This window comes from Neolamprologus brichardi, chromosome 18 (assembly GCF_056152115.1).
Source record: "Neolamprologus brichardi isolate AB-2024 chromosome 18, ASM5615211v1, whole genome shotgun sequence".
Taxonomy (NCBI): Eukaryota; Metazoa; Chordata; class Actinopteri; order Cichliformes; family Cichlidae; genus Neolamprologus; species Neolamprologus brichardi.
This window is the reverse complement of record NC_142121.1, coordinates 16987558-17246872: the sequence shown is the minus strand read 5'-3', so window position 1 is coordinate 17246872 and position 259315 is coordinate 16987558. Positions and strand designations below refer to the sequence as shown.

At 38.8% G+C, this 259315-nt stretch overlaps 10 protein-coding genes across 17 annotated transcripts; 5 read left to right on the top strand and 5 right to left on the bottom strand.

Annotated features, from left to right (window-relative positions):
- Positions 1–7646: 7646 nt before the first annotated feature.
- Positions 7647–8831, top strand: LOC102782922 (chemokine XC receptor 1-like). The gene is made up of 2 exons (XM_006792400.3): positions 7647–7700; positions 7856–8831. The coding sequence occupies exon 2, from the start codon at positions 7866–7868 to the stop codon at positions 8829–8831; it is 966 nt and encodes a 321-aa protein (XP_006792463.2). The 5' UTR covers positions 7647–7700; positions 7856–7865.
- A 6462-nt stretch (positions 8832–15293) lies between these two features.
- Positions 15294–16489, top strand: LOC102783220 (chemokine XC receptor 1-like). Its single transcript, XM_006792401.1, has 2 exons — positions 15294–15315; positions 15469–16489. Exon 2 carries the CDS (start codon positions 15479–15481, stop codon positions 16487–16489), a length of 1011 nt encoding a protein of 336 aa, XP_006792464.1. The 5' UTR covers positions 15294–15315; positions 15469–15478.
- Positions 16490–21478: 4989 nt separating this feature from the next.
- On the top strand, positions 21479–24177 carry LOC148097717 (chemokine XC receptor 1-like). The gene is made up of 2 exons (XM_087832036.1): positions 21479–21527; positions 22865–24177. The coding sequence occupies exon 2, from the start codon at positions 22905–22907 to the stop codon at positions 23886–23888; it is 984 nt and encodes a 327-aa protein (XP_087688162.1). The 5' UTR covers positions 21479–21527; positions 22865–22904; the 3' UTR covers positions 23889–24177.
- Positions 24178–45197: 21020 nt separating this feature from the next.
- Positions 45198–48326, bottom strand: neurod6b (neuronal differentiation 6b). Its single transcript, XM_006792161.3, has 2 exons — positions 48098–48326; positions 45198–47741 (listed from the first exon to the last, which is right to left on the bottom strand). The coding sequence occupies exons 1-2, from the start codon at positions 48324–48326 to the stop codon at positions 46732–46734; spliced, it is 1239 nt and encodes a 412-aa protein (XP_006792224.2). The 3' UTR covers positions 45198–46731.
- A 15536-nt stretch (positions 48327–63862) lies between these two features.
- On the bottom strand, positions 63863–169592 carry pde1cb (phosphodiesterase 1C, calmodulin-dependent b). Of its 6 annotated transcripts, XM_035908344.2 has the most exons (19): positions 169209–169592; positions 139635–139682; positions 138839–139004; positions 121039–121065; positions 90502–90615; positions 87535–87717; positions 85513–85579; positions 85171–85287; positions 84579–84719; positions 82630–82730; positions 81101–81229; positions 80533–80634; positions 75688–75808; positions 74076–74157; positions 73055–73175; positions 70597–70772; positions 69865–70098; positions 68800–68862; positions 63863–67123 (listed from the first exon to the last, which is right to left on the bottom strand). In XM_035908344.2, the coding sequence occupies exons 1-19, from the start codon at positions 169480–169482 to the stop codon at positions 67107–67109; spliced, it is 2283 nt and encodes a 760-aa protein (XP_035764237.2). In that variant the 5' UTR covers positions 169483–169592; the 3' UTR covers positions 63863–67106. The 6 variants fall into 6 exon arrangements, with proteins under 6 accessions (XP_035764237.2, XP_006792226.2, XP_087687393.1 ...); XM_006792163.3 differs by lacking the exon at positions 121039–121065; XM_087831267.1 differs by lacking the exon at positions 121039–121065 and having other exon boundaries at positions 69956–70098.
- A 3590-nt stretch (positions 169593–173182) lies between these two features.
- Positions 173183–178431, bottom strand: viml (vimentin like). The gene is made up of 9 exons (XM_006792168.3): positions 177830–178431; positions 177490–177550; positions 175672–175767; positions 175239–175403; positions 174508–174633; positions 174102–174322; positions 173940–173983; positions 173778–173863; positions 173183–173680 (listed from the first exon to the last, which is right to left on the bottom strand). Exons 1-9 carry the CDS (start codon positions 178354–178356, stop codon positions 173639–173641), a joined length of 1368 nt encoding a protein of 455 aa, XP_006792231.1. The 5' UTR covers positions 178357–178431; the 3' UTR covers positions 173183–173638.
- A 6798-nt stretch (positions 178432–185229) lies between these two features.
- Positions 185230–194579, bottom strand: rp1 (RP1 axonemal microtubule associated). Its single transcript, XM_087831675.1, has 3 exons — positions 193887–194579; positions 191705–191864; positions 185230–191318 (listed from the first exon to the last, which is right to left on the bottom strand). The coding sequence occupies exons 1-3, from the start codon at positions 194577–194579 to the stop codon at positions 185230–185232; spliced, it is 6942 nt and encodes a 2313-aa protein (XP_087687801.1).
- A 4097-nt stretch (positions 194580–198676) lies between these two features.
- On the top strand, positions 198677–206907 carry tcea1 (transcription elongation factor A (SII), 1). Its single transcript, XM_006792169.3, has 10 exons — positions 198677–198885; positions 201518–201580; positions 201667–201772; positions 203601–203703; positions 204050–204198; positions 204303–204359; positions 204912–205066; positions 205223–205369; positions 205539–205610; positions 206506–206907. Exons 1-10 carry the CDS (start codon positions 198811–198813, stop codon positions 206512–206514), a joined length of 936 nt encoding a protein of 311 aa, XP_006792232.1. The 5' UTR covers positions 198677–198810; the 3' UTR covers positions 206515–206907.
- Positions 206908–208314: 1407 nt separating this feature from the next.
- rgs20 (regulator of G protein signaling 20) lies at positions 208315–219919 on the bottom strand. Of its 2 annotated transcripts, none has more exons than XM_006792170.3 (5): positions 219662–219919; positions 213136–213302; positions 211698–211772; positions 211365–211599; positions 208315–210633 (listed from the first exon to the last, which is right to left on the bottom strand). In XM_006792170.3, the coding sequence occupies exons 1-5, from the start codon at positions 219848–219850 to the stop codon at positions 210445–210447; spliced, it is 855 nt and encodes a 284-aa protein (XP_006792233.1). In that variant the 5' UTR covers positions 219851–219919; the 3' UTR covers positions 208315–210444. The 2 variants fall into 2 exon arrangements, with proteins under 2 accessions (XP_006792233.1, XP_087687874.1); XM_087831748.1 differs by lacking the exon at positions 219662–219919 and adding an exon at positions 214967–215054.
- A 2398-nt stretch (positions 219920–222317) lies between these two features.
- On the top strand, positions 222318–249620 carry atp6v1h (ATPase H+ transporting V1 subunit H). 2 transcript variants are annotated; one of them, XM_006792172.3, is made up of 14 exons: positions 222318–222421; positions 223118–223271; positions 226048–226147; positions 226698–226787; positions 227419–227532; positions 228916–229020; positions 230147–230206; positions 231199–231296; positions 233141–233333; positions 238733–238911; positions 239174–239299; positions 240811–240912; positions 242382–242495; positions 249222–249620. In XM_006792172.3, the coding sequence occupies exons 2-14, from the start codon at positions 223168–223170 to the stop codon at positions 249289–249291; spliced, it is 1455 nt and encodes a 484-aa protein (XP_006792235.1). In that variant the 5' UTR covers positions 222318–222421; positions 223118–223167; the 3' UTR covers positions 249292–249620. The 2 variants fall into 2 exon arrangements, with proteins under 2 accessions (XP_006792235.1, XP_006792236.1); XM_006792173.3 differs by lacking the exon at positions 230147–230206.
- The last annotated feature ends 9695 nt before the right edge of the window (positions 249621–259315 follow it).

Genomic DNA, 259315 nt, shown 5'->3' with positions numbered 1-259315 from the left:
CTCGTACGCTTATGTCCAAAGCTAAGTCGGATGGCGGGTCTGGGCCTAGCACTGGAAAAATAGCTGCAGGGCAGGATGGCTGTGTCTGCATCGGCTTCTCACCCCTTACCCACCCCCGTTGCTTGTCATGTGCTTCATGATGTTGTGATGTGGACATTTATATGCTATATAGCTGTAATTCCTCTAAACCTATTCTTTGTAATGTCAGGTTTTAGTTTGGTTATCTAGTTTTTAGGTTGCTTTTGCACCCTTATTTCTGCAAACATGCTCCCCTGTGTTGTACTGTACTGTACACCACCTTAGCGATCTTCACTGCCATGTGTTTGCATTATTATGTTACCGTGGTTCAGCCTTCATATTTGTCTGCAGAGACCTCAAAAAAATATGGTGTCCAAAGCTGGTGTCACGATCACATCACTGATGTGGTCAAGTTCATGTAACCCAACAAATTAAATAAATGCATTTGGTACAAATATATACACAGTTGTAAAAATAAATAAATGAAATGTAAAAAGAAGTATAGCAATAAAAATCAGAAGATTAAATGCAATTTTAATTAAGTGGGCCGTGTCAAATGGCATCAAATATGAAATGAGTCTGCTGTGATCCTGTGACAACAAATGCTTGTGTGTGGAGTCCATTTCACTCTAGGTATTACTAAATGTTTTTCCTCGGTGACCAATGACAATGGAATATTTTTCACCTAAAGTCCTAACCTAAAGTCACATGTCACAGAGCAGCTTCATAGGATTTTGACAGCATTTTATTATCTCCAGGAACAGTAGTGCAACATTAAAATGCACATCTTTAGTTGTACAAAACTTTGACTTGAAGCATTAAAAAGTGAAAAATAGATTTGGATGACTTCAAGCGATTATGCAAAAGATGTGACATTAAATAAATACAAAGTGTATTGTATGAAAGTATTTACAGACTGAATCAACATTTAATTTAATAAGTGGCTGTTTAATGGAAGGTTGTGCAATTCCAACTGAACAGCAGATCTCTGTGCAGTGAAATCTACAGTCTGACCAGTGTCTGTCTCTCTGTTCTTCCTGCACATATTTTCACTGCGCAAAAGATTCAACAGATGCTTTCACAACTTCTGCGAGAGCATGCACATCAGAGGTTTTACCCAGCAATGAGAATACGTACGTTTTTCAGAAATATTGTAAGCCATATGCAAGTATTCCTTTGCCTTACAATCTTTGGGTATATAGAAAGAGGTGATTAAAAGCCAAATATGGTATGGCCCCCAACAAATGAAAAAGGCTGCAATAATAGAGTGTTGCACCACCCTCCAGAAAGTGGTGCGGTACTCTGAACGATTCAATTCAATTCAATTCAATTCAATTTTATTTATATAGCGCCAAATCACAACAAAAGTCGCCTCAAGGCGCTTCATAGATACAGAGAAAAACCCAACAATCATATGACCCCCTATGAGCAAGCACTTTGGCGACAGTGGGAAGGAAAAACTCCCTTTTAACAGGAAGAAACCTCCGGCAGAACCAGGCTCAGGGAGGGGCGGCCATCTGCTGCGACCGGTTGGGGTGAGAGAAGGAAGACAGGATAAAAGACATGCTGTGGAAGAGAGACAGAGATTAATAACAGATACGATTCAATACAGAGAGGTCTGTTAACACATAGTGAGTGAGAAAGGTGACTGGAAAGGAAAAACTCAATGCATCATGGGAATCCCCCGGCAGCCTACATCTATTGCAGCATAACTAAGGGAGGATTCAGGGTCACCTGGTCCAGCCCTAACTATATGCTTTAGCAAAAAGGAAAGTTTTAAGCCTAATCTTAAAAGTAGAGATAGTGTCTGTCTCCCGAATCCAAACTGGAAGCTGGTTCCACAGAAGAGGGGCCTGAAAACTGAAGGCTCTCCCTCCCATTCTACTTTTAAATACTCTAGGAACAACAAGTAGGCCTGCAGAGCGAGAGCGAAGTGCTCTAATAGGGTGATATGGCACTACAAGGTCATTAAGATAAGATGGGGCCTGATTATTTAAGACCTTGTATGTGAGGAGCAGGATTTTGAATTCAATTCTGGATTTAACAGGAAGCCAATGAAGGGAAGCCAAAACAGGAGAAATATGCTCTCTCTTTCTAGTCCCTGTCAGTACTCTTGCTGCAGCATTTTGGATTAACTGAAGGCTTTTCAGTGAGTTTTTTGGGAGGTGATAATTGGAGGTGAGCTTCCCTCCCTCCAGGACATCTACAAAAAGCGGTGCCTGAGGAAAGCAGGGAGGATCATCAAAGACTCCAGTCACCCCAGCCATAAACTGTTCAAACTATTTCTGTGAGCCAGGAGGTACTGCAGTGTCCGGTCCCGAACCAGCAGACTGAGAGACAGCTTTTTCCATCAGGCAACTTTGACATTATGCACTCCATGTGTACATCTATGCAATTTCTTTTGCACAATATTCAACTGCTGACCTCTGTATATTTTATTTGATTTTATTTGTATATATATAATTAGTATAAATATCTAGTAATGTGCATACATTCTTATATTTGTACATATATTTATTCTTAAAATTCTGACATTCCTGCTCTTACATTTAGTTGTCTTATGTTTATTGTATCGCACCTTTGTTGCTTGTGAAGCTTGCACACAAGCATTTCACTCATATGTGCTGTACCAGTATACCAGAACATGTGATGTGACAATAAAAGCAGAGCTATAATCCTGTACCTCTTTGCCACCCTCAAGACGGTTTTGCAAGGCTTAGCAAAACCTTGCAAAACTTGCATAACAAATGTATAAAGCATGATCACTCACTTTGTCATCAGTGGATGTGAAGTTTGCCATTTTGAATTTTCTGGTAAATATGAAATTAAAACACAATTGAACACAATGATTGAGCAGTTTTCTCTAAAATGACAGAAACTGTTGATTTTGGTTCTATGTTGTATATTATATTGTGGCAGAGCTGTGTGGTGCAGCTGTGGGGGAGGTGAGCGGCGTCAACACACACACCTCACCGGCATAAATAGACCGAACTAGGTCCTGTTGTGGTTGTTGTTGGTATGTGGTCGACGGTGAGCTGGAAAGTAATGATGTGCGATACCACTGATATCCTTTCCGATCCAATACCAAGTAATATTCAGGGTGGTATCGACGATACTGATCCGATACCGATACTTTGTACAAAAACTTATTTTATTTATTGTATCTCAAATTATAGCTTCATAATGATTACAGGACATCAGAGTACTTGTTTCCAACAATGACGGAAGCTGCTTAGTTTTAATATTACTCTTATTTCTCTTTCTGGGTCGCAAAAAAACTTTTAACATATTTTCAGGTGAGAATGTAGCTGTGTAAACTTCAAATATCTGAGCCGACCGACACATCGTCTTCAAACCCCCGAGGTCTTTCGCTACTCGGGTTAAACATGATATATAAGTCACTTAGATAACTTAAAAATGTTATTGTTTGGCTTTTTCAGTGTTTTATTTGTTCCTGAGTAAATCAGTTTGGCTGAGATTAAAGTTATTAAATTAGATTAAATTAAATTTAACTTTATTAATCCCTCGGGAGGGTTCCTCCGGGGTTTTCACACAGCTGAATAAATGTCAAACAGAAAACTGATTAAACAGAAGTGTGAGACGGTCGAGAGTTTACGCCAGCGCCCAGTTATATTTTAGATAGCAAGGAGCAGACGGCAGAGTTTCACTCCACCGAGGGAGCTCGTGACGTATACCCGGCTTTCTCGACCACGAAGGCCGTGTCCTCAGGTGGAAGCAGCCTCTGAATTTGGACACCCCCGCTGTATCCGGACATTTAACGTATTTCATCCGATAAATAAACACTATAAAATGTATTTATCCCCCCCCCCAAAAGCCTTTTTGAATGTCTCCCTAGTGTGGCCACAACACCTCACGTTTTTGCCACATGTATCGCAAACCACGTCTCAGTTTTTGTGGAGGTAAAATAGGTTCGCACATGACTCCAATTACGCTCAGCCATTGTTGTGAGTGCGCACACCAAGGGGCTGCGAGACAGCCTATTTCGCAAATGACTATGAAAGGCGGAAGAGGAACTAGTTCCTTTGAATGTAGACAATCCGAATGTTATAGTTTCTTTCCACTGTGTTCCTGTTAATGATAAACTACAAATTTACCCTAATTTACTAAAATATCGATATTTTAATGTGAGAATCGATTCTAGAACATAAATGATTGGTATCAGAGGAATCGATATTTCATGATCGATCTGCACATCACTACTGGAAAGCTTCAGCCATAAATAAAAGTGTAGGCTGAAAAGCATGAAAATGCGTTTGGGTCTGTTGTGGATCTTTCACATATATCACACCAAAAGGACTAATAAAAGTACCAAATTTCAGAAAACAGACACAGCAACTTACTCCAAACAACAACTGTCAAGTCTTCCGTTAAATTTTACTGTTATGAAAATGCTGTAGGATGTTCTTTTGAAATTTATTAGTTCCTGTTTTTGGTTCAGTCAGAGATTACACAAAAAACCCAAAAAAGACATCATGAAAAAAAAAAGGTTTAAATTAACTTGTGCAACAATTTTTCACATGAAAAATGAAGCTTTATCAGAATAATCCGGGAAATAACTGTCTATTATGCCAGCTATGCAAAACCCATATGGTGACTTGAGCAACATCCTCTTTTTTCTTTACACTGAAAATAAACAATAAAATCTATGTTTATTTTATATATTTTTTCACTAACTGAAACAGACTCAAAAAGAAATGTAACTTTTGTTCTGTTTTTTTGTGTAAAGCATGAGGGTATCTAAAATTAGAATAAATAAAAAGGCAGAAACCCCAGTATTCTTTTGGAAGAAAAGTATATTTTGCTGAGAATATGTAAACATGATATTAATACACATAAATGCAAAAACATAACATCAAACACAAATCATCAAACTGATATGGGTTAATGACATTTCTAAGGCATAAAACAGGAGACAAACATACTAAAATTAAACTAGCACAAAGCTACAGATTTTATTTCCATGTTTTTTTCCCATGGTTCAAATTTTCAAATTGAGATATTTTCCTCACATGGTATATTGTGGTTATTTTCATATCCTAATTTCATTAAAAATGATTCCTAATAAATTCATACAACTTAGACTTTTTAGTTTGCTAAAATTTTGTTAGATATACAAGCAAATTACTCAAAACTCACGAGCTTAGTGTTAAGTGAAGACATGAGCTGTCTACTGATTACCACTTGGTGATTTGCTAGATTACTTAATGGAGGAAGAAATCCTGGGCACCCAGACATATTAGCTATGTCTCAATTCAGGAGTTGCATCCTTTGGAGGACCCGGCCCACATAGACTGCGAAGGCCGGGTCCTCCAAAGACCGAGAAGGCTGGAAATGTGAACCTCTGAAATGGGATGGTCTACCCTTCAGATTTGCATCACCACTGTCTCGGTGGAGTTTAATAAACCCAGCCGTATGTTCCTTGTTATCTAAAATATAACAGGACATTGGAGTAAATTCTCGACCATCTCACACTTTTGTTTTTATCAGTTTTCTGTTTGATGTTTATTCAGCTGTATAAAAACTGTAACTTTAATCTCAGCCAAACCGATTTACTCGCAAACAAATAAAACACTGAAAAAAGCCAAACAATACAATTTTAAAGTTATCTTAGTGACTTATATATCATGTTTAACCTGAGTAGCAAGAGACCCCGCGGGGTCTGAAAACGATGTGCCGGGAGTCCGGTGTTAGCCGGCTCTATTGAACCTTGACCACCCGGTCACCTATCGAGTTGGTGGGTAACAGACGTCTCCGAAAACGTCGGAGCACTTTTGCAAATATGTGATGTCTCGACAAACTGAGCAGATATTTGAAGTTTACACAGCTACATTCTCACCTAAAAATATGGGAAAAACCTATCCCAGAATTGGACCACGAAGGATACACCCGACCCATCCTTCAAATACAGCGAAATGAAGGATGCATTCGTCGGCCACATTTGGAGCAGCGTTCGAATTGGGACAGCCTTCGTTGCCTTTCTGTGACATAATCGGCCTTGAAATGTGGCCTCCGAAAGATGCAGCCCCTGAACTGAGACACAGCCACAGTGTGCTATTTTCCACCGTTTATCTTCTACTGATGAGGAGGACGTCACTACGTTGAATTATTGAGGCAATTCTTCTTATTGGATGAAAAACAGAGAAATCCAAGGTAACCGGTTTGGATCAGTATGAGGCAGAAAGGTGAGAAAAACAAAACAAATCAAACAAAAAAGAACAAAAAACCTAGTATAAAAGTGTGTTTTCAGTGCCATTAAAACCCACTAACAATGTTTAATAATAGTTAAATAGATGCATGAAATGAACCTTCAATTCAGCCAAAATTACTGAGTTTTGGTTATGTAAACTATGAGCACGATGACTGATGCTACCTCACTCGTGCATTAACATCCTAATGAGAGCGTGTGATCTGCATGTTGGAATACGGTTACCAAGAAGCCTTGATCATTTTAAGATATTATAATGTAACATTTTCATAAATAAAATAGCTTGTTGCTGACGAAGCTCCTGTTAGTTTACCCAGTTATTGAGTTGTTTATAATGTTTATATTTACTTTATGTATTCGTTTGTGTATTTCTGTTCCTAGTTCTCATTTGCTTCAGTTTAGTTTTTACCTGAGTGTCCCTTCCTCTTGTGTCTAGTCTTTTGTATTTAGTCCAGTCATGTGTCTGTTTTCCATGTTCATTTATGAGTTCCTTATGCTTTTGCTTCTAGTTTTGCAGCCATGACTTATTCTGCTGTCTTGTTCAGCTGTCTCCACTCATATAATCACCCATTTAGTCGCCGTCTCCCCTTTTTCTCATGTCAGAATGTCTGATTGTATTTCAAAATCTGTTCGACTTGCCTAATTTTTTTTGGTATCTCCGGTGTGTTTTCTGTAGTTAAATATTTCAGTCTGTGTATTTCTTTAATTTTAGGTTTTATTAGCTGTAGCTTCAGTTTCACTTTTTTGGATTGTGTTTTTTGCCATTTTGGCTTTTGCCTTTTTGGATTTCAACAGCCTGGAAATTAATAGCTTACTTTAAAATTTACCTCACTCTACCTCTGCATGTCTGCATATTGGTTATCCATTCAATATTTAGTCTGCATGTCTTGCAGATTACGACAGTTAAATTAAATGCAACCACAGTTTCCTGAACAAGAGGACTGATATCTGATACTTAGTTTGTGACTTATTTAACAGAAGTGGCTCTGAAAACAGCCTAACATTATGCACTGTATCATTTTGGAGTCTTTGCAGTTATATTTCTATACTAACTGCACTTGCAAGTTGCATAAATTTAACAGAAAATATATTGGGTGTTGTTGTTCAGCTTATTTTTATTTTTTTTTACTGTTGCCTTGCTTAAATGGTTGAACTGCTGCTATATCAGCCTATAGCATCTCTTGCTCTCACGGTCAGTGCACAACCTGTATCTTGGTTTAGATGTTCAGGCCAAATGTAAAAAAAAAAAGAAAGAAAAAAAGAGGTGATTGTTTTCATATTGCAGCATGTGGGGAAGCAAAAGGGTTGCCCAAGTGATTTTGTTTTTTCATGACATGACTGGACATGACATGGTTTTTGTAAGGCGGCGTCTCTTCTTGTTTTTTAATCTCCAAAAACATCACAGCTTTTTTGTCACACTGAAATTCAACAGAAGACATGACAACTGATGCTTACGGTAAGTTTATCAGTACTAGTTATACTCTGAATTTGGTACTTAATTACGCTTCATGCTTTACTACTATACAAAAACTAAAGTACATGTTTCTCTCATTTAAGGCAGATTTGCTAAGCTAATGTGTTTAATTATAGTTCTCTGTGTGTGTTTTCTAGAAAATTAAAAATGGAAAACAACATGACAACTAATGATGGAGTAAGGGATCCTGTACATTACATTTGTACAGTTGAATTTCCAATTTTTACCGGGACTTTCTTCATCTTAATCTTCATCAGTAGCCTCATAGGCAACAGCCTCCTCTTATGTGTTCTTTTCATCTACGAGGGCCTGAAAAGTATCACAAATATTTTCATCCTGAACCTGGCCTGCTCTGATTTGATCTTCACCATCACACTTCCATTCTGGGCCGTTGATCACCTACACCACTGGGTCTTTGGGGACTTTATCTGCAAATTCATGACTGCTGCATTCTTTGCTGGTTTGTACAGCAGTGTCATTCTGCTGACTGCCATGACAGTGGCCCGTTTCATTAGGGTGGTGCTGCCAAACTGGAAAAATAACCATGCTATAAGAAAGAAGTGTGCAGTTGGTGCTTGTATAGCTGCCTGGATCATCAGCATCTCAGCGTCCCTGAGTGATGCAACAAAGGTAAAGGTTAAAAGCTGGTTTGATAAAAACAATTGCCATGATGAATCTGAAGACAAGCTTGGACATTATCTCCAAGTGTCACTGCTATTCTTCCTCCCATTTGCCATCATTATTTTTTGCTACTCTGCCATCCTCAAGACAGTTTTACAAGGTTTAAATAGAAAGAAGCACAAGACTATAGCTGTGCTGTTGTGTATTGTTGCAGCCTTTTTCATTTGCTGGGGGCCATACCATATTATGCTTTTAATCAAGTCTCTCAATACAAACAACGATTGGTTAGAAGTTGCCTACCGTATTTGTGAAATGCTTGCCTATTCTCACTGCTGTATGAACCCTCTGCTATATATGCTCTCACAGAAGTTGCGAAAGCATCTTTTAAATCTTTTGCGCTGTAAAAATGTGCGCAGGAAGAACAGGGAGAGAGACACCAGGCAGAATGTGGCTTTCACTGCTGACAGTCCACATAGTCAGCCATTAAATTAAACATTGATTCAGTTTGTAACTGTAAATGTAGAGACTGTATTTCTTTCATATACATATATATTAGGGGTGCAACGATACACAAAATTCACGGTTCGGTTCGGTTTGATACTTTGGTGTCACGGTTCGATATTTTTTCAATACAAAAAAAAATGTTCATGCCTTTTTAATTTGTCATTTATTAAAGTTATAAATATATATTTTAACTCAAAAGTACAGTTTTTAAATTTAATGTTGCTGAAACAAAAAAGTAATAAAAAAAAATATCTGATTGAGGAATCACTCATCTTTGGAAAAGAGAGTTTATTACAGAGAAATGGCTCTTTCCAAAATAAAAGCTATACTATACGCTTCTTCTGGGGTATACTCTCAGCAGCATATTAAACATATCAGGTCCCCATAAGGAGAATCATGTGCTAACGGCTGTCTAAATGACTCGGGTAAAGTTTGTAGCATGCGTGCTTGTTGTTTTTGTCTGCTTCCACTTGTCTTTGCAGTAGGATGATGTCGGAGTAAATGTGCAGTCATATTCGTTGTGTTCCCACTAGTGCTGTCAGCGTAAATCTCGTTGAAATGACGTTAACGCCACAACACGGCAAATCTCCGTTAACGAGCTACCGCGGATCGCCCCGTGCGTGGGGCTGGATGGCGTCAACACGTTAACGAGTTAACTGCGCTAACACACTAGTTCCCACCCATGTAATTGAGCATTGCGTGGCACATCCGACATACTGTTTTACTTTAGTCCATGACACGCTTACCTTCAGGGTCATACGTCACATGAAAACCAAAATAGTTCCAAACGCCACATCTGAATGAGGGTGGGGGAGGTTCAATTTGCCATGTTGCAAGGAGAGCTTAACTTCTGTCTCGCTAGCTTGCCCTGCGGTCAGTGAATCTGCGTTCGACTACTCCACCTAGGCTGCACTGTCAAGCGCAGATCCACTGAGCGCTCAACACAGACAGCATCGTCAGAAGGAAAGTTGATAAAATAAATTAAAAATGTATTGTACAAATGCGTACCGAACCGAAAGCACTGCATCAAACGGTTCAATATACGAGTATCGTTGCACCCCTTATATATATATATATATATATATATATATATATATATATATATATATACACACACACACACACACACACACACACATGTTTATTTGTGTCTGTATGATTAGTTTTATTCTGATTTTAGTGTTTGCTTGTGAGTGTAGTTTTGATTTTATTTGCATGATTTTATTCTGATATTTGTATTGCATGCTTCTAGTTGTTTGTTTTATTATATAAATATATAACGTTGTTTTAATCCATTGTGGGCTGGCTGGACATGGGACAGTTTAGCTAATAGCAGGCACCTGTTGAGGCGTGAGATTGGTGTTTGTTTGTTTTTTCCCTCGTCCTCCTGGGACTAGGCTGGGGTGGTCCCCACGTCAGAAGAGGAGTTCCTGTCTCTAACTTTTACACACAAGGAATATTCGTCTTGGGTTGTTGGACAATTGACTGGCGGGAATGTGTGGGATTTGTTGTACAACGAACAACGAATTTTATGGCAAGTTTCTTTTTGTCTTTTAAATCAGGTTTTATTATTGCTTTCTGCATCTGGGAATACTTTTTTTCCCCAGTTAGATGTGTTTGGTCTCTGGGTTTCTGATTCACTTGCTTCCCCCGTTGTATTCAAAGGACCTCCTGGTATGACATTTTGGCGCACCAGCTTTAGGTTCTACGTTTGTGAATATATATGTAAAAACGTACATTCACTGCTTTTATTTGCAATGCTGCCTCTGTACAAAATAACAACAATTTAATCAGTCAAAATCTAAAATACAGTCAGAATGTTAAATAAAACTTAAAAGTAAGGAAGGAATTGTGCTATTAGACAAATCATGAAAATGTGCGGGTATTTAATTTTTACAAACGAAATGTTGGCGTTGTGATGAAAGCAGCAGTGGGTTTTTGTTTTGTTTTGTTTGTAACGATTCGTTTCATTGAGTTACAGTGACCCCTGTTGATTTTTGTCATTGTGCCGGAACACAACATCTAAAGTTGCCCACGTTATTCAAATTTTAGTCAGTCTTCTGAATATGGATAGAAAAATAAGACATCCCAGATCTGAATGAATGAAATATTCTTATTAAATACTTTGTTCTTTACATAGTTGAATGTGCCCATATGGAAAAGAAATAGTAAAAACTTACATGATTTACTCATGAAAGTGGCCACTTTCTCATTACTTTCATATATTGTTTTAGTAAGTATCCAAAACATACAAGTTTCATTATATAATCTTTCAAGGGATCTTATATCTGTTTTCACTCCTGTATGCTTTTCATACAAGTTTCACACAAGACAAGACTTTATAAGATTTATATATATCTTTTCCATATGGGTGCTGACAACAAAATCACACAAAAACTATCAACGGAAATCAAATTTAACAACCAAGGAGGTCTGGATTTGGAGTCACACTCAAAATGAAAGTGGAAAAACATACTACAGGCTGATTCGACTTTGATGTGAGGTCCTTAAAACAAGTCAAAATGAGGCTAAGTAGTGTTTGTGTGTTGCCTCCATGTGCCTGTATGACCTCCCTACAATGCCTGGAGATGCTCCTGATGAAGTGGCAGATGGTAGATGGTAGAGGAGATTTGGGAGTGATCTCCTCCCAGGCCTCTTCCACACTCCCTCCCCTTACCCCCAACCAGTCATGGGACATGGCTGTGCCTCCCTGAGCCTGGTCAAGTAAAGGCTTTGACATATATATCATTAGTAAATCTGGCCCTCTATGCCCCTCCTTTATAATCCGGTGTCAGACTGTTAAAGAGAGAAGTATAAGGTCATTCATATTCTCAGCAAACCGTTCTTCTCTTTTCCTGAGGGCTTATCAGTTCTCCTAGTTTTCATTGAGGTGTAGGAACCATGAGAAGGAAGGGAATGAAAAAAAAAGGTTAGGAATAGAAGATACTTTTGAAACGCACCCTTTGTGTTTCCCTCATCAGCATCAGTGATACAGATTCTTAGATGCAATTTAGGAGACCTACACTATACTTGGTGACCCCATATCTAATTTATATGTTGACTATATTTGAATGTTTTTTTTAAATATATTTAATCTTTACACTCAAAAGTTTTAACAGCACTGAGACTGCAGCTGAAACAATAAAAAGAACAAACTGATAACATCCGAAGTGGTTGTGGTCTGAGGTTTCGTTTAAAATCAACTGCAAGCGCAACGTTTTACCTTTAGTTTCACTTTGATCTTGATCGAGGAAACTGAAGTGATTTTCTCGCTTCCATTAGCAGGTTGGGAGACATTAAAGTTTCAGAGATGCCGTTTAGTCCTGTATAGGCCATCTCCTCCCTGTATCCGTCTGACCTAATGTAGTCTTAACTTGTTGCAACTAGATATTGTAGTTTTCCTGTCACTAACTGTTTACTTGTTTCATCATGCAGCACAGGGACTTTAGGTGGTATTTGATGGCTCATAGGCTTACTGTGGAAACATGGTGTCCTCCTGAGACTCAGGGGAAAACAAGTTATGATACTTATTTATCTTTTTTGAATAATGGAAGCATTGCGTTTAAAACAAACATATTGCATTTTTTAACAAAATTGTTATGTATTTATTATTTTTATTGTCTGTAGTAGAGTATATTGTATCAGGTGTTGTTTAATCAAAGAATGTTGTGATGTAATAATGTCATACATTTTCAAAATCTATGTGGATTTTTTGTTACATATTGAAGCAATTAGACAGAAGCAGATGTAATTACTAAAATATCATATTGTGGCATGTTGGGAGTGGCTAGTTAGCTCAAATCACCACGCCTTGGGAATATGTGTTTCTGTTTAAGATGTTTATTGTTTATTGTTTTGTGACTGTTCTTGTTGATGCACAATATTAACAATAGACAAATAGACTTCTCATTTTAACTTTTGTTTTTGTTAACCTTGCTTCTCCACACCTATACACTCATATCAGTGTTAGATCGTTTCATCCACAAATGACAAAGGACCGGGAGACAGAAAGGATTTTACTCATAACTGTGGAAGTGGAGTTGTTCTTAGAGCTGTCAAGAAATGAGGTGGAGGAGGGCCAGACATTAGAACAAGAAGGTAAAAACTCAGAGGGGGAAATTTCAAGTTTTGAGGAGCCTTAGAAGTAGGGGTGGGTTTTGATTATCAATTTTCTGATGAAAATTAATTCTAGCTTGAATAACGCGATATCGATTCATTAAAATTCTGAATCGATTTTTAAATATAACTTTATTTTGCCCCAAACGACAGAATCTCAGATTAAACCTCACCTGGGAATACTAGGTGCTGCAAGCGCCTGGGTGGCTGCAGCTCAAGAGACAGAGTAGGTCACCTACTAATTGAAAGGTTGGTGGTTTCGTTCCCCAAGTTGATCTCCAGTGCGTCCATTGGAAGGTGAATAGTAGATAGAAAGCATTTACACAGGAAAACCAAAAAAATTGCTTGTGCGAATGATGCACTATGGTAGTCTACGGTAGTGCAAAGTCTACGGTGACTGTAGACCAGGGGTGTCGAACCCCAGGCCTCGAGGGCCGGTGTCTTGCAGGTTTTAGATCTCACCCTGGGTCAACACACCTGAATCAAATGATTAATTAATTACCAGGCCTCTGGAGAACTTCAAGACATGTTGAGGAGGTCATTTAGCCATTTAAATCAGCTGTGTTGGATAAAGGACACATCTAAAGCCTGCAGGACACCGGCCCTCGAGGCCTCCAGTTCGAGACCCCTGATATAAAGAGAAACAGAAGTGACAATTTCAGTTTGACATTGTGCAGTGTGTTGTGTTTCAATACCTTTTCTTTATGTTTTTAACTGTGTTTATATACTTTCTGATCAGAATCTTCTATTTTATACTTCTACTACTCCAAAATGATCAGTTGATTATACTGTATTGTAGTAGTGATATTGTAGATCGGTCACTATGATTACATGTCTCCAAAAGTTGAATCTGTTCATCTGGACGTAGCGTTTTTAGTGGGAGAAATGTTTTGTCACTCATCCAAGTGACTTCTTCAGTCTCAGCCGACTGCAGGTTTCCCCAATCTTATAAACAGTACATTTGCATAATGACTGAAACCAGCCAACTGAAAGAACAATGGGCTAGGAGGTCAGTTCCTTCATCATAAATATGCAAATTCTCATGACCATTGATCAACAACCACTGACCAAGGCCCACTGATCAAAGACCACTGATCATTGGCCATGAGTACCATTCACAGAGAGTTGGGGAATAGCTGCAATCACAGCATTGTAAAATGGCAAATGTGTACCCTTAGGCTCCTTTAAAAAAAAAATCACTTTAAAAGTTGTTGTTTTTTTTATATACATTTGATATTTTAATTATTTTCACATTTTATTTCATGTAAAGTATTCTCAATGAATTTCATTAAAAAAAAAAATAAACTAACTTTTGTATCTTGTTGAAGTTTATTTATTTTGAAAGAAATACCTTTTAATATTTTCTTAACAGCATACTTTCTTTTTCAACAAGCGAGCAACTAGCAAATAAATTGCACTTTGACCTGTCGACTTAAGAGGTCGATTTTGTAATCATGTTGGACCAAATTCCTAGGGCAAGATCAGATAGAGTGTAGTGTGAAGAAGCCTGAAATAACTCACTTAGCATGATAATAGAAAAGGCTCAACAATTAATCCAGCATGTTAACATCTTCCATGTTTGGTTCAACAAAGCAGGCAAGTTCAGCAGGTGCAGACTCAGCCATCAGATTGTATGAAAAACAAACAACAACAACAAAAAAAAAAATCTTGGTTGCTGAACGTCTTTAATTTAACCAGTTAAATCACTAATACAACATCTTAAGTTTCCATATTTTATATATTGAATTTTTTTTTATCACCTAAACAATCTTTGGATGAGAAGGAAAATGTTTTAAGTTTTCTTCATGCACTTACCTGTGACAAAACTGTTCTTAGATCAAAGAGCCGTTTATTGCTGTACTACTGTAGTAATTATAAAAGTATATTCATCTACTGAGTATGCCACATTACAGATATCTCTTTGTTGTTCTGTTTTAGGAGTTTATGTTATTATATCAATTAGTTTTACAAAGTTTTTTTTTATTGTTTCCATTTTTTTCAGCAGGATATATTTTCTTCCCAAAAAAGTAGCTTATTTTCAAACTTTATATCATCAGCATTTTCAAGCTTTACCAAATAAAAAAAAAAAAAATCAGATAAATAAAACTTTATCTTTTGATCAGTGCAGCAAAACTGTAGACAATTAGTTGTGAGTGATATTGAAACATAGGTGTAATTTTGTTTAAGTTTCATTTTAAATGTGGACAAAATGTTTTGTTTTTTAATGTAGTTTTTGTTTGGGCGTTATCTTGAACTTAGTGTGAAACAGAAAGAGGAACTGTTGGTTTGCTTAAGATCATTGCAGCTTTTCCTGAACAGTACAGTTCAACAGAACACTTGCTGGCAGATACAAGAGGTAGGTTTCTGTGTTTAATCCCCTTTATTAATCTCTATTTTACATATTAAACTAAAACTAAAATCCACAGTTTCTGTCAGTATAGAGAAAACAGCTAAATTATAGTATTTAAATGTGTTGAAAAAAATCTTATTTTGTGTTTATATTTTGTAGAAAATTGACAATGGCAAACAACATGACAAGCAATGAAGTCCATCATCTTTGTGACAGTGACTTTCCCAGTATTACTGGCCCTTCCCTCATCTTGATCTTCATCCTCAGTGTCATAGGCAACAGCCTCCTCTTATGTGTTCTTTTCATCTACGAGGGCCTGAAAAGTATCACAAATATTTTCATCCTGAACCTGGCCTGCTCTGATTTGATCTTCACCATCACGCTTCCGTTCTGGGCCGTTGATCACCTACAACAATGGGTCTTTGGGGACTTTATCTGCAAATTAATGACTGCCATATTCTTTGTTGGTTTGTATAGCAGTGTCATTTTACTGACCGCCATGACAGTGGCCCGTTTCATTAGGGTGGTGCTGCCAAACTGGAAAAGCAACCGTACTAGAAGAAAGAGGTATGCAATCGGCGCCTGTATAGCTGCCTGGATCATCAGCATCTCGGCATCCCTGAGTGATGCAATTAAAGTAAAAGCCATAAACTGGGATAATCATATTTATTGTGTTGATGAATCTGAAGACAAGCTTGGACGTTATCTCCAAGTGTCATTGCTATTCTTCCTCCCATTTGCCATCATTATTTTTTGCTATTCTGCAATCCTCAAGACAGTTTTACAAGGTTTAAGTAGAAAGAAGCACAAGACTGTAGCTGTGCTGTTGTGTATTGTTGCAGTCTTCTTCGTTTGCTGGGGGCCATACCATATTATGCTTTTAATTAAATCTCTTTATGAACCCAAAGGTTGCAAGGCAAAGGAACGGTTAGCAGTTGCCTACCATATAAGTGAAATGCTTGCCTATTCTCACTGCTGTATGAACCCTCTGCTATATATGCTCTCACAGAAGTTGCGAAAGAATCTGTTTAATCTTTTGAAATGTAAAAATTTGTGCAGTAAGAACAAGGAGGAAAATATTGGCCAGAAAACCTCTGGTATTCAGAATGTAGCTTTCACAGTAGACAACTCTTCTGTTAACACAGAACGACACAATGATCCATTTAAAAGTCCCTCTTGAAATTAAACACTGATTCAGTCTTTAAATACTTTTACAAAACAAAGGTTGTATATAATTTGACATGTTTTGCATATAGTCTTGACATCATATACACAGATTTTGTTTTAGCCTTTTTAATGTGCAAGGACAAAGATGTTTGTAAAATTGTGCATTTCGATGGCGTCGTTTTATTAGTATTTTTTGTAGAAATGAAAATGTTGCTGAAATCCAGTAAAGCTTTTTTCACTTCCTTGTTTTTGTGGTATGTAATGTCAGATGAATTGGGAAAAAAAATGCATTGACAGCAGTTTTCTGTGGTCACCGATAGAGTCAGAGTAGTGTGTAGTGTAAGTATATTAACATAATCACTGAGGGAAGCCGTGAAGCAGAAGGGAAGTCACTTGGGCCTTTAATCTTTCTTTGAAATGGATAATAATGTATAGAGTCATGTAATAAAAAATGAGAAAAGTTTTGGAATATGGACATTAATATTACAGGAATATAAATCATAATAGAAAAAAATTACAAAATGTTAAAGCTTGGACATATGGAATAAATTATGCTTAACTGACCATTCATACAGGTTTGCAGGTATTCTACAGGTATGCTAACTCTTTGTTTCACTGACTCACAGTGACCCTAGACTCACTTTATCATTTATAGATCTCTGATGTCATCTCATTGTTCTCAAAGACAATATTTAAATTGCTCCACTTTATTAAAATTCCATTTAGCCTTCTAATTTTTCTTCCATATAGTTGATTTCATATTTTTTAACTGTCTTTGATGACAGGACACATATGCTGACATGCTGGATAAATGTTATGGTCATTCTAGATGCTTTTGAGCAGGGTTAGTTTCATCTAGCTGTGGCTAATATAGACCTTGTAACGTCGGGTTGCGTTTAGTGGTTGAGAGGAGGCGGCAAAACACTTAGCAGGGTAGCCAAAAGAATACACACTCACACTGGCATTGGGAATTCCACAGCATGTTCTTTAATATACCTTCTCTACATCAACCATATAAGCCCGGTTGAACGGCTGCAGCTTAACAAACATAGCGCGCAGTGTTCGTACAACCCATAACGTTGCAAACAAAGGTGTCTGGAGAGGTAAAACATAAAATCCGTCCCTCCTCATGCACTAGCGTGCAAGCACATGTCCACACAATCACAGAGAGAGTCAGTGGCACATACGGATGACAACATTAACCCTCGACTTGGGTTGTCTTAAAGAGACACCACACCATTGTGACTGTTACAACCTGACACAAAAAGTGAGGAAATTTTTGCTGTGCTGGAAATGTTGTAATATTCTTAAGCAAACTAATAGCTTCTCTGTCATAATCTGCAGGGTGTTTAGATTTGAAGGTGAGTTGAACCCAAATGCAGACATGAGCAGGCAGAGGTTAACAAAGCGAACTGTGTATTTGATTGATGGCAAAAAAGGAACGAAAGCAGCAAACATCCAAATGGGTGAATCCAAAGCTCAATGGGGAAAACAGAAAACTAAACATCTACGAAAAAACACAATGAGGTGGCATGACAAAACACACTAGTACTGAGAAACACAAAGGACAACGGAAAAAGGAACTACAACAGATACTCTGACAAAGGACAGTGCGCAAAGAACACAGGCTCACTAAAATAAAACAGGAAGCATAAACACAGAGAGACTAAGATACCCAAACTTGACATTGACAAAACTTAAACATACATGGAGACATGACAGACTTCAAGGAGACACAAAAGAATAAAACACAGACAGATGTCTAAAGGGGCAGGAGGAGAACTAACAGACAAAGTCATTTTTGACCAAACTAGAGACATAAAATAATAGAATAGGGAACTAGTGGGAATAAAAAAAAAGTCATAAGCACAAGGAAACCCAAACAGAATTAACAGAGTCTGCAAACAAAGCCCACATCACAAAATCTGTAATGAAATTGCAAAAGCTCAGAACCCTTAGTCACCTGACCCATAACCATGACATCCTCTTTTTGTTTTGAATCAACTCAGAGATGCTTCCTTAACTACAACAATTTACTTGAATGTTTTGTCAGTAAAAAGACATGTGTGCCTAAGTTGGTGCACCAGCAGGTGCATCAGTGTATTCCACAATCCTTTCCTATCTGACATTTCTGCTGATGAAAAACCGCTGTGTGGCGTGAAGACAGTGAAGAATTGAGGAGCCGTGGGTAAGACAGTTTAAATATATAAAACTGCATCAGTGAAACTAAAGGTCAAAGGTAAATACATAAAGGATATAAGACTTTGACTATGACTGATTTCAGGCAACTTGTTGAGTCCAGTGCTCTTCCCAGTCCTTTTTCTCTAATCCTCCTCATTCACTTACTCTCTGTAGCTTTCCCTCTTTTGCTCTCTCCTTGCCTCCTCCTCTCCTGCATGCAGGCATCACTACATTGGCTGTATCCCAATTCAGGGTCTGCAGCCTTAAAGTACGCAGCCTTAACGGTCCACAAGGGCCGCGTACTCAAAGACTGCTAAGACCGGAAGTGCGAGGCTTGTGAAATGGGACGGTCTAGCCTCCGTCGCTCTGCCCAGGTTGCCTAGTAACCATGATACTAACAGCTGGAAACGTTTCATACAGCTTTGTTTGACAGAAATGAAGGAGAACATATTTTGTTCATTTGTTTGTTTGTTTCTACATGAGCTTTGATCATTCTCTGTAAGATTAAGGTCAGCTATTGAACGGCGTATATTTGAAAGTAAAGGCTTTAAAACCAAGTTAGTACAAACGTCACTAATGTCACATAACTTTGCCGACATGTGGCCAACAGTAATGTTTTAATGTTCTTCATTATTAAACATTTGCACATAAATAAGTGACATAATATTCAGTACTTACTTAAAGTTTACTCTTCGGGCGCCTCTCATCCGCCGCTTTTTTTCGGCAAAATTATCCACACCCACCGCCGCGCTATGCATTCTGGGATATGTTGGGCCACGAAGTCTACACCGCCACATCCTTAAAATTCAGGGAAATGAAGGACGCATTTGAGGGCCGCATTTCGAGCAGCCTTTGAATTGGGACAGCTTTTGTCGCGTCGCTACAACGTAATCGGCCTTAAAATGCGGCCTTTAAGGCTGCAGACCCCGAACTGGGATACAGCCATTGTTCAACTAGTTTGATATAAGGAGATATAAACTAAAACAAACTCCCCTTTTAGTTACAAATATTATAGCAAGCTGTCATCTTAGTAAATAAGTGAAGGTTTTCTGGCTGGGTCACAGTAGGAACCTTCTCAGTGGACTTTGAAGTACTCACTACCCCTCACAGAAAATGTCAGCTATTTTTAGAACAGAAAAAGGAAGTCGAAAAAGCACAAAAATGTATAAATAATGTGCAAACATGACCCATTTGAGTTTCAGAGAATACTGAAATGTAAGTATACCATCAGAGTCTAAGGAGGTGTTTAAGAGAGGAAGAGAAACACTGAGCACCAACCACAGGGTACTTTCAGTTTTACAAATGATGAAATAGGGATTCACTAATATCTTACCAATGCTTAGTAGTGTGTCGTTTACCATATCTTATGGTGTAACAAGTTATAACAAAATAAATGTGAAACTCTTTGTGCAACTAAAATGTCTAACAGTATGCAGATTTAATGGGCAAAGGGTATTTTAACATTATAGTTTCATCATAAACAATAATGTAAAATTTCCTGCTTCAAACTCAGTATGAACACAGAGAGAATGCAGAGGTAACTACAGGAATGGCCTGTTTAGGATGGAAACATGGTTATTTCCCTTTTCCCTGTTGTTCAAGTAAGCAACATACATGTATGTTGCTTACTTGAACAACAGCACCTGAAATGACATGGCCTCCTAAAATTAGCCAGACCAGACTGAGCTAGGATAACACAAAAACATGTTGGTGTTATTTTTCATGGTATTGCATCAGGTTTCCTGAGTAATTACACTTTGATTCATTTGTTATAAGTATTAGCCTTCAGCAGGAGCTTAATCTTAGCCAGTATAGAAGGAGCTTGCCCCCTGCTTATACTACAAAGATACAAGTGTGACACTCACATGATGTCCTCTAGTGGACCAACCAGTGTATTACATATTTTTTCCATCTTACTGGGCTGCTGATCTTTAGTGAAATGAACTGACTGCATGTTCGTTTATAAGCTAATTTAATTATTATTAGTAATCACCTGTACAATAGCACCGATACTGGGTTGTATGAAGACCAGCACAAACTGCAGTGGGTCAAAAACGACAAATTAATGCAGCTTCCTCATCTGGATGGATCCTGCACTCCACCTGAGAATGACTATATATTATGTAAGTGCAGTTTGCAGTTGAAATTAGGATTAGATGCTTTGTATTAGAATTAGATAAATTACCTAAAATTTATATCAACGTCAGATTTGTTATAATAAATAAAGCTGTAACTTTTCAGATCATTTTCCTTAACACTTCTTTTGTCTGACAGTCAGAAATTACTGATGATTGGGTCTTTATCTTTATTACTGGTTGCTTACTGCTATCATTTGATTAAACATGGATGTACTAATTTGTTCATTTATAAGGTGTATTATTTCAGGTTAAAAAATGAATGTGACCTTAGTGATTTTAACTTTTTAGTTCCATAAGAGCTGGCTCAAGGACAAGGACTCAGTTAAATGTTACCCATTTTGGTACTTACACAGCTATATCAGGCATAACATGAAATATGTTGTTTTGACATTATATTTTGCACAATTTGCAACAAATTATCTCCCCAAAACTCTGCTAAATCATGTTTGTGTGATTCATTTGAATGCAATTTAAAGTTGCTTATTGTTTTCTTTGTGAGTTGATCTCTGTGTAGAGATGTAACTTAAGCAGGAAGCTGTTTTCACTTCTCTGTTCCCACAAAATGATTTTGGTATGTCACAATAAACTGGACTGGAAAAAACAAAATGCTCAGACAGCACTTTTCTTTGGTTCATGTTAGAGTGAAATTAGTGTGAAGTTTATGTGCATTAACACTATCACTGAGAGAAGCTGTGAGCAGGACCTAGCCTGACACATGAGCACATGCACAAGGTAAGGAGTCGATTTATGTAAATGGGAACGTTTGGGAAAAAATGTAATGAAAAATCCAAGAATATGGAGTGAAACTTATATTACAAGAATGATAATCAAAATGGAAAAAAAAACAAAACGTAAGAATAGACTCTTAAATCATCACCATGAAAAAAAAACCATTTTGATGTTGTTATGCATACAATAACACTTGTTGTGACAATTCTTTTAATGACTCACTATTACTCTTACAGAATAGGTTTATGTGCCATTTATGGGTATTATAGTGCTTTAGCACATTTCATTTTATGTGGTTCATTCTAAATTAAAGGCACGATACATACGGAATTGTGATATTTCTAATAAATATCATTAATAAGCATTCTGACCACTTTGACTGTTTATGGTTTATGGTCAAAAAAGGCAGTATAACACAACCTCTTAAACACTTTAAGGCAGTTCAAGCTGTGTATTAAAAGATAGGATCTGTTATGTTAGGCTCCATTAGTCTTTATCTAGGTTGCCCTAAAAATAATTACTTTATTAATGTATATACTACTACTACTAATAATAATAATAACAATAATATATTCTCACTTCTTTGCTAGATCAACAGTAATGTCCTCACAAAGACTCATAAATAAAAGCCTTAAATGGTGATTTTAAACTCTTAATTAGACTAAAAGTCTAGGTTGAGGTTGAGCTTCATCATGGTTTCACTAGTACGGATCCCAAACCCAACTACACATTACAAATGTTTAGTGATCATGAAGCAACAAGCTGCAGTGGCTTCTGGACTTGGCAGATCCCCAAAGGGAGCCCTTCTAGGAGCAGAATGAATGTACATGCACTTGGCAGGTGGTCGTGAGTGTAATTAGAATGAAGAGAGATGCATTTCGTGCTATAGGATTGTCCTGAAACCTGACAGCAGTGCGTGGAAGGTGAATGAAAAGAACCGGTGTCTAAATTAGACAAAACTGATGCCACTGTGTTCACCTTTACTGTACACATTATAATTCACAGGAATAGATGGGGATAGGATACAAGTGCAAAAATTATATGTTGAATAAATATTATGATTACTTTGAATTAACTGCTATTACATTAAAAAGCCCTCATGGTATTTCTTATAAACATTACAGTATAACACAACAGTCGCTCCAAACGACAGATTTCCAAATCATAACCTTTAACTTTCAACACTGTTGAAGTTTGTATAGTGTTGTGTCTATTACACTGGACTGGATTAGTTTTTATCGAGATTTGTCTGATAGATTTAAACCACAACAAAAAATGTAATCATTTATGTATATTTAAAAAAAAGAAAAACTAACCTTATATCTTTACTTCTTCAATAGATCAGCAGCCATTTCCTTACAAGACCTCAACAAGTAAATAATGGCCTCGAGCAGTGATGAGTTTACACTCTTTAATGAGACTGAAAGCAGTCAGGATGACTTTCCACTGTCAGCACTCGAATGCTATTGTGCTGCTGCCATTATTATTTTCTTCTGCATCAGCCTGTCAGGAAACAGCTTCCTGATGTGGGTCCTCCGAAAAGAACAAGCTTGGAAGATCACACCTGATATCTTACTTCTGCAACTTACAATATCTAACCTTTGCATCACTGTGACCTTGCCATTTGAGGCCTGTAATTTACTCCGTAGCTGGATCTTTGGAGAGTGGGCCTGTGGATTCATGACAGCAGTTTATTATCTAGGACTGTACGCCTCTGTTTTAATCCTCACTGTCATGTCGTTGCATTATTATTTTTCTTTTTTTCAGGTTTCATGTCTGTGTGCACAGGTCTCAAGAAAATGTGGTGTCCTCATTACTAGCATCTTGGTATGGCTGGTATGTGCTGCTGCAAGCATTAAACAGTTCATGTATACCGAAGTCATATTTGAGGTTCAACTGTGTCTGTTTGAATGGACCCAAGCTCGAGTCTACACAGAGTTTTGCCTTTTTTTTCTCATTCCTTCCCTTATCACTACATTCTGTCATGTCCACATGTGGATAATGATGAAACAGGGCAAGATAAACAGGCAGCAACTGCCTTCAAAAGTGATTTTAGGGATAACTTTTGGGACTTTTCTTTGTTTAACTCCTCTGCATGTCTGCGACTCTGTAATGTCACTTATAATCTGGGGTTTTGTGAAACACACACATGCAGTGATGGAAGCATTGCACTTTTCTTGGTTTATCCTTTATCCTCTGTCTCAGTTCTGCTGTTGCCTTAGTCCTCTGTTCCATATAATTGGAGCACAAAATTTTAGGAGGTATCTCCCCATGCTACGTAATCCTTTATCACAAAGCAGAGACGTTAGTAACGATGGGAGTTCAGTTGCATTCATTTCTCTAAAAAACACTGAAGAAATCTGAATTTGTGATGCTTCGCATTAGATTAGATGTTTTTAGTTCAGATAAGATATTACTAGATCTCTAATTAGGTTAGATAAAAACAAACAACAATTAAATTGAATAGCAGCTGTTTATAACAGAGACTGATTTTTGTTAATGTGAGGATTGAGGAGGATATCATGCAGTGGTTAGTGCTGACATACCAAAGATACGCAAACCGCCAAACTTTACAACAAGGCCAGGTTTCTTGTGCCTCATTCATTTGTGAGTGAGGTTGCTGGAGTTCTTGTATTAAACTTGAGAGGCTCGACAGTTCCATGTATTTAGTTTTTCTAACAGGAAACATGCCTAAATTGTTGTTGTGAAAGGTTTTTTTCTCCACCAGAATGCCTAGTTTATTTTAACTATTATAAGTTAACCTAGTTTTTTGCTTTTTAAGAGTGTGACCGTGATAAAAAAAAAAAATCCAATACTAATTTATGTTTCACAACCTTTTCACTTTAAAGAAAGGGGCTGGTTGAACTTGGATGACCTCGTGTAATACGTGTAATGTGTAACGTGCTGTGTTTCGCAACGTTTTGTTTTTTTATGTAAATATCCGTGCCGATCAAATTTCTGATCAAACTCTGCTGTGATCAAGATTGTTTTTATTTTAATTCTCATCTTTTGCATATTTGCCTTAGCTTATATATTTTATCTATCTTACATGTTTTTATTTGCCAAGTCAAAAATGTATGTTTCTGAAATCTGAATCTCATTCCTGCATTTCATTTGCTTTTTTTTTTTTTGTATAAATGAAAATGTTTCTGAAATGCTGTGAAGCTGTTTTCATTTATCTAAATAGTGATTTTAGTATGTTACAATAAGCTGCACTGAAAAAATTGCAATGACTAAAGCTAGTTGATGCTACACTCTGGTACTTTGTTTTGTTTTGTTTTGTTTTAACAAAAAACAAACAACAATTAGATTAATGGCAGATGTTTATAACAGAGTTAAAACTGGACATTTGATTTCTAAGATTGAAAATGAAAATGAATTTTAAAAAAAGAAATAAAAATAAGTGCTCTGACGATGTTTGATTGATTATATGAATAAATAAACAGCAAAAGGAATATTATTGTAGTACAAGTCAACAATATTAATTGAAGTATATGTCAGTAAAATGCAGACAGTTCATATTTTCCCTGACCTTTGACCTTTGACAACGACTCCTTTAGTTGTGATAGGACACTTTTTCAAACTTTTTTCCTCTCTATATTATGTTGCATGACAAAGGTTGATCAAATATATACTGGTTTCAGTACCGTTTGTAGGAAAGAGCAAGAATGACTTAAAATTTATCAGAAAAAAAATGTGACTTGAAAAATGCACTTTATAGCTAAAGTAGATTATAATGAAGGAAAACCGTATCACTGTAAATGATTTAGTTTAAAAACAATGCATCCTTTTGTACCCAACCTTTTGTAGGTATGTACAAGATTACCGTATGGGAACAGCAGATCTTGCAATGAGCATTCAAAGGTCAAAGACATATTTGGACACTACACTACACAATTAGCACAAAAGTGCTAGAAAGGAGAACGGTGCACCTGCCTGGGAAATCAGCTTGACAAAAGTAAAGCAATCTCTTTCATCTGAAGGAATGCCGTCATCAAGCTCATCAGTTTATCTTGTAGCTGCAGTTGGCTATTGTTAAGCTCTGCTTGTTTCATACTAGTAGGAAACTGTCGCTATCTCAATTTTATGCGTTAAAGCTACTACAAACATATGAAACAATATGATCCTGGACATGGACATTACACAGAATATTAAAAAAAAAAAATAAGAAAGAAAGAAAGAAAGAAAGAAAGAAAGAAAAGAAATCACTATTTTAGATTATTATTATTATTATAATTTGTATCTCAAGTAGAATGAAAAGTACAAGATGCATTTTACTACATTTTACTATTATTATTATTATTATTTATTACTATAACACTGTAACACTAACACTATTACTGTCTTTTTTCTCTGATATGCATGTCATGAATGATAGCATAACTGCAGGTTACATCGGTGCTGGTAAACTGTTCTCTGATCAGATTTTTGCTTTTCCAAAGACAAAATTCAACCTCTAAAATATGGAGGGATTACCAATTTACTTTACCTGTCTTGCTTAAAGCAAATCTTCATCTGCAACACAATAATAATATTTCATCTTAAACTGTAGGCTAGTCTTTAATTTTAATAAAATTTCAAAATAACACAGATTGAAAGGCATCAAGGGTAACAAACAAACACAAAAAAACCCCAACTCATTCATTGTCATACGCTGTGTAAAAGAGAAAAATGTGAAAATTCTAAAATTAAACCTTTGTATATTCTCAGTTGTAGTTCTTCTAATTGTTACTATCACTGTAATTCTGTAATTACTGTACTGAACAAATCAACCCACAAGGTGGCAACAAAAATGACAGTAATGACAGAAAGTAATGTAGATGGAAATGTCTTGTTGTGTATTTTTCTACAGAGAAAACAGACATCATTATTCAATGTTATTATTTGTGATTATTTTTATTTTAATATTGTTAATCTTTTTGCTTTGATTTAACGAACTTAAAAGCAGATTTTATACATGGTGTTTATACAATTTAACCCTATCTTTTCAATTCAACAATAAAAAAGCACAACAAGACAAAATCACTGAGAGCGTTATAAAACATAACAACTGCATTTGTTAAAGATCAGTGTTTTGTGTTGTGTCTCTCACAACATATTTTCAATCTGTAATTTTTGCAATAACATAGATATTATATTAGTTTTCTATTCTCTCTGGCATGAGCTTCACTATTTGACACACATGCAAAACAAATTAACTCTGAATTATCAGTAGAGTAATAAATTCTCCATATAATTGATTAAAGTCAAATGAACATTCTGACATCCCTGCATTTACTTCAAATTATGTTTGGGAGAAAGTCAGTTATGCCATATTATTTCAGTAATATGAACACTACATGAACCAATTCCCTGTTTGTTTATGGCCCAAATATTTTAACTTTAGTATAAGCAATGCATCACTTTTGGGGTCTGTCAGTGTTCTTGATTATGGTTGACTTGTAAGGCCATGATGGCTCCACTGGGGGTCCTGAGAAGAGTGTATAGGGACAGCTCAGTGGGCCTCTCTAACAGCACTCGTATCTGTCTCTAGGGCTAGATTAAGCTTAATTAACTAAACCATCCAGCACGCTTGGATGAATGGATACAAGTCAAGGGCAGAGCAGTCGGGAGTGTGTTCACACTTTCTCTGGCAGAGAATTAGGGAGGGTTTTGTGCCAGATATAATTTCAGTACATGTTGTTTGTGTAATAGCAAAACGTGGCATTATACTGTAGCATGGTCAAGTTATGTTTGCACAACTCAGCAAAAATAATGGGCTTTTTTTAGCATGTACTATCAGTGACCCATCAGAGCCTACATTTGGTTTCTCTTTCCACAACAATTTGAGCAATTCTCTTGAACAAATTTTGGAGTTATCAGCTTTTTCTCTATTTGAGAAGGAAGTGAAAGAAGTATTTATTTATTTATCAGATTGTATCCTTTCGTGGAGACAAAAGTTTCCTCTTCTTTCTTCTTTTTTTTTGTATTTGTGTTTTTACATTCACAGAAAACAACAGATTTAATAACATCAAAGACTGCAGAGAAAAGACAAAAGTCTAAAACCTACCCCACAGAGTCATCCCATTTCTTATCTTTGAGCCAGTACAATCTCTTTTCCCAGATCATTTTCTTAGCAAATGATGTTGTTGTTCAATCCTGCTTTTAGCCACGAGCAAAACAGCTGTTGTTGTTTTCTTATGGAGTTTCTGCTACTAGCCTCCCTGGCCCTCACATTCACTCCCTGCTCTTCTTTTCTCCAGGGCAACTCACCCTCCTTTTTCACATTGATATCTCCCCTTTCATTTTAGTTATCTATAACGATAATTACTCCAACCATATGTGAATTTAATTGATGCCTAGCAAATGTGTAAGTGCGTGTGTGCATATTGCTAATAAAGTCTTATTGCTTGTTAATCTGGACTGTCAGGGAAATGCATGCAAATCGATTAAGTGTGTCAGCCTTATAATTACAAACAACTGTTTTAGAGAGACAAATATAGATGACTTATCATTTCGTGACACACACTGGCATGTAAGACATTTCACTAATGCACCTAATCCTGATCGAATTTGTCATGGGAGTCTTTTTGTCTTTCCTTTTTGTTTTAAGGCGTAAAATACTTAAATTTACACTTACCATACACACTTTGCAATTTTGTTTTCAATCAAGAATTCAGGTGGGTGACATGGAGCTTTTGAAGTTCACTCTTAAGAAAAAATATATACTTAGAATTGATCATTTGCTATCTTTCATCCAGCATCTTGGCCTGTCTTCTGCCAGAAAGAGTCCTTTGCCACTTGCAAGGCTGCAAGTCTCCACTAGAGGGGACGTTGGTACAGGTTTATGCTGCTTCTTTCTCCACAGTATAACTGAACCAATTGCACTTTCATTTGAGCCATAAATAAATGAAGACAGAGATGTATGCTTTAACAGATCTGACAAAAAATGATTATTCCCTAAATGACTCCACTGCTGTGAGTGGATTTCTGTGTTTATTTTGTTGACTGAACAACTTTTTTGGCTGCTGGTGTGTTTTTCAAACATGAACCACAAAGAACAAATGCAGCTTGTCTCCACATGTATCAGATCTCTATATTGTAGGGTCATTCTCCTCTTTTTACCTGCTGTTGTCAGATGAAAAAAAAAACAACATGATTAACTACCATGGAGACTTAATTAACAAATCAAACATCTGGATATTCAGACTTAGCCTAGCTGCCTCAGAATGGCCATTTGATGTATCAAACAGTGCGTCCTGATGTTTCTTGCAAAATGTTTCCATCTGGATTGTTTTGTGTCTGGACTTTTTCTCTTACTTTCTAACTTTAATTTTTAATGTCTCTCATTTCTAGGTTTTCCCCTTTTTTCTGTTTACTTACTTCTGGCATTGTGGAAGAGTTCATCATGGATCAGAGGAGAAATGCAGAATTAAAAGACTGAAAAACTGCAGATGATGACCTGAATGCAACCAAGTGACAACCTCTAGGACTATAAATTAAGGAGTGAGTCCCAAAAGCTGCACATGATAACATCAGAGTTTGATCAAAAAGTAGATCAGCACGGATAACTACATAAAGAAAAATGTTATGAAACAAAGCACATTACACATCTGTATATCAACTGGAAGTCTCACATCTCTCCTGGTTTTAGTGCACATTATTCTGTTGTTTTGAGTCACTGTTCAGTTTCTAAGGTAACTTCTCAATGTAAGCTGAACCCAAATGTGGTTACATATAATTATAATAACAGCGAGAAGGCGATAGCCAGAAATTCCACATTTGAGACTTTGAAACATTAGTTCACAAAACAGTGGCTGACATGGTGGCTATATTTGCATTTTGTATTACACTGTAATAAAAAATGGATTAAAAATAATGACTTTATTTCAAGCATAAACTGGTCAAAAAAGGAAAAATGAAGGTAATGAATATGTGCCTAAGGCTGCATTACTTCTAATGACCAGTAGGAGGCAATTCTTTAGCAAGTCTCAATTTATAGGACTGAAGGAAGAAACCCTACTGCCTCAGTCGAGCCTTCATGGTGGTCTTAGTCGCTAGTTTCAGATCAAATTGAATACTCATTTTAAGTTAAAAATAAATGATAAAGCAGAGTATATTTTTTGCTGGGGGGAGGGGGGGTAGTTTGTGATTGACAGTTCACTCCCCTGTGAGCGGATCCTCGGTTTCACAGCTAGATGCGTCACTTTTACATTCGTTTTTTTTGTTTGCTTTGTTTGTTTATTTGATTTTTATTATTATTATTATTATTATTTGGGGGTGGCATCTCTAAATGTGAAATGTAAACATCTAAATAGTTTTATGTATTAAGAATAATATGTGAACAAAACCCCAAGATGAATTAAACTCATCTATTTGGGACAGGACCTTGTTCCTGAGTATGAAAGCGAAGCCGGCTGTTCCTACCCTAAACTGCAGTCATGAGCTGTGAGATCAGAGACACAAGTGGCAGAAATGAACTTCTTTTGAATGGTGTCTGGGTTCTTCTATAGGACAGGGTGAGGAGCTCTGTCATTCAGCACGGGCTCAGAGCTGCTACTCCACCCTATTGAAAGGATCCAGATAGTTGAAGCTGGCTATGCCTCCTGGGCACTTCATGGGTGAAGCACTTCGGACTTGTGCTACTGAGAGGAGGCCTGGGGCCATCCCAGAACACAGCGTAGGCTGCTGTCCCTACAAACTGGACCTAGGTAAGTGGCAAAAATAGAGACTAGATGGATAACAAATACGGTGGCTTGCAAAAGTATTCGGCCCCCTTGAACTTTTCCACATTTTGTCACATTACAACCACAAACATAAATCAATTTTATTGGAATTCCACGAGAAAGACCAATACAAAGTGGTGCACACGTGAGAAGTGGAACGAAAATCATACATGATTCCAAACATTTTTTTACAAATAAATAACTGAAAAGTGGGGGGTGTGTAATTATTCAGCCCCCTGAGTCAATACTTTGTAGAACCACCTTTTGCTGCAATTACAGCTGCCAGTCTTCTAGGGTATGTCTCTACCAGCTTTGCACATCTAGAGACTGAAATTCTTGCCCATTCTTCTCTGCAAAACAGCTCCAGCTCAGTCAGATTAGATGGACAGCATGCATGTCCAAATTCCTTTGGAAAAATAAACCCCCACATATAAGCTTAAAAACACTACAAAAGACCAAGGATAAAGGAGGATTAGAACTACCTACCTTTCAGCACTACTTCGTAGCCAACAGGCTTCAGTTTATCTCAGGATGGCTAAAACATACCCTCTTAGATGAACCTTGGCTAGATGTAGAACAAGCACTTTGCAATAATCTAGAGATTTCAGATCTACCATTTATCAGCTCAAACATCCAACGACATGAATGCTTTGAAAGCATGAACATCAGCTCTTCTCTGACAGCATGGTGGGAGTTTCTAAAATTGACGGAGTCTCATTAATCCCATGCAAACGTACACCTATCTGGAACAACCCTGACATATTACAAAACAATAATATGATAAACTTTTCAGATTGGAGTGGTAAAGGAATCAAATATTTAGAACATATACTAGAAGGAACAGAATTTATTTCATTTGACAGACTAGTTACACAATATGGGATCAACAAGAAAAGATTTTTAGAATATCAACAAATTAAATCCATAGTAAAAAAGAAATTTAAACTGGGTCAAATTGAGCTACAAACACCACCAAGTGTGGTTCAATTTCTTACTCTTAAAACCCCCAAATTACAATCCAAAATATACAGAATGCTTTCTAAAAAAGATGAATCAATATCACTTCCTATTGCAAAATGGGAAGCGGATTTATCAGTTAACTTAGACCAAAACTTCTGGTCTCAGATTTGCTTAAAAATCTTTCATCTAATTAGAAATCCCAGTCTTCAATTAATTCAATACACAATACTACATAGAGTGCACTATACAGGTCATCAGATGTTCAAGATGGGCTTTACGTCTACCAACAACTCCTCACACTGTCAAACCGAAACACCGGACAATTATATCCATGCTCTTTGGTTCTGTCCACCAGTTCAGAAGTTTTGGCGCAAGATATGTGAAGACTTATCAAAGTGTCTGAAATGTAACATTCCAACTTCCCCTTTAGTGTGTTTGTTGGGCAGCTTAGATTATGTCACTACAGATAAGAATATAGCCCATATGGTTTTCACTGCCCTATGCATAGCCAAGAAAACAGTCCTCATGAACTGGAAAAATAAAAATAATCTTAATTCTAACCAATATAGAAATTATCTATCAGATTACATCAGTCTTGATACAGCCTCTGCCACCACATCAGATCAATTGCTCTGGGCTCCTTTGATTAGCTCCATCACCTGGTGGGGGTGGGGGGGGTCATAGTTTGGTCTCGCCTTCACTGTTGTGATTGGTGTGGGGGTAGGGACAGGCTTAGGGCGTCGGGGGGTTCCCCAGGAGCAACTTCATTGGGGGGCTCAACACGGGGTAGCGGTCATGGCCTATTAGGGGCTCTGTTGGCTCTTAGGTGACGGTTTCCTTGTGGCTGCGTGCAGCGGGGCTAGGGGAGGGTCTGTGCTGACAGACGTGGGTTACTGACCTGGTAGCCTGGCTGCCCCTGGGTGGGTCTGGGACGGGCGTGAGGTTCTGGGGGCACTCCGTCTCTGGGCTGGGGCCCTGGCTGGGCCTTGGGGGCTTGGGTCCTGGTTGGTATGTTGCTAGGGTTGTGGGCAGGTGGGTGTATGGGGGCCCGGCCCTGGCGCAGGGTGCCACCAGTGCATCGAGCCACCTGGGGGGCTCTTCAACTGGTGGGGGAGGTTGTTACACCTTGCAGGAGCTTGCCTCTCTTCAGGAACTCACTCTGCAGGAGGGGGAGATACAGGAGAGGTGGAGGAAGATCTCAGCCTGGGCGTCTATTGTCTTGTGTAGTCTGGAAGATGAGTGGATGACGGGGTGGGTGCAGTTTTCTCTGTGGTGGGCTGTCCTGGGCTCTGTGGGGCTCTGGCAGGTAGCTCCATGCCCTCCTGGGTTTTAAATGCACCTTAGAACATACATGCATCAACACTACATATGAGCGGGTGGAGGGAGGTTTTGGAGTCTTCTCACACCCCCGTTCTCTGCGACCTGCTGGAGCGGGGGGCCGGGAGGAGGAGTTGGCCGTCCGACTGGGGTCTGGAGTGTGGGGCCTCCCTGCTGCTGCGGAGTCGGGGCGGTCTGCTTCTCCCCACCGCAGGGAAAAAGGGTAACACCACCTGGGTCTGGGTGCAGTTTCCCCCTCCAAGGGGCAAGGGTACCTAGACCTGGTTCTTAGAGTACACTTGGGGAGTGTGATTGTGTGTACAGTGTCTCTTTATGTCTGTCTCCATGTTGGTTGAGTGACAGAAACAATTGAATGTAGGTGTTTTGCATAACTGTCTTGGTGAAACAGTCTTTCAGTTAAATGTATTTGTTTAGTTACATGCATTTGTTTAAAGTCTCTCCCTCAACATTTCAGTAGGATACAAATTCTGGGCTTCGTTTAGCCCATTCTATAACACTCTATTCCTCCTGTTTCATTCATTCCTACACAAGATGTTTGCTTGTGGGTTTACAGTCATCATCCTGTTGAAAGGTCCCCTTCCGGTTCAGTCTTAACAGATGGTCTCATATCACTTTAAAGTATACTGTGACTTGATGCAGAATTCTGAAGCTGAATCAGTAACTAGAAGCTTAGCATTGCCTAAGGCAGTGAAGCAACCTAAATCTATAACATTTTCATACTTCACAGTTGGAGCTCTTCTCCTGAGAAGCTGTCTTTGGTCTGGGCCAAACAGAACTATTCTTACTGCTGCCAAACGGCTCTATCTTAGATTTCTCTGTCCAAAACACATTATTTTAAAAGATACTTGCCTATAAACTCTCTCTGAAATGAGTTTGTGAGTTTTTCATTTTTTATGGACAGCAATAGTTTTTCTGTGACACGTTTCTCATACAAGTAAAAATTGTGCTGTATCCTTCTGATTGTACACGAGTGTACTTTGACACCAACTGTTACAACAGTTGCCTGCCGATCCTGTGCTGGAAGACTTTGGGGAATGCATTTACTGGGGCAGTCAGTCCTGGACAAACTGGCAATCATTAAAATTTTACCCCATATAGTGACAGTGCAATCACTGAGCTCAAATAATTTGGAGATGTCTTTAAATCCCCTTCCAGACGAAAAGGCATCCAAAATATATTTTTTTTGTAGGCCTCTTTCAAGCTTGGCATGAAAACCTCACACACTCCAGTATTGAAGAGAAGAGCAAGCCCCAAGGGTCAGAGGTTTAAATGAGACAGGTGCCACCAATCACGTCACCTAATCTGGAAGCCAGGATTCAAAATTATGGATTAAAAGAGCAACAAATGTAAGGAGCTGCAGACTTTTTCTCCATATATATTTATGCATTTAGATAATAAAATACAACTGTTAATAATTATATTATGTTATTATATAATTATATAATTATAAATTGTAAATGCCATTTGAATTAATAACATTTTTTCACATATATTTTGCACATGATTGAATTTTCTATTATTAACATAACATATAACATAACATGTATGAAATGCTATATTTCTGGTCACACCTTCATATAAGGGGCATAAAATAACATCACAGGATATGCCATGAAATGTTTCTTCCACTGTTGTTTTGCAGACAAATGAAAGCATTAATCGACATAGACTAACATGACTTATATTTAATATGTCTTAGATCAATGATGGATCAGCTGTATTCCTATTTATATATTTCTGTACCTATTTTGCCATATGGGAAAACACCTGGTATATATGCTGCTGGAAATTAAAGATTAAGTCGTTATTTAATCATTTATATTATGAAGTACACGTCATGCATCATATTACATGACATACTTTTTGCTTTAAAGTGCTTTGCATTAACATGAATGAAAACATTTTTATCTTGTATGGTCCCAGTGAGAACCTCCAGACCTGGCACTGACTCTTCAGTGCTCTATTCACTGAGCAAATATCCTACAGACCCTGCTTTTTGGCTTACCCTTCCTTAGCCTCAGGCTGCACCAGCTGCTGTCTACCTCCGACCACACTTCACGCCCCTGATATGTTGTCCTCTACCTACCTCGTCCCTCCTCCTCCTCATTTGTAGGTGTTCTATCTCCGATTTTTGGCCGCAACTTTCCAAAAGGTGAACAGAAGTGATTTTCGATAGCACCGTGCATGACTAATGGTGGAAACATGTTAAAATCATCGCAGAAATGTCCTTGGGAAGACAAATGAATTTTCAGCAGAATAATTAACTTAATTAACAAATTTGCATGCATATTCATCAGGGCCATTGAAGTCTTTCCAGCTCAGCTTGATGAACGTTGCTGTGTAATAACCAGCTCATTTACATTCTGCCATCCACTGCCATTTGTGTGGATTACTGAGAAAAGGCAAAGTGCGTGTGTGGGTGTGTGTGTGTGTGTGTGTGTGTGTGTGCCTGCATATAATGCTAAGGCTACAATCTATGTGCGCACACTTTCCTCTTTCCTTTAACATCTCACACTGAAAGCTTGATGAATTGATTTGACATACAGTTTTGTTGGATGTACGCCCCAATATCGGTCCCAGCTGTCTTTCCTCACATGCGCAAACACGCGCTGATAAGGGGAGAAGCATTCATATACGTACACATGCATGCACACATACCATGAGGGAATGTGCCGAACAGAGGCATGACTTTATGTGCGCGTGCTCCTCTACACCCATAACTCTCTTCATCCCCCTCCCCCACACCTATCTCTCTGGTGGGCAGTTCTTGGCACCGATCCTGAGTTGTAAACCCTCCTGGGTTGCCAGACTGTGCATTGTTAAAAACGTGAGGCCCTCCGTACCCCCTCCCTGTCTCTGCAGGGCAATCTTTAAAGGCAGCAAGGTGTGACGGCACAGACTGGCAGCTTGGCAGCCATGCCCGAGGATACCAACACTCTGTCAGCCGTGAACGGGCACCATCACATGGGCTCGCCTAACTAATATGCTCGCCGTACATGTGCCTTTCTCATGCCTCATCTGTGCCAGTCAGAGACAAAGGAATTCATTAAGAAATTTCACATGGCATTGTTTTGTCATTTTGTCGGGATATAGTTAATTGGGAATTTCACACAAATAAGGTAACTGAGGGAGAGATTAGTTGGGAAAAGTTAATTACACTCACTTGGCTTTCATGCCCTTGATCAGGTTGGGCAGAGAAAACAGGAAAACATACTTGTAAATGATTTTTCTCTAACAATATGTTTCTCTTTCACATCTTGTTTTTTTTTTCTCCCTCTAATTTAGGAGCTGCTGAACACCATTAGAAACAGATCCTTCCCAGCATGTTACTTTCCAGCCTGTCAGAAAACTGCTGTACCAATAGAATTTTCCCCCGACATAAACAATAATGCAAAGCATATTTCTTTGCACCTTTAACATAATCAATATGGTGCACTGTCCCGAGATTTTGAAATAGTAATTATCACATTTAGAGGAGGAAAAAAATGCCTCGCTTGACATATAAAAACTTGCGATATTCAGCATACTTTCCTCTCTTTGCCTCCGTGATAATTTCTCCTTCACTTTTTATGCAGACATATGTGTGGCACTTGAAGCTGTTATCATAGCTCGAAGTGTGAAAGAGAATTGTTGCAGTAATATGCTGCTCTTGAGTGTTGTGACAGGAAAATGCTTTTCAGATACAGAATTGGCATTTTCAAGCCTTGTCTGACACAAAACTGTTTGTCTTCCATACTGATAACAATTAAGCCAAGTTTGCAAATTAATTTCTGCCGCACTGCTTTGATAGTCTCTTTGGAGAACAAGTTGTGTGATATGTTGAAAGACTTATTGCATTTTTTAATGACATGTTTTACTCATAAAAAAATCTCGTTTATAGCGCTGTCTGACCCTCTTTGTTTTGAAGCTTCCACTGAAGCAAGACGAATACAAAACACAAATGGACCATTAAACTGACCTTCAAACTGGGCACTATGAAAATCAAATGGCTGTCAACACAATGATGGGGAAATTTACAGAACTGCAACCTGTTTCCCTCCAGTGAGACTATGAAAAGTACAGATCAGATACACATTTTCATGATCCTCCTGTTTGAAGTAACAACTCTCTCAGCTCAAGTGAATAAATTCATGAAAGCTTCGATCACAGAACATGAAAGGGGAGTTTGCTTGGATGCAAACGGAAAGCATCCTCGGCAGACTTGCTTTGTTGGCCCGCTGATGTGATTGTTGCTTTTCTAAAGCAGCAGCACATTATCGTTAAAACTCTGATCTCTGGCACAAACTCCTGTTCCATCGCAGACATGTCTGAAATGAAAATAAAACCTGGTTTGCCGTGGAGGAATCTGGATCTCTCTTCCAGTCATCTTCCCTCTTTCAGCCCGTGATCTGACATTTCTGTGCACGTTAACAGAATACTGCGACTGCCACATTAGCCTCGCTAACTCGCCCAAGTATATCAGAAAATAAAATCTTGTAACTTCCTTGTAACCCCTTCTTTGAGGTAGAGGGAGGCTATATTTGACGATGGTGTCGTTTGATGGTGCAATTGATGGGAAAGTTCTGAAGAAAGTCCCAAAGCCTCAGAGGAATTTGATTACCTCCATCCATTATCTGCACAGTGAGCAATCGCGAGGCTCACCATCTGTCATCCGTTTCATTTGCATCGTCAACACCTGCCCTGCCTGTTTATGCCTTCACATTTTTTATAAGCTGCCTTTCATGGCAGGGAAAAATGTTGACTTTTCCTTCTAAATGCATTAATTTCACAAGTTCAAAGAACATATTGAAGACGAATAACTTAGTTTATGTCTAATAGAATCTGGAAATGCTTCATTTTTGCAAAAAAAAGACAAAAAAACAAGTTTCTCTTACAGCTCAGTGAAGATAGATAGATAGATAGATAGATAGATAGATAGATAGATAGATAGATAGATAGATAGATAGATACTCAGTTTCAAGTCCTCCTGTCTGTTACCAACACATTGTGCCACATAAACTCCCTCATCTCTCCCTCCCATCCTCCTCAGTCCTCCCCCATCCATCCATTCCATCTCCCATATCCCCAGGTGGTGCCGACGGCTGCGGGGCCCATTAGCGACAGAATTCCTGCCTCCAGCAGGCCATGCGTGTCCCGAGTGACACATTTTTGGACCGGCACCAAGAATCCAACCCTCCACAGACAGCTCACTTCCCTCTGCTGCAGTCACCACAGTATGAGCATGTGTGTGTGTGTATGTGTGTGTTTGTGTGTGTGTAAGAGGGAGGGAGAGAGAGAGAGAGGCCTTGCGAACACAGCATGAGTCCCACAGGAAATACTTGAAAGGCAGTATGGGACAGATTGGTGATGGCATAGAATGGACTAGAATACTAAATACTAAAAAGAAACTGAAAGATTTTCTACAGCACCAAGATCACACACCGATGAGACTCTAACGCCAGGTTGGGACATTTGTTATAGTCGTAACGTCCACAAAATCCCCAACTGTGCATCCGCATCTCTTACAATGCAAACTGCATAGAAGTAGTCTCTTTCATTGAAAAGATTTAATTGGATTTCGCTGATGCACATTGTTGTTTGTGGATGCTCTTTGCCAGCTGATGCATGTGTACCAAGTTTTATCTTACAAACACATCCTGTTCAGGGAAGAGAACTACTTCAAAATGAGATTTTTATTAACTTTGCATTCACTGCATGAGAGTGACACCTCGTCTGAAATGATCTACACAAGTGATATTTGATGCTCGATCAATATTCTTATAAATCATAAGGAGGCGCGATTATGAACCAATACGTTATGAGTTAAGACAGAGGAGCAAGTGGTTTAAGAATAGATATTATGAATGAATTCTTTCTCCATACTAATAGATAGTTAATTATCTACCTAATGACTCCTCACAAAGCTCCATTTAATTAGTCTAGATGAGCCGAGAAAGTTCCTCCTTGTTCTTACATGTTTAATGTTGGTTATTTCTCACTTGCAAATGGGAATGTAATATCTATCTATCTATCTATCTATCTATCTATCTATCTATCTATCTATCTATCTATCTATCTATCTATCTATCTATCTATCTATCTATCTTGAAAAATATCCATATAAATAGTAATAATCTTCATTGTCTTAAATAGAGTGCTTTCTCATAACAAAGTCAGTTTGCTCTCTCAAACACTACCAACAGAAATTCCTACAGATCCCATAAGTAATGTTTGAGGCATCTCAACATAATCGTTTAAAATGGATTTACAGATAATTACATAGAAAATGTATAATTTATTTGACAAAAAAAATGGAAAAAAATGTATTTTGATACATTTAATCTAAACCATGTATCATGGGGAGTACTTATTACTTAGCATCCTGGACTAGTAAATTGAAATGTCACTCTATAACGATGGTCTCTGTAAATATTATTTTATTAAGGGTAATAAACTAGGTATTTATTTAATGTGGAGTTTTCTTTGCATTTACAGTTTTCTTACTGTGTTGTGTGACACTTACCTTATCCAATACTGTCACTCAAAGAATTCATAGAAATAGTGATCCTGATGTCTAAGCTGTCATTGCCCCAAACCATGACCCTTGTGGAAATGAGAATAGGCATGTTTTTTGTTTTGTTTTGTTTTGTTTTGGGGAGGTTGTGTGTGTTAGACTAATTTTGTTATCTGATTGACTTTTTTCTCACTAAAATTAAATGTTTCATTCAGGTTCATCCCCAATGAATGCTTAGACATCAGTGGGTTAACAGGATTAGGTAGCTGTTCACTATCAATGTTGCCTTTTCAGTCATTCTCCCATCAACTTCCAGTTTTTCTCAATGTCTCATTTTTGAAGTTCTCAGCAGACTTTAGACTTGCCTTTCGCATCTTCTAAATTAAATAAGAGTTTTTCCCCGCAGTATGTGTTCCCTCTAACACTGAATACCTGCTGTCCAAAACTATGATTTGGAGGATAACTGCTTTTGTGTATGAAACTCAAGCAGCTTCAGATGCTGATTCACGAGATCAACACAATACATTCTTCTTCTCAAAGCAAAAGCCTGCCTACATGTATTCCACATTATATTACAGAAAGAAAATTCCTGGGAATAGCTGACTTACTGTTGCATGTGTACATTTGGCACCAGTTTCTCAGCAAACACCTAAATCTCTCCCTTACAAAGTCATGGAAGAGATTCACTGTTTCACTGGTTGTTTTCTCCACATTCTGACTCCACTTTCTCCTCCAACCCCAGTGAAATGAAACTACACAGCTTAATATTTTTTACAATATTCATGGACACAATTTGTATCTGTGGAACTTAAAATAATTTACTTATTTGGTAGATTAGAATTTACACGATGCTAACATATTTTGGAGGGTAAAACTATTCAACTGAGAAGCATAACTTATTTTGGACATGCAAAAACCCAGGGTTTTTTTTTTCATGTTGCACTTTTTCATTTGCCTAAATGTGTTCAAATGTTTGCAAATTGTAACAAAGAATGAGAAAAACTCTTTCTGCTGTGAACAAGCATCAAAATGTTGTGAAAGCGTTCACATATTTTGTCAAGAATCGAGCCAAAGCAACTGAGAAAAACATTATTCTTCTCTCCTTATTTAGAAGAGCTGAGTGTTTTTCTTTATTTTTTTATTTTAACAGATGACTGCTTGAGCTAGTGAACAGTGAGTAATATGATTAATTCTCCAGAACACCAAGATAACAAACATGACCTAAACACTGCTCTTCAGAAACACCCTGTCTGCTTGCCTCGGTTAGAGATTGGGTAGCTACAGCTCTGAGGATGCATTTCACTAAACTAACCTAAAACTATAACTAGTGTTTCACAGTGAGGTCAAGCATTGCCTACACAATAAAAACCTCCTCGAGCTGTGTGTAAACCAAGGCAATCAAAATACTCACTTTAACAGAATGACAGCGAATTCTGAAGGTGCGTCTCTCAATTTTTAGATTTTCTTGCAGTCTCGCCCTGCGTCTCATCAGTGTAACCTGCTGTATTAAAATGCCTTTTTTTTCTGAGGATAGTTAATTTGGTTCGTGTAGGAAAGTAAATAACCTTCAGATACTGATTTCAAGAACTTAAGGTTTCACATTCTATTTCTGTTAAGAAAAGGAAGTCTGTCAGTTGCATATAATGTGAGGAGAAATGTATTTGCATACAGCTATTTGTCCAACATGACAAATGACACAGAACTGTACAGAACAAAGCAATGTGCAGTATGGACAAAAAACATAGGTCTGCTAAGTGCAATGGAGCGTCACACAAAGAAAAAAAGTGCTGTGATTCTCTGGACATCCTGTATCTCCTGTCCCTTTGGTCACAGACTCTCATCAGCGCTCGTCCCTTCACCGATTCTTCAGTTGATTTGCAAAGTAATGGGAAACATGTATGTTTGAACCATCCTCTGCATTTCCAACTGTTTTGAGCCCAAAGACATAAAAGAAATATGCATTCAAAATTCACTCATGTCCACTGTCGTGTGCGCACTTTACAAACTGTTAAACCTGTCAAACTACTCCTGGAAATAAATATTAATATATAACAATAAAATATTATAGTGACCGATCTTGACCAGTGTGTCCTCTGCCGTGCTAAATTTAACCAACATGTTAGCCAACATTGTACAAGGCGCATGTAAAATGACTGAGACAGGAGTCTCTTCTAGACACTCTAAACCCACCGCCACAATGTACATTTCAAATTCCTTTAATTTTAAATATGTTCATATTGTCTATTTTGTAAACTCCTCAGATTGTCTACTCTTATTTAATTCGCTTAATATACAGAATTCACCTGCTTGCTGCATACATGCTACTACTGCACATTCACCTAATGTATATATATATATATATATATATATATATATATATATATATATATATATATATATATATAATGCCCCCCCCCACCCCTTGCACAAGTCGAGGAGCGTGTCAGGTTACATTTCACTGTGTGTTATACTTGTATAAACGAATTAAGAACCTTGAACCTTGAACCTTGAAATGCAAAATGATCTGGCGAGTAATTCAACAGTTATGAGCGTTTTCGCAGCAATAGTGAAACATTTCTTTTTGATTGTTTATGACAGTTGTCTGGAGCAGTTGGGTGCATCTGAGGATTTACACAATATCCATGCTCATAAATTTTGCCCTTTATCACATTACTCATCATCTGACTTATCCATCTTACTTACTTCTCATGTGAAAGTAATATTGAATCTATCTATCTATCTATCTATCTATCTATCTATCTATCTATCTATCTATCTATCTATCTATCTATCTATCTATCTATCTATCTATCTATCTATCTATCTATCTATCTATCTATCTATCCAGCAGATGCTCGCATTCACAGTCGAGGGAATGAAACCACATCACCCAGTAGCACCCGTCTCTTTCTGCCCTGAAATAGGGTGTTGCTGGGGTGTCAGAGGATCACACCCCTATGTGTTTCCCACCTGCTCCAAAACCCACCCTATACTCTCTGGTATTGTAGCCACAGACACACAACCCATACACGCTCACTCACACACACTCAACTACAGTACCCCTAGACAAAGAGCACAAAGCACAAAGGTGATGTAGTGACAGATGCTCCTGTCACATGCTTAGCATATCTCCACCTCCAAAACAGCACAAGTGCAGAAGTCAGTCTGTCTCTCTCTCTCTGTCTGATTTCACTCCGTGGAAATCATCAGCACTACTATTTTCATGCATTTCTACTCCCCAACGGATAAAAGCGGCTCTTAAACTGCAATCCTTTACCCAATATTTATCCAATCTGACCAAATACTATAATTAATGCCTCTGTCTCTCCTCTCCTCTCTCCCCGAGGCCAATATATCCCCCACATCTCCCTCCCTGTCTAACCTTTCAGTGCCAAGTTCACAGATAGAGAGAAAGTACTTCCTGTGAGAGGCCGGGCTGGCTGCCAGAGAGACTGATCCACCAATCTGACACGTTAATGAGATCCTGGCCCGTAGTACTGGAGTGTCAGGCCTCCTCTGCTGCAGCATCAGCCCTGGCATGACCTGTGCCACACACACATCCACGCACACCGACGCCTCTGCTCATACGTATAATTTTTCTCACACGCTCACAGGAATATAAGCATAAATGAATCAGAGTGTTTCTACACACACACACACTTTAAAGGAGAAAGGGGGGCTCCAGCTCCTTAAATCTGTCTAATTAAAACACCAAATCCCTCTACTCCCCTCACCCACCGTCCCAATCCCCACTTCTCATCCCCACCCCACACACCCCACACACCCCACACCCTTCTTCTGCACACACACGCACCCAGCCCTCCTCCATCCCCACTGCCACCACCCCCGATTCCGCAGGAGAAATGATTATTAGGAATTTAATGGGGGAACGTTTCCCATCCCACACCATCTGGGGCTTGGGAATGGCACAAAATTTGAGGATGCTTGCCGACGTGGCGGGGAACATTATTTTCATTTTTCTTGACTGGTGCTCAGATTTTCAGACATCGCAGGAAAATGTTCCTGATTACAATAAATTACCATAATATATCACAAAGCAGTATATTTTTATATATAAAGATGCAATTTTTTGCGCACGCGTTTTTCTGCGCGTGGAGATTGCACTAAACTCTTCACAACTTCTCTGATGATCATTGTCGTTTTGCAACTCATCGCTATAGAAACGCGATGATTGTTTTTGCACTAATTATGACACCACGTCTCCGATTACAAATGTACCTCCGTACAGTATATACCCCACATTACTGTCCTTCACCTCCCACACAGAGCCGGGCCATATGCTCGCTCGCACCCTCTCCCCCTCTTTCTCTCTTCCCCTCTCCATTTCTCCTTTACTTCTTTCTCCAACTGTCTCTCTCGCTCTCACCACCGGGCTTAATGAGCTGCATGAATTGAATGTGCCTGTACACGTTTGACCCCGTGCTAAACTGCAGCACGCCGCCCTTTGAACCCTGTGGGCGTGTGGCACCCTCCTCCCTACACTCCCACTCACCCTCGTCAGCTTCTGTAGGGAGCTCCACGAGGGATTTGAACCTGCTTCTCCTCAAAAAAGCACGCTCGCAGACACACACACATACACACTTACACTTGTGTTAGTTGATTTTATTTTTGTTTTTATTTTTTAAAACGGTTGTGGGTTAGAGGGGAGCTCTAGCAACTCTAACTGGATATGTGAGAGACTTTTTTTTAAGTTAAAATAAATTTTAAATAGAGTTTTTCTTCACTGTTTTTTGTGGGGTTTTTGTTTGATTGTTTGTTTGTTTTTTGAGAGGATGTTTCTTGATTTTTGGAAATAAAGTTCTGTAAATACAGTTAGAGTTATACTTTCGACATCAACGTAAATAACAAAAATAAAATGAGTTTGGTTTTGTCTGGTTTGTTAACCAGTTTGAGATCTATCTGTCACTCCCAATCTGCGATTTTTTTCCACCGACTTAACTTTCCATGACGGAATTGGACATTTATCAAATGCACCGGCAAAATTTGCGCAGTTACTTTAGGTCTTACTTTATTTGTAACACACACGTGTGTGTGTGTGTGTGTGTGTGTGCTACAGTTAGGTGATGATTTATAGCTAAACTTTTCACTTTCGGTCCTCTAACTTCCGACGAGTTGAACAAAGAGTTCTTCAGGTTCTCACGTCGTTTATGTAAAAACCTGTACAGTTAGCCTGAGTTGTTTTCTGCTAATTCAATCTTTCTTCAAAACTTAAATCCTGCAGCGCCAATAAGGTGAGACTGCTGAGAGTTTAACTAAATCAGGGAATTGTAATAATTATTGTTTCATCGTTGATAGTGATACAGTAAAGAAAAAAATGAATAATGAGAATAAACCCCCGGATTCGTTATACATCTAAACCGCACAAATAATATTATTAATAACAATAATGCGCTATGGAGGGCGGACTGTTCATTATCGCGATGACATAAAAAAGAGGAACCTTCCCTTTCCCACTTTTTTCAGTTAAATAAACTGAATAACTTCACATGAAATTTTAAATCACTTTGAAAAAAGTAACTGTAAAAATTTCCCGACTAAGACGGTATCAGCAAGTGTACCCTCCGTTAAATTAAATCACATCATCGGAAGAGAAAGAAAGGCATGTACGGAATAATTTTAAAACACTGGAAATGTATCTGAAGTTATTGTTGTTGTTGTTATTATTTATTGTTTTTCTTTTTTGCTTCTCTGTGAATTGGACTGTCGGACTCACTTTTTTCCACACCGGGAGCTGTGGGATTTGGATGATAACCAACAGCTTGTGGGCATTTGACACAAATCAACCATCTGATCAGCTGAAATTAAATTAAATTTTATCGGAAAAACCTTTTTAGACGCAGAACTTCAAAATCAAGTTTTAGAATTCTTCAATATTATTATTATAATTCTTTTCAATGTAGGCGTGTGCAATTTTAACATGGCTTGCTGGAAACTTGAGTCTGTGGTCGCTACGATAGCCCTGTGTCACCTTCGAGGTTATTTCACGATTCATTTTCCTAAAAATAAATATATAAAAACGCTCGGGGCATTCTTATATTAATTTTTTTTTCTAACCATTATTATTTTTTCTTAATTGCCGTCTGCCGTCGATCACTTTCACAGAAAGCTGAGAAGCTGGGCTACCACATGAAGCCTCTCACAGCCTCTACATTTTATTGCGACAAACACATCACAAAACATTAACACATTACTTCACGAATATTTCGATCCATAACGAGTTTTCAGGAGTGCGCGCGTGTGTGGTTGGGTTGAAGGGAAAGGTTATCAGTAAATGCAGAAATAAAGGAGAAACATCCAAAAATCATTCAGCATTCGGTTAAAGTTACAAAATCAACAGAATTTATGAGCAGTTACCAACATTGTGCAGAAGTACATGAAGTGCATCACAGCTGCTCCTCGGGAGGAACAAGGAAGAGTAAAAAGTTCACATCAAACTATCCAAAACTTTCATTTCGTTGCATATTGATGGTCATCGTCTCTTTTTAAGGCATGTTGTTAGGATTCATATAGTTTTTGATGCATTTTGTTCACCTGACAAAAAATGCATTTCTGCTGCCATTGCTGGACTTTCAGCTTGTGGTGAAATTTATCACAATGCAATGCAACGTAAACAAACTTTAAATGCGTGGAAATGCACATAAGAGTCAACACTGTTGATTTTTTTTTACAATATTTTTATAATATATTATTCACATTCAATTTGACGGACTTCATTAAATAAGCTCAAATAAATAAATACAATAAAAATTTACATTCACCGCGATATCACACTCACCTCTCCAAATACGAAAGCGTTCAGCTGTGACGTGTTTTCCCCCCGCAACTTCCTGTATTTATAGGAGCAATCCGGATGACATCATTGGATGACATATCTCCTGAATTCACTGGCTTTCTATAAAATATCTATGTGGCTGTAATTGCCGTCTTTTCAATTAATCTTAGATTGAGCGGGACGCCTTGTGAGGAGAAGTAGACATATATTATTTTTAATAAGCAAAGATTGCATTTGGCTGCCTTGCATAGCTAAATTGACCTTTATTGCTAGGAGACTGAATCTCTGAACTCCAATCATGTCTCAGTAAACGTCCCCGATAAACTTTTATTTGTTTTACTTTTGTTTCTTTTGTTTTGTCTCAAAAAGCGTTTTAACTGACTGCAGTAATGTTTTCAAATAAGAAGAAATTTTAATTAATCATATCGGCTTTATGTAAACTCAATTAGCGACATCTGCACTATGGCCATTAACGAACACGTACAAATAGTGCACTGTAACTGCAAACGATTTACTCCAAATCTGCACCTTCAATTAATTATTTTAGACCACATCTGTTTGAAAACAAATGCTCTACACTGTACCAGTAAATCATGAATTTGGGCCTTCAGACAGATCTCCCCCCCTTTTTTTTTTTTTTTACGAAACAAAACCTTCAGGTGGTGGTGGTGTGCGTGTGTGTGTGTGTTTAAAGTCTATATTGAGACGAATGAAACTGAACAACAACAAGAAACTTGTGAATCCCTTTCATCTGAAATTCTGGCTTCGTATCATCTTTCAAAACACACAAAAAATGACTTGTTTCAGTTGGCATTTTTGCAGTGCATCAGCCTGTCTGAGTCAATTTCATTCCACTCACGACATCTGTGGGGGGAAATTGCATCGCTTCTCAAGCTTGAACTTTGTCCAGCTGATTGATTAATTGTGGAAAGAGCCATTAACTTCTCCTTGTGCTTGGAAGGACTGGCTGCGGACGTGCAGATCGTAAGGGAAACGGGCCTCTGGGGAGACTCGGTACATGGAGTTGTGCGCAAGAGCCGTGCGCCCTGGCGCACTGCAGTAGCGCATGCCATAGTGGCTATTTTTGCCGTACTCTGGCGGGTCGTCGTGTTTTAGGGAGAAAATCCCGTTAAAGTTCATTGGTGGGCTCAGCTGGCCGTCGAAATGCGGACTCCCGCTCTCCGGGGACTGGTTCTCGTAGTAGGGTTCGTAGGCGCTGCTGTAGCTGTAGTGACGGAACGGCTTGGCGCTACTATCCAAGCTGCTCCCGCTGTGGCCGGGGGGGGTGTTCATGTCTGACCCAGGATACGAGTACATGGCATCATAGGGCGCCCTCCCAGAGAACATCACCTCTCCGTTGTGGTCTGTGAGGAAGTTTCTCGCGTTCAGCTGTAAACAACCCGCCACCAAATTGGTCGTTGGTTGAGATAATCCTTTACACAAAGTCTGTACGAAGGCGAGGAGGTCCGGTCTCTTCCCTGCGCTCAGAGTCTCTGACAGGGCCCAGATGTAGTTTTTAGCCAGTCTGAGGGTCTCAATCTTGGACAGTTTCTGAGTTTTGGAGTAGCACGGCACAACTTTGCGCAGGCTCTCTAGCGCAGCGTTCAAGCCGTGCATCCGGCTGCGCTCTCGGGCGTTGGCTTCCTGGCGCCTGAGTTTGGACCTGTCAACCTGCTCTTTGCCCGGTTTCTTTTTTCGGGGGCCTCGCTTTTTAGGAAGCCCGTTTTCATCCTGATCGTCCTCTCTCTCGTCCTCATCTCTGTCGGAGATGTCGTCCTCGACCTCCCTCATGTCTGAGTTGGATCTGTCAGGGTTATGTTGTCGCTCCTGCTCCAGGCTCTCAGGTAAGCTTTCACGGGGATAATTGGCACCAAACCGCGGCTCACACATTAAATGAGGTTCCTCGAATGGCAGTGTCAACATATTTCCTGTAAAATCAAAGCGGAAACATAAACTATAAGGACAAGGTAGAACCCCGACGTCTTTTGAAGGTTGTCAGTTAATTACCTCGTGAATGAGCCCTCCCAAGAGGAAGAGTAACAAATTGGCAAGCAAGGCCAGTGTCACAGCTTGCTACTTTTTCAAAGGCATTACACTTAATTGCCTTTAGATTTGTGGAAAAATAGCCATGTTTTAAACCTTATATTACATCACATTAAAGTTTATGTTTGCTCCAAATCAGAGTCCAAAACTAGCCAATTCTACGCCACGTATTTAACCACGTTTTAACCCAGAATAAAAGCGCATTATCAGTCAACAAATTGCGAACAAAAATATTACTAACCTCTGATCAGCATGTACCTTGCATGTTCCCGAATATCTCCTCTGAATCTGCGCCTCAGCTTCTTCACTCGCAAGCTACCAAATTGGAAGAAAGAGCTTAATTCTGCGCACTCTCTTTTCTCTGCCTTGCTGTGATCTGCTCTTCCCTTCCCCTCTCTCACTCTCCCTCCCTCTCTTCCCTTTCCCTCTCTCTTTGAGGAATGACACTCATGCCAACAGCGGGTACCCATGCCATCTGCCGCTGACGTCTTGTGGCAGCCGAGACCACGTGTTCATTGTCCCACGGGACCTCCGCTCCGTACCGATCATCTGGCAGCTCCGGTAATGGGCACCGGGAGGCCCGCGTTTACCGTCAGAAACAGAGACCGGAGAGGGATAACAACTAATATCTGCATCTCCCCGTAAGAAAGATGAATTAATGTCTTTTTGTCTGGAAAATTGGAGGGAGTTTGCAGAGATTCTCAACAGGTAGACAGATTATGAATTTCCGCACTATGTGATCCATGCAGAGCTAAGTATGCGCAAATAAAAGCTGTGCCAAAATTAAATTACACTAATATATTAATTAAAACAATTGGAAATGTATTTGGGTGCAAAAGTAAATGAGGGGGGGGGGGAGCTCTCATATTTGGGTCAAAGGGATTCAATAACAGCGTTTAGTCTAATTTTTTGTTAAGGGTTCAGGATCCTCTTTAACAGCATGAGCGTCACAGGTTTTGTGAGAATTCCTCGTAAGCATCATTTTTACTTGACTTTTGGAAATGACTCATTGCGGTGTCTCAGGAGCAGCAGCTGTAAAACAGGTGAAAAACAAGAGATGTTCTACACATGTGAGTGAGTGAATCTGTGAGTGATGCACTCTTTGCATCATGACTTCTGTCAAATATTTCCAAAACATTACAAAAAAATAATCTTTGACCTCTCTGGCATCTACAAAACCCCAGATTATATCAGTAACAGTGGTAACAGTGTTCATTTCTGTGTCTGGTTCTTTGTGCTTTTGGAAGCAAAAGCAATGTTTTTGTTAATGCAATGCTTATATGGACAATTTACTATTTAATTACCCTCACTGAATGCACCGCCCTCTTGGTGGCAAAGGGAAGGGTTACTTCTAAAACGCTTAGTTAGTTAATTAATAATTTTTTAAATTCTCCTCTCAAGAAACAAAGGAGAAGCTGTTAATGCAGTTAGCAAACAATGTACTTAAGCTGGAGTGCATAGAAAGTATACATAATGATTGTTACCTACATAGATGGAGTGTTTGGGTCTAAGGTCATATCTCCCATATTACCATCACTATTCTGGCTGCCAGTCAGATTTTGAACTGATTTCATAATTGTTTTTTAGGCATTGCTTGGGTTGGCAACTTTTTACCTCTCTAACCTTTGAAGTTGGTATGCTCCCTCCAGATTACTGAAGTCTGAAGCTGAGCAAATGTTCCTAGCTGTCCCGAGCTCCAGATTAAAGCACAGAGGAGATCGAGCCTTTGCAGCTCAGAAACTGTGGAACAAACTGCCCCTTTGCATCGGGACCTCTCCATCATTAGACACTTTTAGAACCTGTTTGAAAAGCCATTTTAATTCTTAACTTTCGAAATCTTTTATTTTAAGTTAAGTTTTCTCATTTTATGTTTATATATTAGAAAGGTAACATATTAACTCGAGTGGTATCCAGCAATGCAGTTAGGCTTTCCCGTATTTTATTATTGTTTACTTATTTTAATGTCTTTGAGACAACCAACACTAAGATTTCTATAGTTAGCCCAATCCAAAAGAGGTCATCTATTTATCTGGTGAACAATATTTGATTGTTGGGTCTGTGAAATAAAATAGTTTTCACATTTTCCAGAGATGCCTTTCCTTATCCAAGTACAAGTCCAAATCTCCACGATATTCAGCTTACTGTGATGGCAAAGATAGTAAAAAACAGGTAGGTTCAAAATGGTTTAAGAAATTCCTACAGAAACCTTAAATGCAAAGGATGGTAAAGAGGTGGCTTGCGCAGTGTTGGTACCTCAGTACCATAGACATTAAGCACACCCAGTGGAAAAGGCCCAGTGGCACGCTGCCAATTCCACACTGGGGCACAGCTGGCACTCGATATGGGTATATGCACACCTCAGTTATGTGGAACACACATACACAAGCACACTGATTCACACACACATGCAAATGTATGTGTGTGAATGACCTTGTTGAAAGGATAATCAATTAAAACAACTTATCAATCTCTCTGTATTGGACATTACAAGACATCGATCAGCAGAATGAGCCACGGAGAGCTGATTACATCTTGGTTTGACTTCCGAGCACTGAGGCCCAAGTAAGTCGCAGTTTCTACGGTGACAATGACAGCATGTACACACAGCACCGAATGTGCAAACACTTAGCCTAATGTGTGTGAGACAGGCTAGTGTGCATGTGGGCCAGCACATATACTTTACAAGAACACATCCAAAGTACATGTATAGATCTATGAAAGAAAAAAAGCATCACTGCCTTCCCCCAAAAATGCCTCAGCTGGTCTGCTCAGCGTTCTGGTCCAGCACACACACACACACACACACACACATACATACTGAAGAGTCAAACTCCCCATCTCAGACTAATCAGTTGACTGCACTAATTGCAAATGCAAATATGCAAATTTATATTAATTAATTACTCACTAATTAGTTCTCTTGTCTTTTCAGGTAATAAATCATGGTGTGGTTGAGAGAGAGAGAGAGAAAGACATGGCAGTGATCTTTTGTGTGTTAGAAACCCTTGTTTCAGATGTTTACTGGGCAGATTTTATCAAGCTGTCATCCACCCAGACTCCTTAACTTCTTCTTCATTCACAGCAGCTCTAAATTCAGTCATTATTGCATTTGATATAATACGTGTACACTTCAAGGGTGGAAGCATTGTAATTTGAGAGGTTTAATAAATAGCAGAGGTTGGTAAATCAGAGTGTCTCGCTGACAGTTCTTGCTGTCAGCTCTTTTAATTATCACATTATCAGCTTTTATAGGCACGGTGCGTGGTGCAGAGCTGCAAATGAAGGCGCCATGGATCGCACGCTGAGTTGCAAGCATTTCTCAATTGATGTCAGCAGTTAAGGGGAAATTGTGTCTGGATGATGAGTGTCAGGTGAAGTGGTTGAAAAAGATGGCAACGGTGTGGTAGTAAAACGTGATCCTGTCCGAAATGTAACGTGGAGTTTCTTTAGAAAAAAATCTCTGCGTCTGACTCTGATCTCACACTGACGATGTAATGAAGCCTTTAATGCCAATTTTCAGTGTCTCAGTGGTATTTTTATTGCATTGCCTTAAACTGAGCTGCATGTACAATTACCCCAACTCAAAACACAAAAGCTAAATGAGGAAGTGCTTACAAAGTGCCACATACGAGTGCGAGCCATTTATTTTGAGTACTTGTTGATACCCAGATGAACACTTCAGTTGTTGTTGATAATAATTCACACCATAAACCTGTTGTTGGCACATTTATCCTTTTAGTGTTGATGATAGCATCCTCCCAAATCTATTTTGCTCTTTTGTAAAGCCTCAAGAATATACTGTCCTTTTTACTCTTTTCCCCTACATTTAAATAGACCAAGCTGCACAACCTACAGAATCAGTCACGAAATATAATGAGAACAAAAACTGAATTTTAAGTAAATAAGTTAAAGTAAGTCAGTTTTAACTGTTTTACATTCCTAATGAAGCCCTAACTCTTTCTGAACAGTAGTGATTTTAATGCCCAAGCATAAATATGAGCAAAATAATTAATACTTTTGTAATTGTGACCAGATATTGTGCGCAGTAGAATGCAGTGGATGTTTTACCAATAGACTGAGCATGAATGCTTGCAACTTGCAAACAAAGAAAACCAAAAAAATTTTTTTTTTTATTATGATTGTTATTATTATTACTATGTAAATGCATTGTTTACAAATACAACAGGCTTTATGTTTGTTTGTTTGTCTGCTCATTTTCTGTTACTACAATAGTAATGCTGGTCTGTTTCCAGGAGTTTCTATGAACATTGTGCTTCACATATCCAGAATAAAAACAATATTTATTGAAAAAGGCTTTGGTTAGGAATTTAAGCTTTCGATCATATTAAGCATTTAATGGACGTGGAAACAGTGTGAGGTGATTGCCATCATTTTCTGGGAAACATTTGTAAAACCTGACAAGCAGAACCCAGTTTGCAATCTCAGCATATTGGAAAATAAATAAATAAATGAAAACAAAAACAAAACAAAGAAGAATTTGTGATTTTTATTTCTTTGTTGTGGAGCAATCACTCCATGACTTGATACTGACATCGGCAGGGGAGAAAACAGTTAACATTAAGCACTCTGGTATGCAGGGAGTTTAAAAAAATTGAGCCCTCATTTTTGGATTAAACATGGCTATATCATGAGAAGAAAGGACACATACTTATTTTAGATTTATGTGTCCATATAATACACACATACATTAAAAAAAGAAAAAGGTAAAAAGAAAATTTAAAAAATCTAGGGCACACTCTGGGCACAATGGAAAGATTGCATCACGTTGTTGTCCTCCTGGAAAAGTCCATAGTAAAGACTGAGCCCATAATTCAGATAAACAGGAGAAAAGTGGATGGATGGATGGATTTATTATATATTACACAATATGTTTTAATTTGAAGTTACTGGCTACTTTTCTCATTACTTTTTTACACAGCTCATAAAATAAAAGACCTTATCACATCATATTATATAAAGCAATAAAACGGTCTCTGCCTTGACCATTCACAGCAGTAAAGTACTGCACGCATGCAAGCATTGCTGAAACAGGAGCCGTTCAGAATTCTGAGCTCTTTTAATTTTGATATTTTGCCTTAAATTCATGAATGAGGTCTTATTGCACGCTGTGTGACATTAGTCTACATTGAGTCATGCTCCAGCTGAAAACCTCTAAGTGGACAAGTTTCTTGTTGGTTACAGTGTTGAGACTGAACCCCACCTGCCCGCCTATCAGTGGCTTGCATGCAGCCCGGTGGATGTGCAGAGGAGGGCTGAGGATTGTGGGACTGATTACCAGAGGCCAGGTCCTGGACTGGAGTCCTCCAGCTGTGCTGTTCTACCCAATTAGAAACTCCATATGCTGCCCCACTCAGCTGCTGAGTGGCCACACACCCCACCCACACAGGTGGAGCATTGTATGTGTATGTGTGTGCACTTGCCTTGTTACCTATCAACAAAACCACTCTGGTTCGAGGTAAAAGGGAACTTTCTCCAGAGTCCTTTTGTGTTTTGAATCTAAAATGCCCCAGTATACAGCAATAAAATCACCTCACAGATCTAATTAAATTTTATGTGATGGTCGACCACTGCACCGCTTTCTTAATCTCAACTCATTTCTTTATGCACAAAGTAACTCAGACTGTCACTGCTCCTTTGATAGCAGACACCCAGGTATTTAGGTGGGTGGCACAGAAGTGCTAATAGCATTAAAATATGGAGATATGAATAATGGATATGTTTTTGAAAATGTATAATGTAAAGATGTTGGTCCCGTTTTCAGACAGAGTCGGGACGCAGACGTGAGATGTTGCTGCAGGCGCTCGTTTCTTTTTCAAAGCACAATCTGTTCACACACGCTCAAAGTGGCTGTGACAATCTGTTGTGGTAGAAAGCCACACTTCCATACACAGAAAGTGATAAGATGAATAAAAATGTGTCAGATATCATATTTAAGTAAGACTCACATCTTTACTTTTATATAAGCATTGCATGATATGGATGAGAAATACTATTTGCTGCAGTAGAAAAACAGAGGCGGTGGCGTCTGACACCAGCAACTATATACAGTGTGTCGACACAGAGCATAGGTGGAGAGACATGAACATGATGCATAAGGCAGCAGACAGAGTGCTATTTTACTTTACTGAGGGATCAAAAATTTCAAGTGTTTTTAGCGTGTGCATGACTTCAGGGATTTGCCAACTTTTACACATTTTTTTTTGTAACAGCTCAGGATTTTTTTCCTCAAAGGCCTGGGATGATATGATTGACAGGGCTGTGATGCTGTTTCCTCACCTAATTGACACTTTTGGTGTTGATATGACTTTTTCTTCCTTTCCCCCTGGCTTCACTTTTCACTTTTTTTTAATGTCCTCATCCATTCCAGCAGTTCTTATTTTTTTTGTTTTGTTTTTAGTTTTCCGCTCATCTCCTGTGGTCTCTTTTGCCTTCTTTTGTTTTTCTGTTGTCCTTTATGTTTGCTGTAAGGCACTTTGGAATTTTTAAAGTTCTTTATAAATAAAACTGAAAGCTTCCTCATTTCCCCGATCCCTTTTGAAACTGAACAGTTTGAACATAAAAGAGAAATAATTGAATTTGATCATTTTTAGTTTTCAGTTTACTTTGTAGTGGTAGTGGTAGATACTATTGTGTCAACTGTCACCAGCCTGCAGACACATTCATCTCATTACTTTTAGTGTCAATTTTTGGTGTAGGCTTAAGCTTGCTTTCAGTTTTAGTCAGGAAGGGAGGGTAAACTGTTAAAAAGATATAAATGCTCCATTTGAGAGGACACCCTTAAGAGCTGGGTGATATGTTCTGTAAAAAAAAACATGTCATCCTCCTTGTTCTGGGTACAAAATCTACAATAAATATTTCTGCAAAAAGACATCTGAAAACCAGGTCTCACAAGATTTTCCTAACAGAGCTCATATTCACTGATAAAGAAAACATTTTGGCAAATGTGCATAAACATTGTCTTGCCAAATGAAAATTGAGTATCACTCTCCTGTCTGCTTATTAAATATGAAAAAGATGGTAGAAGGTTGGCTTAGCGGTGTTTGGCTCTGTCCAAATCTCAGTGCCAGTCCTGAAGGATCAGCTGATAATCTTTTACACATCCGATTGATAAATCTCACATAGGGCGTGCTATTTACGCTGCTTTAGCCTGCTCACAGCTTCTGCGTAGCTGCAAGCCACTTTGCCACCCACCTCTACACACAGCTCCTTCTTTTGCACTATATCTTACCAAATCATTGTCATTTCTCTCATTACCGATGGTACTGTTATGTTGCTGCTCCTCTCCACCCCATCTACACATGGAAAGGCAGGGTGCCATACCAAATATAAAATTACAGCAAATGGAAATAATGTTCTTTTGATTGTAAGGGTGCAGACTTAAATGTCATTTGCTGACAGTCTATATATGATGGACAAAACCACAGTGACCCTACCCAGTGATTTTTTTAAGCCCACTTTTTGAAGCTTTGGTAGTCACAAGGTCGTGACTTTTTGCAAGCTTAAAAGCATACTCTACATTATCCTCTTTTTCAGGGAACATAATTTGCATAATTAACATCATGTTTTAGTAAAGAAGACGTGAAATTAGCGATCGAGATCATCAGGGAACTACTTGCTGAGGTCAGAGATTACAATAGTAGAGTTGTTTTCTGATAGACTTCAATAAAATGTGATGTTAATTTATTTTATTAATTTAAATCAGATTGTTTTCCACCCTGCTGAACTTCCTCATTGTCTTCACAGACTACTCCATCTTTCATTTACTGGCTGCCACTAACACACAGCTGCTTAAAAAGGTTATTTAAAATGTATATATTTGAGTCTTAACAGACTGAAATTCATCTTAGTTGGTATCCCAACACATTTATGACCAGCATCAAAATATGTGGTCAGCCACATGCAAGTGGATGCTCAGTTATAGTCTAACAGATAGACATGATTACTCCCTGAATTCATGGGTCATGGGTTACCAAGTTTCTAACCCCGTTCCTGTTTCTTGTCGTCATAAATAAGAGTTTCAGCTTTCTAATGTGCTGGTCAACAGAGCAGTGTTTTACCTTTAATATTTATTTAAAAGCCAATCATCTAAACTGTTTTTAATTCACTGTCCAACATTAAATGAATATTTGGAGATATATATATGTGCTGAAGTCTAGAGGAATGAACTGGGCTTAGAACAAAGACTGTGAGTGTTGGGGCTTTACAGTCAGGCTTTAATGAAGGTTATTGCCCGAGGTACCTGTGAAACATGAAAAATGATCTAGGAAGTCCACATCACTTAACAGGTCTGTTATGCTGAAGGTTATTGAAGGATAATAAAACACTCACACGTTTGTTTGTTTTCATTTTAAGACAGGAATTCTCAGCTCTTCCTCCCAATGCTGGGATGGTACCATCTCTGTGCCACAGAACTGCTTTCTATCAATGGAAGAGGTATTTAAGATGGTCAAAACAGCCTTATTAATGTGCTTGTTCATTTCATTAATGTGATTAATGTTTGTTCATTTCTGAGGGGAAGTTTTGAAAGCAAGGATTAATGCTTAGGGGTCCATCACCAAAGATCATTTTTCAGTTGTATAAAAAAATTGCATAAATAATTTTGTTTCTTTACAATTTCATGCACCATGTAATCTGAAAAAATACAGTAAACATAACAAAGAAACATCTGTAAATGCAAGCAAAAGATAACAGGCTTTTAGTACAGTGACATCACTCACAGGGCCAGTTCAGTTCTCACATTGGATGTATTTAGTTTGCAGCTGAACACAAAATACTTTTGATATATCTTTTAATAGAAGGTACAAGCTAAAAAAAATGTTCGACCAACATTCAGGAAATTAAGAATGAGTAATAACGTGGGTCCAATGAATGTTAGATAAAATAAAACCATCACTTTAAAACATCCTTGTAATTTTCTGTCAGTACATTATCTGCTCTTTTTAAAGCAGATAAAGCAGATTATTTTTAAGTTTCCATAAATGGTAAATGGCAAAATGTATTATTAACATGGAGGATTTCTTCATTTGAAAATGATTTAAAATTTATCATTCACCTTCTTATAATTAAAAATTTGTAAGAAATTAGCAAAAACTGACGTACAGTATCAATTAAAACAAGTCACCCATCTCCCAGCGTGAGGACTTGTCTTTTATATAAAGACTGAGGCAAAATTGCATTTGTGTACTTAGGTAAGGTGGTGTAAAGATTTATAATAATAATATATGCAGTGTTCAAGACAACTCTTCAAAACACAGGAAACCTCCGGTATAGTCACACTAATCCACAACAGAGGACTGAACAACAGCAGGTGGCTGGAACAATATTGATTTAATTAGTGATTTATTTTTAGAGTATAACATATCAGAAAATATGAAAATGCCATTATGAGTGCTGAAGGCTCAAAGATTATTTTCAGATGTTTTTTTATTATTATTATTTTTATTTAAAGTAAAACATTGTAGAAACACATTGTGAAGGTCAGTAGTGACCAAACAACATAGCAACAAACCATATTTCTACAGCTCCTGTATGCATAACTAAACAACTGCTTTCTGAATTAAAACGTGTTCACGCTTGCATTTGCTGCTCTTCCAAATGAGCTGCTCACAGTTGTCTGGGATGTTGGAGTTTTTCTAAGCCATTACCGCTGTAGTCTTTTGCAGAGGATCTTTGTCTTGAGACATTAGGGAGCTCAGTGCCCTCTGTGACTTGCATCATCTGCTGTGTGTCACAATGCTGCAGCCATGATGAGGGTCTGTCCTGCCCCCTGTGCCCACCTGAGGGGGTTACAGTTGGCAGCCACCACTCCTCACCTGACAGGCTTCCAGAAAAGCAACCACTTGGCTGCCAGTAGAAATAGCTTCTTCCTATTTGGGGGTCGGCCCCCAGTCAAGATGAGGAAAGCTTGGCTCTTTAAGATTTGGGCCAATTCCCAGACACACTAGCAGCTCATGCCACAGGCCCCTTTGATTCTGGGCTCTCGATCAGTCACTCTAAATACAGCTCTGTGCGCCTTCCAGTGGATAGAAAGGGTTTAATTTTTATTAAACAGCTTGATATGCAATGTCTACTTCACACACCGAATCACACGACCGCGTGTAGTTAAGTGGCAAAAGCGTGCTGTTAATTCTGGTTAGGTTAGAGAATGGTGTCCTGAAAGGTCAATCGTTGGTTTGCTTCAGTGTAGTACCATCGCATTAGTCCATTTGTTTTCTTATGTGATGGTAAACTGAACATATTTAGATTGTAGATTGATAATGTTACAACACAAGCGATTTGCAGAACTCACTCTTGAGTCCTGGGAGCATTTGTGTCTATTTTATAAAGCAACATCATTGATGAAAATAATCTTTTCTCTTTTTATTAACATTGCATTTGAGCGTATGAGTCTAAGGGTGTATGAGTTTCCACATCAGTGACATCAGTGCTGCTGTTATTATTAATATGCAATGTGCAGTTGAGCATAGCCACTGTGCAGGTGTGGCTGTTTTCCTTTTGATGAAAGAAAAGCAAACAGGTCCAGGTAACATCAGAGCAGCGGTTCCTGCCAGCGGCTGTGTGATTAAATTACACAGAGCAAGTCTCAGACAGCCGGGTAACGAAGGTAAGGGCCGGTGGATGCCTTCACACCCTCCTCCCACCACACTTCCTCCTACTCTTCCTGCATCAAGCAGAACTGGAGCTAAGCCCGAGCCCCGGACAGGAGGTGGGGAGGACCACGAATACCAGCACACGCTCCCTCACACTGTATGCACGTAGCCCTTTGCTGAATGCACTTCTTTTCATGACGTGTACGGACTTCTGTTTGAGCACATTTGAAGACCTAAAACATACAAGTCATGAGCATGACTCCACAGTGCACATGCACAAAGTAAGAAAAGAGTGACAATATGATGAAACAATCACCACAGGATGCACACTCTATTCAGTCACCCTTGACTGGAGTTAATACAGCAAGGAAACCCATTTGCACATTATACTTCCAAGCTGCTTTAATAGAGCAACTACAAAAAACAACAACAGCTCTGTAAATCAATAGTGAGCCAAAACAACAACAGCAGCGGCAAAAATCTCTCAAATCTTACATTTCAGCAGCACCAGATTCCTCAATCAAGCCAAAAATAGGCATTAAAAGCTCTTTAAAATACTGTTGATGGCTTTTGGTTACAGGCAGTCTCCATTCTCATGCCTGGCAACGGTCTTTTATGGCTAGGGACCTAATACAAGATTTCTGTTCTAGTGCAAACACAGTGGCCATGGGCACCAAGGAACAGCTGCCGTATAATTGAATTAACATTCGCCTTCTGCTCCGGCACTCAGCACTGAGCTGAGAACTCATACACATCCCTCCACGAGCTCCATCAACCTGCCCATGAATATGCATGCTACTGGTGATAAATATGCAGTCACGGTGTAATGTTTGTGGAGTTGCCTATATGGTGGATAAAGAGCTATACATGGACTATCTTGGGAGAGTGACACAATATACATCAAGTCCGTTGATCATTTTTAGTACCACAGGCCCTCCGAGGGAGAGAGCTGTGCTGTTGGTGGAGCTGCAGTTTAATTCGAGGTCTAACAGAGACACCTAGTGGACTGTGTATTAGCAAGATACAGTTATTGTCATTTAAACATACAACATACCGCGCACACTCAGTAAATATTAACAATATCGGACAAAGACAAAAATTTCTTTTTTTTCTTTACATGTGTATCGTGTGTATGTAAATCTAAAAAAAAAAGAAGAAGCATTATGATAAAGTTATCTTAAAATGACAATGACAGAACACATGGCATTTAATTTGACATTTTAAAATGGGACATTTAAACACTAAAACAATAGGCACGAGGACATTTCTGAGTGACATATTGTGAAATATTGTGTAACACTCCAAAATGCAGGACTATTGGGAATGTGCATAAAACGACTTGTAAATACATGCTGCTATTGCTCCAGTGCATTCTGGGAGGTTTCCAAACATAGCTACCTTGGCAAACGTAGAATTGCACCTGTGGTAGCTTACCAATTATGTGTACTAACCTGTCACATATAGACTTTATTAGGTACTCCTTGCTTAATTCTTTTTGGCATAGATTCAACAAGGTGCTGCAAACGTTTCTCAGAGAGTTGGGCCCATATTGACATAATAGCAAAACACAGTTGCTGCAGATTTGCAGATCCATGATGCAGATTTTCCGTTAATATGAGCTTTAAGCTTTATGACATAGCCTGTTATCTTGCTAGAAGCAGCCATCAGGAAATGGTTACACTATGGTCGTAAAGGGATGGACATGATCAGCAACAATGCTTGGGTGGTCTGTTGTGTTTAAATAATGCTCAGTTGTTACTAAGAGGCCTGAAGTGTGCCAAGAAAACATCCCCACTCCATTACATCATTTCTCAGCAGCTTCACTCGCTCACTGGATATTTAATATTTAGATTTTCCCAGGAGGGTGGCACGGATGCCCCTCCGGTGGTCCTCCTTGGGCTCTCGCACTCTGGGGCCTCTGGATGTCTGGAGCCTGGATCTCCTCCATGCCTGCTTTATGCCCTGGGGGACAGGACCCCATTACATGGGGAAACCTTTTGAATACCAGCGCACTGATCCACACGGGTGTTCACTGTTCATAGACATAAACTACACCTTTATTGGCTGCTATTTCCAAGCACATTGTCCGCTGTCGGTCCTACGTGCTGCACAACAACATTCAATATTTAGTATTTACTGCTGTTTACACTTAGCTGGATTAACGTGATGGTGTTGTGTTTAGTATGTTGCTCTGTTGTTTTTGCTTGTTTTCTCTTCTTTTTCTCTCAACAGGTGATCCAGGAGATTTTTTTTCTCTTTCTCTTTTTAAGTGCCCTTTCTCACTGACCCTCTTCCCTTCTGTTTTTCTTTTCCTTCATCTTTCTTTCTCCCTTTCCTATCCCTCAGTCATGTCTGTCCCGTCTGTAACAACTGAAAATAAAATAAATAATAACAACAAAGGTCGATCAAATGGACCAATACGGCAAGGCCGTGATGATCCATTTGGCAAAGTAAATCCATTGGGTATCCTTGTTGGTCTAAAGAACCAAATGGGACAGGCAAAAAATAAATAAATAAATAAAAAATTTAGATTTTCAGACTAGTCTGTAAATTCCAGAGGTGGTAGTATGGGAAAATCCTATTTGGCACCAACAACCATGCCAATTTCAATATCACTTAAATCACCTTTCTTCCTCATTCTGATGCCTAAATGCACTGAGTTGCTGCCATGTGATCGGCTCACTGGATACTTGCATTAATCAGTGGTTGAACAGGTGTACCTAATGAAGTGGCTGGTGAGTGTATAAAAGTGCCTGCTGACACCACATAAGAGAAAACATTGCTCAAAGTCTGTTATACACCATCACCTTAATCTAACTAAAGTGTGACTGAACACTGTAAAGAAAATAAAACTTTCTGGCAGAAAACTTTTCCTTTCATACTTTACAAAGTTAACACTCCTAATTTGAGATGCAGATTCTCCTGTATTTTGCAGCTTAAGCCAGATCTGTTATGCTCATCTCAGCTCCACTGTTGGACTTTCTTCCTTAAGTTTTGCATAACTCACGATTTTAAGAATTCCATATTTTATATTGGACTTTGATGAGTTCATCTACCTTATGAATGTACAACATAATTGGCAAATGTATGCACAAAAAGGTTAGTAGTGAATATACTGTTGAAAATATTCATTCAACTTCTTTACTTGGGTTAAAGTAAAAAAGTACAGACTCTGAAAATTTCTGAAAGTGTAAAAGTAAAACATCTTTGGAGCACATTTCTACCAGATATTTTTGTGCAAAGCTAAAATAAAATAATATTAAGGAAATAGAAACTTTTTTCAACTTAAATTCTTATTCTAATGAATGTTGACTGTTTAAACATCTGTCACGTAGAACAAAGAATTTATTTATTTAATAGCTCTTTTTGCTTTTGGCTGTGTTAATACATTTTTGGATGGATGACTTTGTTTCCACACCTTAAAGTGTGGGGTGTGGTGCAGGAACTCCAAGGCTGGTTGTAGTGACTCATTGTGGGGAAATGAATCAATTATTAAAAGTCAGAATAATTTCTGTTGTGAGTGGCAGTAGTTTTTGTGCAGCTGACCTGTGCTGCTGCTCTTGTTGCAGATGTTAAATGAGCTATTGAGGCTCATTTCCAACTCCAACTTAAACAATATAAACTAGTACTAGTACTATAAAAGGTAGAATTCAGTGAATCAGTCATCATCTTAAACTTAATCTGATATCTGTAAACTTTGATCTACGCCAACATTAACCATGAACACCACAAATGAGCTGCACCACCCCAGTACAGTGCCTAACTGTAACTGCAGTAGTGCAAACTAGACAGTGTGGCCTGCATTAGACGTCCTAGTATTTCCCTCCAAACTGAAAAACGCACAGCTAGCATACTTCACTTTGTTTTACAGTGCATCTGACAGAACATAACTTCACCAACACATGTATGGATCTTATGTTTATTAAAAACAAATGCTAAAATTAATAGGGACATTAAATGTAAGCTTTAAATTTCCAGTTCATCAAATATCACTGCAGTTCTTACCTTTAAACACATCCTCTCTTCTTGCTTTTTTGTCCTGTTTTCTTTTTCCATCTCCAATTAAAGTTTTATATATATATATATATATATATATATATATATATACATATATACGTATATATACATATATACGTATATATATATATATATACGTATATATATATATATATATATATATATATATATATATATATATATATATACATACATACATACACAACTGTACCTTTAGCTAACAGACACACTTTATGCCAAGCAGCACAGAAGTATTTAGTACTTAGATAACACTTTATAATATGCCCCACATGCTGTCATCGAGTGTTGCAGTACTTGTACTTTGTTACTTCCCACCTTTACTGTACACAGTATAAAAGCTAGACATAACCTCCATGGTGTCACAAATTAGTGTCTGGACCCGACCACATGGGTCTTTCTGGAGCCAAAAGTACCCATATTGGTATAAGGGGGAGAAACTGTTAATCCTAACAACTTTGGTTAGAAATGTATCTCCATAAACTACAGACACAGACACCGGTGAAATATTAGAAATGTAACTAGCAGGCAAATAAACATTCACTCACCAAAACTAAAATCCTGTCCCAAGTCAATGGACATATCCCAGATAATCCACCTTGCTGGCGACTTGAATGACCCAAATTCAGATAGATTTAAAACTTTATTAATGGCTCTAATTAATTAATGGCTTTTAGTAGTTTACACATCTGCAATGTGGTTTAATCAAAAGAGGAGACAAACTTTCTTAGAGGGTCATGTCTGAAAAGAGATCTGGTGTAAAAATCTACCAAATCAAACATGTGGATCCACTTGCTGTGACATTCTCTTATGCTTATTACCATTTTATTTACAGCAGTATGACCTGAAATGAAAGACTGAGCCCATAAACCCATCAGGAAAGTGTTTGTGCAGGTCAAGTCCAAGTGCTGTTTTCTCATAGGCTTCTATGGGACCAGAAGTCTTTGAAACCAGAAGTTTTGCCCCTGACTGGTAAAAGAAAATGAAAGAAAACAATGCAGGTTTAACACAGATCAGGACTGTTGTCTGTGAGGCCAAAAGCAGCACAGCCCACAAACTGGCTGTTTCACATATTTTTACTGTCCCCTGGTGACAGTAAACAGCTACAACATGTAGATGATGATCTGTAAAGCCATTTATGTGATCATCAACATCCTGTGTCATGTAAGAAAAATTACTTTTATATATTCTAACCCAGTGATTTGAAATTTTCACCATGATTCAGTGATGACTTTTATATATATAACTGCTCCGGTCATTTTCTTGAAAAAGATACTCTTATGTATAAAATATGTAGAGTATCTTTATATCTTTAAAAATGTCAGATGGTGTTTTGCAGAAATGAAGACAGGCAGACATGATCTGAGCCCTTTGAATCAAGATTTATTGATACGGCTGTGCAGTCACAGAGCATGGTGGCACACACGGCCGCCTGGCCGGCATGGGACAGCAACACACACACACGCGCACACACACACGCACACACACTCAGTCAGTCTGTTTATTCAGGGATGTAGTAGAGAGTAGTACAGAACAAAGTGAAATTCAACATCTTTAAAATTATTATTTTTATGTCACCTATCCTTTTTGTCTCAATTTAACTTTGATATTATGAATGCTTTTTATAAAAGCAAACATATCAGGAGTATTGGCCTGATGGAGCATTTAAAACTAATACTAGAATAGATTCAAAATGAATTGTTCACTCAGGTTTACACAGTCCACTGCATCACTTTTTGTTTCTCTCCCACAAACACTCATCTCATCATACTCTCATCAACAGAGAAGATCACAGTGAGGAGATCAGAAAATGCACATTAAGTATTTTGTGGCGGTTTCTCACACACAAAGACGCACGCACACACGCGCGCACACAAATCTTTCAAACCCATCTAACCTCAGTCATTTCAACAGTTTGAGATCAGTCATTATAGAGTGAATCAGACTAAACAAGGAGGGGAAAAAGCATTAAATGAACAACAAATGATTTGTTTCATAGTAAACATTACAAAACACCATGTTCAGAAGTCTTTACATGTCATAACAGCTATGTTTCCTATTATGGTTGGTATAAATTCCTGTTACATATTCATACAGTAGGCTATCACAGTAGCTAGTGGAAGGTAGAGCAAACTACAAGACTGTACATGTGTTGGTCCCTCAGTAGGGCAACTATAATCTGTTTTACCAAGCAGCCTATTGTGAGGATGCAATAAATTTTTCTTTTCAATCTAATTTGGCGAGACTGTTAGAATAGAAATTTACATTTATGAATCTCTTGAATTTTTCTGACTTCAAAGTTGGTGCAAGAAAACATCACAGTGACACAGATAGAGGAGAAACAAAAAAAAGTCCCTACATGTTACAGACGCACGTTTTTGACAATCCATCCTCCAAGACAAAGGAGGAGCAAAACGGTACAATAAAACAACAGAGGGACAACATACGTACGGCACAAAACAGCCAGAATAAACGCGTCTAAATGAAATAGAGCAAAATATGCGATCATAAATACATTACTTCTGCTGACTTTACAGAGACAACGTGTGTTTTTCAACTCTTGAGTGTGTTGGAAGATATTAACTGGTTTGTTTGACTTTAACCGGATCAGCACAGATTAAAATGACATCACAAAATTTTCCTACAGATGAAAGGCGTGAAAACGGAAGTACAGATAGAGGCACACATTCAGTCAGTTGGCCTGATAACCAATGACTCTCTATTTTTTTCTTTTCTTTTGTTTTCCTTTTTTTAGGTAAAAAGCAGCATGTGAAAAACTGCCATACCCCACCAGAGAACTGATGTTCCTGTTACAATGAAAAAAATGAAAGGGGAAAAAGGTAATAACCCCTTTTAGAACGCAGGATAATATATACTATACATATCAGTAGCTGTGTACACATGTATAGTATGCTTACAACTTATTGTAAAAGCCAGCTATATGCCAGGAATTTGACCTTGACACAGTCAATTTGGGAATTTCCACATAAAAGAATGCAAGGAAAATAAAATAAAAGTTCACCATTGTGGAGAAAGCATGTCCATCATACTGCAAATACTGCCGCGATGCTTCTTTTCCTTTCTTCCAATTATACGTATTACATTAATAGTAAAAGCTGAACCTGCATTGCAGTGGTTTAATATGTTACATTTGCACAGTAAGCAATATTTGCATCATCTGTACACAAGATTACAAGCCTTAAAAACCTTGGCAAACAACCAAGAAGCGATACAGGGGGGACTCGTAGCCTCTGATGCATCAGATGGATTCAGCCTGCTAATAGGTGTATGAGCACAAAGTAAACATGTACATTAAACACTACACCCACAACCTAGAAGGTGAAGCTGCTGTTATGTAACTGTGCTGGAAAAGGAAACAAAAATACATATAGAAGATTTTTCAGCAAACAATGTTGACTTTTTGCTACAGCTTTCATTCATGTAAGAAGGCATCGAGAAGAAGACAAACTTTGTGAGGATCTTAACACACATCTAGGGCATGATTCATACGTGACATGAGCAATACAAATTGTTTTACCAAAAAAAAAAGTACTAAAAAGAGAATTTTATATCTTACAAAAACTTGAATGGATTTGCATGTGTGATATGTCTTAAATTGCACAAGAGGCATTCCCATATTTTTTTCAACTGTTATTTTAAACTATGTCAAAAATTGTGGTGGATTGTGGATAGATTTGTACTCCTTCTCCAGACATATACAGACTGTCTAATATATACAGTAAAGAGGACATCAACAATATGTTCCTGACTGCAAGGAGCACAAATGTGTTAAAACTTCACGATGTCTGAGGAAAGCACTACGGAAGTAAACGTGTTCAGGAGGAAAATGAGCCACAACCGGTGGTGAAGATTGCGTGTTAATGTGTCTAAAGTGGCTTCAGTGGCCATAAGAAGCTCCCAACAGGAACTCCCAAATCAAAGGGGAAGAGTGTTTTACGTGAGAATAAAACAGTAGTGCTGTACACCTAGTGCGCTGTACACATGTCCGTATACTGTACATGCTATGTAGCAGATAAGAGTCCCTCTGAATGTGCATTTACTCTGCATTTCAAAACAAGTCTGCATTTTGTCTGTGATTGAAGAATTCAAATATGTGACTGCTTAAAAACACAAAAAAAAGGTTTTCAGTTTTACACCAAACCATGAAGAGAGCTGCTGAGGCAAAGTGAGACTTGTACAATGGCTACGTGTATGTGGCTGAGTGAAACATACTTATTGAACATACTTGGAGAAAAGTAAATCGATGGTATACTTTAAGAAAAAAAGAAAAAAAACACTCTCCCCTGCTCTTATTTTAAGGTCATTAAATCATCTTAGCTGGCTTTATCAGTAAGCAGGAAGAAAAGAATGATGCACGTGAGAGCCTGGGAGCAGAAACGTGATAAAAGCAAAAGAAAAGAAAAAAATGGCTGATTATAAAGACAGGGAAGCAAAGGTGGCTGTTTCTCAGTGTCCTGTAGAGGGCGGCACAGTCCAACTAATGACTCTCTAACGTGAGTCTGAGTTCTCCCATGCAAGATTTAAAGCAGGTTTAAGTTGACAGCAACAGTGACAACAGAGTGGCACTGGTACTCCCCAGCTTACTTACTCCATCACAACCTCTGTTTGGGGGCAAAGAGGAAAGAGATATTAATCATTTAGGGAAATAAATGATATATGTGTCTTATCTTCGAATCAAATATTCACATAATTTTGTGATTCACAAAATTAATAAGTTACCTTATTTCAAGGGAGATACAGTTGTGTGGAAAGTATTTGCCCCCTTGGTGAGTTCTTATTCTTTTTGCATTTCTCACAACTACATGTTTCAGATCACTGAAACAATTTTATTATTAGACAAAGATAACCCAAATAAATGCAAAATGCAGATTTTAAACAATTATTCCATTTATTAAGGGAAAACATTTTATCCACATCTGTGTGAAAAAGTAATTGCTCCCTAAACTGGTTGAGTCGCCTTTGGCAGCAAGAACTGCGATCCAGCATTTGTGATAACTGCCGATGAGTCTCTCACACCACCTTTCGGGAATTTTGACCCACTCCTCCTTGCAGAATTATTTTAATTCAGCCACATTGGAGGGTTTTTGAGCACGAACAGCCTGTTTAAAGTCACGCATCTTAATTTGATATAAGTCCAGAATTTCACTAGGCCACTGCAAAACTTTCATTTTGCTCTTTTCAGCCATTCAGAAGTTGTCTTTCTGGTATGTTTCAAGTGAACTTCAGCTTCAGGGCATGAATTGATGGTTGGATGTTCTCCTTCAGGATTTTTTGGTGGAGAACAGAATTCATGTACAGTACAGTACCATCACTTACAGTAAGTCCTCCAGGTCTTGAAACAGCAAAGAAGCTCCTGAGCATCACACTACCACCATGCTCGACTGTTGGTATGATGTTCTTTTTAAATGCAGTGTTAGTTTTACACAGATGCAACAGGAATAAAACCTTTCAAAAAGTTAAAGTTGGTATTTTTTGGTCGACGGCATTTTTTTCAGTCTCTTTCGTGTTGTTGAATCATGAACACTGACCTTAACTGAGGCAAGTGAGGCCTGCAGTTCTGTAGATGTTGTTTTGGTTTCTTTTGTGACCTCCTGGATGAGTCATTGTTGCTTCTGGGAAGGTTCTATGCTGTTCCATGTTTTCACCATTTGTGGATAATGGCTTTCACTGTGGTTTGCCAAAGTCTGGAAGCCTTAGAAATCACTTTGTAACGCTTTACAGACTAAAAAATGTTTGTGTCTCATCGGTTTCTTTAAATTGTGGCATGACTCCTTTGAGAATCATACCACGGCTCCTTTTTGAGATCTAGCCTACTTCACTTTGACAGTTTCTATTTAAGTGATTTCTTGATTCAGCAGTTCTGGCAGTAATCAGGCCTGATTGTGGGTAGTGAAACTGAACTCTGAATGCTTTCCAAAAAATGTGGTTAATCACAATCATTCATACAATCATGTATGCATACACAATTGTTAAATCATGTACACGTACTACATGTATGGACGTAATTACTGTTTCACATAGTGCCTGGTAAGTTTGGATAGCTTTTTTTCCTCTTAAAAATGAAATAATCATTTAAAAACTGCATTTTGTATCAGGTGGTCTTTGTCCATTATTAAAGTTTTGATAATCTGAAATATTTAAGTCTGAAACAAACAAACAAAAAAAAATCTGGAAGGGGCAAATACTTTCCACAGCCCTGCATACAGACATAGATGGAAATAAAGATATTTCAGTTTTATTTTCTATCAGTAGCTTCAGGCTGCAGGGTTACACTCACCCTCGACTGGTTTGTTTTTGTCTTCTTCACCTTCTGGAGACTCGGCCCCTTCTGACAGCTCTCCTGAAAAAAGAAATGGTTGTGTTACTATTCTGACTTTACTTATACATTTAAAATCAGCATTTAAAAACATGCAATAGTCCTAATGAGTAATTGTAAAATACAGACCCACAGAATGGTCTGTATAACGAAGGCAGCATTAAATTATGTACAATCCCCAAATCTACAGAATTTAATCTGATGGAAAGTTGACAAAAAATATTCCAAACAGAATATTTTGCTCAGTGTAAATGTAATGCTCTGTATAAAGAGATGGAACAAGCTGATAATACTGTCAGAAAAATTGAATATGATAATATTTTAAAACTTGAAGCAAACACTGGGAAAATAAAAATGGGGAAATTTGATGCTCATAAGCTAAAAATATGATTAAAGGAACTTTGCATTTGTTCTCTTTTTTCAAAATTTAAAAAATTGGATAGAAAAAATCCTCCTTCTGTTTCTCATTCTGTTCTAATACAATAACAAACCTGTTCTTGGATTAAAAAGCTACAACAATCCATCAAACTCATTAGTCAGTCCAAGTGACACGTATATTTTAATTTCAGCTTTTCATATGTGCTGATGTGAAGCTTTTTCATCTCAAATGGGATACTGTTCACAGTATCTGGACTTCAGAGTGTTTTGATGAAACGAGACATAAAGATCCCATGATTTGCTTTAAGGGTGGGTAGTTTTTTATTCTGACTTTGAAGGGAGGGATTTGGTCCAGTCTAGTTAGGAATTAACAAATATTTTGTAAACATTCATATGTACTCGGAAGATTTCATTAAAACGTTACATTTTGGAAGTTAATCTAAGACTACACTGATGCACTGATCAATATCAAATTCCATGGAAAAGTTAGCTATGTTCTGCAAACTTTTATGATCACTTAAGCTCCCAGAAAAAGTTTGCATGTCAGTAAACTGTATGTACTGACTGCAACATGTAGAGGATCGGGCCTTAGGTCACGTCTTTTAAAAGCCGGCCATGCTGTGGGATTACATAGTTTAAAGGAAGTACCGTTCTGCAGTGGGGGGCTCTTGTGCGTGGCACTCCCAGGCTGTGCTCCCTGCTCTGTTTTCCCTGTGTTACCATCTGGTGGTGTGCTGACCTCTTCCGACTCGGGCGACTCTCCCTCCAATTTGTCCTCCTTTGGTTCAGGCTGTTCGGACTCTGCTTGGACCTCCTGGGGCTCCATCGATTCTTCCTGCTGTGCTCGCTCCTCTGCTTCCTTTTTAGCTCTTTCCTCTGCTTCTGAGGTAATATGGAGTATGGGAGCAGTTTAGAAATATTCATAACTCCTTATTCTTTACTTTAAATGAGGAAAATTCGAGATGAGGATTAACAAACAGTGATTTTTGTTAACACACAACGCAACTTTGCTGGAGCTGTACTTTGTGGACTTTAAATGTGAGTCTAACATTCTTTCTTTTAGCTCTGTTTTTGGTCTCCACCAACTCACAAGACATATGTAGCTTCAGTCTATTGTTTTTTGTGCTACTGTAGTATGAAGAAAATTAAATACAAATTAATCCACACTGACATACTGATCAGCAGTGGTGTATTATTTCATCATGTCTCAACAGATCATGTTCCCACCAATGCCGTTGTTGTGCAGGCCAGTTAAAACCCCCCTGTGAATAAGTCGAAAGCATTGCAGCTTTTTTAAGCCAATTTCCTGTGGAGAAGGTCATGATCTGTTTGGACAGATCAGTTTTACCATGGCCATAAATCACCATATTTTCACTATACCTTTAGCGGCCTGGGCTTTCCACCTCTCTCTGTTTTGATAAACTTCTTCATTCCACAACGCTTTGAAGTTCTTCATGTCCACCGTCAGGAGAGAGCCCGGGCCCGATGAGCTGCTGTCGGAGCCCATGCTCTTGACACTGTGCCTTTTGCTTTCATCTGAACTAATACTGTTCAGACTGGACAGACAAAAAAGAAAAATGTAAACAAGAGATAAAGTATCTAGAGGTATTCAAGCAGCTCTGAGAGACTGAAATCGAGCCACTTTTACCATCACTGGGCATGTATCTGCTGAAAAGAGGTTAATGCAGTTGCATGGGTGCAGCTGGTGGTGTTTAAGACAATGGAGGCATTAGCATCATTGCACAAGACTGGCTGAAGATTTTAAGGAGTTTTCAAGAACAATTTCTTAACGGAAAAGATGTCAGATATTTCAGTCAAAAAAAAAAACAAAACACATTGCGTAGATCATCTGGTCTTTCATGGGAGATATTGATGAAAGATTGATTATGTAAATCATAACCAAAGTGTAATACCGCAAGCCAGCAAAAGCTGTTTTAAATTAGTAAACCAATGTGCCTACTCAGTGAGCGGCAAAGTGGCAAAACACATACTTGAATTTGTTTCTTTACTTTTACCATCAGCCTGTGTGTGATTCTGTAGTGATATAGAGAAAACAGTTTGGGGAGTTGACAGTAGGAGGAGGTGCCACTGAAAAAGAATACCCCCAGGGCAGCGTAATAAAAAATATACACTCAAAAAAAGTTTAATGCAATCTGGTCTGATGACATCTATTTGCCTGGTATACAGTATTTAGTTTATACCAAGCACATCTTTCTTAACAATTCATTATGTGAATAAATGAACCTTTGATTTTATACATCACAGTTACATTTTACTCAGAATTATTGCTTCATGTTTTTTGAGGGTAAAGAATCGTTGTTTTGAATTTATCTGACCTAGTTCATATCTGTGATTGTGAACTTACTTCAGGTTGGTTCATTTTAACTCTTTGACCTTGCTCTTCCATGTGAATGTACCAGTTGCTGCCATCATATTTGTTAATCATGTCACACTTTGAAAGCTCCTGTTTTTCAAACAAAAGTCGAGCATTTAGAAGGTGCTCATGACTGACTGAACAATGGGACTTTTTATTATAGGCACTAAAAGTCACAGACCTCCAGCTGCAGGGAATTGCAGTTCTACACTGCTGGAAGACCCCTTTTAATGGATCAAAAAAGATATTCCAATTTATTATGTAAGGTACAAGAACGTCAGCTTCCTGCAATTCTTTTAATAGTTGCAGACATTTAATTCAAAGTTACTAATGTCAGTGACGTTAGCTCTAGGAAAAAAAAAATCTATGGGATCTTAAAAGTCAGAAGGAATCTGTCTCTGGGGACCATAAATGTAAAAAGAAATTCTTTTTCAGCTAAAAAAAAACCTTGAGCTTTTAGATTTGTCTGCGTGTTGAAAAAGCAAGGAAGAAGCAGAGGTGGGTAATCATAGGAAGCGAGACAGACATAGTTACAGGTGATTGAAAGCAGCTATAAACGGTGTGAAGAAACAGTCCAAGGAAAATCAAAAGCACCCAGGTGTGTATGTAGACAAAGAGACTGCACAAGTGGCAACACTATCTGAGATTTCCACTCAGTTAGCTTCGACTGGAGGCCCACTGAGTGATGTTAATGACTGCTGTTGAGGAGAACAGGGAGGATGATATTGATGTGCAGGTGCAACAAAAGATGCAGAGCCAGACTCCCCAAGTACTGCTTTATTTTGCAATGAGCCCACTTAACAAAACATAAAGTTTAAACAATTTACAGACTAAAGTTTTTTAATTATCTTTCTCCTTATAGTTTAAATATTATGAACAAAAAAGCAAGCGGAATGTACTTTCTTATTTGGGAGCTTTGAAAGCCTTGCACATACGTGATTGAGTACGAGGCCAGAGGAAAAGTATTGAGCCAATTAATTAAACCAGTGAAGGCAAAATCGCTTCCTTTTGTATCTCGAGAGGCTTTTGTGTATGCCAATCCAGCACCACAGCTCATTCTCGTTCACGGCCAGTGAGGTGAACTCGACTAGCATCCCTAAAATGTCAATTTCAAGGTGTGTAGCTCTGCTTGATGAAAGGTGGAAACATTTCCACGCACAGAAGTGGATTACTCATGGGAGACTCATCTGCTGTTCTCAATACTTCCATTAGATATGCCGTTACTGCAGCAGGGTTGTTGAGGTCTAATCTTGTCATTGAGCAAGTAGTTTCTTGGAAAGGTACACGAGGAGAGAAAACATCAGGTTTTTTTTATTCTTGATCGACGAGACTGGTTGAATAAAATGTAATATGATTTACATACAGTCACCCACTTCCATCTGCTTGGTTTTCCAACTGAGCTGCACAAACAAATCTAAACTTTTTATTCCTAAATAATCTCTGAGAGAAACCACTGCAGCTTACCTTGAGCGTCTGAAACCAGTCAAACCGGAATGGGAGGCCTCCTCAATGAGTGGCGTGACAATGCGCTCCATCATGTCGGTGAGCACAGTAAAGGTTGGCACTACGATGAAGTCTATGAATCCTGGAGATGATGATGTCGGCAAAGGTAATGTTAGCATGTCCGCGGTATATAGTCACAGTCTATTTTGTGCTATTAAAGGTTAAAAAGAAGAAAAGAAGCCCAGAGCAAAAAATAAATAAATCTTTGTAACGTTAATTAGTAAAACGGGCAAACAGCAGTTTGATGTAGTGTGTGATGTAGCTGTAGACTGCACAATGTAATAATTATAGAATAATGACACATTTAGACTGGTTGACTATAAGCCTTCCTTTCTTTTTTGCCACTGGGTAAGAAATCTATCGGGAAAACTAAAGCAATAAAAAACAGAAAGAAGACAGTTCTTTGATTTTTCCAGTTAGTTGGAGGTCTGAAGGACAGAATTAACTAAAAACTACCAGGTAAAAGAAAATATTCCTGTTGGCGAAGAAAATAAAGAAGTCAAGATGCGAGAGTGATAGAACCAAAAGTGAAATAGGAGTGAACCTCAGAGGGAACTCAAAACCTGCCTGCTTATCAGCAAATATTAGCTGCTGTTTCAAAATAGATACCAGTTTCCTATATGATTAGTGTTTCTGTGGAGACAGAATAAAATAGCTTATTTTGGTTTATTTTTATTTTTTTCACACATTTTTCTGATATTTTCTTGTTCAAATGTGGCAGACTTCAATTACTCGAAACAAAAATTAGCTTTTTAAATAATTTATGATGCAAAAAATATCAATAGATTCAGTAATCTTCTGTGAAAACAGTAAGTACACCTTTGGCCTATGTAACCTCTACACTTCTAAACGTGTTCTAGCTAGTTCAAATGTTTGTCCATTCCTCAGTGCAAAATTCCTTCAGTTGCAAGAAGTTTTTCCCAAAAAAAGTGGTGTGCTGTATTGTGCAGATGGTTTATGTGAGGGTGGGGAAGCCTCTCACCGATTTGTGACTGTGCCACCATCGTGGACTTTCGGTCACAGAGTGGAGAGAACGGCAGCCCGAGCTCAGCTTCTTTGTCCCCCTGGAAACACAAGAGCTTCTTAAGTCAAAATCCTCCTGTCTTTGATATTTTTGGGCAAATACGACGCACCCTGCAGACATGCACACACACATCTTTGCCTACGCACTTACCACTGCACACCATATGCTCACACTTCTATCAACAGACCTTGGCTTCGTCTGAGCCCCTCCCCGAGTGCGTTTGGGCCGCAAATGTGTTTCATTTTCTCCTCTGTTTTGTCACAAACAGATGAGATGTGGAGTCGGGAGGCAATGTTCTTTGGAGAGGCTATTTATCGGCAATTCGTATCCCCGGAGACAAAAGGCTCGTGAAAGCAACCACAATAACAATAGCACTGATAATGGGAACAATGTGGATTAATAATGGACGAGATTTAAGCAGTGTGGCACCATTTAAACGTCTGTCCTTCTTTATGAGATTTACAATTACGCCATTTATTATTTATAGCATAAATTCATTGTCACGCTGTACATTTTAATCTTCTATGGAGCACGTTGTTCTTTTTAAAAACACATTTGCTGGTGTGACTGCATATTTCTCTTGTTGGTAGTGTTTTGCAACAGCTTCACATTAACAGCATTATTTCCCAATATTATTATTTCATTTTTTTATGTTACACTCACATGAAGTGTGAAACACACTTCATGTGAGTGTGACTGAATAAATCGCTTTTGTTGACAAAGCACCCAAAAACTAATACAACGCACCGGCGACAAAGATGAGCAATGACTAAAACCAAAAGATAAATAAACTGCATTTCAAATCATGTGTTTCATCTATCAGCAAGAAATCTGAAGATATTATTTCCAATGCCTTCCAATGCCTCTCTTCAACCTCATGTCTTCATGAAGGCTCTGTTGGACTGCGCAGTAGCACCTCAGAAATTTTCAATCTCACGCCAGCATTTAAAAGTCGATAAATCTTGCATGCTAGATATTCAATTCACCTCTAGGTGCTTGATATTGTAAGGTAAAGAACCTACAATAATACAGAGAAAACCCCAACAATCAGACAACCCCCTGTGAACAAGAACAAGGCAACAGTGGGAAGGAAAAACTCCCTTTTAATAAGAAGACTCTGAGAGGTGAATCCATCTGTCGCAATCCGCTGGGCATAAGGGGAGGGAAGATATCATTTTTAATGTATAACACCTTAGATGTTTTTTTTTAATCAATAAATTAATTCAGCAAATTTAACAGGTGTCAGTTTGTCAAAATATAATCAAAGCTATAAAAAAACTCAAACATAGATAGCTACATGTGGCTTATTGATCATGGCAACAATATATTTCTGATTTATGACCCTGAATTCCAGAATTTCATGAAATTGGAGAGCATGATCTTCCCCCAAAGGCTTGATTAGTTCTCAGCATGACTACCTAGTAAACTGCCAGCTGAGGGTAAATTTGACCTTTGTGTCTGAGATCAACTGAAAAGCATGCCATGTTCTCTCTGCATTTAAACCACCACTAAACCATACACTGTACCACCATCATCCAACATGTTACTCTGACGTAACAGAGGAACTCACCTGTCTGAAGAACTCCTCTAGTAGGGAGGTGGTCCAACGATGGTGCAGGTCCCAAGTCTTGGCCGGGTGGCTGATGTCTGCTGTGTGCAGCAGCAGGGACAGTGCCTTTGGCTTGTCGATGCTAAGAGAGAGAAGACAGGCAGTTTTAAAAATTGCCATCATGGCTGTTTTCTTGAAAAGTCTAATGGTTTATGTTTTGTTTGTGTGTTTTTATAAATGAAAAAAGAAGCTATTGTTAAAGAAAAAACAAAATGATAGAAGGAAAGAAGGACAAATCACCATTTGCGATGCAGCTAATTGATTTTGGAGGTATCATGATAAACTGTATTGACTGAGATCATTTTTGTGTTTCTGGCTTTAAAAAATGAATGTGAGTCAGAAATACTTTATCTGCCAAGTTCAGAACCAGCTTCAGGTTTTGCCAAAAACCTGACAAAAAATAAAAAATAAAAGTTGTTACAAAGACATTGCAGATTAATCTTGGATAAGATTAATGAAAGACCCCAGAAAAGATGCAAGAAAATGCCAATAACGGTAAGTATCCCTGGCACAGCTGCACAAGAGTCTACAGCTGTCCAGAAATGAGTCTGTACAAGGAATTCAGTCTAAGTGACAGGTTAGCTTTTTATTGTCTTTTATGTCTTACTGCACATTCACTGGCTTGAGTTTAGTTTTTTGTCCCCAGTCACTTAGAATATTAAACAAACACTATTCCAACATGACAGCAAGACAGCAAAACTGGTTTTGTTTTCACTTTGGGAGTCTTCAAGTGTGTGTATGTGTGTGTCTGTGTGTGTGTGTGTGCGTGTGCAATCATAACATAACGAGGTCCTGGAGACACCAACTGTAGTGAGAACTACTACAAAGGCGGCTGTGAGGAGTGTGGCAGGTGTTTAAACAGTATGACTGCATATGTTGTTTAAACTTAGATTATTTACTAAATGCGATAACATAGTTGGTATTGTTTGCACATTGTGGGTCTGTGTGTGATCCTGGACAGAACAAATGTAGCATGATCCAGAAAGCCAGTAGTCTGTAGTTGATTTGAGTTTTTATGTCTTTCCACACGTGCAGTCACAAAGATTTACAGATATTGGCTTGAAATCAAAATAACGGCCAATTCAGTGATGACTGTGTTGGTCACACTTTTGTGACACCAGTTCTTAGATCACAAAGACATAATTGTGGGTATCACAGTAACATATAGTACAATACATACAATACATGTATAATTTCGTATTTATAACTATCTTAAATCTAATTTTCAATACTCAAAAAGATGAAATGCACTATTTTCATTACAGTAAGGAACCCCCTACCTCCAGCACTATGTGTCTATCTGTATATTCTTCCATCCAGCCATCCAAAAGTCCTCTTCATTCATATTACTTCCACATTAAAACACAGTATGAAGATCTTAGCTCGCTACCTAATATCAAAATCTCATGGTAAACGGACTGAATCATGAACAGACAGTGTTGGGGAGTAACGGAATACATGTACCGCCGTTACATATTTAAAATACAAAATATGAGTAACTGTATTCCGTTACAGGTACCGTTTAAAAAGGTGGTATTTAGATTACAGTTACTTTGTTGAAATAAATGGATTACACGGTGGTACTTTCCTGTTTCATATTGTGGCGGGTCAGGACTGTTTCGGTTTTGTTTGACAGCTACGTTCTAGGTGGCAGCGTTGCGGTTGCCATGGTTACAGGGTGACGCTCTCGCTCTGCGTGTTTCCTGGGTGAGAGAGCGCCTTTTTATTGTTGTTGTTGTTGTGCTAAGCTAATAGGCAGAATGCAGAATGTAATAGTAAAGCTATTTTTCGGCTACGAGCCCGACACGGAACCCATATTAGTCAGAGGTCCCTTAACTACGGTTCGGGGCCACGGACCTTCAGTAATAGTAATAAATCACACAGCAATAGTACATTCATGTAGTTGTAAAATATGCATGATAATATGTTAAGTAATCCAAAGTATTCAGAATACGTTATACATTATGTACGTATACGTTATCTCATTGAGTAACGTAACGGAATACGTTACAGAATACATTTTAGGGCATGTATTCTGTATTCTGTAATGGAATACATTTTAAAAGTAACCTTCCCAACACTGTGAACAGACGCATATAGAAAAAAGGCAGTCACATGAAAATGCAGGCACAATAATACATGCATAGCAGAGGTTAAACAGAGGTGAAAAAGACTAGCTCACGTTTTTCCCCTCATTCCATTTGTGGCAGATTGGGTCTTAAAGTGCACTCTAAGCAGGCCTGCAGCAGTCTGGTTTGAATTACTTCACATTAGAGTCTATTCAGCATCACAGCTCCCTGCAGACTGCAATCTCTTATTTTGGTGCATGCTTGCGTGTGTGCGTGTGTGTGTGAGCACCCAATACTCTCCCTTGACGATTACCTTCAGGTCAGCAATTTTCAAGTTATATTCACAAATACAGGGAACACAATATTGTTGATACCAATATATATTTTTAGGAAGCCACTTATCTACATATCAGTGCTTTCTGAGAAATTTTCAGATAAGTGCTCGGCATTATCACGGTGAAAAGAATATCCTGAAGGTCAACATGTTTCTTGTCAATGCAGCAGCTGCATCAGCACTGATGAGTCATCACATCGCATGATAGTTTGCTTGATAGTGTTTTTATTTCTGTATGCACGCTTCAGCTCAGTGTCTGCATGTACAACAGTTATCGGTCACTGCAGTCGTGTTAGGGTGCTTAAAGTGCTTAAAAAGATGCACACCATTAATGCACTTAAAAATACCAACAGAGTATTATGTAGAACTTCTAAATGAATCAGGCACATATCTAACGTCATTCACTACCATTTAGTTTAAGCAAAGCAGGGCCTAAACTTTGTTTTTTATATAGATTCGCTGCAAGAATTTTAAAGAGAAACAACGTTGTAGCCATTCTCCCTCTAGGATAACATTAAGAACCACCTCAGCATAATTTGCCATCCATATTTTTTATGTATGGGTCTTTTCTCTGCACTGGTTCACAGCTCAGTGGCTCGAGTCATTCTTTACTCAGGAACTGCAGCCTGATATTGACTGTCAGAGGTACAAACCTAAGGTGTCCATTGCAGTGAGATTGGCTATTAAACAGGCCTTTATATACAACACCTTTAGTACGACATCCACATAATATCCGACCAAGCCTATGTGAGAACAGAGCTGGCAAATATCTACTGAATTCACAGGGAGCCAAAAGGCGTCACGTGTCCTTCCTCTTGCACAGTCTCTCCAAACAGTTCCCTTTGCCTTAAGCAAACAGAGTATTTGCAGTACTGAGAACGCATCTTAAGTGCACAGTCTTGCTGAAAAAGGGCAACTCCTGACATTTTCCTACTTTATTCTCTGGATATTTTCCAGAGTTAAAAACCTAAAAAACAGCGTCTTTGCAAGGTCACTTGCTAGCTGTAGCCTACTTTGGCTCCCACTTCGCCTCATTAACACTAAATCACATCTGTTACCAATTGATGTTGTTTGTATGGGTTCAACATAAATAAATAAAAAATACACAAGAGATTACATGGTAGCCTTCTTGACAAGTTTACTTCATTTTGTAGTCTGTATTAAATTTTGGGAACGAACTTATGAAAGTTTATCCCATAAGTGACTTTGTTTTAATTTTACTCTTTTCCTTTTTTTTATGATTATTCCATTCTGGGATGAAATGGTGTACCATTTATTTTCCCTAGTTTGTGTCAGTTAGGCATCCCTGTGGCATAATAAGAGATAAGAATATAAAATGTGAACATCAGCGGTTCACAACAGCCAAGTCAGTCTGTGAGAGAACCAGCTCTGTTAGATACTTTAGTTTTTGTTTTCTACTATCGGGGACATTATCCTGCTTGGGAGGAAGCTTCCATCAGATAGTGTGTAACAATGTTTGTGGCTGGTGCATGTAAGAATAACATCCACATGAATGCCAGGATTCAAGGATTCCCAGGGGAACATTGCAAGGTAGAGAGATAAAGAGTGTTATTCCCTCATTGTTTCTGGGTGATGTTACTGATAATTTCTCTTCTTGTCTTCCTCTTGTCTAAATTGTTTAAGAGAGGAAAAAGTTGAGAAGTTCCTTTTTTTCCTTTTCTTTTTCCATTTTTGACTCTGCTCATATTTTCTGCTGTGCAAAGGATTTCTGATATTCTTTACCAAAGTATAACGCCCAGAGAATATTAGCGACTGTAAAGTGTGAGGGAGCATTAATGCTAAAGAATACAAGCTGCAGAACAATAATTCTGTCAAAGGAAGTGCTATATTTTTTTCCTGTGAAAACGAAACATTTTCCGCTAGCTCATCAGCAGTAGCAAAAGGACGGCATGCCAACAAACCTGCCAGCAATTTCTGGCAGCGGCTCTTTTTTTTAGCCACAGTGTGTAAATAAATTTCACCCTGCCAAATCTGGTGTGACTACACCGTAACTCTGTTGCAGACGTCCAGCACAGAGAAACAAGCTGCGTTTGTGCCTGAGAGGCACCGTGGTAATTCTCTGCTGAATACCTGCACTGTGTAATGCGCAACATTTGGTACTATTTGGCAGCAAATGACTCGTTGAATTTAATTTTTTTATGTTGAGTAAACAACACCTGAGCAACAGAAATCCTCCCTTGTTTTTCATTCCAGAGGTCCACCTGATATAAAACAGGCCCGTTTATTGTGTTTCTCTCCAAGTGCCTCCTCCGGGGCAGGATTAATTAGGTTGTAAATGGCAGGTGGTTAGTAAATGGTGGCTGATAGCGGGGATAATGGGTATGTAAATTGCAGGGGCAAGGGCGCACATTATAAACTGTAATGAAGGAAATGGCAACTGACCCCTCTGGTTGTTGTAGGAAGTTCTTCATGGCCTTAACTTGCTGGAAGTGGCAGGACATGTCTGTAGCCAGCACCATTTCCACTACTAAAGCCCGCAGCTCTCTAGATGAAAAAAGGAGAGAAAACGTGAGCCATGTGCAGCATAAAAAATGGTCAAACCTGCGGCTAATAAAAGCTGACTTAATTTGAAGTCTTTGTAATTAGATGAAGGCGGTTTTTGAGAACTATTTATATCTGATTTGACAGTAGCTTATGCTGTATGTAATCAGATTAGAGCTGTCTTCATATAACAGTTCCATTTCTATAAAGTTGTTGAGCCTTGAAGGTAATCCAGCTTTGGTGATTTTGACTCTGTGTTTCTACTGTGTATAAGTAGCCTGGAAAAACAGGAGCTCAGTTTACTTTGAGTAGATGTTCATTGTGAGACTGCTTGACCTGTGCGCTCTGCTTGGTTTTATTCATGCTTCGTCTGTTCTCATGTGATATTTTTACATCTGCCTTTTAATCCCCTTTGCTGTCACTCACCTATCCTGCACCCTTCCTATCATTCTCTGTCTGTGTTACTGACCTCCAGTCATCCTTAGAGAGGTTGTAGAGGATGTTCATTTCATCGTCGTCCTGCAGCAGGCGATAGGCTGCGCTGACATGATGACTCTCCAATACTGAACGATCATTATACAGGATAGCTGTGTCTGACCTGTCAGTCCAAAAGAAAGAAAACTCTTTTCTTGGTCTATTGCAGGGAAATCAAACAGCTCAGAAAACACATGGGGGATCCACAGATGTTACTAAATCCTTTAAACATTTTTGCAGATGCTAGTCAAAATCAAAGATCCAAATTGGTTGCCTACTTGAGATTCATTTAGCTGCTTCTGTTTTACTTTAGTTCAAAAACTGTAGCTTGATGACACAATAAAGAGTGCTGTGCTCAAAACACTGAGTGCACAACAAAGCTGTTGCTGCAGTCTGGCAACTAGTGAAAGATCTGACACATTTCTTTTCTGGCAAATACATCTGACATGGTCAAAGACTAAAATTTGGTTGAACTCTCACCTGCCAAATGCAACAGAAAAACAATGAAAAGAATAAACAGAAAAAATAAAGAAATAACATGTGGAGGGTATTATTTACTTAAACCTGCATCAAAGTTAACTTTTTTTTTTTTTTTTTAAATCATTATTTATTGAAAGGCTAAGGAACACTGACTCTTCTAAGGTTCTAAATCAAAATGAATAAAATAAAGTTCATGCATCCTAAAAATAGGAGGGCACTGGTCAAAAGAAATCTTATTTTTTTTCTCATAATAATAGATTTTAATTGTTGTGTTATGTGAAATGCCAAAAAAGTTTCAAAGGACTCTGCTCCTGTGAAAATGTAAGTACACCTCCATGATTTTAGCCAGATGGGCCCATATTTCGCCTTAAAATGTCCTGTGGATAAAAAACAAACCCAAATTATCACCCCTCTGCCACCATGCTTGACAGCTAGTATGAAGTGTTTTGTCATGATATGCTGTGTTTTCATGAAATGTGACACTCTGCATCGTGGTCAGACATCTCCACCTTGGTCTCATCTGTCCAAAGAACACTTTTCCAGATGTTTTTGGGTTTGTTCAGGCCCAAAAAGAGAAGAGGTTTTCTCCTGGCAACCACCTAAATGCTTTAGACCTGTAAGCTGCCAAAACGTCTGCTTTTACAGAGATGGTCACAGTTGCTGATGATCAATTAATCAAATGCATTTTATTATCAGCACCTGTCTGCTACTTATCTTAAGTCCTATAGAAGCTGTAATGCTGTACTTAGTTTTTCATAGCTGTATATAGAGTCCTGTGAATTGTTTTTCCTTTTTTTCCAAATGATGGTAAATGTTTTTCTTTCAAGTTGACAAGAGTGAAAAATGCTGAGCAATTCCTTGTTTTGTAGAACAGATATTTTTTCAAGAGGATGGGTTTTGGAGTTCATCTGGACTCCCGACCAGCCCCAGTGTTATTACTGCACTGCAGGCGATCACAGTGTGATTGTAAAGCCCTCTTGCTGCAAATGAAAACATTGATCGGGCGAGTCAGTGCCATGCATTTATGATTTAATGATCCATTACCTTGTCTGAATGTGGAAGTTGTTTGTGGTCCCCGTGTGCTCGTAGTCATGCACCGCCGCCGCAAAGATCATGGCAAAGATCTCAAGCTCAGTCAACCAATGCTGGAGGCAAAAGAAGAAGAAAAGAGGAGGACAAGGGAGCGAGGGAAAAGGAGGGGTGAGGTAAGGATGATGATGAGGAGGGCATTAAGACGGATATATAAGAGGGAACGGTGTTCAGGAGAAGAGGTAACGAGATGGAAAAGACAGACGTTGACAGTAAAAAGGACGTGGGGAAAGTAATGAAAAGAAGAGGAAAGAATGGACAAAAATTAGAGAAGAGAGATGAGAAGCCAGTGAATTGAAAAAAGAGAGACGCAGGGAATAGAACATCAAGCCATAAAAATGTAGAGGCGAAAAGTGATATAAAAGATCCAGAGAAGTATGCGGCATGAGAAATACATTACCGTCGGGGATGAAAGGAAACAAATGGGAAGAAGGAGATAGAGGAAAAGGTTAGGAAAGCAAAAAAGAAACTTCAGATAAGACAAGCTCTATTGAAAATTGCATTTTAAACTGTCACTTCATCACTTCTGGTTTCAGTTTCTCTGTGAAGGTCTGTCAATCTGCTTTGTTCCACATATGTCACCAAATATTACAAAAAAACCCCACAAGTCTCTTTTTTAAGTTTACTATAAGTTTAGTGTCACAAGGTGAGACTACACATCACACCTTCCTATGTGTGTTTTTGGGGCATGTTGTAGCTGTTTGATGTGCGACTCATGATTACAGCAAAGAAGATAATGTCAGTGCAGCAGCACACTGTTGCAGGAATGGTTTGAGATAATCTTATTTAATTTCTGGCTGAGATGTCAGTGAGGAAGATCGATAACAACTCTTCAATATATAATTATTTAGTTAATATTATTGGTGGATTTGTGGATTATTTTTTCAGAGAATCAATCATTAGTTTCATCTATAAAATCTAAAATCTGATCTGTAATCAGCACACTGTAATCAGGGCTTTTTCCCCTCTCTAAGATGTGCATGCATCTGAGTGCCCTCACATACACAGAGTGGGCATTTAGCTCAGGAAGCCCAGTCGATATTGGTGACTAATCAACAGTGGGGGGTGGAGGAGTCATTAAAAACAGGGTGGGTGCATGATGGCTGATCCACCACTCACTGTATTTCCTCATGGGTCTGCTTTATGAATGATCTGTTGATTGTTGATTTAATGGAGTCTGGAGGGCCTGCAAAATGATAGATGTCCTTCTCCTGCTCTCCAAGGAGCCTGTGGTTCTAGCAGTAATGTGGTTTCCTCCGCAAGGCACTGCCCAGAGAAACATACCATGTCGACAGCTGTCGCAGCCACCTTATTAAGGTGATTAAATAAAAACACTGGAAGCGGGGGCAGCCGGCTGGTTAGGGACTTTGAACTCAGGCTAGTGTTTTTTATTCCTTTTTTGAATAAATGCTGCATCAGAAATGCCCTAAAGTCACCTCGGTGCAAAGAAGTGAAATATAGGTCACCTGATAGTAAAAAGAGCAAAAGCAGCAAAATCTATGGAGCAGCAATGATATACCCAGGAAAAAAAGGCAAGAGGTAATATTTTATTTTATATTCGGTGCCTATTCCTTAGATGTTTTCAACCTTCCTAGAATTAATTTTGGCTGTTGTTTGTTTTTTTGTCTAAAAAGATGGTTCATGGATTCTTCAGGCTAAAAAAAGCCATATTTAAAAGCTGAATGTCAGGCAAAGCTGCAATTAGGCTGACAGAGATGTTCTGAATACCATGTGGATAAAATCCCCTCACTTTCACAGACTAAGCTTCGATCCCGTGAGCTTGCTTTCTTGGAACTAAACCAAGATGGTCAACAGTTTTTTTTTTTTTGCTTGTTTCTTTTTAGCAGGTTACTGTATGTATGTGTATAACATTATGTTACCTAACTTGTCCATGTCTTACTCACCACCATGCCAGTCTTGAGTAGCAAGTAGTGCACAGTCTGTGTGACATCAGCAGCATGAATCAGGTTGTGGTAGGGGTTTTTATGTTTGCTGTATCCGACCTCAAGGGCCTCAACAAATGACACCACCGCAGAGATTGGGATCTGACATTAGACAAAACAACAAGAAAATGTAAAGAGGAAACCCTTCTCCAAGATATCTGGTGACTTGAATGATGTGCGCACAACATCTAAAACGACTGTCCTAAACTAATGAACTATTTCAGAGTGCAGTTACATATTCATAGGTGCTTCATTGCCCACGTCATTTACACACTGAGATGATGTCACTTCAAGAAGTGTCCTCACCTCAAAGACACTATGGAAAATGAGCTCCTGTACTATCAGTTGAGATGAAATGCGGCCAGCCCCCTTCATACAATGATTAAAATACAGTGAGATAAACTTATTCTAAGGTGGAGAGGAGAGTGTGCCCACATCCATCAAATAAGGAACAGTGAAGATTCTTACTCATACTGAATAGTTTTTCTTGTTTTAATGGCATAAACCACCACATATCAGTTTCAGGTGGTACATTATTTCCTTGGGGCTTTACCTTGAAACGACTAATGAGGTCATATCTTGTGAGCAGCTCGTAGAATATGAATTTAAGTGCGTGGTCACCACTGGCCTCATTCAGAGCGAAGACATCAAACGACCACTTGTCAACATTCTGTATGAAGGAGAAACATTTAAATAATGACACCATCCTTGTCAAACAACTTATTCATCCTCTACCAACACAAAAGGAAAACACACAACACAAACAAACGGTGCCAAAAGTCCACTTTATATAAACATTTCAGAGTATGTCGATTTTCATAGCGTGTATGTGTGCACCAAGTAACTTTTCCTTATGCGTATGTTTCTTTTTGAATGTGAGTGCGCACGTTAATACCTTAAGCACAGATATGACAGAAGCCGGGTAGCTGAGTCCCACCATATTGGAGGTACGCCGGTACATCCTGTTTGAACGAGATAAAAACATCAAATGAAAAGCACTGCTGAGTGCAAACAGCAGAGGTTACTACACCAACCCCAAACCACAGCCTGCTGGTTTCCCTAAAGCTTCAAATATGCACAACTCACTGTGAAGCTATATTAGACAGGTTAGGTTGAGAAGAGGTAAATGCTTTGCAAGCTAGTCTTTTTTTTTTTTTTTTTTTTTTTTACATGCGAAAGCTTTATCCTCATATATGAGGATAAAAAATGGTTTTACTTCATTGCAAGCTGCAACACAAGCTATGTAATTCCCCATGAGACCAACGAGTCATTAGATTCAGTTGGATGGCTACAAAATTGGTGTGTGGTACTCAGCATCTCGCAATTTAGTGGAATAAGAACAGATGCTAGAGTTTCAAATTTAGCATCACAATAGTTGTAATGAACGGCAGATATCTATACAGATAGTGGACAGCTCAGAGTGCACCACGCTGTTCCACATTTTCACTTTAATCCTCCATTTTCCAATATGGCTTCACTGTAAAACAGATTAAGAAAGATTATAACTCACATGTTAGAGGCTTACTGATTTAAACAAATACATGTTGCATGTTACTGTGTGATAAAGCACAGCCTAGAGCTGTATGCAGCTCTCCGAATGATTGTGCTTAGCCAGGCTTGCCAAGGAACTGATGATGTATTGTCGACTCAGGTGAGAGAGCCAGCGTTCCGAGGATGCGCACACATTTCCAGCAGATTGAAATTTTAACCAAAGAGTGTGGCTTTAAATTTTGAATTATTTCCTCTCTCTCCTACTTGTCAGTCGCTCTCATTCAGTTTGGTGCTCACACGTTCAGATAAGGCAGTCTTAAGTAAGAACTTCATCACCTATCAGCAATAATATACTAGAGATTTACATTGCAAGACAGAATAAATATATTATTTATATATGTATATATATTGTAATTGAATAATAAATATGCCAAACGGTTTGCCTCTCTCACCTTTACTGCTTTGAATCCTTCCTCCCTCTGCTGTATACCTAAGTATTTATTAAAGCACCAACAGATGTAAATAAAGAAAAACCTAAAAACAGACAACCCTCCTCCAGCTTTTGCTTATCTATTCTAAGAGCCTCTTATATATGAGCTTTACACCTGCCAAAAGTAAGGTCTCAAACTATTTTTTTTTAGCTACAAAGAACCACTATTTCCCTCGGTAAAGGATTCTTAACCTGCACTCCTGCCTCTCACTATAAAGTCTTTTTTGCTTTTTAGTCACCTCATACATCTTCATCTGAACTAGAGTAAAAAGACCTGTGGTCAAAGTCTCCTGTCATGATTTGATTATCTAAAGATTGTAAGCAATGACCAGAGGAGAGGCACTAGTTCCCTTCCAGACCACTTGAATTACTATATGCTGAAAGGTTATTATTGATCTTTTTGTCTAGTAGTGCCAAAAACATGTTGCCAACCCCCAGCTTTAATAACTACTCTTAAATTATGTACAAAAGAAAGTTCTATTACTGCATTTTAGTATTTGCCTTATTGCCTTCAAATGTTTTTTATGATTCATCTAAAAAGACTTATGTCATATCAAATTTACACATCAACATATCATCTATCAAAAGCAAACAGCATGTGCAATAAAATGGGTGACTTAAAATAAGTTTCGAGCCTCGGCATAACTCAGTTATTTACTATTCCTCATTAAATTACACAAAACTTTGAACTACTTGAACAAACAAAAGCAAACAAAACAGCTTTAGAACACCATGTCTTCTATCCATTTGTTATGCAAGGCCAAACTAAAGACGCTGATTGAACTGCTTCAAGTCGTGACACTGATTTGGATGCACCAATAATAGATTGGCAAGGGGGGAAATAAAAGGTGATAGGCCATGAATTATTTAGGGCTGATGGCTCCAGGCTCGGATGTGATCGTGGAAGTGTTTTTGTGCGACACAAACAAATTCTACCTCTCAACAAATATTCCAGCCTGAACGGCGTGGACGATGCTTCGGAAGCGAGGTTTTTCCTCATTACGTCTTAGCATCAGGCCCATCTGTCTGGTAAAGGTGGAGGCCAGCCAGTCCCGCACTTCTGAAGGCACCGACTCTGACTGAATGTCGCTGAGTTCATCTTCTGTGTCCACCAAGCGCCTGGAAGAAACCACATCATTATTATTATTAGTAGTAGTAGTAGTGCAAGACAGAAATAAAGGGACAAAAAAAGAAGACGCAGAGACATATATATTGTTTATTGCACATTTACATTCACAAAGGATAGAACTCAAATCCTAATGCTGTCCATCAAATAATATTACCTCTTATGTACGATCAAAACAACCCAGGCCTCTTGAAGCACCGGGACGCAGAATACCAATCCAATTTATAATTCTCCACAGCCACCCTGTTGTGTTGACATGTATGAGGGATCAAGAGCAAAGCCTGCAAACCCTCTGAACTGAATACATGCTCGCATGGCAGAGAGAGTGAGAGAGAGGGGGGGGGAGCATTCACAACATAGGTTTTATGGCGCTACATGGATTCTGCACTGGATAGTTCATCATCCTCCATCCTAGGGTGGCGCTGCCATTGCTGACCCTAATCTGACTGGATGTAGATGATGAGAGGTTTTCATAATTCCATAAGCCTGGCCGTATCTCAGATTTTGGACCTTCACTGGACTTTTGGAATATACTGACCTACTATATTTCCTAATAATAAATTTTAAAATGTGCAGTGACACTAATGGTTCTATGACTTTACCCAAGTAATTTTCTATTTTTAAACTTGGCCAGAGGGGCAGCAGAACAGAAATTATTTGTATTTTGTTCTTTTGAAATTTAAAGACCACTTATTAAATGTATATACCCCTTGCCCATGTTTGTCACAGAAAACTTCAGTGGTAAGTGAAGTACATGTATTTATAAATTGATGTAGAGTAAATTTCTCACATTGAAGGTAATACAGGTCATTTAAGGTAAAATACTTGATTTTGTCTACCTGATATTGATGCTTGGCCAATCAGCAGCTATGTCAACCTCTGAGAAAAAGATCTGGCTACCACTTGAAAGTGTGAAATGAAAAAATATTGATTATGTAAAATGACTCTGGTCTATACTATTATATAGTTGGATCATTATTATTGATCCCTAAGTGGCTCATTACCTTGTTGTGGCTGAGGGCTTTATCTTTTACCCCTAAACTTCAGAGGATTCCCTGGTCCTTCAGGTAAGATCCACCAATCATCCAGCCTGGACTGGTGACTGGCCGGTCAGTCTCAATATGTCTAATCATGACCTGGTCCCTTTCATGCAAGTGCAACGCACTTGCGCACACTCATGGCTGCACACTGATGTGCTCTTAAATCACTTAAATCACCTCCACTCAGCTGAAAAAGTTATGATTAAAACCGTATTTATGTATTACAGAAATGTTTATTTTTGACTATACATGCTGTTGGTTAAATGTCCTATAAAAAGAAACTAGAATTGGAAAAGAAAATTGTATCAGGAGGTCATACTTAGAAAAACATCAGAAATTGTAGTTGTTGGCCAAGAAATTGCAATCAGTGCATCTCTATTAACGTCCCTTTCCTGTAAAAACATTTGTTGTTATTGAGAAAATGATGATGAGAAATCCACATCTGTGTGTAAATGCCTTCACTTGCCTTGGAGAAACAAATGAGGAGGGCTTGTTGTTCTCATCATTAATTAACGAGCTAACTATCATTAATTAACAGTAGTAACAATATTTTAATGTTACATTAAGCTGAGGTGCAGCAAACATTAACAACTTGGTAGTTTATGTGCCCCACGTTTTATGTGATAGACTCCAGCCTCGCTATGACCCTGAACTGGATACACATGAGAAAATGGATGAATGGATATTATGAAAATGTGTTGCTTGTAAGAATCTGATCCAAAAAGTATGAAAAATCTGAAAAGCATTGATCAGCCTTTTATAGGCTTCCAGTTGTCTTGAAATATTTACTGCTTACAATTTATTACAATATCCTGCATTATAACATAGCAGCATTATCAGATTGTTAATATGCCATAAAAGAAAGAGGAGAACAGACGAGGTGTTATCTGTGGTAGTACAGATGTTGCTGAGGCAGACGTAGATGTCCACATTGTTATGATGTATTTTAATGATGGCAGTTTATTTATATGGCTAAGGTTAAGCCAATGAAAACAACCAATCTTCTGTAGCATGAGCACACTAGCAGAGAACCTGTGTCACACAGCCAGCCAAACGTGTCTCGAAAGTACTGTGTCAGTGCTGGTCTGGCAGCACACATTTTCATTCTGGTACAGGAGGAAATCATTCTGGCTTCTTTATATTTCTTTAACCCAGTCACACCTGTCTTTAGTGGCACTGAGCCCAGGATGCATTGATGCAAAACTCCACTGGAAAAATCTCAAACTCCTACATATAAAGATGCCCCCCACAGGTTTTAGTTTCTTTTAGGTAGCTAGATTAAAGGTTATTTTTTCCGGCTGCCAGCAAAGAAGGAGATTTAGAATTTGCTAACATACAGCCAGCAGGAAGCTACGGCTGAGCTAGACTGAATCAGCTGGAGAGATGATCTGTGTGATTAGTTGTTATGTTGTGAGGCAATGTGGGGGCTGCTTTTCTGTGATTAGTTATTATACCGGTGGCTGTATGTAACTTACTTGTCAGACATTCTAGCACAGGGTAGAAAATTAAACCAGTATTTCAAGTTCTGGTCTGTAAATTCTATTTAGAGTCATAAAAACTAATTAAAATCATTACATAAGAATTATTCTATAATCTTTACTGTAGCACTGATACCAGATTACTTAAGCCAGTTTCCACTTCAGCAAATTCTGCCCTTAGAGCTGCAGGGTTTTCTTGATAAACGGACCATTTCTTGATAAATTAACCATTTTAAAGCAACTTCCAACATTTTCTTACCTTGTTTCCTCGATGTAAACAGATTCCAGCACAGACGCCGCATACTCAAGGTTTTTCTTGAGGTCAGTAAGAGAAGCCTCTCCTCTCTCCAGTTGCTTTACCAGACATCGTAATCTAAAACAGAGATCCAAAAGTCATTAACAAATGGGATTACACCCATGACATATGACATGATAAACTATTGTAAATGATATTGGATTAACCCCATCTGGGTTGTGTTCCTTGTGTGTGTGTGTGTGTGTGTGTGTGTGTGTGTGTGTGTGTGTGTGTGTGTGTGTGTGTGTGTGGCAAAACTAACCCGTATTTGCAGTACAAATTGCAAAGTAGGCAGCAATAGACCACAAGCAAAATACAGCTTGACCTATAAGCTGGATTTAACTGTGTTTTTTTGGAGACGCAGGTTTGTCCGCCCACACAAAGTGACTGAACAGCAGTACAGCAGCAGAGAACCAGATAAAACTAAATTCTCAAACTTACAAGACAAGATTCACCCTCCTGTCCTTTTCAGACTGGGATGAGAGAAGTTGGGCTAGAATAGCGTTAGATAGTTTTTCTCTTTTCTATACTTTTCCATTAAAACTTCCTTGAAAATATCATGTCCTGTGCAAATGATTTGCATAGGTATATTACCATCCAATGGGCCATTTTCACAAGAGACATTCTAGTCAAACACGGGTAAAAAGTAATAATGACTGCATTTCTTATATTCGTGAGCTACAGATGGTTGTTATTTTACATGCTGGGTCACTGCTGGGACACTTAATTGGAACTGAACAATTGTTAACATTATTAGTTAATTGTGCTTTTTCTGCTCTGACGAGAGACACCGTCTGCTGTTTGAAAGGTCTCACCGTTCTAAAAATTGCACATCTTTGATGTGTGCACACTGTGTTTTGACAGTTGGCTATTTTAAATAAAGCAGCTCTAATATTGCTGTTCCAAGTGCTCCTAATACGTGGCTTTTGACACCAAGTCTTTTTTAAAAAATGTTTTCATGCCTGCAAAACTAGGTTAGAGTCGCATGTTTTTCTTAGATAGTTCAGATTCTATTATCTTCTATTATTAAGTAATACATGTGACTATAGACCCATGTGTAGAGTGTAATATCCTCAAACCCTAGAGTCCAATAATAGAATTAAAGAGAAAAGCAAGTTCCATCTTCCATTCTTGCACAGAGTAACCAGTGTGTGCACCACCTGCTGCTGTGCTGGAGGTCATGCTTCACCTTTCAGAGTGAAAGCCCAGAGAGGCTACGCTTGGCGTTGAATTATTAAGCAGAGCGATGGGGGAATAGGAGCGTTTCGATGCACTCATTGATTACATTCCCTGACAGCAGTAGCAAATTTTACCAAGCAAAGACTCCAAAATGTTTCTGTGAAAATGCATCTCCACCATTTTGGTTTCCTTTAGACGACTGAAAGACGTTTTCACAGAGAAAGAGAGCATGCATTTCAACATGTATACCTGGCAGCAAGGCCAGTAACAAACACTTTGCTGTACAGAAACATCAGAATCAAAATCAGCTTGATTGGCAAAAGACTTGTGAGAGTATTTATGTTAGTATGTTAAGTTACAAGGCTATAAGTTATTGCTGTTATGTTGTGTTTGGTCCCACGTTGTTATTGTTCATTTATGTGATTGCCAGTGTTTTCACAGCTTAGGGTTGTGTTGAGCTTGGCTACCGATGATGGAGGCTACGTCCACACTAGCCCGTATAGATTTGAAAACGGCGTTTTCGTCTGAAAACGCTCCGCGTCCACACTAGCGTTTTCAGTCGTTTTCACAGAGTTGCGCGTCCACGTTTAAATGGCCAAAAACGCTTACGCTCCAGTCCTGTGCATGCGTGATACGCAAGAAGATTCGGCCCGCCTCATTTCTGTCTGCCGCTTTATTACTTTCAGGCTCTTTGAAACATTGCGGCAAAATGTCGAGGAAAAGCACCGAGTTATTTAAATGGACTAACAATGAGGTGGAGTTTTTGCTGCGAGTAACACAAAAGTACAAAGTTGCCAAAGGGAGTGAAATGAAAGAATTTGAAGAAAAGCTATCTGGAGCATGTACAGACTGATATTAATCTGTAATAGAGCTGTCAAAAGTGAGAGCAAACAAGACAACTGCTGTATAATGCCCTCCGCTATCTTAGTTTAATTGGTCACATGACTGCATCATATGACTAACATGCGTCATCGTTTTAGAAAGTCTGTGTTCGCTATCCACACTGCGACGCAAACGCACAGTTTTCAAATGTATGCGTTTTCGAGAGCGTTTTCAAACACTGCGTTTTTCATAAGCGAAAATGCAGTCTCAGTGTGGCCGGGAGGCCAAAACGGAGAGAAAACTATGTGTTTTCAAATGAAGACGCATTAGTGTGGACGTAGCCGGAGACTAGTGTTGGAATTTGTGACCCCTGGTCACTGTTCCTGTGTGCACAGAAAGCAAGAATTGCAAATAGCAGCTGAAATCTCCTGGTTCCTTCTCTCATGTGAGGTTGCAACATTATGCAAACAGAGCAAAATCTGAACCATTATTAATTTTCCTAATCTTAGTACCATTAAGCACAAAGTGCTGCTTTAGGTATGGGAATAAAATACATTTTACAGGCTTTAAACCAAAAAATAACAGTACAATGGAAGATGAAATCAGCCATGACCACCTGCATGAAGTAGCTTGAAGATGCCTTAGTGAAAATCTACATTTTAACAATCTAATATATACACATATAAAATAACTTTTGGGCCAAGAACAAAGAAAGATTTATTGTAGTGCTATGTGATATCCGATTTCCACAGGTGATGGACATATGTTGAGATAGTCTGGACCATGTGGTAAAAGTATATTATCGTACTGTGGGTCATGCAGCTAGCCAAAAAAAAAAAAATTAAAAATTAAAGAAAAAGACAAAAACTTAAAGCATGTGATAATATAAAATGTTGTATGAACAAGGTCAACCAGCAACTGCTATGTTTATCTTAAGGTGCTGACAGCTATTTTAAGAGTCAGGGAGACATGAACGGATGAAGGATAAGATGCAGCTCTAGAATCACAGCACATTTGATTTGGATGGAAGTAATGATGGTTATTAAGAACAGCTGTGTGCCAGTGAGTCTCCCTGCTAATACACAAGAACAGAGAAAACACCCTACCGCCTTGAACAAATCTCACTGTCAGACTATAATTCCCAATACAATGTTCAGTTTTCTCCTGTTGGTCATTTGCTCTGACTTCACATATGATATTGCTATAGTGCTGGCATGCTGCGCTTATCTGAAAAGCCAATGTTCAGTGACATTGGAACAAGTACTGGAAGTGTTTGGGTACAAAAAGAAAAAAAAGAAAAAAAGGAACCAGCAAATTCCCCAAACTCTACTGTAAATTATAAATGTCAGTTTTAAGTTTTGCCCTCTGAGATAAATGTGGACATTTTTGTGATTCAACATGAGCTTCAACAACACTTATTTTTCTACCAGATTGGGTTGGAGTTTATACTGCCCATTCAAGAATCTCAAAGAATGATTTATAACCTGAAACTGTTGCTGAACGTTTTACAATTTGTAACAATGCCCACTGAAAAATAAGCCATTGGTGAGGCTTAGAAATAATAATAGAAATGGTAGCAATGCATTACTAAAAAGTTTTCCAACTTTGCAGGTTCAGTGAACTAAATCTAAGTTTTTATTTGAACTTTTTTGAGCAGTATAGGTTGTTTGGTGTAGAATGATTGTCATAGATTTTCTTCTTTTCGAAAACAGACTAAATTAAATGTCCGCTGAATTTTCTTTTGTCCATTAAAAAAATAAAAAATAAACTAGATAATAAGCATCCAGGAGGGCTTTGTAGTGATAATGATTTCTGTTTTGTGTTGAGATGAAAGAAGAAACATTTTCTGCATCGTGGGATGCAGAACAACGTTGAAAATCACACACAACTGTTCAAAATTCACTTTGACGAGTCTGCACACTATTAAAACGTGATTTGAAGAGACAGAAAGAAAGGCTCGTGATGATGACCTCAGTGTCAGAACGTTCTATAAATTAATGTCTCTGCCAAGTACAACAAAATTGGCTGGTTTCACCTGCTGTCACTACCAAGGGAGGCAACATGCGGGGTTAATAGCATAGGTCAGACCCAAAGTAACTCGTGGGCACAGAGCCAACAGAAAAATCCCATTTAAGCCAGAGAAAAAGCTGGTCGGGTGGTGGACTGACAGCCATGTCATTTGCTATGGCTGAACACTTAGTGGTGAGGCACTGAACTAATTTCCTCACTTCCTTTTATTATCACCAACAGAATGGCTTTATCTCAGATCAAAAATATGCTTTCATTACAGGACGTAAAAGGGCACTATCTTCTGTAATCCAGTCAAATTGGACCACAAGGATAAATCTTTTAAAATTAAAAAAATATAGAAATATAAAAGAAAAGACTAAAAATCAGACTAGTCTGTTTTAAAGACTATCTACAGTGCTAGTCAATGCTGAAGTTCTAATGGTCTATCAGAATGTGTAAGAAAGGTGATTTAAGTAACTTTGTGTGTGGCATGGTTGTTGCAGTGTGGCTTCTGAGTATACTACTGAAATTGTTGCCTGATACGTAGGAAACAGTGACTCAGACAACTGCTTCTTATAGCTAAGCTATGCAGACAAGCATCACTGAACATGCAACATGTTGAAACAGATGGGCTAGAGCAGCAGAAGACAACACCAAGTGCAGCTCTCAGCTAAGAGCAGGAAACTGAGACTCGCCAGTACTGGACACCAGAATATTGGAAAAACATTGAAGTCTCCAGATGACAGCTTGACTTCTGCTGTAACATAAAAATCATGACAACATGGATCCATCCTGCCTTGTATCAACTGCTCAGGCTGGTAGTGGTGTAATGATGTGGAAGATATTTTCTTGTCACGTTTTGAGCCCCTTAGCACCAACTGAAGTGTAGCAACTGTGTGATGTTATCATGTCATTATGAACCAGAATTTCTGAAGAATGCCACCTTGTTACATCTATGGCACAAAGGATTAAGGCAGTTCTGAAGGGGAAAGGGGATTCAAACCAGTACTAACACGGTGTACCTAATAAACTGTCGTGTGAGTGCATAACTATGGGAATGTGGTTAGGCTGAACATTATTATTTTCATTACCGGCTATTATTAAACATTGATTGAAATGTCAAAAAATTCTAATAAGGATGATAAAGTATTCCTTCAGATGGAGGAATAATAGACAAATGTGTTCCTGTTCCCCTTTTTTCTTCTTTGACAGCATTTTTGCATGGCAAATGACTAATCTGTCAACTAATCACTAAAATTGTTTAAGATCCAGATGCTTTCAATATGAAAAATATGCTAATTACTAAAAAGCCCATATGCTATGCAGCAGTGACACTTCAGATTAAAAGTAAAAACTTGAACAGGTGAGAGGATATTAGGTCTAGCCCAAGAATATGGCTTTATATATATATGGAGAGAGAAAGAGACAGATTAGTAATGTTAGAAAAAGGCAAGTGCACCCTTACATTTATCACACCTCTAACTTCATAAAAGCAGAATGAGGGCTTCCAGAATAAGTGACAAAGATTTGAATCTCCTGAACAAATGACAGATGATACCTGGTTTCTTTAAGCCTATGACATCTAATGTCTGGTGCTTTCACTGATATTAAATACTGTGGTTCCATCATGCCACGTTTCAAACAGCGCTTTAAGGCTTTTATAATTCCCGTATGGGATTAAGAAACTTCTCAAAATTATTTTAAATAAATCACATTGTGATTACATTATGACTTTCATATTCTATTCAGAACAAGAGCAAACTGCTTTAAGACAGGATCTGCGCGTGCCTTTTATTGGAGATGTAGGGGACACAGTTCACACTCAGTTCCAGTGCACTTAAGCAATGTCTCCTGTTTGACAGCTCAATATTTTACGGACACCTGCAGTCAGGCAGGGTCAGCTGGTAACGCCTGACCTGTAGGAAGTGCATATCCAAAGTACTGGAAAAAAAATCCTTGTACTTGAGCTGTCATGTTGTGAGAAATGGAGCTGCAATGCAACGCTGAACATGTCATTACAAACTTCTGTCTGTGAACTGTGAGCTTGTGCAGGCTAGGAGGTAGATTAGCACAGCGCTCTTCCTGGTGTTCTTGACTGCAGAGGACCGGTAGAGAAAAGAAAAATGCATTAGCATGAGCATCAGGGCCAAGAAACACATTAATAAAAATCTTTACTTCTAACTGAATAAAATAAAGGTATACATTTGTCTGCTTTTAATTTGAAACCAATTATTGAAGTTTTTGATTTTTTTTTTCAGCATTGTGTGGGACATTATTCATTATTCATCTACAATTATATAGCCTCCCACCAAGTAAATAGTTTAACTCCTAACATCCCTGAAATTGCGTAACAGATGCCTCTTTCCCCACAAAACTGTCAAGTTTTTAGCAGCCGCTGGGTTAAGCTGGCCTGTGACGGAACGAAACAAAGACATCAGCCTCCAGCTGTCTGCCTCTGTATCTGAGAGATTTATTTGTTTTCATAGGGGTGAGCACAGAGCTCTGAGAAGAGATTAGAGTTGGAATTCAGGTTGAGAGTGTTTTCCTCCCCTATTCTTATGGCCTCCAGTTCTTTGGCCTCAACTGACCCGCTCGGAGAGAAGAATGGAAAAGGACTGAAAGGACTAAAGCAACCTAGTGTCAAACTGAAGCAGTGTACAGTGTGGCTCCACAATCCTCAATTTCTCTATAGCAGTTGTGACAAGCAGAAGTGAGCATGAAACAAAGAGAAATTAAACAGCGGAGCAACGTAGTAACGTAGCAACAGCAAATCTCCTTCCTCCAACAATTGTTTTGTCACTTAAAGCAAAAAAATATATACTCCCCACATGCTCGCTAAATGAAATGTATCGCATTCTGACCTAACTCATCATGAAAACAGGTCCAATTCTGTTTTAAGAAGCTGCAGCAAAAACCAGAGCCTATTTTCCTCGCAGCAGAACACAGAGGAGGGGATAAATGGGGCTGGCTGAGGAGAAGGAAACGAGCAATGCCGGGATGCAAAAATTGGTCACCGCCTGTGTTCCAATGACAGTGTGTAATCAATGGCCTGGGGTCAATGTAATCACCCAGGGAGATTAGCGTGCTTTCAGAGAACACACACAGGTTTTGGGCTGATAAGCAGAACAAGGCCTGTAAAAACACAATGTCTCAGTGCAGCCTCTGCCATTATTTGTGACTGCAGTGTATAAAAGAGATTCATCATTACAATACCGTAGTCATGGGACATCTATGTTTTAACAAGATTGATGAGGTGAAACAGCAATCAGAGGGATGGTATAATTTGAACTGGTGGCTGATAAACAACAACAAAACAGCTCAGTGTTTAGCTCTGATCAGCTGAATTGAAAAAGAAAAGATGAATAGCATCCATCCGTATAGCAGGTAACCAACCCGGAGAAGATTTTCACATTGTTTTTATCAGAGCAACCACTGACAAGTAATCAGCTGTGATTGAGTTTGGCTTCTGATAGCCAAAGGTTTGCCTGCAAAGTATGCATGTTACTTTCTTAAAGTCATTGTTCACGCTCACCAAATGGTCCCACACGTTTCTGTGGTGTAATAGCTAGAGGAGATTTTTATAGTTCACAACCAAAGCAAGACTTGTGCTACATACAGTACCAGACTGGCTGACAGACCTGTTTTGGTTTCCAGTCATCAAGATCGAGATTTTCTTTTCTCCGTTACATGCGCTGTAAGTATGTGAAATATAGTAAAGCCAGAAACCTGTACTCTGCTAATAAGTGGAGGGACCAGTAAGGTAAACAATGTACGTCCTGACATACTCGGTAACTATGGCCACTTCTTGTAGAGTTTTGAATTTAGTCTTTTCTGTGATTAAACATCTTTGACTAAAACTCTTCGTCATCAACTAATGTTTACTCAACTATTAAGAGGCAACCCTAGTATTTTAATAGGCTGTGGCAGCTTCCTAGTAATGCTAACTAAAATGTTATATTTTAATTTGTTATGTGGTATTCCACTGTAGGAGTAAGTGGAAGGCAAATTAGGCAAGATTTTTCATTTAGGTTCATTTTCCCTTTCTATAATCACACTTTTAAATTTAACAAATGAAAAGAAATACATTTAATGTGGTTGATTGACTAAACTTAAGAAAGCCAACACAATAAAATATATGAATTTTAATCAGTTTAAAAATACATGGGCCAATACTGCCTTGGGATTTAAAAATCTAAAGGATAATGTAAAGGACAGACAAAAAAGAAGTGATTTGCTCCACTTAAATGTTGTTAAACTCTTTTCCCCCCCATTGTGTTTTGTTGTGGAACATGAGTAAAAGTCTTAATTATATGTAAATATAAATGTTAATGTGACACCCACACTGCGTTGGCAGTCTATCAGTTTCACGTGGGAACATCGACAGCAGGCTCAGCCCGAATGTTTCAGTTGATAGCTCTAAATAAACTTACAAATACTGCTACAAGCAAGCAAGCTCTAAGCAGTATTGGTAACTCCTTCAAAAAGTCCCAATATCTGTTCCAAACAAAGCCTCTCCTGTGGGAGGGTTGCAAATGACAGATATGACAAGAAAGGCGTGGGACAGAAGAAACCTTAAAAAAGATCAGTGGTTGGCTAAAAGCAGCCCACTCATGTCAAAGCCTGTCAATCAAATCCACAAGATGAAGTTAAAAAAAAGAGAAAGAAACCTTCAGTAACACTGCAAATACAAGAAACAAAGTAAGAGAGACAACCCTTTGGTTGAACACACTTTGTGTACATTGCAGAAGCTAAAATATACATCCAGTACTTTCCATTTTAATGTAGCATAAAGACAAAAGCAGAATGTGTCAAAAACAATGCTGCAGATGCAAAACAAGATTGCAGACATTTAGTGATTAGACCCTGTAATATATTTACTGTGCAGTATTCATCTTTTGTGCACCAATCAAAAACCCATTAGCTATTTTGAGGAGGCACACTGTCGCTTTCACTGTAATCACTGAAATAAACAGAATTAGCAATGCTGTCAGACACAATAGACCCTCAATGTAATACCAGAGCATTGTTCAGACCCATTGCTGCTGAGATTATAATGTTACTGGATACAATGTCACAGTGCTTGACACGATACACGTACATTTTTTCTTCGAAAACTGTCACAACTGTATTAGTTAGTTAGACAAAAAAAGAAGTGCATATGGCATTTAATACTATCATCACGGTCTTGCGTATTTCCTACTCTTGGGGAATGACTTAAGTCAACCCGACATAACTTAGGAATTTATTGGAAACAACTTGGTTAAATTTTGTGCCTATACACAGAATAAATTGCAATGTGAATGTGCTGAAATACATATTTCTGATATATTTCATAACTGCATTTACATTAAAAAAGGAAGTAAACAGCATTATCACTTGACCTCAGCCCTGCGTACCACCACCTTCAGCAGTCAGCTCTATTTGCTTTAAAGCTGCTCCAGGAAACATTTTTGTGGAAAACAAATGTTATATCTAAAGTGCATTATGAAAAACAAACAAGGTCATCCACCTTTATCTCAGATGCTCTAAATTCTTCTCTGTCTTCTTCTTCATTTTCCAAAAAACATCCAAATGTATAGTGTGAGCACTGGATAGAGGACTCTGACAGGTGGCAAAACAGACTGTCTAGATTTGACACAGCAACATGAGTTATTTAACATATTCAGTCCAAATAAGAAACACTGGAATTTGGAACATTAAGGCAAATGTACATATGCTTCCTTCATGGTAGCACCAATATGCACATGAAACTGGAAGAAAAACCAGTTCAGCAAATTCCAGCCTGCACAAAGAGAGTCAATGAGAGGCGGTGAACCATTTGGCATCAGGGCTGTGTGGGTGTTTGATTTACCAGCAGCCAAGTCATCATTTTAAAAGGCTGAGCATTCATCTGCCATATGGGCTTTTATTGTACCGCTTAATTCTTTGTGAATTTCCAAGCTCCATGTGAAAAACAAGCACTACAAATTCACAAAGCAGCCTAGGAATTTTAATTCATGCAGACCCAGAGATAAAGTTAACTTTACGGTCGATAATGTTGTAAGAGTGAAAAATGGCCCGAGTCAAGAAAACAATGCAGCTCGTGGATCAGAAAGTTGTAAGCTGTTGGATGTTTTTGTAACTGAATTGCTCACTTTTGTAGGTGTATATATAAATATGAACATTTTTTTGAAGTGTATCTTAGACAGAAGGCAATGAGAATGACATCATTTTTAAATTGAGAGCATGGCAGAAATAACTACCACTGAGTTCTGACATGAGTTTATAGCGTCTAATAATTTGAATGCATTGGTGTAAGTGTGTTTTAGTTGTTGTATACTCTGTTAATGAGCAAGTGTATTTGTTTTGAATCTGCAAGAATCAAAAGCCCTTGTAAATCCAAACTACGTTTTCTTTAATCCCAGTAAATGATTTGTTGAGTTCTGGGAAGTCATTTGTTCTGCAGGGAAATAAAACAAAGCCCGCAGCTTAACAAAGTGGTTTGAGTGTGTGTACAAGCAGCATTACAACACAGAGACCGTCAGCAGTTTTAGTCTGCATGACATCATCCTGATGTGAATTGTATTTAACTGCAGTATTATAGGCAAAAGCCAGTAGTGCATGGCCATGAGCCAGAAGGACACTCTGAACTGGTATAACTAAGGGAGGAATACTTAAAAGAAATTTCCCCCCATGAGTTAGAAGTGGGCCTGAAGCACCAATAAAATAAATACTTTAAAATACTGTATCATATCATATAAAAGAGTATATATTCACCAAGCAGTTTATTAGAGTGCATATCTAATGATACATACCAAATAAAATTAAGCGGTCATGTTCTAGGGTTTCATCAGGCTACTTCCTGTCAATCCAATCTGGCAACAGTGCTCCTTTCTTTCCAAAAATTACATTTCCATGCATACAACCACAGAGAATAACAAGTCCTCAAACATGCATGAGACCTGAAAAAGCAGACATGGCCAATTAATGCTGTCTTTCCATGACTCACACCATTATTTGGTACAAGCTGGGGAAAAAGTTTAGTGATGGAGATGAGGTCAAACACAAACAAATGAACTTGCGGAAAAAATGCGAGCTCACCGGAACGTAGACACAACTGAGGGATCGCACAATTAAGGATTTAATGGACTCAATAATGAAAGTACTATTGTTCGTCTTTTATTTTATGCCTCAAGTGACAGCTAAGAGAAGGGTTTGAGCAACACATTATGAAAAAATGAGAGCCCTTTTGAAACTTTATTAGCAAACCTATTATTTCTCATTGCAGGAACCAGTCAGAAGCCTGGTGCTGTTAAAGACACAAATTTTGACACCCTTAGAAATATGCTGTATTTCAATAAGTGATTCTTTTTACAATAGACCAAAGCAGTCAAAAAGTTATTACCGCCTCTCAACACATTTGATCCTGGCTCTTAGTCATGTTTTGTGTAGTGCATAGTCCACTTTTAACTTCAATTTCTGCACTTGAGCTGTTAGTATGTTTTTGCCATTTAACAACATGCATATTACTAGTTTTCTAAAAATTGCCATTGACCTCTGTTTTAAATTTGTGCATTTTAGTAAAGCTGAAAATTTTTATTAAAATTGATTAAAAATCAACATTGTTTTAAGGATTAAAAACACTGGGCCATTTCTTGCATTAAAAATATGAAATGGTTTTCAGATATGACTGACTGTATTAGTATTGAGATAGCCCTATTATTACTTAATGTTTCCTTTATTAAAGATGATCTGTTTCACTGAAATTTCAAGTCAGTGCAAATCAAAACACGGCCATTGTTGCATGTTGCACAAAATGTGGCCTGCTTTAGAAATTAGTCAGCAACAAGTGAAGTGAAACAAAATTGTAATACCAATGTGGAATCAGAATAAATCACTGCTTCTTTAATATGCTAAACCTGCCATTTAACAGACTTTATTTATTTTATTGTTTGTTTGGTTTTTTTTTACTAAACCCTGAAACCTTTGTTTCCTGGTAGTGTAGGAAGTATGCTGTTGATAATCACCACTGCGAAACAACATGTGGTTCATATTTGCATAAATAGCTGGAAATGCAGCACCAAGATAACAAGCCTGTGTTTTTCTCTCTATTATACTTGATTAGCAGAGCCAGCAGAGTGAAGCAGCTCCATCACACTACCTCACAGGAACTCAGGTCTGTTAAAATGCAACAGACAGGCATGTGAAACTACGGAAACCTTGGTCTGTAATCCAAGTTCATTGACCTGACACAACACAAGCCACGTGCACTGAGCTCAGTGAGATTCTGTACAGCTCCTGTAACTCTAACCATTCACACTGTATCTACATTATGTTCTTCTACCATATGTCCTATGCCATATGTGACATGAGTTTGAGTTTACTCTAGTGACCATACCTATAGTACCAGTGGCGATGTCAAACATGGTCTCTCCATGAACATGTGTCAGTAGTGAAGTGTAATCCCTACTACACTGTAGTGCGTGAGCTGTGTAATCCCATAGATTAAAATGCATCCCATGACCTGTAAAGGTCTACAGAGACAGAGGAGAGGCAGAGACTGTATGTAGATATATTGTATAAGACTGTAATTAAAAACAAGAACCTTCATTTAACCTTTGCTGCTGTCATGTTACTATTTGCCTAGTACTCTACTGTAACTGGACATAGCTGCATGTTGTAGGTTGAAAAATCAACTATAACAGAAAAAAATCACACAATTGAATATGCTTGAATGAGCAGGATGATTTTTCACTCACATAAATCATTCAGATATGAAAAAATGGATACAGATCAGAACAGAGCTGCTAATCTCAACTTAATTTCTGATTCCGAGTTTCCAATTTGTAACCAGCACTGGGCTTCAGGTACACGACTGACTGCCAAAAAATACAGAGAATGTGCGTAAGTGTATGTTTACATACACACATAAAACATGAGTAAAATGGGAGCTATTCAGCCACCTGTGTCCTGGGAACACATCTTTTCATGTCAAACACTCAGAAGTGGAAAACACCTTTGCACTTGTGTTCTCATTCTTTCGTTGGCGCTACTTTAGCAATTCCAGCAATACAGACAATAGCCAGCAGAGTCATCAACAGAAATTTGAGCAACAAGCAACAAGGATTCCACTTGTGGAAATGTTGACAAGGCTTTTCCCACTCAAATCCAAACAATCCCACTTAAACAAACATCTTTGAACAATAATAGAATTTTTGGACACACTGGAGAACTGGCTGCACAGTTTTGTAAACACAAATATTTTCCCTCGAAAAGAGATGTTAATCTCAAGGGACTACTTAGTTAAATAAAGGTTGAATAAAGCATTATAGTCATCCTTGCCTTGATAGGCTGTTGAGACCTTCTGTTACTAAAGTATCTTCAACTCACAAAAGTTGACTCTAGAGGACCTCAGAAAGTGCTCTGTGATATCAGGCTTCGAGATGCTGTACAAGAGTAGAAGATCTACTAATTTCAGTAAGTTGTGAGGTGCCGTAACTGCAAGCCACACATTTCCAATTCATCAACCAAAGCGTAGAAACATGATGCTCTGAGCCATATGTAGAAATTGTGATTTATTTATTTTTTGATTCAGAGGGCCAGTGCTAGCTATTTGCCTTCAATCATGTTATGAGTGTTGACCTTCCATAGTTTTTCCACCAGAGGGCACTCTGCAAGTTCCCTGTTGGCAACACATACTTGGAATGCCACAAACCACAAACCCCAATGTTGGGGGATTCTGTTTGGCAGATTTTATATGTATGAAGGGAAAAAAAAATATCAGCTGCCATAGCAGGTTTTTACCAAACATCCATGTCAGACTTAAAATCCTATATCAGTCAATACTTTATACATACTATAAATAGCCAAATATTTCACATACAGATAAGAATAAAAGTCCAGAAAATGTACTATTGAGTTCATTTTGTATTTTGAGTAAACATGGTTTTGGTGTGAAAAGCCAAAATAAAAATTTTGCCTATTGCAGGACCGAACATGGTTCTGTTCTAAAATAGGACCATGTTTGGTCATGTTTTGTCTGAACATTCAGAGCTGTCTGCCATGTTCTGGGTTCATAACAGGCTCATTAAATACCAGTAATTCACTTACAACAATCTAATAAGGCAAAACATCTAATAAGACAAAACCAGATTTTCAAAGGTCCTTGAATTCCCATGTGAGATAAGTCATGCAGGCTAGACATTAGCAAGGCTTTCTGTCTGTGATAGCAGTGTTGCTATAGTTTGCAAAACTAATTCTAAAAGTATATGTTTCACTGCTTTAAATCCCAACGCATAGCTGTCTTCAAGAATCACCAAGCTAATGAGTGAAAGTGTGGTTTCTCCTCCTAAAACTGCCACCAGGATGTTCTTGGGCAGTTTACTGTATTGAACCTCAAGCTGCTTCAATGGTGCTGCTCTGTTGCCAACAGTAAATATCAGACAACAACAAAATCAACGTAATGAAGTTAGTGCTGAGTAGGCTGGTGCAAATGGAAATAGAAATATATATATATAGAAAATCGAATATTCAGGTAAATCCTAGAACTAGGTTTATAGCAGAAGCACACACGCATAAAGAACATGCATTTGAAAATGAGATCTAGGCACTGTGCAACACTTTGAACTTCTTAATGATCTAAGAATAGCAATTAACCCAGGAACACTCCGGTTATTTTTAGGAGCCTTTCCAGAACTGACTAGCCTGTGCCACACTGGATGCCAGTAACAGGTGTTGCCATTGTGAATTGCTACTGCTAGGCTAATGGTTTTAGCATGGATTTTCTCCAGCCTGATGGACTCGTAGGCAGAGCAAACTCAAATCTCAGAACAATAACAACCAATTTAGGACAAATAAACCGTGTGAAAACCTTTTTTCATGCTTTGGAAAGCAAAGGCAGCTTTACACAATTACAGCTGAAGCTGAACATTCTGAATAAAGCCATCATACAGAAGGATAAAAGTAGTTCACAGAAAATAAAGGACATTCACTGATGTGTACTAGGTCCCAGTCAGATGTGAAATAACCCTATTACTTTCTAGTATATCACATTAAATCGAATCAGAGTGTAGAAATATTAAATGGTATTATTGTGGCTTATATCAGTAAGGAAGGTGGACAAATATTAACTTATATGGTAACTTATGGTAAGGGGTGGGATTAAATAAATGTGCACTTCTTCCCACTCCTTTTTGATATGTAAGTGAATCAGCGAAGGTGAAGCGATACTGTAAGTGTATTTTGCTTTATTTTGTATAGCCTTTCTTTTATCTTTTCTTTCCTAAATGAACTTCTGTTGTTTACATGACAGGAATAAAATGATTACAAAAAACAAGTTTATTTCAGTAGTTTTGTAGATTATTAAAAGGGAAAAATGCTTAACATTTTGATTAGCACTGCAGTGTGCTTTAAAACAATCATCTATAAGTTCGCCTTGTAATCGGAAGGTTGCCGGTTCGAGCCCCAGCTTGGGCAGTCTCGGTCGTTGTGTCCTTGGGCAAGACACTTCACCCGTTGCCTACTGGTGGTGGTCAGAGGGCCCAGTGGCGCCAGTGTCCGGCAAGGCTGCCAGACACTGGTGCCACCGGTGCCACCTGTCAGTGTCCGGCAGCCTCGCCTCTGTCAGTGCGCCCCAGGGTGGCTGTGGCTACAATGTAGCTTGCCATCACCTGTGTGTGAATGGGTGGATGACTGAATGTGTAAAGCGCTTTGGGGTCCTTAGGGACTAGTAAAGCGCTATACAAATACAGGCCATATGTCTGTAGTGATGCATGTTGATCTATTTCTGTATCTGCATCTATGCACTGATGCAGAGATTGATGTTTTATAGGTCAAATAGACTATAAAGAAGCCAACACAGAAATCTAAAAAAATTGAACCCAACCTATTTTAACAGACTTATGCATCAAGAAAGCCTATTGGTTGATCCATCTACAATATAAAGATATTTTTTAGTCATATTGACCCCATAACTCTGGGCCTCAAAATAAAAGTCTTTCTTCAAAGACTTTTATTTATGGACTGAGGAAGTGGCTCATCTTCTTCTTTGCTCACTGAGTTCCTCTTCAAGCAGTTCATTGAACATTTTTACCTCTTTAAGCTCGTAATGAAGCATTTGAGCTATAAAACTCTTCATTTATATTTTTTCTGCTTCAAGCAACTCTTTGATAGCCTGTAGGAAACCCTTAATCAGAGCTGTTCTATGTTTTCCACTCCACTTGCACCTCTTAGCCTTCTTGGCCCGACAGCTTAAACCCTGCTCTTCTATTCAGTTGCCTGACAGATGGCTGCTTCTTTCCCTCTCGAGCCTTAAGTTTCATACTGTGCTTCATTATTTTCACCTCCTGGAGGAGTTTGAAGTCCACCGTGTCAACAGACCTTTCAACAAGGGTATTGGATTTCAGTGAAAAGGTCAGCTGTCTCAGGTGGTTTGCCTGAACACGAGCTGTCACTGGGTGTGGACTGAAAAAGCTATCATTATGGTGGCCATAGATCTGTTTGTGAAGTATCTTATCTGTCTGTGCTGTCTTTTTTAGCTTTTCCAGCAGCTGAAAGATGTTTGCTTGACATATGACTCCAAAAACTACAACCGAAAATACTAAAAATGAGCTTTTTGCACTGCACAGCTTTAATTTATTCTTTTATCAATAAAGATTTATGCTCTCTATCCCACAGAGAGCATTCAGTGGTCACGCTGGTCACAGGTTAGATGAATACAACAACAACTTAGTATCCATTATGTATATGTTTTTGCATGAAGCTAGATTAAACAGAGAGAGCATTAATTTAAATTTTACCTCAGCTGCCATTAACGCCATTAGAATATCTTCTTCCTGAGCTGAATGATAGTGCTGCACTATGGGGGTGGGGGGAGGCTGGGTAAGACTTACATAAGAGTTGCAGATGTTGTTTCCTGTATTTAGCTAAAATGCAATATTTATTCAAATATTACTATGTTTAAACTTTTGTTTTATTTGTATATTTTTTTTAGCTCTAAACAAACTCTAAATTCCCAAGATTTAAGAAGTGATTTAATGTAAGCGGAAACTTTAAATTAATAACAACAAGAAAAAAAACTTTTATTTTAAGAGATATTCCTGTGAGGGGAAGTGAGGCCATGTTAAAATTCTGGCTTGAATATTTTTTGTGTGTTTATTCTATTTAAATGTTTGTTGCTTTGAGATGTCCCCTTGTGGCTCATTTGTGCCTCCCCTCATTTAGACTCTCTGTTTAAGCGCCAAATAAAGTGCCACTCGGGTTTTCTGTTGGGTATTCCCCATTTTCAGGAACCAGGACGGACTTTAAGCCACATCATCAGATACCCGGCCAACTTTGCTGTTGCATCATTGACAGATGTGTATATTAGACATAAACGATTGATTTTCACTCTGTACATGTGCCATTTAAAATGCTGTCTGTAATATGTTTTATGATGACCCTGGTGAAAGCCATAAGGAAAAATACATCAGTAAAACAATAAAACTGCTCTTTAAACTAAGTGCTGCTAGAGCTTTATCCTCCCAGAACCTCAGTCCCACCTGTTTAGCTGAAAATGCAAAGCAATCTACCTTCATTACTGTAATAAACTGTACAGAAATGGCTGGTTAGATTGCAGCAGTGCCGCATTTTGGCTGCATAACACTGACAATAAAATAAAACAGCTCCATAATACTACTTTTTAATCATTTACACTATTGTCTGAATAAGCAGAACACTGTAGATTGGAGTGTGAAGTATAGCATGTACTGTTTAACCACCTTTTAAAGTTAATAAAGCTTTTTCTATTGGTAAAGAACAATAAAAACATTGGCAAAAGGACATGCAAGGCAGTAAGATTGCTCTTTGTTTACTCCAGGAAAGGCCTTGTAAGGGAAATTGGTGCATCACAATTGACTTTGACTGTCCTTTCATGAGTGAGTTCAGTGTGTTATCTCATGTAGAAGACCAAGAGGCTCTGAGAAGTGCAGATGTGAAGGTTTCTGACAGATAAAAAGGGAGGAGCTGTGATAACCTTATACTGTATCTACTGTAAAGGCAGTTATATCGATAAAGTAAAAATGGCATAGGTCACTTATGGACAGTGGGTCATATGCAGACACACACACACACACACGTATGCAAACACACAAACCAATAGGCTAACGCAATGAAACAGGCGAGGTAGAGAAAATAGCGCTTACAATTAGATTATCTCTTTGACTCTAAGCCAGTGCTCCAACATAATAACAGATAGCACATAATGGCATGAGTCTATCAGATTATTACCACAGTAATCCGGACACAGTGATAGCTAACTATAGTTGCCCCAAAGCTATACAGACAATGAAAGGTGTTCCAACAGTATATCTAGATAACAGATATTGAAACCCATATAGAGATAATTTTGGTTAATTCTAAAACACAATGAGAAGGAGACAAAGGGAAATAAATAAATAGGCCAGAGGCATGATAGCACAGCAGTCTCTGTCTTTGTCCTTGCCACACACACAACCAAACACAAAGATCAATAAAAGCTAAAAAGCGTTGCATTGTGGTTAGTGCGGTCATCACGATGTGTCCTTCAACCTCAGGGCAGTCAAGGACATCAGAGTGCACTTTGTTTAGCAATGCACCACTTCACACAATGCAGATACACTTTGCACACACACATACACAAAAAAGTCCTCACAACTACAACCTTTATTCCCAATAAACCACTCTTCAGTCCTGTGTAGGGGACTGGGGAGTGGTTCATATATAGACGTTTCATCACCCATGCCTGTAAAATGCATTTAACAACGCTAAGCTGAGAATGCTGTTTTTTTTTCCCCACAATTCACTTAAAAACCCATAAAAAAATTTCTTTAGGCAAATTTGTTAAGCCTGGTATTCTCTTACACTGGTGCTGAATGTGGTTCTCTGTATAGGACACCTGAAGCCAATGTATTTTTATAGGAATTAAAAATTTGAAAAAACTCAGATCAGTCTATATGTAACAACATGATCATCATGATATTAATCAAAGAAAGGAAAATAGCATGACTTATCCACCTCTAAAACACCCAATCAGCTTGAAACTTCAAATAAACTTATCAGACTGGACAGAGTGTAGGAGTCCCTGACTTTTATGATGTTTGACAATATCTGAAGGCGATAAGCTGTTTTGAAACTGGTGGTCTCAAAGTATTTTTTACCATAACAGCCTCCAGATTTTGTTCAGAAAGGTGTGAAAAAGAAAACAACTGGGTAAAGGTGTCGAAAAAGCACAAGCAACCCGTTACCTGCTCTTTATAACTGTAGTGAACAAAGAAGCATCTCACGATTCAGAATCTTCATCCAGATGGGTTACAACAGCAGAAAACCCTATTATGTTCCATTCCTGTCAGCCAAGAAAAGAAATTTGAAGCTGCAGTGGGCACTCGCTTACTAAGGCAGGACAGGTAAAGACTGGAAAATGTAACTTTGCCTAATAAATGGAAAATTTCTACCAAGAATGCAGAGGCTCACCTCAGAACTTGTCATCTACAGACTGATTGGAGTGTGTGCGGAGACTGTTTTCCTGGCAAACTTTGCTTTGGGCCTTTAATCAGACAATCAATTAATCAATTATTCCTTGAATGCCACAGTCTGAGGATTGTTGCTAAGTCTATTACTTCACCATCCCTAAAGGCTATATCCATCAGCAGAAAAATGCACACAGTTATCACACACTGAGTATTATCTCACACTAGTAATCTCACACTGGTTTTTAATATGACAAAAGGTTTGTCATGAAATGTATCCAATACTGTGTAGAATGGACATAAGGATCTTTTGCAATCATAGTTCTATCATTTGTTCCAAATGTTTTGATTGTTTAATTTAAGACAAAAAGGAAAACTTTTTCATTTGATGTTGCTAATTAACTCAGTGGTGTACCTGCCCCTCTTTCTCTGCTCAGTGGTGGTAATTGGACATACAAGCTAGAGGGAGATGTGATTTTGGGGTGAACTTTTCCTTTAATATGTACACACAGATCTGTTCAGTGTTTTTTTATATAATTTTTTAAATTAATTTAGCTCATTCTACATTCTACATGTATAATTCAATAATGCAATTCTTTGTGTGTTTTTAATTACAACTGATCAATGGCAGCACAAATGAACAGCATTTAGGACCCCTTTATCACCTTATCATCAGGTGCTCTAATGCAATGCAAAACAGTCTTTCAATTATTACCTTAAGAAATGTTTACTTACCAACAAAAAATACATAACACAAAAAAGAAAAACATAAGCACTTCCACTAAATCAAACTATCTCTTTAAGCCATCTCAAAACACTGAGTGTCTTCATCAAACACCATGGTTACCAAAATTAGCATGCCATTTATGACTCAATTACGCTTCATTATATCCAGCAGGAGCAAGCAGCAGTGTAGTGATGAGAGGATTGTTGATCCTCTCCAGCCTCGTGTCTTTGCTGCTGCCCTGAGGGCCACTTATTTAGCTCCGATTGTTGCACTGAGGAAGGAAGTACTAGTTAGACACAGCCAGTTTGATGAGAGCCTTTGCTGATGAAGTAGCAACTAGCAGTAGACTCGTCCTCACCTTCTACACATGGTTATTGTTCACATAAAAGTTTGTGTTAACATCTGTTTACTCTGCACACTTATAGCCTGTTATAATAACAACATTTATTAAATGATCACATCTACTGCTTAGGATTCCTGTATAGAGGTAAATTAAAGATTTAATAGTTTGGGAGTGGTAGCCTAATTGAATGCAAGCCATTTGAAAGCCTTGAGTTCTCAGAACAGTAATTTAACCTTGAGATTTAAATCTGAGCCAAGGTAGACCTGAAATGTAGAAGCATTCCATATCAGTTTATATTCAGCCTATAGCTGCTTTAGATAAACTTTAGTATTGCAAGAGATAAGTGCTTATCTCTTTCAATGCTTTCTTTCCTTAGTTGTTCAAGAGAAGAACAGTCATTTCTGTTGTAAAAGTAAAACTGAGAATCCATTATCATTTAAGTCTTTTATTTGGTCCAATTAATATTCCAAAGCCCAGAAGTTAATTTACTGTTTTACATTTAGCACTAATAACAAGTGCTTTTTAACATGTGAGAAGCTACAGACGCCAAATGTTTGGCCTTTTCGCTTTTTTTTCTTTTTTTCGCTTAAATTAAACTAGATTGGAAAAGTATACAACATGTCAGTGATTGACATATTCACTTAAACAAACCGTGAACTTGAGACATTCAGTCTCAGTCCCCATGAGTTTAACTGTACAACAGTGAACTACTGTACTGAAAGTTTATTTTCTGGAAAGGATGTTTAGTCCAGCCTGTCCAAAAGAAAGTTTGAAAAACCGTGACAGAAAACAGACTCCTGGGTGCGTGACTGTTGTGATTTCTAGCTTCCCTCTTAGATTAGCATCAGAGAAAACGCCGCAGCAGTTAATCCACATGCTCACACATTTAGATTAAAAAGAACAGAAAAGCAAATATGGTGCATTTTTGCAAATACAAACAACAGCAAGTGTTTATTAATTTTCCCATATGCAGCCAAGAGATTTTCATCAATTAAAAAGCAACATGTTTCATTTTGCAATGAAATCCTTCAATGTTTCCTGTTTACATAACAACAAAGCACCAACAAGCTGCAAAGCACCACATTACTAATCAAGCCATTAACTCCTTGGCTACCGTCCAACAGTGGCTAATGCCATATTTGTTTTGACACAGCTCACTCAATGCTTTTAACTTAATTTTTTTAAATTATCAGCTGGGCTTTCCATGAGGCACAGGGTGAGGCAGGGTCTCACTACCAGATGTATATGCTAAATGCTTATAGAGAATGGTACAACAAAATACAAACTATGATAATTGGGAAGTAAATTATTCCTGATTTCACCAGAAAATGTTTTATTCAGATCTCCATACTTCACGCCACACTTTCAGTTCAAGTTTTACTCATATCGCACCAAATCACAACAGCAGTCACTTCAAGGCACTTTATACTGTAAGACAAAGACCCGAGAATAATGGAGAGAATCAATAATGGAGATGACCTCCTATGAGCAAGCACTTGGCAACAGAGGGAAGGAAAAACTCCCTTTTAACAGGAAAACAAAATAAGCATATATCTGCTGCAGCTGACTGAGGGTGAGGGGACAGAAGCAGAGGAGAAAAAAACGAATTAATATTAAATCACTGGGTTTGATCATTTGAGACACAGATTTGCTACACAACCAGTTATTATCATTACCAATTACTCAAACTCCCCCATTACCTATAGTGCAATTCCCAGTTATTGCTTTTTTGTTTTTTAAAATCTCTTAAATTGTCACCATTGCCGCTTAAGACAATTTTGAATATGTTGTCTTTCACATTGGTAATGACAGAACCTGTGAGCCAGATAAAGTATTTAAATAGGCCATATGTTAGATCTGTGACTCCCACTAGAGCTGACTGAGTAATCTGAAGATGAATGAGATGATAGCTGAATGGAAAGAAAAATATATGCAGCACACACAAACGTATTCAGACAGATGCCAGACGAAGCATGTAGTGTATTTTTAAGCGTTCTCAATCAGTGTGACTGTATATTTTATCTCAATATAAACTCACAGACACTAGTTACACATTGCTGCTCATCTAACTGCCTCTGTCCTGAAGTCATGCCAATTGGACAAACAGGCATTAGGAACCGGCACAGGGGTGAATGGTTAGATGAAGGATAGCTATAAACAACCAGGTTAAGGAGACAATCTGCACCATAAATCTGGAATATTATCTGCTGCAGGCAGTAGGAAGGGGAAGCCTGGTGAATTGGCACCATTAAAGCATGTGACGTTTATGTGCTCATCTCTCCTATAGATTCAACTTAGGATGAAAGCCTTTCATTTAGGCTTTGTAATTAATCTTCACTGTATCAATATACTTAGCTTAATGATGGCTCTCTGAGGTAGGCAAAGAGGAAGAAAATAATCAGGGTAGAAGCATATTGCTGTAAAATGAAAATGAAGCACTTACAGTAACACATTCGATTTCTCTGTTATGATGACTGGATTGCACAGACAACAATTAGTGTGAAAGTGATTTGCTCTGGTTGCAGATACTGAAGGGTATTATTCAGTCTAAATGGAAACTCCATACCATTCCATAATAAAACCTACCACACTTGATGTCCATAAAACCAATGACAGGTAAAAGTGTGAAACCCGGGGTCCTGGCATTCATGTGGATGTCACTTTGACACTGCATCCATCTGAATATTGCATTGTCCCCACACGTTCCCCACCTGAGCTTTGGCACAATGGCACTCCACAGTAGCAACAGCCTTCCCACAGAGAACAAAATCACTGCAACTCCAATCACAGCTGCCTCACAGAAAAGGACAAAAAAAAAGTCAAAGCATTGATCTCGCCTGTAATCTCTGCAGATAGCAGTATCCCCAGAACAAGCCTCAACCAAAGAGTCCAACTTCTCAGTGGTAAACACTAAAGGACTTCCAGTGTTCATGCCGCAAAGAGTCAAAACTGTCTTTGCTGCATGAGGAGTACCAACACAACATAAAAACGTGGCTTTAATTCTCTTTTACTGATGTTGTTCATGGTGCTGAAAATGCCACATGTTGTATGCATTTATGAATATTAATGTACTCAAGTAAAATAAATTTGTAAAAAAATGCATTTTACTACAGTACCAGCATTTTTTTTAAGAAAAATGCGACGTGGAGTGAATCAGGAAACAGTAACGCATGAAAAGGAAAGATCACCTGATGAGAGGCAGAGTGGAAAGGAAAGGGGGGAAGAAGAAGACTGGATAGGAGGAATGCAATTGGGCTAAGCTTTCAAATTCATTTGAGACAGGTAATTACCCCTCTAGATAGGGAAAGATAGGGAAAGAAAGAAAAACAAGAAAGGAAGACCAAAAGGAAAAGCAAGCATAAATATCAATACATCTGAGCTGGAAAGCACACAAGCAAAAAACTGAGCTACAAAATTGTCCTTAAAAAACATATGTTTTACACTACTTCTGCTACTTTCAGGATAATGTAAAAAATTGCTCACGTATTCTAAGCAATCATTCTCAAAATGTGTAATTCATAATAATAATTAATGTTTAAAATGAGGCTGTTATCACAAGTGAGCCTGAAGTGACATTTGTGTTTCTAATTTTTAGGTGACTAATGACATCATCTCTGTTTTTCATCTATTATCTCAGCACATCATCATCTTTATTGCCGTTCTAATTGCCCCAGCTCTTTACTGCTCAAAAGACAATCGGGTTGTTTTAAAAGACATGATTATATTTGTTCCAGTGGCCGACGAATCCACTCATAACAAACCAATAACAATATAACAATACACCAATGTTGCTCCAAATGAATCATCTTCAATAGACAGGCCAATAGCTGTGGTGACTGACAAATGGCCTTAGACCGCAGATAAGAGAGACAGAGAGGCTCGGGTAATGGCTTATAATAGCCTGTTCTTGAAATGCCAATCCCAGGATTTGCTCCGTGATTACTGATATTAAGCAAAGAGTTCAATTTTCCCCTGTGACTCTCAGCCTGACTATATCTGTTCAACTCTCTATTGCTCGTTGCCTTTTTTCTTCTGTCAATGAGCTGTCTTTTTTCAATTCACCATTCATTTTATTTATATTTTTATTTCTATGATTTACTACATAATGACATGAATCAGTGTCACCAATTAAAACCCCTGAAAGGTGAAGCAAATAACACTGATCACTTGTTACAACGCAGTGTCACAATGCCATGGGAAACCTTGTGTCCTGTTGTCATGTAGATATTAGACACGTATGACCCCCCCTAAACATTGCAGAAAATACACCATGTCCCAGCGGCAAAGGCACTTTTCATGATCAGCTGCCTCTCCCAGGAGGAAAATGTGCCAAAAACTGTTGAGTTATGCTTCAAAACAGGACAAAGAGCCCAATATTTACTTGGCTCTTGAGCTTCTCTGATCCCAGTCCAAATCAGCATCAGGACAATGTTCCAGAAATGGCACAATCTACTGAGTCCCACCCTGCAACCCTTTAGGACCCAAATGATCTAATGCCAGCATCCCAGCGCCAACAACAAATACCCCAGGAGGTCCAGTATCCATGTTCTGATGAGACCATATTAAAAGAAAAGTCAGGCAGGTGGATTAATATTGCTGTACAAGTAGATATACAGAATGAAGACTGATAACAAATCTTAGTGCAGTGAATCTTCAACATGGTCAAGTGTATACTGATTTAAAAAAAAATACAATCATAGTTTAAAACTGTATAAGGCCTCCAAAAATTCTCCTGAATTTTCCTAAAGACATGTCCCAGTTTTTTCCCTAATATTATTCATTTTTTTTTTTTTATTTTCTGTCAGTCATATTGTCGCCTGTAATCTGTATTGTCTGTTCAAAAACTTTGAGTTTATGTAGACAGAGGTGCCTTGAACTGTTGCTGAGGTTCGGTAGTACGAAATGTGGTTATTACTTGGCATTTAAATTTCAGCTATCAATGAGCGATCAGATAGTATTAGAAGGGTTTTTCTAAGTAATAGCAAGAAAGGGAAAATTAAATGGTTTTGTTAGAAATTTGATGCAGATCTGCAAATGCAAGCAAGTGGAGCTTAAATTTGATTTGATACTTTTTTTAGTGAATCACAACTACAGTATGAGAAGAAAATGAAATTTGGATTATAGGTAATTAAAACACAAAATAAAGACAATACAAACAAGATGTCTTTATATATATATCCCTGAAAATCTGTGCTACACAAACTGGCATTCATAAAATATACATAGACAGGGTGTCTGATATTTACGCCAGAGAGGAAACGACTGGCTTGTGCTGAAAAAGTGCAAGACAGTTTTGCCACAGAGAACAAGATGTAAGGCCTTGGACAGTTTTAAAGGCTGTGATCTGGACCAAAACACTAACCACGAGAAGGCTAAATGAGAAAAAAAAAAACCCAAAAAAACCCTTGTATAAACACACACGCGCGCAAGCACACACATACACACACAGTTACTTACAAAGACCATGTAAGGCTGGAGGCCTGTCTGGATCAGATGGCAAAACACTTAAAAGCTAAACTACAAGCAGTGACCACTGTAGCATATTTACAGGCTTAAGTAAAAGCATGTTTAATTCAGAGTAGCATTCAGGCGCTTGTCATAAAATACAAAGAGACACTCAAGTCCTCTACTTGTAGCTTTTGGCGGTTGATGAATAATCACTGTAAGTGGTAGCGTTCAGATGATCAATGCCTTTTTGGTAAACATAAGAGAAAGTGCTCTTTTCCTCCTAGTGGCTCCAATCAATCTGGTTTCTGACACATTCAGAGGGATTAGTCAAAGAAGTAACAGATTTCAAACAAACCATTCACTAAACCTCATCCACTGGCGGATTTAGTGAATGGTCAGTAACAGGATTGTAAGGTCTTAGTGTGTATCTGGCACTCACTGAAATATTCAGTGCTTCTTTTTTCAGTTTCAGGCTGCAAACTGAGGGCAGTCAATTTACCATGTATACAGTGCTTAATAAATTTATAAGGCCACCACCCAATGTAAGGTTTATGCCACAGTTTCCCTCAATCACTTCTTTAATGAAAATTATATGCCTAACATTAAAATATAATTATTTCTGTTATACATACATTATTAAACTTACTGTTTTACAAAATGCTTTTTCTTTTTTAAAGTAATGCTTATTATAAATTTTTGATTCATTTTTTGATTTAATTTTGATTTTAATTTCTCAAAAACATCCAGCGTGCCAGCCCAAACATGGCAATAAAAACATGAAATCAGTTTGTTATTTGCCGTATACGTAATTGTATACAAGTTTCTAAAAGACAGATTTCTAAAACCTTTTCTTGTTTTTATGCCACGTAGTCTAATACATTTCTAAGCATTACAAGTTAAAAGGGTTAGGGTTGAGGTTGGGGCTTAGGGGGTAAGATGCCATGATGTCACTATCTGTGACATAATCTGATCTTCACCGATGGGCTAAAAGAAATCCATGTGGTTTGACAACATCACAGTGACCCGGAGGAAGCCAAGCTGAATGAAATCAAATAAGGTTTCTGACCAGATAATGGATTAAGAGTGTTGTAAGGTTTGCAATGAAGCATAAATCTTACCTCTGTCTTTATAAACTAAGCATACAATGACAATAACAACAAAAAATGTTGTAGTCTATTAACTGTATTTATTGTAATCATCATTGTAAGGCCAGCTAACTGCTGAGGCTAAGTGCAAAACACACAACACGAAAAAGCTGTTTTTGTTATTCTAGCTTTTATATGTACTCTTAATAAAAGCCTTCTTTATTATTAATAAAACAGCAACAGTTAGCTTGTTTTAGTCTTAAATAACTTTGGATTTAAATTTGGATTATTGCTCCAAAAATTGCAAAATGAAACCTGCTATTGCCATCTTTGTAAATTGCAGATGTGCTGTGCTATGAATGGAAAGCTTGACAACCACAGCAACAGTAACTAAGTGGGAGGCGGGGCTTACCAACCTGCCAACTGCTGAAAGAGAAGAGCAGAACACAATAGAGATCATGTGATCAAAAATGATAACCTATACAGAAGTAGGCAAACTGTTTCCCTATTTCCAGCACCAACCCCAGATAAAACACACAATCATAGGCCTACACAGACTATTTTCTATTCTTTTTACAGCTTTACTTTCATCCCTCTTAACCTCCTTTCTATGTGCACATTCACACAAACATTCCTCTCCCTCGTCACTCCATGCCTCCCTCTGTGAGGAGGGCAGTCTCTGCTTCCATCTGTGTGTATAAGGGGTTGTCCTGGTGTGTCAGTAATAACAATTTCCCAGTGTTCCTCTCTGCCAATTAGCCCGGCCGTAATTACACAGACACATATGGAGCTGTCAATCACCCGGCTCCTCCACACAGAAACTCACCCACCCAGCGAAGAGAGCGAGAATGATAGAGAGACTGCGGCAGGGAGAGAGAAGGAGTTTCCAACAGCTAAGGCTATACCACTCTAAACGACCACACACTGTGCCAATAACATGAGCAGTATTTCTCTGACTGTGCAGCAATCCATCAGTTCCCAGGAAAGTGCCATGAAACAGGCTGCAACAAAAAAAAATGTTCTGAAATTCATTTTGTGGAGTGTTTACAATTTTCTTGTTTACTACTGATTGTGATTTGTGCAAATGGTGTAAACGTAGGTAGAAAAAGAAGCACTATATTCCATGAAAGAATACACTTTAGAGGTATGACTGAAATTATCTTAATGTTTGTTTGTTTTTAACTTTGTTTTTCCTATTTTTCAATAAAAAAAACCGAATGGGAAAGTTAGATACTTTTGTCTATACCGGCATACACACAGGAAGAGACTAGCAGCTATTTAGCCACCGGAGACTCTATGAAATGCCACTGTAGTGATGACAGTTAAAACAAAAAACAAGCAAGTGAAGCAAGTGATAAAAGCAAGTACCGAATGGAGCGAAAGATAACACTGGCTGACATATGATGCAACCAGAGCCTAGAACATTCCCCTAGTAACCAACCGTCCGTTTTAAAGAAGCAGGTGAAAAGCAGCTTGCTTTTTATGTGGACATTCAATTCAATTCAATTTTCAATTCAATTCAATTTTATTTATATAGCACCAAATCACAACAAAAGTCGCCTCAAGGCGCTTCATAGATACAGAGAAAAACCCAACAATCATATGACCCCCTATGAGCAAGCACTTTGGCGACAGTGGGAAGGAAAAACTCCCTTTTAACAGGAAGAAACCTCCGGCAGAACCAGGCTCAGGGAGGGGCGGCCATCTGCTGCGACCGGTTGGGGTGAGAGAAGGAAGATGGCTTAAGACATTGTTGGTTTTGGACACAATAATTTGCAGTTGAGAAATTGCCACATTTGTGACTTTTATAAGGTTTAAACTTAAATAAGCAAGCTGAAAATATTTGACAATGATGTTGTTGTGTTATGTAGGTCCTATACATAACATGTACACTTACCTGCCATCAACTGCTTGTAAGCACTAATATCTAATTGCCAACTCAATCATATAGACATGGTCTAGACAACCTGCTGTAGTTTACTAGAATGAGGAAGAAAGGCGATTTTAGTGACATAACATGACACGATTGCTGATGCAAGACAGGCTGGTCTGAGTATAACTGCTGATCTACTGGGATATTCTATTCCTATACAACCATCTCTAGGGTTAATAGATGGTCTGAAAAAGAGAAATCCAGTGAGTGGCAGTTCTCTGGGAGAAAATGACTTGTTGGTGCCAAAGTTGAGAGGGGAATGGTCGGAGTGCTTCAAACTGACAGGAATGCACAGTCTGTGCCATGAAGTATTAAGGTGGTTCTGAAGCCAAATGGAGTCCAACCTGGTGCTAGCGAGTTATAACTAAAAGGTATACGAAGAGAGGCCGGTGAGTGTGAATTAATATTAGAGCACAAAAAATTTTAAGAGAGCACAAATTTTAGTGATAATGCTGATTTTTGACACATATACTGTCGATGCTGAAAAAAATAATTTCTAGAAAAACTTCAATAAAATTATTTTTTCATTCAACAAGGTATATTGTTTATTTTGAGAAAAGACATTACTCTTTTATAAAGAATGTAGGAAGATTGTCTCAAACAATACATCAGGTACAAATTTCATTCACCACAAAAGAACCTTACCATTTGACTATGTGGCACATTTTTGAAGGTATGTATAAAGCCTTTTAGTTTTAGACCTTTTGGGTCACCAATCAATAAAACATGTCTGTTGCACCAAGAAAAAATAACCAGATACATAACTGAAAAAAAACGCATGACACCCATTTAATATTCAATGCAGTAACATCTGTAATAAATGACACTTAAACCTACATTACCCATTTATCTAGCGACATTAATTAATCCCCGCTTTCACTCTTGTAAATAAATGCATTCAAGTCTCACGTAATGCAGAGCCTGATTTCCCCTGAGCATCTCCAACAGAAGAAAACAAATGAAAGTTTAATAAAAATGAAGATAACATTGAGTTATCTGTCAGGCTTTCAAGTTGTGTGCGTGTTCTATGGTAAACTGTGTCGCCCTGATTTCTATCCATTCTACTCAGTCGACACTTGAATCAACCCAAGAGGGAAAGAGAGAGTGAAAGCAAGAGTATCTGTGAATGCCCGCAAGTGTGGCAAGGTGTGCTTTACTTGTTTAGGTACTATATGTGGCTCTCGGGATTTAAGGTGGTGAACAGGGGGATAATAATAACAATAATAATAAGATACTAATCATAATAATAATAATAACAACAACATTTATTTAAATTAGACATTCATAACAATACTGCAAAAGTGTTTTTGCACTGAAAGCAACAATGAATAATTAATAATAATAATATTAATAAAAAGTTATTTCCTAAGGTCCGGTGATGCAGATGGCAGGAAATGAAAAGAAGACAGGCAGAAAGTGGAGGGGGTAAAATATAAAGGAAAGATGGGTAGGCACAGGGCAGGAGGAGGTCCAGTCCCAGCAGCAAGTCTTACCTCTGGGATGTCTTCTTGTACTTGCGCCTGCCAGAGAAAGAACAAACACGAGGAGAATGAGGCTTCGGAAAGACAGGACGAAAAGACATCAGGGTCATGCAAAAACCAGCTGAACATTACACTATAAAGAATATACAAATGATTGCGAAATCGCTATCTTTCTTGTGCTGAAAATTCAATAAAAGATGCAGCCCTGTCATATGAACCAAGCACAATCTGATTTTTTTTTTAACAAAGGAAAGAACTACACATTTACACATTATAATGCTTATTTTAATGAATATGAAGTAAAACTGAGAATCCAAAATAATACAGATCAGTTATCAAATTAAAAGGAAAAATTTCCAGGGTCCAGGAACCCTATATTGAAGACATGACGTGGCTCCGTTATGCTTTACTGAGCATTTTGCTCAAATGGTAAGGCTCCACATTTCTCCTTAGAGGAAAAGGTCATGGCAACACAAAGTTGTTTTAAAGTGATCAGCTTTATCCTAGGAAGACATATTTCAGTCCTGACGGGAGTGTTTTCTTCCAGGATGGCAATGTCCCCATTTTGAGGGTACAATCATGTGCTATGGCCTTTGCATTTACCAGATCTTGACTGAGACTTTCGAGTGACATTGCTCTCCACTGCAATCATCAAAATGCCAAATAAGGAATGTGTTGCTCTCTCCAGTGGTGTTCCAGAGGCAGTTAATCGATACTAAGGTGTATTAAAAAGTCTTTAATGTGCATATGGTGGCCCAACAGCTTGCTAAAACAATTTATTTAATTTAGTTTTTTTTTCCTTTTCATTTATCACTGATCTGTATATAAACTTAATTGCAAATTGCATCATCAACTTCATGGCTTACTAGAATTGAGGCATATCAATAGTGTAAATGATCAAATCTCACAAATGCAAGCCTGCTCATGGCATTTATTGAGATGAAATGGGCAATTTAACACATGTTCAGTGGATCTAATTCCTAACACTTGACTGCCAACATAAAAAGCAGTACGATTAGAATAAAATAGTGACTCATTACAATAAGAAACTTTTTCACTGATACTGGATCAAATGGGTACATTATAACAGCTAGCTGTAAATAAGTGAAGAGCTTTAGAGTCTACTTTTTTGAGTCTACTGTTACAGTAAAGAGAAGTAAGAATGCAAATGCTTACAATCACTTATGCAGAAAAGGGATTTAAGAGTGTCATACCAATATGCAAAAAGGCACACACACATACACGGCATTCAAACTCCACTCGATCCCACCAACCTTACTTCTACACACACGTACAAACATTGGGAAACCTACACAGCTACATTAACACACCTATTGTACTATCACTTACGTTTGGCCCTAAAACACACCCACACCTCCATGAAGTGATAACAGCATGGCTCTAAAAGCTGAGGTCATACACACACTCACTCACACACACTTACAGCACTCATAACAGCAAACTGGGGGGAGGCATAAACTCACAACTGTTTGACTACAGACATCTATTTAAATTCTAGTCAGGCACAATTCACAGCACTTAGCTTGATTTGCTCCTCCGTTGCTTTCAGTATCAATCTTTTAGAGCTCAGTGCAAAACTGCAAGCTAAGGAAGTTAATCCCCGTAAAGAAATGTTGAGAGCTCCCTTGAAATTAGTGGGAAAGGAAGAATGAATAAATCATTTAGGGTTGATGAAGCAATTGAAATGAAAACAAAATGAAGTTCCACAGTTTAATCGGGTAAACAATACAAAGAAAGACTAAATAAATAGTTTTAGGGGAAATATATTAATGAGACCTTAAAGACAGATCAATACTACATTAAGTAACTACAGGGAAAGTCAGGAGGCAAAAGCAGAACTAATAATGCATTATTTCTTTTTTCTAATCTTAGGTCACAGGTTTTGCCCTTTTACCCTCTTTTGGTGCGTGGGTCTTCTAATTAATTCAAATTAGATGTGGACAAGAAGTGAGGATGGGTCAGAGAATTCTAGGAATTATCACAATTATAAAGGGCGATCGTGGCTCAAGAGTTGGGAGTTCGCCTTGTAATCGGAAGGTTGCCGGTTTGAGCCCCCGGCTCGGACAGTCTCGGTCGTTGTGTCCTTGGGCAAGACACTTCACCAAGACACCAGCTGGCCTACTGGTGTTGGCCAGAAGGGCCGATGGCGCGATATGGCAGCCTCACTTCTGTCAGTCTGCCCCAGGGCAGCTGTGGCTACAACTGTAGCTTGTCTCCACCAGTGTGTGAATGTGTGTGTGTGAATGGGTGGATGACTGGGTGTATAAAGCGCTTTGGGGTCCCTAGGGGGGACTAGTAAAAGCGAGGCCATTTATCATTTACCATATAAAGGTTAAACATTATAGTAAATGTAACCTTAAAATAAACTAAACATGATATTTCCACGGGGGTCAAGGGGGACGACTCGTCCATCACTGGCGGTGAAGTCACTAAGGCAGTTAAACTCCTTGTTGGCAGGGCCTCAGGGTGGATGTGGGTTGGTGGTTCCCATCTTTAAGAAGGGGGACCAGAGCATGTGCTCCTACTATAGGCGGAACACACTCGTCAGCCAACCTGAGAAAGTCTACGCCAGGGTGCAGGAAAGGAGAGTCCATCTGTTAGTCGAACATGAGGTACAGGAGGAACAATGCAGTTTTCGTCCCAGTCGTGGAACACTGAACCAGTTCTTTACCCTCTCGGGGGGTACTTGAGGGTGCATGGGAGTTTGCGAGTCTACATGTGTTTTGTGGACTTGGAGAAGGCATTTGATCGTGTCCCTAGAAATGTTCTGTGGGAGGCGCAGGAGTATGGGGTGTCTGGCCCATTGCTACGAGCCATTTGATCCTTATAGAACCATTGGAAGAGCTTGGTCTGCTTAGCTGGCAATAAGTGAGACTCATTCATGATGGGTGTCAGACTCCCCCAGGGCTGCCCTTTGTCACCAATTCTGTTCATAAAGTTTATGGACAGAATTTCTAGGTGTAGCCGAGTGGTGGAAGGCTTCAACTTGGGAAATCTCAGAATCCCATCTCTGCTTTGATGTGGTGGCAGATTATGTGGTTCTGTTTGCTTCATCAAGTGGTGTCCTCCAGCTCGCACTGGAACAGTTTGTAGTACCGGTGTTACTAACCCAAGTAGAGGACTTCTAAGGGTTACGAGTGGGTGGAGAGGGGAGTTGGAGACCAATTGACGGATTGGTGCTGCGGCTGCGGTGATGCGGATGCTGTACTGGTCCGTCGTGGTGAAGAGAGAGCCGAGCGTAAAAGTGAAGCATTCAATTTATCGGTCAATCTACATCCCTAACCACACCTATGGTCACAAGCTTCAGGCAGTGACCAAAAGAATTGGGATTGAGGATACAGAAATAGGTAAAAGAGCTTTCTTCGAAGGGTGGCTGGCCTCTCCCTTAGAGATAGGGTGAGAAGTTCAGCCATTTGGAAAAGGCTCAGAGTAGAGCTGCCGCATCAAAAGGAGCCAGTTGAGGTGTTTCAGGCATCTGACAAGGATGCCTCTTGGGGTTGGTGTTTTGGGAATGTCCCGCCGGGAAGACTCAGGAGTCGCTGGAGAGATTATATCTCTTGGCCATCCTGGGACTGCTTGGTTTTCCCTCTGACAAGCTGGAGGAGGTGGTCAGGGATAGGGAGTGCAGGGCTTCTCTGCTTAGGCTCCTGCCCCCGTATAAGCAGAAGAAAGTGCATGGAGGGATAGATATTTACACTGAATGTGGTCCTATATAAGATAGAGATTCAATCGGAATGCTCAAATCAGAATTCATGACACTTTTACCTCATTGTCTGGCCTGTACACCTTGCCAAAAGAGTTATATGGCGAGGTGCTGATATGTAAACCTCCTGAGACTCTCTGCCCTCATATGGAGGCATTACATTTTGGTTCTTTTTATCCATATACTTAATTTGTATCATTTGTGTTTTCTTAAACAATGGTGACTTTATTGTGCTGTTCTTTAAAATAAAGCCTTGTCCTCATATGAAAATATACTTTTTAAAAAAAAAAAAGAAATATCTTCTGTTTTTCTGTTACTATATCATTAGTTATAAAGTATTTTATAGTTTATAGTTTATTTTATACTTTATAGTTTATTTGCAGATTTTTTAGTTAATACAGTATAGGTCCACACAATTATTTGTCGTGATATTACCATATACCATATATATCTTATGCACATAATTTTTGTCTATGATTATATATTGTTATTCATTTAGTTAGTCTACGTATTAGCCTTTCTTATATCATCATAAGAAATGGATAAGAATGAATATCATGTTTTATAGCAGGCGCCGAGCTAGAGCTGAGGAAGTTCTGGTAAATATTGCAATGTTTTTGGACAGATTTAATCATTTGTGGTTACCAAAAAGTTTTGAAGTGATATTTCATTTCATTTTGCACAAAAAATACATTTTCTATTTATTTACTTACATTAACATACATACAACCGGAGCTCTGCAATTTTAATTAATATAAAGACTTGTTTTATTTGGTCGCCTGCCAGTGGCATCACATCTTTCTCAAACCCTGTAGTCCGTAAACCTCCCAAGGAAGCACAGTAAATACCGGATGATTAGGCTTACAATAAAGTTATAACATTACAGTAATATTAGCTCTTCTCAATTACTTTGACAGAAGATAACAGCACTAGGCAATCCCACAACTGAATCCAACACATGGGATGATAAATATTTGCTCTAATCATTTAAGTACTAATCGTCTCACTAATCATTTTACAATCTGTTAAGTATTTTTAACTATAACAAGCAAAATACACAGCTCAAAATAATTCAAGGAACACTTGATCATCACAGTTTAACACTTAGTCACTTCAACTTCACAGATATCAGTATTTCTAGTAACCAAGCTTAAACCATTGTGAATCAATTTCACTTGCTTTGGTGCAAACCCAAGTGTCTGGAAAGGCATCAACAAGACAACCCAAAAACTAGGGATGGTTTTTCAGGTAATGATCAAAGATTATTGCTCTGCTTTTTTTCTTGTTTTTGTTTTGGGTGGGTGTCCTTGTCACTACTAGTAGCACGAGATAATGCCTGCATCCCATTCAAATTGTACAGGTCCAGCAAACCTTCTTGCAAGCCATTGAAAAAAGCACTAATTGTGATTTACTGAAGGAGAGCTGGACAGGGCTTAGAAGTGCATCGACCCAGCACCAGGGCTGGTATTGGTGACTTTGTATAACAGGAGGAGCACTGCCCTTTCTCAAGTGGGCTACTCATGTGCACATTTCTGACGGGCTGTGATCAGAGGTCCAACTGAAGCAGTCAGTTTCTCACCATCTTTTTAGAAACATAAGAGCTAGTGCCTTCAGGTCATTTTGAAGGGCTCTTTCAGGAGACCTCCTTAACCTCTTTGCACAAACTAGCAGATACACATTTTTTAATAGCCCATCTCCTGGTGCCTCCTCAACACTTTTGAGACTCCGCTGAGAGACAAAGTAAACTTTCAGGACAACACCAACATGACAGCACATATGGATGTGATATCCTGGAGAAGTAAGACTACTGACAACTTATGCATTTTGAATGAGTTCCAGGTACTGTGTGTGCTACCAGTAGTGACAGATACTAGCAAAAACAAAAACTAGAGAAAAATCAGTCAGAAAGGAAGATGAAGAGAAAGCAATGATCTGTGGACAGCACCTGCAAAACCATTTTAGGGGCGTATTCAGTGCACTCCAGTGTGCTCCAGTGCACTTCAGGTAAAGTGCACATTTTCTTACATGTACTTGGGGTCTATGTTACTGTTTATGACTGTTATTGGATTGCTATGATTATAATAATTTATTTTAGTTAGAGCCTTATAGATCAGATGTGGCAGTCAGCCACCTTGATTCTTGGGACTTCCTTACACTGCCCTCTCCTCAAGCAAGCACTTTTTTATGAACTGTTTACCCACTAATTAAATAATTAATTTCTATTAATCAGTGGGAGACAGATCAGGTCTGCCTAAGTAAGCTAATTTATTAACACAAATACACTGGAATCGACTCACTGATATATTACATATAAAAACAAGGGCCATCTGTTACAGGCTGGTGACCACGGTGTACTCCTCATCATTGAAGACTGAGCATAGAGCTAACTGTCCAAAACATATGCTCTGTCAATCCACACATGTTTGGTACACTCTGTGGAGTACACTGTGCCAGAAACTGTGCTGTGTCAACCAGCAAACTCACATACAAATCACACAGCTGACAAACAAATCTAGGGTAAGCTAGCAGCACCTATAGTAAATATCCCCAAGTGGACTCAAACATGTCCACAATCTATATCACCCACTCGAACACATGCACAGTCATTCTTTCGCAGTCACAAACACCTCAATGCTGCAACATGTTATCTAATCCCTATTAAGCACAGAAAATATACTCTGCAAGTTTATGTTGTGAGTCTGTGTCAACATCTGTGGGTGCTGCCTGTCAGTTGGGGGCTCACTCTTTTTAGACAGAGGCTTTTTGTGAGATTAAAGGCTAATGTGATCTCTGACACACTACAGGAGTCCTCAGAGCACCCAGCCAACTGCTGTGTAGCCCTTTAAAAAAGAAAAAGAAAAAGAAGGAAGGGGGGAAAAAAGGCTTGAGCTCCCGTTACATTCATCTGACTCACTATCCATCAATTATCCAAAAAGACAGATGGTTTTGACGGTGTGCAAATTGAAGAGACAATGAAGTCATCCAAGGAAACTAAATGTGGCAGAGGATGGTGGTGGAACATCAAGCTTTTAACACTGGAGAGATAAACAATGCATAATCACGGAGCTATATAATTAAATACTGGCAAATAAAAAATAACAAAAATATTTGGTATTAGAGTTACAGGAATTCTAACTGCTGCCTTTATGTGTAGGAGGGAAATGTATTTCATTGAGACCTTGAGCAGCAGCATTAAAGATATCCTTCATAGCCCAACCCTCCTAGCAACAGTGCTGTCTCCTCCCCCTGCTGAGTAGGAATGATGTGAACTGAAAATGGATAAAAGAACATTTCACACTTCAACTTACATATAAAGTGCTTTCCTCTCAGGGAGAAAGGTCATAGAGGTGTTGATTGGTGGTGAATGTGACAAAGTAAGTAAGAATCTTTAATGAAACCAGGAGAAATAAGAGATGAGACGTTTAAAAGGTTTGTGAAATGTTAAACGAAAAAAAGAATGAACCCCATGACACACCTCAGTATCTGAAAAATACACTCTTTTAGCCACTGAAGTTTAAATGTACAGACATGCTGCACAAGTCTGCATGGGCAGCAGGTGTTTATTGCACATCTGATGAGACAGTGAAAACATAATGAAAAGTTAAGGCGAGTAAAGATTTTCTTGCACAAGAGTGAGCAACACTCGAGCTCCGATGTTCTTCTTCCTTCCTGTTCAGTTAGGCAAACAAACCATTTGGAAATGTATGGTTATGTTTGGCCTGAGTAATTACATACACACACTCCCTCTGTTTTTCTTTCTATTTTACATTTTCACTCTGGGTTCTGTCTCCCATAAAATGACATACACACAACACAACTGAAACTAAGAAATGAGTGTGATGGTCACACTTTTATAATAACAACCATAATAAAGGCGACAGAAACTGCGCCTCTTTTTTTGTCAAAATGTATGAATAATTCACACGATTGCAGATCAACTCACTTCTAAACATCAAATGCCTCATTCAAACACGCTGAAGCATGCACAGTGCTGCTTCACACACTTGTTGAAAAGAATAAAAGTGGATATACTCACAATCCCCGGAGCCGGAGCCAAATCTTCTCTATCTGTTCTGGCTGGAGGTACTTCAGGGCCGTGCTTTCAAACTCCTCAATCTCTTTGGTGGGAGACTCCATGTCTGACGGAGTTACAGATTTGCCAGCAACAGATCAAAAAAAAGTTTAATCCCTGTCAAATGTGAACAGTGAGGAAGGTGCAACGCAAAGAAGAGAAGTGCTGCGATGTGTTGGAACCCGGGATGTGACCGAGGTTTCCTCTCTTACAGTAGTTCCCACAGCTGCGACAAACCGGCTGCCATCCCTCCTGTTTCTCTCTTTTCCTTCTAGTTATGTGATAGAGAGTGTGTGACTGAAACTAAATAACACTCAAGCAGCTGTGGTAGTCATGAAGCAGTCCAACTGTACCTCTTTCCTCTCTCCCTCTCTTTCTCTGTTACTCATTCACTTCTCTGTCGTGTCAGCGCAGGGGTCCTGGAGCCGTGCCATGCTCTCCCAGCAACAACGGGATGCAGACGGCAGGGCAGCGCAATCCGGGATTAACACTCACTGCCGAGCCCTCCGCACATGAGGGAGGGAGGGGAAAAGAGCACCAGTCAAAGAGAGGGAGGAGTCTGGCTGATAATGAGAAACCATGTTCTGTTTCATCTACTGGAAAACTGGAGGGAATGAGGAAGAAAAATGAGTGGGGACAGACATGAGGAAAAGGAAAAAAGCCTTTAGGAAAAGATGAAAGCGCAAGTGCAGTGAATTCCTGTGTAGAATTTGCTGTTTTAAAAAAAGAAAAATACTTGCAAGAGGACATTTTCTTTTGAAATGTCAAAACAGTGACACAGCATTATCTTTTTTTAAGGATCTAATTTACAAATGCAGTCGCTCAACATTTAACTCATTCACTAAAAATGTGGCAGCTTTATGACAGCTGAAATGTAGATAATGCATGTTCAGTGCAACATATTAGATGCCATGCCAAGAGGGATTAAATAGCATGCAGAGAGTGTGCTGACACTGATTTGACAGAGATTACTTTGATCCATCGAGCACATTCAGGACCGTCCCACATTCAGCCCCCTAAAAATGGAGCAATTTAAAACATGGAATATTATTCCCTTTGTTTATTTTCCTTGCTTTCTCTAACAAAACACCGCAGTGCTCTCTGCTAAGCCCTTGTGGGCAGAAATGTCAGCCAAGCCAGCAATAAGTATAATACTGTCACAACTTTATACCCATCGTTCTACACAGACTTGTGCACATATAGTGTGGTATCCTCGTATAAAATAAAAAGCTTTGTCTGTAATTACCTACAAAGTAGTAAGTCCTCAGTGATGGATAGTCTATTTTAAACCTGCATCGTGCATGGTGCATTGTGTGCTGGAAATATATTCTACACAAGCATACTAAACTTTTTGTGCTTGCTTAACAACTAGTGAAGCATATTAGTTATTTTCTTAGGTTTCGTTTATTTATCCTTTTCCAAGTCCAACTGGAAGATTGCTAGGATGACTCACCCCCCTTACCTGCTCCCCTGATCCCCTTACCATACTCTAAGGTCTTTCAATTACTTGATGCAGGATGTAGGGATAATGCCAGGGCGCCACCTCAAAGGGGCTCTTTCTTTCATCTGGTGAGATGCATCCTCCATGAGGACAGAAAAGAGGTTTGCCTGAGTGCCACAAACCTGCTGATGTCCTCTTCAAAGGTGCGTTTATGCATCTGTTTTTTCTTTCCTTTCAGTTTCTTTCCTTTCCTGGCTGCCTTTCTTCACACCATTCTTTGTAACAATTTTTCTACCTGTCGGTGAGGGTATGCTGCCCCCAGGAGATATCAAGCCACATCCAGAGATGGCAGGTTAACCTGAGCAGAAACTACAATGACAACTTCACTAGTGACTGCTTCTGGTTCAAAGATTTGCACCCCAGGGATCGTATGCACCGTGTAGGCTGTATGTGCGGTGTCATACTGCACCGGGAACACAAAGATTCCATCAAAAACTATGATTTCAAGGAGCTGGCCAATTTAAACTGTGCAGCAGTCACTGCACCCAAGAATCAAGTGTGTTGCAGAGAAGGTAAATAAATCTGTGATTCTTGGTGAGAAGCTTGTGAAAATCAGAAAATGTGTGGGCCCTTGCTAAGGGTCAAATTTCCATTTAAAACACACTCAGTAGAACAATTTTGACAATTGTGGACAATTTGGGTAAGAATTACAGCTATCATTACTATTATTATAGCATTCCATGATAGCTGTACATGGAAACTGCTGGAAATATTGTACTGATAGCAATCAAACCATGGTTAAGGTGTTTGAACATTCAACCCCCTACACCTTTTCAACAATGCAATAAAATCTCAGAATCAACATCCACACAGTCATTTGGCAAATTAGTCTCCTGTAACTACTCTCAGTTTTATACGTAAAAAAGTCCAACAATATGAATACGATTTCCAGCCTTTCAGGGTACCTTGAAATGTGGCTGTTCAGAGCTGCTATAACACTTTCTCCTTCAGACACGGTTAGATGCCATATCGTACAAACTAATTCATGTCAAGAGTGCCCACAATTTGATGGATAGGCTGCCTACAACATTTGTTTAAGGTTAGACATACGGCAGACCCAAACCTGACCTTAGAACATAAACGACAGACTGTTTCAAGCACTCGCAATAAATGTAGGCATGGGAAGTAAACAAGAAAGCATTGAATCATCTTTAATTATCTCCGAGAGATGTTTATAACAATAAACCCCCCTTTGGCATAAACTATCTTTGGATCGCTCAGTCACATTTAATTACCTGACAACTCGTTGTAGCTTTGGTTAATTATTGACAAATTATTTTACCGTTACCAGAGGTTTAAGGAGAAAATATTTATAGCAACTCACACTGACTAGAAAAACAGTGCTCAGTGATTTATGAAATGCTATGATAAAGAATGCAGCCTGGTTAAGCAGCCTCCAGCCTTTGCACCAAAAGAATCTCAGACAACACTTTAATTACATTGCCACCTGATGAATGAAACACCTTCCAGCAAAAAAGCAGTGTAGTAATGTGCCGTGTTTGTGCCACTGAATTGCAGGAGAACGCGATACAACAACGATGAGTATGTGATAAAGTATTAGGAATTCTTTTGCTTGCTGCTGAGTCATCCTCTGTGCCACTGTTGCCAGTGAATTTGACTATAAAATTGAGAGTATTTAACAGGGTGAGCAAAGATGCACAAACACACATAACAAGCTAAATGTGTCGAGTGTAACAGGGTAAAACAAATACAATGAACCAACAAAAGCAAAAAAGCGATTATGGTCCTTCACATAATGAAACTAAATACTGAAAGTCCCTGATAATTACAATTACAAAAGCTGTTCGCCAAAAAAAGGAATTCCAATTAATCCTGTTTTTAAAAAATGAATTATTTGCAAGGATCTGCTGAATATTACACTCTGCTACAGCTTCCTTGTCACAGTGCTTGAGTCTTCTTAAAGCTCACACATCGAAATCAAGACATTAACAGCTCTGGCCATTTGGCGGTACATGAAAAATTCAAATCTCATTTAAATTTCTGGGCAAGTCGATAAGGATATCTATGCATCAAAATAGCAGGCGCCTTTGCAGTAATGACCACGTTTTAGTAGAGATCATGAATCACAAAATATGATTACGCATCACTGCTTCATTTCTGGTTTTGTATTAGAAGTACTGTAGATACAGAGATGGGTGGGAGAAATCGAGGGCACCCAGCTGTAAAGCTGTATTTATTTGCAAAATGATGGGGGTTGAGAATTACTTCAGACAAGAAATTTGCTATTTCTCCATCCCCACGACTGATTCAGATAAGTCAGAGGTGATGGAACATCTGAAGAGAAACCCAGGGTTAAGGATTAATGTGGTCAAGCTCGCATAATGTAAAAGCAGTTTACACAAAGACAGGCCTTCACTTCCGTATGTATGGTTGAAAAAGTCCAGCTCACTACGGCAGCTTAATCTGGGGTTTTTTGTGCCCCTCTAAAGGATCTAACTGGGGCAAAAAACTTATTCTGTCGCGTCATTCTATTCACTCTTTGGGCATTTTTTGTACAGATATTCATGGTCCCAGAGGATGACTCTTGAATCTCTCTCTCTTGATACTCTGCATAACAATAGCTTCAGTGGTAAATTGCATAATAGTAATTAACATTTTTTGTTACCAGTGTTGGGAAGTGTTACTTTTAAAATGTATTCCATTACAGAATACAGAATACATGCCCCGAAATGTATTCTGTAACGTATTCCGTTACGTTACTCAATGACAGTAACATATTCTGAATACTTTGGATTACTTAATATATTATCATGCTGTTTACAACTACAACTGTTGTAAACAACAGCTCCGAACCGTAGTAAAGGGACCTCTGGCTAATACGGTGGGTTCTGTGTCGGGCTCGTAGCCGAAAAATAGCTTTACTTTGTTGTCTGGGTCGACTTTGCTTGCCAGAGACAGAGAGAGGCGTTGAACGGCTGCTCCAAAGGAACTTATTGTTTTTGGAGGAAAACATGAACACGGTGTACAGTTGAGTCTTAATAGCTTACTTACAACTTGGCGTGTCAGGCACTCTTCTTGGCTGCAGTGGTTATTATTATATTTACATGCTTCCAGCTCCCGTTTTTGCTCATGACAGCTCGTACTTTTCCTTTTTCTCCCTCCCTCGCTCACAGACACAAGACGTGTATGGCAGTCCATTCTCCCTGCAGCACGGACTACACTGCCTATGATGCTACATTCTTTAGAGCTATACCTGTAGCATTCTGCCTATTAGCTTAGCACAACAACAACAAAAAGGCCTCTCTCACCCAGGAAACACGCAGAGAGAGCGGCACTCTGTAACCATGGCAACCGTAACGCTGCCGCCTGGAACAACAGAACGTAGCTGTCAAACAAAACCCAAACAGTCCTGACCCGCGACAATATGAAAGTACCGCTGTGTAATCCATTTATTTCAACAAAGTAACTGTATTCTAAATACCACCTTTTTAAACGGTAACTATAACGGAATACAGTTACTCATATTTTGTATTTTAAATACGTAACGGCGGTACATGTATTCCGTTACTCCCCAACACTGTTTGTTACACATACATATTATTTAAGGTGTTTACAAGAGGATTTGAAAGTGTCTGGAAACTTCTATTTTAAAAATGTCACATCTGAAATTCTGTTACGTTGACTTGCTAAATTCTCAGCTTGTCCTCAGTAGCCCTTGTTTAAATCTTTAACTTGCCATCCACACTGAACAAACAGAGAACAGGAGGTTGTGTAAGCTCATTAGTTGTAGATAACTATGGTAACAGGAGGGGTTAACAGGACATTAATCTGTTTGAGAGACAACTACAAACTAAATACAGACTGTTTAACCTCTCAGAGAGCTAAATGTAGCTTACAAGTGCAGATCCCTCCAGACTTGTACTAAAAATAGTACTGACTATTTTTAGGTAATTTCAGTCATTTTCAAAAACACAAAAGTATTACTTAAACTCATTCAATTTAAACATGTTTTGCTTATTGCTACTCCACTACTTAACAGTGGGATGTTCAGGCTCTGGGGAGGCCAGTCCGTGACTGACAGTGCTCCTGACAGTGTATGCTTTTAGTGCATTGGCAGCTATAGCCAATTAGATATACCTCCCTCCTAACCTCATTTTTGGTGCAAAAATACAATTTTGTGCCTGTCAATCTGTGTCATCCATCTATATGTTGTTTGTTTGCATTTTTCACAGATTCAATTAAAGAAATTAGGACAAAATATGTTTTTCTGAGAGGCTGCTCATAAGAAAGTGGCTAGAGATCTACCACAACCAGAACACTGGTTCATACCTCGGTTTAGGTGACTTTTTAATGCTTGACTGATTCATAGATCAACATTAAGTGATCTAACAAACCAATATATTCTAAAAAATGGTGAAGTGCAAAGACTGGACTGAAAATAAATTAAACAGCAGAAAAATGTCCAAAAAAAACTTTGAAGAATCCTGGATTCTGGCTCCTTTGAAGCAAAATATAGAGAAATGTGGGACTTTTGCACAACACTGTAATTTTATGAATGTCAGTCTTTAAAAATTATTATCTCTTATTTATTATGTACCATGAAATGTCTCTGAAACAATTCTATTAATTTTTTTTTCTAGTTGTCATGTAAAGCATTTTGGTATTTATCTAAAAATTAAAATAGCTTCCATAAACCTCAAGCAGTGAGAGAAAACTTATGGTGGATAATATTATTGTCAGACAGGGGTAAAATGATGGTTACTATATAATAAAATCCAAATTAATGCTTTAAAAATTAATTTAAATTAAAGTTTTAAAGTTTTTATGAGGGCAGGCAATCTTGTCGATATGTGTGGTTCTTTTTCCCCCCATTACACCTCTGTTGTTATGCCTCTAATATTCCCTTAAAAAGTCTATGATAGACGGTGATTTACTGCACAGGGTTAAAGCAAAGGAAATGTTGCACTTATTGTAAATAACAGCTTAAAGTGACAAATGCTGCAGGAAATTTATGCTACATGGACAAAATACTTCACTGGCCCCTTTAGTGCCTTCCAGTCTGTAAAGGCTCTGATCCTATTAATACATTAATCCAGCAAGAATATTGATGTAAAGCAGTGGCAGAGCCTAAAGAGAGGAGTACTCATGTAATGGGTGATTATAATGCACAGTGTATTTAAAAGCTGTTATGCGGGCAGAGAGAAGACACTATCACTGAGTGAGGTTAAAGGGAATGAGCTAAGGGAATGGGCAGAACCATAGAAATCGTCTCTGGGGAATTTTTAGTCTACTTCCAAATGTCAATTTATTTAATTACTACAGTGGATGGCAATGCAGACACACATTTTTACCCTTATTGTGCAAAAGCAAATAATTAAAAAACTTGGTTAACTTTATTTTGGGGATTTATACACCTATTTCGTCCTAAAGTAAAATGCAGTATCTTTCTATCCCATTAACATTTAAATTTTCTAAAAATAATACATTATGACTAGTTCCTGCAAGTCACCCTAATGCATCTACTGATCTATATCTAAGAAGAAAGAAAACGGCTGTAGACAGTAAAGATTCAGACTTTGGACGACGCTGCGTTCTGCATATTTTAAAGTTTGACTTTTCTCCCTGCTACACATAAAACTATACTCCATATAGCTGTATAATATCCAGAAATATGTGCTACGCAGCAGTGACTTTGCCCAGCAGAGCCTCATTAACCCGCTAGTAAGGCTAGTGATGGAGCTTGTTGCTGCGGGGAGGATGTCAGCGGGGGGCTGCGAATCTGCGGCTGCAGCCAGTGGAAGGGTCAGCCTCAGAAACTGTTGGATGGCACGATGAAGACAGCCACCTTAATCAGCTGTGCAATGTTCACAGCAGCGAACAGCATCCAATTAAGCAGTAGCCAAATCCCACTGAGGACCTCAGAAGAGTGTCTGTTCAGGTTTTGGCTGCATGTGTACATTTATTGAATGTTTGTCTGTGCTGATTCTGTTTTTCTCATCATTTGGAAGCATCTAGCCACCCTTGTAATCGTTTTCACTACCCTCTATTTATCATTTTTTTCTGCTGTTTTTGAAAGCGCCTTCATTTGGTGAAACATAGACTTGACATGAATTTTTAGTGCATTCCTATCAGTCACTACCTATCCATAAGGACTGTCAAAAAAGGGGGTTCAGAAAAAAAAAGAGCACAGTTATAAATCTAGCACTAAATCTCAAAGGACCATAAGATATAATGGAAATTAGTTTCTAATAAAAAGGCAATTCTAGCTAATGAATAACAACCTCTTCCCAAAATCTTTCACTCTTCCTCCTATGGGATGATAACAAAATAATCCTAATGGCTTTTTTGTATCATACCTCTTTAAAGATTTGGCTTTCAAAGCAGTAATTTTGAAAAGAAAAAAAAGTCAATCAATTAAAGAAACGATTGATTCAGAAAGAGAGTAAGTGCTGATCAAAATGATGGTTCAGAAACTCCTGCGCACTAATATCGTGTTTGTGTTGCATATATCAAGTTCCAGCAATTAGGAAAATGAATGCAATGACAATCTATCATCTTCTGACATGGCAAATTCTGCAGGATCAAAAAAAAGACAAAACAATTTGATTCTGCATAAAAATCACAGGTTTCCCCTTCTGGAAGAATGCAAACTACTATCTATTCAATTGGTAGCCAGTGCTTTAAAAGAATATGGTTTCCATAATGAACAGAAGAAACAGCGTGGCACCAGCCGAGCAGATGAGTCACCATGTGTTTATATTCTAATGGCTCCATATTGTGTTTTAGTCCTCCCAGTTTGTGTGTGTGTGTGTTTGTGTGTAAACTGTAATCCTAAACCAGTTGCAACAGCAGCCACGTAAGCACCAGGCGACCTTTCAGATTGAAAAAGAAAATCAGGTAATCAAGTAACTGCGGGATTGACTAGAAAACAATTTATTTATATTCAACTAAATCCAGATTATGACAGTCAATATGTTTTAAGGCTCTCCAATCCTTCCTGCTAAACATCATGTGATCTTGCTCTATTCTCCAATAAATCTAATTATCATCACCCGGAGGTGACACTGTAGTTACATCATTTCATAGATTACTGCTAGTTCCAGTGTCATTTAATCACCCTGTGCCATAATCTGGCTAGTTGTTATTAAGATGTACATCCCTGTGAATCCCTGCAGTTTTGGCCTGTATTAACCACAGCTGGCGTGGCCGAAGACGTCCCCTGACTTTCAGTGGGATCAGGACAAAGGTAATCATTGAACAGTATAAATCATTGTAAGCATAACATTGCCCTTTCCCACAGCTAACATTCACCACCTGCTATCACTATTTCACCAGCCAACACATTTTAGTAAAAAAACAAAAAAAAACAACTGGAGTAATTCCTAGCATATTTTATTTGTTTTAAACTGTTAGCGCCATTGAAAAGAATCATTCCCTTGCCAGTTCTTGAAAAACATAGGCAAACTGTTCATGTTCAGCCAAGGATGAACAGCCTCATGCTTGGCAATTGTTCCCGCACTCTGATTGAGGCTAAAGCTATGGCTAAATGACAAATGAACTGTTTCCTCTATGGAAGGTAGGAGTGCTTTCAGCTGCCCCAGTGTTTTTTTTTTTTATCTGAGCTATAGGTTTTAACTAAAGGACTAGCCTATGTCCAGTCAAGTGGAAAATCACTTTCTCCTTGTTACCACCCTACTCGGGAAAAGGGATCTGTGTTCCAGGGGAGACTGGCAGAGAACAACGACACTGTAATTTGAGATAACATAGAGAAGAGCTGGAAAGGAAGCATTTGTTACTGCAGACTGGAAACGAAGGAAAACCCAAAAACAACACTTGGATGGGATTTGAGAAGTCACAAACTGAGCACCTGATAAATTGTAACATTGTGATCTCTGTGAGGACTTGCCAGACCAAAATATCGGGAAAACTAGTGAAAATCATCTGGCCATAACTCCCTGTCTATTTTCTGTACTATTAAAATCTTGTTATCAAGTACTAAAGTGCACTTTTAGTATCCTCTGACAAATGCTTACTTGTTGCCAACTGAGACATATTGCAGTCTCCAGGGCCATCAAGGTTAATTGGAATCAGGTGTTAAAAGACAAGCAATATTCTAAAAGTGACAACAAATTATGTTAATGGTAGTTTGAAGTCCTTGTTATCAAGGTGGAATCAATCACGCCCAAGTCCCTCGAGGTCAGCAGCCTCATATAGCAATTAACAGAGTACATGTGAGTGTGCATGCGTATGCGTGTGCATCAGCTAAATGTCAGACAGGAGATTATCTTCTTCATTAACAAAAAAAAACAAACCTGAAGAGGTTCAACTTTAAATACCGCCTGCTCAAGTTCATTCTGATCCAAAAACAGAAAACAAATACAAAATACAGAGCAATGCCTGATGGTGCACGCTGCCACATTGTAAGATAATAAGATGAACATGGCTGCTGATGTCCCACTGTAGCACCACACAGGATGCATTTCATGATAATTAACATATAATGAGCATTACTTGTTTTGGCATCATTACTGGGATATTTCTGACAGCAGCAAACCTGATGGCAGTTTTCTCTGTGGCATCTGGTTCATCTGCTGCAGGAAGATCATCGGCCAGAATCTCTTCAGGACTCCGTGGGTCATTCAGGGGGGGCTTCTGCTCTTTGCCTTTGATCCCCATCCCTGCAGTGATGGCATTCCACAAAGCACTCTGGGACTTTGAGCCTAAATAAAACAAAAGCCTGCTGGTGTCACAGTCATTTCATACAGTGAATAAACCGTTAATTTGTTTCAAGGTGTTGTTTCACAAAAGATATTGAAGCATTGGCTGCAGGAGTACGTTTCACTGAAAGGGAGTGACAGATTTCAGCGCCTTTGTAATACTGCCCTCATGTGGATGATTGTCATTAGTGCCAGTGTGCTTACTTAAGAGGAGAGGAGGCAACTTTTTTGCTCAGTTATAGGTCTTTTTCAGCTAATTAACCACTCCTACATCCACACATTTGCATGAAGAAATCCATTACTGCAAATATATTATAACATATTATTACATATCTTCAGTTTAAGTCTCTATTATTTACAAAACACTTTTTAACCCTTTTTTTTTACTTTCTGGTCAGGCCAAACTGTCTCTAAATTATCTCTGCAGAAAAGCCTTCCTATGAAAATCTATTGTCATAACAATAACAAAGAAATATGAAGTATGGTTGCAAATATTTCAAAACAGACTTTCAGCACTTTCTTATATTCATTTTATTGAGTTGGTCAGAACTCTTTTTAAATATCTCAAAAACTTGGATGGATGGAAATGTGATGAGTTGAATAACAATGAAGTATAACAATGGTGATACTTACGTGCAAAACTGGCCTGAGGTGTTGCTGAGCTGTCTTCTTCATTTGCCACTAGAAGGAGAGACAATTAAATAAATTATTCAACAAATGTTAAAATAGTGCATCAAGAATGATAACTTGAAACCTCTTTAGCCAAACGCTTTGATTAAGATGTTTAGTACATACAGTATCTGTAGTACATTATTTTTTACATTGTATTTGTGGTGAATAGGTGTTTGACTTAATGCTTTCATGTATTTGCTGATGCTATCTCTGTACTTTTGCCCAGCTGGAATTTGAACAGTCCCTTAAACATATTTGCACAGCATGGTAGTGAAGAACACACTCATTAGCTACATCCTTAGCTATACATGTTCCACTGCTAGTTAAGGCAGATATCTGATCAGTAAACCACTTGGCAGCAACTTTTAATCATGTAGGCAAGTTCAAGATGACCTGCTGGAGATCAAAGTGAGTATCAAAAGTGAGAAGAAAGTGAATTTAAGTGACTTTGAATGTGACATGGTTGCTGGTGATCAGATACTGCTGATCTACTGGGATCTTCCCACACCTCCATCTGCAGGGTTTATAGTGCTTGGTCTGAAAAGAGAAAACATCCAGGGTGTAGTAGTACTCTGGGTGGAAATGCCTTGCTTATGATAGAGGTCAAAGGAGAATGACAAGACTGCTCCAAGCTGGTAAGAAGGCAATAATAACTCAAATAACCACTTGTAACAACCAAGGTATGCAGAAAAGCTCTTAGAACACATAATACGCCAAATCTTGAAGCAGATGAGCTACAGAACCAGAAGATCACACAGAGTGCCACTCTTGTCAGCCAAGTACAGAAAACTGAGTTTCACATGAGCTCAGTAAAACTTGGGAAGATTGACAAAACATTCCCTGGTTTGATGAGTCTTGATTTCTGGTGTGACATTTGGATCGTAGGGTCAGAACTGGATGTAAACAACATGTAAACAACATGAAAGCATGGATCCATCCTGCCTTGTATGTGGTTAAGGCTGCTGTGGTTAAGGCTGTGGTGTAATGATGTGGGGATACTTCTTGGCACACTCTGGACCATTTAGTACCAGCTGAGTATCCTTTAAACCAGAGATCGGCAACCTTTCTGATGATGAGTGCCATCTAAAATTTCCTCAGAACGAATGATTGCATTAGCAATAAATTTAATAACACTCTATATCAACAGTTACACACTATATAGAATAACTTTATAGAATTATATTTGTATATATTATATACAAATATAATATATACAAATATAAACATATATACAATATACAAATACAAATATAAAATATTGTATTTTATATTTGGCAGCTATCAGCAAATAGTTATCAGCTATTCTGAAACAAAAAAGACACTTTTTATCCATAACAAAAACTCTATAACAGCAAATGAACTGTAACACAGAAAATACAAATGCTATTTATGGCCTCATCACAACAATGATAAGAAAAATAAACTGGGCCAATATGGCATGTTTGTTAATACAGAGATACACATGTTAATGTGATCTCTGGTCTCCCACTCAGAGACACAGGTCTCCCAGTGTCCAGCATTCAGACGGCTACCTGAGGACACTCAAGTGAGAGAAAATCTGCTTACACAGATATGTAGAGCCAAATACTGTAAATAATGTCCCTGTAATGTTCTGAAGACAGTTAACCTTGTCAGGTAGTGATGTCCAGCAGGTGAAAATGCAAGCTCCATGAACACGCACAGCTATGGATTCTGACTTCTGCAAACTTCAAGTCGAGGTTTTCAGTTCAATCAGCTGCATTTCGATGTCCTCTGTGTCCAGCCAGTTAATGCAAAAAAAATCCAGCTGCTCATGAAAGATTTCTGCTTTGATCAGAAAAGAAAACATTGGTCCATACACCTGAAAATTCCAAAAACACATTGTGAATTCTGTCTCGAGTCTTCGGATGTATCCATGTATTTACGTGGTGCTGATGCTGCGCTGAGCGGAGAGCTCCTGAAGCTTTTGAAGTGTCGGAAATTTCAACATCGCTTGAAAACACTGCCAGCTAGCAATGTCCCTCTCACCAGTAGGCTAAGTTATTTTTAGCCAATTACAAGTTGAATCTGATAGTTGTGGTTGTTAGCTAAGATGCCACCGTCATTGAGAAGCGGCACAACTAATGTGTCAACTAATGTGTCTATGCGAGCTAATTTGTGATGTGCACCGCTTATTTTTTAATGCACCTTCTCAGATTAATTCACTGCGTGTTGTGCCCGGGGTTGGACTGGGACAAAACAATCGGCCCGGGCATTTTGACTAGAGACCGGTCCACCAGGTATTATAGGAAAAGCCATAAAGCCTTTGAATGAAAACAAACGCTGCTGTGACAGTGATGAACACTGTCTTGTTGGTATATGTATGATTTCTATTTTACATGAGATAAAAACTTTGGTTGTAAGATTCAGATAATTATTTATTAAAAGTTAGACATTTTAAATGAGAATAAGAAAGAAAAGTATTTCTTTGTGCCCCTCTTTCCTTGTTAATGCCCTACTTGGCCCCCTGGCAAAACTTTGCTAGACCCGCCCCTGCACAGTTACCAGCTGTCAGCTACACAGAAAAGGATCCTGGTGTTGTTTGTCTCTCAGAAACAGTTCATAACTTCCCTTCAACTCATCCATGTCACCTAAAAGGTAAACCTGTTTCTCCATCACCTGTTCAGCTCTGATGATTCAGTAAGGACATCTCCTGGTTTCATCTTCATGTTTCCCTCTCACCAGATAACCAAACCGATATCATGACCAGCAGTTTTTACAGCTGTGGCTCCAGGAAACATCAGCTGATACCAGAAATTAATATTAAATAAATTCTAACAACAGCTGATCAAGCTTAAATGTGCTGCAGTTGTTTAGCGCGACATCCGCCGGTTTCCTCTTTCTGGTGCAAAGTGGACGATAAATAAACAAGAGTGAAAAGCCGATCAGCTGATCATTGATCAGTTTCATGATTGAAGTAGCAACAGGAAAGGGAGGAGAGAGAATGAGAGGAGAAGAAGAGACAGCTGTGCAGCGTAAACACACAGAATAACTTCAGCTTTGTGTCTTTTTCCATTGTAGCTGAAGTCCGGGACAAACTGTTCCTTTTCACCTCAATACGAAACACGTAATATTTTCTCTGACGGGACGGTTGGCAACTCTAATAACTAACCTTATGAATAAAATAAAGTTCACTATCAGTAACATCATAGCACCCGCCCAGCTGTATAGAAACTCCGTCATGCTAGCTAGCACGCAGTACGAGTTATTGTAACTGACTGTAAAAAGTCAGCACAACAAAAATAAACTCCACCTAAACTTGGTTTATATCTGACCCAGATAGACTGCAGTTCATAACTTCTTACCTGAAGTTCAGTTCACCTGACACTCGGACCGGGGCAGATGCCTCTGGTCTCTCTTCCTCCTGCCTCCCCTTTCCCTCATCCACCTGCTGGCCTCTGTGGAAGCTCCGCCATAGCCACCACCAAACAACTGAGTTATTTTTATACATCGGCCAGCAGCTGGCCAATCCACCACCTTTCATAGTTTATACCGCTACAAAAAACAACAACAAACAAACAAAAAAAACCCATCAGCACATAAAAACAAAAAATCACCATCGTGCCATCAGTTAACCCTTCGTGTGCCAGCTGTGGCCCAGGGTTGCTGACCCCTGCTTTAAACACTACAGCCTGAATTCACATAATGCATATGCACCCAACAAAGGAGCAACTGTGTGATGTTATAAAGTTGGACTGAGGAATGTTTCCTGCACCATTTTCTGTACCATAAACATTAATAAATGCAGTTCTAAAGGCAAAAAGGCGACAAACCCAGTATCTACAATGTGTACCTAATGAGGTGGCCAGTGAGTGTAAGTTGACAGGCAGCCAGGAGCTATGTTAAATTCATTCATGTCATCACATAAACATGGCAGCAAGCTGCTGACCAAGCCTCATAAGGGGTCATGTGATGTATTCATTAACTCAGGAGGGCATGGAAGAATTAACAGCCAGGATCTTCTTGCTCTGAGGCAAGAGTGGTAACCACCTCACCAGCAAGCTGGCCCACAACTACAACTTTTTTAAGTAATTTCCAAATTATCAACACAGTATAAATGAAATAAAACAACAAAAAGTTAATTATTTTGTATTTGGCATAAATTTACAGGTTGCTTCATTTTGTTATCAGCAGGACTAACACTGTAAGAGAAGGGCTCTGGGGTGCCAGTGTTCACCAACTAAACAGCCTCACAAATTCAGGCAGTGTGAATGTTGCAGCTCAACCCAGCTCAGGTCCACCAACACTTCACCACAATCAATAACTCTGGCTGTTCTCCAGCACAGTTATTTTGTAACGCCGCGGTTCTGTGAGTTCGTTAAGTGCATCAATGTGAATTTAACTCATTAGGTAAAGCTTTTCACTAAGAGAACTGCTCATTTGGAAAGCTGAAAAATATTTACAGTAGCAGCCATCATGCTTTATCAACCACTGTAGGTCCATGAGTGAGTTCTCGGGCATTTTCCTTTATTTTGGGTTTTTTTTTTTGTCTTTTGTCAGAACAATTCTGCTTTTGCAGGCCCAATTTTAAATTGGTTTCTTTAAGAACATTATAAAAAACATTATAAAACAAAAACGTTATAAATTTATAAAACATTGCCTACATCCCACTCCAGCAGATCTTCAAGGGTCTTTCAAAAGAGCTTACGAACACTTAAAACTAGATTTCTGTTCATATAATGAGTAATTACAAATGGAGAAACTCCATATGCTTTATTAATCACATACTAACATTTAAAACCAGATACAAGATAATAAAAGTGGAACATGATATTTATTAATATCTTAAAAACACTTCTCACCGTAGACATGTAGAGCTAGCAGACTCCATACTAAAACTGCAGGGAGCTGAACTTCACAACCTGGTGGCCCGAAAGGTGTTGCTACAAGGCACTTTTAACTAATCATGACAGATAAATTTAAAAAAAAAAACATATACTATTCAAGGTGCCTTATCAGAAGGTTGTATTATTTTTTTATATGAACATAAATATAACAAAAAAATTACTGTGATTCTATCTTTCATCTCTATTAATGAATTTGAATCTATTTATTGCCCCCTGTTGGTTTGACTTACAGCAATAAAAACAGTGGTTTGTCCTACTAATAGAAGAGTACCCCTATAACTAGAAGATCTGTTGCCCAATTACATGGCTAATGGAGCACATATATGCAGACTTAAGGGACTGCAGTGTCCTGGGTTTTAACAAGAAATGATTTTATGCCTTTGAGATGTGGTCTGTAAGTCAAATTTTAAACGTTCCCAATGTAATTAGCTGTACTGCAAAAGTTTCACCATAAAAGAAGCAAGGTAGAGGTTACGTTATTGCATTACTGTGGAGGTGGCATAAAGGGTCATCATATAACATTGACACAACTTATTACAAAGCCATTAATAGTCTGAGTGTATTGGAGTTTACTTCTTCACTACAGTTAGTCCAGCTACAATTCAAAAACTACATTTGTACACAATGGCTAAAATTTCCTATCAGAAGAACTGCACAGATGTTTGATGGTATCTTAGTTGCTGACAAATTGCATCCCTTCCAATATTATGAAGCACCGAAAGTCATTGACCCACTATCTGACCTACATAAGGAAAAAAACCCCACCAGGGACATGTTCAAGACTCGGCTACAGAACCTGTTAACGTCCACACTCCAGAATCCTGAGGAAGGATGTCGCATTATTAGAGCATTTGTCAACAATATGAGAATGTAAGTGACCTTTCGCCTGCTAATAACATGAGATGAAAGAGTATCTTACAAGTTCACCAGTGCAACTAGTACACCACAAACTCACAGTTGCCTTAAAATTAAGGCTAATTCACGTAATTTAAGTTTCATTAGTTCGTTACCCAGAAAAAGCAGCAGGAAAAACCTTTTATATTCTGCTACAATAATTACTATCATCTACACTGTTTTAACAACCTTCAATTAGTGTTTCAGTGACTGCATTTCTAATTTTGTCATCACCAGCTGACTACAGAGTTTCATTTGTGTTTGTTAAAGAACTCAAATCTTGAGATATTACTTATACTCTTCTCTCTTCATCATTCAGTCTGCAGTTGAACAACTGTGTCTTGAAATAAACTTGTTGCTGTGTCTAATTGTGCTTTGGGACCTAGTGTATTATTTTGCTTACAACAACGTCATGCTCTGTTAATCAACATGGGCAACTGAATGATAAACGATTTAAAAATGGCCTTGTGGGATATAAAGCTGCATTTGGACTTATGTGGGCCTCCATGAAATTCTACTTCTAGTAGATAATAAAACAGATGAATAAAACCCATCATCAGCTTCCTGTGACAAATCTAAACAGCATTGTTTGATTTTGGCCTTTGGTGTTAATCAGATTATCCGCCCTTATAAATAAGGAACTCTAACGATATGAACAAGGTTAGATGCAAAAGTCAGTGTTCCACGTTTCAGCACTGTAGCCACAAGTGGATCATGGACTCATGAGACTAAAAGTTAAGAACACACTGAAACAAATCACCTCTAATCTTTTTGCTTTTTACACTATATTAATTGTTTGTTTTACTCTGTATGAAGTGTTTTTCATCTTTTCAAATTTCCATCTTTCCATTTTTTTTCCTTCCTGCAAAAGATAAAATATATTTTAATGCCTCATTTTGAATTTAGGGGTAGTTACATGAATTTATTCCACCAAATGTGTTCTTGGGGATGGACAAGCCAACACAGCCATTTATGTAAAACCCCATTTGATCACAAGACTTTTAGACCATTAGTGGGTAGTTAGAGGAGAGAAATCGCAGATGTGTGCTTGGATTTTAGCTGGCAAAATGTTGCTTATTTTTCCAAGTAAGCAAAATGTGTTTTGCTTCCAGTTTATTTAATTTAAGGTAGGTGAGAAATTCAGTCACAAATGATGGATTTTTTTTAAATTAGTAATTTAACTAAACCCATATAAGCATCTTTCAGACATGCACTCCTATCCAGCATCTGAACATGCTAGCTCCATATCTAAATGCACACCATGATCACTTTAAGGCTAAATACACAATGATCTAGTAACATTTATGCATCAGAAACATTGTGTACAAGTAGTCATTTAGATACTGTACAAGTCTGAACAGTTAGATGAGAACAGTTAGGCACGCACAAGATTACAACTGTGCATATGTCTCTCCCACATCTTTGTGCGTTGTTCAGCTCACTAACAAACATGATTTCTTTGGATGATGCCCTAAACAGTAAAAGCAAAGCAGAAAACTGTTGCCTACTCTCATGCTTTTGGCATGAGACACCCACTTTCACTCTCCTCCTCACTCTGCTAAAGCTAGTCTCACAAACAACCCTACTCTCATGCTTTTGGCATGAGACACCCACTTTCACTCTCCTCCTCACTCTGCTAAAGCTAGTCTCACAAACAATTGAGAATCACTCTATAAACAACATAAAGTGCATGCATACAGTGCCCGATTTCTATTTTATTTTTGCATATTTGTCACACTTAAATGTTTCAGATCATCAAACAAATTTTAATATTAGAACAAGATAACCTGTAAATACACAATTCAGTGTTGACATTTTAGAACCACAGTGAGAACCACTATCCACAAATGGAGCAAACTTGGAACAGTGGTGAACCTTCCCAGGAGTGACCGGCCTACTAAAATTACTCCCAGAGTGCATCAACGACTCATTCAGGAGGTCACAAAAGTACCCAGAACAACATCTAAAGAACTGCAGGCCTCACTTGCCTCAGTTAAGGTCAGTGTTCATGATTCAACAATAAGAGAGAGACTGGGGGAAAATGTCACTGCTGACCAAAAAGAACACAAAGGCTTATCTCACATTTATCAAAAACTATCTGGATTATCTGGTGTAAAACACAGCATTTCATAAAAAGAACAGTCAAACATGGTGACAGTAATGTGATCGTCTGGGGCTGCTTTGCTGCTTCAAGGTCTTGCTGTACATGATGGAACCATGAATTCTGCTCTCAACAAGGAAATCCTGAAGGAGGATGTCCAGCCATCAATTTGTTCTCTGAAGCTCAAGCACATTTCTGCACCATGAAACACCAATGGCCAATGAAGTGGCCTCAAAAAAACCTGGACTTAAATCTGACTCAGATGCTTTGGTATGACCTTGAACACAAACTTCATGATCAAAAACCCTTCAATGTGGCTGAATTAACAACTCTGTAAAAGAAGAGTGGGACAAAATTCATGTGAAAGACTCATTGCCAGTTATGATAAATGACTGACTGCAGCTGTTGTGCACAGAGTGGCACAATCAGTTATGCAGTTTAAACCATTCCTATGTAAATCTTTGAGATTTTGCACAGGCACATCCCAGCAATTACTGAAATACTCCAGCTTATCTGGCACCAACAACCATGTCACATTCACAGCCACTAAAATGACCCTTCTGATGTCCATTTGTCTATGCTGAAACACACACAGTTTTAACAGCAGACATTTTAGACCTTTAACATCAGTGAACACAGACTCCATATCTAGTTTTTTTCCATCCCCTTTGCTGTTTAATATAACACTTTAATTTTCTTTTTATAAAAATACAACTTTAGGCAGCAATATTTACTGGGATAATGGCAGGACCTGTGGCAGCTGGTCAGATTAATATGAGTCGCCAGTAATGAAAATATTCCCAGTTTAAAATTTTAACAGTATCTGAAATTAATTGTAGCTATAATTTGACATTTTAAGTGTTTGCAGAAAATTTCTGAGAAGATTCTGACATTATTATAGGACATATACGAAGCATCAATTTCCAAAGTGAGTGTAAAAAAAAGTGTAAGAAAAATAAGAAGTAGGTCTGGTTAAAGGCAAAATGCATTATCAAATAAAGTTACGTTCCCACAAGCAGGCTTTGCATTAACAAAAGAACAAAATACCACAGCACTAATTTTCCATTTTCTTACAGAGCACAAGTCTGTTAGGTGGTGAATAGGTCACTACATTTCATCTAACCAGTGAGGTAAATGGGACTGACACTGTCAGTGTTAGTTTTTCCACTTGACCTTCACTCTCCTTCACTACATCCTGCTGTTTTCCAAAAAAGTAGGTCAAAAGTCTGCATTGGAGCTGTGTCACATCGCACTGTCCACACTGGTACTGGTCTAATGTTTTATTTGATATGAAAGTGTCATACTGGGATATCATTGCTATAGCAATGCCATGTATTTACATTCCCTAGTGTGTAAAACAATGAAACGAGCTCAGGCATGTCCGAGAGCAAGTGTCTAAAAGACATAAAAAGGGAGCTACTTAAACAACCTCCAATAATGTGAAATTCTTTGCTAAAAATGCAAGAAAGCTGTTTCCGCTGAAGGTGGATAAAATTATATTTCAATGCACACCCATTGAGTACAACCAGGTTGTGAAGGAGGAGACACTAGCCGCTGTTGATGTGCGACCGAAATGTGAACAAATGACTCAACACAGTGCTCACAAGTTGGACTACATATGACAAGAAGAGCAAACAGTGGATGGAAATTACTGTTCTGGTTATATGGTGGAAAAGCAGTGCTCGAAACCCCAAAAAACTCGATTCAAGATACAACATCCCAGCATCCCTAGGCTTGTAGACTGTTTCTAAAAACATCTCAGAAAGAATGGGTTGCTCTCACTAGCTCAGTGTATGCCAGTATGGTGCCATGATAGGATGCCACCTGTGCAGCAGGTCAAGTCATGAATTTTCCTCACTGCTAAATATTCCACAATCAGAGGTCACGAACTTTCAACAGAGTCAATCTCTACACACTTCCAAACTTTATGCTGTTTTCAGTTTAACTCTAGAGCAGTGAGTAAAGAGCTTCATGGAAAGGGTTTCCATGGCCTTGCAGCTGCATCCAAGCCTTACATCACCAAGCACAATCCATAGCATTGCTATGGATCGTTGCGGTGGTGTGAAGCACACCACCAACGGACTCTAGAGCAGTGGACATGTATGACCGCATGGTGCCAAGATTAAAGTCTGGAGAATCAGGGGTTATGGTATGAGGTTATTTTTCAGGAGTTCCAGCAAAAACGCTAAATCCTTCAGCACACCAAGATATTTTAGACAATTTCATTCTTCTACCTGGGAACTGTGGGAGCAGTTTTGGCTCCTTCCTGTTCCGATATGACAGGTCCATAAAGACATGGGTGAGTGAGTTTGGTGTAGAAGAACTTGACTGGCCTGCACAGAGTCCTGACCACATGACAGAACACCTTTAGGATGAATTAGAGGGGAGACTGTGAGTCATGCATTCTCATCCAACATCAGTGTCTGACCTCACAAATGTGCTTCTGGAAAAATGGTCAAAAATTCACATAAACACACTCCTAAACCTTGTGGAAAGCTTTCCCAGAAGACCTGGAGCTGCTATATCTGCAAAGGGTGGGATGACATAACATTAAACTATATGGACTAAGAATGGGTTATCAGTCAAGTTCATATGCATGCGATCGTTTATCTGGTATTACTAAAACTACGTCACTACTATCATGTTATACCGCTGCTGCTGGCACCTTTTTTTCTATGGATTCACACTTTGAATTAGAAAGTCTGTCAACTGTCATCAGTGAGGAGGGGTTCATTGGAAAAGATGGATGGAAAATTACAGACATTATATATATCCCCCCCTGTATCCCTTTCTTATTTGTATATAAGCTCAATAATGTTTGTTGCTCCAACGGAGTGAAAAGTGAAGCTGGACATGTCAAATCATTTTGTGAGCACTCAAATTATTATGCCTTTTAAATTTCACAATGAACAAACTTTACCAAACAAGCTTTAATCTTGTGATTTGATTTGAACAAATTCTGATAAACAACACTATAACTCAATCAAATCTTACTTTCGGATTCATGGTCTGTTATACTATCCTCCTGGAAATCTCCCAGCTCACTGCTGTATAAAGCACTAATAAAGGAAAGGCTTTAGCAGCATTAAAAAAAATCCAAAAACATTCATTATACAGACTGACTTATTACCTAAGAGTCACACAGAAATTAAAGAAGATCCACACATTTCATATAAATAAAGTTCAGTTTTCAAAGTTCGCCTGGCTTATGAAAACAGTCTATACCAGAGAAAGAGAGTCAGTCATCAAGGTCTTGCAAATACTGGCTGGGAAAACGTAGGATCCAGCTGCAGAAAAGGATTCACAATTTTTCAATGTCATCAGAAAAAAAAAAGAACATAGCAAAATGGCATTACGGTCTCACCATGGAAACAGAAATAAGCATCTGCATAAAGTCTGTCTGTAACCTCACCACTGTGCCCACTGATGTTTGGTTATATGCCCTTCTGGTTTTAGATGTTTTTCTTATCTTTCATTCATTCTTTTTTTACCCTTATGAAAACAAAAGTCCGATTATAGAAAGAAAGCAAAAAAAACTATTAGTGAGAAGTGCCGTTATCATCCAGTTGTAGTGTTATACTAGAAAATAGGTGTTTTTTATGATATGAAGTCCAACATTCATCAGAGTCGATCACTCTAGAAGGCAGAGTGAAGAGCTAGTCATCACGGAGCAAGTTAACAGCTGAGCACATTTTGAAATATTCTATCCTGGAAGGCATTTAGGAGAGGGGGGCAGTTCAAGGTACTAAAATAGTCAGACAAAGCCACACAAATGCAACATCAAAAAGTGTTTTAGATAAAGGGTCTTTGAAGATATGCCAGGGTTTCCTTCAGTCTAATAAAAGTTGGCTTTAAGCTGTCCAGGCCTAGCACTAGGAATTTTTGTTTCTTTAAAGACAAAAGATAATATATTTTATTACCATGACTATTATAGTTACTTAAAAAAAGGGAAAAATTATAGGATTTAAAATGAATGTATATTCCCTATGTTGATTAAGTGAGGTAGGCTAATTCATACAAAATGTATAATATACATTACATTGCATTACATGCATTATACTTTTAAATATGACTCAGTGTTTACATACTGATGTACATTATTTGCACTTCAGGCTGGAATGAAATAAATAAATTAACTCTCCCGTGTCTCTCTCTCTCTCCGTCTCTGTCTTTTCTTCTCCTATATGCAAAGCTGCACATAAGCAGCTCAGCCTGAATGCTTCACAATTAGCAAATATCTAGACAAAGAGGAGCCAAGGCTGGAAAATGAGGACTGCTGCTTTTTGTGTGTCAAACTGCGTGTTGGCTGATTTCTATCTGTTACGTAATTTTGACATGTATCAGTTCACAAAAGCAATTAAATAGAACACCCACACACTGTCTCACTTAATGCTAGAATATTTATTACAATGATTCAGTCTATCCAAACTTCATTAGGTATATGGGCGGCATGTCAGGTTCTCTCACAGGAAATGCTTCAATCATCCCAACATTCAATCAGAATACCATAAAAAAATATTGTGACTAATGAACACCTTGTACGATCCATCCATCCATCCATCCTGTCATCCATCTTCTTCCACTTATCCAACTGAAGGTCACAGTTGGGGAAAAAACAGCTATGTTGATGGATATTGAATTGGAAACAGTTGCAGCTATAATAATAAAATAATTAAGTGAAAGTTTCAAAGATTTAATGTTTTTTATTAGTTACTGATGTTGTTCACTGATTAATCCTACATGTCCTTTTGCTATTTTATCTTTCAGTCCTAAATGTAATGTCATTATTTTCTTATTACTGAGCCAATATCTCCATGCTGTCACTGAGAGCAATGCCAGGCTGCAGCACAGGAAAACTAAGTAATTTGATGGTAATATGTATCAGTGTGCCTATCAGATTTAATTGCTCATTACCTGAAGGTGCAGGAACACTGTTCTAGGACATTAAAGCCCATCCTAACCCCTGAAAATATTATAATTTTAAACATAACGATTGTTTAGAACATTTAGATGAAAGTGAGTAAATGCATGAATCCATGGACATCACCAAATACAGTGTTTCATCTTTTAAGTTACTCCGCCAGGCTTTTACAACAGCCAGTGAAAGCATGGGCTGCTGCTGAGGTGATTGATTTGACTATTGAAGAATATCCCATTTGTTTTCATTGAGAAACTCCTTGTTTGATTCTGCCTGAGACTTTGGGTCATTATGCATTTGTATTGTGAAGTTCAGTCCGCTCATTTTTACAGCATTTGGCCGGATGAGAGCAGATGATATAGCCCTGTGCCCTTCACAAATATCCTGTCTATTCAAGTCTATTGTAGCTTTGTTATTCTTGGATGTAATCAGTGATGTGCACCTTGTTGTTTTTCCATCCCTAGGCATTTCTTGACTGTAAACTTAAACAATGGCATGCCTGACACTCAAAGAGTGTCCTTGACACTGATGTCACCAGACACCAGATGTGAAGTTGTTTTTCAAAACTATGGAAATAATTCTGTCATCATGCACTTTAGATGAGTTCCATGGTCTTTTAGGGTTTTGGTGTTGTTGATCTAGCTAGCGTTTTCCTTCTTCTCCTCCTTCTTTTGCCGTCTCTTTGATAGATTTATTTAATTCTTTCAGCCTAACGATGGCCTCTCTCACTGGCGCTGACATCTCTTCAGGCCCCATATTTAAAATTACAGTGAAAATTTGTCAATATTTTATCTGAAGTTGACTGAAAGTCTGCTTCACATATCATAAAATAACAAGGGAACAGACCTCACCATGAAATTGCTGTTCAGTTAACCGTCCAATTATTTCTGTGCCTCTGAAAATGGGGAACTATGTAAAAAAAAAGTGTCTATATGAACATTTAATGTCAAATTCTTGTAAAAACCTCTTGAATTAAAGCTGAAAGTTTGCACTTCAATCACATCTTGACTGTTTGATTTAAAATACAGTTTGGTGGTGTACAGAGATAAAACCAAAAAAAGTGTCTTTTTCCAGTTTAACTGTAGATAGATATGTGATTCAAGTTGATTCATGATGTTTAAGTTAAACTAATTATGTGGGTTTTTTTTAGATAGATGTGTATTGAACTTAACAGTCTTTATTGTGTTATTTGAATTTGATTATAAAAAAACCACAAGGTTATATAGTGATTATCCTGCAGTAAGAAATGTGCAAGAATGGATGTTTCTGAATCGTTATAAAAAAAATGTTTGGGGAATAATTGGAAAAAATAAGAACTAAGAATAAAGAATCACATGTCATGGATCTACAGTCTTTATAACAGCTATTAATATGAAATGGACAAAGGAGCTTGTCAGCATTTGCTACTTTTGTTTTCAGTAGAAGTTTGCTTTGTTCAAAATTGGCACCCAGACTATTTGACAAAGACACTATTTCAGACACAAACTGAATGGTACAATTAGAAGAGAAAAAGGAAGAGAAAAGATGGTTTAATAAAATGGAAACAGAAAAAAAAAACAAAAAAACAAAATGTGTGCATAAAAACAAGAGTCCTGGTGCTTTGTACTCTGACAAATGAGCTGCAAAGTTAAAACTGGCTTTGGCCACATGAAACTCATAACATCAACAGAAATATAACAAATCTAATAAGGCTAAAACCTGACAAAACACCTCAGTGGGAATCTGAGCAGAGGCTGTCAGCTACAGTTGAGGTTCAGAGTTTAATAAAGGAGAAAACAAAAGAGTCCAGCCAGGCAATGAGGACCAGCGCTTAGGAGTCACGCTTCAGAGGAGGTGATTGGTAAAATGCTGCTGCGCGGACTGAAACCTCGACCCAGTGAGCAATTGATTGTGACACTTGTAGGTTACCATGACAACTGCCATGGTTGTGAGTAGTTGGCCATGATATTGGGGCATGTGACTGAGGCAGGTTTTCACAGGTAAGAAGATGCAGCAATGTAAGCGGAAAATCCAAAGATCTGTGGGATCATAAAATCTTTTAGGGTACTTTTGAGCACTCTTAAAAAAAAATCATCAAGAAATCATTCACTGCTTCTCTGTTCCTGTCTTTGTATTCTGTGACAGTCTAAAGACTGAAACGTTCATCCTTATACTCAGCAAAATGACATCATCCAGACATGAAATCTGTGCTAGAAACAAAGAATAGATAGATATGTAATAGTACTAAGATCTTCATGTTCCCAGTTCAACCCAAGTTAGATTTTATTTTAGCATCTCAATGTTTTTAAACTTGCACACACTGGTCTGGTTGTTACTGACGCAAACAGTAAGGAGAAGGTAAATTAAGATGTGTTAAGATTTGCATAAAAAACACTCAATGTACCCGCTGTGCATTGTATTCATAATGCAAGCACTTCCTGTTGCGCACGTTATGTTAAATATGATTCCTTCATAGCAAAAAAAACTTAAAGTGTACAGTTAAATTAATGTATATACAAATTTTAAAGATCAAAAAGGAAAAGATTTTAAAGTCTTCATTAAGGTAATGAGGAAAATTACCTAGTGCGGTTAGAAGACTGAACTATTTAACTAGCAGGAGGCAACAAAAAAAGTTGTAACAAAGACTTACCCTTATAAAGCTTTTGTGCCAAACATGATAACAAACAGTATTATATTTACACATAGCACAACCACGTGATAACCGGTTAGTCCAGCGTTCATTCCTACTACTGACACTTGAAGTAGCTGCTAAATGCACCACTATGTCCACCATTTAATCATTTTATTCCTCAGTAGTTTCATGCTGGCCAGGTTACAGGGATACATCTTAAGAAGCAAGTGGATAACACAACCAAGAATGAACCACAGGCAGCAAAGTTGCAGGCTGTACAAAATAATAATAATAACAACAATAATAACTAAGCTTGAGCATGTATTAAGGTTGGCTTACAATTCTCAGTGGATTTGTCTCCACAGGCGACCACACTCCAAGTAATCATCTACTCGACTGTTAACAGAAAATTCCATAATGCAGGTTTAATTAAAATGAATATTGAATTCATAAGTATACACTTAGTGCAAACAGTGACAGCGCCGATAGGGGTGCCACAAAAAGTGTTGCGTGTTTTCAGCCTTACATAAAAAGTAAGTATGACAAATGATTATATATAAGTTCTACACAGAGTTTCTAATTCACTTTGTTTACCAAACTGCAAGACTGAGAATGACCAAGATTTTGTTTCTCATCACAACACGTTCCCACATGACAAAAGGTCAACACTGCTGTGTATGAAACAAACTTATTCTCATTAACTCCCCCCCATGTTATCGGAGGACAAAGTCTTCTAAGGGAACACACCACAGAACATCTTCAGGACACTCTATTTTTCACAATCCTTCAATACTCAATACTGCTGGAGTTTTCACAAGTCCTGGGAAAACTAAAAAAGGCAAGTGGCACATAAGTTCATTAACACTCTGGTTGTCAAGACAATAGAATGAATTCCTGGTGACGTCAGCTGCACACAGCTTTAGTCTGAAGTCCCCTTGTTTCCATGGTGTACAGAGGCAAGCAGCAACTTCAGCAGAATGGACTAATGTGTCGAATTGTGCAGAGAAGCTGAAATGTGATGATGTGTTTAACGATGTCTCTGTGTTGGTGCCGAACGCCTCACTGCACTGCCTCGAACTCTCTTACACACCCATATAATCTGTTCCACTCACACACGCACACTTTCGGGCTCCCCTGCAAACACATTTAACCTTTGCTCGTGCTCTGCTTGTTGCTTACATGCTTACCTATGGTGATGTTAAAGCCATCAATGCTGAAGGTGGCACTCCGACCCTTCCTGAATCGATGCTTTTTAGAGTTGGCTTCCATCGCGCTGTCACCCTTCCTCCTTTTAATCTCGTTTTAATGCCTCTTGTCACTTGCAGTGCGTTGTTTTAGTTTTGTTTCAGTCCTCTGACTCCATTTAGTGCCGAGCGCTCGGGGAGAACTGGCAAAGACTCACCACTTCTCGTTACACACGCCGAGCGGGAGAATTTTCTCATAAGTCCTTCTCCACCCCCTGTCTTTGTTGTACATGTCTTTCTCTCGGTGTGTCCGTTTCTCACCCCTCAACAAGCTCATTTCAAGGAGCTTATGGCTCTTGGTTTGCTTTTCTTCTCTCTCTCGATTTCCCTCCTCCCCTCCCTCCCCACTCTCTCTCCTTGTCTCTCTTCCCCTAGAGGTACAGTAGGTGTCTGTGGCGGGTGGTGGTGGTGGTGGTTGGACAGGACCTCTCTAGAGGTGTTTAAATGAACGTGACTCCTCCTACTGTCAACAATTTTTAGCAAAAGCTGTGGAAGCTCGGATTTGGCCAATTAGAGTCTCTTCTAGTTGTGATCACACACCCTCAAACACACAAAAACTTTGGTGCACGAGTCAGGTAGGGAGTGATTATATGTTTTTAGTCAAAGCGAGATCTCAACGCGTTGACTTTGCTCTTTATTTTTTAGCAGTTGCATGCTTCTCCACGGAAAGCCGAAGGCCATTACAAGTAAACGGGCACGTTTTTTCTTTTGACAGAAAAAAAACCAGTCTCATCATTATCCCTTTAATGGCAGCGTTTGTAAGAGCGGACAAATTGCTTCAAATGTATTTATTTTTTCCCCTTTAAATCCCAGTAGATTAACTGACACCGAAGCAAGGACGCGGCTTTATTTGTTATCCAGGAAAAATCCTCCCTTTGTGATTGTTTGAACAGCATTTCATTTTACCAATGCACACCTCTCACACACACACACACACACACACACACACACACACACACACACACACACACACACCTGATTAATAAAGGATAAAAAGCTCCCCATATTAGCACCATCTGACATTTAGTTATGGAATTTTTCAGTGTTTCTTCCCCCCTCTGATTAGTGCCTGTGAGGAGTCTTTATGAACACTTCTGGCTTGATCTCACACCCTCTCTCAGATTCATTAGTTGTGCCTATAAAAGCATTTACACAGATAAGAAAACATGTCTTTCTACCCTAATTTTGTTCTTAATTTAGGTAAATAGATATTATCTGTAAACATTCTGCTTACGGTGTTCATTGTTATTAAGGATTGTTGCAATAAAACAGTCCAAATCTCTTTTCTTCTTTGCACTTTTTCGAGAAAGCTAATATTGATCTAACTTTGTTCATTGTGTTTGTTCCTTTCCCCTTTGTTGTTTCACTTTCATAATAACAGACACAGTCATTGCCATATAATCCAAGCAATGTTAGGCAGGGGATTTGGAAGCATTAGCACGCCACTGCTTTAATAATAATAATAATAACAAAAAAAATGAATAAGCAGGAAATGGAAATTGGAAATGATTTTTTATGCAACAAATACATAAACTGTTAGGTTTTTTTTCCAGTCTAAATTATATGCAGTATAATTGCTGGTCTGATAACAATTAGGGGGAATTTTTTTTGTTTGTTTTTAATTGCATAATGTGCTATATTCATAATGGCATAGACCGTGGCTAACTGTAACAGCATAGATGGGCTTGGACAACAAAAATAAGTTGTTTAAAGTCAGAGAAACACCATGGTTTCAGTTACCTACAACAGCCCTTTCCTAAGAGCTAAGTCAAATGCACTTCTCAGCTTATTGTCAAATGTTGTATTGTTGTATTTCCTTTGTATTTTAAAAAAAAAAAAAGTAATCTGACAATAATTACTAGTTTGCAATGAATGATGCATGATGCCCGTGTGCCAAAACACCAAAATGCTAACACCTACTTAAAAAAATCTGCACACCAATCATACGTGCTAGACTGAAAATGAGTGTGTAAAATCAACAGGTGACAAATCACTCTTTGTTATACAAGAATTTTGTCAAATAAGGACACACAGTGTAATACTGTCAACAATAATTAATGCATACTTTCTAAACGATGTAGCAGTTAGAGGTGCACGTATTTCATGATAGCGTCTATATTTGTGTGTCTTGTGCCACTAGAGCTGTATAGGAAGCACATGTATCACGGAGAGGGGTAAAGACAAAATGGTCAGCAGTTTTTTTTTGCAGCAGCAGGCAGTTTTTTCTGACTTAACTGTAATGTAACAGCACACAAACTGTAGCCATATATTTTTGGGGTTTTTTAGGGTTAGCCATAGTTGGGAAGCTTTTATTAAACATCATCATGTTGAGTTTTTGTCACGTCAAGTAACATCCTTCAGTTCACCTGTTTCTCCTCAACTCCACGTGCGTGGGAGGGGGCACACATCGTGAAACACAAGCACACGTACAGAGACAGAGAGAGAGCAGAAGAGAGGAGAAAAACTAGTGCAGTGCATTGCAATGGCAATACAACAAAGCCAATGAGTGTATTACAATATGTAAATAACAGTGAGCATCTATGTTTTTTAATTTACATAGTGAAAAATAGAATTATTGTTTTATAATAGGAACGGTATCTTCTAATACCCAAAGGATCTGTATCGGTACAGTCAAACAGCTATCGATCACAATGAGAACATCCATCCAATTATAAGAAAGACAGTTTGAGTCACTCAGCTCGGTTTCAGAGGACATATTACATGGCTGTAGGATAATTACACTCCATCTCATTTTGTTGGTGAGCTACAGTAAGAGCTCTTTACGCGTTCCTTCTGCTGTCACCTTGCTCTCCCGAGCCTCCAATTCATTCCACATGTAGCAATTTGTGAAGATCCTAATTTTGTAACACTCTCACTGTGGGTTCCAGGGCAGCTTTCATGTTAATGAGGGCATGTGTGGGAATATTGTAGCTTTGCTACTCTTTCCTTTTGTCAGTGGACTAAATAATTGTTTTTGAAAGGTTCAGAGCAGTTACAATATACTTTCAAGCCTTATTCAGTGTGTTTGAATACACTGTTTAGTGCAATAAAATGTAATTAATAAAATTATATTTCTGCCAATGCAATGACACTGCTCCTTAAATAACATGCCTAACAGAATATGTGAAGTCTGTGTAAAGGTGTTAAATGCCAGGATTCTCTTGTGAGCGTGTTCCATGAGAGCAGGTGTTTTTATATCATGGTCAAAGTGTGGTGCATTATATTCAGATCTTGCTGTTTAATGCATTCAGGGGTTACAGAAGTTAGAGAGGAAGTTATGTAACACACTTAACTGAAGAAGTGGGCCTCTGCTTTTATTTTCCTGATATTTTAGGAGGCTACGTGCTGTTCCACACCTGTGTATCACCCTATAAAAGTTGCTATGCAGCCTTTTATATAAGCTTCTATTAAAGCCTTAGTACAAATGCAAGCATGGTGGAAGCTTTACGTAGTTTGTTTGTAAGATGCCGGACAACTTTCTCATACATACAACTTGACCCTAACTTGTGAGTGTCATTCAGTTTTAGCTGATAATCTTTACACAACAGATCTCATTATAATCCTTTTTGTCTTCATCTCGCCCTATCTGCCACACAAATTCTCTGCATGTCTTCCTTCACGATATCCAGGAATGTTGTTGCGGTCTTCCTGCCTGGCAGCTCCATCTTCAGCATCCCTTGTCCAGTATATCCATCATCCCTCCTCTGCACATGTCAAACTGTTTAACCTCCAAAACACTCAAGAGAGACCAGTTAGGGAACTGAACTGTCCCACTGATGTACTCATTTCTGATCTTGTCCCGCCTGGTCACTCTCAATAACCACCACCAACTCAGCCTCCTGTCTTTTTGTCAGAGCCACTGTCTCCAAACCATACATCATAGCAAGTCTTACAGCCGTCTTGTAAACCTTTCCTTTCACTCTTGCTTTGTGACTCTTCTGTCACAAATCTCCCCTGACACTCATTTCCACCCATTCCACCTAGTCTGCACTCTATTTTTCACCTCTTTTATACACTGTTCACTGGTTTGGATGGTTGACACAGGTATTTAAACTCATCCACCTTCATTATCTCGACTCCTTGCAGCTTCACTGTTACACCTCTCTTCCTCTCATTCAAAAATGAAATCAAAGTGATAGCATAGGAGGAGCCAAATCAACACTTTGCTTTACTGACATAAGAATGCACTGCTGAGCTTAGAAATACCAGTGTTTTCTTCTGTGGCTTATGTGTCCACCGAAAAAGATGCTGGAAGATGATTACTGGATCTTTTCAGAGCATCCAGCCAAGTGGAAAACATTTTTCAGGCAGTAGGCATATCATTATCCAAGTCTAACATAACGAGAAGACTTTACAAGAAAAAATAAATAAATCTAATCACCCTGTACTGGAATGACAAGAGTAAAAGAACGGTTTGGGAAAGACTCACTCTATGAGCACAGTATACTAAAAAAGCACAATTTCTTTAAAAAAATGTGTTGGAATGAGCATAGTTAACATTCATAATGGAAGACAAGTCTCTAATGATAGAACAGAAGACAGAAGCAGGTGGATACATGGATACATGTTTCTAAAACTGGAATACAAATGAGCTCACGACAGAAGGTGATCGAACTGGCAGCCAGAGCAAGGGAAAACTGGAGAACTATGGCAAATAGCCAACAGACATAAGAGGCCACTATGTGGGTGGGTTGCAGGTAGAGAGGACAGGGTATTGAGAGGAGGAAAAGGCAGGCGAGACCACTCTGGAGGTCTATCAGGAGAAGCAGAGCAGACAGGCAGTTCAAGTTAAGAAGATGGAAGCAGCCTGGAGGCTGAGCATGTAGGCTGGACTGCTCGAGTATGCAGCCTAGGATCAGGAGCACAGGGGTACTAGATATCTCATGTGCACCTCAAGAGCTGACACAGACTATTAACTGGACCAAAGACGGGCATCGGGTAAAGCTGACCTTGAAGAAGGAGCAGGTTAGGGGTCAGTATGAAGTGCTATTAATCTCCAAGGAACTGTTAATAGTAAAGATATAGCTCCTTCTGTATATGCTGATGTTACCTCCTTAAGAAACAGAGGACACAGGAGATTAGATTAGGAAGCTTGAGTAATGAAGCTTACAATATGCCTGTGTTCAACAAGGTAGCGCTGTATTCACTCATCTGGCTGCATTCATGGGAATTCAGGCTGCTAGTCTATTCTTTAAATCACTTCTGCTTTCCCACACTGGCAACATCAATTCTGTCATCGTCACTTTCACCGAATATTTGAAATGACTGATGGAAAAAGTAATAGGTCATAATGAGAGAGGAACAGAGAATCACATTAAAATAAAAAATAAAGAAAACAAAAAAGCAACTAGGCCTACTCCAGGAAACAACAATTAAACATCAGTCAAGCACAAAATTAACTTACAGCAGTGCTTAATCTGTAACTCAAAATACTGGCAATACATTAACAGTGAACAAGTGAATACACTAAGAGAATGTACCTGCTTTCTATATTCAATACATCCTTCAAACATTAGACACAAATCACCATAAAAAGAGCCTAAAAGTGGTTATGGGAAAAGTGAGGCTTTCTCTACATTGACACCTACTGGCCACTTTTTGCTTTGCTATTGTCACTACTACCACTGATTCAAAACAACAGCCACCTCAAGGTGTTTCAATTGTAAGATAAAGATCCAAAAATATTAGATATAGGCCCAAAAAGCCCTTTGAGCAAGCACTTGGCGACAGCAGAAAGGAAAAACTCCCTTTTAACGGGAAGAAAGTTCAGTAGAACCAGCCTCAGGGTCCTGCAGGAAAAAGAGGCAAAATATAGGAGAGAGAGCTAGAGTTGAATCATTTCTAGATAAAGATTGCACAAATCTAAACAAAGTAACATATAGACCAACGACTGCAGGAACCAGCATGTGAGCAGACACATCCTTAAATTTGCCAACGACACCGTCATCATTAGTCTGCTAAATACTGAGAATACACTGAGAATTCCAAGGACGTGGTGATCAGTCCCGGAAAGCCCCCTCACCCTCGACTGCAGAGCAACATCAAGAGTAAAGCTACTGAACAGGTGGAACAATATAAATAGCTTGGAATGGTCATTGATAATAATTGAAAATTTGACACTAATGTGGAAGCAGTGGTCAAGAAGTGCTAGCAACACCTCACATTTTTGAGGAAGTTGCATGTTTTCAACGTCAACAGAATTATGATAAGTCTTTCATTGAATCATTTTTACCATTTTCAGCTATTTCCTGGCTTGAAAAGGAACAAAGTGAAAGTAGCCAGTAAAGTAACAGGTCTCCCACAGACCACACTGTCTGCTGTATATGAGCAACAGGTAGCGCGAAAGGCCAGAGCTATTGTTGAGAGCCAGACTCTCCCCCTGCACAGTGAATCTGAACTTCTTCCTTCAGGCTGCAGATACAGAACACCAAGAGTAAGGTGTAACAGGACCAAAAACTCCTTTGTTTCCAGTAAAATAGCAGTCCCAAATCGGTTTGTGATACCTCTACATTACCTTGTACCATTTTTGTGTTTTTACAAATTTTACAGATTTTTACTGGATTAAAAATCACTGACTGTGTATCATTTTTCATATTTTTTTATAATGTGGATGTGAATGATTTCTCGAGAGCCAGTCTGTAAACCAGACTGGGTGCATATTGTGTTACGTTTACTCAGATAACCACATAGGTTTTGTGGGTTTGATTGTCTATGGCATTTGCTACGTGTAGCCAAATAATCGCAGGATTTTTTTTCTTTATGGTGAAATGAAGTGCAAATGAATGTATTGTGTATGAATGAGTGAAAAATCAAATAAGAATGTCCTACGTATAGATTTTTATTCAAAATCCAGCCTTGGAAAAAAACTGTTTCCACTTGTTGCAGGTATATTTTGGTGTTTTTTTTGCCCTGATATAAAGGTTTGAATATACAACAGCTAGTGTTGCGCTAGTAGAACATGTGCCCTTTGAATAAATGCATCAGTGAGGTATCATTTAACCCCTACAGTTTCATTAGCAGTTGCACTGTGGTTATTATGGCTTACGCTAACCAGCTGTAAAAAAAATAAAAAATAAAAAATCCACACTGTGGATTAGACTTTTACGTTTTTTGGAAGTTTGAAATGTCATCAGGTTTTTTTCTGCACCAGCAGGTCAAAATAGGGATAAAATGTATCAAGATCCCTATTAGCTACAGTCATGTGACTTGGGTTTTTTGAACTGCACTTAAGAGCAGTGGTTCAAAATATCTGCACATAAACATTAGTGTGGACTGTATCATCCCTACGCATAAGGGTCGGACTGATTTGGCAATTCTTGGGTCCAAACTAGATAGAAGCCAAATGCAGCCTGGAGGAGAGATGAGAAACAGACAACTGAACCAAATCATAATCTTAAAACTAGCACCAGACTGCCTTGAGGATCTCATGAAAGACTTGAAAGCAACACACACACAACTCAGTTAAGAGTACGATTCATTGTGTTTAGAGATCACGGACCTCCCTGTGACAGGGCCCCTTTAGCTTGAAGAAGAAGCACAATTCAAAAAGCATGTTCTACAACCACTGCTTTGAATCCTTGTCAAGATCCATTTTTTTAAGGGTCTTTATTAGGGTGACATTACTATCACTAGGCAACGGGAAGACCTTGAAAATATATACTGCACAAAATAAGACAAGAGGTTAATATTGCTAGCTCTGTTTTTTTTTAAAGATTTATTTGGGGCATTTTTGCCTTTAATGGACAGCTAATTCAAAGCTAATTTTATTGTCATCTCAGCCATACACACATACGCAAAAAGACAACATTACAAAGCTCCAACAAACAAAATCAGCTATTGTTCCAATAGTCCAAGTACAAAAAAAGAAAATGCAAAAAAAATACCCCAAAAATATGTTTCTTTTATTACACATAGTATGGAATGAGATTTGAATTGACCAAAGATGTCCTGGTTGTATGCACAGTACTGTGCAAGACACGCACACAACAGTGCTTGTTCTACTTTACTAATTCAGCTTTGATGTGATTTTTGGATAAGTATGCATGGAGAAGCTGACGCACCGGACCTTCATCGGCTCATCACGCCACTCTGCATAAGTAGTACTGGGTCCTGAGTGTTGTTGTTGTTGTGGGTGATGTGTGCGGCTGGCTGCAGGAGAGCTGGAGCTGAGTGTGTACAGCAACCATGGTGAAATAATAAAGTATGCTGAAAAGCATGAACATGTCATCAGGTCTGCCGTGATTTGTTACAATCGATTATGTGAAAATAAACTTTTTTTCTTCTTTTTAGCAGACCTGTAGTACAGTGGATTGTTGACAACAGAAACACACCTGCTTGCTTTGCTGATGTCCATTAATCATGAACTATTGCTCAACCTTTGATCAGGCCATCAAACAACAAGACAGGCCATCACTCAAAGACTTTAATTAGTGGTGAAGATAAAGGGAAGCTGGGGACAAACTAAAGGGCTTAAAAGCAGTCTGTTGTACTAAATTGATGTTTAAACAAAACCACCCAAAAAAACACTTTTTGTTTCTGTGTGTGTCTCGTTGTATATAACTAAAATATATGATGATTTAAAAAAAAAAAAATCAATATAATTACTTACTTGCATGAGATTTTTTTCTGGATGCTTCAAATTTAACGTCATTTTATTTGATCAGTTTTGAAACTTTTTGATTTCGTAATCTGTCCCAGCAGCACATCACAATTCTTGACAACAACTGCGCGATCAGATGGAAAAACAAGCTCATTAGAGATGCGGAATGACATACACTTTGTCAGTCCCAACACCGCTGTCACCACAGTGACACACTCATGTAATTAAGACACACTGGGCGCAAGGGAGCTTGTCTTTTCCCCTGCTAAATACTCATTAGAGGCACCTTTAAGGGTAATGTTAGCCTGTGTTGCAAAGCTGAGGGAAATGAGCTGACAAAACAGAGAGCTCCATGAGCTGTCATCTGATTCCTCCTGCACCAAGACCCTGAAGAGAACAAGGAAAAGAGGTCTTAAGAAACATGGTCCACAGTTTTAGCTAATGATTTTTGCACCAGCATGATTCCATATCAAAGACGCAAAACTAGTTTGGTGAGAGTAAGGTCAGCAAGGCAAACAAATATAATCCTTTTGATTAGAGGCAGATATCTTTCACATCCTAGACATCGTTGCGCCGACAGACCAAAGCGACTAATCTGCGTTATTTGGACACAGCGTGAAAACCACAGCAGTTCTGCACTTTATGAAAAAGTCATGTCCAGTTTCTTCACAATTTGGAGACAGAGCAGACTGCGCAAGCTGTGGGGCAGTGGCCACAAAGGAAGCAGAATTTGGACTGCATGACCGAAAAATCCTCAGTGTTGGCAGGAGAAACAAAAATTAATATTTGCTTAATAGTTATCAAATACTAAACTGAATACTTTAAAACTAGAGTTAGTAAACAGACAGAATTTTTTGGTACTTTTTAACTACTGCTTTTCCTACTAAATAACAGCAAACGGCTTTGATTAAACCATTTAATACTTTTGAGACAGTAAGGAGAGATTATAACTGACTATTAAAAGTTTAACCACAAATGGTGTGAAGTTGAGACACCACTTTTTACAGTACCCCTCCCTGACCTACATACTTGCATACAGATAAATGCACATTAGATGCACAGTGGGAAGCAATGACAGTTTAGTGTTGCTAACTTTTCCACTGAACATCAGCTACATGTAAAGTGGTCTGTGGTTCCTAATTAATCTCTTTTCTCTTCATCTTTTCCTTGCACTCAACAGTGACGCAGAGCTGCGAGGATGAAAGATTAGAACATACACTCCCCAGACATTTTATTAGGTGCATCTGTTCAACTGCCCATTAATGGAAATATCAAATCAGCTGATATCATAGTGGCGACTATGATGCAAACATGGTGAAGATGACCAGCTGAAGGTCGAAATGACGACCAAAACGAGGAAGAAAGATGATTTAAGAGAAAATGATTTGAGTATTTCAAAAACTACTGCGCTACCAGGATTTTCTTTAATAACCATCTCTAGGGTTTATAGAGAAAAGAGAAGATTTTTAGTAAGCAGCAGTTATCTGGATAAAAATGCCTTTTTGATGCCAAAGGTCAGATAAGATTGGCTAGACTGCTTCAAGGTGATAGTAAGGCAACAATAATGCAAGCAACCACTCAATCCCACCAAGGCATGACTTCCTGCGGCAGTATAACACGCCATGTCACAGAGCTCAAAACATCTCGAACTGGTTTTCTTGAAAAACAGAGCAGGATGTGGGAGAACAGAAGACTCATAATCATACCTGCACCAACTGTGTGAAGTCATCATGTCAGTATGTCCGAAATATCTGATTAGGGTTTCAAGGCCTTTTTTGAATCTATGCCATGAAAAATTAAGATAGTTCTGAAGGCAAGAGCGGGTCAAACTCAGTGCAATCAAGGTGTACCTAATGAAGTGGTAGGTAAGTGTACATTTAAATTAAAAGCCACATTCAAGTTAAATAAAAGTGTTATATTTTCCAAGAATTTCTTGTCCATAAACAAAAAAATATCACAGTAATTACTTATGGACTTCTACATTTGGAAGCGAGTGATTTCTTCTTTAATTAGAATGTCATTATAGGAAAATCAGCTTTTTTCACGCTGCTCAGAAAAGTGTCCGATTATGTGGATTTAGGAATGAAATTATATCTTAACACATGAAGAAAAAATCTGGGATAAAAACATGTCAATAATTTCTTGCTACTCTTCTACAAATCACGTTAAATCTTTTAAAACCTACGATCTTAAACGCAACTTGACTCCTTTATGTAATATGACTGATGTATGCTACAACAGCAGCTCCACCCCCTTTAACACCACTTGAAATCTTATGACCTATTTTTTGTGCTAGTCATTAAATCCGAAGGGTAATCGCAGTTCTTCAACTTCAGATGCACGTGACTGTATGACTGGCTGTAAAATAATTCCTGGAACACATGTTGCGTAGTAATGGTAGAAGCTGTTTTGGTACTGATCTGTCCATATTAATCATAGGGTGTGTTTGTCTGTGTGTGGTCTCATCTAGCCATGCTCTAAAGACCCAATATAAAACCTCTGCAGTCCCTTAACATTATAACTAGGCACTCTGATACTGAAGGGATCCAACCAGATAAGCATGATACTAAGGATGGTGCTTATTTTATTTTTATTTTTTTGACGTGTGTGTTTTGTTTTGTTTTTCCCCCTCAGGAGGTAGCACTTGAGTGCACAGTCAGGCAGGAGACTCTTCAGCACACATAAACGTCACTGGGGATCAGGAAGGAAACTCAGCGGGAGTCTACACTGTCATATGGTCATGGAAACTGCCCAAAACAGGTGATATTTAAGGAGCCAACCGGGGAGAAGAATTTCCCTCGAGGACAGATATGCGAGGAGTTGTAACTGGAGATGGCAGCGGTAGAGCAAGGTGAAGATGCAGATTCACACTCGTCTGCAGAGCTGAGTAGGCATTAACCAGACAACACAAGCAGCTTCAGCAAGACATTTTACATTTGTGCATGTTGTATATCTCAGCTGAAACACACAACTGCCAAACTGCAGGGTTAACATAAAATGATAGGACTGTTAGTTTTGTTTATTTCAGTCGGGGGGGCATCTCAAACATCAAAGAGATGCTTTGGTAGTGGAGATATGCTGCATTGAGCCTGGTCTTCAAAGAGCTCAGCATTCATTCGGTGAATACCTTTTGTCAGCAGGATATTCACACGATCCTCTGAAGTGACCAGTTGCTCTCATCTATTTTAAAAAAAATCCATGAAATGAACCACAGACATCTGCAGTATAAAGTAACACAAAAGCCAGGATGCCCCCCCCAACCCCACCACGCACCCACCCACACACACACACACAAAGAGAGAGATGTTGCTTTCACATGAAATGAACCTGAGAAATTCTATTAATGAAATAGCTAACCTGATCTATGGAGCGGTCACTTACTTTTACTGGCATTCATCAAAACATCATTCCCACCTTTCAACAGAGTGTGCAGTACATGGCACTCATGACCAAACCTTAGTGATTACTGCATGTCAGTGGTTTTCTAAGTACAGCTCTAGATACTTATTATTAAATATAAGATGAACCTAACGCTTCCAAAGAAGAAGCAAAATGGCCACTATCAGTGCTATGGTGAATGTATGAAGCATGAGGAAATTATATAATAACTATTATTAAAACCATTTTAATGACATAAGCCTTTCACAGTAGTCCTATTAGAAAGTCATGCTGCAAAACCCTGAATGCCAGACCTTTAGTTATGTGGAGTATTTATCTTGTGTCGATGGTCACTGCTTGTTTTAAAAAACTTCCACATCTGCTGCGTGTTACTCAACCCTTCTCAAAGATTAACTTTTGGCAAGAAAACCACAGGTGTAATCAATGACATTAATAAGTGCAGCTGCAATTTAAATTAGCATCCAAATGGTTCTGCTATTGTACACCTGGCTCATTAGGTCTCTTAATTGAACTGAGCCATCATTAATTTCACTACTTCCACCTGCGCTTCTCTGTGTCTTAAAGAGTGATAGAAGAAGTATTCAGATCCAGTACTCACTATATAGATTGGCTCTAGCTGCTGTCTAATTTTATATTATATATTATATAATATAATTATATATATTATATTTAATTAAGCGCGATCTTTTATAAACTCCACATGTGTTTTGTAGTTGTCAAATAAGTGGAAAGCAAAATAATTCTGTGTGAAATTTGGAGAAGTTAAAGTGTAGTTGCATAAATATAACTGGGTGAACTGTACTATGTGTGGCTCTTAAAGTGGCATTAGTATGTGTTGTTCTCCACAACTTCTCCTTGTTATGTGCTATTATGTCGGAAAGCAATCGCATGCTGTGTAACTCACCGCTTTGTGGACTCTCGAAAGCCTTTTTCTTTGAACTCTGTTTGGCTTTGTCGGAGTCCTGTCTGCTCAGGACCTCGGACAGCGACTGCCGGGAGCTCTGCAGTGCGGTCTGGTTAGAAACGTTGAACCGTGTTGCCCTTTTCCTGTCTTTGCTATTGGCCCGGTCTGACTCCGGAGCGGACTGGCTTCTCTCCGGGTCATGGTTCTCCGGCTGTGAGCCGACTTTCACCAACGCGTTTCTCGTCCTAGTTAGAGCAGAAGTCACCGAACCCATCGCTAATTGAAAGTTAAACGTCTCAGTTGGAAACGGTTACTCCGAATTTCATTTTACCCAAAACCTGTTGAAAGTGGCCAACAGTGAAAAACATGTACTTCAGCTGTAAGCTTGGGACTTCATCGTAAAGTTACATTCAAAAGAAAGAAAACTCCGCACTTTGACCGGACCGTGTCTGCATCTTCCTCGTTTTCTGTTTCCTCCGAAAGACACGTCATCTAAAGTTCCTCCTCTGTCAACAAAACCGCGGATCTCCCGGGACAGGGAGGCGAAAACAAGCGGCAACAATTAACCAGCAAGGTATCCCGAGCTGTTAAAACCAGCAGAGCTTTAGCTGCGCTGACATAAATGTTAATTGCATCATCACAAATTACCTGTAGATTCCCTTCGTCACAGGCGACCCTAGTCCTATCTGCGAAAAGTGATCGCGAGATTTGGGCGTGGTCAAGAAAATGAAGGTGTAGTTCCTGACTACTTCAATTATTAACCGGAGGGAAGAGGGGTGCAGTTGTCTCAATCACTGGCAAACAGCAGTTTAAAAAAGTAGGCGATGTACTTATTTATTTATTTATTTATTTATTACATTTGCAGCAGCATTTCTATCAGTTTTTAATTAGAACCACGGGGCAATGATTGTTACACTAAGTTTAACTTTTACTAATTAATTTAAGTGCAAATAAGCTACATAGTAACCAACTATGTTTCTAAGCTGAAATTAGCACTTATTCAAACATATTATATGTTTGTGATGGAAGACCAACACACATGATTAGGGAAGCATCAGTGTCACAGGAGTCTGGGTACTTAATGCACTGAAATCAGTTGACCTCATTATACTTGCGCCACATTGACCCCGTTGAAAAACTATTATGTAACACTGTGGTTGAATGAGATTTTAACAGCTTCATGTTATAAGGTGACCTGAAATCCCAGTCTGAAGTAACTATACCTGCCAGATATGTCCTGGGGGTACAGAATATTATATTTCACCTGTAAGAAAAAAAGTGTAGTTTCACAAACATTAAAGTAGATAATCCTTAAGTTACACTTCACAAATTAAAATGTGTCGTTAAATGTTAAGGTCTAATTTTAAGATTAACTGTGTGTAGTTTTGTTATATTTACTTCATATATGCTATAGTCGATCCTATCTCGGCCTCAACCAGTCCAGAGCTTTGGATAATATCACATGACTTTCATCAGCAGATGACATATAACTGTCACATAACTGTCACATAATTTTAGATTTTTAATATTTTTTTCAGAGCCTAAAACAGTAAGAAAAAAAGAAGAAGAAGAAGAAGAAGACCTCCAAAAGTTGATTCTGTTCATCTGGACGTAGTGTTTTGTGGGAGAAATGTTTCGTCACTCATCCAAGTGACTTCTTCAGTCTCAGCTGACTGCAGGTTTCCCCAATCTTATAAACACTCTTTCAAGGATGAGGATGTACACATCTTGGACAGGGAGGAACGCTGGTTTGAGCGCAGAGTCAAGGAGGCCATTCATGTGAAAAGGGAAAGACCATCTCTGAATCGAGGAGGGGGCCTAAGGGTACATCTTTCATCATCTTACAATGCTGTGATTGCAGCCATTCCCCAACTCTCTGTGAATCGTACTCATGGACATTGATCAGTGGGTTTTGATCAGTGGGTTTTGGTCAGTGGTTGTTAATCAAGGGTTTTGCATAATTAAGATTAAGGAACTGACCTCCCAACCCATTGTTCCTTCAGTGGGCTGGTTCCAGTCATTATGCAAATGTACTGTTTATAAGATTTGGGGAAAACTGCAGTCAGCTGAGACTGAAGAAGTCACTTGGATGAGTGACGAAACATTTCTCCCACAAAAAAAACGCTACGTCCAGATGAACAGAATCAACTTTTGGAGATTTACTTACCTGGATGATTGAGCATGCATCAAGACAAAGAAGAAGAAGTACACCTTAACTTAAAAGTTTAGTCCAATACTATTTCTTTATTTTAGAAACAGCAGCTGACAAAATAATCTCAGATTCTATTGTATTTACTGAATTGAATTGAATTGAATTGAATTGAATTGAATTGAATTGTGTCATAGTGGCCTGGAGCTTTTTCTGTCTCAGATCTATTCATCAGCTCTGCTTATCATATTCTGTGTTGTTTCTTACTTAAAAAAAGTTTCAACAGTAACTAAAATACTGCTGATATATGCCCAGGTGTGTGTTAATTAAACTTGTAATGTATTTTTCCACTGGAACTGTGACAGCGACTTGAATGAACTATCCCCTCAAATGTTTGTGGTCACTTAAAATTGTCCAGTTTTTGACAGAAAAGCACATTTTATCGACTAATGAAATAGATTTTTTTCATATGTTGGGATTAACAAGCACATTTGCAGCAGCCGTCACTCCAAAGGCACATTGTGTTAACTAATTTGAATTTACTATATTAAAAGGCCAATAGGCCGTGTGGTACCTGTTGTGCTAATAAAAGGTCCAATAAAAAAAGATGCATAAATGCCGTTAGTTGATTATCAAAAGTAAAAATAAAACTTTTGTTATGCTTAAAAATATCTCTGTTATGTGTTACAGGCACTACAGCACTATACTATAGTTACTATAGTTACCATAGTATAGTAACTAAGAGAGGACTTCACTCTCAGATTGCAGGCTTACTTGCTGAGCCTTCAGCTTTTAGGCCCCTCCCCTATGGCACAAACTCTCAATCTGGATTTGGAAGACAAATACCTGACTTACATTCATACATTTAAAATTCAAAGTAAAACTTTATTTTTTCACAAAGCTTATAGTTTGGGTTGGTTCAGGTGATCCTAAACCATCCCTTAGTTATGCTGCTATTTGCTCAGGTCACTGGGGTTTTCTTTCTTCGCTTTATTGCATATCATTAACTTTTGTGTATTTCTAGTATACTGAGAGCTGTCTCCATTACACTGATTCCTTTTTCATGTGTAAATACTTTTAGAACAAAGGTGGTAGGGTGTGATTAGTTGAATCCAAAGACCTCACTGAAGCCCCTGAATATGAACTGTCTCTGGATGAAGCTTCTTAGTAAAATAGTCACTGATAAACATTATAGGTATATAATGTCTCCATCAATACTGCTTGTCTGATAACCAAATCATCACGACCTGAGAGGAAACCTTATGTTCAGTAAGGCAGTAGTAAATTATCACAGCATTACAATCACAGGAGTTAGTGAGTGGGATAACTGTCCATCAATACGTAATTGCACAAACATTTGTGCAATTTGTTTAAAAACAACAAATTGCACAAATACTGGAAATGTTCCTCTCAATGATTGAGTTGTTTCATTGTGTTCTATTGAAGCCAAGCTGAATGAATTCATTAAGGTTCTTCTTTAAGCGATGACATGGAAGCATCCAAATGTGCATAATATATATGGAATAAATTAACTAAACTAACAACCTAATAGTTAGGGTTATTTTTTTTATTATTTTGTCCCTATAATGCACATATTTAGCATGAAAAAAGTATGTTTATTATGTTTGGAGTCTTACTTTGATTTTCAGAAGCATAATTTAAATTAAATCATAATAACTTAACTTACTTTGCAAAAAATATTTTTATCAAACTTACTATTCAAGTTCGCTTCTTAGCCTCAAGGACACTTTGACAGTTTGCGTACTTAAAATCAGATAAAAGAGATTGTTTTTCACGCAATGCTTTATATGTATAGCATTAGGTATAAAGTATTTTTATACTTTATAACAATAATACACTGCAGTGTTACAAGTATTACACCTTGTGCACAGTAGCGAGTAACAGTCTTCATGGTTTATTGCTGCATACAGGCAATTGTGACATCTTTAGCATACAGTTTTTCTAGTAAGTGCATGCTATATTGATCAAAAATACTACTTTGGTTACAAAGATAGATTTTTGTAGGCCTCAGTGAGAACTGCTGTGTTGTGCTGACTTCATTATTGTGTCTAAACAACTGTGACAAAATACTTGCTGCGGCCAAGGAAGCAAAATACAACTGTGTCAACTAACAGGCTTACTGGATCACCACATACAAAGGCACTTCTCGAAGCTGTTTGCTTTTTGTGTGTTGTTGGTTTGTTTGCTTGCTTGTAGCCCGAGTGAAATGTTTTTCTTCTTATTGCTTTTTGTTGGTGGTTTGGTAAAGACAAGGACATTATTAGTCCATGTCATCGTGGTTCTGGGTCGACTCATTGATCACCTGAACAAGGGAGCAGAGGAAGAGAGAAAAGGCGATGAGCAGGGATATATCTGTATGTGCCTGTATGAAGTGAAAGATCTCTTTAAGCGTATTCTACCTGACCATCCCTGGTCTCAATGGTCTTGATGAGAACTTTCTTGGTTGTTGTGGTTTCGATAAGTGGTTTGGAGTCAACCATTGTTTCTAAGACAGAGAAGTATCGTTAGAAACTGGCAAAAACTGTAATTCCAACTGTAAAAATCAGCATGGAGAATCTTACCTCTCAGGTTAAGCGATGAGAAGTTTGGCAAGGGGGTGGAGATTCTGCAGACGGAGAAAATACAGCTCACTAATTAAGATTAGCATCTTGAATCTTGAATCAAATGAGCGTTCCTATCTGTATTACAGATTACTGCATTTCAGAAAATGCTTCTCCCATCACCTGCTCTCCTCTCCTTCCAGCAGCTTTCTATAGGTGGCAATCTCAATGTCCAGAGCCATCTTGACATTTAGCAGGTCCTGGTACTCGCGGAGGTGACGGGCCATCTCATCCTTCATGTTGTGAATGTCCTCCTCAAGACGGCTGATAGTGTCCTGGTACCCGCTCGTCTCCAAGGAGAAGTTCTCCTCCACCTCCCTCATCTGGCGCTCCAAGGACTCATTCTGGGATGGCAGCCAAGACAGAACAAAAGACACTTTTGCAGTAAAAGTTAAGAAAAAAGAAATATTTTCCTCTCTGCTTTCTATTTCCTTAACTTTCCCCCTTTGCTTCCAGTTTTACAAATGTTGAATATTTATATATATATATTCTGTTTCGTCTATATTGCAGCCAAAAACTGGAAACTCACAGTTCCTTTCAGGGCATCCACTTCACAAGTAAGTGCCTGAACTTGGCGTCTGTAATCATTGGACTCCTGTTTGGCCACTCTCAGAGCTTCATTATTCCTGGCTGCAGCTTCAGTGAGGTCAGCAAACTGGCAATCACAGTGACAAACAGAGAGGAGAGACAGAGGAAAAGAAGGAAAAAATGAGAAATCAACTCTTCAATAAATGATGAGTCAGAGGCTGAAGGAGATGGGAGTACGGCAGCTTTCATAAAGTGTGTAAATTATGAAAGATGTAGCCACGACAGAGCCTTGCAGGGATTACCACTGTGGCACCAGTGCTCTAAGGCACTTTTAAGGTTACTGACTTTCCACTAGTGCTCAAACGGCAGGAAGGAGGATTGCTTATACCTTGCTAGTTCTCAGTATTCTAATGTATAATTAGTTTTTAAGATAAGAAAGACTAATCACATAATTTGGACAAATGATGTTGCATTTATACGGTGAATTTGGTAGCAAACACTTACTTTTTTACCTGTCAAACAAATACAAAGAAACATTAGTGACACTTGTTAGTCTTTTAATGGTCTTCCTGATAAATTTTGAGCCTAATATTTACTGGTTCTGGTGTTTGGTTAGATACATGGTGATGTTATAAAAACATAAAAAGTTCATGAGTTGAAGGTGGGATTATTTTGAAGCTGTAGTTCATGTTACTGCACTTGGTTAAATGTGCTTCTCTAAAATGCCTTTACCTTGGATTTGTACCATTCCTCTGATTCCTGGATGTTTTTGGAGGCCAGGTTCTCATACTGCAGACGGACGTCCCTCAGAGCCGCTGTCAGGTCAGGCTTAGCTATATCCATGTCCACCTGCACATGCTGCTGCTGCTGGATCTGATTCTGCAGCTCCAACATTTCCTGCAGCAAATTCAGCAGAGTCAGTTTATACAGTTAGCACAGAAAGTTTTTTAACAGTTATTTTGTATGCTTTTGTGCAATTAGCCTTAAAGACTTACAAAAGCTTTGGAAACTAAACCCTGCTGATGTGGCACTTGAGCAGATTAACAAATATTTCAAACTATTTTGCCCAGTTTTTCTAAAGGTACCATGTTCCTCTCAGGCTGCACACGTGCAGTGATTCTGCAGTAGACCGATTTAGCTTAGGCAACAAAAAAGGAAGGCTTACCTCATCATGCAGCTTCTTGAGGAAGTTGATTTCCTCTTGGAGTGACTCCACTTTCCGCTCCAGGTCCAGTCTGGCGAGGGCAGCGTTGTCCACATCCTGTACGATAACACTGACTCTTAATAAGGTGACTTGTGAAGGTGACATGAGTTATGCATAATGTGCTTGCTGACAAAGAAAAAAAACCCTCTTGTGCACATGCTGTAAAAAGCCCTCACACAATCCAGTGCACAAAATGACCCACTGTATGGTTGATTAAGGTCACAAACACATGCGTCCAATGAAAATCAACCGTGGGCACGTGACATGTCCTTACAGATGTTGGTAACAGATGAGTAGGTGTTTTCTCGTGTCGTTATACAATTCAGCAGCTGCATTATAGGCAGACATTTGCTCAAATACTTCACATAAGCACTGTAATCAAGTTCAAGAAGAAAAGTGACTTTTTCTCATCTACATTTGTTTGGCACAGTTATTTTATCTTTTGCTCTATGATTCCTGAGCTCAGATGGAGCATGAGTTTGCTCTCTACACAATAAAACAAAACAATGAACCTCTATAGCTGCTGGCCTGACAATCTTTGTGTGTGGGAAAAGGCTGGACAGAATTGAGTGAAATTTTTAGTACTGGAGAATACCCAGAACCACAAGAAATTATTAAAGAGATTATTAATAACCTAACCTGAAATCCCTTGCAGTTTTCTCCAGTAGAATTGGAACTGGTAACTAATTTGGCTTGTTATCATTTTATAACATTACTGAATAAAGTTCATAAAGCCGTCTTCTGTTTTATCATACTTAATCATACATACAGACTGGCTGTGGCACCATGGCTTTGTTGGGGCGTTGGCAGGCTGGCAACTGAGGTATCAGCAAATGAAGCAGCTTTGCCTCTGCACTAATGCCACAAACAAAGTGTGCTATTCAGCAGGGGTTCCCAAACAAGCCCAAGGCTGAGAGAGTGACTGTCTGCCTGACTGAGCAAGAGCTGGCTGTGGGCTCTGCATTGTTGTCAGTGTGCCACTCAGGCAGACTTCCTTCCTCCCATTCACACAGACAATGCCATGACTGTGTAACGTATGTATCACTTAAAGCAAGTCCTAAAAGGTATATAATCATCATGAGTCTAACATTTGAACTACATTGGTGGGATGACAACTTTCTTTTTCACCTTTTTATTCCATGACAACCTTTGGAAACTGTCTGCATGACTCATCCCTGTGAAAACCAGTGACACGGAACAATCTCTGACAGGACCATAACAAGTGAAATTTTTCTGTGCTGATGCTCTCCCAGAACGAGACAGACGGATCACATGGTGGCTTGTCTTCTCGCTCTGATAACCACATTGGATCCACACTGTTGTTGCCCTTGTGTCCGGCTCATTCATTGTGACCAGTCAGACTTAAAAAGATCTCCTCTCGTTGCAGGCCTGATTTAACTCAACCGTCACAACTTAGCCTTTTGTACCAGTCCAGGGTCAGTCCCTGCTCTACAGCTATTTTGGATCATGCCTAGAATCTGCTGTTGTGCCATCAGAAGAGTGCATTCCTGTCTCCACAGCTCATGGGCAATAATTAGAGAGAGATCTCCCAGAAAAGAAAAGAGAAAGTTAATCTTCATATTAAGGGTAAAGGTTTATCCGATTACTTTCACATCACTTTCCATCAGTTTGGTTGCTTAAACCTTAATTTAATCAAAAACAGCTGAGAATATGAGGCACTGTAGGTCTGCCATTGAGATCTAAGACACTTCTCTTTATCACCCTCAAAATGTCCATCTATTGCAGTTTTTGGCTGCTGTCACCAGTGTAGAGCTGTACCTGTCTAAAGCCCTGCATGTTTGCCTCAGACTCCTCCCGCTGGGAAATTTCATCTTGCAACCTGCAAAGAAAGGCATGAAGTAGAACCTTTATTTCAGCAGCCACTGTAAATATACACTTAAAAATCATTTGCGGCATTTACTTCTCCTTTAAGCACGAAAAACAACTTTTTGCGCAGTGCAGGGTAAAAATTTATGTTTACATACTTTCACTCTATACATAGTCTGTTTAGGCTCTAACTAATAAAGATTTATGTAATGTACCAGAGCTAAATAACAGGTCTAGGCAACAAAAGAAATAATACATGGAGTTGAGGACAGAAAAGTGCCACGCCTCCTACTTCTCTCTCAGCCTGTCGATGTCGTCCGCCAGGTTATCCCGGTGAACTTCCACGCGGGCCTTTTCGTTGGTGAGCTGGTCTACCTGGCGTCTCAGCTCCCTCATCTCGTCCTCGTAAAGATCTCCGACCCGGGACGTCCCTTTGCCCCGCAGCTGCTCCAGCTCCGCCAGCAGGATCTTATTTTGCTGCTCCAAGAAGCGAACCTTCTCGATGTAGTTGGCGAAGCGGTCATTGAGGGACTGCATCTGCGCCTTCTCGTTGGTGCGGTTTGTGATGAATTCAGTGTTTAAGGCTTCAGACAAGGAGAAGTCCAAGTTCTCGGATGCCAGCCGGGGCATGGCTGCACTGCTCCGGAGCCTCTGGGTCTTCGACGCGTATATGGTAGGGGTGGAGGAGAGCCCGAAGGAAACCCTGGAGGAGCGCACCGGGATCGAAAACTGGCGGCTCGAGTAGCTGGACCTTACGGCGGTTTTCTCCCCGCCGAACATCTTTCGGTAAGAGGAATGTGGACCTGATCTATAGGCCATCTTGTTTGTGTCTTTAAGTACCAGAGCACTGTCGCCGATCTGGAATATATCTTGTTTCTTTCAGCATCCGCTGAGTGCGCCTGGGAAGGCGTGTCCTAAACCGTTACTCATTTATAGTCTCCTCCTTATGCAAATACGTAACAGTGACTTGAGTGGCACATTGAGAATCCAATCGCAAATCAGAGCACACATATTTGCCTGTCAGACTCACAGATATTTACACCAACTCTTCGCATACAGTAGCCTAAAGTAATTGGATTGTGCTGTTGTGTCCAAGATGTTGATCCTGAAGATTTTGCACACATTTGAGACTACTCTCAGCAAGTTTGCCCGAACTTTAACACTTATCTTAATTTTTACTGGGACACCAAACATCACAATGAATGATTTTACACTCTCACTTACTGTAGATGAAACAGGGACATTTTTAGCACCCACAAGAGGAAAGGACTTTTTCATCATACAATGCTGAGAATTGTAAAGAAAACAAGTTAGGTTTTTTTTTTAAAAGCAATGCACCCATGTCAGCACTAAGCATATTCAGTGTATGACTACATGTCTAAGTGCAATACCGTAGTAGTTTTACATATGTCTACTATTCTGGTGAAGGGTGTTTGCTTGGGTGAGAAATACAGGTCTAGTAAAGTATGTGCAAGTCAGCAGCCTCACACAACGGTTAATCAGGTTTAAAGAACAAGTCTGATGATGTCACACACTAATCCTAGGAGAGAAAAACAGAGAGCTTGGGGGATATGAGTCAAAGTCATTCAATACTGGCAGGTTTGCTGCATTCCTGAAGCTTTTGTTCGGGGTGTATTATTCGTCACCCTCTTCTCAGACTGACTTGCAACGAAAATAATGAGATATTTTCGTAAGGACTAATCTTTGTGTCCAAAAGCTCCTTCCTTCTTTCCCCCCCTCTGTCTTTTGCCCTTCTCAGCGCACAGGGCTGTCAGTGCTGCAGTGCTGCTGACTTGCTGAGATTCAGAGATTCTGAGGAGAGACGCATGGCAGCAGAGCTGAGCCAATGACACCTAACACCTCCCAACTGTGCTGCACTAGTGCTGCTGAGCGTTATCTGCTCTTTAGTAAACATAAAATAAGTCCAAGATGAGAGATCAAATTGGTTTTAGTGAGGTTTTTTTTCACTAGATAAGACTGAATGCACAAATATCTCTTTCAGGGAGACTTTCAGATTTTTGGCTTGCGGGTGAGGGTGACTGCGGTTATCTGAAGCTGGCGTGCAGCCCCTGAGATATGACTGTGCAGTAATAAACCCAGCTACTCGGTGAGCTTGTTTGATCTTTGTGACGCAAACTTCAAATTATAGCCTGGCTTTGTCTAAGCAGATTGACTGTTTAAAGCTTTTGGTTTTATTCTCATAGTCCTTATCTGTGCCATATTTGTTAAGACTGTGCACAGATGTTCTAGTCGACGTTTGTGCCCAAAAGCGTGTTAATCAAGTAAGAAGTAAATGGTGATTGTATAAATTGGATTTCACCTCTCTCATTTTGAATAAATTACCAGAACACACAAAATGTTTGCTTTTTGATTTTGATTTTGAATGTGCAGAAAATAATGTGAGTGAGTGTGCAGATAAATGAGAAAGAATCATCTGAATCTATGTTTACATGACTCTGGTGCATAACCTGAAAGGCACTGAAAAGCTTTATGTATGCACTGTATATATTATCAGCAATATCAGGGGCGATCGTGGCTCAAGAGTTGGGAGTTCGCCTTGTAATCGGAAGGTTGCCTCGGTCGTTGTGTTCTTCGGCGAGACACTTCACCCGTTGCCTACTGGTGGTGGTCAGAGGGCCCGGTGGCGCCAGTGTCCGGCAGCCTCGCCTCTGTCAGTGCGCCCCAGGGTGGCTGTGGCTACAATGTAGCTTGCCATCACCAGTGTGTGAATGGGTGGATGACTGGATGTGTAAAGCGCTTTGGGGTCCTTAGGAACTAGAAAAGCACTATACAAATACAGGCCATTTACCATTTATTCGATTCAATTCGTATTAATAGCATGAAATCACATTCACCTCAAGGTGCTTTATATTATAAGGTAAAGAGCCTACAACAATACAGAGAAAATCCCACCAATCAGATGACTCCCTATGAGGAAAGAGTTGGTGACAGTGGGATGGAAAAACTCCCATTTAATAGGAAGAAGCTTCAGGCAGAGCCAGACTCAGGGAGTGTTCTTTTGAGGTGATACAGTACTGTGCAGTACTATGCATAGAGAAATATACTCTCTCTTTCTAGTCCCTTCAGTACGTAACTGCAGCATTTTGCATCAACTGAAGGCTTTTCGGAGAGTTTTTAAGCATAGTCTGATAATAATAAATTACACTAGTTAATAAAAAAGTAGAAATGCATGAAATATTTTTTCAGCATCACTCTGAGACAGGGTGTTTCAAATTTTTTGAAACATCTTGTGCAAGCTATTGTGCAAGAAAGCAGTTCCACATTTCTGTTTAATAATTATTTGTCTTTTCTTTATTTGTGCAATTATATAAACCAATCCAATAAAATCACAGTATGAGACGTGAATTGCTTTGAAGTCAATTTTGATACTGATTTGGGGGTTTTGGAGCAGTTTTTTAAATTTCTTAAGTTAGCATTCATGTCGTGTTGTTACAAGATGGTTGTCACTGAAACCTATCCTGAAAAGTGAGATTGTGTAAGTATTTTCTATTTTTAAACAAATCTTTGTAAAGTTGATCAAGTTTATGTGTGTGGTCAGATCTGTATCTAAAGCCATTTAAATTTTTGCTTTTTTTCATGGGATTTAAAGAAGCATCAAATCTTACAAAAGGGCATTTGCCAAAGACATGCAAGGATGAATCAAATAAGGAAAACATGCAAAATTTTCCTCTAGTTAACTTCCAGCATAAAGGGCAAAATGCAGTTAAAGGTATCAAGGAAGATTTTGTACAATATGGCCCACAGATGTTTTAGTATTAAAGTGAAACATTAAAATCTAAAGAGAACTTCAAAAGTTCAATTCCAAACTTTCGAAACTGAAGAAGTGATAGGCAAAAGCATAATAACTAAAGCAGTTTGTGGTACTTGAGCATGCAAACATGAGGCCATGGTTTGAGTAAAACAGTGGAAGCCCATTACCAAAAGCAGCTACGGAAATTCACATGATCAACGCTCACTTAGAAACAGGGTGGGGGCCATGAAAATTCCTGCTCCCAGGCCCATTATGATCCCGCTCTGCCAGTATTGGCCACAGAGAGAGACAGAGGAGGCCTGGATTGACACAAACAGAGCAGGGATTGTGTATTGCTGATCTGTCACCTAACTGCATCAAGAGAATGCAGACAGTAGGCCGTAATTATTGTGTGTAGCACAGCGCTTGACAGTGCAACAGTTTGGGCCAAATAGCTCCCATTCTTGGGAATGTATCGCTCGGTCTTTTTATTTTTGTTGCTGAGATTCCGCTTTTCTGCTCCAAAGCAACAGCCCTGCGGGGGAGCTAATTAAAGGAGGCGTACAAAAAGAATCAAATAAGACTCGACATCAGTCAGAGTCAGTGACTCTGTAATGGCGCAGGGCAACAGATAAGTTAAATCTTATTTCTGGGTGTGGTCCCTTCAAAACTGCAGGGTAAAAGCAAAAAGGAACCCTTTGTTTTATCTCCCATGATGGTGAATCACAAACCCGTGCGCACCAGTAGCCATAGCGATCATCCCCAACATTATTTACCAGAACTAAAGTGGAGACAGTGGCTGCACTGTTCATCGATTCTCACAGGACATAAGTGATGTGTTCAGCTATAAGGTTGTGAAAATTAGTTATTGTGGTGAGAAGATTGCAAAAAGTCTCTCTCTCTTTTTTTTCCTTTGGTCTTTTTAAATTTGTCAGCATCTCTGCGGGTCATGACCGCTTAGATTAATTGTAGGCAGAATCTGAGTATTTGCTGCACATGAGTTAATGCACAGAGAGCAGACAGTCATAAATATTAACGTGAGAAAGAAAGGCTGTAAATCCACGGCAGGGCCTTCTGTGGGCTTTTGTCAAGTCAGTGTGAGAGTCAGGTTATCATCAGTGGGGAAAAGTAGAGCCTGTTTAAAACTGGATTCATGTGGTCAATGCTAATTTTTAGAGAGTTAAAAAAAATCCCATCAAACACCACCTAAACAAGGACATTTATATGTATGTCTTGTCTTTAAGTAGTCTTCAGGAATATTTCTCCAGGCTTTTTAAAGGACATTCAAACCTTTTCTTTGGATGTTGACTGCTGTTTGTTCCGTTCTCTGTCAAGATGATCCCACGCTGCTTCAATGTTGACATTTCCAATTTATATTCAGTACTCCATCAGACCTGATACTGATTTTCATAGCAGTTCTTGTGTATTTAGGCATACCTCAGCCTTTTCTCCCTGTTTCCCTTCCTTCAGAATGGATTCCTGACATCCGCCTTTCCACTGAGTCCATTTCTGATGAGGCTTCGGCGAACAGTAGATGGATCAGGTGAGGTCAGGTTCTGGAATTTTCAGTTACTTCTTAAGAACATAACTTAGCAGATACTGTTTATCTGGTGTAGATTTTTTTGTCTGTCACTTCTCCAGTTTAGGGTCTTTTTTATGCTTGAGTGATTTATAGTTTAGTCCTAAGTGACTTAACAACCAAACAAACAAAACCAAAAGTCCTCTGAAAACGGTCAGGCTCAAGAACTTTGAAAGACCTTCACAATGCCTGTAGAACTATTCACCAAGAACACTTTAAAAGTTAAAAGAAAGTCTGGCTCCATTAGAAGCAACATATAAAAAAAATAAGACTTTTGCACAGTACTGAACATTATCGGTTTTAGCGATGCTGCCTGTTTTACTGCTGTTTTTAAGCTTACCATTGACTTTTCTGTCAATGGTAAGCAAAACACATAGAGCAGGCATGTGTGCTCATTTTGCTTCCACTGGATACCTTTGAACCATGGTAACAACAGAGGAATTAAAGTGCAAGGGCTATTATCCAAATCTCCATAGTGACTGACAAAACCCTTGGAAAGTATCCAGAATGGTCACTTTGTAAAGACCTCTCTCCCCCATTCTCTTTGTCTCTGTATTTCTTTGTCTCACTCTGTGCTTGTGTGTGTGTGTGTATGTGCGTGTCCATGTGTGTGTGATTGCAGGGAAGGGTCAGGGTCAGGGACAGGGAGCGGAAACACCCACACACACTAATAGGATTTCCCAGCATTCTCCCTTCACTTTAGCATAAAATCATCATGTGTAGCCTGTCAAATATTTAGCATGTAAATGTCGAAATGAATTATCCCTGTTCAAATTACCACCTGCAGTCGTCTGGTCAGACTTGTTTCAAGGATAAGATCCCTCTGGTCACGCATATTACAAGCTAGCCTGTCAGTGACGATCACATCAAGTGTCACTTGCATATGCCTGACTGCATCAGGGGGCCATTGCTGACACCGAGTGACAGCTGCAGATGACTCGCACTCTCCTCTGCACCTTCACCTGCCTGAGGATGAGTGAGACTCAAATAGTGTACACGGATTAAAACACAGACTTAAAACAACAACCAGTAGATAACAATTTTGTATCCAAAATCAGGCTATTGAAGTACGTCTTTTAATAGTTTAGAGGATAAACGGAGTAATGTAAGCCTACGGCTCATTCAAAATTCACGTTTCACTTAGTTGTAACCAAAGTCAAATATCACCAGAGTCCAGAGATGCTTCTAGGCACTCAACACAAATAGGATTATTTTCACTATTTTATAACTCAACCCTGAAAGTATTTTGAGGAGACAGGGATGAGTGTATATTTTTTGAGCTGCCTTTTTTAACCCCTACTTATAACTGGGCTACATTAGTCAATTTTCTATTTGAGAGAATAACATCCCACAGGCGTTTGTCACCTAAATCTTTCTAAAAAATCAAGCTGACAAACTCACAGACTGACTCACTGATGTGATGATTGATTGACTGACTGGGTGATTGATTAGGCGATGGATAGAGTGGTAGACAGCCTAATAAAACCACCAAAAATAATCTCTTCTGTTTCCAAAACTTCTCCACTGTGGACGTGTGAACATGTAAACACAGGCTTTAAACACAGGTACACCTTTAATAGAGATAGCAATGTAAATTAAATATTGACTGTACATACAACATTTCAACTCACACCCAAAGAAGGCACATAAAAAAAAGTTAAAACTCAGAAATGAAAATGTTCACTTTTCTATCATTGGTTATCCTGATGACCACTTTAACACATCCTGATATGTTGATAAAATAAGAAAGCATTCAATTATTACAGAACCAAAGCAACAGTATCAGTTTTGTGTTCACCCAATCAGTTTCACTCCTTTGTACTCTATTTTTGGCCTCAACCAAACCCTAAAGTAAAAACCCAGTACTACAGTAGTCCAATTCACTGTCTCATAAAGTAGCATATATCCTGTTGATTAAATGAGCCCGGGTAAAAAACCTATAACTTATAGATTTTTTGCAAATAAATCAGTTCTTTAATCTAAAAAGATGAAACAGCTATTAGAAATAAATGTTCTGGACAAACCCAAACCAGCAGTAAAATAATACAAGCAATGAAATCTGCTTTCTATTACAGACTGAGTCTTTTTTTCATTTCCTGTATGATGTTCAAGAGATTTGAGGGAGAAGAAAAATAGGTCTTATTTGTTTACATTCTTCTATCCTATCAAACACTACCTGATATTCAGCACCAAAAAATATTGTAAATTTAGACTTTTTTTCTTTTTTTTCTGTATTCAAATGCAAATAAGAGGCACAACTCTCATGGTTCATAATTATTTACAGATAAAACAACAATTTATTCAAGTTGCATGACATTAAACAACAAACACAGTCGATACTAGCAGCTGATTCTGTTAAATATCATAGTATGGGGCAGTATTGGCCACATCTCAAATGCAGATTGTCCATTGAGTCTTGTGCTTGTAGTACATGGCTTACGCCACCAGATGTCCTACTTGGCTGTGTCACAACCGCTGACTCGCCCTCGGGATGAACTTTTCTGTCTGGGATTCTGAACTCCACTGACGCAAAGGAAGACTGACTGCCATTTTTATTTGCCCAGGTTTTTGATGTGTCAATAGTAGGAGACACCTTGACACCCCTGCCTCGAGCACTGCTTTTAATACTTGAAGCATCTAAAAAGGGGTCCGAGTCGCTACCATGTGGCAGATTGTAGTAGATGCACTTTGGAGTCGGAGGCTTCGCCATCTCCTCGAGTTCTGATGAGGATATGGCTGCAAGGGGACTGTGCTGAGTTTTGAAATGGGGCGGGGAATCGTCACTAGTGTTCTCCTGACCTGTGTCTACGGATGTGCTGTCCAAATTGTCGTACATTCCCAGCGAGACTGGAGGAGATTTTCTTATGAGATGGTTCTCCTTCAGGAGCCATCTGCCTTGATCAATCAAAACCCCATCAGCTGAGTTTTGTGAGACAAAAGAAATGCACTGTGCAGCCTGTGTGGTGGCTTCACGATCTGCTTTTAATGAGCTTGCTGCACTGAAGTAAGAAAGATCCGCCCTTGAGGCTTTAGTACCTGAGTCACTGGAACTAGGAAAGGTTCCTGAGTTACTTGCAACAGACAACTTTGAGCTAGCCAGTTCCAGATTTGTCCTCTCAGCTTGGACAGCTGAATGTGTATAGACTGGAGAAGTTTTCTCTGAAGCCTCTTCTCCACTCTGTGACATAATATCTACAGAGTCCTGAGTTCTATAGCTGCTGCTCTCTGATGTTTCTGGTCTGTAATCAGATAAATCAGAGGTGCTCGGGCTTGGCAGGCATTTTAAGCCATATGAACGGTCTTTTCTGCTTTTCAGAAGAACACTTTGCTTGGTTTTTACAACCTGAGCATTATCAGGCTCTATCCTAATCTTCCCATCCTTGTCATATATGAATACAAGCGAAGCAGACCGGAGGGCATAGTTCACAAAGTTGAGTAATTCCTGGGATATTTCCCCTGGATGGGATAAACTGCCACTTCTTTCTGTAAGCATCTCTCCTCCTTCATCTGTTTCAGTAACCGTGTCTGTTCCGTTACCTTTGTCATCAGCGCACTGACCTTCAGAAGAGTATTTGCTTGGGGATTCAGTGCCTTGGTTTTTTTCCTGGTCTAATTTCTCTTGTGACTCCTTCTCTTCATCATCCTCCCTCTCCTCTTCATCTCCAGTTTGACCTGCTGTCAGATTTTCATCCCTCTCTAACTCTTCTCCACATTCTCTCTCTTCTGCTGATTCTTCCTCCTGACTACTTTCTGTTTGCTCCGGCTCTCTCATCCTGTCTTCAGCCTCATCATACTTTTCATCTTCTGTGTCCGTGTCCCTTCCTTCGTCTACCTCTTCCTCGTCTGTTGTTGTCCTTGCTCTCTCATCCTCTGTATTTTTAACCACAGAATCTCCACTACCTTCCTCCTCATGTTCTTCATCTTGTTCTCTCTCTTCTTCTACCTCCTCCTCCTCTTCATTGTTTCCCTCACTAACCTCTTCTATCTGCTGTGTTTCCTTTTCATCCTCAACTTCTAGTTCATTTCTATCTTCATTAAATTCTTCCATTTCCTTTTCATCATCTGCATTTTCACTAACACTTTCCTCTGCATCTGTTGCAGTAACTGCATTTATTTCCGCTTCCACCTCCTCTTCCTCATCTGCCTCAATACCATCCCCAATTTTCTTTTCCTCATCATCAGATACCTCAGTACCTTCCAGTAGTTCCTGCTCTACATCACCTGTAACAAGATGTAACTCTTCATTTTCTTCCTCCTCCTGTTCTAATTCTACAGTTACATTTTCTACTCCACCCCCTTTACTTGTCTCTTCCACATTGTCACCTTCATCTTCTTTCTCCTCCTTATACCTCTCCTCATTTTCCCCTCCATCACTGCTTTTTTCCTCACCTTCCTCGCAAACCTTCTCATTTATCTTCTCTTCCTCCTCTGCCTCCCCAGCACCCTCTCTCTCATCTGTTTCTTCAGCACTATACTGAGTTGGGTCCTCATTCATAAAATCCTCATCTGTCTCATCAGCCTCTTCTTCCTCTCCTTCTCCTAATTCATCCCCCAGCTCTCTTTCATCCAGTGTCATCTCTTCCTCCTCTTCATCTGTCCCTGCTCCTTTCTTGTCAAGAGATTGCTCATCACTCACTTCCTCTGATTCTGATTGCTCTGGCTTTTCTTCTACATCTTCCCCTCTTCCCCTATTTTCTTTTTCAGTCCCTTCACTATCAGCCTCTGTGTCTGTTCTATCTCTATATTGCTGGTTCACCTCATCTACTTCCTCTGTTGTTTCCTCTTCATCTGTCCCTTGCTCTTCTTCATCCACCCCTGCTTCTTCCTTATCAACAGACCCCTCTCCACTCTCTTCATCTGATTCTGATTGCTCAGACTCTTCTTCTCTGTCTTCCTCCCTTCCTCCATCTTCCTTTTCAGTCCCTTCACTTTCATCTTCTGTATCTCCACCCCCCTTAATATTCACCTCCCTTTTCTCCTCTAGTTGTTCCTGTTCTCTACTTTCTTCTTCTTTTTTCACCTCCTCTCCATCTGTCTCTTGCTCTTCTTCATCCACCCCTGCTTCCTCCTTATCAACAGACCCCTCTCCACTCTCTTCATCTGATTCTGATTGCTCAGACTCTTCTTCTCTGTCTTCCTCCCTTTCTCCATCTTCCTTTTCAGTTCCTTCACTTTCATCTTCTGTATCTCCATCCCCCTTAATCTTCACCTCCCTTTTCTCCTCTAGTTGTTCCTCTTTTCTACTTTCTTCTTCTTTTGTCTCCTCCTCTTCATATGCCCCTCCCTCTTCTTTATCAATAGATTCTTCACTACTTACTTCCCCTGATTTTGCTGCTTGCTCCTCTTCTTCCTCTTCCTCTCTTTCCCAATCTTCCTTTTCAGTCGTGTAACAATCATCTTCTGTCTCTTTTGTATCTTCATCTTCCCTCATCTTTACCTCTTTTTCCTCCTCTAATTGTTCCTCTTTGCCACTTTCTTCTTCTTTTGTCTCATTTTCTTTGTCTTTTAATAACTCTTCTTTTTCTGTCTGTGATTCTTGGGTTTCACTAGGCTGCTCTGACTTGCTTATTATTTGTCCCTGTTGGGTATAAACTGCATCAGGAGTGTCTTCAGTTACACATCGACTATCAGACTCAAGTGATTGTTTTGTTTCGTCGTTACAGTCCTGAACAAATTGCTCTAAATCTTCCTCTGAGTCTGACTGGTTTCGATCAGTCTCTACACACTGGCTCTCTTCCACAGGGTAAAAAGTTCTGATTGTCGAAGCGATCTGTTCCCTGAGGTCTTGCGGCATGCTCAGCTCCTCCATCAGCTCATCAATGCCCGAATGCTGTTCCTCAAATGCATCGCCGCCTTCAGAGACGACATCTAGCGCAAACTCAGTTTCTGACACTTTGGGAGAAAGGGGTTCACTTTCAAGCCTTTCCCTCAGAATCTGGAAATCCTTCCAGCTCTGTCTTAAACGAGAAGATGCTCTGCTTTGCAAATCAGTCAGACTTGCTCTCTGCTCTTCCTCGTCCTCGATGGCCGAAATCTTCTGCAGGGACTCCATCATTAGCATCGCCTCTGACTTGGTTCTTGATATTTTATCCTCTCGTGCTGTGGAGTCTATGAGGTGATCTCTCAGAGTCATCACTGACAAGAATGACAGAAAGGCTTTACACGACGAGCCAAACACTGAGGCTACTTGTGTCGGGAAATCGGGAAGGCTGTTAGATTTTTCAAGGTTGGATGCCACGTTGGTGTCAGAGGCTCTTCTGATGCACTGAATGGATGAACAGAGTTGTTGCAGGGCAGGCTTTATCTTTGCTTTGGGACTCAAAAAGTTAGATGGTGAAGATGTTTCATCGCCAGCTGGACAGATGGCCTCTGCAGATTTGTGTGGCCTCAGTCTGTTCTCCTGATGTTCAAGGTCAGCTCTGACATTTGGCATAGAAACACTTAAACCTTGTACTGTTGTTAGTTCTTGGTGGCTAAGAGGAACTGATAGACAAGATGATGATCCCTTTATAACATAATTGGAGGATGGGTTATTTTCATCAAAATTAGTATGGCATTCATTCTTTTCATCTGATTCAGAATCTCCGCCTATCTGAAATATAACCTTTGTTCGAGGTTGTGTTTCCTCTGTGATCACCTCCTCTGGATATGGCACTTGGTCTGGGGTGACTTTCTCCAACCAGTTCTCAACATATTGGTGGATCTCGGAGGGCGAAGGATCGAGAGAAGGCATCGAAACAAGCGGTTTTGTTGGTGATATTCCACTTTCAGGCATGGATTTTGGCTTGCTAGTTGTCTTTTTAGTAAGAGATTTGTTGGGTTGCAAAATGTCTGACATGTTCTTTTTCATTTGAGGCCTTCCAGTTGGAGTATTTACATTGTGGCCAATATCGCTAGCAGCTGGTTTGCTTGTGTTTTGTCTCTGTGGTGCTGTTCTAACTAATGATGCTGAGCTCTTTGTTGGTGTTTTTTCACCTTTATTGGATTTCTTAGATTGGAGACTTTCTGCTTTCTTTTCTGCTCCTTTACTCTTTTGACCACTTTTAGCACTTTCAGAAGAATTCACCGTCCTTTTTCCCACACTGGCCTTACTGCTTATCTTGTCAGCAGATGAATGCTTGCTATCTTTTGAGGGGCTGATTAGGCTTTCCTTCGGTTTTTTATCCGTGTTACTTGTTGAAGTTGAACTCTTCTGACTCCTGCCAGACGTAGTCATCTTTTTCTTCGTCGTGCTTTTTGGAGTGTTGTCTAGTTTTACTCTCTCTAGAATTTGAAGGTTTCTCTTGGTTTCGTTTTCACTCGGTGAAGACAGATTGTTTGTATTCTCATGTGTCAGAGATACTGGCTCTGATGACAGTGATAGCATCTCCTCTTTCTGCCTTTGCAGTGAGTCAGCAGTGGGTGGCTGCCAGCTACAATCTATATCACAATCATTACTCGATGAATGAGGCCCTGAGTCAGTCGACTGTTTACTTTGTGGTGCCGGAGGGGAGCCATGTAAAGGAACGCCATCTACACTATATTCCTGATTCGCGAAATAGTTGTCATAGCAGCCTTGGGTCTCATAAATATGCATCACAGTCTCTCTAAACTCCATCCCATTATTCTGTATCTGAAGGACCTCAGCAACTCCTGATGACCTGATGGAGGAGGGGGTGCATTTGTTGCTCATTCCTGCGGATGCTGTTTTGCGAGGTTTTGGGATGGGTCTATTGCTGCTACTGCTGTGTTTGACAAGGCAGTATCCCTCCGTTGTTTCGCCATCGGCTGTCCTTTCCACATAGGAATAATGTCCCAGCATGCTCTCTTGCACCCCTGACTCTGTGACCCTCTTCACACTCTCAATAGACGCCTTTTTATTAACATGTCGAGGACCAGGTGTGGGAGTGCGTTTGACACTTTTTTTCGCTTTTCTCGTAGCTGTTGAAGTGTATCCTTCACATGTTCGCTCATCATTAAAGCCGACGCCTTTTCCAGCTGCAGAGGGAAAGTTCTCCTCTTTCGTTTCTTCCTCGCTGATACTAGAGGAGTCTTTGGGAATGACATTGTTCGAGTCAGGGGAGCGGTTGCCTGACTCAGAAATTGAGGCACAAGCTGCCCTCTTGCTAAGGCTGGTGCGGCTGAGTGTGGTTGTCCAGTGGAGCATCTCCTCCTCCTTAATGGTCAGACGAACTTTCATCTCCACCGTCATGCTGCCATCTTGATTCACGCGGAAAGACTTTTCAATGTCATCATCGTGAGGTACGATGCAGGTTTGATGCACGTTATCTTCCCTGCCAGTTCCGGACATCTCCATAGATGTGTGATGCTGATTGGCTTCTGCTTCAAATAGTCCATTGTGGGGATGCAGGTGGCCATTTTGAGACTTGTTTATCTGGTTCACAATATATCGCTCTGATGACACGGAGAAGTTCCTCGATCCTCGTCCGCTCGAGAAAGACTTTTTCTTCTCTGCTTTCAGAGGTGTTTGGAGAAGAGATGGGACAAAAAAGAAAGAAAAAAGATCTTGGGTCACGTAAAGATTTTGCAGTAGTGCTTCAAAGAATAGAATAGCAGAAATTATAATAAGCATGCTTATTTGCTTTCTTCACTCTCATATCTTTCTTTTGAAAATGAATCCGGACAACAACAAAAAATCTACCATTTTTATTTTATACCATTGTTTTGGTATAGAAGTAAACAAGATACAACGTGAGATTACTCTGTGCTTTTTTAAGAGATTTGACACTTCAAGGAAAAGATTTTATAGATTCAAACTTGCATACAGACATGAGAGAGGAATAGAATAACAAAACATAACATATTTTCTTTTCCCCGTGGCGTAAACTAACACTTACGTGCTCTAGGTTGTAACATTGAGGGTTCAGCAGTTTCCAGGAACATGGCCTGTGCCATCTGGCCTGTTCTGTGAAAACTATAGTTTGCTAATCTGAAAGGCTCGTTGCCCGCTGCCACAACAACTCCAGAGCACAAGATAAGAGCAGCAAGACCATCAACCTAAAAGAGGAGAAATGAGATTGACATTCATCATGGGAAACCGCAGATTTTCTTCATCTAAAGCATTATGAATGCATCACTTACTCTGTATGTGACTATTCTAAATTATGCACTTCTGAGCTTTTTCTTTGAATAACACGATTTCAGTCTGTATTTTATATCCCTTAAAAACTGCCGAAAATTAGATTATTTTATTTTTGCGTCATTCCTTCTCAAATCAACACTGGTTTTCTGTTTGATCGTCTCAGATTTGCATATTTTACACACATTTTATGGTACAAAGGTTAAACATGTAGAACAAGTCCAGTAAAATTTTAGCTTTAGCCTCCTAGGACCTGGCGTCCACATATATGGACATCACATTTTGGGTTATTTAGATCAAAATACTCAATTTTGCTCTACAAGGGCCTGATATCCACTTACGAGGACATTATACTGCTACTGTTCTATTGAAATTTTAAACGAATATCCTCATATGTGGCTTTTATTTTTCTTAGAAACACAAATCAGGTTTAAAAAAAATCTGGTAATTTTTTGTTTATACATTCATCAGGTCCCAATATGCCCAAATATCAAAGAGAAATTAAAATGCATGCCGTGGAAAAGTTCGGGTCTTAGAAGGTTAAATATAATTTTTTTTAAAGCGAATCATCAACCTATTTTCATGCCATCAGAGGCGACGTTTGAACACAAATATCTCGAAGATCAAAAATAAAAGCCTAAAATTTTCACTCTTTTTTTCTTACCATTAAAATGAATCAAGATTTGTAACAGATACATCAAAATAATCTCTAATGACACACAGTGGTGTGTATATTTTTCATTTTCAAAACCTGAGTAACTCAATTTAAATATTTCTTGGCAAATAATCCTTTAATTAAAAAAACAAAACAAAAAAAACCATTTAAACTAAAAGACTTTATCCTCATCATCTCAAAGGTACTGAGAAAATTAATTTGGTACATTAAATGTCAATGGAATAATCGGATGTTTGGGTATCTACGATTGCGTGACAACTGAGAAGACTCCACTGATCAGCTGATCGCCTGACCTTGTGTCGTGGTTTATAAGTCTGGCAGAAGCCCAAGTTGCTTCGTCAAACACAAGCACAAGAGTAAAAAGTCAACCTTAAACATGTAATTAGACTGAAAAAATGTGGATAACCACTTTGTAGATTTGTTTATATCTGTCTGTCTTTTTTTTTTCCATCCTTGTTTTGTGCCAGGCAGACACACCTTTGCTTAATATAGATTGAAGTGTCTTTGGAAAGAAAGTAATATACTTACTGCTATACTTAGAAAGTATAGTAAGTGGAAAACACAGGTCTCACACAGCAGGGAGCCAATTTAAAATTCACAAAAACATTGCTCCTTTAAAACCCACATAGACAATGAAAAATGCATTTCCAAGTACTAAGCCTATGTGCTTGTGTTATCTTTGGCTGTTATAGTTAAATATTCGAACCATCAAATTCTATCTCCTTTCTCTTCTCGTAAAACTTTCTTTTAGAAATCACCTACAATCCTGAGGGAATTGCACAAATTTATTTTCACTGATTGCAGAGTAAGATTAAAACGAAATGTAACTGCGCTACATTTACTTAAAAGAAAAACACCCTACATTTGTCGGTATCTATCTGAGAACAATACTAGTAGGTGCATAGCTGGATCTGTTTCTATCCAAACACACACCTTTAGACAGATTTTTTCCTCGCTGAGCTCCTGATCTAACAATGTGGGTGAGGAAGGTGTGGGTGGAGGGAGACACCTCTGTGGCTCCAGTGGAATGAACTGTGCTCTGTAAAACTCACGAGTGATCCAGTATTTCAGAGATTTAAATCCCTCCATCCCTTTTGTTCAGAAACTAGCAAAAACATCTGGTTTGTAAAGGATAAAGACTGAAAACGTGGACAAACAGCAACATGTAGCATGTAACACTGATGACATAAAGATTTATTTTGGAAATTTTACCCATTTCACAGGACTAGTGATGATTCCTATTTTCAGTTTACCAAGAACTTACTCTTCTGCCATCTGTAGAGTAGAGTTTCAGCACTGGGAACTGCAGGATCTGCGATAGGTAATCCAGCAATGCATCAAATGTTGGAGCTGTTCTTCTCTGCAAAACAATTGTGCGTTTAACACTTGGATCCCTGTTCTTGATGACCATAAGCCTCTTTGGTGTCCGTACTGCCACTCTTTCAGTGACCTTTGCTGGCCTGATGGCTTCATTCTTGCTGCCAAACTGACCAAATCGCCGTCGTCGCCCTACACTGACCAGTCTGGTAGTATTCCAAGGTACCTGCCGCCGGTTCACTTCATCCAGGTTTATTGGCTTCACACGTTTCTGGTCAGAGCACACATAAGCACCTCCATCATGTAAGTCATCTAATGCCTTAACAAGGTGAGTCCCCCGGGGTGTGGTGATAGTCCTCACTCCAAATGCCAGAGGCACTTTCTTGGAAAGAACATCCAGTAGAGCATCAAAGGTCTTAAAGGTGCGGGTATTGATGACCATTCGATGCCCTCCAAACTGATAGTCACCGCTTTTGTAGAAACATACTCTTTTAGAAGCTGAAGGATCAGAGGAGAGCTGCAGGGGTCGGGAGGGTAAGGTCTGCCCACTCCCAGAGGACAGTCCCTGGGTAGGGGGTTCCTGGATAGGTGTAGTGCTCATACTGTCTGGAGGGAACTGAAAAGAGAACAGAGAGGCCATTTCAGTGTAGTGGAAGTCGCTTTTATCCTTTTTTTTCTCTAATTTGATGAAACCAAGATATATTAAAGTTGCTTATAATATAGACAATAAGATAAATAATACAATAATAATAGGGAAACTGCACTTTTGGCTTAGTGCAAAGGAGATTAGCTGTTTTTGTGAAAAATAATGAAAAAATAAAATAAATGAATATCAAACTACCGCAAACCATTTTCTTTAGAATTTTCTCACTGTGTAGGTTTTAGGATGCATTTACGTTGTCATGAGTGAAACTAAACTGACTGCAAATGTACATAAAGAGGGCTGCAGAATATAATCATTTTTCCTGAGCAAATTCTGTAATCCATTACAGAGAAAGCATTTCAACTTTAATGTAAGGCGAACAAAGTAATAGAAACACCTCTGGTTATACTGCAACAGAGTTCAGTGTCATAAACTACACTACACTACATAAACTTCACAAATGCAGGATTTAATACAGGACAGTTAGACTGAATTATATTTAGCTAAGTGTACCCAATAAACTGGCAACTTTATTTAGATCATATTAATATGATAATACAATATAAACATTTGTATATTATAAGTCAATATAAACACTATCTAAAATTTAAAAAAAGACACATTGAAAGAGCACCATTTGTACTTCAGAGCCTTTGTTGTTCTCATAAATAGAAGATACATATATTAGTGTACAGTAAAGATCGCATGGAAATGATGATGAATAATATCTTATAACTTATAAACAGTAAACCAACAACATTGTGATCAGCAAGTCAAAGTGAATGTAAACACAGGCCCTTCACACCCCACCCATACATTAGATCAGACAACTTGAAACACATTAAAATGACTGACTGGATAAGTAAACATGCTGATAGATGAAACAAACAAACTCTTACCGGATAGTTCCCATTTTATCCTAATAATAACAGCTAAAACAACAGAAAGCGTATATCTGTTGCTCCTCTGAGCGCTGGTCAAAGCCTCTCAGCAGCGTTCGAGGGCTATTTTAGGACGTGCAACATCATGGCCAATTTGCCTAATCTTTGCTCACACTTAATCAGCACATAAGGCAGCAAAAAAGCAAAAATACATAGGGAGTGTACCACAGAGGACTAGAAAAGAAGGCTGTTATTTGTAAGGAAGTAAATAAATGATTATGTTATTGTATTAGAGAAAGTGTGGGATATACATGTATATATTTTTCAAATTATTTTGTATTATTTCCAGTAGGAAATCTCCATTTACAATACAGAAATGATCTTATTGGCCATATTTACCGGCGATAAGGTTTTCTCAGCCTTATTGGCCATAAATACCTCATCTCTCCTTTTCCTTATTTGCACTTAAAGACAAAGTAATAAATATTGGGTGACTCAGAGAAGGGTCTAGTAAGTACCAGAATAAGAAATAAATGAAGAAGATGGTGGTGAAATGAAAGTATAGCTGCTTTCCAGTTTAAATGATATTAGTGAGTGTTTGCCTCTTCCAACAGATACCACAGGTGGCTTGGACTATTTCTAATTTGCAAGCAGTCTGTCTAATCAGATTTGAGAGGTCTTCGCCTAATAGGGATTAGGTTAAAGATTTTGCGCACTGCTGACAGCGTGAGGTAGAATAAAGTCTTTAGAGAGCACTTTTACCTCACAGCAGGTATTGAAAATCCACCATCAGGACACATGATGCATCAGTATTTAGAGTTCATGCAGTTTGTGTAGCGGGGCTTTAGTAAATAAACAAGAAAGAGGGGGAATCTGTAGCATTGTATCTACACTTGGATGGGGCAATTCATCCAAATGCATGTTGTGGATTTTGAATTTTGGCCGTTGGGAGAGTAGCTAATGGTCGAGCACATGCATCAGGAGTCGAGAGCTGTGTCACTGTACTACAGTTCCCATACGGTATGCCAATTCCTAAGTGGCCCCGACTGAATAAAAGGCATTCATATCTCCTGCTAACGTGTACCATCCTAGAAGATGTAGACAGTGGTGGTGAAGAAAGGACATGTGTAAGTCACCAGGATTAATCCATTACATTTTTTTGTGTAAATAAATGTAAATAAGTATAATTATTTTTCCTTACCTCATTTCTATTGCAAACTACATGGCTTTTAGCACTAACTTTAGCATTTAACCTCTCTTTGCTAGATACTCTACATTGTATGTACTGTAGCTACCAGTGTATTGCACTTTCTCTGTTAAATTATTCAGAGTGTTTGCAGTGTTTGCCTAACCTTCAGTCATTAGGTGGTAATGTCACATGCTGGTCTCTTTGGATTACAAAGATCCAAATTAGCAAGTCAGTCGTGTCACAGTGTAAGATCAACAGTCTGCCATCACTGTGGCCTGGATTGTGGTCCTCAAAGGTTACAAGTTTGAACTACACAACAGTCGTGCCTTCTTCAAAAGCCCAAGTCCATCTAATAATTCCTTCAGAAAAACAGAGGCTCTTTCGTGGGCTTTTAATTACACTCAGTTATACATTATTCACCACTGCTTGGGGCAAATCTAATAGATATTGTATATTTTAACCACTTGACAAGATGGCAGCATCTCTGTTTTCACATGAACTTAAACTCCCAAACCCCAGCTTACAATGAAGCCATGACACCACCACTCTGCATGTCCACTTAGTCCAGCAAACTGTGACATTTTTATACCTCTGCAGTGGTGACAGATGTGGCCAAATTTCTTCATAATGTCAGGGTGCCTGTCTATCTGTCACATTCTCCTGTAAATTATTTATTTCAGTCCTTTCCTAACTTTTAAATAAAATATTCCTCATATTGTATCCTATCCCTTGAAGGAATCTGTACAAACACATACTTGCACTTAAGGATGAACAAGCTGGATCTTTCTGATTTTTTTGTCTGCTTTTGTTTTTATGCCAAATTCACCTGGTTTCACACATATGTCTAATAGAATAACATCATTACATTTTATATCCAAAAGGTCAGATGCCAACTTTCTTTTCTGATCTATTAGAATGAGCTTTGTTGACCAAATATGAACACATGCAATGAGTCAGTAAACTTACACACTGGTAAAGCGGGGCAATGAAACTCAAAAATATGAAGTCCAGTTAAAAATATAGCCTAGGCGGGTTCCACAATAGCTCTGCAATAGATTAGCAACATGTCCAGGGTGTACCTTTCCTCCTGCACAATGGCAGCTGACTTGTGTAACTTTAGTTTTTTAGCTTGAAGTGAGTTTCTGATGCCAGTAATATACAGTAATATATATGTCAGTTACTTATTATTATTATTATTATTATTATTATTATTATTATTATTGTTATTATTATTATTGAAAAAAACAATTTAACTAACTAAAATAAAAAAGAATGGAAAATTGAAAACATTGAAAATTTAAAACTAATTGAAATTAGTTTGTAAATTTGGAAAACTAGCTAATAATAATAATAATAATAATAATAACAATAATAATATAGAGAAATATAAGAAGTTTTAGTATTTGTTAGTTTGGTAAAAAAAAAAAATGTTACCACATCTTGCCTAGTGACGTATTGTTGGACTAAAACTAACCCTGAAACTAATTTAAACTGAACTAAAACTATAAACATTTTTACACAATAAAAACTAAACTGAAACGAGCAAACCTGCTCTGGAAACTGAATGAAGTGAACTGCCTCAAAAACAATACATCGAAACAAACAGAAAACAAACAAAAAACAAAACTAGAACTAACTAGAAAATACAAAGCGATTACAACTTATGAATTGTGTAAGTTCTGGACAGTAACCTGTTGTGTGAGTGACTGTTTTTGTGAAAACATAAAGCCGGAGTGTTTAGGCTGTTGGTCAAGTTGGATTGTCTCCGATTGTGAACCTAGATCCAGATGGCACTTTGGCGCTATCTAACGACAGGTCGCCATGCTGATTAAAAAAAGATCCAGGCTTTGTACGAAGATAAAATTATCAGATGTTATGAAATATAGTTTTATCTCGGTATTCGGAAAGTCTCTTCTTTGATTAAATTGTCTAGGTGATAGCTGTCCTGGGATATCAGGCTTCCAGAAGGTTGCATCTCGATTGAGTTCCCTTGAGCTCATCATGCATCTACTAGTCAGGTCTGCTGCGGTCGGTGTGCGGTCCCGGTCCGCCGACTAGCTGTCACTGCCGCTGCTTTCTGTTCAGTGGCGTGGTCTTTGTGGCAAATTTAGTTTCTGGCTTGGTTCTAATTCATTTGGACTTTACCAGCTCGGTCACCATGGGCAAAAAGGAAGAAGAGGAGGTCATCAGAATTGCGAAGAAGATCGATAAAATGGCGCAGAAGAAAAACGGGGTAAGATGTGTGTGAGGGAATGAATGCCGATCTGACTGATGGTGTAGCTAACATGAGCGCTAACTGGGAAATCCAGTCAGGATCGGGCTCAACGTGTGCTAAATAACCCCAAAGTTGTCAACAAAAATTCTGCACTGTTGTGTTGTTCCGCTGACGATGGTTTTCCGGTCCTTGCCCTCAGCAATTAGCTCCAAAGCTAACCTACCTGTTGTTATGACTAATGGTTAGCCGCTAATTAGCTCCCTTGCGAGTCTGTTTATGTGAATGGGAGGTTTCTATGTTGCTAGGACTTAGCCACGTAGCATCCTACTAACCGCTGTCAGCTTTATGGCCTCGCAAGGCAATAATACAATTCTAGATCTGGTCACTTTTAGCTAATGTAATGACTGAATATCAAATCGTTAAACAAATTAGAGTGATATTGTTCTGTTATCCTTCGGGTTAGGTTTCATTTTGGGGTTTGTTTGGGGGAGGTTTCTTAGTAGCTAATTGGCTAACTGTTAGCTACCAAGCTGCCGCTCCTGTAGTCCAAGCATCATTGCATAAACATAAACAAAGCTGCAGCTAATGATTATCCGTTAATCTGCTGATTATTTCCTCGATTAATAAACGGAACCTTAAAGTGTAAAAGATAATGTAATCAAAAGACTGTAACAGTCCAACATACAATATAGAATCCCCCAAAAAATGGAAGTCGGGAGATTGTAAGAGATAGATATCTCATAGTGTAAGGAAAGAGTTAGCTTCGTAGTTTCAAGTCAATTGTGAAATGGTACTCCGCACAGAGCTTATAAATAGGAGCCTAAACGTCAGATAATATAGACAGAATACGTGTACGATGCCCAGTGTACATGATCACTGAAAATATCTTAAAATTACCCTATCCTGAAGTATAATTACACTAATCCAACGGCACATGAAAATAGTATGATTTTTCTTGTGCTTAATTACAATTTAGAGGGGTGGTCTATTATTAAAATGCCTACTATACAGAGTTTCTCCTCAAGAGCTGTTTTTCTTGTGTGTTGTGTGTGCGAAAGGAAGTGTATATTGGGATAAGCTCATATAGTCTGTCAGTGAGTTTAAATACTACATTTTATGTTAAACGAGAATTTGGAAAAATGTGAGATTCAGTAAACTTCAGAAGTTTATACCCATAAAAAAGGTTTTGAGCTTGGCCCAATTTGTAGCTTGTATAACTTTCTTTTGTAAAGTCTGTAATTTCTCAAAATAAGTAGGATAACATCAAATAAAATTTAAAATGTCTTTGACAAATAACCCAACACAATTACATGATTTTGTTAATAGCAATTTGTCATTAAGACTCCTAAAATTTAGAGTGTGAAACCTCCAAAATTTTGTAAAAGCTTCCCCCGTTCATAGCTCTACTGTTTTCTGGATACACGCATGTTCTACATATTTTTGGTTTCTGTTTGAGTAAAATACCATAAAATTTGTTTTTCCGCTATTTAACAATAACATCTCTCATTTGTTATGCAAAGAAAATAATTTCCATTAAGATTATTATTATGATTATTCTGTTTTTCCCAGTTGACTGACAAACCAATTGTACATTTTTCTATCTGCTTAATATAAGTACTTCAGGCTTAAATCCAAAATATGCCCCCCCCCCCCCCCCCCCCCCTTCTCTTTGCTTTTGTTTGTTTAAATGGTAAATGGACAGTGTTCCTCTGGTGTTATTATTATTATTACTATTATTAGTAATAATAATAAAGGCAATCTGTTGCACATGCTTCAATGAGATTACTCTAGCAGAGCTGGAGATCCAGCTACAGTCTTCGTTTAGCAGATGTCCTGCCCTGTCGCTTGCCTACCACATTTAACACAACACAATTTCAAAGAGACATGAGGGGTAGTGCCCAAAGTCTGACCTGCACAGGCCAATCTGCTTAGTGTCTTCCTCAGTCAAACCAGTTACCACAATTGCTGCAGAAGCACCAAAATAATGTTAACTGAATAATTAACTTTGCACTGCAGTTAGTCATATAGGTGGATATGTTTTTCATTAATGTAACTTACATTTTAAATGGTATCAGAATAATTTAGCCAATGGGTCACAGTGGCTTTACTTGGCAGACCTGGACCTCCGATGACCCAAAAGATAAACACTGGCCACAATCACCTGGATGTGTCATCTCACTTTCTAAAAGCAGACAAGGCTGAAAGGCCAGTATCAGTTGTTCAGCTTCCACATCTAAGGATTCCTAAATTACGTATAATCTGGAGTAGATTGAATCCAAAGAAGCTGCCAGTTTGAACAACATTTGTCTTTTAACTAGTCTTTTAACTAAAAGTAGCCAAAAGGTGTTAACAAATTTTTGCTCTTGGTGTTTGTGCCAGATGTGCAAATGTATCAGTGGTAACATGTGTATAGATCCTGCCATATTACTGAGACAGTGCAGAGTGTTGAATGAGCTGCCATTAGCACAAGCTTCCATAACATAGCAGGGTGTTCGAAGCACCACATTTTCCTTTTTTGTTTTACTATGTTTTCTTGTGGCTAAACACAGCTCTGGTCTTACTCATGTTGATGATAGAGCTGAGTAATCAGTTTAGAGAAAAAAAAAATGTGTTATGGTCTAAATGATCATCCCTCCACTTTATTCTGCAGGCTGGAGCTTTGGATCTCTTGAAGGAGCTGCGCAGTATCCCCATGACTCTGGAGCTGCTGCAGGTATCATGCTCATATGTTCTCTGGCTCTGTCCTGGACACAGGCAGCGCCGAAACCCAGATGCTCTGACACCATGTCTTTTCCACAGTCTACCAGAATCGGGATGTCCGTTAATGCCATCCGTAAACAAAGCACAGATGAGGAGGTTACATCTCTTGCAAAATCCTTGATCAAGTCATGGAAGAAGCTTTTGGGTAATTATTATTTTTGTCTTATGTTTACTTCAGGCTGTGCAAAATTGCTTCTATAATGTACTTGCATGTCTAAAGCTGTTAGGCATGCTTGTATCAACGCCTATCGATCTTCATGAAATCAAGCCAATTTTGAATCCCCCCCCCCCCCCCCCCCTATTTTTTTTTTTTGTTTTTTTTTTTTACTGTAACACGTTGCACTCTGCCGGGTACACCAGCTGTCAAAAATGTCCTCTTGTTCTTTTTATAAATTGCTGACACCAATTCTCAACCCACGGAGTTGTGAGTAAGTGAGCTGTTCAGCAGCACAAACAAATGAACAGCAGCCAGCAGTTTGAGTGAAGATTTGAGTAAAGACAAGCATCAGCCAGAGAAGATTAGAGAGAAGAGATGTTTTTATTGAGGTGTAAAATAGACATAATACTTATTCTTTTTCTAAATGCCTAAAGAGTTTGTGGTTTGTAAACTGAAATCAATACCGCTGCAAGGGATTGAATGTGTCTTTTCTATTATAATTGGATCTATACATAAATCTGGATTTCTCTTTGAGTTTCACTGTTGTTTGTTTATTATCCGTTTAGAATGTCATAATGATTATTGATACATAGGCCACTCATTTCCCAGCCTTATGTTGACGCTTTAAGGGAAATTACAACGTAATATTAATTTTGATAATCTGGTTTGATTCCTCCATCCTTATTTCATACCTTTGCCCTTTCTCACCTTAAGACCCTTTCCCATTGGATGCACAGTGCTGTGCTCTGAAACCCATTCATTTCTATTGTGTGCACTGCGCAATAACGGTTTCCGGCTGCGAAAATCAAGGCGCGCCAGTACTTGCGCATGCCATGGTCATCTTCATCTGCAGCGCACTGTGATGTTTCTGTTGGTTGTGCGAACGACCAGTAGAAACGAAGCCTACTGCTGCGCCAGTTCAACCACACGACACAACCACACAAATTTTGGATTCTTTGCTCTAGTTAGCGGTAATTGCAGCCCATGCTGCGTCCGATGTGAAAGGCTCCTTATGTTTTATGTCTGGCTGCATTTGTGGTCAAGGGCATGAATGTGATGGTAATTTTGGGCTTTTAGTAATTTCTTTGAACTTTTCTTTTTCTTATTTCTTTTTTTAATGAGAAAAATCAAAAACAAAAAAAATTGGGTGTAAAAGTTTGAATTTATTTTGGATTTTCTTTCATCCACATAGGGTAAAAACACATTGGGTCAAATACAGCCTCAAATATATACATACACTCAAATCTTTTAAAACATGCTGAAGCTTCTGCAATGTCTTTTTAATTTGACAAGGCCTATAGTGATCATGATTGATTGCACGCTCATAACTACAACTGGTAGTGTGTCTTTGCCAGCATGCTCCAACTGCCAACTGCTCCAAACTCGAAATAACACGAGCTCAACTGAAATTTGCAGCTGCCCACATTGACAAACCAAATGCCTTGTCGACAATGATGAGGTATGAATGGAGGAGTAAAGGTGAACACTGTCAAGCAACATCGTGGTGGTGGCATTATGCTCTGGGGCATAATGCTACAGCAGCTGTCAGTGCTACTGGTACGTTGCACAAAGTTGATGGCATAATTATGAAGCAGAACTGCCTCCAAAATTTGCAACTTTACCCCAAATCAACAACTTTATGGTTGAAACTTGGACACAGTTGGGTGTTCCATCAGGACAGTGAACCCAAAAACGCATAACAACTGGTTTTGGGATGGATAAAGCAGGCTAACATTAAGCTTCTGAAATGGCCTTCCCTTCACCTCTCACTTCCTTGATTCTGATGCCTTCTTAATTCTTCTCACTCATTCTCCAGATGAGCCAGGAGCTGGAGATAAAACTTCAGAGGAGAAGAGGAAAGAACAATCAACGCCTGTCGTCTCTCCTTCACAAGGAAGCCCAGAGGCAAAAGAAGAAAGGTAATAAGGAAAACTTTTTTTTTTCCTCATGCACGCTTTTAGCAATGCTCTCCATTTTAGTGTACACCTGGAATACATCTTTCATACTTAGGAGTTGGAGAAGATATAAACCAAGCCTCAGCTAAGCTAGTGTACTCATAGTTCAAGCCTTGAGCCTGGATAAATGGGAGAGTTGCCTCAGGAAGGTCATCTGGTGTAAAGTCAGCATCAAATCAAAAATGCCGATCCATCCACTGTGATGAGTCCTTGGGAAACAAGTTAGCAGCTGAAAGCACCTACTATATCTTCTGCTTCTAAGTGTGTTTTGCTTCAGAACTGATTATGACACTTCTTATTGCTCCTATAGCAGCTCCAGCAGCAATTCCAGCAGCAAGAGTGAACCCAGTGAAGTTGCTCCCAACACATTAATCAACACCTTTCCTCGTGCCCCGAGTACCTCTGACTCCATCAGGCTTAAGTGCAGAGAGATGCTAGCAAGCGCTCTGCAGACTGGAGGTAATCTGAAACGTTAATATGACAAACTTTCCAAAGCACTTATCTGTAATTGTGTTTGCTTACTCTTTGTTTTTGTCCACTGCCTGATACTTAATCCTTTACAGATGATTATATCGCTATTGGTGCTGATTGTGACGAACTTGGAGCACAGATTGAAGAATATATCCTTTACATTATAATAATGTATACTTTATTGATCCCCGTGGGGAAATTACTAATCAGGTGTCCGGGGAACACTGTGTAGGGACAGTACCTTGCTCAGGGATACCTCAGGGTAGCTGTTCAGTGGATTTGAACCCCCGACCTTCCGATTATGGGGTGACCACGCTACCTACTGAGCTATCCCTGCCCTCTGATTGAACTCTTTAGAGGCAGAGTTTTGTTATTTCATGATGTTCTGGATACTGTCTTCTCAGTGTCTGTTGTGTATTTTGGTGCTGGTGATATAAATGAGCACATTGTGCCTTTCATCTTTTGAATCACTTGTTTTGTCTGAACACTAGCACCCTTTAATTATAGCGTGTTACACAAATAAAGAGACATTGGAGAACCTAAAACAAAGAACGGTAGGCATGCTTGATAAATGACTACATTAACCACTCTAATAATCGACTAGAAGCATCAGCACTAAGCCACCTGTAAGGCCAGGGATTTCTTTTTGTTATTATTATATAAATTCATTGGTGAAGTTGAATTCTTTGACCTGCAATTACGCATCTTCCAAGAGTTTAAGAACACAGACATGAAATATAAGAACCGCGTGAGGAGCCGAATCTCAAATCTGAAGGATATGAAGAACCCGAATTTAAGGAGGACCGTGCTGTGCGGGAGCGTAACCCCTGAGCGGATGGCTAAGATGACCGCAGAGGTGTGTGAGCTGTTGATGGCACAATCTCAAGAGACAGACAGTGCCCTTAGTCATTGTCATTGATTATATATTTCGCTCTCTCGCGATAGCAGATTTAGTTTACTTAAACACTTATTGGCACTTTTTCTTTCTTTCTTATTTTTTCCCCCGCTGTAGGAAATGGCCAGTGATGAGCTTAAGGAAATGAGGAAGAATTTGACCAAAGAGGCTGTCAGGGACCACCAGATGGCCACCACTGGGGGCACTCAGACTGATCTGTTCACCTGCGGCAAATGCAAGGGAAAGAGCTGCACCTACACACAGGTATGGATATGCAGGCTGCCTGTAGAGGTCTTTGTGGAGGTTGTAGTTATTTAATTTGTTCAGACAATGTGAAATCTGATAAAGCCATGTATATTGGTAATGATAGAGCATACGCTGATTTAGTAGTCTATGATTTTAAGTGACTTTCTTTTTCCGTTTTCTTTCCCAGGTTCAAACTCGCAGTGCTGATGAGCCAATGACCACGTTTGTCTTCTGCAATGAATGTGGAAATAGATGGAAGGTATGTGCCCTAATGCAGGTTTTGTTGAGTCAGTCTTGGAAAGCATTAGCATGTAGACTTCCATCATCCATCAGACTTAAACTTCAGCGATAGAAGTTTAGATAGTGCACTAAGCTCGTTTACAGCAGAGATGTACCAGTTGTGGAACCATTCAAATGGTTAAAGATACAGTTTGGCAGATGCCTAATGCTGATGTCAATATTTTGTTAGTTTTGTTCCATCTTTTGGGTCACGGAAACAGAGTAGCTGTCTTTTGGTGTTAAATTAGCAAAAATATTTATTTACAAATTTACACTTTTAACCCTCAATCCTGCGTATGTTATTAAGGTAATACAGGTTAGGGGTATACTAGTAATTAAGTCTTCCCAAGTTCTTGGTCTCAAATTATATTGATATTTTTCCTTTAAAAGAAAGGAGATGAAAGATATTTTATTATGTTAGCTAGCTAGAAATGATTTATCTGTTTGTCAAGTACCTTTAGAAAAACGGCTAATCGATGCCACATTCAGGCTCATGTTGATTAAAATCTAAAAGGGCCTGTTTGTAGAGGTCAGACTCTCAGCCGACAATCCATGGGAGTAGATTTTCCATGACTGCGGGGTCTGCAATGACCGCACTTGCTCGATGTGTATGTTAATTGAATGTGTGATAGTGACTAAATACACAGTGCACACATATCTGGTGTGTGAAGCTGTTGTTGCTTTTATTGCAATTTGTTGCTCTAAAGTTATGCATATGGTGCCCTCTGCTCTGTTTATTTATTTATTTTTTCATTTATTTTTTAAATAAACAAATGCCATGGCCAAGAAGAAGACTCATGACTCTGCCTTCTACCTACTTGGTTGTAACTTGAAGATCATTTTTATTATAATATTTTTTTTTTTTTCGGTCCTAGTTCTGCTGAATCTGCGGGCATCATCCACGGCACTCCTACAAGTAGCAAAATTCCTGGACCAGATTCTGTCTATCTGCAACAGATTGGAGCTTTCTATTCTGTGGTACATGGTACACAACATGCCATACAAAGATGCCACTGCGGTTATTGTTTAAGTAAATATCTTGTTAATAGATTGAGCTCATTGTTGGTTCCCTCAACTCCTTCCCCTAAAAATTATTTTACTAGCGTTATTAGTTGTTTCTCACCGTCAGATATATGCGATGGATCTTATCATGCTCTTTTATCTGCATTTTTTATATGTAGTTTTAACACTTTGGACAATGTTGTTTTGCTTCCCCCTCACAACATTGCATTGTTTTATTTAATTTCCCAATAAAGTGTAATCCATTTGATTAAAAAGAGCTGCTTTTCATTAGCTGTCTTTTATGATGGGGTTTCAGTCTCTTCTGGTTATTTAAATCTTTAAAATTATACTAAGCAGGTCGGATCTGAGAGAACAAACATCTTCTGTGTGTGTGTGTGTGTGTGTGTGTTACAGAGTATACATTTGTAATTGATGGAATATTCATCACATCAAAGCGAATGCTGATGTATGCATATTAATCCATCCAGGGACAGGATAATATCGTTGGCTGGAGAAGGGAAGATGCACCAATTGTTTTCGGCTTCCTCCTGGATTTTTTATTTTTGAAATAGCCAGGTGCAACCACTTTATGTTGATGGGCTGTTCTGCTGCTTCACCACCACATAAAGTGAACAGTAATACAAGATTAAGATTTATTTATTTTTATTCATTGGAAAGGGCTAAAACTGAGGAAGGCCTGGTGGTAGACATTACACTTATCTATATGTTTTATCTCACGTTCTTATTTATTTTTTAATTGAACCTTTGTTGAAACAACTTTTTTTTTTTATTGTGAATTTGATGACCATTTTTATGAAAGAAGCTCCCTGTATAAAATTCAGACACAGCAAAATATTCCTATATAGTTACAATTAGGTCTATAAATTTTTAAACAGTGAATTTTAAATCAAACTGTCAATGTGTGAGTTAAGTAGAGTTAAGTTGCACGTTTGTACCTGTCAAACTATGTTACCTTTGTACCTAAATATAGAATTTAAAATTGATTCTGTGCTAGGTTGTCTGTGTGTAGACACAACAACACAACACTGGTTCATCTCTTGCTTTTATGTTTCACAGATCAGGGTTAAGTGGCTTGACAAACAAACAAAACAAAAACTAAAAACATAGTAAAAAGCAGCTAATTCTCAAAGATAAACTTTAAAAGACCTTCAGAAAAAAAAAATATTATACAGTCTGAAGATGCGGCTCAAGACCATTGCACAGTACTGTGAAAGAGTATGAACTTTTCAAAGTTTAGAAAGCATTTCAAGATAGTGTGGTACACGAGTAACTGCATATTGCTACAATCCTCTGCACACTTAAGTTAAACTGTATTTGTTTAATTCTAATTGACATGTTGTGCTCATGTGAACGTTACCATTTATTTCAAGGAGTTCACAGAATTCATTACTTTTGATTTTAAATGTTCTTAATTAGGATTTCACCTGATCTGTGTTATTTTTAAAAGAAATGTCTTCCAACAGAATCATGAATTTAAACTGCTCAAACTTACACAGGGGCAGACATACTGAAAGAATTCTTCCATTCCTATCAGTGAACTAACTGAGTTGGTTGAATTTGCTGTTAGGACATTATTAAAGTCGTTTCCTGACACATTTTACTGATATTGGTGTCATGCAGTTTGCTGATTAAATCATTCCAGAGTCAGTAAAATTATTGTGCTTTATTTTATCTTAATCGAAATGCCCACAAGTCATTATTTTCTCAAAGAGTAGCAGAAAAAAAATAAAATCAACCATTTACTGTAAACATTCACATTATTCATATTTTTTTAAAAATGTATTCTTCAGTAAACTCAGCGCAAAATAACACATTTCATATAGTAAACAGAAAAGAAAGAAACATTTATAGGCATCACTCCAAACCACTGGCTTAGGTTGTGTTTTGAGGTTGATCCGCGCAGTGAACCCATCAACTCAGATTGCACGCAGGTTGGTAAGAAGTTCAGATCAACCAGCCTGTCCACCAATCTTTGTTTGACATGTGCTGTCGTCAGCCTCCGCCCTACCAAAGTGAACTGATGTAGTCACGACTAAGAAATCAAGACAAAACACTTAATATTTTGGCCAATGAAAGGGACAATTTCCAGTAAACTGACTTCACGCTCCAGTAACCACGCTTACGGCAAGCGTTTGAAAGTAACCGCTGCCCATGAGAAAGATGTCGTAAAACTGAATGTCAAGGCACTTCCCCATGTGAGGATCTTGTCTTTGAGTGACACGTTTGTGAGGCAACAAAGTAATTCAACTAAAACTATTAGAGTACATAAAAGTATTAAACACTTGGCAACTCCAATTTTACTCAGTGAAACACTCTCGATAAAACGTATGAGCACAGTTTACATGGTAGCTTTGGTGTTGCTGCTAACCTGGCCGGAAACCTACTGTCACTGATAATCATATGTCAAGTTATATATCATAGACGAGCTATGTAATCTTAAATAGTGATTTTTTTTGGTAATTTCAAAGTATATTCCAGAAGGTTCCCTAGAAATGACTGAATAAAGTCTAGTTAAAATAAATAAATACGAGCAAATACTTAAGCGGAAATTGAGAATGAAAAGCTTTAGATTTAAAACTTAAGAGCATCATAAATCTTCTTACTCTCAGCATGAAAACAGATTCCATTCCAGCTGTTTAGGTCTAACAACAATAGGAATTCATATTTATTTGGGCTTAAATGATGGAATAATTTTCCTTATATTTAGTCTCAAATTAGAGTACCTTCAAGGAAACCTTCTGGAACGTTATTAGGAAATTACAGACCTATAAAACAGAGCCATATACAATATATTAAAAAAAATTGACAGCTTAGTAGAGTTTGGTCCATCATAGGACTTTAAATATGATTTGTACTTGTTTTTCTGTATTGTTTGTATACATCAATAAATAAAAAATACTTCATCTGGTAAATAGAATTACTTATGTCACACTTGTAAAACTATAATAAACCTATGAGGTGTGCAGTGAGTAACACTTGAATTCAAATAAACATCTTAGACAGGCAATCTTTTGTGGTTAAGCTCAAGTAACAAAAGTTAAAACACCCTTCCATCATTGATTTGAGTTTCTTAAGGAAACGAATTGCACGCCGTGACAAGAGCTGTTGTCACTTTCTGTTACTTCACTGATCACCACGCTTCCAGTATTTCTCAATCACACACAGGTTCTACATGAACTGGAGTTGCCAAGTCGCTGTCACAGGTACTGAAGTGTGAGGTTAGGGGACCAAACGGGGAGAAACCAAGGTAAAATCAGTACAGTACCCCACAAAGCTGCCTGCAAGTAGAGCTAACGTGTAGCCTTTGACTTGAGCTTTGATTTTTGTACGCAGGAAATAGAACCAGGCGTTTCCACATAAAATACCCACAATTCCATTTTTACTATTTACAAACTCATAAATATATAGTCTACAGTAGGAATCATTTTCCCCCCAAACGATCATACAAAAAACAACAGACCATAAAAAACTCTGAACACAAATAAAATAGATTATTTCTATCAAAAGAAAGAAAAACAAAAGAATTAAAATGTATTCATATTCCTTTGGAGTGTTTTGCTTTGTTGACCTGTAGCAGTACTTGTGATGTCAAGCCCTCGGGAGATTTTAAGACCTGAGTGTCTTCAGTCAGGTGCAGATCACAATAGCGCTGAGATCCCTGGGAGGGGACAGGCCCGAGGCCTGATTCATGTAATCCTACACTGAACATACAAAGAAAAAATTTTAAAAAAAGGGGGGTAAGGACTGGGAGAGGGGTAAAGAGAGTTAAAATATCACAGGTCATCACCACCCTAAGATTCAGGGGACTGCTCTGACAGGGTGTTGAGCAGGTTTTTGTAGGCTGGGGAGTTCATGTAGCGGGGATACGAGTCTCTTTGCATTAGTGTGTAGATCTGCAGCTGGGCATCGTCAAAGGTGTGAGATGTGGGCTCCAGCATGTTCCTGTTAATCGTCTCGCGCACACGGGAGTCGAGGCTCACCTGGGAGTCGAGAGAATAGCCCGTTAGGGAAGAACAGCGTGTGCTCTTTTTGTGCGACAAAAACTTGAGAAATGTTACTGTTTGCTTCACGACTGAAAATTTGATGACGACCTGAAAGCTAATAGACTGTAAAGAAAAGATGGAGCAGGGCTCTGTGCAGTCACTCACTGAAGCCTCCAGTGGAGCATTTTGGCTGTCACCATCTAGCAGCTGTCACCATCTAGCAGGCTTATTCAAGGCATGGATCACACCAGTAAAACCAAGAAACCTTTACAATCATACAGTAGTGGCTTATTGTGCTGTATTCTCTGTATTGATATTTTCCCCAAGGGGACAATAAGTTACAAAATGAACACCATGCTGTATAACAAAAAGAATCTAAACTAGTGATTAAGAGTGGAAGTGCATTAAGAAAGTGTCCAAACAGGAAGAAAGAAACAGGGTCATTTTTGCATTCTTAGCCACTCAGAGCCAAAGGCTGCATCCATCTTTTATATACAGTCTTTGAACTGGTTAACTTAGCTTTGCACAAAGACTGGAGTCAAGGGGAAATGGCTAACCTTTGCCTAACGCTAACAGTTTATATCACTAGATGTTTAAAGCTCAATATGTAAGGAGTGTGCTGCTGTTTCTAGATGTTCTAGATGCGCCCTCACACTCACACATACTTTCAGTATTTGTTCGAACAGGTCGCTAAACTTTGCAAAACGATTAAATCAAAGCTCTCTGACCTCTTTAGGCGATAGAATGGAGATGTAGTCTTCGTAGATGACCCGAGCCTTCTCCTCTATCATACTCTTATTGGTCTCTTTCCTGAACTCCTCACAGGCTAGCCAGAAAAGCATGTTCTCCTCGCTGAACTCAGTGCGAAGAAACTGTCGAAAAGAGTTTCTCCCCGCTGGACAGCACATCAGCTTGTCGAACGACTGCCCCCATGAGCGCACCTCCTCCAACGTGGGCTTAGGACTGTGCAGAATAAGCGAGAGAGTGCCTTTAGCCAAGAGGATGCATTTAACTACAAAAAAAAGATCAAAACACATTTTTGTACAGCGATATAAGCTGACCAGTCTTCACAGTCTGTGGTCCCTTCCTTGACGTCATAAGATGCCTTTCGGTTCCTATCATCTCGATCTTCATTCCTAATGGTAACACAGACATATAAACATACTTGGTGTGCGAAATAAGAATTTTATACCATTACAGTCACTATGAATACATTTAGCTTTCCTCCATTTTATCAGCAGGTGTGCTTACAAAGGAGCTCTTTATTCGTATATTTATTAATCATACAAATACATCAATAATTTATATGAAGTGCAAGTTAAATGTAGTACAACATATCCGGCCTTTAAAGTCATACACAAGTCCACGCAGAGTGAATGTGTGTATGAAATCAAGTAATGATTATTTCTACTGTGTATGACACGTCATAATGTGTCTTCTAGGCCAAAGTGTGTATTCATGTAGCTTGATTTACTTAACCAACAGCCGTAATCACAAACATGTAAAGTTAACTATAATGAGAAGAAGCTGAGACCAATAATTGTCATTTTTGCTTGAAAACCTACTTTGTAATTTGCTGTATGTATGTATGCTCTCTGTATGTACACATTTAACCACCGTTTATTAAATCGTGTGAGTGTGCTCGATGTTACGTGGCTGCACTGATATCTTTGGACATGAAGCATTGCAACTGCTTTCCAAGTACTGGACGCTTCATGGGCAGCAACTAAATAGTGTCACGATAAATGATTGACAGATGAGCTCCCTCCTAGCCTCCTACAACGCTACAAACACCAAGCGGAAACTGACTGGACAAATGCCTCTCGTGGGCTGTCCACTCCTGGGTTTTAAATCAAAGCCAGCATGGCGGTGCTTTTGCAAACTGTCTCTTATATAATGAAAATAGTTCACTTAATGGTGTTTCCAAATAGGGGTGCAGATTTATCTCAGTGGGTTAAGCAGGAGACACGTATGCTGTAAGACTAATCCAGAAGACCTGGGTTTGTTCCACCCTGAGGCCACTGTCCTATCGGAAGAAGGTTAAACAGCCTCACAAAAAAAAAGTTTGTCCCCCCCCCCCAAAAAATATTTGAGGTTCAGTTGTAAGTTTAAAAGTTTCTTGCAACTTTAGCCATATGTCAGTATCGTTTAAATATGCTCTCTGTACTGTACTCAATTACAGAAAATTTCAGAGTCAAATATATATTTGCCAACTACTTTGATTTTTACTCCAATTCCAACTCTAAATTTCCAGTAACACTACAGAAATCAAGACAATTAATGGGCTTATTAAAACTGTGAAATGCTCCCTGCAGATGCACTTCCTGCATGATCTTTAGTTCATTGTTGTCACGGTGCTGCTAGATACAGATTCACAAAAAAAAGAAAAAAATATCAAGCCCATGAAGCACAAGCTGAATCCTGCGGTTGCCTTGTGTGCAATAATGTCGGCCATGTTTGTGCCACAATTGGTGATTTCTCATTTGGGGAAACACCTACCAGGAACAGCTACAGCAGCAACACCAGCAGAAGCAGCATGCATTCGAGCCCCGTGGGTTAGCCTGGCCCGGCTGGTCCTGCTGGGCCGGTGCAGTTCCCCCCGCTGCCGACTCCTGCTGCACCGACATCTGCCTCTTTCGCATCTCCATCCGCTCTGATCCCATGGGCTATAGACAGAGGGGAGGGGAGAGGGAGGCGCTGAGTTCAGACTGTTCATGTCAGAAATAGTATTCAACAGAGATTTTGTCTTGTAAGAAAAGTCTCTTGGCCTGCAACGCATTCATGTGATACAAATCAGTCCCAGGGTAACAAGGGTAGTAAGGGCATCACTGGGTGTTCTGACAGTAGAGCTGATGATAGTGTGAAATCCTGATCACGAGTCTATTTTTTCCCCTGGTACTTTCACCAGGACAGATTCATCACATTTATTTAGATTTGCCTCACAGGTTGACACCAATCTGTTTCTTAGATGGGCTGCTGATGCTTTCTGGTCGAAGCATGTGCCAGCATCCCCAGAGGTCTCGCTGCAAAGGAATGCTGTTTTGAGGAAACAAGTATGGAGTAACACTTTGCTGATTTTGTTTTGCCTGCTGCCAAATATGCACCCGCCAAGAACATTTCAGTCTTTCTAATCTCAAACTGGCTGTGTGCTCCCTCACACACTCCAAAAAACAGAGAATGGATTTTAGACCATAGGTTCGATATCTGTAATTCAACATGTAAAATATCCCATTTGTGAACGCCTTGTTGTAAAAGCACCACATTAAAAGATTTACAATGCTCACTGAATCCAAGCGGAGCAATAAATTAAATACACTTGCAAATATTGAAAATATTTGCCTTTTTTCAGGGGGAGTGAGGAGGGATTTGTAGTTGACAAGCTCAGATTGTCATGAACCTCTGGGCTACATTTATCATGTACATGAGTAATTACTCTGACTATAGGTCTGTAGTTTATTCATCAGAATCCCCTTGGTGTGTAGGCCTATAGACTACAGACAGGCTATGCTCAGAGAATGACTTCTTGTCTGATTTTAACAAATGTGTCATCATCAGGTCAGGCACTGCCAAATCCTGTCAGATCATTTATGTAACAAAGCTGTCGGCATCATCCGGCCACTACCTGACACAAGAAATGATGCTTAAAAAAATGTCTAGAGATTTGGTCCACGGGTGGCGGGGAGGGCTGAAGGCGCAGCTTGCAAATCTATAACCGCAGCATCGCTCTATCACATCCTTCAGAGAATACAATACCGTTAGGTCATTTCTAAAATGGATCCGTGTTCTCACTCAGATTCGGAGCTGGCTTCAGCTGCAGATTTCGTGCGCCTTGCCGAATGGCATATTTTACGCGTTAGGTGTTCGGGTACTTCAAAGCTGACACTATTGCAGTAGGCTATGCTTCGACTCAACAGCCATAGACGATGAAATGGGGGGGGGGAGGAGGTGGTGGTGGTGGTGGGGGGTCGTATCAATTCAGAGAATAAATCATGATAACGCCAAATAAACCGCTGTTCTCCTTCACAGCGGCATAAACGTGGACGACACTGAGGTTTAATGGCCCCTGGGCGATTTCACAGCAGAAACCATTGCATTAGCAAGTCGCGAATCATATCAATGGAAAGTGCCACCACGAAGAACCGTAGAGCTTCATCGCCCTGGACAACCACCGAAAAGACACTGCCTAGACCGGTTAAAAGCCCGCTGTACAGCTAGATAGTTACATGCCATTAAAGAAAAAAGAAAAAAAAAATACCCATGAAACGGCCTCAAACGCTCCGCTCACAACATGTCAGTGCAACGATACATCGCTTTTTCTACCAGTACTTACAATTTCACCATGTATGCACAGCGAGAAGAGGTAATTCTTTGCCTTGATTACATCCGATGGCACATAAGGCTTTTTCCCCCCCAACCGGCTGCTTCAAGTCAGTACGCATGCGCCCTCTCTCAAGCTCGTAGTAGACCAACGAAGAGCATAAAACCCTACAGTATGGCACAGGTTTGCTGAGCAGGTACTGAAAGACTCCAGTAAGAGACCATTATAGGAATAACTGCGTGAGGCAAGTTTATTAGAAACTCGTACCGGGTATATAAGTAATAAATTAATAAAACATCCTAAAACTTAACGCTCCTGCTATTAAAAAATCTCAACATATTTAACAAGAATACCAGGGGGGAAAAACACTTTTTAGTCGTGGTGACTGCGCCAGGCAGGCTTTGCTTGAAGTCGCTGTCTGTGGTGCTGAAACCTTCAGCGGCTAATGAAGTGCACCACTGCGTTCAGCTAAACCCTGCAGGAGGATGGCATGACTTTGCCAACTAATGTTAAATCATTTGTGAAGTTTAGTGGGACATTACGTCGTGAGAGAAACCCTGGAGCTCATATTTCAGCGCATGGATACGCCATGCACAAATTCAGATGCATACGGTATGTTTTATCCGCTCACAGGAGAATATATTTATTTAAACGCTTTAAAGGCTTAACCAGAAACAGGGGAGGGATGACGAAACTATATATTTGAATACTGTTGCAATACTTCTACCTCTAAATCCTTTCAATGTGAATTGTCTCTTTTGGATATAAGTGAATAGGCTTCTATTTCCTCCTCTATCCTCCCCCTTAATTTCCTTTCCTTTACAGAGTATTATCTATCAGATTTACGTGTTTTAATCCACAGCACAGGCCTGCGACCCGTGTTATTCTAAAAGACAACACTGCCACCTGGAGGTTGACTGAGCTACGGCACTAACATGATGTGCTCCGTGCATCTACAACATAGGAAGACACCATATCCTGCTGACTTAAAGTGTGCCCATGGATTTCAACATGGAAAGCTTTTTGGAGTGTTATGAGCTCTCACTTGGTTTTCCCTGATCATTTTACACATGTGCGCAGGCATTACAGTGTATAATTATGCAGCACAATATATTTTCATGCATCTTCAGTGTGATCCATTATATGCCATTAATGACACTTTTGCTTTGACTATAGGCCATGTATTGCTTTTTTACTATCACCAGGTGGCACTCTGCCCACAATACCTGTCTTTTCTGCAGAACTAAAGTGTAACACACCCAGTTTATTCCTCTTAATTTACACCAGAGCTTTTGTGCGGTGTCTTTTGGGGCCATGTTGCCAGTCAAGATGCCTCCTGGTGCCCTAAAAAATAATCTCACCAATTCCACACTGGTATAAGAAGTGGTACAAAATGTGAGTGTGGAGACTCCATGGAGAACTGTTCTTACACTTTCTGCAAAAACCCAGTACTGTTCTATGACACTGCCAGTGGCTCCACTTGGGAAACAGGCATTCATCTGTTCTGTTATTTTATCAAAAAAGGGGGCAAAGAGTGAATTTGTTTCCTGCTCACATTATTTACTTTGTGACTGAGCTCAACCGGGGTGCACTTAGAGCACTGACATGTCTTTATTACCCCCGAGATGTTATCACGTGACTTTCTCCACAGCACTTCAATTAACACCTCCCCTTGTGTTCATGTTAGACCCACAGATAGCCCTGTGAGATTGACACATGCACATGCACACAAGCAATAAATGATGCTTATGTGGGTGTATGCTTTAACGCATACACACTTCGTCAGATGGCACAAGGCCGAGCAAAAGTGGGAGTTTGCCTGAACACACAAGGTCACAAAGGAGAATAGGACGACAGAGCCATGTGACGAGATGAATAGAATCTTTCAGTGGGTGATTAAAGGGATTCAAGTCATTGTGTGGGTTAAAGGGAGACAGAATGAACTTTAGATTTGATTACTCGAGCTAAATATGCAGGTAGGTTCTGAAGACGGTCTATGGTTACCAACTTAAACACTTCAAGAGATCATGCATGGTATCTGTGAGAAGCTGTTCAATCAAATCAATCAATCAAATATAATTTTATCTCTCTTTGAATCTAACTTGCTAGTTTTTATTTTTTTTGTTTTGTAATAAATTGTTCTGTTCCCCTGAAGTGTGTTGATCAAATTGCTGTTTGCACTCTAAATGTCAGACTCAGTTTAATCATGCCTAATCAGTTTTGCTAATTATTGTAACTAAGTTACAGATTCATCACTTCTTTTGCTTTTAAATTTAACATCACTTTATCTACGTAACTTGGGGGCGATGGGTCGCTTCACAGAGGGATCCAGTTCAGCACAATTATTTAGAGGCAAATAGATTTGTTTCAGGATAATTTAAACAATTTTAATACTTTGCAGGACAAATAATTTTGTAGCTTTGTGCACAGCAACATCCTGTAATACTGGATCCGCTTTCTTAAATGTCATGAAAATTTTGTTTGTAATTTTGAGTTTTACAGTCCATTCAGAGCCTATGCTGATCTCTGGAGCTGAATCGAGTCATAGACATTTCATTTCTCATATGCTAATGTTTAAGTTTATTTCAAAGGTACGATGTACTTTTGCATGACCACTTATGCCCATCATGGAGTTATGCCAGATTTAGCCATGTGGTTATTTTCATCTGCAGTTGTTGGCAGGTGGCATTTACACACAATGAAATAAAATGCAAAGGAATCTATGAATAAACATGAGCCTGAAGCGGATGACTGACAGAAAAACCTATAACCATACAACATATCAAACAAATGTCAAAAGCAAGTATAAAATTCACAAACTGGGAACTTGTTTAAGCATTGCTTTATAGAATATGTAGGTCTATTCCCAATGCCAGAAAGTAAGCGCAGTCTTGGCTTCTCCATTTTAATTTGATTTCACATCTTTGTTCATTTGCATTAATGTGAACGCTGCTGGAACATTCGCTCAGTTTGTTATTCTTTCATGTATTGCGAATCAATTCTGTTGCCTTGCTCCATGCACACTGTCTGTTGTATCTCTGCCGAACCTGGAGGAGGAATGGAAGGCCCTTTTCTTTCTCGCTCTTTGAATTGAAGTGTCTAAGGACACAGAGTGATCTGTGCTGTGTACCAGTAGCTCAGTTTGACTCAAGAAAGTTAGTGAACACAGAAAGCATCATTCTCTGCTTGAGTCCGCCAGCAGTCACAAAATGGAAAGAGGTCTCATTGGACCTCTTTCCAGTCTGACCTCTCTGAAGTAAAGGTTAGGAGCTCTGGCCTTTTCCGGATTGGCAATTATAATTTTTGTAATTCTGTCTGAACTTTGTCTCTTTGCAATTGGAGCATAATTAAACAATCACTTGTAAATGAATGAAATTTCTTTCACAGTTGGTTTTGAAAAAAGCTGTCCGAATATGATAAAGTGTTGCTAAGATAACAATGGGCCAAGCCATTTCTTGGTAGAAAATAAGTATCCATGTGCCAAAGGTGAAGTTCATTATCCAAAACAAATCAAACAAACTTCATAGTCGATCATTTTAATAGCCTGATATCAAAAGCTGCACATGAATGATCTTTACTGTGACAGACTGAGCATAGACTTAGTAGACTCAGAGTTATTCTGACGTGAAGATACGTCAGGGTGTCCTGGCGATCTGAAGGTTTCAACCTGCACTTCAGTGTCCATGGTTTGAAATCAGATTGAGACGTTTGCTGCATCTCGGTGACAGACTGACAAAGCCCCAATTTTTAAGTTAGTTATCTGCATCTGCTAAGGCAAGATAACTCCTTACTTGCTCTCATCAGTATATGTTAATAGAAAATGTGTAACCCAGTGCTTTATCATTGTCTACCATGAGAAGGGTTTTTATGGCTTTCTAAGATTGATGTTAACATCCACAAGTTCTCCACTGACTCCTCTCTCATTATGGAAACAGCTCCCTTGTCCTCACATGTCTCTTACAATCCCTTCCCCACTGTGAATAGCAACACGATTCTCCTTACTACAGAAAGCCATCGGAAATCTATGTTTATCCCTTTACCGAGAATGATTCTGTTGCCAAACTCCAAGCAAAATCACATTGTAAGCCTGTGAGTGTATCCACAACACTCTGATTCGGTCATTACTTATTAAATATCGCACTGAGATGTTAATGCAGGTTGTCAGCCATTTTTGTGTGACTGACCATGTGATTTGGTTTTTAGATTTCTAATGACTTGTATCACACTATTTCAAGGCACGCTATCTTTTAATCTTCTTAAGCCCCGTTCAAACAGGAAGTGCATCCCTGAATAGAAGTTTGGCATGAAGCAAAAAAAGCTGATGATGCTACAAGAGCAATCTGGTTGCCGTAACAACAAAAGATAGCATGACGGATGTCTCATTTGCTGAGGATTACAATAGTCAACAGTAGTATTCTGTTAATTTTTAGATATCTTGTGTTGATTATTGGCGCTGTATTACATAAGAACCATACTGCTAAGCATGTTGAAAATTCTGTAAAATATATTTAGAGGAAAATGTATTAAATTGTTATAGAGTTTTAGGTTTACTTAATTAGATAGAGACTGCATGAGTTCCATGAAAATTAGCTCCAAATAAAATGGTAGTAGTAGAATTAGTATTAGTGCTATATATAACAATAAATAATCATTTTAAAAAGCAATAGAAAAAAACAAACAAAAAAAACAAAAACTACACATCCATACCTCAAGGCACACCATCTCCTGTTCCTCTCGGTCTGGGTCATTATAGTTGACTGGGTACCCCGCACCATGCCGGCAGGCCCGGACCAGTCCCCGTATCCGCTGCCACATCAGGGCCCTAGTGCGTTTGATCCCCCGCAGTGGAGACGTGGGCCTGATCTCCCACTGCCTCACCGCTCTAGCATATGGCATGCTCCGACCATGAGGCCTCACTCACCACGTGAGGCTCAAGTCTCTTTGAGGTCATAAGAAATCCACACTTTTCACTCCTTTCATCTCTATGTTGTCCCGGCATCCGTTCTGTAGCACATCGCAACAGAGAGAGCGAGAGGTGGGTAAAAGCATGAGCGACCCTGACGAAGAGAACAGTGTTTACAAGGGAGAGGGCAGAAGGGGATTAGGACAATGTCCCCAGTGGATGCAATCCTGATTCCTCTGTGCTTTAGTGCGTCTCACCAGCTTAGGCCAGATTAAGCCTGGAGGTCTTAGTGTCTGAGTTAGATGGACAGTGAAGGGACTAGTGGTAGACCTGGAATCATTTGTGATTGTAAATGTTGAATTCTATTCCAATGGAAATTGTTAAATGGACCTTGTAGAAGAAACATTTAGCAAGAATAAGTCTAACGCTATTAATATGCACGCATACAATCTGCTGGCAACAGTGGTGCCAGCCTCTTTTTATTAGGGGTTTTACTGAGAAGATTCCGATGTGTCATACTTGTGTGCTTATTACAGACATGCATGGATCAACACAGATCTAATGTCTTTGGTGTGAGCTCTCATCTGACTTTAGTGCTCTGTCATCCACACAAATCCACAAAGTTCAAACACCTCATCAGCCAACAGCAAAGCTGATTGAGATTGATTGGCTGGTGTCTTCTCATTTCCAATCCTCTGGAATATTTTAAATGTTACAGTCTATATTTATAAATTCTACTTTCTTGTGTTAATATTTAAGCTTTTAACTTTGTCTTGGTTGTGTATATTAGATTTCATTAGTCAACTGAAATGTAATAAATGCAACCACGACAAAATATTATCAACTGACTAGGGTAATAAAGTATTTACGACCAATTTTCACCATGTGCCTGAATTATTTAGGCAGATATAGAGCATCTTCTTGATATGTTAATAATTTGAATAAATGAGGATTTTGATGTGAAAGAGCTCCTGCTGTAATTACATTTAAATACTGTGTTTCAAAAGGATGGCAGCACTTTCAATCTTTTTCTTCAGTAATTTGGCTACAGCTCTCAATACAATGGCAAACTGAATAAGAAATACAGGTTAAAACATGCTCAAGCAATGAACAATAAACTCTTTAAGCGACCCATATCAACACATGGTAAATGGCAGTGGGTTGACATTTGTAATTTAAAACCAATATGCAAGAATATTAAATAAAATATTTTATCTTTACTGTAAAGATCAGGATTTGCTTAACTGTGAGTAACTAATGGTATTTTAAAAGTGAAAGTTGTGCATTAATAATAACACTTAAGTCTTCTTCTTCTTCTGCTGTGTTAAGGGGTTGCCACAGCAGATCATCTGCCTCCATCTCACCCTATCCCTAGTCCTCTATGAGACCATCCCTGCATGTCCTACTTGATTATGCCCATGAATCATTACTGTGGTCTTCCTCTTTTCTTCCTGCCTGCCAGCTCCATATTCAGGATCCTTTGTCCAGTGTATTCACTATCCATCCTTAGCACATGTCCAAACATGCAAAACATCTCATCTTGGCCTCCTGACCCTTGTCTCCAAACCACTTAACCTGAACTGACTCCCTGATGTGTTAATTTCTAATTGTGTCCATCCTGGTCATTCCCATTGGAAATCTGTCTCCAAACCTTACATCTTATCAAGTCTCACTACCAACTTTTAAACCTTGCTTTTCACTCTTGGTGCTGTCCTTCTGTCATAAATCACTTCTGCCACTCATCTCCACCCATTCCACCTTGCCTAGAGATGCTTCTTCACCTCTCTCGTGCACTTACTTGGATGGTTGATCCCAAATATTTACCTCATCTAATTTCCCTACCTCTACACCTTGCATGTTGAACTTTCTTCTCTTTCTTCTCCTTCTGATTCGCACACATGCATTTTGTCTTGTGTCTACTGACTTTCATTGGTCCTCCCTCCAGTGCAAATCTCCACTTCTCACTTAAGTCAAAACTGCAATAAGGAAAAACAAAAGTGTATCATATGTTACTGGGTTGTTAGTGTTGCATTAATAGTAAGTAATTAAGTAGGTAGTACATTACTGATGTTAATGACTGGGGAGAAAGTAATTTAAAATACTTTACATATGCTGAATTTGGAAATTAAAAAAAGAACTCACTATATGTCTCAATACAAACTCCTTATCTAAAAAGAAATTTACATCTTTCGACTGCAGTAAGGAAGAAAGTATAATTTTCCCCCGAGTACTGCCATACAACAAATATATAAAGTAGGAAGAAAAGTAGTTAATAGTAGTAGTTAGTAGTTAATGTACGTATGCATTAAACACAAAGCTACTTTCTGGCTGATTTCTGTATTCGGTTTTTATAGGCAATTCTTATTTGGCATTTATTTACATCTTGTTCTCCCTAACTGTTACACTAAGGTGATGTGGTAATCCAAAAATACAAAAGCTGACCCTCTTCCGCTCTGAAGACCGCACACTGAAGTGCGTGCATGTGACTGACTGACTGTCACATGACGGATCGTGACGCTGTGTTGTAGTCAGTCAGCTGTTCATTCATATAGCTCAGAAGCTGGGTAAGAAATTTAACCGAGTTTATACTCTGTTGTTCGTTGACGCGTCGATTAAGTTTTTAGTGGGCAAAAAGTGTGTTTCTGAATCTTACTTCCGGTGTAGCTGTTATAATGTGGGCTTTTTACAGAATTGCTTTGAAGCTATATTAGCACAGCTAGCTTATTATAGCATTCTTAGCTTGTTTTGCAATCGGTTAGCTCTGAGCTAACGATGTTTGCGTCGCCTTTGGCGTTAATAAATGACATAGTTGTTTGTACAAACCGTGTTAGGCTACAGTTTAGGCACAGCTTGTTGCCAAAAGCTATGTCATAAGTTGTTTTATCACAGCTCTCAGGAAGACAAATGTATGACTTGGTGTGACATTGGGCAAGCTAGTTGCCTAGCTTGACCTGCTGCTGCTAGTTTTGTTTTTCTGTTTAGCCATTTAAATTAAAACAATAAAACTGCGCGAAAATGTTTAATATATCCACACACGAAGAAAGAATAACGCTATAAAATAGCTTTCGCCCTCGCTTAAGAGCTTTATAAACAGATATCGAGCCCTGTTAGCTATTACAGCAGTACAACTGAGTATTAACAGAAGTACAGCATAAACCCAGGCGTTGTAGTTTCTGTTCTTGGTTCTCCAACTTTCCAGCTTGTAGGTAAGAAAGGGGGGAGGATGTCACTGTACTGAATTTGAATCTGTTCCTCATAAGGTGGTGCTGGATCTCTTTCCGGACATATACTGTAAGGGATTTAATACAACATGGATATTCGCGGGGCTGTGGACGCTGCGGTCCCAACCAACATCATTGCTGCAAAAGCAGCTGAGGTTCGGGCCAATCAGGTCAACTGGCAGTCCTACCTTCAGTAAGTTCATATTACAACGGTACTTCATTGTAATATACACATGTAAAATAATGTAATTCAGGACAACAGTTCTGTCAGGAATTCTTCTTTTACAAATCTCATGCAATTTGGATTTTTGGAGACACTGTAAATCATAATTTTGTTTGACTGTATGTGTGTCTTCTTTCGAGCTATGGTATCTGCATTGTAGTGGGCTAAATTATATTGGAAGGTATGTCTTGTATTTTGTTCTCACCAATTACATATATTTTTCTGCTCTTTCATTGTCACCACATCCAAAGGTTTTCTTTCTTTGCTGTTTGTTTATAATTATTTTTTATTATTTTTTTTATTTTTTGCATTAATGGGAAATCTATGCTGTAGGTAGGGTACATCGTAACTGTAAACCCCTCTGAAACCCTTAAATGTAATGTAATTCAGTTGTAACCTGACATAACCTTGCATGTCATGTTAATGCAGCCCGCAAACACTGGGATTGGCCTGTTCAGTAGCTGACACAGATAGACAGACAACCATTCATGATCACATTCACACATACAGACAATTTAGAATCACCAAGTAACCTAACCCCCTGCGTGTCTTTGAACAGTGAAAGAAAGATTACCTGGAGTGAGCCCACACAGAGATGGGGAGAGCATTCACTCCACACAGAAAGGCCACAGACTGAAGTTGAACCCTGTTGCCTCAGCTTTGAGACAGTGGGTAACCATGTTCTAAATCGGAAAGAAAAATAACCCACTTTCATGGTAGCTATCAGTAGACTGCAGGTTTTTCACGTGCAAGTTTAGCTTCCTGGTCTCATCTTCTCCAGTTGTCGATATTGCTTTGTGGCCCCCACATATCTGAAATTAAATCTAGGTTTCTGTTTTTGTTGTTGTTGTGTATGTTGCCTGAGAGTTAGTGTTTCAAAATCTTATTAAGCTGAGCTGTCACTTCATGAATATTTATTTTTTTCTGCATACTTTAATGGTCCTAGTGCTGGCTACGTCCTGTAATCTAAAATAGCTAAGCTCCTTTTCTTGGACTGAGATTCATTGTCTTGAGTGATACTTCCTTTTTTAACAAGTATGTGTTAGTAAAGAAGGGATGATTTGTGACTCATAAAAAAATCTTCAGATTTAATTCAGCTTTGAATAAGTGTGGTCACACTATTGGCATGTTTTTGGGGGTTTTTTTTGTTGTTGTTTTGTTTCTGTTTTTACAACATCTACCGTTACAGAACCTGCTGTGCTTTGTCTTGACTAGGAAATGTGGTATATTGTGGTCAGTTGACATTATTGTTTACGTTGCCCCTTGCAATTCAAAGGATCATGTTAGTGACTGAGCAAATCCCAATCCTCCAGTGAGTGTCTTTGTTTGCACACATTACAGTACCAAGTAATTAAAAATGTATTTAGAATTAAAATTAGTGCTGTCAGCGTTAATCTTGTTAAAATGACGTTAACGCCATAACCGCATTAACACGGCAAATCTCCGTTAGCAATCGCCCCGTGCCTGGGGGCTGCACAGCGTTAGCGCGGTTAGCATAACATAGATTTGCTGCGTTAATGTGGTTATGGCGTTAACGTCATTTTAACGAGATTAACGTTGACAGCGCTAATTAAAATATAACTTTCAAGATAAATATCATAAATTATTTCAAAACACAAATGCTAGAACTTAAAAAATCCACAAAAAGTCCACAAATCTCAGGCTCAGTGGGAGAACGTTCCAGAGTCTGGGGCAACTGTTGCAAAAGGTCTTGTCTCCTTTAATTTTCAGCCTTGTGTGATGCACAGCCAGCGGGCCCTGATCATATGACCTTAGGGCAGTGGTTCTTAACCTGGGTTCGATCGAACCCTAGGGGTTCGGTGAGTCGGTCTCAGGGGTTCGGCAGAGCCTCCACCGTGCCATGCACGGCTCATTTTGTGCACCAATAAAAAACATATCTATGTCTTGAATTTGAAAAAAAATCATATTTTATTTTTCACTAAAGAGGGGTTCAGTGAATGCGCATATGAAACTGGTGGGGTTCGGTACCTCCAACAAGGTTAAGAACCACTGCCTTAGGGACCTGCTGGGGTGGTATAGATGTAAACGTTCATTGATGTACACTGCTGCCTGTCCATGCAGAGCTCTAAAAGTCAGAGCAGGAATATTAAAGTAGACTCTAAAGTTAATGTGAAGCCAGTGCAGTGGAATCAGTAATGGTTTTACATGTGAGTGCTTAGAATAAAACAATTAGAATTAAACAATAGATTACAGTAGTCCAGATTTGATGATATAAAGGCATTTTGGCGATATTTCTTAAGCGGTAAAACCAAGAGCAAACCAGAGGTATAATTCGAGCATCCAGAGTGAAAGTTGAGTCAAAAGTTATAGGTTGTGTTATCAGGTTCCTGATAGAAGATATAGCAAGAGGACCTAGAATTTCTATTACTTTAGTCTCAAATCTCAGAGGCGCAAACAGGACTTTTTATTATTAAGTTGGAGAATATTGTCAGCCATCCAACTTTTAATAGAGTCTAAGCCCCCATGCGTGATCTGAATCTTAGAAACCTCTTGGGGATAAAAAGAAATATACAACTGAAACATATGTGTGTAGCAGTGATAAGAAAAGTCCTTAAAAGTGCTCAAAACGTGCTGAAGAGGGAGCAGATATAACAGAAACAATAAGGAGAAGAGCTGTTTCGGTGGAATGAGCACTACAAAAGCCAGACTGCAAATTATTAGGAGTGCTGCATTTGTCCAATTTTAGCTTTGTATTAATGTGGAAATCATGTCATGATTTTTTTAGGAGTCAAATGATCTCAACAGAGGACTGTGAATTCATCAAGAAGTTTGAGGTGGCCAGCTCTGATCAGAAACAAGTCATTCTGACCAATGAGGGGCATCAGGTATAGAGTCCTTTTCTACTGTCTGTCCATTTTATGTGCTTCATCAGTGTTAACATTCAGGGAATTCATACCAGCTCTTTTAGATGTTTTCAGCCTTATAGATTAAGCAAAAACCAGTCACAGGAGTCTTAGTTATGCCATTTCAGATAAATGATGGCATTACATCAAAACAATGAACATTAATCATCTTCCTCCATAAGCAGTTGGACAGCTAAAACTGTGCTAATTTAGCATTTACCGTGTAATCTTTGAGGCAGATGTGAAAGCTTTTTCGTGTCATGTCTTTTTTAATCACTGTTGATGTGACAACTGCCTGTTTTTAAAAAAATATTTTCTGCCTGTGTCCACCACTAACAAGACAGCACCAGCTCTTGCGTTTGCTTGTGTTGTTCTGTTATCTGTAAGATCGCAGCTTGCTGTGAATTGAATTCCTACCAATCTATTTCAGACACACTGCTTTGCATTATGTTTACCTGAGCTTGAATCTCTTCAGAGGTTCAGTGCAGAATTTTTAAAATACATATGTGCTTTTATTTCTGTTTTTGCCCAGTGTGCAAAGACCTTTCTAAACCTGATGGCTCACATCTCCAAAGAGCAGACGGTCCAGTACATCCTGACTCTGATTGATGACACCTTGCAGGTACACAGACAGAACCACTGACCTGGGACAAATGGAATATGCATGTACAAACCTACTATCTATATATATATGTAGACAAAGATACTGAGATTCATGCTCTTTATATAGAGGGTGTGAATGGTTCACAGGTCACATTGCTTTACCCTCACATAGACAGACTTGTGATTTAGGTTTTCGAAGCACTCTTAGCGTTGCTAAGTTTCTAGAAAAGCTAAAATAAAACTATTAAAGGTCCCCCTTGTGCTTGGATTATAGAATCAACTCAAGCGTGGGTTAGTAATTATTGAAAACGAAAACAGAGATTTACATCTTTAAACACACAAGTGGTATATTTGGAGGCTTGGCTGATGAGAGTTGTGATTTAAATCTCAGGGGTTCTGCAGCATTTCTGGAAAATAGATGTCTAATACTAAAATCTCAGCAGCTACAGCGATAACTGGAGAAAACTGATTAAACCTTTAATAATGGCATTAGCCATCGGGACAATCACGTTTCTATTAACATTAGATAATTTTCTTCAAAATATTGTGTTCCTATAAAATAGATTGTCTGTCAGGCAGTCAGTTGTTTAGTATTCATTTGCACAACCCAAGAGCTCATCCAATTAAGTTTTATTTTTATTGTCTCGCAGGAGAACCATCAGAGGGTGAACATCTTCTTCGACTATGCCAAAAAGACAAAAAACACCGCCTGGTCCTACTTCCTTCCAATGCTGAATCGTCAGGATCTCTTTACTGTCCACATGGTGAGTTAGAAACAGAACAAGTCACATCCAGACAATTTTTGTAAATTGTGCACGTGTACACAGTGGACGGTGACCCAGGTGGCAAAACATTTGTGGTTTTGGAAAGCAGGATCATAGTGTACTTAATAGAATACTCTAAATTAGCTGGTATATTCTATTATATTTTTAGAGCCATACATTTTTCATAGATGTCTCTGTTTCTAATCATGGCAAGGCATCAATAATTCCTCACAAAGCAACCTTCCACGTTTTCCTTAAAAACAGGCAATTAAATGTAATGACTTCTCACTGCCACCCTTTTCTAATAAAGAATGACCACCTAATGACAAACTGAGTACTATGATAGGGCAAAGCTTAATTAAGAATACCAGCCAGATGGCATCCAGTAGGTGGGCTTAATGTGACCCCAAGTCTATGACACAGCACTTAACTCAATCAAACTGTCATGCTGAGTCTTGTTTTTAAATTACAGGCTTGACGTTTCTCTCCTGGTCAGGAGGAAATTGGAGAACTGAAATTGTTTCTGTCTCATCACAGAACACTTACCAAGCTGAAATTGTTTATAAGTCAGTAGCTGTGTCCTCAATCATTGTAAAATGGTAAATGTCCTGTATTTGTATAGCGCTTTACTAGTCCCTAAGGACCCCAAAGCGCTATAGCCTGATTGTTTCCACTCCATCAGGCTATAGCTCACAGTTTGTGTTAAAGCAGTAACTTAAATGGGTCTCCAGAGAAGATATTTAAATATATCTTCTCTGGAGATAGATATCATATATACATATATACATATATATATGATATGTACCTGTTGGACTGCTTATCTCTGACTTCCTTTCTGTATTTCAATTTAATTTAAATTAAATATACAATCCTTTTTACGCACATCATGTATGCCCAGATCATATAATGATCATTTATATAGTGCTTTTCTATTCTTACAGCCTATTTGCTTTAGACGACACACTGCATTTTTAGAAAATACATTCATACAGTGCTTTATTCTGTGCATTCTATCCATCTGACACAGCCAATTTAGAGTAACCAATGAACCTAATATATAAGTCTTAGAACTGTTAGAGGAAGCTGGAGTACCTGCAGGAAACTCGTATGCACAGGAAAAACATGCAGACTCAGAGAATATGTAAACTCCCATAGAGAATGCTGTGGATAATATTAAGCTTATTTCCTTTGCTTCTTTATCTTAATACTTGAAAAGTAAAAAACACCTCAAAATATATTGGTATGACAGTAATATAACAAATAGCATATTTTACATTACATACACCGTGATCTGTCAGTACTTTATATTTTATTGAGGATTTTCTGTAAATTTCTGTTGCTAGCAGACAATATGGATGTAAAATATCCTCCTTCATTTAATAGGCGGCAAGGATCATTGCTAAGCTGGCTGCCTGGGGCCGCGATCTGATGGAAGGAAGTGATCTGAACTACTACTTCAACTGGATCAAGAGTCAACTCAGCTCACAGGTAAATGAAGCGTAATTGTTTGCAAAAAATATAATGTTAAAATAGTTTCTAAATCTGAGTTTTAAAGCTGTTTGCAGTTTCTAAGGTCACATAGATTGTGATTAACTGCTTGTGGAGAAAGAACCTTTAAGTATTTAATTTTTGTGCTACACTATTGTACAGTTAATTGTCTCTTTGTTGCGTGTATGTATAATTGCTGGTATCGGTAGTAGTATATAGTAAGGTTGCTTGATGTTTAAGGTTAAGAAACACCATGAACGTGACTAAAACAGTACATTTATTCTCGTTAACGTTCATTTTCAGTATGAATATTGCAAGATCATATTTAAATCATTGCACAAATTACATTTCATAATGCTGGTTAGTAAAGATCCATTTCATTTGCACTCTTCGATTTGGTTCAGTTTGAACATTAGTGTTCAAATCAATTTTTGGAGCTGCATGAAATGGTTCCAACTTTTTTTTCCCTGAATCATTTCATGGGTTATTAACATCTCAGATATTGGCTCTCAGCTTCTCGAGACACTGGGCTCCTCTTTCACCTGTGGGGTTTAATTTACTCCCTTTTTCCAGAGTGTAACTCTCTAAAAAGCCAAAGTAATTCATAATTTCCACCTATTCATTTTGTCTGCATTTTATTCTGTTTTTGAGCTCACAGTGGAAGCCTTGTTTGAAATATAATGTATTCATATTGGGTTTGAACAGGCTTGTCAGACCTTGAGATTTTTCCATTGACAGATGCTCTGTAGGTGCTAGCGTTGCTTTGGCAGATGTATGCAATAAAGAGTAGGCTGATAAAACGACATCTAGTTTATCCATTGTATGCCAGTATTTCCAGCATAGCCCCAAAGTTGACTTCAGATTTTATAGATATCCAACTTTTGACAACAGCATGGTTTTGTGACTGTTCTTATTTTTAACACATTCTGTCTTTGCAAGTTTTTTTAAACTGCTTCCTGAATTGCATTTGATGTTCCTTTCCCCCTCAGCAGCCAGGCAACCAATCAGTGAGCACCTGCTGTCCCTGAATTACATACCGTGTAGAGTCCACTGCCTCTGTACCTTGGCTTGAAGTGAATCCCTTTGAACAATTTTGCACCTCTTTTTTTTGTTTATTTCTCATTAGAATCTACACGGTACAGGTCCTGAAACAAGCATTGGAGCAGGAACTATTTCTCCCAGTGAAGTGAGTATGAGTGAAGTGCAGCTTCAACCATCCTGGCGCTTCCCATACAAAGAGTTTAAAGAAACCAAAATGCTGGGTTTGTGCAAGCTGGCATCTGTCAGCTGTCACTGGACTTTCACATCTTTTCTCTCCTCCCCGTTTCTGCCCCATCTTCTTCCTGCATTCAAGATCTTCATTATTAATTCCAGATGGTTGGAGAAATGAGTCAGCTGATGAGACGCTTTTAGAAAGAATTCTCCATTTAGACGGCATGGTGTTTGCTGCCACTGTTTGTTTTTAACTGTCTGATTGAAAATTGCATGCTGTAAGCTAGTTCTCTTTAAAACAGAAAGCGCATGACAAACATCTTTCCCTGAACATTGAAATAAAAAAGGAAAAATATAAAAAGCATTTGCACAGCAGCAGCATCCTACCATTTTATATCTCATATCTTTAATACAATATAATTACTCTGATAAGTATGCTCAGAAATATGTACACGGCTATCTAACAATTGATCGTCATCTTTTCTCTGCATTTTCAGCCAGGTAACCCCTGCTCCTTCACTCTTCTCTCTTCACTGCTGCCTGTTTCTCTCGCTGGACTTCTTTGCTTCTACCCAACCTCTTTAAAATAACAGATTAATGTGATCAGTTCTCTCCTCTCAGCTTCTTCCACTCTAATCTCAATTTACATTATTCTGCTTAGGTGTGATGAGCGTTTTCCTTCCTGCTGCTCTGTATTGTACTGTTGGTGTGTGATCTAGCATGTGTTGATGGACTCATATGAAAAGACTGCATGTGCGATGCCTCGGGTTTGAAAGGTGACTGTAATGCAAAGTTTGGAGTGGGTTTCTTTTTTCAATGTGCTGTCCCTGATCATCAACTTCTTCATGTTTCAGAGCTGCACTAAATGTGTTTGACTTTCTAACATTTTGTTGTTTTTTTTCTCCTGGTTTCACTGCTAAGGCTTTAGTTCATGTTTAAGTAAATGTTTGCCACTGTCTTTTGCAGAGCTCTCAGTATGTCCAGTGTGTGGCTGGGTGCCTCCAGCTGATGCTGAGGATCAATGAGTATAGGTTTGCCTGGGTGGAGGCTGATGGAGTTAACTGGTGAGTGAAGCATGTATTAAGGTTGACTTAAATATTAAATATTGATTAAGCTGCTGAAATAGCCCTTGGAATCAATATGAATACAGTTCCTGATTTATCATGGGTTTGCTTATGCTTAGGATTCTTGTAAATACATTAGTTAGATTGAAAAGAATCACTGAAAGGAAGAATAATGACAGTGACAGTCACATCATGTAAAGTAGTATTGTAGAGTGTCTCTGTCAGCATGTCATGACACAGTGCTGCTGCTAAAGCATTGTAACTTTGTTTGCTCTTTTCAAAAATATAGTTGTAATCTCAGCTGTTTAAAAGGTTTTAACTTCATTAATTTTCCATCCTCCTGATTCATACATGTCTGCTCTGCTTTTCCTTGAGTCACCAGTGATCATCTTGCTTCTGCTGTACTGTGAGACTTAAATATCTTGTAAAGACTAAGAGCTTATGGAAAAGGTTGTTCTTTAAAGTTGCTAAAAAAATATTTAAAAATTGAATAATTGAGTGATGATGGATAGTTGGCACAGACATATTTTGATAAAAGCTCTGTACCATGGGAATTTTTTTATAATGGCATAATTGTTTTTGAAGTTCCCATTTCACTTCAGTTTCCTGCATGCAATAATCGAGGTTTGGTTCCTGATTGAGTCGATTAGTAGAACCTCTCTGGTCTTCTAAATGTCTTTTTCTCTGTTAGGCAATTAATGATATAAACATGTGAAAAGGTTGTGCAGCAGCTGGTTTATTGTTTGTTTGTTTTCACACTACTTTTCTTCCGATCAAGTAAGTTTAAGGACTTAAAGGAGAAGCAGAAATTTCACCTATTTGAAGGAGCACAAGCCATGAAATTTTGTCATTTTACTGGCTTTTCAGCTATATTTCTATATCCACTTCATCCACTGTTTCAATGTAAAATTATTCTCTTGATAAGACTCTTTGCCTGTCTGATGGTTGGATAAGCTAATATCCTTACAGCCAGTCACAGTAGGGGAAACCTCTGACTTACCTTTTACCCAAACATAAGTACGGCTGTAGTATAAAGCCTGACTGTTAATCATCTGCATTTGACTTAATTTATATAAGAGACACACTATAAGGTGAAAAATTTAGTCCAGACAGCACAACGCAGCATGAAAAATTAACTACTGACTCTATACCAAGTTTATATTTTGTTTAAAAAAGATCTGATGTAGCTTTTGGTGCTGCTGTCAAGAAGGTGCAATCTCTGCCCTGACGAAAATAAATGAAACTTAATATGTAAACAAAACAAAATTCAGAGCCACACAATTTCACATGTACTTTTAAACATATCCGTCATATTTGTTACAAATTAGTCTGTAACTGACCAAAAATAAGCAAAGTGGTAAAGAGTCCCCCTCAAATATTGCTGTACAATTGGCATTCAAACGATCGAGAACTTTGCAGGTTCATGCTTACTAAAACTGAGTGAGACAGAACATGAAAGGTTCAAAATTTAAGGTACATATTATGTATGACTTACCATCATCTTTCACTAATGCCTCACTGCTTAATCTGTGTCACATAATTATTGCACATCTGTGAGATCCACATCTCTGCATTTTACAGCTATTTCTGCAAATGTATGACACTCTGTCTACTTGTAATCATTAGCACCATACTCTACATTTGAACAACTCTTCTGTTATTTAAAGACTGAACATCTCATTCTCAGCCATCATCACAGATAATGGAAGAGCAGCGTGTAGGGACACAGCTGTAAAAGCTCTCCTATTAGTAAACAGCTAGCAGTGATAAACGTTGGTCTTTTTCCCAGCACTTTTTTTGATCCATTTTACTTTTTATTTATTTATATTGTTTTTCTGCTTAAGCATCACAGCGGTGCTGAGCAACAAGTGTGGCTTCCAGCTCCAGTACCAGATGATCTTCTGTGTTTGGCTCCTGGCCTTCAGTCCTCAGCTCTGTGAACAGTTGAGACGTTACAACGTAGTGCCTGCCCTGTCCGACATCCTCCAGGAGTCTGTCAAGGAGAAGGTCACCCGAATCATTCTGGCTGCCTTCAGGGTTGGTGGAGAATTTTTCACTCATTGTATGTTTCCCACTGATACAACTGCATCTGCATTTTCTCTGTGCTTTGTCTTTTTCCTTTGTCCTCTGTTTTGGGGAAAACCTAGAGCTATCAAGTATGTGGAGAGGCTACAATTAGTTAGAATATATTAAATAACAATGCATCACAGTGAAAGGGTTCTATTGTGGTGATCACAAACCCAAACAGAAATATAAATCTGCAGCTTTTCCCAATTTTATTGTTTGGTCGATTCTCACCCGTCTCACCTTGTCACCCTGTTACAGCTGACTGCTGTTTGTCAGGAAACAAAACAAAGCACTTTAGCTTACATGATAGACACCAAACAGCAACTAGCTGGAAAGCGTAGTGGAGTGTGTAGCAGCTGAAGACACATATACTTTCCTCAAGTCAGTGGAGACCTAAAACAGAACTAAAAGACTGGACTACAGGTTCATCAGGTGGCCTGAAACATGACTGTGTAACTGTTGGATGAGTAAATGGAAAAGCGTTTGTTAACACATAGTTCTTACCAGCACTTTAATTCTGATATAGAGCATGCGTTTTCTCAGACTCTGGCACAGCATATTTGCATCTAATTGGATTCTGCTCTTTATCACAAGAAGAGGAAATGAAAATGGCAACTCTAAATCAACAGATGGGGCTGCCTATAAAGAAGCAAGGCCATAAATGATACATAAATGCAATTTATGACTATGCTCCCCTTTCAGCTCCCTGCTGTGATTGTTCAAAACATCTACTGAATATTTAATGTAGTCCTAAGAGCTGTGTTCTGGACTTTGTTGTTTTGTGTTTATGCCAGGTAATGAAATCCCTATTGTGTGCCTCATTTTTTAGCTGATGTTAATGTAATTTTTAACTGCACAGAGTTAATAATTCTGACAGGGTACCAGTGCAAGTCTGGAACATATTGGAAATGCACTCTGAGTCAGTGGAGTAACTTTCAGGTCTTCATCAAGCTCGCTACTGTACTTGGGAAAAGTATAGAAATAATTATGTAGTCCTGAATGATTACACATATTATGCAGATGATTTGTTTTTTCTATAAAAGACAGACAGCATACTAATGACACAGACTGTAAGGATCCTCTGCTTAAAGCAACGCATTAGTATAACTGACAGCCTGCAGTACCTGACCAGCACACATCATCTTGAATACTAAACAAAAAATCTTTTCTACTCTGTGAAATGTCTAAAGGGAAATATGGATCTTTAAATAAAACTTTTCAGTGATAGCGTTGCTTTCATTTTTTTCAACCCAGACAGCTTCAGTGACCTCGCTCAGAGCACAATGGTGTTATAAATGGCATTGATTACATGATTGAAACATGAGCTCAGAGCTGATTTTAGAGCCTAAAGTTGAGGAAGGTATTCACTGATGTCATTGTAATCTGAGTCAGTATTACAATGTTTTTATTGTTTTATTTTTTATTTTTTCATTTATGCTGAAAGAAACTTATTTGACACCAAATTTATGTCCTGTTTTATGCGTGTTGTCAATCGCTGCATCTGTTTCTGGTTTTAATTTCAGCCCACAGCTTTTTCATCACACTCCTGCCAGTAGAGATGTCACATGAAGGTTTTGGTAAATGCACCCGTGAAAGATAAGGGCTTTGTTTTCTTCATTGGGAACTTCACTACATTACACTTAATTAAAAGCAGTGGTGCATGGAGTCAACACATCTTTACGTTAAGCGGGTTTTCTCATGAGTGTGTCAACTTGCTGTATGGTGTGTGCGTTTGAGAGCTACAAGACGTTGTTTTTCACCAACAAATGGGGTATTTCTTTGTTGACACCCAGGGGCTCTCCAAACTTTAGAAGGCTGAGATTATTTCGAGATTATTTTACAAAAATATTCAGCGCTTTTCTGCATGTTGCTATTTGTCCCAAATGTCCTAATTATGCAAATGATTCTGCTCACCACATGGGATGAGGAAAGTGACTTATTATCCAGACCATCTGGAAGTCCTTGAACACATCCTCAAAGGCAGAACTGCTGCGTTTGTGATGTGTTAGCATTAGTTTAACTGTGACTCTAAAACTTTTGTTTTGACTACTCTGCTAAGGCCTAAAAATGTTGAACCTTCTTGTAGCCACAACCCCTTAGGTGGTAACTAGGCTCTAAATATTTGGAGTGACTTGACTGTTTGATCTTTGTGAAGACATTGCAGGTTACTCTTAAAAGACATTTGTGAGATATTAGTCACATTTGCTGGTGCCAGAAAAGATGGTGCCAGCAGTACACATGGCAAGGTGTCTGCCAGTTTTTGTCTTGTTTAATGTTAGTTCTCTTCCTTTCTATGATATCTCTAAATGTCTTAGTACTACGTGTGTGATCACCAGTTGCCTTTAGAGATCAAGGCATCTTATGGTCTAGTTCTGAAACAAACTGCGCAAGGACAAGCTTTACCACCTTTTGACATACCTGTGCCAACTCCCTAATGCCACATCCTGGAAGAAGTTCCCAAGGAAATAGGGAAAACGGGCTGGTACACTCGTCAGAGTCAGGGCTTACCTCTGTGCTTCTCATGCAACTACAGGACCAGTGGAGTACACCTTTAGATGGATCCTGCATGTTGTCCCTGGAGATCCCATAACATTGGATCAGCTTCTTCTGGTTCCCTGTTTTCCTAAGCGGCCTCGGTCCTGTGGATGTAGCATGGATCTCACAAATCTTTGCACCCTTGCCTATGCTTGTGCTTCAGATGTCAAAATCTGCACTCTTCAAATAGCTTTATTAAATACTAGATCACTAGCAAACAATACATTTGTATTAAGCAACTTCTTAATGACAAAGTCTCAGCAGCTTGGTTTTCTGAACTTCTTCCTCCACACTGCACATTCTTCAGCCTCCCTTGGACCTCGGACCTCGGGTATGGGTGGAGGTATATGTACAGTGTTCAATATCCGTTTTCGTTGCCACCAAACACTCAAACAGACATCAATCATGTCTGTTGTGAGTCTAAACCTCTGGTCAAGGACTTTCTAAATGTTCTGGACTCTTTTAACCTGACACAGTGGGTCACTGGCCCCCCTCATAAAAAAGGTCACACACTGGACTTAGTGCTATCCCAGAGGTTTGGTGTGTACATAACAGAAATATCTGAATTGTGTCTCTCTGGTCATTTTCCTGCGATATTCACTATAACGTTGCGCTACTCTTTAGATAAGTCATGCACTCTAGCACATAAAAGACGAGCGCTCAATCGTCTAATAGCCCCTCAATTTAGTATCACATTTCTTCATTATAGGATAATAAACTCAATCTGTGAAAGTGTCGAGAACAATTCTGATAGTTTTAATTCCACCTGCACTGATATCTTGGACTTAATCGCACCACTCAGGACTAAGCGCTCTAAGCCATTGTCAGAACCTTGTTTGAATGAATATACAAACACCCTTAGACATAAATGCATCCGTGCTGAGAGAAGATGGGAAAACAATAGGTTGTATGTTTCTTTACAGGTATTTAAGGACGGTATCTCTGTTTACCAAGGGACTGTAAACACTTTAAATACTAATTTTATAGTTTTAGTGTCCACAAATAATAGGTACTTTTTAATGTTTTTAATCATATTATTAGTCCATGTGATAATTTGGTGCTGTACCTTCACCAAGTATGTGTGATGATTTTTAGGCAATTTTTAGCGACACAGTTTCAGCTATTAGGCCCCCTCTCATCACCCACTGCCTCAGACCCCTGTTGCTCAGCTTTATCCAGGGATTAATTAACACTTCTTTTATTACAGGCTGTGTCCCATCATGTTTTAAACAGGCTCTTCTTAAAACCCTCTTCTTAAAAAAGCACAGTCTGGACCCAGCTGCTCAGGCTAATTACAGGTCCATTTCAAAGCTCCCCTTTCTTTCAAAAGTTTTAGAGAAAGTGGTCTACTCATAGTCTGAAAAGTTTCAGTCTGGTTTTAAGTCACTACATAGCACTGAGACAGCACTTTTAAGGGGTTTTAATGTTGCCTTGGAGATGTTAAACAGTGGATGTCCCTACATTTTTTAAACCTAAATGAATGTTTGGCAGCTCTGTTACTTTATCCACTCATTGTCAGACAAATGTTAAACCCATACTGTGTACCTTGATGGTTTGTTTAAAGTTTTACCTTTTGTTTTTAAATCACTAAATGGGCGAGCCTATTCTTACCCATCTTAGCTCCTATCTATTCGTGCTCCAGAAAGAACCATGAGGTCTAGTTCAAAACTAATGTTATCCATTCCAAGGCTTAAACTTAAATCTCGCAGTGACAGTGCCTTCTCTGTGGCAGGTCCCACACTCTGGAATAGTCTGCTGCTATATATTAAAGCTGCACAAATGCTGGAACTTTTTTAATAGTGAAGACACCAGACACTTGTTTTAACAGCCTCAGTCATTGTTGTTCTTAGTTTTTTTTTGTCTTATTGTATTGTTCTTTCTTCTTCATATTTTTATTTTTATTTTTATTGTTGTGCATTTTCCTTGTTTAGTTGCTTTTTAGTTTGTAAAGCACTTCGGAAGCTGTTGGAAATATTCGATATAAATACATTTGACTTTGACCTTGACCTAGTCATAGCTTTTCCCTAAGTGTTAGCTGTAGGGGCCAGTCAAGGTATGGAGTGATTTCTTCTATCTCAGTCCCAGTGCAAAAGCCACTTCTCTTTTGAGTCACTCCAAGTTGCCACCACAATTTTCTCTCCATTAAAGCCTGAGGCCGGGCTCCGAGAACTTTATCCGCAGATTTTACGTCAGAAATAGCTTTTATAATACTTGAACATTGTGTTCTTGTTGCTGGGCAACTCTACTTTTCTTTCCCTTCACACTCACTCACAACACCTTTTGAATCCTAGTTAAGGATGTGTATTCTGAAAAGCATAAGCTCCATTGGACAGATTTTATACCTTTTAATAAAGTTGTTTAACATCAGGAGTTGACAATGTTACGATACTACAATGAGAAATACATGAAAATATAGAAAACAAATCAACTGCAAAATGGACCTGAATAAAATGACCAAACACGCACAACCGATTTCTCAAATATCAGTCTAGTCATCACAGTGATTCAGTCATAAAATCATGATGAACACATAAATAAATGCATAATGATGCTGCAGAGGTCTCCTGGTCATTGATTTCTGTATTGTGATTTAAAACAAAGGAATATTACAGCAACACAGTATAGATCATATAGCAACATTTCTGACAGTAACGGTGTATATTTATCAATAAATTACTTCATCAGTTCATCATAAAAGTTGAGTTTTTTTTTTTCATTGACTAATAGTTAAGTATGATTTATGTTCGTTCATTGATTCATTTCTTCTTTCTGATTCAGACCTCAGCTAAGTTTCTCATGAATTAGCGAATTAATAATGATCTTTTCTTTGACAGAATCTCCTGGAGAAATCAGCGGAGAGGGAGACTCGTCAGGAGTATGCACTGGCTATGATTCAGTGCAAGGTGCTGAAGCAGCTCGAGAACCTTGAGCAGCAGAAATATGATGATGAGGACATCACTGAGGACATTAAGTTCCTGCTTGAAAGGCTCGGAGAGAGTGTGCAGGATCTCAGGTACCTAATTAAGATTATTTATGAATAACATGCAATCATAGTTAGTTTACTAAACCATTATTTCTTTAAAAAATGGAGCTTGAATAAAAAGTCAAGTGTCTTTGTGCAATCCTTTTCATACAGCTACCATTAACATATCCATATGATATTTCTGTACTTTAACTGTGTTGCACTACACAGCTCAAATCATTCTTCTTCACATCATCAGTTAAAGTAGTTTTTGTTTTTGTCTGAGGTAATGATGTTTATTTTTGATCAACAGCTCATTTGATGAGTACAGCTCTGAACTCAAGTCTGGCCGCTTGGAGTGGAGTCCTGTCCACAAGTCAGAGAAGTTCTGGCGTGAGAACGCTGTCCGCCTGAATGAGAAGAACTATGAGCTCCTCAAGTAAGATGAAGCATCTGCTGTCATGAGATTACTCATTTTCTCCATTGCCTTTTAAAACATGATTTATTATTACCTTGACACTTCAGTAAGAGCAAAAGGACAAAGCTTCTCAAAGTGCACCTTGTTCAGATATTGAAGGGCACAAAGACTATGATTTGTCACTTCTTATCTACTTTCGCCACAAGAAGAGATGAATAAAAAATGTCTTAAAGTGTTTTTCCCAACTTATATATATATATATATATATATATATATATATATATATATATATATATATATATATATATATATATATATATATATATCGATATTCTTTCGATACAAAAAAAATATTCATGCCTTTTTAATTTGTCATTTATTAAAATTATAAATATATATTTTAACTCAAAAGTACAGTTTTTAAATGTAATGTTGCTGGAACAACAAAATAATTTAAAAAAATAAATAAATCTGTCTGATCGAGAAATCACTGATCTTTGGAAAAGAGGGATTATTACAGAGAAATGTCTCTTTTCAAAATAAAAGCTATACTATACGCTTCTTCTGAGCTATATTCTGTCTCGTAGCAAATGCAGTGTTTTGTCAACAGAATAGTGGAGCTTAATTAGAAGATCCCAAGCTCAACTAAAAACAGGTGTATCAGACTTCCATACTATTTCTTTGACAGAGTAGTTTAAAACATTGCAAGGTTTAATGCTACAGACAGAAAACACCATGAAATAAAAAGAGCTGAAAGCATCAGGGTTACAAAGGGTCATTGCTTTGGTTTGTCATTAAGGTAAATAACTTTACCTTGCCATGTGCCGGTTCAGTGGAAAAACACTTGGACAGCATGCAGCCTTTCATGGCGTGACTAGATGCCGCTATGAAAAAATCCAGTTTTATACTTGACTCACAATCAGTTCTTTTGAGATACCTTTCCAATGCCTTACTTTTATCAGCTATGAGTTATACTCACGACATCATGTGTCTGTGTTTCTGATCTAAGGACTCAGATCGCAAGAGATAAAACATCCGTTGGTGTGTGTGTGTTATTCATTATTCGGGTCACACACTGTTGTGCTATTGACATTCTGTAAAAATCCTCATTGTCTCATCGCTGTCCCCTCTCTGTAATCAGCTCAGCCATCACCTCGGCTTAAATTGCCTTCTGTTTTTTTAGTATTTACCCCTAAATCTCACGAAGGCTTCATTCCACGTTGAAAAAGCCACTTTTTCACTGCCTTACATCTAATATCTTTGGCTTCAGGGTTTAGTGTTTGGGATTTCCAGTTTTAAAGTAGCACTAACCTTGGCTTAGTGATAATAAGAGCTTTTCTACTTAGAAAACTGCTTTAAAGAAAGTAATCTCAGCTCTTATATTTTTCTTGAAGCTTTCTCAGAAAAATCTTTGCCTAGAAGCATCTTTAAAGATATGTGATTCAGATCAGTAAGAATTAAGTGATTGAATCTTTTTATGCAAACAGACCTCTGCATTTTAATGTTTTATTTTCACTGTGTTTCTTTGAAAGGATTTTGACGAGGCTGTTGGAAGTGTCTGATGATCCTCAGGTTATAGCAGTGGCAGCTCATGACATTGGAGAGTATGTGCGGCATTATCCACGTGGTAAAAGGTGAGATGTTAAGCATAAATACTATTAGATATTCACTAAAATCTATTAAAGATTTTTTGAAGCTCACCTCCCACACACCCTGCCTCAAATGACAGCCCATCGTTGTAACGGAGTTGTTTTATGCTGGCTTTGCCTAGCACAGTTTGCCCTTGACACCAGATTTATGGCAGTGGTAATCATTTAAGGCTTTGTGTGTTTCTCGTTTTATACAGTCACATCTAATCTGACTGCTCCACGCAGATTGTGCCAGTTGGGTGTTATGTAGTAATGTTCTGTTCATATGTTTGTTGTTTAATGGTCACTGGCAAACATCTCATTGCTGCCATCTCACCTGCCAGTAATGTTATTTAACATACTTCAGTGATACTTAAATAGTCTTTTTTTTTTTTTAAATAAATCAAATCTACTCAAACTTAAAGGTGCCCAAAATGTGTCAATTGTGACTAGCAATTTATACCAAACCAAAGTAAGTTTGGAGAGATTGAGGTAAGTGCTGGAGGAAGGAAGGAAAGTCAGCAGAGGCAAGAAAGAATATGTTTGTGGATGAGAGGGAGATAGGTGAAACAGTAAGGGTAGCAAATATTAGTTATATGAGTTTAAATGGAGACGAGTCTGGCTGGACTTAGAGGTTCAGTCACTATCTTTCCTGGCACAAACACGTGTGAGGCATGATTTGTGACAAAAGAGTGAAAGGGAAAGTTTACAATATGGTATTGTGACCTGCTACTATGGTTTGGAGACTATGGCACTGACAAAAAGACAGGAGGCTGAGCTTGAGGTGGCAGATGTTTGGATTGTCATTGGGAATGAGCAGAATGTCAGGATTAGATGTGAGTACATCAGAAGGAGAGCTCAGGTTGGGTAGTTTGGTGGAGATCCCGAACAGAACTCAGACAGTTGGTTTAATGTGGAGCAGCAGAAGCTCTACCTGACTCGCAGAACTCCTCATTTAATCACAAGTCAGCACAGGCCTAAACAACCAAAATAGTTTATTTACCCAATTTATGTGCCTTGTTGAATTTAAGTGCCATTTGAGAGGATGATTCAGTGGGGGAATTTGATCCAGGGTCTTCAGTGTGAACCCAGTGACCCTCTAACAAAGTGAACTTCAGGGTCAGTGCTGTAAAGACAAACTGACAGTTCAGTAATATATATACACTGCAATTCATTCAGAATATTATGCAGCTGTTCACCCAATGGAAATGCGTAATAGTATCAGTGCCAGCACCTACTTTTTCTTTGATCGAACCTTTTGCTTTAATATTACAAGCATTACATCTGGTTTCCTTTTCACTGTGTTTTATCCTTTCACAAAGGCCAGTGACCCTGTATTAGATACACAGAAAATTTCACCAAGGCTGGATTAGATTACATGATGGCTCACCGAATGACCTAAAATACGAAAATAGTACCTGTTTACTGTGTATAAAACCTCTGTCCCATTATTCCCTATAACACTCCCATTTCAGGGTAATTGAGCAGCTCGGTGGAAAACAGCTTGTGATGAATCATATGCACCATGAGGACCAGCTAGTCCGGTACAACGCCCTGTTGGCTGTGCAGAAGCTGATGGTCCACAACTGGTATGAGCACTTTTTATAGCTTCTTTGATGTAACTCACTCACATGAACTTAACCTTAAAGAATTAGCTGAACTTTCCTGACATGAAAAAAACCAATCAGCTACACGCTAGTGATTAAAGACCATGCAAACTCTCATGCATATTATGATTTACTCTGGCTGATTAGACATCCGCTGAGGTTAACGTGAGCGGAGATTGGTTGGAAATGACACAAGGTCAGTGAACAGTCATACTGATGAGAATACTGAAGATGCAAAAATGATCAGAAAGAGGCAAATTAGTCCTTGACCTAAAACAATCTAAAAAAGTTAGTCATGTAAGACTATATTGGATGGTCAATGAAAATTTCATTTTTGAGCATTTAGTCATCATAGCTTGGGAGATCTATATGTTTCGCTTATTTAAACTTTATTTAAACCCATAATTAAAATAATGTAGGTGTAAAGCCAAAAATGGAAAATGTGAGTTAGCACAAGTGTGATGTATATACTGAAAATCACTTTTTTACACATTGTGTCTGTGTCCTGCATGCAGCATCTCGAATAAAAATGTTTAAATATGGTTAGATTTTGTAACTTTCACTTAAGGAGGAAGAGACCATGCAATCTCTCAAATTTGCCTCAGACATATGAGAGAAAAAAAGCACTTTTATATCCTAAAACGTGACTGGAGAGGCATTTTTAGGATTCTGCCTTTGTGCGTTTGATGTGCTGTTGGCTAATCAGGCTAATGCAGGGTGAGAGCCGGTTGTCTGAATTTTTGTTTACATTTACTTGAATTATGGTCGGAACGTGTCCTCACTGGCCTGAAAGCAAGTGTAATGAGGCAAAATAACTGTGTGGACAGCAGGGCTGCGCTGGGGTCAGATCAAGATGTGCATGACTTAGGTTCAAAATATTGACAGACTAGGATGCTCCACAAAATGTCAAATGTGCTGGGCTGTATGTTTCTCATGTCACGGATTTACCCAGAGTGAAATTTACATAGATAGTGTCTTTCCTCTGGTTCTCAGTCTTACAGAAAATAACTTTAAGAATGATCTTATTTGCCAAAAGTAGATTGATTTAGATGATTGTTCACACTATTTTGCACCCTGTGGCTGGCATAAATGTGTTCAAGTAAATTTCAGCTGGTAATTACAGCATCAAGAAAGGTCAGTTAGAAAATGCTACAGTGGTGCCATGGCACCTTAATTTAGTGTATCATGTACATATCTATCATTCATATTCTTAACCTGCAGACTGAGATTGCAGCAACCTTTTACGGTGATCACAGCCCCACTTGTGCATCATGGATTTAATACACTTGTGTCTGATACAGACTGTAAGATGATAACACCCACTGAATTGTTGACTACAGCATTTGGCTGCATTTCCTCTGCTCTTTTCTTCCATGTCTCACTATCAGTTGCACAGTTATAATTACCACTAACAGCTGGATTAAAATATTATGCAAACAAGCTTCTGCTGCTTCTCTGTTGAAATTCCAAATATTTTGTTTGACACTTCCATCTGCTGGGGTTCATGCCCACCTTTGGAGTTCTCACACTTTGTGATGCATATTTATCTTCATAGCCAAAATTTGCAAACTGTAGGGCTTTTTTTTATTATTCTTAGGCTCTTTAGACCCATTGCAAGCACCATTATAAACTCATCATGCTTTATTTTACTTAGGTTAAGTCACCACTAGCAATATAATCCGGACATTCACTTCACCTCCCCGTCTTTGTGTGTGTCTTCTGTGTACTGGATTTCTTGGAAACAATAAAAATGAAAGCCAACTAGCATTAAGTGGGAATATGTTTGTTTTTGCTGCCACTATCTAAAACACACACTTTCAGTTTCCTGAGCAACTGTGGATGGAGGTATTATGATTAATATTACAGTGATGTTCCAAGTGGGCAATGTGATCAGTCATGTGTGGACAGAAGTTTATTTGTTTGAAATACTACTAAGAGTTACAGGGAGGAAGAACATCGGGTTCAGTGACTTGAAATTTCCAGGAAGGTCAAAGATCATTTACAGTCAGTGATGTGAATAACGGCGTTACTAACGGCGTTACTTTTTTCAGTAACGAGTAATCTAACTAATTACTATTCCTATCGTTACAACGCTGTTACAGTTACTAACAAGAAAATGCGGTCCATTACTATTTTTCAACAAACAGACGGTTGAAGCTGTGTTCAGCTTACCGCATCTTATATCAGTTACACGGAAGTAGCTGTAAGTAATCTGGACGCTACAGCTTTAAGCAGCTGCGCGCGTTCCCGCGGACGGCAATCACAATCACTGTCTTGTACAACACCTGGAGCTAAGGGGGCAAAACAATCGCATGAGTGCTGCTGTTTGACTGAGGAAGAATAAAGTATTCGTGGTAAGCCAATCACATGACCACTTAATGACAAAGCAACAAGGTGATATATACCAGTTTTTAAATTGTGTTGATAGGCCAATATATACGCGGCATTTTTTCCTCAATAGTTTCGTCATGTAAGGACAGCGCTAGCAAGCATTCTCTGCTTATGACCCCCCCCAAGGGGAAGTTTTAGGAGTGTGAGAGAAATGGATTGTTGACAGCCACACTTTCACTGAGACCATTTCTGATGAGACTTTTGCAAACAGTACACGATTTAGCTGAAGGGTCAAATGCATCTCTCAGGTCTTCTACCAGGTCTTTGATAGATTTTTTTTTTTTATTTCTTAGGGGCAGGACTTTCAGATACTGTTCATATCCTGCACATAGCACATGCCTGCTATTTCTTCTGTTCTCCTCTACTTTCCAGTTTTCTTGTTTGTTTCTTTTTGAGGACACACTGAACACCATGCTAAAATGTGCCATGCTTTGAGTAACTCTTTGAAAACCACCTTGTCGGTACAAAAGTGCTTTTTATGCCTGTAAAATTGTTGTATCTTTGGTATTTTCATTCAACTAAAGAAAACTTTCTTATGCTTTAATTATTCAAAAGTCAGTGCTAAGTTGTTCGACAAGCAAGAAACAAATAAGACAAACTAAAATCAACAAAAAATATTTTTTTCTGAATATGATGAAGTACAAGGATTAATCATGAAAATGTATGAAAAATGCATGAATGTGTGGCTACTTAGAAGCAAAATATAAATGAAATGAAGTATTGCGCAGAACCGTATATATGCATGACCTCTGCATTTACTGCATGCCATAAATTACCTACCTACCTCTTGTGTAGGGCATGTTGATCAACTTTGGTGGTGTTTTGTAAAAAAAAACCATAATAATTAAAGAAAGGAATGTTGCTCATGCCATATTTCTCCATTAAGATGAACACTTTGTTACTAGTTTCAGTCCTCATAACATGACCTCCTAATGTGAGGGGGTGAGCTATTTCTCAAGGTTTTTTCGTCATACTGAAGAATCTGCTGCCTACACTCATTGCCTGTGTGAAAACAGAGGTGTGTGAATGCGTCTATAAGATGAGAACTTTTTTTTCCTTTTTTTTTTTTTTTAAATTACAATGAAGAGTTTTTTCAAAGCCGCTTCGCTTACCCGCTGTCACCTTGAGTGGGTTGACTTGTTGTTTCTAATATAACATTTTCTTGTTCCTACCTTTCTGAGGCCCCTGATGTCATGACAACAGCATGCATGAATGTGCGCAAACTGTTATCTGGTCATTGTTTTTGACGTGTTTCTAAATCTCCAGCAAGCTTTGACTGAATGGTGTTTTTGCCAATAAGCTCCATAACTCCATGGTTGTCGTTTAAGCCTTAAGCTATCACTGGTCCAGCCACCTGTGCTTGTCTCAGTTAGAGTCAGCCCTCTCTACTGACATTTGGCATGTTCATGATATAGTATTGGTTTGCCTTTCATACAGTAGCCTGGCTTGTTTTGCCAAGCAAACTCAAATCTGTGCTCTGAGTCACTGTGAACTGTCTCCTTTTTTTAATTTGATTGATGATTTCCCATATTCTTGTTTGTATTCTAACATTATTATAGATTCAGGTGTTGCATGAACTACAGTTAGATTTTATAAAACACAAATAAAGAAAAATGAAGAACTCTTCTGGTGTTTACTTTGAACCAGATTTGTTGATTGGGGATTCAGAAATGACAGAAAATTACATAGATTTCTGTCAAATACTGTAACAAATACAGACACGCTGCCTTTACTGAATGTACACAGATGGTGTTTACATGTATAGTCACTCCCCAAAGGCCGCTCGGAGCAAAGAGAGATGCTGTTTGTTTTATAATGCAGTGCAAAGAATCAGCTTATGTTGAATAAGTCTTAGCACCAGTGTTTACTTTACTGAAAACCACAATGCTGTATTTAGTCCTAGGGTTATTACTCAAAAAAGTAATGTATTACACATTACAAGTAATTCAGTACATTTCCTGCTGGAGAAAGTCATTATACACGTTACACACATACTCGTTGCACACATGCAATCTTTTTTTACGTATGAAAACCAGCACAAAGAGACTTCAGAGTGATCGCCATAGCGATTCTACTATAGAAGTATGAACAGGTAGAAACGTAGGCTGCAAGTCTGACTGCCCGTCAGTTTGTTACCCATTAAAGATCAGGACCTGGCTGCTGTGCTGCGGTCGGCATTCACTCAGATTGTTACTGGTTTTGTCCACTTTAGCATCACGTTCTCTTCCTTTTGTGCTATAAAAGTATGTCCATATCTACACTCCTAAAAAGTCGTGGATCTCTTTTTGATCTACAACTTTGACTTGAGCTGATTGTTGTGCAAGTGCACAGGAAGAAAAAACATGTTTGTTTGTTTGTTTGTTTGTTTGAATTTTTTCGGCAGTGAAAAAATTCTGCCGAACAAAAGTAACAAAATAATTGTAACTGTAATATAATTACTGTGGCGTGTTACATTACTGCATTAATGAAAATTGTGACACAGCTGCACTGTGGGTGCAGGATTTTTGTAAACAGTCGAACAAGCTGCCGTTCTTGTGAAACGGTCGTGTAGCAGAAACTGTGTGAAAAGAAAAATCTATTTTTGATCAGCTGTATGTGTCTTTCACCTCAACACCACGGGCAAGCACTTACTGCCATTTCATTTGTCATTTCTTAAGTAGAGGCGTGGCATGTGTGGTTGTATAGCCAATTTTAAAAGCAAAAATATAAAAAATAAAATAAAAGGAGAGACAGGTTTAAACAAGAATTTATAGAATAAACAAAAGGTGGCACATTAGATTTATTGTAATTCACTTTGGACAGCTGTCTGCAAAATGAAGTATTAGATAACATCTTGACAGTAAAAACTAACTTTGAGCGTCCACTGATTTTACTGTGGCTAATACTTCTTAATATTATGCAGTGTTTCATGTCCAAGACTCATTTCGCTGTGTAAATATTGATTCTTACAACAGAGACATATGAAAAGGTGCCTTGGCTGCGGGACACTAACTTCATCAGTCATCCTACCAATTATTGCTATTTGCCTTTTTTTGTAATCTCACTGGCAGTGCTCTAAATCAGCGTACTGTAACTGATTTTTGAGAATGGGCTGAAGGTTATCTCTGACAGCTCCAGCAGTTGGTGTACCGTGCTTTGACCCTGCATGGATTAGAGAAAATCCAAAGTAAAGTCAAGCTCATGCACCCAGGTCTGTTTTTTAAAGTCATCCATGTCACCCATGATGAGTGTATGTGAAGTTCTGTACAAGCCTGTAGATGGGGGTTAGAGGAGGGTTAGCTAAAGATCAAAGGCTTAAAAGCTCTTATATGTCTTTGATATATTTGAGTTGATCTATAGCAGCTTGTGGTTTTACCAGCCTGGTTGTTTGGTCAATATTTAACAAAGAGGTATTTGGTATTTTCAGTAAGAGAGGTATGAGACGAACACATGAAAGTACTGTGCTGTTGTTTGGAAAAAGCTTTTTGCTGCTTCTGCGTTGGATGCATATTGTACTGTTTTATCTCACTGCCGTGATTCATTCTGATAATAGGGCAAATAAAAAAAATAACCTCCTTCAAAAATAGAAGTGTACAGTGGTTTGATAAAGACATCCTTACGGCGCTGTTGCTTTGTAGAAAAGGAGAATAGTGATGAGTCTAAGCGTGCATATTTTTAAGGAGAAAATATTCTCTGTCGTTATGAGTATTCACCATTCCCATTTTTAGACTATTGAGAGGCATTTGATATTTCTGCTGCTTATAATTTGAGTGTCATGAAGCATATCTAAAAATGTTACTGCCAAGAAGAAACACGAAGGCGAACTGTGACCTTTCAAAGTAATATATAATGGGTCTATATTTCAGCATTACACCATGTCAGGGTCAGGATAACTGGGAGAAGCTCATATTGTTAAAATGAGAAGCTTCATTAAAACCTGTTTTCACATTAAAGGATATAAAAGATCCAGAATCCACCCAATCAGAGAATAGATTGAAGTGAAAACATTCAGGCAGGTGGTGATCGGGGTGGATATTATCCTCCATTTATCAGAACTTCAAATGCTTACCGGTTATGTTTTGATTTAAGGAAAAATATGTACTGTTATTGAAAAAACATGAAGTGTTTTTTTTTTCTTGAAGTTTTGAAAGTTGAAGTATTCTCAATTTTCTCGTCTTACTGTCACCAAACAAATAAGGAAAATATACAATAAGCATGCCTCCAAAATATTTCTTTGTTCCTTGTAACGGGATGTATGGACTTATTTGACAGAATGTTTAGTGTTTCTTGCTTTTTCAGTCTGTATAAACAAACAAACAAACTGTTTCTCTTTCACAGGGAGTACCTTGGAAGACAACTGCAGTCCACTGATCAGCAGCAGGCTCCAGCGGTGGCTGCTCGAAGCTGAACACTGAATGTTCATGTGTGTTTGTGTCTCATTTTGTGGACGAGTGTGAACTGTACGCAGATTGACAATTGTAATGATCAGCTCTTCGTTTTTGTGTAATGACTTGAAAAATCAAACGGTGCGATTTCCGCTTCTACACGCACCCCACATGATCCTCGATGTTCCTTGATTTCCTTGATGTTCTGTCGTGCTTCGTGTTGTGACTCCAAGATAAGTGATGCGTGATTAAAGCCGCACATTGTGTGTCTGTAATGATGTACAAAACTGCAAGTTATTTAAGTCTTAAGTCTGTAAAACATATGAATACCAATAAAAATACTTATCTGTGACATTCCTGTCCTGCACATCCTTTTACTGAGAGGTTGATGAGAAACGAAAGCTGAATAACAAAGAGATTTTCAGACGTGACAGCATTATTGAGCTTTCTTATCAGCCCATATGCGATTGGCTCCCCAGCAGTGGCAGCAGGGTGGCTAATGAAATATTTATTTATTTATTTGAGGTCATCTTCACTAGCTCCTGCCTTTGAAGGGAAACAGATGTGTTAGGAAGTTAAAATGGCTTGTGGAATTAATTGTAATAATTAGAGTGCTCTTTAGTGAAAACACACTCACCAGCCACTTTATCAGATACAACAACTCATTGTATCTGATTAGCCAACTACATGGGAGCTGTCAGTGCATTCAGGCACGTAGACGTGATCAAGACAATACTGATGGTTGTTGATCAAAGACAGGAAATACGGGAGTATTTCACAAACTACTGATGTGGGATTTTTTCACACTATCTGTATGATTTACAGCGAATGGTTCAAAGAGCAAAATATTCAGTGTGCGGTGGTTATGTGGTGAAAATGAATTGATGATGTCAGAGGAAATACACACTTGTTACAAGTAAATGGCCTGCATTTGTATAGCGCTTTTCTAGTCCCTAAGGACCCCAAAGCGCTTCACACTACATTCAGTCATTCACCCATTCACACACACATTCACACACTGGTGATGGCAAGCTACATTGTTGCCACAGCTGCCCTGGGGCGCACTGACAGAGGCGAGGCTGCCGGACACTGGCGCCACCGGGCCCTCTGACCACCACCAGTAGGCAAACATGGGGTTAGTATCTTGCCCAATGATATTTGGCATGCAGCCAGGAGGCAGCCTGGGTATGTAGAAAGGCATCACTAAACATTAAAAATGTCAAACTTTAATGGGCTTCAGTAACAGAAGACCACACTGAGAGCTCCTCCCAGTCAAGGAACAGGAAACTTAGACTACAATTCACATGGGCTTACATGCCTGGAAAAACATTGCCTGGTGTGAAACTGAGTCTCAGTTTCTGCTCTGATCAGTATCCCAGTATGGACCACAGTCTCTGAGAGATGTTAAGGCAGTTTTGAATGCAAAATTGATTTAAAAAAAAACAGTGCATCCTAGCACAAGCAAAGTGTACCTTATAAAGCGGCCATCAAGTGTGAGCGTATTTCTAACTCATCCTCACAAGAATTAAAAGAAATAAAAGAAATCTTTGTGCCATGTTTAATCTGTTTTCTTTAATTTCTACATTTTTTCTTGATTGATTACCAGAAAGAAAAAAAAAACTCCTGAAATTGTGATTGGCCATTTTTGCTCCTTTATGTGAATATCTGCAATTGTAACGTGAATATTCACCTTGAGCTTTTTCTAGTCATTATCTTTGGCCGATCCTTCACCAACCGATGACACTTTCCAGTATTCCTGGATCATCGAGTTACAGAACTTTGTTTCGATAATCAGCTTTTTCTGTCTTCGGTGACTAAGCATACAGGAATGCGTGCATACATGTACACAGAATAGATCTAAATGGAGACTACCTTACAAAGAAAATGAAAGCCAGCTATCACAATGTGATAGTTTTGTGATCTCATCCCTTTCTTCTTTTCAGTGCCACTTCTCTGCTTCTCTCAGAGACTACAAACCTCAGTATTATGGGGGTGAAAGAGGCAGACGAGCTGAAATCTGGCCACAATATCATTTTGTTCTAATAAAACATCCATCCAAGTTTTGATAATGTATGGTTGCAAAATGTAAAGTTTTTTGTTTTTTTGTTTTTTTTTAAAGTTTTATTTGCTTCTTGTGTGGGCCTCCAACAGCGCGTAGGTCCCAAGGTGCTTGCCCAGAATGCCCATTGGATAATCCGACCTAGCCTTCCAGTCACGCTGACTACAAACATCACACTGTGCTGCTAACAGCATGACAGCAAATCCAAATCCACAGTTGAAGGTTGTCTTGTGGACTTTATTAAGGTTGGACTCTGCTTCCTGTTGTGTACGCTCAGTGCTTCTGTCCACAATCTCCCCCTTTAAATTACCATAGCCTATTTGTCATGGATGAGTGGCTCTTACGGGGGGGAAACAATTTTCTACCTGTAACATAGGTTTCAAATGCTACTTTGAGTTGGTGGAGTGCCCCCCGTAGAATTGAAATGAAATCTGAGCTGGCTGACCTGTTTTAGTCTGACCTTCACTGTACATGTGCTCTTCACATCTCTTCCTTTGTTGTTTTCTGTTCATTTAGCTCACACACAGTAACTGCAAGCATCAGCTTTCAAGTTTACATAGCAACAGATTCTCTCTGTAAGGGAAAGAGACCACTGCTTGAAGGTCTTGTCTTCCATAATACAAAGTGTTGATTTTTCTCTCTCTTTTTTTGCATAAGTAACTAAGAAACAGTAACCAAGACTGCTTTTTACATCAGCTGCATCCAGCGCCGTGTTTCGTTTTCTCTTTGATAAATCCCTGAACTACAGGACACTTCTGTCAATGTCGTGTTCTTATGGATGTAATTATCATCAGGCTGCATTCATTTTCTCAAACACTTGGTTTCTTGACAAAACTCTGTTTTCTTGGCTGGTCTCTATTGTAAACCACTAAGACATACGACCAGACACTTGGATATAATCATATACCATAAAGTCAATCTGAAGTATGATGAATTCATATTTATGTCTACTGGCTGCTTACCTTCCGTCTTTTCTATGGCTGCTCAGAAACCTAATGAATGCCACAGTCGCCTTCCCTCTCATTACGATGACGATCACTGATTCAAAGCTGAATTTAATAAATGTTTACACTTTACTCAAACACTAATAATGCCGTCCATCATAAGCAAGAAGCGTTCCACTGCACTATATGAATGTAAAATAGACGGAAGCACTCGCTACATAAATTTCCATGGAGGACTGGAAACTGCCAAAATCAAAAAATGATTGGCATAAAAAGTTAAATACACAAAATTTAAAACAAGTCAAGTACAAAAATTGGATGAAAAAAATGTGTCTTTATTTGCCCACTTCTCTGATATCATTAATGTGGTATGTCATTGTGAGTCTTTAGTGTATATATTTGAAACTGGCTTGCTCACCAGATTGATTTCAGTGTTTTGATTGTCTTCCTGATGGCTTTTGTGGGACACCTGTAGGAAACTGGGACTCTGGAGAAGTAGGGGAGAGCAGGAGACTCTCTATGGTTATTTGACATTCTTTCAACACCTACATAAATAATAGGCAACCATATGCAAAGGTTTTGTTAGCAGTAATATTATAAACCTTGTGTTTATGTATGTGGATGCCTTACCCGGACATATCCTCATGACAACCGAGGAAAAAAGTGTCTTTCAGTTCAACTTTTTCTGTGATTTGCTGCCTCTTCTGAGGTAAGATTGGCCACACAAACACATTAGATATCACTGGAAGGGCGATATTGAGCACATCAGAACTTAGTTGGGTACCTCAAATAAGTCAAAAGATATGAACCAAAAACAAATGAACATTATAGAGGACATAAATGAACAGGCGGGGTCATCGATATGTGTGCAGGTGATGCTGGGAAAACATATGTATGAGTAGTAGAGGAGAGGAGAGGTGGCAGCTTGCTGTGAGACTGGAGTTTGATTAATTTCCTCTTATGTAGTTTTCTTTTATTTGTTGTATTTAGTTTCCTTTAAGATGTTTTGTTGCTAAATGCTCAATTTTATACCTTCATCTATTCCTGCCTCCAGATCTCCATCAGGAAATTGCAGAGACAGTATAGATGAAGTGAGGGCAGCTATGAAGCTATGAGGAGAACGAAGAATGGAAAGGCAGTTGGTCTAAATGACATATCTGTATGGAGATGTCTGCAAGAGGATAGTGGACTTTTTAACACAATCCTAGAAAGTGAGAGGAATGTAGGAGTGTCAATTTTCAAGAGCAAAAGTCATGTGCAGAGCTATATTAACAACAGAGAGATAAAGTTGATGAGCCATGCCATGAAGATATGGGAAAGAACTGTTGAAACTAGATTAAGAAGAGAAGTGAAGATCAGTGAGCCGCATTGTGGTTATTAATGTTGAGTAAGAGCTTGTGGCGTGTTGATGGAGAGGTTTAAGGAAGGTCTTGTCTTTGTGGATCCAGAGAAAGCATGTGATAGGGTGCCAAGAGAGGAACTGTGGTACTAATTCAGGAACTAACTGAGTGGGAAAGAAGTATGTAAGACTGCTGTGGGGCGTGTACGTGGACATCGAGATACTGGTGAGGTGTGGAGTAGGGGCGACAGACGGGCTCAAGGTAGTGAAGGTAAATGAGTTTAAATATCGTCCAAAGCAACGGACAGTGCACAAGAGAGGTGAAGAAGACAGTGCAGGCAGGGTGGAGTGGGTGGAGGCGAGTGTGAGGAATGATTTTTGACAGAAAGAAGTGCCCTAAACCTGCATTCATTTTAATAGCCAGCAGGGGGCGACTCCTCTAGCTGTTCTGTTACCTAGGTGAAGACTATATGAGTTATTATGAAGATGCCAGTATACTGAATAAAATACAAATTAAATGTGTGGTTGGACATTAGGAGTTACATTTAACATCACCACTAATGCAGAGGCAGTCAGATGCACTGAGGGATCGTCCCTCATTAACTTTGCACAAAGATAATCAGAATATAACTGTGTTTTATTTAGTATTCTAGTGTTTCGTGTTTCTTTCATGGATTGCTGACAGTGATAGAGATTAAGAAATGGCTTCTGCTGATGTACAGCGACACTTGGATGAACTGCGTGCAAAACTGGACAATGCGTTTGCTCATTTATGAGAGATAACGTATGCATATTACAGATGGCCGAGACATGTGATAAAGTAGGGTTTTTGATCAAGTAAAAACCCTTTCAGCTTAAAATTATTGTCACATTTCTTTCACTTCAATCATTTCAAGAAATATAAAGGTAGTGGTGCCTTGACACGTGAAGTGGTGATCATTTTCAATCTTGTTGTTTTCCGCTTCAAGAAATCTACAAAATGTGGCACTTGCCTGGGGGTACATGAACACTTTTGTACAACTTAAGTAATATTTACAACCGTCACTGTCTGCTGCGTTTATGGAGCATAATGCTCATGGGAAATCTGCTTCCAGATGCCTTCAGTGCTGCAGTTAAACTCCACGAGGAAAATATGGATGTTCTTCAGCTCTGAATCCTCTGCAGAAATCAAGCTATCGGGCTCAGATTGGTAGTCTAATCAGAACTAAAGTCTTAGACTACTTGTGAGTCTCCTGTGTGGTGGGATTTAACTTTAGTAAATAATGAGCAGCATTCAACAGCAACACCTACAGCCTCTTGAGCATGTAAACATCCCTTAATTTTTTTGTTAGGAAGCATTCAAATCAGGTTTCTCTGTCTCATTCTCTCGCTCCAACTCATCCTTTGTGTTTTAGCCTCTAAAAGGTGTGGTGAGCTGGGATGTATGCAGAGTCAATATTTATGTAGAGGCTCACTGCCTCTGGCTGCAGTTGTCCGACCCCGTTATGCTCTCCAAGCACTATTTACAGCAGCTGGCACACTGTGGTCCCTATGCAGGTTCACCTGCAACAACTGAGTGAACTCTGGACCCTAAAAAGAGAGAGTTTCTTTCCCCTGGCTTTTATTTGTATTATTATGCTACCCACATTTGCTGTACAGGGTCGAAGCAAAGTGCAAAACTGGCTCTCTGCATTCACTGCCATCCGCTGAGCCTCGGTTTACTCATGAAAGTCCCCTGAGGCAATGTCTTGTCTTGACCTCTTAATTAGTTTTATTTCCACTCTATCTGGAAAGTGTTTGAATATTTCCAGAATATTTGTGTGTTTAACACACAAGAAGGGAAAATAAGGACAAGTTTTCCAGTTCGTGCTTCTAAATAGTTTGTGTTTGTCATCTTTATCTGCTCAGCCTGTCAGATTGTTAGATCAGCTCGCACAGAGGAGGGTACTGTTGCTTTGCTTCATCGATCAAATCCCTTTGCTCTTGTAACCATGGGTCAGAGACTGTCCGTTCCCATAGTGACAATCAAAACAAGACTCTGCCGACAGGCATGCAGCGTGAAGCTCGATTTAAGGCTCCATCGAAGGAGAATCACAAATACAAGAGTAGGCTTATGCTTATGTGAGCTCACCCTTAAAGCCTGACGATAACGTGTGCTGTGCTAAGCTGCGTGCGTCTGCTATCTCATGCTGTGTTGTGTGGACACTGCAATTACCCATTCCTGACGTTTTCCGAACTTCATATCATTGACTGAGTGCAGGTGCACTGTAATCATTTTCCTGCGGCGCTGCATGAGCTGCGTGAAGTCACGCTATTTTCACTGAATCATTTTGGTAAATAACACTTTGCGCTGGAGTTACCTAACAGTAGTTATATAGCACTTAGGCCATACTTAATGCTGATTGATGGCAGCATGGTGTATGTTGTTATTGCACAGTGTGAAGTATCAACCTACATCATTTACCAAAACCTATTAACCTTTCACATTCCTGAATCAATCTTTATTATTGAAGAATGGATTGTGTAGACCTTTAACCCCCTGAACCCTAGCAAGAACCCCCCACACACATAGAAATACACACCTTTCCCAAACAGAGTAAACCCGATTTGGTTTTAATGATAAGACACATTTGCTGATATTTTTTCTCTCCTCAACTTTTCTAACTGTTTTTGCATTTAGCTTGGGCCATTGTCACTGCTCGTAGCATGAGATGATACCTAGACTACTTAAAGGTTGCACATGTCATCACAGCACAGCAATACGTGCCATTTCCAGAAGATTTGCAGTGTTTTCCAGCACAGTCTCAAGACTTATTTATTTATTTATTGTAAACATGCACTATGGACCATTTCTATGATTTACCCAGCAGACATGTGTGCAGGACCTCAAATATCTGAGGCGATGACTGGACATTAAAGGTCTTTAACTTGCCAGCTTAGATGGGCTGCCTCCCGTATGCTCTTTTCCACAAGTGTGGGCACATCCGAAGCACTAGAAACTGTAGAAAATATCCCAAAATTGTTCAGTGTTCATCTCTGAAAATATCAAAGTCAGTAACACTGATCGAACAAGTTTCAAATATCTCAGCTACATCTCCAAACAATGTGTTGACTGCATATTTTCCATGCTGTGGGTGAGTTTTCTTCACTTTGGGGTGCAGTTTACAGAAAAGCCACAATATTTGATGTGAGCACCCATTCCCTTTGAAGTAGGAACAGGTCTCCTCATGTCACTGAGTTATCAAGGCCCTTTGGTAGCTTCTTCCTTCTATTCATCGAATGAAAGTCCCTCCAGATTCTTTCATCTTTACAGACAAAATGTTCCCAAAACATATTTCAGCAATAACACTGCATTTTCACTGCATTACATGACAAGATTTAAGATCACGGTGGCAAGTCAGAGAAAGAGTCAAACAGGCATGTAAGATTGACTCAATCTGAGGAAATTGTGCGATTTTTAACATTTTTCTGATGACACTGCAATAACCACACATTTACATTTTTCGAAAGTACAACCAGAACACCTCAAACTGCAGGTAAATGCTCAAACACAGTGCACATCAATCACATCATTACAAAGTAAGTCACTTTCATCCAGAGCAGACCTGAAGGGACCACACCATCTGGATATCCGGATATGCAGGTGATGATCTTTGCGAGACATGATCTGCATATAAAGTTCAGACTGTCGCCTTCATACAGTGGTCTTCATAATTGGCTGGATAGTTTGGAACTGACACACTGGCAAATGAGAAAGCCAGCAGCAGGTTTGCTATGTGATCAATGATTATGTGATTGTTGCAGAAAAAAGAGCTGGCGATGGCAAGAGATCACATTCAGGTTCAAGATCATCAACAGGCTATCTTCCTGTATCTCTAAATAGTTTTCATCTAAAGTTTTCAAAATCAAATTGAATGCTGTTAAAAAGAAGGACATTTTGCAGAAATTCAACATTGACTGGACAGCAGTGAACAAAAAGTCATTTCAGCTCGCTTTTCTTTTTCTTTCTCAGGAGATTTCAATGTGCTGTAATGAGGATAAATCCTGGGGTGATGACACATTATTATGAGTTCCTCTGTGATTGCAAATTGATCTTGATGGCAGTAATCTGTAGTTTTGGAAATGACAACCCATTTCATCAATAGGAAGAGACTGCTGAGCCCCAGGGCCAGAGTGGAAAAGAGAGGAGAGTGCTAAAACCCATAAAGTACTTCAATAAATTGAGATTATTCACTATCAGAGTAGGATCTTGAGCATGAACAGTAACTTTAGGTGTTAAGACCCCTTCGGTGCTTGCACACTTTATTGTGTTTAATATCAAAGAAAAGAAACAGACTTTTTTGCCATCTCAAAACACTCAATAATTAATACAATTTTACCTTCATTTATTAAAAATAATTCTCTTGGAAATTTCTCTCTTGCAAAAGTCGTAAACCTTTGCTGTGATGCTTCATAGTGTGGTCAGATGTATCCCGTTTGATTTAATATTCACTGAAGTGTGTTTTAAACTTTAGTGGAGCCCACCTATGGTAAGGTGATGGACAGCAAGTAGCCTAAAGTGTTCTTAAAGGCACAGTGGCCTCTGTAATTGTGAAATTGCTAAAATTAACAAAGCTCTTGTTGGGTCGCAAATTCTGAAGCCAATATGATAACCTTATTATGCCAACGATGTGGAGGTCCAGCTTTTCAGATCCAATCAAAATCAAATCACTCAAAAAGATCCTGTGCAAAAGAGTAGAATTCTTGGAACAGAGTTTAATACACAGAACAGAAAAAGAGTACATTTTACAGCAAAATAATAGCAAAAAAGCAAAGCGATGTGAACCCCGGGGTTTAAGCACAAACAGCACAGACACACGAAATGACAGACAGGAAAAAAGCATCCTGCTGTTGGGTATTTTTCCATTCCTTCTTTTTTGCTTGATCAGTATTAAATTTAAACTAATAATTATTGTCTCACCCCCAATTATAAATGTAATTTTTTTTGTCAATACTTTACCCCAATCACTTGTCAATTTGCACTTTGTTCCTTCTTTAATGTCCGACACTAGTGTTACATAACTTTCTAGCACTGTTCCCAGCGTCCACCATTTTTAATTGGGTCTTTTTGACAGTTTGATGGCCAGAGTGAGTCCAAAAGTCTGCAAAACTACAGATATTAAACAGACTGCAGAGAGAAAACAATTAATCCTCCCGAAAACTTTGTCGAGTTTGCTGCCCGGGGTATGCTACTATATCCATTAAAAAAGGGGTTTTCACAACTTTGGGGAACGGAGATGGGTAAAAGCTGTCCCAGGTGCATCTTAGCAGGGCCAAGTGTATTTAACCCTTTGTTTGGACGTCACCGTTGGCCATAACACAATCAAAGGTAACTTATTGATCCTAATTACTATTACTTATTTCAGACAGTATTGATCACATATGCTCATATACAACAAGTGGCACAAACTTATATATAATTGTGGATAATATTTGACCTACATATGTGTGTCTTGTGATTTTACACATATGCTTATCACAGTGATTCCATTAAATAAACACTCCAGTGTGTGTATATATATATATATATATATTTGTGTGTGTGTGTGTGTGTGTGTGTGTGTGTGTGTGAGTATATGTCCAGTGTATACAGGTATATATGTCATAAACAAATCCACAACACTCTTGCTAGAGGCCACTGTATGTAAGAAAGCATATTGGCCCTGTAACAGAGAACCCAACAGTCA

Bases quoted from the DNA above. Each gene is read 5' to 3' on its own strand.
- LOC102782922 (XM_006792400.3), top strand. From the start codon at position 7,866: ATGGAAAACAACATGACAACTAATGATGGAGTAAGGGATCCTGTACAT.
- LOC102783220 (XM_006792401.1), top strand. From the start codon at position 15,479: ATGGCAAACAACATGACAAGCAATGAAGTCCATCATCTTTGTGACAGT.
- LOC148097717 (XM_087832036.1), top strand. From the start codon at position 22,905: ATGGCCTCGAGCAGTGATGAGTTTACACTCTTTAATGAGACTGAAAGC.
- neurod6b (XM_006792161.3), bottom strand. From the start codon at position 48,326: ATGGGTACCCGCTGTTGGCATGAGTGTCATTCCTCAAAGAGAGAGGGA. The intron at 47,742-48,097 runs GTTAGTAATATT...TTGATTTTACAG, and splicing joins AAGGTACATGCTGATCAGAG to GAAATATGTTGACACTGCCA.
- pde1cb (XM_035908344.2), bottom strand. From the start codon at position 169,482: ATGGGTTCGGTGACTTCTGCTCTAACTAGGACGAGAAACGCGTTGGTG. The intron at 90,616-121,038 runs GTAAGACTTGCT...TCTCTGTTTTAG, and splicing joins TACAAGAAGACATCCCAGAG to ATTACGATGTCTGGTAAAGC. The intron at 73,176-74,075 runs GTGAGAGGCTTC...CATCATCTCCAG, and splicing joins GGTGGCACAGTCACAAATCG to GATTCATAGACTTCATCGTA.
- viml (XM_006792168.3), bottom strand. From the start codon at position 178,356: ATGGCCTATAGATCAGGTCCACATTCCTCTTACCGAAAGATGTTCGGC. The intron at 175,768-177,489 runs GTACAGCTCTAC...GTTATCGTACAG, and splicing joins ACATGCAGGGCTTTAGACAG to GATGTGGACAACGCTGCCCT. The intron at 173,864-173,939 runs GTAAGATTCTCC...TCTCTGTCTTAG, and splicing joins CTCATCGCTTAACCTGAGAG to AAACAATGGTTGACTCCAAA.
- rp1 (XM_087831675.1), bottom strand. From the start codon at position 194,579: ATGGCCTCTCTGTTCTCTTTTCAGTTCCCTCCAGACAGTATGAGCACT. The intron at 191,865-193,886 runs GTAAGTTCTTGG...CTCCTCTTTTAG, and splicing joins ACTCTACAGATGGCAGAAGA to GTTGATGGTCTTGCTGCTCT. The intron at 191,319-191,704 runs GTAAGTGTTAGT...CTCTGAAAGCAG, and splicing joins AATGTTACAACCTAGAGCAC to AGAAGAAAAAGTCTTTCTCG.
- tcea1 (XM_006792169.3), top strand. From the start codon at position 198,811: ATGGGCAAAAAGGAAGAAGAGGAGGTCATCAGAATTGCGAAGAAGATC. The intron at 201,773-203,600 runs GTAATTATTATT...CTCATTCTCCAG, and splicing joins GTCATGGAAGAAGCTTTTGG to ATGAGCCAGGAGCTGGAGAT. The intron at 203,704-204,049 runs GTAATAAGGAAA...TTGCTCCTATAG, and splicing joins CCAGAGGCAAAAGAAGAAAG to CAGCTCCAGCAGCAATTCCA.
- rgs20 (XM_006792170.3), bottom strand. From the start codon at position 219,850: ATGCCATATGCTAGAGCGGTGAGGCAGTGGGAGATCAGGCCCACGTCT. The intron at 211,773-213,135 runs GTAGGTGTTTCC...TGTTACCATTAG, and splicing joins TGCTGCTGTAGCTGTTCCTG to GAATGAAGATCGAGATGATA. The intron at 210,634-211,364 runs GTCAGAGAGCTT...CTCGACTCCCAG, and splicing joins CCATTCTATCGCCTAAAGAG to GTGAGCCTCGACTCCCGTGT.
- atp6v1h (XM_006792172.3), top strand. From the start codon at position 223,168: ATGGATATTCGCGGGGCTGTGGACGCTGCGGTCCCAACCAACATCATT. The intron at 238,912-239,173 runs GTACCTAATTAA...TTTGATCAACAG, and splicing joins GAGAGTGTGCAGGATCTCAG to CTCATTTGATGAGTACAGCT. The intron at 240,913-242,381 runs GTGAGATGTTAA...CTCCCATTTCAG, and splicing joins CATTATCCACGTGGTAAAAG to GGTAATTGAGCAGCTCGGTG.